Here is a 258,403-nt window from a genome sequence, read left to right on the forward strand (position 1 = left end):
TGCTACTCAAAAAGCCTCCAGTGCTCTCCAGGTAAGCACCCTGGAAACTCTCTCTGCTCAGAGAAGCAGGGCACAAATGATGCTTTATACTGAATTGTCAAAGCATGCATCAAGAATTTACACTTGGACCAAAAATGTGAAGAGTCTCTGCCAAAGAATCAATTCATAGTTGGTTTGGGGAACTAGAAATTGAAGATTAATATGTAGCATTCATGACCCATCATTCTGTATGATTATAAGAAATTATTTAACATCTTAATGCATGCCATGACAACAAAAGTACAAAAGCATTTACTGTATGCAGCCAAAGGCCATTACAATCAAGCAGAGTGAATTAAAAGAAAAAGCATAAATCACAGATAACACTAAAATAACAAAGTCTACAAATTCTCATTTTAAAACATGACACCCTTTGGATGCAGCTTTCAGTCTTATTTTCCTTTCACAATGATTATAAAAGCAAACCCATTAAGAAAAATGTAAGAACACTGTGGGATCAGCCCAAAGGTCCATCTAGTGTAGAATCCCGTTTCTCCATGTGAGTGACCATATGGCCCTAGGAAGCCCATAAACAGAGCAAGACTATAGATCTCCCTGCTGTTGCTCTCCAGAAACTGGAATTCAAAGGCAAGTTGCCTTGAAACATGAAGGTGGTACTAAGCCACAATGTCTAATACCTAATAATTGGTTGAGTGTCAGGAGTTTAATCCGGAGAACCTGGTTTGATTCTCCATTCCTCCACTTGAAGCCAGCTGGGTGACCTTGGGTCAGTCACAGGTCTCTTAGAGCTCTGTCAGTCTCACCCAACTCACAGGATAATTGTTGTGAGGATAACAACACTCTATGTAAACAGCTCTGAGTGGGTGTTAAGTTATTCTGAAGGGCAGTATATAAATCAAATATTATTGTTATGTATTTATTTACTTCATTTATACCCTGAATTTCTCCCCAATGGAGATCCAAGGTAGCTTACATAATTCTCCTCTCTTCCATTTTATCCATACAACAACCATGTGAGGTAAGTTAGGCTGTGTTTTGTGTGACTCGTTCAAGATCGCCTAGTGAGCTTCCATGGCAGAGTGGGATTCAAACCTGGGTTTCCCAAATCCTAGTCTGCTACTCTAACCACTACACTACATTGGCTTTTTCATGCACTTGCTTAATTCCTTTTTAAAGCTGTCTAAGTTGTGGCTATGACCACATTTTGTGGCAGCGAATTCCATAATTAAACTATGCATCGAATAAAGGAATACTTTCTTTTGTCTGTCCTGCATCTACTACTCATCCATTTACTTGACTGGTCTTAGTGTTATGGGAGAAAGGAAAATATTAGCCAGAGGTCTTGAAGGATATTATACTCCCCGCTTTCGATGGAGTTCATCTGACCCTTGCAGACTCAGTTAAGAGCCAAGAGGTTATACTGGATCCAGTGTTATTACTAGAAAAACAAGTTGGAAGATCTGCACTGGCTGCCCTTTCCAGATGCTGCTTCTTATCTTTAAAGCCCTAATAAGGTTGGGGCTAGGTTACTGAGCTATCTACTATCCTGCTGCAATCTTTGCCCTTTTCCAGTCCTTACTTTGGATGCTGGTCTGGTTTGGTACTAGTGTGCCATCAAAGAAAATTATCGGTGTGTACATAGTAACATAGGAAGTCCTTTCTAGTCCCACCAACTTGTATATGCAAGCAAGGGTTTATTTTGTTTCTTTTTCTCAGAAGCAACTCTGAGTCCAATGAGGCTCATTCCCAAATAGGACCACAGTTTTTGCAGATAATTACACACATATTGCCACTGCCTGTAATGAAGTTTTTAGCAAAGCACCTTTGAGAGGCGAAACAGGCAATATCCCCGTGAGGAAGACTCACCAAACTAGCAAATAGCTTTAGAAATGCATTTTCAAAGGCGGAACACGGAATCCAAAATAACCTTGGAAGTCAGTGTGACACCGAGAACGTTATTAAATTGGACCCGTACAGAGTAAACCAGGCCACAGACTGGAAACAGTCCACGGAGAGGATGCATAATTTCCCGCTCGAACCAGGAGCACGACCGTAAACTTGCTCAGCTCAGCGCACGCCAAAGGACCTTACTAAGGAGTTCGCTCACGTCAGCGCAAAAAGTGCACGTCGCACAAGCACGAACCGCACACTGCTCAGCGTCCCTGTCCACGTGAGACACGAGCGCCCTCTTTCCCTTTTCTGCGAGCGAAGACTTCCGCCAACAGAGCTTTAGGGGATTACTACGCATGCGTCGTCGCCCTCCTGCGCTCCCAGTTTGCTTAGCGTGGCTGTCATGGCGGCTCCCAGCGGCCGGTGGTTACACATGGGTTAGGCTGGCTATAGGGCGGAGGGTCTTGTCGCTCGTTGAAAGAAGGGACCGCAGAGGCGACAGCACCGTCGCCGTTGTGCTGAGGCACCTGGGGAAGTTTGAAGAGAGTGCCGGGAAAATGCGAGCTCTGGAGCGCGTGCTGCTGAGGGGCTTTCCTAGTGCAGCGGAGTCGCCACGGTGGAAACAGAACGAGGGTGTTTCGGCGGCCGGTAAGACGAATGGAACTAGACGGGGCTGAATGGAACACCCGCTTTCTTCTGTTGCGCTATCGGTTCTCGGATAATCTTCCTCGCAGGTGTAATTACACACACGAATAGGAGTTCTTGCTTTGCTTGGCGGAATTTGGTGGCTTCTTTCTTCAACCCCCCCCCCCCGTTTGTTTTTTAAATCCTAGATGTCCATTATGGATTTGAGTGAGGTGGGGAGAGTTGTGCTGCCCAGAGAGCAAAGTCTGTGGTTCAGCTGCTGGGTTGCTTTCCTACCTGAAACTTGTTGAGCTGGCATTAATGTCTTGGTCGGATCGCGTAGAACTGGTCAGCATCGGGCATTGAAACTGGAAGCTAGTGAATAGCGTTAGTAAGGCATAGGTTGAGTTGCTGCCCAGAAAGAATGACACGCATGGGGTAGCTCATGTCTGACCGTTAAAAGCATCACCATCTGTCTGCTCTGAATGGATATATCCACTGGGTGAGTGGTACAGATCAGAACTACTTTTTCTACCTTGTCCCGTACCCCCAGAAGTAACAGATTTTGTGTTCCTAGACCGTGGTTATTACTAGTCACACTGTAGAATGCTCCTGAGGCACTTGGCAACTTTGGGAGGGGGAGATTGATGTTTCACTGTTTCCCTTAGGATCAAATTTTTCTCTTGTCTTGTGGCTACAGCCTTTGAAGCAGTGATGAGCTCATCTGATTGTTCTTCATATTCTTTAAGCCCTATATTCAGTTCAAATTTTTCTTAAATTTTTTAATGCTATGATTCTGTTAATCATAGCTGCACTATATTGTACCAATATAAGCAACTTTGTACTGAAGTGTTTTGAGTTGTTTTCTGTCTGGGCTCTTCCTTAAAGTGGAGGATAATAGTATCAGGTTGTATGCCTAAGGTAGTGTATTTTTAACTTCCTTTGAGAATTCTGGGGAAGTATGGTAAGAAGCTGATTAGCCTATTACTCAGAGAAACAGTAGTTGTGCTTAATAAAATATATAATATGTAACTGCTTTTTCAAAACAATCCCGTATACTGAAGCAATGGTGCAAAGAATGTGTGAGGATTAAGTGCAAATGGAATGACATGTTTACTGCATTTGAAAACCAATACTTGGTGCTCATTAGTTGCTTTACATACCAATTATCTTTTAAAAAAAATGTGTGTAGAATCATGTGTGAATGCTGTTTTAATATACACTATAACAAATAGCTTTCTTGGAAAATAAATTACATTCCTTTATTCTAGTATAAGAGGTATTTGGTGTGAACTGCTATTTAAGATGCTATTAATGATATATCTGTTTAATGCTATTTAATGATCTATCTGATATATTTGATTTCAGAAAGTGGGTCCTTGTTGCAATTGCTGTTGGAAGGGAAGTATGAAGCTGTTTTATTAAGTAAAGCAGTTCAGAATATCTTTACAACACCTGCAACTGCCAAAGAAGAGAACTTTGACACCTATTTAGAAAAACAGATTCAAGTTTATCTGGACTGTTCTTCTGTAAATGTTGATAATCTGGAAAGGTAAAAGGAATTTTTATTTGTAAAGGAATTATTAAATGTAGGAATAGTTCAACTTATTTCATAATTTAGTCTGTGCTTTGTGATAAAGAGTTTTGCTTCTGAGAGTGAGCAGAGGTAACAACACAAATTGAAATAGCTGTTGTAATCAGTACACATTTGGAGGCTAGAGAATAAAGGAAGAACGACTGTTAGTTGTAACAGATTACAGAAATGTTGTAGAGAAGGATTCAAGATAAGAAATGGTATCTACTCATTGCTAACACTGGGAGATTTTAATTGTTACACTTTTTAGCAACATTTGTTAGAAGATGTTATCTATAATATGTTGCAAACTTTCAAGAAATCTTTGAATAAGATTTTTTTCCTCAATATTTTCCATAAAATAAATAGTTTAGTGTTTCTGTGGCAACTGTGAGGATGATTTAAACTTGATGATAGATATAGCTGATCACCAGATCAAATCCTGTAACGATTGCAGTGTTCATAGGAATTCTGGTCTTCAGTTTTAGGATAACTGCAGGAGTTTGCTGTGTGATTTGTGTATGAAGTAGTCAAAATTCTGCATTTATGCCTTTTATTTTCTTATGTGCCTCTTTGTACATTGCAGTAGTGTTATAACTTTTTTGTGTTGTGATGACTGTTCTGATTTGCTTGGTCTCTCCTTATTGCCACCAAACAGAAGAGCACATGAAGGTTTTCCAAATCAAGTGAACTGTTGCATTTGGCTCCTTGCAAAGCCATATGTACATGTAATTGGGGTTACTTTGAAATTTGTATTACAGCCAGTAGCACCGGTGAAGAGGAAAGTTACTATTCAGTTTACATTTTTAAAATTTAAGTTGTTTCTTGTATTCTTGTAGCTAATTTATTTGGAATGGCTGAGAATTATCAGATTCTCAGTATATGTGTATGTTTAAAAAATTTCAGGGGGAGAAAAAAAAGAAAAAGATGACGTCAAAGGAAAAACAGATCAGGAAAGAAACCATGATGCTTGACTTATTTGTTTATATATTTTTATTCTGCTTTTAATCCATACTAGGGACTAAAAGTGGTTTGCAAATTAATCTTTCAACAAAATGTAAACAAAAATCTACAGCCCTGCAGCCCCCAAAAGAAACCTAATGTCAAAACTAAAGTAATAATGGCCAGGTTAGGGATTAGCTTCTTCTTATTCACACTTGTTGATAATATATGGCAATACAAATAAAAATGAAAGTAATATTATGAGATTAAGGGTGGCACTTTTGTCAGAAAATATCATGTTCTTGTTCTTATTAGTCTTCAAGTCCAAAATTGTTACTCCTACAACTTAAGTAAAAAAATACAGTTATTATCAACCATTCAAAGTCAGCCCCTTGTCTTGGGGCTGCAGTTGTTGCATCTTATTCTGAACACTTATCTCCTGGTGCAATGGCTTGCTTGGTCAATGCCACTAGTTATAACCTCAGGCCTGAGGTACTGTTGGTTGATGAGAGAGCCATTAAACGACTGAGAAGTCAGTTTGTCCTAGAAGGGGTTACACACTCCTGAAGGAGCAGGCACATTGCTTTGAGATGCAGCTGCATCCAGGCCAGTTAGAGGCTTAGATTATTTGTCAGCCTCCACCGGTGTTGTCCAGCCCACCAGTTAACTCTTCTAAAGCCCTACTCTCTCTGCCCCTACCTGCAGAGCTGAAGCAGGTGGTGACCTGAGACAGTGTGTTTTCAGTGTTGGTGCCTCACCTTTGGAAGGTGCTCACTTAATGTCTACCTTTTATTTTATTTTTACTTTATTATTTTATATTTAGTTTATTACCTTTCTCTCCAATGAGACCCCAAAGTGGCTTATATTGTTCTCCTGTCCTTCATTTTATCCTTAGTTTAAGAATGTAACTAGCCTAAGGTCACCTAGGAAGCTTCTATGGCAGAGTAGGGATTTGAACCTGGGTTTCCCAAATCCTCATCCTTTCCTTTAAGCTCCAGGCTAAAACACTCCTTTTTATCTAGGCTTTTAACAGCTGTTAGCTGTTTTATGGTATTTGGCCTGATGATTGCTTCAGCTATATCATTTTAAGCTGCTTGATATGCCTTATGCTATTTTTATACCTTATCTTTTTATTGGCTTATTTAGTGGCTTTGTTTTGTTTTTAATGATGGTGTTTTAATTGTTTTGATTTTTTGTTTTAGCAGGTCTCTGGAGAGGTAGCTTATAAATTTTCTAAATAAATAAATTGTAACTTCCTTTGCTATTTTATGTGGTATGTCAGAAGGACAAAATCTGATAACCTTCCATAAAGGATAAAGAAGAAGAAAGTTTCCTTTCAGATCTTTATTTGATTATGCAGAGCCCTTTGATTGTATACATTCAATTGTTTGGGGTTTTTCCTCTGCCAAACTGAAGATACTTACAGAAGCAACAAATAGATTAAAAGGCTGTATATATTTCTGTATATTAATATTACTATATACTAATAATTTTATCTGTACAAGAGTGTTAATAAAATGAGATTGCTTTTTTTTTTTCAGGCAAAGTGTGGTGTTTCTACTTGGTGTGGGAAGTTTGCAATTGTTTGTTCAGAGCAACTGGACTGGCCCTCCTGTTGAACTGCAACTTCAGGACTTCCTGCCATCTGAATTACTACAACAGTATGCCAAGGTACCTTCCTTGCCACAACTCAAATCACACACAATCCAGTTACTATAGTAACTATCATTTGACTGGTTAGTGTTTGAGTTGTACTTTCTGTATCACTAGAGATTAGTGACTGATGCTCTGGCAAGTAGTCAGTGCATAATCCTCTGAATTTCTTAGATTATGATGCTTGCTAAATCATGCTGCATTTCTAAAAGTCAATCCAGTGAAAGTGAAGTACTTTTACATCAAGTTACCTTCAGTGCTTCATATTTCATGGTTACCACTGTTGTTAAAACATGCATTTCCCATGTAATCCCCTCTCTCTCAGTTCAGTTTCTATATTCCAGGAACATGTACTGCTTTTTTGTTAGACAGCAAGTTGGATCTTTTAACTACATGAGCAGAAGGCATCCACAGTGGTGGATCTTTCTCCGCTTTTCCCCTCTCACACCGGTCCTCTGTGATTCCTGAAAGGTCATTGTCTGAAATTGTAGGGCCACTGTAGACCAAAGCCAGTGGGCAGGTGGAGGCTGCAGTGAGGAGGAGCTGAATGAAATTGTTCCCACCACACTCTTGTGCCAGTGGAAAATGTGGCAGAAGAAACCCACCCAAGAGCAGCTTCAAATCTGGCTAAGAGCAATCAGATTGCCATTGAGTAATATGGAATAAAGAAAAAGAAAACATACATACATCCTTACAGCCCAGAGGCCTAGGTGAACAGGACTGAGCTTGTTTGGCATCCAATAGAAAACACAGAAGATGCTAGGTACACACTGCATAAGTGTGGTGCAACTAGAGAAAAGACCCCGATGGTCCTATATAGATAATAATAATGCTCTTCTTGTATGAGATTGGGATGGTGTGCATTTTTGACAACAGAATAAGGAAGATTGGAATAAAGTTAAGCTGGTGTGTTAGGCATGCATACCTTACGTCTTTGCCTAAGTAAGTTTCTAGTTTTCTCTTTCCAGCCTAGTGCACTGTCTACAGCTATTCTGAGCATGCTGGTTCTAGATGGTGAATCAATCTACAGCCTGACCTCCCACACTGTCTTGCTGATGCTAGCTAGAGCAGCACTTGTGAGCTTAAGACATAAGCTTGAAGCTATACAGGTAAGGGAACAACACTGAGAACTGATTGTGATTTCTATATTTAAGGCAATTCATATTCACTCTGTTTCTTATATTCTTCAGTTAATTTTTCCATTACCATTTCTGGAAAAAAAAATCTGTCTTTTAACATTTTTCTGTTTTCAGATGATAGTCACAGTACCACATAATAACGAGGACATGAGCAGTTCTAAGGCAGTAAATGGATTCCTGACCTTGTCATGCATAGATCAAAATTCATCCCGAGAAGGTGCAGGTTACATTATTGTAGTGAAAGAGTGGCAAGTCCAGGAACAAAGTAACCAGAAGATGCTGAGTTGTAGTCAAGAAGTTGGTCAGAAGAGAGCAGAAAGGCAAAACAAAGGCTTAGTTGCACAGGGCCCTATTCTTTTGAAGTCTGATTTGCTGCATATCTGCATTTGCTTAATGCTTAATATGCTTAATATGCTGCATATTAAGTATGTTGCTTGTCTTACTTCGCCTTTCTTACCTTTTAGTGTGCCTTTTTCAAGTATGATTTCCTTTTAAAAATATTTATTAATGAAAAACAAAAAAAATAAAAGCAAATGAGAAAAAACAAAGAATATATGAAAAACCAAATAGGAGCAGGAAAGGGAGCTGCTAGAGTGGTGAATCTTTTTCTGTTGCCTTCCTGAACTGCTGGGGGAATTTGCTGAGGTTACTGTGTGGGAGGACAGTGTTTGGGGCTGTGTGAGTGGGTAGAGCCTGCTGTAAAGGGGTGCCAGTTAGAGTAAGTTTTCTGTTTGTCTTATTTGCCTGAGCTGGCGCTGATCACAGAGGGGGATTGTTACTAATTGGAGAGTGTCTGTTTTGCCTGGGGCTAACTGCTGGCCCTAACCTCTACTGACTGAGCCTTGATTGAATTAGGCTCCTCCTCACCAGAAGCACATCACAGCCATCTGGGTTCTGAGAAGAAGGAAAGGGATCTGCAACTAGAAGAACACTCTTGGAATATACTTGGAAGGCGATGAAGTCGACAGAAGGCCCCTTTCCAGTCACCTGCATGGAGTGTGCCATGTTTGTTTTCCTTCCAGAAGAGAAGATGGACTTTACTTGTCAGAAGTGTAAGCTGGTCAGGCTTTTGGAGGAGAAGATTCAGAGCCTGGAGGAGAAGATTACCACCCTTCAGGAAATCAAGGAAGGGGAGGATTTTATTGAGAAGAGCCTGGGGGCTCTGCACAAGCATGAAGTCCAAAAGAAGAAGGAAGAGTCGATCTCCCTTCTGAGCCTCCTCTCAGTTCTGCTGTACAAACCAGAAGACGTGGACTAAGGCGATGCTCTGGTCCACTGGAGCTCAAGAATCGTTTGGAGGTGCTTGAGATGGTGATGGAGACAAGAGTGGGAGGAGAACCACAAAAACCTGGAGGAGGGAGTGAAGAGGGCATGGGGCCACATGGAAGTGGAAGAAAATGGAAGGTGGTGGTCATCGGGGACTCTCTGCTCAGGTGTATGGAACGTCATGTGTCCAGGCCAGATCTCCTACTCTGAGAGGTGTTGCTTTCCGGGAGCCAGAATTCAGGATATTACAGACCGACTGCCGAAACTGATCAGACTGATTGATCAGTACCCATTTGTGCTGGTTCAAGTGGAAATGAATGACACGGTCACGAATACCATCGCAAGAATTAAAGAGGACTATGAAGCTCTTGGAAGGTAGTTGAAGACAGTGGGGGCACAGGTGGTATTTTCTTCTTCCTGTCAAAGGAAGAGGAATGCAAAGGGAGCAGACCATACTCGAGGTGAATCGTTGGCTGAGGTGGTGGTGCCAGCAGGAGTGCTTTGGGTTCTGGGACCACGGGATAAGTTTTCTTAGAGAAGGCCTTCTAGCACATGATGGGCTTCACCTCTCAAAGTCAGGGAAGAAAATGTTTGGAAAGAACCTGGAAAGCTTCATCAGGAGAGCTTTAAACTGATACCACAAGGGGAAGTGGTTGATCAACATGGGTATTTCAATGAAGAAGTGATAACAGCATGGGCCCACCTGGGTAGGACAGATCAACAAAGGTACAAGGCAACAAATGCTTATATACCGAAGTATGAGTAATAAGAAAGAAAAGCTTGAGCTTCTTTTACAAACAGAGGGCTATAATATAGTAGGAATTACTGAGACTTGGTTGGGATGATTCCCATGACTGGAATGTGGTAGTGGATGGGTATGAGTTGTTCAAGAAAAAACAGAAGGGTAGAAGAGGAGGCAGAGTGGCATTGTATGTGAGGAGAGGGCTTGGTTGTCAGGAAGTTCTGGAGAATGTGGTTGACAGCTCAGTGGAAAGTATATGGGTGGAAATAAGGGGAGGAAGGACAAAGGGTATTGTTGTTGGTATTTGCTACAGTCTGCCTGACCAGGGAGAGGAAATGGATGCTGCCCTCCTTGAACAGATTGGTAGAGTATCCAGACATCAGACTCTTATAGTTATGGGTGACTTCAACTTTCCCGATGTGTGCTGGGAGACAGGATCTGCAAAATGACAAGACTCATGCAACTTCCTGACCTGCCTGGCTGATAACTTCCTTTTTCAAATGGTGGAGGAAGGTACAAGGGGCTCGGCCATACTAAACTTAATATTAACCAATAGGGAAGAATTGGTAGATGGAGTGAAGGTGGTGTGGACCTTAGGTGGAAGTGACCATGTCCTCCTTGAATTCCAGTTGCTGTGGGGGGCCAAGGAAGTTCGTAGCCTGACTTGTAGGTTAGATTTTCATAGGGCCAACTTCGACGAACTCAGAGGTTTGATGACAGTCATTCCGTGGGGAGTGTGCTGGAAGGGAAAGGAGTGAGTAAAGGGTGGGCTCTTCTCAAACATGAGCTTTTGCAAGCTCAAGCCCTCACTGTTCCAGGAAGACAGAAACATGGTAAGGGCTCCAAGAAACCAATGTGGATGAACAGAGAGCTCCAGAATAAGCTAAAGGAGAAAAAGGAAATGTTCAGGAAATGGAGAGAAGGGCAGACCTCTAAAGAGGAATATATGAGGGTTACTAGTACTCCAAATCAATCATCAGAGAAGCCAAAACTCAGTATGAGCTGGATCTGGCCAGGGGGGCTCACTACAGTAAGAAAAACTTCTACAGATATGTGAGAAGCAAACGGAAGGTAAAAGAGGCAATTGGACCGCTGTTGGAAGTGAAGGGAGAAAATCTGATAGAGGACAGAGAAAAAGCAGACAAGTTTAATGACTTTTTTGCCTCTGTTTTCTCCCTGAAGAACTTGAGCCCATCTAGAGATGGTAGTAGACATGACAGGACACCTGGGTGGCTACTTGACATTGACAGAGAGGTAGTGGAGAGGCACCTGGCTGCACTGAATGAATACAAATCCCCTGGGTCGGATGGTGTGCACCCAAGAGTGCTCAAAGAACTTTCTAGAGAACTTGCAGAGCCTCTGTTCATCATCTTCAAGGTCTCCTGGAGGACCGGGGATGTGCCACAAGATTGGAGAAGAGCGAATGTTATCCCAATTTTTAAGAAAGGGAAGGATGACCTGAGAAACTACAGGCCGGTCAGTCTGACTTCTGTGGCTGGGAAGATATTAGAGCAGATTTTAAAGGGATCGATCTGTAAGCATCTGAAGCACCGCTTAGTGTTCCGGGGAAGTCAACGTGGTTTTGTCCCCAACAGACCTTGTTGGACCAACCTGGTTTCCTTCTTTGATCGAGTGACAAGCTTACTGGATCGTGGGAACTCTGTCGATGTGATTTACCTGGATTTCAGTAAAGCTTTTGATAAGGTTCCCCATGACATTCTAATGGGTAAACTGGAAGACTGTGGACTGGACTATAGGACAGTTTGGTGAATAGGGAACTGGTTAGAGGACTGCAGCCAAAGAGCGGTGGTCAATGGCGTTTCATCAGATTGGAGGGAGGTGTCCAGTGGGATGCCACAGGGCTTGGTTTGGGTCCGGTACTTTTCAATATTTTTATCAATGATCTGGATGAAGGGGTAAAGGGGCTACTCATAAAATTTGTTGATGATACCAAATTGGGAGGAGTGGCAAACACCCAAGAAGATAGAGTTAAAATTCAACAAGACCTGAATACTCTGGAGAAGTGGGTGGTTGTGAACAGGATGTAATTCAACATAGATAAGTGCACAGTATTACATCGGGGCCACAAAAATGTGAAGCACAAATACAGGGTGAAGGATATACTTCTGGGTAGTAGTGTATGCGAAAGATCTTGGAGTAAGAGTGTAATGTAAACTGAATATGAGTAGTCAGTGTAGTGCAGTGGCAAAAAAGGCAAACCCAGTCTTGGTTTGTATTAAAAGGGCCATTGCATCAAAATCGCAGGAGGTCATTGTCCGTCTGTATACTGCCTTGGTCAGGCCGCACCTGGAGTACTGTGTGCAGTTCTGGAGGCCTCACTTCAAAAAGAGAGCAAGGAGAATGATCAGGGGTCTGGAAACTGAGCCCTACGAATAAAGGCTGAGGACCCTGGGAATGTTTAGTTTAGAGAAGAGGAGATTGAGGGGGAACATAATTGCTCTCTTTAAATATTTGAAAGGCCGTCATTTGGAGGAGGGCAAGGAGCTGTTCCAGTTGGCAGCAGAGGATAGGACTCAAAGCAACGGGCTTGAATTACAGGCGGAAAGGTACCAGCTGGGTATTAGGAAAATCTTTTTCATGGTCAGAGTAGTTCAAAGGTAGAATCAGCTGCCTAGGGAGGTAGAGAGCTGCCCTTCACTGGCAGTTTTCAAGAAGAGGCTGGATGAATATTTGTCAGGGATGCTTTAGGCTCATCCTGCATTGGGCAGGGGGTTGGACTAGAAGGTCTGTATGGTCCCTTCCAACTCTGTGATTCTAAAAAAAAGAGAGAGAGAAAGAATACAGTGATAGCTACAAAAGCACTATTGGTAAATTTATACATAGGTAATTATACAAGATTTCCAAATACCTAAATATAAGTCCATGCGCAGTTGCCTTCTATATGCAGTATGTTCAAATGTTGATAAGTTTATAAGGTCTACAATCTGGTGATTTACAGGAGGTGGGCTTTTGTCTTTCCAATGTTGAAGTATTAGTCTTCTAGCAACAGTAAGGACATGGATGGTCTATTTCCATTGACCATCAGTTAGATTCCAGGAAACAGGCAAGTAGTTTAATAGTGCATAAACATCCTCAAAAATAAATGAGTTAGAAAACACAATTAGGCACACAATTAATTGCTAATAACTTCCTCCCAAAAGGGCTAAATGGTTAAACATGACCAAAGGATATGCCTAAGAGATGCATTTTGTGAGTTACACTACCACCAGTTACACACTGTGCTTTACTTTTAGTAAAAAGTTGCTATGGTGTCCAATATTCCCTAAACATAATTTTTTGCTGAATAAGTCACAACTTAAGATCCATAGTAGCAACACATACATGGCTTAAAGCTTTATCCCATTACATTATTCCATTCATCTCTCTAAGATTTTGTGTATCATATTTATTAACCATCCTCAAATATTTATATACAAATATTGTAGATTTTACTTTCTGTATTGATTCAGTAAGAATCTCCAAAAGTGGTGGAGATTCTGAAGCACTCAAAGCTGCTGGACCATATTCGGACACCAACAAATGTTGCAAGTGTAAATATTGCCGTTGTGCAGAAGTTGGCAAATCTTATTTTAACCTCAGTTGGAAAAAGAACAAAAACTCATCATCATTACCTGTCAATTGATCTAAAGTAAAAATTCCCTTATCTATCTAAGCCTTCCATAAGGAGGCTTCCATAAGAAGTCTCAGATTTTAGTCAGGAGGAAGTGACAAACTATGGACCAAATGAACCTGTTCGCAAACCAGGGCAAGTTCGTGAAAGTTTGTGGTTCGTGAACTGCAACGAACCACGAACTGGAACGAACCACCATTTTCCCAGTTCATGCCTATTTCTAATCTGCACAAACCATTGGTTTGTGCTAACATTAGAGATCTTGGTCATAATCATTGGAGAGAGGCAGTAAAATTAACTCTGGAATACGAGTTAAGCAGAACTGAAGAAAAATCTCTAGTATCTAGACTGATTAATTTCCATGCATCCATGAACTATCTTATATAAACATTTCTGAAAGGGTTTTGATAATGATTTTGCTTTTGCATCATTGTTTGTTTTGTCTAACTTTGAATTCCTTTTAGTGAATATTAGCGAAAAGGTGATGTTATATATATATCAAAACTAATGTTTTATGGTTTAAAATAGATGGCAGAAAAATACACCGTCTTTTAATTTCTGTATAAAGTACTTAAGGGGATTGCTGTTTGTTTCCTCTGGTTGTTTGACCTTATTTATCATTTGAGTATTTAGACTGATACTAGCTCTCAGTTCTGTATTGGTATATAAAATTTTAACTAAGAGCAGCTGTTGGTATGTAGAAGCCAAAAGGTGGTTCTGAATTGATCAAAAAAAGCCACTAGGTGAACCAACAACACATAATCTGCTACACAGATGTCCCCCCCCCCCCAGTACTTTGGGTTGATGACATTTGGGTCAGTTTTCTAATTTACTGACAGTACCGGACTATGGATTGAACTCCATGATCTATTGGCACAAGGGCTGAGGTAGCAGTACCTTCGAACAGGAAAATTTATTTTCAGTGCCTCTGTGGATTAACACCTGTGCTGTGGAGAGGGGCTGCACTGAGTAGGGGAAGATAGTGAAATCACTCCTCCATCTCCATTTGCAAGCACCAGCTCTGCTGATACAAGAGGCAGGAAAGTTACTTCATCCCCTTCTTCAAGGCAGCTCCCTGGTCTGCATGGCTGCTTTTCCACATGGTTCTGGTATCAGTTTTCCTGGGATTGAAAGGGATTGCTGGAGGGGTAGAGAAGTGAGGGAAAGATCCATTACTGCCAGTGCCTTCTACTATGTCACAGAGGGCTAATTGGCCTGTAGTTCTTGGTGTCTTTTCATGGACCTTTTTATATATAGTATGTTTTCTAAGGATTGTATGTTGTTTCTTCAGTCAGTCAGTTTTCATCTGTTACCTCTATTCTTATTGGTGTGAGTCCTTTAGCTACTGTTTCTATTCTTGAAATAGATTCCTGCTGTAGAATTCCCAGTCTTTATAATAATAATAATATTCAATTTATATACCGCCCTTCAGGATGACTTGACACCCACTCAGAGCGGTTTATAAAGTATGTCATTATTATCCTCACAACAACAATCACCCTGTGAGGTGTAGGTGGGGCTGAGAGAGCTCCTAGAAGCTGTGACTCACCCAAGGTCACCCAGCTGGCTACAAGTAGAGGAGTGGGGAATCAAACCAGGTTCTCCAATTAGAGTCTTTCTGGCTTGATTAGTATTGATTTATTCTGACATTGCTTTTCCCCATACCTTATATTTTAAAGGAAAGAAGAAGGGGGGGAAAGCAAAAGACACGTAAGGATAGAAGGGTTTTCCTGAATGAGGTTTTAAAATTGATTCTGGCCTCATACTGCTACAATTTATTCCCTGATTTCCTCACTCATTTATTCGTCTTTAGCTTTCACTTTGTTTTTTCCTGTAACCTCCCTCTCGTTCTTTTAAGACCACTTTTACCCCGATCTTTTTTTTTACAAGCCTATTTTAGGTTGATTTTTCCCCTCGTATGTCATTTTTCTTTGGTTTTGTTTATCCTGACCACTCCCACCAACCTCCAACCCACTTTTTGATAATTGGACATTCGTCGTCAAACCCCTCTCACCCCTGCCTTCCTTCCTCCCCCCTCCTAGTTTTGTTTTTGATCTTTAAACAATAATAATCAATTTTAGATTGATATATCAACCTACCATTGTAATAGGTGGAGCGGGTTCTCTGAATTCCCAGCTTTTTTTTAAAAAAGTAAGCTTTTAGTCCTTTCTGTTGCAGAGATATGCCTTTTCTTTTATATCTCTGCAAAGAAAGGGGCTAGAGAAATTGATCATTTTTAAAAAAATTGCAAAAGCCCCAGTGGCCCAGAGGACACGATGGGGGGAAGCCACTTCTGGTGCTAGAAAATGTAGTGTGGTCTAAAAAGCACATAGCTGCTGATGCTCTGGGCTCCACTCCAACAGAGGTTGGTTTGCCCTGGCAGTGCTAGCGTCATATATGCCTCCTGTATTTCTGCCATGAATGTATATTGGCTCTGCCTCTGGTCTCTGAGAGTATGAGAAGTTCTTTATTGCTGTAATGCCAGCAGGTTATCTCGCAAATATTTACTTTCTCTTTCTCGCTCCGCTGAGTCTGTCCTTGACTGCCAGCTGAAACTGGCTCAAAATGTATCCTTCTTGAGAACCAAAGATAAGTTCATCTTTCTCGCTGTCTACTCTAAAACAATGTCTCACACACACACACACACACGGTTAACGGTCCTCTTTCCCAAAGGTGGGACTATTCTCTATAACTAACATTGCTAGCCCCACATATGTCACTTCTGCCAATTTCACTGTCTGAACACCTTGTACTGAATGGATCTCTAATAAAGTTACTTCAACTGAAACACCTGTGTGTTAACTGTGGAGAACTTGGGGATTTAACTGCCAAGGACTGAAAGCTAGCTTTTGCCTCCTGGCTATGGGTCAGCCCAGGCAGGGCTTTCTGGTTTGGGCCTGTTATGAGCCTTGGCCTAGTGGCTCTGGGGAAGCCTGCACTCAAGTTACTGCAAGGCCTACATTTCCCAGGTTCCCTTTGGCCCCTGTGATTGGGTAAGAGGGGATTCTGAGGGGAAAATTGCACCAATAGGAAAGGAAGGAGATGGTTCCTGAGAGAAGAGATAAAAGGCCTCATCACAGGGGGAGGGTATTCACTTCTAGGGAGCACAGCTGAGGAGAGGCTGCTGCAGACGGTGTGTTCCCTCATCCAGAAGGGTGAGATCGTTGGAAGCCAGTAACCAGAGGACAGTTAAGAGCAGTCTAGTTAGACGCGTTAGGGTATTTTATTTTTGTTTGTTCACCAACCTTTACTATTTTCTTTAATCTACCAAGTTTAAGAACCGTTATTAATAAACCTTTTAAATAAAGTTCTTTATTATTCTGCCTGGGTCCTCATGCCTTTTTTGGTCATGTACTAAATCAAACCTACTGGGAAAGAATCAACAAAAGGTGTTAGTGGGGTGCTCTGGGCCCTTCTTTCGGAAACCTGTCCCAGAGTGGTGGCGGCCTACAGACAGCTACCCTGGGCACCAGCAGCTGTGACAGGGCCGGGCGAGAGTGAATTTATGTATGCGTGGGGGAGCTGTTCCCCTTGTAGGCTTCTCCATGTAAAGATCGCCAGTGTTCATTTTCTACCTTCCCCCCCCCAAAGGGGGAGAAGTACTGACATCATTGATATCACCAATGATGACAGCACCCTCACTTGTAAATCCTGATTATTTAAGGCATGTGAAGAAGAAAATAAATCATTTCTGCAACTGTACAAATGCTGAGGGAGGGCAGATGTGTGAAAGAACCATGTCCAAACCGATTTCGGTGCTTGTGGATATAGAGTTGGTGTCATTTGCATACTGATGGTATCCAGTTTGAAAACTAGGAATTATTTCTCCTAATGGCTTTACATAGAGATTGAATAGCATAGGGGATAAGACTGCACTTCACAGGATACAACCCACACTGATAACAAATGGTCTCCAATGGCAACTCTTGGGTTTGGGCAGAAATGATTTAAAGGATTAAATGTACATCTCCTGATACCTGCTTCTGTCTCCAAACATTTCAACCAGATAGTGTGGGCTCCTGTTACAAAGACAATGGATAAATCCAGTAGGAGCAATAAAAGCTATGGCATTTGTCTACATTCAGAATAGAGATCATCAGCTAAAACAATAATACATTTCTATCCCATAGACTAGACTGAAAAGGATCCCTAGTGTATGAGTTATCCAAGACAGCCTGTCGCTCATCTGCTTCTGCTCTCTCAACCACCCTGCCCAGAAAGGGCCGATTAGAAACTAGAAAATAATTGGTCACAACATTTTTCTGTAGTGATTTTTTTTAAAGTAGTGGATAGATGACCACCTTTAATCGTCTAGATGTATAGGAGCTTTTTATCTTTTGTAGGGTTGCCAACTGGCCTGGAGAAAAATTCCCTATCCCTGGAACAGAGGCTGAATGGGTGGGGATTTATAGATGATGTTATTTACCTCCATGCTGTGAAAAGCTTCAGCTGGCCGTTTCCATCCAGTACGGCTCTATCACAGAGACAGGACAAATAATTGCAGGAACTTGAAGCAGCACTGTATGCTAGAATATTTTAGATGATAAATTTTAAACTAATTAAATTCAATTCCTTGACATTTAGAAGAAACTTGCTCTCCAGCAATTGACCATGTTTTTCCAAATGTTGAAATTACTTAAATTTATTTGGGTAATTAGATTAAAGAGTGTGTGCATTATGTGTCATCATGTCGCCACCGACTTATGATGACCCTATGAATGAAAGACCTCCAAAACATCCTATCATTAACAGACTTGCTTAGATCTTGAATACTGGAGGACTTGGCTTCTTTGACTGAATCAAACCATCTCATTTTAGGTCTTTCACTTTTCCTACCGTTATTGAATTTTCTAGATTCTTGTCTTCTCATGATGTGACTAAAGTACAATAACCAGTTGTCATTTTAGCTTCTAGGAAGAATTCAGGCTTGATTTGATCTAGTACCGGCTTATTTCTCTTTTTGGCCATCCATGGTATCCGCAAAACTCTCCTCCAGCACCACATTTCAAATGAATCAATTTTCTTCCTGTCAGCTTTCTTCACTGTCCAACTTTCACATACATACATAGTAATGTGGAACACCATAGTTTGGATTATCTTGATCATTATCCTCAGAGAGACATCTTTATCTTTAAGGATCTTTTCTAGTTCCCTCACAGGTGCACTTCCAAGTCTCAATTTTCTTCTGATTTAGTGCATGTCAATTTATTGACCCATTTTTTTCAATACTGTGATTGTAGCCCTTATGACTGAGTTAGGTATTTAAGAATTCCAGAAGGTATACAGGGGTACTTCTGTTTCTGTATGAGAAACTATGGCTGTTTTCACATGGCTAAAACTTCTGGGAAATTACGCAAAACTCACAGCATGATGGCATCTCCATAGCGTGATTTCCTGTTTAATGGCACGATTTCTGAAGTCATCACGCCATTAAATGGAAATCTCACTATGAAGACACCGTTCTGCTGTGGGTTTTGCGTGATTTCCTGGAGACATTAGCAGCCATGTGAAAACAGCCTATGATATGGTTCCTATTCTGTAGAGACCTATAACTGAGAATCTTTAGCTGTAATTTCATTTTGTGAATAAGCACTTGCCATGATGACAAATTCATGCAAAGGTAGTAGGAAGGATGACTTTCTGAGGACCAAATCAGAAGTGGTTACAGGATTGGATTTGAAGAAGGGATTGAGAATCTTAGCTATCATAAGGAGTCGTAATGCAAAGGAAACCAGTCTCCAGTCAGAATACTGATTACTATGATAGATACAGTAGTATTTGTTAGTGGTGATTTGTCCAATTAGAAAGCAGGTGAAGTCAGAGCCAGAGGGCAAATTAGCATCCCCATAATGTAGCTTTCTGTGCAGAGCAAATTTGTGTCAGTCTTGACCTCTTTATATTGTTGCAGAACATACCTTCTGCCCACTGACTGACATAAGTCAGAAAATGTGGCAAGCTTTTTGATAACCAAATTGTTCTTTGTGAATGTATTGAGGTATCATTCTGGGTTTTTTTCTTGATGTCCAAAAACTAGTATTTCTGTTGAACCAGATATATGGCTTAGAGGATCAATGCATAAATTTAATGCCAGCTCCATTATCCATGGGCAAAAGTTTTTTGAGGCTGCAGCCGGATTTTCATTCTGAGTGGCAGCCCTTGATTCCACTTTCCTGTGCCACATTACAAATTGATTTTTAAAGTATAGCTGTGTGTTAAAAAAATTTCAATATGACATACAAAAGATTGCATTTTAGATAAAAGGCCCACATTATACGTATGGTTACATTTCTGGATTTGGGGCTAGAGCTAAATTCTAAAGTGTAACACTTATTTTACCAAGACCATGGTAAGAAAAGATTTATTATCGAGTAATAAAAAATAAAGTTACCTGTCAGATATCAAACTTCACCCAATATAGATACTTGAGCTTTCATTTAACTGCAGAGGAGTTAGCCATGTTAGTCTGTAGCAGCAAAATCAAAAAGAGTCCAGTAGCACCTTTTAACTATTTAACTATTATTCAAAAGGTAGACTATGTAGAGAAATTCTCATTAGTTTCTCTTAATCTATTGTATTGAGCGGCTTGCAGTACTAAGATCTGTACTATCATTTTGTCACTCAGAAGATTCTCTCTTCCATAAAACCAGCTTTCCTATGGGTGTTGAATTTTGACATGATTATAATATGTCCGGTGGGGAGGCCCCTGTCAGCCACGCCATTGCACCCGGCCCACCGACAAGCTCTGATGCCCGGGGCCAGCTTACCAGAGGAAGAGACACATCCACGTCCACAGCTCAGGAGGGGATGCTGGCCGGAGGGGAACAGACGGGAAGGAGAACAGCAGCCTCAGGTCCAGAGGAGCAGCCAACACAGTATCAGAGCCCAGAGGAGGAAGAGGGCTTCAGCTACTCACCGGAGGAAGTTGAGGCAGGAGCTTTGATGCGGCGGTTGCCATGGCCAGCTGTGGCTGGGTTGGGGTGAGCCCGTCCAGACTGCCGCCAGGGACCCTGGGTACAGCCCAAGAGTGAAGCCCATAGCTCAGAGATGCCGAGGCAGGAGGTGGGTCCACCGCAAGGAGAAAGGCCATCTGAGGCCACCCAGCTGACTGACAGCTCCGCCAGACCAAGAAGGGAGCAGGAAGGGGTGATCTGGGAACAGGCAAGTTGGAGGGATTGGTGGAGGAGGGGAAAGGAAGGTGCAAGGGGTTATAAAGGAAATCCTCCCAGTGATGAGTGTGGTTGGCATGACCTGGGTGAGAGAGAGAACCACACACAACAGGGCAGGAGAAGGAACCTGGGTGAAACAACCTCCTCCCCTGCCTTGCTCTAATGCTGAGGGAAGGCACACCTAGTCAAGTGAGACAGCAGGTGGCCCCATGGCCGAGCAACAGGAAGGCAAGGTGGGTGCAGGGGATGCTGACAAAGTGGTGGAGAATGCAGCCACCGCACCTGCTCTAGGATGCTCCCTGCCACATCTACCCACCCCAATTGGGTGGATGACCTCCTGGTCTTGTACTTTGGGCACCAGTGTTACCAAACTTTGACCTACGAGCCTCAGGGATGGTCCCGAAGGAGCCATGAGCAGGGACATCTCCCAGCGACATGGACTTCACTCAGTTTGGCCAATGGTTTGCTGAGCACCAAGGCAGGCTTCTACGTGAAGTGGCCCAGCAGCAGCAAGAGGCCCAGGCTGCACAGGCTCAACAGCACTGGGATGCCCAAACCACCCTCATCCAGAACCTCCACCGGCTACTAGGGACAGGATCTGCTGGAAGTGCAGCAGCAAGTGGCCTCGCAGCTGGTGATGGCTCAGGTGCCCTATGAGCCCCTCCATTTCACCTAGCCAAGCTAAGCAGGGAAGATGATGTGGATGCCTGTCTCAAGGTGTTTGAATGCACAGCCAAGGTAGCAAGATGGCCCAACGAACATGGGCATTTATCCTGGATCCGTACTTGACAGGGGAAGCACAGGCTGCCCTGAAAGCATTGCCCAAAGCAGAAGGGGCTGATTATGACTGTTTCAAGGTGGTGGTGCTCAATTGCTATGAAATAACCCCTGAGACCTATAGACAGAAATTCTGGACGCTTACCTATAAACGATCAGACATAGGTCAGTCACCAGGACTCTACCTATCAAAGGCTGAAGCCTGCCACGGATGGCTGCTGGGTGGCTAACTAACTGGTCCATGAACAGCTACTGCAGAAGATACCCTCTCGGGCCCACAGCTGAGTAGCACGCAGAAAACCAGCTCTTCTGAAGCGCATGGCCACTTTATGGGGAAATTATATGGTGGCTGAGGCGCATGAATCACCCCACAAGAGCAGACGCCCAGGCAGCTGCCTCCCATTGGGATCCTCAGCGCTTTTATCTGAGATGTTTGGGGGGGGGGTACCTGCCAGGGGGCCCATGCAATGGGAGCTCTAACTAGCGGCCTAGGTCACCCATTGCCAGCAAGCTCCAATGGGTGATTGCTGCCCCCCATCCCCTTTAAGCCAGCTGGCAAGGAACCTGCACAGAACCACGAGGGAGAACGAGGGTCCTGCTTCACATGTGGCAAATGAGAGCACTGGAAGAAAGAGTGCCCACTGATGGAGTGTGACCTAGGGTGGGATACCACCATGCAGCTAGTCACCACCCAGCCATGGTCCCCTACTGGTAGTGGTGCTGGTGGCAGGAAGATGCCTCACAGTGCTGCTTGACAGCGGCAGCTCTGTCTCCACGATTCGTTCGCAGTTACTGCCACCCTCCCTCCCTGTACTGCAGAAGGAGACCACCGCCTGCTTCCACCACCTTGTTAAGGAGTGCCCTGTGGTCCAAGTCCCGATGGTTTACCAGGGGCAGACACAAGATGGAGAGTTAGCCCAAGTTCAGGCCTTACCATATACTGTGCTTTTGGGGCGTGATGCTCCCCACTTCCAACCAGCCCATCTGAGCCTTAACAGGACCCTCAAGGAGCTTGCCCATGATAGAATTGGCTGTGGAAGAGACTGACAATGGAGGACCTCCGGAAGTACCCGCTGGACAACGTCTCCAGGTGCAGTGGAAAACAGATCCCCACTTTGTAGCAGCCCAAAGGATGGATGAGATTTTGAAACACCTACGTAACTCAACAGCAGTGAGTGAAGGGGAGATCTTAGATGCCCGCTGGGCCAACTGGCTGCTGCGGGTGATCTTACAAGGGAGATTATAGTACCATCTAGCCCCAGGGCAGCCCAGAGAGGTCCAACAGCCACCAGGAAGTCCTGGCGGCTGCTTATAATCACACCTGGGCAGGATACCAGGGAGCTAGATACACCAAAGCATGGATTGCTTTCCATTTCTTTTGGCCCACTCTTGAGTACAGATGTCAGGCGGTTCTGCCAAACATGTCTTGTGTGCCAGTGAGCGCCACCCCGAGCCCCCTTAGCTCCCCTCCCAGTGATCCAGATGCCCTTCGAGCAGATAGCGATGGATTTTATTGACCCACCTCTTTGCATGCCCCAAAGGTTGCACTGCATCCTGGTCCTGATGGACTATGCCACTTGATACCCCAAGGTGGTCCCCCTCCACAATATGAGGGCTCTTGGGTTGGCCAGAGCCATTCTACATTATTTTTGCAGGTGGGCCTCCCAAAGGAAGTGTTAACGGATTGCAGCAAACTCTTCACCATGATGCTGACACGACTGCTCTGCTACATTCTCAAGATACGCCAGATTCTCACCAGCATCTACCACCCCTAAACTGATGGGTTGGTAGAATGCTTCAATCAAACATTGAAGGCTATGTTATGTAAACTCGCTCATGAGAGACCCGGGCAGTGGAATCTCTTTCTAGAACCCTTGTTGTTCACCGTAAGGGAGACCTCCCCCAAGGCTTCCACCAGCTTTGCGCCGTTTGAGTTGCTATACGAGAGGCAACCAAGAGGAATCCTGACTCTGATGAAAGAGAGCTGGGACCCCCAGGAAGGTGGGGAACCACAACCCATCCCAGAGTATGTAGAGGACCTGAGGGCCCGGCTCGAAAAGGCTCAGGAGGAGGCCCGGCATCTCCTAAACACCACCCAACATGTCCAGAAGGACTGGTACGACTAGGGTACCAGAGCTTGTACATTAAAGCCGGGGGACAGAATCCTAGTGAGTCAAAGAGTAATGAGCCCAGGGCAGGAAGATCCCTGGCGGGGCCCCTACCCTATCACAAGAGTGTTGGGGCCCCTTTCTTACAAAATGCAGTGCGGACCCCAACAGCAGCAACGGAAGCACTTGCACGTGAACGACATCAAGATCTGGTGAGACCATGCTGTCCTAGCCTGTAATCTGGCCGACGACCCCCTGGAACTCCAGGAGGGTGAACTGCCATGGATCCTTGAACCCGAGTGCCATGAGGATCATGTCCTAGACAAAGGACTCTCCCTCGAACAATGGGCTCAGGTACAGACCCTGCTACAGCAGAGTCCCAATGTTTTTTCCCGATGAGCTGGACACACCACCCTGATAGTTCACTCCCCAGAGTGGACTGATGACCTGCAGGACTAGAATGTTACCAGAACTGCTCTTTTAAATGGGGAAATTAGCTCAGCAGTCTGGAACTAAAATTAGCACGGATCTAACCAATGTTTACGGAGGTCCCGATTCCAGAAATTCTCGTGACAAAGAGGCAGACTACAAATAGGTTCAATAAACACGTGTATTTACTAATAGTGTGGCGTAAGCCTGAACTTGCACATACATACAAGAAAGCATACAAGAACTAGGAAATGCAGAGTAAGAAATACAGAGACGGTCGCATGAGCAGGTACCCACGATGATAAGGGCGATACTCACAATCCTGAAACGGAGCAGAGACACAACAGCAAGGTGGTCCAATGCCAGCACTGGATCCACAGAGAGACAGCAAGGGGGTCTGGATAGGAATGGCACGAGCACCATGCAGTCTGAGGGACCAGCTTAAATACCCCGAAACGTACCCTGGGGCTGATGCTGTACTTGGTGGTTCTCACAGGTTAAAACAAAGGCTTTAATGGGTTACTGAATGTCTTGGATGGGCCACTTTAGGAATCTGATTGTGTTATAGTGACACCTCAGGAAGAGGAGACAAAGGAGGGAGGGGGGATCCGAGAGTGCTGAATGGATGTTCCAGCGGACAGGGCTTGTCCTGATGTCATCAGCTGTGGAATGCGGAGGTTTCTTTGAGATGCATTCTCTAAGTGCTTGGGATGGTCGGCACTTAGCTTCTTCTCCGGGGCGGCTCCTAAGATATGCAGAGCGGGGCGAGGTTCTCTCGCTGCGGATGTGGCGTTTCCACTTCTCCGAAATGGCTTCCCAAAGCAGGCTTCTTCTCTAGGTCTTCTGGCTGCCTAAGAACATGGCTGCCGGCTGGACATGGTTGGGGCTGGCTAGCAGGCTGCCCGGTAGCGAGGGCAAGCTCGGCGACCGGCCCGCAGGAGGCTCCAGGTGGGAACTGGCCAGGGAGCGCCTGGCCAGGCTCGCTGGAGGTTTCCCCAGCAGGCGCCCGGCTGCTAACAGCGGCTTGGGCCCAGATGAGGCAGGCTTCCATGGAGGCAGGGAAACAGCACGTAAAACACAGTCCATAGCAGGGGACAGGCGCAGTCCGTGGCAGATGGCAAGGCATGCATGGGGCACATGTGTAATAAAGTCCAAACACACGCTGGGAGGTCCAGATATAGGTCTGGGCAGGGCTGCCCAGGAAGAAAGTCGTTTGTGGGGTCATCCAGACATGGAGTCAGGAAACTAACACAGTCTATTGCAGCAGCAAGGTAACTAACAAGCAGGCAGGAAACTGACATGAGTATTAGAGTGCACAAGTGCAGGGTAATCTTTGGGACAGCAGTAAAATAGCAACGCAGGAAACTAACACAGTCCATGGCAGGCCTTAAAGCAGGAGAGGGGGCCTATTTGGCAACAATTCCCTCGGAGACCATGTGACGTCAGGCGTGTGGATCTCCAAACTTGGCTTCAAAGGCAGGATGAGCGCCACGTCGTGTGCTCGAGTTCCGAGCGAAGTGGGGGAGGGAGGGGAAGGAGGGGGAGGTGTCACTTAAGAATTTGGTTTGGAGAACCACATAACTGAATGAGAGAGTTTGGATCGGCCAATGGGTTGCAGGTCTCTGGGTCCACCCCAGGAGGTGTGCTAAGCGCAACCGTTAGCATAAATAGCAATAATTCATATTTACATACATAGCAAAGAGCAATTCATATACATGGATTAATCCATAAGCAAAAGATTAAAAGCAAGGCAATTCATGGGTCAATTCATGAACACAGGCTTAAAAGTGAAGGCAGTTCATATAAGGCTAAGAGCGCAAGTAATTCATGGAGCAATTCATAGATGTGGAATAAAAGCAAGGAGTAATTCATATACGATGAAAGGTGAAAAGTGCAAGCAAGGCATAGATCAATTCATGGATACAAGACTGAAAGTGAAGTAATTCATAGGATATTCCATAAGTTATTAAAAGCAATACATATGAGATTAAAAACAATTCATAGCTAGCAATAAATAAAAGCAATGATAATAAAAAGCAAGTGCGAGGAAACAATTCATGAGGGTAGGCGGCGGAAGGGCTCATGGGGGGCATTAAAATAAAATTCACAATTAAAAAGACCGATTCATACAGCCAAATTAAAAACAAATTCATAAAGCTTAAAACTAATAATTCATGGGAGATAAACAATCTTTAGAAGAGACAGTTCATGAGGGGTCCCGGTAAAAATCCAATTAATAAAATGATAAATAGGCTAAAATCGATGCAGCGGAGGGAGTCCGGTTAAAGGGACAATTCATAGAGTTAAAAGAAATTCATAGGACGAAAGTTGATAGGAGGTGATTAAAAGATTCCAGTTCATGGGAGGATCATAGGCGCACTTGCAATAGACAGAGTGAGGGGTTAATTCGGGGCTAAATTCATAGGGGCGAAATTCATGAAAGGCAATGGAAAGAAATTTATGGGGAACTAAAAACAACCGAGCGGCAAAGATCACAGACGGCTCAGTCCGCAGTACAGCTGCTGGACTGGGTTGCATATTTACAGGAACAAGCAAGCTTAGTCCATGTGTCCCAAAACACACTTCCACCCCCCCTTGCTGTCCGCGTCAATCCGCAGAGCAGTGTCGGTGGGCGGCAAGAAGGGCTTCAGGCACACAGTTCCTAGTCCTCATGGAGGTAGCGCCGCTGGCGGTCGTCCGGGTGCGAGCCGTGGGTCGGGAGGCGGAGAAATACGTCCCCCCCCAGTTCACAAGAGGGCCTCGGAGCGGTGTCCGGCAGCAAAGCGTCCATGGGGCCGGTTCAGAGTCCATACACATAAGCATAATTACACAAGCACAGTTCATAATGACATAAGCAATAGAATAAGCGAAGGATAAAATAGGCCGCCAAGGGCGACAGTTAGGGCAGGAGGAGTTCAGGATTGTAACGATCCAAGTGGTGGGACATCCGGAGTTGCTGGAGCTGTTGGTGGCTCCAAGAGCCCAGGTAAAGCAGTGAGGCACACAACAGAACTTGGAAGGCCAAAATAACAACGATCGGGTGCAAAGCCAAATTATAAATTCCAGTAGCAGTGGGGCTCCAGCCAAAGAGGGTCTCCCACCACGAGTGTTCCCCGGTGGTCTTGATCCGTTGGACCAGGTCCAGGATCTCCCGTTGTGGGATACGACCAGCGCAGTGGTGTCCCCGTCCCTCTGGATGCTCTGGAGGGTACGGTGGAGCTGCGGATGTGTCAGGAGCTCACGGATTAGCTCCAGGCCGATGCCAAGGGAGAGGGGCTTCACATATCGGTAGATGGAGGGCGCCACCAGGATCTCTTCTTGGGTCCAGACCAGTACCGTGTAGGTGAAGTCGCAGGCTGCCACCGAAGACAGGTTGCAGACGCAGCGATTGACCCCCGGGATCACGGGCTTAAGCTGGAACGAGTTCAGGATCACAAAGTCGCAGGCCATTTGCACGCAGGCACATCCTTTTCCAAGATAGACCATAGCGGAGCTGTTCTCCCGGGCTACCTCGAAGGGGCACTCGTTGAAGGCGTCAACTTGCGGGGCTACACAGGGGTGATGCGGCTTGAAGGCTTGGTCTTGGCAAATGAAGCCGGTTTGGTCTCGAGGCTGGCACCCTTGGAGGCTGACAAGCTGCCATCCGGTTGGAGTGAAGCAGGCCCAATGGTCGGGGTGGTGGGCATAGAGGACTTCAGTGTCGTTGACTTGGAGTCCCAGAGGCACCACTGGATACACATGGAATGACTCGTGTGCACTGGCCGTTAATAGAAATAATTTAAGCTCCTGGGTGGTCGGTGAGAATGAGGAATTTACAAGGTACCGCCAGGATTCAAGCTCCAGTTCAATGGGTGACCATTTGGGCATAATCAATCTTTTAATTTCCAGGGGCAAGTGCCTGTCCGTGGCTTGCCGAATTAGCCCTATGGCCACAGCCTGGTTTAATTGTTGGGCTTGCATACATGCCATGGCTATTGACACGTTGCGTTTAAAGGACTGCGTTCCCTTGAGCAACAGAGAAAAATCTTTCAATTTGACTCTCCCAGTTAACTAGAATGGAGCTGATCTCGTGTTGCCCATTTGAAATGGAATCTAGGGACTGCACCACCAGTTTACCTAAGTCAGAGATGCTAGTCATGACGTGGGCAAACTTATTGGCGAGAGTCTCAATATTGACCGAATCCATAATTGCTAAGCCTCCGGCTGCAGGAGCAGTCCAGTCAGCGATGCTTCGTCTGGCACACGAGAGAGGGGGTGGGGGATCGATCCACAGCTGTAGCCACGCATTCCAACCCTTGCTACTGGCCTCCAGATAGGGAGCGCACTGCGGCAGCCTCTGGGTTATATTTAGCTCAGCTAAGTCTATGCGGATCGCCTTTAAAGACACTTGCGGGCGGACTAGGACTCTCTCTCGAATGTCAGTTTTCAACACATGGGAGCCCACTATATGCGTGCCGCCTTGGCTTAATTGTTCATTGCTAGCAATCAAAAGGTCAATTTGGATGGCGTGGGTCTCCTGGGTCCAGATCAGCAGGGAATAATTGCCTGGTTCATGAGTCAAATTTACAAAGAGCAGCCCAAGCCGGTGAAATTTCTCTACTAGGGGCTTGGTTTGGCATTCGAGCGTCTGTTGAACCAGTATCCAATTGGGCGGGCCGTGCTTGGCTAGGTCTTTCTCTTTTACAATCCAAGTCAGGTTCTCCCAGTGCTCTATAGCAAAGGAGAGAACCGCGCCGGAAGGGGGCGTGACGGTGACCAATGCAGGTTCGGTGGTAGTGGTGCCTAGTAGGATGGTCATTCTAAAGGGGTCTCCTGCCTTTCATACTGCGGCCGACACTAGAATAACTTCACAGTATGGTCCGAAGGCCTCCGTGATAAACGGTGAGTTTTCGGGATTGGCAGGGGTGGTATATTTGTCTACCACTGGGACTGCGGTGGGGGCTGGCCTGATGCGGGGAAGGCGTAGGCACGGGATCGGGGCGAGTGGTGAAACTGTATCGGTAGGCAAGTAGCACACTAGCTCTTGGGACATGGTTTTTACTCCCACACATAATATAACAAGCTCTGGGGGTCTGATCCACTGCTCTTCACAACTGCGGAAGTTGGTGCGATCCATAGGTGTGGTCATATTAATCTGCTGCACAACCTTGCAGACCATCATTTCATTCTCTGCTTAGGGTATTGATACATCTCCAGTGGGGGTAGGGCATTAATTTGGATGGGCGTCCCTCTATTCGGGTGCCTGCCAGCATGAGCCAACACAGAGTAGCCAGGTGCCTCATTTCCCGTCCTTTCCTTTTTTGTAGCGAGAATATCCTGGGGAGACCTGCAGGTATAAGTACAGGTTTCCGGAGTTTGTTGCAGCACATAAAATAACTGAAGCGAAGCGGGGAAAAGGGAGGGTGTTTTTCTGCCAGCACTGTCTATCAGGCGGGGCTCGAACAAGGAGTCCCAGGGCACCAAGCGAGCCTTCCAGCTTGTTGCTCTGGGGAGCCCCTGTGCGGGGACTCCTTCCTATAGCATGTATATTTCAGGGGGAGCGTTCTTATGTTGAGTGAGGGTCGGCTGTACGTTAGGTGGGATTATGCAAACTCACCCCAGGGGTCCCTGGTTGCTTAGACTATGTGGCCTTCAAGTGCCCCTTGCTCGGTGGCGGGCTGCTCTTATTTTGCGGGCTGAGAGTTGTCGGTCCGGTTCGGCCTGGCCTTGCCATTCGTTTCGCCTAAGATGGGCTAGAGAGCGGTTTCCGGTGACCGTAAGGGTTGCTACTGTTGGAGACCTTCGTTCTATTTTTCTGAAATTATTTTTAAGTAGGTGTGGTTAGGGTTGAAGGTATGTTTTATGATGGTTTGCTTTCCTTTGCCTTTTTTCCTCTGCTTTTTTTCAGGACCTCATCTATGTATTTCAACGGACCATCTTTTTTCCTAGGAACAATTTTTGGAGGGACTCCGTCGGGAGACCCCATTTTCTGGTTAAAAGAAAGGAAAAACACGCAAAGCACAGCACACGGGCGTGGGGTGATTTTAGGTTGCCCTCACTTGGAAGGCCTGGCATGGCTTCATTATAACTTCAATATGTCTCCCCCCCTTTTCCCTTATACGGTACAGGCAAGGGAAAAGATTATGTTAGACGGGGTGGGCGGCTGCTGGTGGACGGGGCCGAAGCGGAGCTGAGGGCGCTTGGCGGCGTTTGGCGAAAAGCGGCGGAGGCGGCCAAAATCTTCCGACGCCGCTGGGTCTGGGTTATTTGGGGGTCATCTTGGCGCGGGGGATCCTGGCTATGTAAATGAGGCACGTTGCCACTTGTGCATAGCGAACGCACCTCAATAACACATTCTAGAGGGCACATATTTACAAAATACTGGTGGGTCTTTTACCTTTGCACTACAGCGTACTAGATGGTGGCGCCGTATAGCAACTCACCATGACGGATAGGAACATTAGTAAAAGAGGGGTGTCGGGTCTCGCGGGGGGATCTTCCTCAAGGGGAGGCACGGCCCTCAAAGCCAAAGCCGACCATCATGCAAATGCGTGGGTTGGCAGGTGAGTCCCCGAATCTGCGCAGATGTGGGATCTACACCAGCACGGTGGGTGAAACATTTTCAAATACAGAGATCATCTTTGTTGGTGCGTTTGCAGTATTGGAAATGCTGCAATTACCTTTGGGCTAAAGCCTTCTCAATACTTGACACAAGGCAATTCTCTTTAGCCTGTGTAATTTTTTTCCGAACATGCGGCTTAGAATCCAATTAAGAATCACTTTTGCTGGTGGTCCTATTTGTTTTTGGTTGCCGTGTTCCCCCAATACCCAGGGTCCCAACTATAGGGCCCGCCTAAGAAAGTTAAAGAATAGAACTGACAAGAAATAGCAAAAACACTTGGCACTTACAAACTAACTTATTTCTCTACATCAGAGCTACAAAGGTTTGGTCTAAAGGAACACACGGTATCTCTGGCCCAGGGTGAAGGGATCTCTGATGGACTACTGGGCAGAGGGGAGCTGGACTAGCGGCTGTTCCCCCAGGGTCATACACGGGCGGAGGGGCTGGGAGCGGCTTCACTTTCCACTCTTTCAGTTGCGAAGCGTGGAAGTACTTGAGCCAGGTTCCTCCTGTCTTTCTCTGAATGGCCACTTGATAGACTGCGGGAGAAATCCTTTTAGTGATTGGGATTGGGCCCTGCCATTTGGCAGCTAGCGAGTGCGCTTTCTGAGAGAACTTTCTATACAAAACAAGCTGGCCTTCCTCCCACTGCCTTGGGTTCCTAACCCATCCTAGTTTGCAGTCCATGCCCTTCTGGGCTATGCCTAACTTTTGGGCCACTTGCATGTGGATGGCATGTATTGAAGCAATGAGATCCTGAACCCAAGCATCATTAATCACTACTGGCTGCATGTCTGAAGGGAGCCAGAAGGCTTCGGGGAGCTGCATCTTCCTTCCTGTCATGACCATATGGGATGTAAGTCCGTGAACTGCGGTGGTGCCTCGGATGGCCGTTAAAATGATGGGGAGTTTTTCATCCCAATCCCTCCCTGAGGAGCGAACCATCTTCCGGAGGGCCTCCTTGAGGGTCCGATTAGTTCTTTCTATGGTGCCGGAAACCTGAGGATGGCCGGCGATGTGGAAGCGTTGTTGGATGCCTAATGCCTTACAAAGCTCAGCCAAAATCTGAGTCCATGACCCTTACTGTGCCCCATCGCGAGAATACGTTGTTAAACAGAAGCTTGGCCGTGGTGGCTGCGGTGTTGTGCTTACATGGGAACGCCTCGACCCATTTGCTGAAAGGATCTATGACCGTTAGGCAGTAGCGATTGCCGTGGGGGGTCGGAGGAAGGGGACCTATAAAGTCAATCTGTATATGAGCCCAGGGCCCATCAATTCTCTGATGCTGGAGGGGAGCTCTGGGTCCGGTGGGGTCCGCATTGACCATGGCACAGGACAGACAGTTGTCCACCCATTGTGCTACTTCGGTACACGTGCCGGGCCACCAACCAACTTCTTTTACCCATTCCAGAGTCAGGTCCTTGCCTCGGTGCCCCTGCTCGTGGACAAACTGAATCAGGTCGGCCCTGACTTCCAACGGCACCACCCAGTCGCATTCACCAGCTGCATCTACTGCCCATACTACGCTCTCCTCTTCTCTAATTGCTAGTCTCCCGGTCTGGTCCTTCCCTGCTGCCAGGAGGTTGGCCACCTCGGGGTCGGATGCCTGCAATTGGGCTAGGTCTAGGGTACAGGCTGGCTGCTGAGCCTGATCGCGAGCCTGTGCTCGAGTAGTGACAGGATGGAGGGGGAATCCTGGGGCTGGCTCGGGCAGGGGAGCATTCTCAGTAGCAGCGGCTTTGGTGGCGAGGTCCACCTGGTCGTTCCAATAAGCGGTCTCCGAGTTTACTTTCTGATGTCTCTTAACATGCGTTACTTGTGTTGGGCCCGTGTGAGACTGAAAGAGCGCAGCTACGCGCTGCCAGAGCTGGAGGTGGGCTACGGGTTTCCCATCGCCATTTCTCCACCCCTGGTTCTGCCACACTGGGAGCCAGACCGTGGCGGCTTTGGCCGTCCAATCCGAGTCTGTGTAGATGGCAATCGGACTCTCCGGGGGCTCAAACTCAAGCACCGCCAGAAGCACTTGCACCTCGGCCGCTTGGCTGGAATGGGGGCGGGCCAGTCCCTTGAGGGTGAATGCATCGTTCACTCACACAGCGCCATAGCCTGTTTGAGGGGAGCCACCAACGTGGAAGGAGGAGCCGTCGCAGAACCAGCACGTGAAGCCGTTCAGCTGGGCTTCCCCCAGCGGGACTCCCCAAGCAACTGGCCAGACAACATGCGGTGGCAGGTCTAGGGGGCACTTGTGCTCGGTCCCGGTTACTAAAAGGCCGTATGGAGCGGGAGGTTCAGTTGCCTCCTTTTTAAACTGTACTCCACGATTGACCAGGGCTAGGGTCCACTGTGCTATGCGGGCGTTTGATACTTGCCCATCCTGTATCTTGCCCGAGAGTATATATTTGAGGGGTGTGTGGGTCATCTGGACAATGGTGCAGGAGCCTCCTATGATAAACTCCCAATGGGTCAGGCTCCAAACTAATGCCAGGCATGTTTTCTCACAGGGGCTGAACTTGGTTTCTACCGGGGTTAAATTGCGGGAGGCATAGGTTACTACTCTCATGACTCCTGCTTGCTGCTGAGTGAGCATGGCTCCTATACTCTTATCGGAGGCGGCTAGCTGAATGTAGAACGGCTGGGTGACATCCGGATGTGCCAATGCTGGGGCTGCAGCTAGGTTGTGTTTAAGCTCGACTAAGGCTTTCTGTTGGTCAGGTCCCCTTTCCCAAGGGGTGTTCTTCTTAAGGAGGGTGTAAAGAGGGTGAGCCTTATCAGCAAAGGACTCAATGAAATCCCGGGAAAAGTTGAAGGTCCCCAGGAGAGCTCTAAGTGAGGGGATGTCGGTGGGGGCAGGCAGCTTGGAGATGACCTCCATTCGCTGGGTGTCTGGGGTGCGACCCTCGGGTCCCAGGGTCAGACCCAGGTGCTTGACATTGGTCTGAACTAATTGGGTCTTCTCCCTGCTGGCCTTGAACCCTGTTTCGCGGATGAGCCCGAAGACCCTCTCATGATCTGGCGGGCTAGCTCCTTGGTGGGGGCGTGGACCAAAATGTCATCCACGTAGCTCAGAACATGGGGCCTCGAGGAAGATTGGAGGCGCTCCCACATCTGGACCACGTGGGCATGACAAATGCTGGGGCTGGAGTGGAATCCCTGGGGTGTCCGCTTGAATGTGTATTGCTGGCCGCGGAAAGTGAACGCGAACTTGTACCAGCAAGACTCAAGCAGCTGGATGGAATGGAAGGCGTTGGCCAGGTCTACGACCGAGTAGAACCAGGATCCCGTGGCAAAGGCCATCAGGATCTCATTGTACTTGGCCACAACTGGGGCAATGGGAGGGGTGGTGGCATTCAGGGCACGGAAGTCAACCGTCATCCTCCAGGTTACTCCATCTGCTTTCAGGACCGGCCACAACGGGGCGTTGCAGATGGATTGCATTGGGAGTATGACGTACCACTTGAGGAGTCCTTCTATTGTCTTAGCTATCCCTGCCTCGGCCTCGGCTGGGTACCTGTACTGCTTCTGAGGGGGGGATCCTTCCCTTCGATTAAGACACAAGCACCATTCACTATTCCACACACGGCCTTGTCTGACACCCAAACCTCGGGGAAAGCCTGGACCCAGGGGTCCTCAGTGAGAGGGGCGAGAGGCTGGGGGGCCTTTAGTGCGGCGCACCAGTGGACAGCATTAACAAAGTCGACCTCCCGGAATGCGCCAAAGGAGACCATTTGCTAGGTCAGTGGTCAGTCCCTCGGCTCGGAAGAAAGGCATGCCCAAGAGGCCGTCGTCTTCTCCCCGGTTCTCGCACGCTGAAATTTGGGTGGCCAGGCTCCCAACAGTAAGGGGGACGACCTGCCAGACCCACGATTTCTGGGCACCACCTCCAAAACCGGCGAGGTGCATGGTGGTGGGAGTCTGAGTCCCGTGTGAAACTAGGGTGGGCCGGAGTATGTTAAGCAACGCTCCGGTATCAATGAGGAGGGTGGCAGGCTTTTTTTTCTTCCCGGGAGTCCCGATCCCTGCCTTCACTGTCGGTCTCCCCCATGTGTCCGGCTTTAGTCTGGCAACTATGCCCACGGAGGGAGACTGGGACTCCGGGCAGCCCTAGCCTGATCCTATGCTCTGGCTAGTGGAGGCGATGCTCTCCCTGAAGGGGTTGTTGGGGCTCGAGGTCTCCCGAACGGCAGCTATCGGGGGATCCGAAACGGAGGGTTTGGGCGGCAGGGGCGGCGCTGTTGGGAGGGCTGGGGGCGCGGGAGGCTGCTGCTGCCTCTCCCAATCCATGATCGCCTGCATTAGAGTGGACGTGGGCTTTCCGTGGAATAGCTCCATGTCTGCTCCAAGGTTCTTGAGGTCCATCCAAAGTTCCCAACGAAGGGGGTCCCTAGACTGAGGCGCATTGCCGCAGTCTTGGGGGCCCTTGTGGTCCCTTTGGGGCGTTCCCCAAGTGCTGGCCTGACCTGGAGGGGGATAGACCTGGTGGTTGTACAGGTGAGGTGCCCGAGAGGGCGGGGGCGCCAAGGACATGTCCTGTCTCCGAGGCTCGGGGGGTCCCTGCTGGGAGGGCAGACAGTAACTTGGGGCAGGTGCGAAGGAGACACCCGGACGGTAGTCCCTTGGGCCACGTCCCCGGCTGAAACTGTTGCTTCTCCTGCGCAAGATCCCTCCCCGCGGCTCCGGGTATGGCTACGTCCCTGGGGCTGGTACTTGGAGTGGGGGCCGTGATTAGCGTAGGTAACTGTGCTTATAGGCTCGCTCTCCTTCCTATGGAGGGCTGGGGACTTTACGTGGCAGATGGCTTCAGTTTCTCGCAACAAGCCAGCAATGCTCCTAATGCGAGCCTCCAGCTCTGTCCAAGTAATGCTCCCGGGCTCTATCCCTGCTAGGGCCATGCGTGTGGTGCCATTAAGTCCGTCTATAACTGCCGCTCTAAAATCATGGTCATCAAAATCGGTGACATCATCGTTGTCCATGGCTACCTCCTCCGCTAGTTCGGCAAGAAGCTGTTTCCTGGCTAAATATGCCTCGGGGTCTTCCCCGGGTTTCTGGGACTCGGCAATATATAGGGCCCTCAAACTTTTAGTGGGTCATAGGAACAAGCAGAGCTCCTTAATGGATCCGTACTGACTGCAGGTGGCCAATTTTCGGTTGGAGATATAGGCGTTGAGGCCTGAAACTAAATCAGAGGTGGCACAATGGCTGGCCAGCTGAGCCACATCTGAGCTGTTAGCGGTGGGCTGCGAGGTGACTACATGGGTGAACCACTGGATGGCGATTTCTCGATTTAGGGGCCCCAAGCGATCGGCTATGGCCTGGAGCTCATCGGGTCTCCAATTGTGGGATTCCTTAATGACCGGATCGGTCTTTTTGCCTTTTTCATCCGTGGAGCTAACTTCCCGGGTTGCCACCGGGTGAAGGGGCTGTGTGGCTTCTTCGGGCTGGGGCGAGTAAGGTGCCCAGCTATCCGTACTGTCTTCAGGGAGGGCCAAGAGGGCGCCGGGATGCACGGCAGAAATTACGGCCTGCTGCATTCCTAGGTGCTGTTTTAGGGCCTCTAGCTCCCTCCTACAGGTGGAGTGGTCCGTGGCAGCGGTTTTGGAGTGGCTGTGCTCTGCCATGAACTGGGCGGCGTGGGTTAGCTTAGCGATCCTTTCCTGTCCCTCAGTTAAAGCGTGCTGAGCCATGTCGGCACGAGCGGTGGCCACTTCAGCCTTGTGCTGGGCATCCTGGAGGGCAGTGGTTAGTCCCTGCTTCTCTAAAATAAAGTTGATGCGTTCGGCACGCCACTCAACTGTCTTCTCCTCATGGTCCCTTTCCTGTTCAACTATTTTGGCCCTGAAGCTCTGGATTTCTAGACGCAGGGCATCCCGTTCTCGCTCTGATTTCTCCTCCAGCTCCTTCCTCTCCTTGTCCTGAGCTACTTTCAGTTTCTCCAGTTCCTGCTCACTATCTTTCTGTGTCTTTTGTATTTTATCAATGAGGGACACGCTGTCCTGTAAGGCGGTGAAAAGTGCCCAAGTCCCATACCTGTCCTTTTTACTCGAGCTCGGCTTTTCCTTCTCACAAAAATCTTTGAAAGCGTCTCTTATCAGGAGCGGGTTGGGTCCCTTGAAGGAACTGGCTTCGCAAGGGCAATCTCCCTTCTTGACTATCCATTTCTCCAGGCTGGGCACGGTGGGGTTTTCCTGGTACATTTTTCCTTTCTTTGGGGACTGATCCGGGGGAGGTTAAGGAGTGGATCAGCGGCACCAAGGGTGGGGCGATTAGGGCTTCTAAAAGCTTTCCTCTCAAAGGGCCTTTTAGGGGTTATTTTCCTTCGGGTCCTCAAGGATTTTAAACTGGGTTCTCAGCGATTTTAATGAGTCGTACACAGGGGTGTTAACGGGGTGTTCCTCAAGGATCCTACTCTTAGGTTTACAAGGGTATTTAAGGGTCCTATACTCGGTTCTTTTCCACCGGGGGAGAAAAAAAATTCCTATTCCCGTTTCAAGCTTGCCTACAAGCCATGGGACCAGGAAAATTCCGGACTAGCAGTGGTGCTGCCTGGTCTACTGGCTCAGGAGGTGCTCCCAAGCTCTCTAAGCCCAAGAACCAAAATATTCAGTGCTTCCAAGCCTCTGCTTAGAAGCTAAAAATGCTCTCAAGCTCTCTGCCCAATAACTAAATTCAAAGTGTCCCCAGGCCTCGTGCTCAAACGGTTAAGCTGTCTCCAAGCCTTGACCAAAAGACTAAAGCGCTCAAGAACTGCCTCTGCATGTCCCCAAGCAAAAGTGCCCAGGAGTAAAACTACGGTGCTCCCAAGTGAGGTGTGCTCAAGAGTCCTACTAACTCCCAAGCGAGGTGCGCCTAAGAGTCTAACTTAACACTCTCAAGCACGGTGTGGCCGGCTGCCATGGGGCTTCAGGAACCTGGCTTTAGATTCCCAAAGCTACACTGAACGAGTGGACTATCGATCCCTTCACGTTTCCTCCGGAGCGGGGATTGAAGCCTAAGTGCTGGCAGGAATGGGGTTTGGATGGACTTAGGAGAGACGGGGGAGGGCGGAAGAGAGTTTTATATATGCTGCTTGCAGAAGATATAGAGAACCTACTTCTGGGATCCTACCCACATAGACGCGTTTAGGCGGCCCGGAAGGTGGCCAGGAACTTCACCAGTTCAGAGGTCCTCGCCCACAGATACACCGGTTATAACGGCCGTAGAGCCTCGCAGTGCACAAAATAAGGTGAGTAGTCCGAAACTGGCTGAAGGAGGAAATGGGGAAAAGCCAGCCCACAAGATAGAAATGCTCGCTAGAGCCACACACACTCACACTTTTAATTCCCTGAGCTAAATTGCGCTCTTTACCCAGACGTCTGGAAAATTTTCCTCTACGTCAATTCGCTGAAAACAAGCATGTCGACTCATGTGGATTCACACGAACCGGGTTATGCCCGCATTCTCCACCACTAAATTGTTACCAGAACTGTTCTTTTAAATGGGGAAATTAGCTCAGCAGTCTGGAACTAAAATTAGCGCGGATCTAACCAACGTTTACAGAGGTCCCGATTCCAAAAACTCTCGGGACAAAGAGGCAGACTACAAATAGGTTCAATAAACACATGTATTTACTAATAGTGTGGCGTAAGCCTGAACTTGCACATACATACAAGAAAGCATACAAGAACTAGGAAATACAGAGTAAGAAATACAGAGACGGTCGCATGAGCAGGTACCCACGATGATAAGGGCGATACTCACAATCCTGAAACGGAGCAGAGACACAACAGCAAGGTGGTCCAATGCCAGCACTGGATCCACAGAGAGACAGCAAGGGGGTCTGGATAGGAATGGCACGAGCACCATGCAGTCTGAGGGACCAGTTTAAATACCCTGAAACGTACCCTGGGGCTGATGCTGTACTTGATGGTTCTCACGGGTTAAAACAAAGGCTTTAATGGGTTACTGAATGTCTTGGATGGGCCACTTTAGGAATCTGATTGTGTTATAGTGACACCTCAGAAAGAGGGGACAAAGGAGGGAGAGGGGATCCGAGCGTGCTGAATGGATGTTCCAGCAGACAGGGCTTGTCCTGATGTCATCAGCTGTGGAATGCGGAGGTTTCTTTGCGATGCATTCTCTAAGTGCTTGGGATGGTCAGCACTTAGCTTCTTCTCCGGGGCAGCTCCTAAGATATGCAGAGCGGGGCGAGGTTCTCTCGCTGCGGACGTGGCATGTCCGCTTCTCTGAAATGGCTTCCCAAAGCAGGCTTCTTCTCTAGGTCTTCTGGCTGCCTAAGAACATGGCTGCCGGCTGGACATGGTTGGGGCTGGCTAGCAGGCTGCCCGGTAGCGAGGGCAAGCTCGGCGACCAGCCCGCGGGAGGCTCCAGGCGGGAACTGGCCAGGGAGCGCCTGGCCAGGCTCGCTGGAGGTTTCCCCGGCAGGCGCCCGGCTGCTAACAGCGGCATGGGCCCAGATGAGGCAGGCTTCCATGGAGGCAGGGAAACAGCACGTAAAACACAGTCCATAGCAGGGGACAGGCGCAGTCCGTGGCAGATGGCAAGGCATGCATGGGGCACACGTGTAATAAAGTCCAAACACACACTGGGAGGTCCAGATATAGGTCTAGGCAGGGCTGCCCAGGAAGAAAGTCCTTTGTGGAGTCATCCAGACATGGAGTCACGAAACTAACACAGTCTATTGCAGCAGCAAGGTAACTAACAAGCAGGCAGAAAACTGACACGTGTATTAGAGTGCACAAGTGCAGGGCAATCTTTGGTGCAGCAGTAAAACAGCAACGCAGGAAATAACACAGTCCATGGCAGGCGTTAAAGCAGGAGAGGGGGCCTATTTGGCAACAAGAGAAACTACTCCAGGAGCTGTTGTCCCCACCCCACCCCCAGCACCAGATTTCCCAAGTCCATCCCTGTCTCCACAAACAGTGAAAAGGAGGGTGGTCCATCCTCCTGGAGGAGGAGCCCCAGAGATCCCAAGATGTCACTCCACATCCCCCACCTCTCGGCAGCAAAGCCTCTTTTCCCCCTGCATGCAGCAGTCATCTGCCTGGTTTATTTTTTAGTTTTTTAGTTTTTTACATTTTTATTGAAGTAAAACAAGTGCAATGTACAAACTTATATCCATACAACAATTAGGTACATCAGCAACGAAGGGGAAGGAGATGAAACAGATGAAACAGGAGACAGTTAAAACAGGTAAGGTCAACAATATACATTTTGTCAAAATTATGCAGTTATAATATGAAACCTCTAGTGAGGGTTCTTGCTTGAAGTACTCTTGATTTGGGTTGAATATTACTGTTATCAACATAGTCAAAAAACGGAAGCCATTTTTCCATAAACTTAGAATTTACTAGAAATTGTTCTGCTATCTGAAGGTTGTTGTGGATTTTTTCTAGGATGAAATGATTCCATACTTTTTCAAACCATGCATCCACAGAGGGTGCTTTTTCTTTTTTCCATTCTAGCGCTATTTCATTTTTTGCCACCACAAGAAACGTTGCAATCAATTCTCTTCTAATCTTAGGAATATTTAAGTCTCCCCACTGACTTAAAAAAATGATTTTTGGGTCCAAAGGAATTACATACCCTGTGATTGCCCTAACTGCCTCAATCATTTCTTCCCAGAATTTTTTTATGATTGCACATTCCCAGCAGTGGGCAAACGAGCCTATTTCCCCACATTTTTTCCAACACAGTGGTGATGCTGAGGGAAATAAGTGTGATAGTTTCTTCGGTGTAAGATACCACCTGTGGATGATCTTAAATGATTGTATCTTGGTTTGAATAACCTTTGAATTAAATATATCAGAAGACCAAACCTTTTTCCATGTCTCTGTAGAATGGTTTATATTGCAGTCATTGGCCCAACTAGACTGGCAGGGTAATTGCACCTTATTCACTGTTTTCAATAAGATGGAGTACAGTATAGAGATCTTCCCTTTTTTCTGTGATGTGTATGCTTGTAGGACTTGTTCAAACTCTGTCAGAGGCGTTTTCATTATTGTTTTTAGGCCGATTTGTTCTGTCATATTTTTTTATCTGTAAATATCTAAACCATAACAGTCTTTGCTTTAGTTTGCCTTCTAATTCTGTTTTCCCTAGGAGACCTGTGTGTGAGACTATATCAGCTATTCTCGTTATTTTGGCCTGTTGGAACAGAGTTGTAAATGGAGGTTCTTGGCCTGGAGGGAACCAAGTTTGGTTGATAAAGGAAGAAAATCTGGACTTCCCTGGGACTAGTTTATCTTTGTATTTATCCCATACCTGCAGTATTGCTAATAAAAACCTGTTGTTGCAAATATTCTTGGGTCTATTTATTTGCCTGTTCCATATTACATCGTTGAAGGAAAGTTTGGGAATTAGAGCCTGGGAGAGGGTGACCCGTTCTGATGTATTGGTTACAGAAATGAGTTGTAGTAAGTTGTCTTATCGCTACGTGGTATAAATTGAGGTCTGGAAAATTAAATCCCCCCTCTCCAGTTTTCCTTCTCAACGTGGAATATGAGATTCTTGGATGTTTATTTTGCCAAAGGAATCTATTGAGCATAGTTTGCCATTGGGTAATTAGTGTTAAGGGGATCATTACTGGGATTGCCCTAAATATGAAAAGAAATTTGGGTACAATAAAAGCTTTTATTAGGTGGAATCTATCGTACCAGCTGAGATTAAGCTTATCCCACTTGGTGATATCTGATTTTACTTGATTTACTATTCTTTGGTGATTTAATTTGATGAGGTCATTCAGATTGGATGAAATATTGATACCAAGGTATGTTAGGTGATTTGAAGCCCGTTGATATTTATATTGCTTTTCTATTTGTTTTCCGGTACTATATGCCAAATTGATAGGGAGGATTTGTGACTTTGATTGATTAACAACCAGGCCAGAGATACCACCGAATACAGAAAGTAGGGAATGAAGCGATGTCAAGGAGGATGTTGGGTTAGTTAGGTAGATTAGCATGTCATCAGCAAATAGTGATATTTTGAAACAGCAATTTTCAATGGGGATTCCTTTAATATTTGCATTGTCTCTTAGAGCTATTGCAAATGGTTCCAGTGCTATTGCAAATAGTATGGGGGACAATGGGCAGCCCTGTCTAGTGCCTCTATTAATTACTATTTTTTCTGAGCATAGTCCATTCAGTTTGATATTTGCTGTGGGTTGTGAATAGATAGCTTTAATGGTATTTAGGAAATTTTCTCCGAAACCTAAGAATTGAAGGGTATTGCACAGGTACCTTTTTTCAACCGAATCAAATGCTTTTTGTATATCCAAAGACAAAAACAAGGCTTCTATCTTGTTATTTTTGCAATGTTCAATCAAATTCAAAGTTTTAAAGATATTATCTGTGATCTCCCTTTTTGGCATAAAGCCGGCCTGATTTATATGAATATAATTATTTATGAATGAATTTAAGCATCTCACCAAAATTGAAGTAAATAGCTTATAATCATGATTAAGAAGTGAGATTGGACGATAGGAAGCCGCCTTCATTGGGTCTTTTCCTTGTTTATGTATCATGACTATATCTGCCATGGTCTAAGTGGGGGATAATTTACCCTCTTTTTAAAACCAAGTCAGTTAAGCGTTGGGCTAATAAAACCACGTATTTTTTTATAAAATTCTGATGGGTATCCATCAAGACCTGTGGCTTTGTTGTTTTTGGCCAGTTTAATCGCTTCTAAGGTCTCCTGTAATGAGATAGGTTGTTCTAAAATAGCTTTGTGATTCTCTTCCAATTTTTTGACATTTTTAAGCGAATTTAAGAAATCCATTATCTTATTTTGTTCTGGCTTTTTTGTTGAATATAAATTTGTATAGAAATCTTTAAATATTTGTAGAATCGATTTGGAGTTGTGGCAGTTTACCCCATTTTTGTCTTGAAGTAGATGAATACAATTTTTCATGTTTTTCTGTTTTATTTTGTTTGATAAGTTTCTTAGGGCTTTGGAGGTATTAAACCAATATTTTTGCCTTGTCTTAAGTAAGTTTCTATATACACCATTTGTTTCTAGCGTTTCTAGAATTTTGCGCTGGGCAGTTAATTCCTGATACGTTTTTTTGCTTCCTGTTAGTTTATGTTTATTTTCCAAAGTTTTAATAGTCTCTGTTAGTTCTCGCCTGTATTTTACTTTTTCTCTGTTTATTTTTGCTGAAAGCGCAATAATGTGCCCTCTGGACACTGTCTTAATCATGTCCCAAAAAATATTAGCCCCTATTCCCTCTGTGTTGTTATCAGCTATGACTGTTCCTATAATCCTTTCTATTTCCTTGGCTGACTGACTGTTATAGAGTAAGTGTTTTGGCATACACCATTGAGTGTAGTCCTGGTTTTGTATTTTGGACGTTACAATTACATTGACCCACGAATGGTCCGATATTAAACAGGAGCTAATTTGGGAATCACTTACGTGATCTATTAATGTTAGAAACTAAGATAAAGTCAATCCTTGTGTATGAGTTACGTCTCTGGGAGTAGTAATTAAAGTCCTTCTCCCCCACATGTAGATGCCTCCATATATCCGTAAGATTATATTTTTGTAGGACAGGTTTGAGTTTAGACTTTTTGTCTTTTTGGTTTCTTTCCCTTCCAAAGTTTGATTTGTCCCATTTGTAGTCAATTATGTAATTAAAGTCTCCCCCCACTATGAGATGGCCTTCCTGGAAATCCTTTAATTTTCCTAGTGCTTCTTCTGTGAAATTTAGTTGTTGGGTGTTGGGGGCATAAATGGACGCGAAAGTATAACTTTGGTCTCCTATTAAACCTTTAATAAAAATGAATCGCCCTTTGGTATCTTTAAGAGTTTTTTTGTGTTGAAATGGGAGATCCTTTGTTAATAAAATCGCTACACCTCTTGACTTAGAGTTACCTGCTGCATAATATTGTGAGTGAATCCAGCGTGCCTTTAAGATGTCTGTATCGTTGTTTTTAGCATGAGTTGCCTGCAGGAAAAAATTATTTGAGATTTAGTTTTAGCCAATGCTGCAATAACTCTCCTTCGTTTTATAGGATTCCCCAAACCTCTTACATTCATTTTAAACATAGAAGCCATACTATAATATGTATGTCACTGTTCCAAATACAAAACACAGATTTCAATCAGATACCTTTAGGAAGAAGATTAACAGTATTCAAGTAGATATCTTACTCTGTCTTCACCCTCTTATTTCAAGAACACTTCTATCCGTCTCTTGTGATTTATTACTATTGTCGATCTAATATAGCAAAATTTTTATTTTCTTTAGTTTTCTTAGCCTCTTTTTAAAAAAAAACTAACTCCCCCCCTCTTTTTCCCTCTCTCCCAGCTTTTCTTCTTTTTTTGTATTTTTTTTTATTTTGTTTTTTCTTCTTTTTTTTAAATTGATTTATTTATTTTGATTAACCTGTAACAAACACTTTAACTATCTATAGCACACTAAAAACAATTACCTTCTTATACACTTGTTTGCACCTGTTCTAAGTCTTACTATCCCTCCTTTTCTTTCCCCTAGTTGTGAACCTTTTTCCAGCACTAATTTGTAACCTCTTACCCTACTCCCCCCTTCCCCCTCCCCTTGTCCCTTAATATAACAATTAATTCAGTAAACACACTTATATAATTTTAGATGAATTATCCCTCAGTATCGGTGTTCTCAGCTGGTCCCAGAACTTTCAAACTGGTGCGTTGTTCCTACGCCCCAGTTTTGGAATACAAGGTTCCCAAATGAAAAGTTCTCTTACCACGGAGCTGAGCTGAGGTCCCCTTCCCTCCCCCCCCTCCCCCCAAGTTCCCATTCGACTTATAACAAAGATGTTTTAGGCACAACAAATACTTGTCCTCTTTGCAGAGTGTTTTATCTTCCAAAGTACATTAAGCATTTCTTATCGGGATCTTGCTGTCCTTCTGTGGTGAGAGCAAGTCCGTCGACTTTCTCTTTTGGTTCTGCTTGTTTGTTTCCATAGGCATCTCCACGCCAATTGTATTCAAGAGTTCTGTTCCGTTCTCCAAATTCGTTGCAATATGATGCTTTCCATTCAGAATTACCAAGATTTTAATGTGATTTAGCCATTTATATCTGATATTAGCTTTCCTCAGCGCATCTGTGATAGGCTTTAGGTCTTTTCGTATCAGCAGGGCTTCTTTTGGCAAATCAGTGTAAATCTGCACCAGGGTTCCATTAAACAGGATTGATCTGGATGTTTTGGCAATTTCAATTATTTTCATCCTTGCTTTTTTTATATACTTTTTTATTTTTAATTGCTTACAATAACTAACGATACAAAGGGAAGGAAGGGGGACAGAGGGAAGGAAAGAAAAAACAACAACACCATATAACAACACTACACTACAAATAATGCTTTCCCTTCATACTGCCATTATTTAGTATTAAAACTTTGTAAAATACTGATGGAATGGTTGACCTTGCAAAATACAAATTACAATCCAAATTAAATCTTCCTCCCCCCCCTGGGCCTCGGATGCAGTTCTCTCTGAACAGCTGCAACCGCCGTGCTCATTCCCTCCTCCCCTCCCCCTTCAGACTTCGAGTCCTTTTCTTCTTGCTTGGCCTCTTGCTGAAATACTTGGTTTTTGCCCTCAAAGTCCCTTAGCTGATCTTCTGATATTATCTTGTAAGCTTGATCTTCGTAACTAAACCAGATACCTTCCAGAAATAGCCATTTATACTTTATTCCACGTTCCCTCAGAAGAGCTGCAAACCTTTTATACTTAAATCTTCTTTTCCGAACTAAAAATGGAACATCCTTCAGTATCTTGACCTTGTTCCCCAAAAAGTCCAGATCCGCATTGTATGAGTTATATAGGATAGTGTCCCGGATCCTCTTAGATGAAAAATCAATGATGATCTCGCGAGGCAGCTGACGCTTCGTTGCATATTTTGAAGAAGCCCGACGGACCTCCAAAATGGCGCTTTTTACCTCTTCTTTAGTTGCCCTCGCGGGTGTCGCCATCAATTCCGAGGCAAGATCCTTTAAATCCTCATTTTCCTCCTCTTCCACGTTCTGGAGGCGCAAAATTGTCTGTGTTCGTTCCACTTGTAGCCCGATCAGCTGGTTCTCCACCAGCTTTAATTCTTTGTTCGTTGCCCTCACGAGTGACACATTTTCCCGAGCAGACTTCTCTGCCCCCCCGCTACTTCCTTAATGGTTTTCACTTCGCTCTCAATTAAGCCCATCCTTTGATCCATTTCGTTTAACTTGTCAACAAAGGGCTTTATGGCTTCGATAACCGACCTCTTCAATAAGTCCTCGAGAGACTCTCCTTTTCCCTGCAGGGCAGCCGAGATTGACTTGCCCAAAGTGGGACTCTGCTTTTTCGTCGCCATTTTAGGGGGGGGGAGACTGCCGACCAAGTTCTGAAACTCAGTGAGGGGGAAGAAACCCGAGCCTTCTTAGCTTCAGATCCCACCAATCTTTCACATACGCTTGTAATAACAGAAGGGATTCGCTTACTTACAGGCTTTCGCCTAGTTCTGCTCTTTGCCGTTTTCCATGGCCCAGCAGCACTCGAGGTGCCGCGCACGTCTGCCGGCCTCCATAGGAGCAAATGGGCAATTTACCCCCTGCATCAGTTTCAGGGGGCTCTTCCCGCAGCGCTCTGGACCCTGCCTCCCTCACTGGGAGTCCTGGGGGCTAATCTTTGCAGATCAGCCGCCCGGTCAGGCTGCTCAGGCGCTTCCTCCCGGACCTGCGGAGAGGAGCGTCTGACATGGCCGAGAAAACGAAAACGAATCCTATTTTCATCCTTGCTTTTTGATTGGGCATTTCGATAATTATATATCTAGGCATAGGTTTGTTCCTATATTGCCTGATTGCTCCAATTCGGTAGGCCTTTGTGATTAGTGGGCCTGAGCCCGAGCCCTCCTCTGCTTCAAGCTGATTAGCAAGCCATCTTGTGATTACTGGCATGAGTTCCTTATTTTTTATCAAAAGCTCATCAATCCCTTGTATTTTTAGGAAATTTTGCCTCATATTGACATCCAAATTAATTAGCCTCTCCTGGTGGTTTTCAATGTCCTTATGTAAGGTGCATACTTCTCTCCGTGCAGAAGAGCTCGCATCTAGGGCTCTATCTGCCTTCTGGTTAACTGCTTTCAGATCCAGTTTTATATCTTCTAGCTGTGCTGTTAAAGGGGCGATCATATTGGCAATTTGAGCTAATATCTCAGTCTTTAGTTTAGCCAGTTGTGGGTCTAGGATTATTTCTGTGACGTTTACCTCATTTGCTGCATTTATAATAGTTCCGTCCGCCATCTTGGATTGCTCCGTCGTTGTCTCTTCACACCGCCTGCTCTCTTTTGATGCTGCAAAGAACGTTTGTAAGTTTCTGGCTACCTTCGATTCATTTTTCTTTTTCTTGGAGATTGAGTTTCTCATTATATGTACTCCAAATGTTTTGTCATGCCGTGTAAGTGGGAGATTTGAGGGTCGGGAGGAGCGGAGCTCTCTCAACACGCGTCCATCCTGAAGTCAGCGACGCCACGCCCCATCTGCCTGGTTTATCAGATGCCAGCCACTCTGTCAGAGAATATGAGTCCTCAGTGGTACCTCCACGCCCCTGCCAGACATACATGGGTGATGCTACAATTCCCATCCTGCTGCCTGAAGTTATATTGAGGGGAGAAGGGGGCAGGGAAGCTGGACAGGGCCCCAAGGTGCCACAGGACACCTGCTCCTTCTGGCAGCAGAGCCCACCCCATCCATCCCAGCCCTGAGCCAGGAATCATTTGCCAGAATGTGTGAAAAGACCATCCCTACAGAGAGTTGGGGAGTGGGGGCTACAGTCATCTACAGGCAAGGAAACAGAATGCAAGTTTGTTGTTTTTCAATACATATTTTTATTAAACCGGAAAAGGTGAAGAGGTTGTCTGGATATGCCTTACCAATTTCCTCAGCTGGAAAGGGAGCAAAGGCAGTTTGCGCAGCAGTCAGAGCTGCAAAATCCGTTCCTTGTCCTGCCCTCACAGGGGCGAGGTTGAGATGTGGGCTGCCTTGGGAAACTGCTCCCTGGGCTGGACCTGAATGGCGAACGAGGAGGATAACCCAGGGCTGGAACATCTATTTTCCTTGATCTCTGACGAGTTGCGACCTGCCTGCAAGGGAAAAAGACACATGTGTGGCAAGGGACCCAGCCTGGTCCACAGTTAAGCCTAGTCTGCAACGTTCTGGGAGGGTGTCCATGGTTGGGAGCGGTGGCAGGTCCAGTGTCACAGGTGGAGTCTGCAACCAGATGCATGATCTTCTGGTGAAAAAGCGCTCTGCATTACAATGGTCTTATCCTGTGAGGGAGAAAATCAAAGGGCTGAGCATCCTCCATCAATAGGGAGTTACGAACACCCAGTCAACCTGACCTGCGGCTGCACTTCCTTCTCTGCTAGGAGGAACCCCAGCTGAGGGAGTCTAAACAGAGCCACCAGATGGGTAGCTGGCGCCCCCCTCAATGGCTGCATCAAGAACAGTTTTCTGGGCAACAGTTTACATGGCAGGCAGGCGCTGCTGCCACCCCCTCACATGTAGAGGCTGGCATTTGGGAGGGTTTAGGTGAGGGGGGCAGCTGGCACCAATCAGTGAGCCGGGGTAGCCACTGCCCCAGCTCCCTCTTACCTGTCAGTGCTCCCTCACTCCTTCCTGAGCTAGGATTCCAGAGTCAGATAATCTGCAAATGGACTTGGGTGGTTGTTGTTAGTCAGAATTCTAGACTTGCTCTTCTTCCCTTGAGCAAGTGCAAAGTACTCCCTGTTTTCTGCTAAGTCCCCCCAGTGCACTTGTGACCCACCACCCTGAGCAACCACTCTCCTGCCTTGCGTTCTAAGTCCCCACCGCGGGGGGCTGCTGGGCAGAGTCTTCGGCCGCCTCCCTACTTACCAGGGTTCATGGGCGACATAGCCAGAAGTTACGTAGGGTGCCTGGGGAGCTGACTGGGCACATGCAGGGAAACTCAGCCACCACGGGGGCGCATGCGGATTGGTCCCTGTGGTAGTTGCCATCCTATGCTCCATTGGGCTGCATGGGCGGGGCAGGGAGCTGGGAGGGGGGCCCAAGTTTTCCCGTTCAATGGGCACCTTTTTTCATAGTGTAAGCCTTAGACCTCTCTCTGAGTGCTTTCCACCCGCAACCCCCCCCCCCCAAGGATTGGGCTGTAATTCTAAACTTTGAGGAAGTTGAGCTGAAATGGTTCTGTTTTTTATTTCTGCACTAGAAAAATGCCCCAATTCTGCTGCGGACTTTGAGGACTCATCAGTTTCCTCAGTCCATTGGCTGAAAACTACTCAGTTGATTGTTGAGGAAACTTACAAAGGGATTTTTTTGTCTTTTCTAATGGCACCAACTTTGCAATGTTGCAACATTGCCATTTAATTTTTTTTAATTCAGCAAAAAGCTTGATTGGTTGCTGTTTAACCAATCTGGATGCAGGGGAATAAAGGTAGGGCCATGCCTCACATCAAAGAAAGCATTCTGCAGTTCAAGAAAAGCCTCAATTTGACTTCATGGGAAAAAATATCGGGGTATGTGTGCAGAGTAAAAAGCTGCAGAAAAGCTGGGGAAAGATTGGTTCTGCAGCAGTTGCAGACTTTCTCCATGCAGAATGCAAAAAAATCTGGGAAGCAGTTTGGAGACTGAATTGGGGTATTTTGACCATGCATGCAGAAGTCTGGAGAGAAATTGATGCAGTCTGGGAACCGATGAAAATGCCCTGTGCGGAAAAGTCCTTTGTTAGAAAAGTTTTTGCAACTAAAATAAACCTATTGCTGTGTAACTTAAATCCTTTTGTTGCTTGTCCTGAGCAAGAGTAATCGAAGGTTCTTTCCCTTTGTGATTAGAAGGTCTTGTTGCAATGTGAATGCATTATAATCAAGTAGAAATGATGATTTGAAAACAAGTAGATTTAATTCTCTCAAATGTACTTTTCATTTTCAGACTCTTCCTTGGTGGACTCTGCGATGTGTGAACATCCATCAGCAGTTGTTAGAAGAGAGATCTCCTGAACTTTTTGCTGTTGCCCATGCCTGTATACAGCAAGGTATATCTAAATGTAACATAAAGTAATAGTAAGTTATCAGAAATACTGGGTTTGATCTTGCAGATCTGTTCCCCAAGTGGAGGTACTTTCCTGTGGTAGAAGGAATTTGTGTCATGGAAGGCTTCTCTCACTGGAGGAAGAACCACCTCTTGCTTATGGAATGAATCTATCTGGATTTCTATCCAGATAATCATTCTTTGCTTAACTCAAGATGGTGTGCATTCGTATGTACGATTGTACCAGAACATTGCTACTTAACTGGTTTTTTTTTTACAGCTTCTCTCTGAAAACCAATAGTATTCATTCCTTTTTACAGCTTCTCTCTGAAAACCAATGGTTTTCAAATAATGCTATTAATTAATAAATCCTTTGTCCATTCATTGCTTGGCAATCCTTGTTTTATTCAGAATCATGACTGTGCAGTTTTGACAGAAATAAGCAACAAGCTTTGTTCTCTGAATAACTGGACACCTCTCCAGCTGAAGCATACAGAATTCTATTGCTTTACACTTAATGCAATATGTAAAAGAATGCCATCATTTTAATAAGATAATGAATGATGTCTCTGACGAGTATGGACTCTTGTGTTCAGTTTAAAATTAATTTTAAATGGCCTGCTTTTAAATAATGCAATTAATGTACTAGGCAAAAGCGCATTCCAACAATTGGTTTATATTGCTCTTTAACAGTAGCTTGCTTCTAATTCATCCTTTCAAGAGCCAGGTAAGGATGGGCCTTATTGACTTTTCAATTGGACTGAATGGTAGCTAATTCTTTAGCTGAAGTGGAGCTGCCAGTGCACCGTTCAGTAGCATTGTGATTAACTGCATTGTGGTCTACAGTACATGATGATGATTGCACAGTATTTGCTGACTTACAATCTGCTTAAGCTACATTCTTTGCTTTTGTACATTTGAGAACTGAATAGAAAATGAACCATATAACTTTTAGGAAAACAAAGTTGTAAGTCACTTCGGATCCCTGTTGGGGAGAAAAACAGTGCATAAACAAATAAATTTGCTTAATTAACATCTGTATCCCTCCCTGATCCTAGAACACTCTCAGGCAGTCCACAGAATAAAATGCATATTCAAATATTAAGTACTGTCCACTATCATGTACTAAATGGATTACGTTTTGACTTTTCTCTTGCCAGAAAAACTAGAAGGGAAAAATACTATAACTGGGAATACAGTGGCTAGGAGTTACTGGAGTATTTCTGCAGACTGAAGGATTTCTGCCCTTTCTTGCTACATTTCTCCCACTGCAGCCCAAAGTGTCCCCTCCCCCCTATCCTCCTCCGCAGGCAGGAATACTTCCAACCACAGAAACAGTCTAGTGGATCCAGGCTATTATCCTTCTCTTGTACCTGCAAAATGTTGGTGGGAAACTTTAAGACTTATATACTTTTTCTCCAACAGGCATTAACCCAATAAAGTTGCTGCCATACCTTTTAATTTTTAAGTGATATTCAAAGAGCTACCAACTCTAAGATCCCAATCTTCCAAGTATCAGTTGGCTTATATGAACAATTGGGAAGATATGAAAACTGTGTATTGCATAGTAATTTCACAGATTATGGTTATGTTGCCGGGGACCCCCCCTCCTCCTGTTGTGGGGCCTGCCATGGACTGTGTCAATTTCCTGAGTTGCTGTTTTAAGGATCCATCAAAGACTCTGTTTTGCAGCAGCATTACCCATGCCTATTTCCTGCTCTCACTGCTGCAATGGACTGTACAATCTATGTCTGTTTCCTGCCTCCTTGAGCACCTATTTCATTTGGGCCCAGAGCCATGCTGCCAGCAGCACAGTACTGGCCGGAGGGAGTCTCCATGAGCCTGGCCAGGCACCCCCTGGTCAGTTCCCGTGAGGAGCCCCTTGCAGGACGGTCACTGGGTCTGCCCTCATTACTGGGCAGCCTGCTAGCAAGCCCAAGCCGTGCCAAGGAAGAAGCCATGTTCCCAAGCAGTAAAGAGCCAGCCTGGACAGTTTCCTTCAAGGCTGCCATTTCGTGAAAGTGAGCTGACAGCGCCGGATTTAGGGTTGCCCGCGCCCAGGGCAACCCTAGGCTGACCACCTCGCGAGCGCTCCCCGCGCTGCGTTATGACGTTACTTCGGTGACATCATGCAGAGCGGAACGGCAGGGGCAGCGTGTGGGGCTGGGAAGCCGCCCGTGCCATTCGCCTCCCCACAGGCAAATGGCGTGGGCGGCCTCGCAGCCCCCCGCGCTGCTTTTGCCTGCCCTGCAGGACAGGGGGCGGCTGGCTTGCCGCGCACCCCCTGCCCTGCAGGGCAGGCAAAAGGCAGCGCGGCCACCCGCGCCATTTGCCTGCCCCTCAGGACGGGGCGGCCGGCGGCCCCCTGTCCTGCGGGGCAGGTGAATGGTGTGCGCGGCCCCACAGGCCCCCCCGCGTTGCCTTTTTGCCTGCCCTGCAGGACAGGGGGTGCGTGGCAAGCTGGTCGTCCCCTGTCCTGCGGGGAAGGCGAAAGCAGCACGGGGGGCTCCGAGGCTGCCCGCGCTGCTGCCTGCACCCTCTGGCAGCTGCTCCCAGCACCCCCTCCCTGGTGGCGCTGGGGGCAGACTACCCCCCCGCCCCCCTCGAGCCGGCCCTGCGAGCCGGTCACGTCTGCAGCAGCCAGCCTTGCCCTGCTATGCATAACTTGGAAGCCACCCTGGAATGGAAGCTACGTGCCGGCTGTCCAGGACACTTAATGGACGCATCTCAATGCAGCCACCGCATTCCAGAGTTGATGCCATCAAGACAACACCAGCTTCCTGGCAGATCCAATCAACCCACCCGGCACTCCCCTCCCCTCCTTTGTCCCCTCTTCCCGAGGTGTCACAGTCATACAAATTAGACACTAAAGTGGCCCATTAAGGATAGTTGTAGAGCCATCAAGCCTTTGTTCCCCTTTTGAGAACCACAGGGAAAAGGCACCAGCCCCAGTGTACCTTTTGGGGTATTTAAGCAGACTTCCCCCCGCCATGAGGTGCATGTGCCATTCCTCTACTGATCCCAGCCAGGCACGTGCCATTCCTATCCTGAACCTCCGCTGCCTCTCTCTACGGGTCTAGTGCAGGCATTAGATACTGCCATGCTTCGCTGCTACATCTTTCTTCCACGCCGTGACCAGGTGAGTATACCCAGTTCCGTCGGTCTCAAGTGGGTCTTCCTGCTAATGCAAACGGCTCTATTTTTCCTACTCTTTATTTCCTAGTTTCTTGTATGTATCTTGTTTGTGTGTGTTATTATAGGCATACACAACACTATTAGTAAAGACACGTTTTATCTTATTAGTCTCGCCTCTTTATTGCACGAGTAATCTAGAAGAGGGACTCTGGTATAGCTGGTTAAGATCCGCAATAATTTAAACCCAGACTGCATGCTAATTTCCCCATAAATAGCAGTTCTGGTAACAGTTACTGAAGAATTTGTACGTTTTTCCTAGCTTCACATATTTATTCATAGTTTCTTTAAAATGGGACAACTTTTATACTGATATTTCTGTCTCTGTGGATAAATGTAAGATGTAACATTAATGTTGTCTCATGATGACAGTGGAACAGAAAAGGGTATTGCATTGCAATTTTGGACTTCAACAATAGCCTTTTAAAAATGGAATGCAGCTGGTGATAACTCTGAAGACACATTAGCTTCATGTGGCAACACATTCTGGTTTGATAACAAAGTCATACTTGAAATACTTCGTTGAAATAAATTGTATTTGGCAGGTGTGGTAAGTACCTTTTCATAGATATTACATCATTCAACTATTAATAGTATCTTGTAATTTTAATTTCTTAAAATGTACCATGGAGCTCAGCCAGTTTCTTAAATAGAATATTTGAACTAGAGCTGTTATTAAATTTACTACTATGGTAAGATTATATTGCTTATTCACCCCTCTTTCTTGTCTGTGACCTTGGTGAAATTCTTCCAAGAACTAAACCCTTTATTTTAAAAGTGTGTTATCTTGGGAAAGGTAGATTCTTTTGAATGCATGAGTTCAAGTGATTGATCCATTTTTGTAAACTATTTTGCAGCTTTAGTGAACCATACCAAAAAGTGAGCCAAGATGATCAGAATTGGGAATTTTCCAAGAACATTTCTGCCTCTATGCTTAGTTCTGAAGAATCGTAGGATTCCTTAAAGCACCCAGTGTCTAAAGTCTTGAGCTTGGTAGCTTGTAGGATGATAAAGGAAAATGATGAATTAAAAGATATAATTCAAGACAAATTGTTGGTCCCAGTTGAAGTATTTCTCAGGCTCTTACCTCTTAGCTTGGACTGCTTCATGAACTTCAGTGTTCCTTTCTCCCCTTGTGTCGCTTCTTCATGGATTCCATTCTGCTTTCCATCTTTTTCATCACCTGGAATATAGTATATCTGCACAATGGATAACTCTTGCCATTGTTACTGTACTGTAATGTTTTCCCTAATTTTACCTACCATAGTGAGCATTAATTTCAGTGCCGTTGTACTTCATCAGAGTTAAATTTGAAATAGGTAGGGGCATGTCACACCATGCTGCCTACCCATACTTCAGTGTTCCTCCAAACTTCCCAGTTTTTCCATTGAGAAAAATGGAAAGAAATCCTTTTTTCCTGGGCTTTTACATGTCTGCCTAAGATATGTGCTGCTATGCTGAATTTAACAAAGCCTTTTAAAGATGACACCATGCAAATGGATAAAGCTGCCCATACGAGAGCATTCTCTGCTCCCCCTTTTATTGTTCCTCAGAGCATGTAAAACAAAATTGTCCAGAAAGCCATTTTTTTAAGGGAGTAGCACTGTAATTTAATGTCAGTGTTTGTGCTTGTTATGGAATGGGCTTTTTTTATTTATTTATTTATTTATTTACTTTACATTTCTATTCCACCCTCCCCAGGAAGGGCTCAGGGCAGATTACAAGAAGTTAAAAACACATTAACATTTTAATTTATGCAATATAAAAACAATCAAAATTTTAAAACATTCAATCATAAATATACATTGAAATACAATAAATATAGTAACCAGATGGTGGCAGTCAATAAAACAGCAATTCAGTTCAGCAGAGCAAGGTGGTGAACAACCTTTAGTAGGGAGGGTTCAGATCTTATATTCCTCTTTATTTTTCATTTTTTGGCTGACAGAGGCCAAGCCTGACCCTCAACCATATGCCTGGTGGAACATACAGGCCTGACGAAACTATAACAAATCCTGCCGGGCCTTGGTCTCAGTAGACAGAGAGTTTCACTAGACTGGAGCCAGGACTGAAAACGCCCTGGCTCTGGTTGAAGTCAGGTGGGCTTCCCTTGGTCCAGGGAGCACCAATAGATGTTTCTCTCCTGATCAGAGCATCCTCTGGGACACACATGGGGAGAGGCGGTCCTGCAGATACGCTGGTCCCAGTCCGCATAGAGCTTTATAGGTTAATACCCAAACCTTGTACCTGATCCGGTACTCAACTGGCAATGAATGCAGCTGGCGCAATATAAGTGTTGTATGCACTCTGCTCAGCGCTCCAACTATAACACGTGCTGCTGCATTTTGGACCAACTATAGTCTCTGGGTCAGACTCAAGGGAAGCTCCGGTAGAGCGAGTTACAGTAGTCCAGCCTAGAGATGACCATTGCCTGGATCACTGTAGTTAAGTCGCTGGTCGAAAGGTAAGGGACAAGCTGTTGTAAATGGAAAAAAGAGGACCTGGAAACCACTGTGACCTGCACCTCCATTTCAAGGACGCATCTAGAATCACCCCCAGGCTCCTAATCAACGACACTGGCACAAGTGGCACCCCATTGAAGGTCTGGAGTTGGAGTCTGGTACCTAAACCCCTGTGACTCAAATACAGGACCTCTGTCTTCGTAGTGTTTGATTTCAGTCAACTCTTTCAGCCAACCCGTCACGGTTTCAAAAGCATGCTCCAGGACACCCGGGGCCAAGCCAGGCCAGCTGTCCATCATCAGATATAACTGGGTGTCATCTGCATATTGATAACACTCAAGTCTGAAACTCCGCACCAACTGGGCAAGGGGGCGCATATAGATATTAAATAGAAGTGGGCAGAGTATTGCCTTTAGTAGGACACCGCACACCGTTGGTCAGTGAGATGACAGTCTCTCCCCAAGTGCCATCCTTTGTCGCTGACCATGGAGAAAGGAGACAAGCCTTTGCAAGGCAACCCTTCGTATCCCCACATCGGCAAGGCAGTGGGTCAAGAGTTCATAATCAGCCTTATTGATGTTGCTGACAGATCCAATAATAACAGCAGCACCAATCCACCTCAATCCAAGTGTCTGCGGAGGTCATCAATGAGGGCGACCAGCAGTGTCTCCGTCCCATGCCCTGGGTGGAAGATGGACTGGAAGGGATCTAGGGCTGAGATTTAAATGAAAAGTTTACTTAGTGCAGCCCCAGAGAGTGGAAGGGTTTAAAAAAATTTATTGAAGGGAGTATGATTGACAGGTTGCTTCCCCCTTTCTGTGATTGGCCAGTGAGAAGGTAACGGTGCTGACAGAATTATTGGAGGAGTTGAAATTTGGAGTCTGACAAAGAGGGTCAGACTAATAATCCTCTATGTGAGGAAAAAGAAAAAGTTTGCCCCAACTGGGGTAGCTCTAGGTTTAAAGAAGACTTTTAGTTAAAGTACTTAAGTGTGAAAGCCATCACTAATTTACAGAGACAAGATAGAATTGGGGTGTGGTGTTGGCAGAGAAAGTAGATAGATAAAGGAAACTCCCCTTCAGCCAAGCAATCAAGGTTATGTCTTTTGGAGAAGAATAATTCCTGCCCAGTGTCTATAAAAGTGGGGTTTGGCTCTGAGGAGGACTCCAGGTCTAGTGTAAAGGGAAAAGAGTGCTGTGTTGAAGTCAGAACACCTTAGCTGTAAAGTGAAATCTATGAAGAACCCTTGTTAAAGTAACCTAAGTCTGTAACTTCTGAAACTAAGCTTTTTTATATAAAAAAATTAAATTTTATTTAGGAAATAAGAAAGAACAATTAAGAGTGCGTAGAACCTTATACAGAAAACTATTAAGTAGATCTAACAGATTATGCATATTATAAAATACATTGAGTAATAATAATAAACTAAAGTACCTACAAAATATAAGTAAGATATAGGATTGCCTGGCCCCGTCAACCTCCCAGCAGGGGATTGGGGCCTGGAACTTACCTGTGGGGGTGGGGGGTTTGTGCACGCACTACCGCAAGCGCAATGACAAGCCTTTGCAAGGCAACCGGCCCTGGGAGTGCACCCATACTCCACAGGGGCCTGGATTGGGGCTGCTGCGGAGCGTGTAAGCGCTCCTGCCCTCCAAAGTGGCTCAAAATGTGCCTGTTTTGGCCCAGATTGGGCTCGTTTCGGGCCCGCTGCTCACCAAAACGGGCCTGAAACAAGACCAATCTGGGCCAAAACAGGCACATTTTGGGCTGCTGTGGAGGGCAGGAGTGCTCCTGTGGAGGGCAGAAGTACTCCCGCACTCCGCAGCGGCCTGATCCGGGCAAAAACGGGCCCAGGTGGCTGAAGCTCATGGCAGCGGGCATGGAAGGTTCACTCCCCCTGCTGGCCAGGTAAGGGGGAGCGGGGTGTGGGGGGCAGGGGTGAGGAATCCCCCATCCCTGGCGGGGTCTGACATTTCTAGTAAGATATATGAACTATTTTTTTTATTCCCCTTCCTCAATTCCAAGTAGATAGTCCAAAGCGATGCAAATTATACTTCCACCATTGTTGAAGATCCTGCAAGAATGAAACTATAAACATCTATACATTATATATCCATGTTAAATTCTATCACAGATTATTTAATATTAGTTCCATTACTCGACTTAGTAGCCTAAAATTTGGTGTAGTCTTAAATTAGTGGATTAATCTATTATATATTTTATATTTTGGTCTGTTAAAAATCATAATTAAAAAGATACAATAAAGACACTATATGCAGAAATTATATCCGCCAATTGAGAAATTTAATTGTATATGGAATAGTGTTTTAATGTTAGTTTATATTTTTATTGTTTTTAAACTGTATGTTACAAATTGTATGCTGTTACACCACCCTGAGCCTGTCCGACGGGGAGGGCGGTCTAGAAATGCAATCAATCAATCAATCAAATCTTCAGAAACTCCTTTCATAGCCTGATCAGTTTGCTGAGTTAGCAGTGCTGGTTCGTTGTCTTCTGGATTTAGTTTGGAAGAATCTTGGTCCCCTTGACACATCTTGGCTAAAATATTTCCATAGTCTTGCTTTACTTTGCTTAGCAAACTTTCAAGTTTGCTTGAAAGGGAAGAGGATATTTCTTGGGAGATTCATTCTATAATTTCTTCTTGAGTTTTCTTAATGACTGCGACCATTTTTTAATCCAGCAGGTGGTAGTAGATGGTGGAACTAAGCTTTAAAAGATTATTGTGCCTAACGTTTGTGAAGTATTCTGTTCTACAATCAAAATTTACCTCAGCTTTTCTTGCCCTGACTACCTATATACCAACCCTACTTGTTTTATAAACCTGTTTCCTTGCTATTTCATTTATAGAAGATGTGGGATCTGGTTTCTACTCTACCAAATATTTGTGCTGGGATATAAGCCACAAATATATGTTTTAAGTGTGGGACAAAAAGACATTTCAATTAGACTCAGAGACATGCTACCGGAGACTGCGCAGCAACAGCAAGCAAACCTTTGGAGGGAAAATCTGCCTCATAGTGGGGCTGTGAGTGTGGCTTATGTCACAGCATGGTTTTATTGCATTATTAATATATTATCTTGTTGCATTGTTATTTTGTAATCTGCCCTAAGTCACAGCTAGAAAGATGGAATAGAAATGAAATAAACAATAGACTCCCCCCATCACCCCACTGAATTTTTTTTAATCTTTTGCCCAATTAAAGTAACGTATTCTCTTTCATTAAGGTATATTTGATTCCCAAGAGGATATTTTTCAAAAATATTGAAGTTCTGAAACTTTACAATAAAGGACAGTGTCCCTTCTGGTGCTCTAAAACGTGTTTGTGAAAAATCAGAGGATGATGAGGCCATGTAAATTTTAAATTGGATGCTTTCTGCATGGCACATTTTAAAGCGGGCGCGGCTGTGCACTCACGTTGATTGCCGCTGAATTGGCTTGGCTCCTCCCTGCAAGGCGATTTGGTGTCTGTTTTCTTGAGACGAATGATGCTTTCCACATGGCACACTTTGGTGTCTACTTTCTTATGTTTGTTTGAAGCCGCCTTTTGTGGGGGCTGGAGATGTGCTTGCACAGCCAGGGAGTGACCAATTTGCAGTAGCTGTTTCTGAGCACACATAACCGTCCTTGGCTTTAGGGGAAAAAAATAAAAGGAAGTGTGTGTACAGTCGGAGAGGGACCAATTTGCAGCCGCCGTTTCTGAGCGTGCGTTACAAACCATCCCTGGCTTAAGGGGAAAAAATAAAAGGAAGTGTGTGCACAGCTGGGTAGGGAGGGAGTGGTTTTCACTGGGTGGCCAACCAATCAGCACCCATGGAAAGGAAAAGGTGGAGGGAGATCCAGTTTGGGACTTGGACTTGCATGCACACACACAGGACGCAGCAGTAGCAATTTCAACAGTGGCTTCAAAAAAAGGTCGCTGTATGTGTGCATGGAAACGGTCCGGAGAAAGCCAGGGAAAGGTCAGTTCTGCATCTCATGCCTCCTTTCCTTATGTGGAAAGCTGGAGATCGAGAGAAGCAGAACAGAATCAGAGTCGCCCTCTCATGTGGAAAGCTGGAGATTGAGTGAAGCAGAATGAAATCAGAATCACCAAAAATTGACCGTGCGGAAAGGGCCTTAGTCACTGGTGTCAGTTGATTTTTGACTGGCAAAGCTAATGTGGTTCTCATTCTTGTTCTATTTCCTTGAAGATCTTATATCTTTTACTGCCTTTTTGTTTTGCAGTATTGGAAATGGAGGCTTTGTTCACTGATGATGAATGCTGGCATCTTGCTGTTCAATTCCATCTAGAGTGTGCTTACACATTTTTGAATTTTTTTGAGTATAAAAAAGCCAAACAACACTTCCTTGCAGCAAAAGATATGACCAAGTTACAGATTGATTTGACAGGTATGTTACTTTTCCTGTTTAAACTAATAAGGACTATAGAAATTATCTTGGGTTACAAGGCACTGACTTCTGTTTTCCATCATTTTAATTGTACTTATGCTTCTTTCAGTTGTTTTCTTATAATGACTTTTCGTTAATCTATTTTTTTCCTTGAATAAAATTTAAAGTATTTTCAGGAGAAAATACCTCCAATGCTTTGGGTTTCAGATTTCAGCCAAGGGGTGACAAATAGAGATGGGCACAAACCGAAATACAAACCAAAGTTCATAATGAACCAGGCTGGTTCGTGGTTCGTGAACCGGCTGTTTGTCAGAGCCCATTTCTGATGAACCACCACGAACTTTAGGCTGGTTTGTTTGGTTCGTTTTGTGGTTTGTCACTGCAGACAGCCTAGCGCCAATCAATCAGTTTCCTAGGAAATGGGATGGACTTTCTGCAGGCCTTCTGCTGGCCCGGAAGTGACCTTCTGCTAACCCAGAAGTGACGATTTGCTGACCTGGATATGACATTTTCACAAACCAAACGAACCGGTTCACGAACTGGGGCAGGTTTGTGAAAGTTCGTGGTTCAAGAAATGCAACAAACCACAAACCACACAGTTTGTTTTTTTTCTGGTTCGTGCCCATCTCTAGTGACAAAATGCTTTACATGAACATGTATGAATACAGGGTTTGATCCTGCACACCTTTTCTTGTCAATATCTTCTCTTTGTTGTGTTCTCTTTTTAACTCGCATGTTCTGTAACAAATTAACTGCTTAAGTGGAGTTGCCAACAGTGTGGAATGGGTTTAAGACTTATAGTTTGTCAGCTTGTGCAAAGAACTGTAGTATTAGAGAGTATGAGCAAAAAAATATGGCTGTGGTTTGCACAAATAGGACTTAGCTGGGAGTTTGCTTCCTTTGAATCTTGGCTTAGTCTCTTTGATCACATTGGACCTTAGTAGACTGCAGTGTGTGATGTTGTCTCTGTTATTGTTATTGTTATTGTTATTCTTTAATTTACAGTTCGCTCTCCCTGCAGACAGGCTCAGAGCAGATAACATCATGTAATAAAACCACATTAAAAACACATTAAAACATAGAATTCAGTATTAGAGAACCGCAACTCTGCATGGCAGCCCATATTGCTGAACCCAACCCAATACATCCCATGGGGTGGGAGACGGTAAACAGTACTAAGCGAGTTGGTAAAGAATTGGGGGAAGGGGGGTTACGATCTCCCCTCGACAGGAGACTGGCAAAGGAGCTCGCCCACAACCCAACCTTAGCCATATGTCTGACGGAACATCTCTGTCTTACAGGCCTGGCGGAAGGATAACAAATCCCTCTGGGCCCTAGTTTCCATGGACAGAATGTTCCGCCAGGTTGATGCCAGGACCAAAAAAGGCTCTGGCCCCGGTCGAGGCCAGGTGAGCATCCTTGGAGCCAGGGACCACCAGCAGTTGTTTATCGGCCGACCAAAGCACTCTCTGGGGAACATATGGTGAGAGGCAGATATGCTGGACCCAGTCCGCTAAGGGCTTTATAGGTTAAAACCTTGAACCTAATCCAGAACTCCACTGAGAGTCAGTGCAGCTAATGCAAAACAGGTGTTATATGTGCCTTATGGGGCATCCCCTTAAGGACGTGCATAGCTGCATTTTGGACCCATTGCAATTTCCAGATGAGATTGCAAGGGAAGTCCTGCATAGAGTGAGTTACAGTAGTCTAATCTGGTGACCATTGCCTGGATCACTGTCATTAGGTCATAGGTTGAAAGATAAGGGACAAGCTGCCTGACCTGATGCAGGTGGAAAAAGACAGACCTGGCAATCGCAGTGATTTGGGCCTCCATCAATAAGGAGGCATCCAGAATCAGCTGCAGACTCCTGATCATCAGAACAGGTGCAAGCGGCACCCCATTGAGTGCCGGGACGTGGATTCCTGAACCTAACATCCCACGACCTAAGTGCAGGACCTACGTCTTCATGAGATACAGTTTCAGTTGACTCTGTTTCAACCATCCAGTCATGGCCTCCAAAACTCCAGCCCAAGGCATCTGGCGCAGAGTCCGGCTGACTGTCCATCAACAGATACAACTGAGTGTTATCCGCATTCTGATGGCACCCCAATCCAAAACTTTGTACTAGCTGGGCAAGGGAACACATGTAGATGTTGAATAACATCAGGGAGAGAATCGACCCCTGTGGGGCACCGCACATCAACAGGTGGCACAGTGACAATTTCTCCCCCAGCGCCACCCTCTATCCCCAACCATGGAGAAAAGAGACAAGCCACTGCAAGGCAGTCCCTCTAACCCCACTTTGTCAAGACAGCGGGTCAACAAATCATAGTCAACTGTGTGCCAGTTGACTATGATGCCTACGATCCAGGTGCCGACGAAGATTGTCTGTGAGGGCAACCAGTGCCATCTCCGTCCTGTAGCCCAGGCGGAAACTGGACTGAAATAGGTCAAAGACAGAGGAGGTTTGGGTCTACCAGATTTGAGATTATATTTTGCAGCTGTCTGGTCTGGATGAAGGAATGGATTATTGTTAAAAAACAGAAGACTATTAGACGTTGAAGGGCATGACTTAAAATTTGGGTGGCATGGGTATCTATGGTATGGCAAATTTAAGGCTAATGCAAAGTTTAATAATCATTATGCAAGGCGTGCCGTTTTGAGAGTATGGAATAAATACAAACCTAGGTTTTGCTCGAAAATATCTCTGGTTATCATCACAGAAAGCTCATTTTAGAAGGGAAATGGTGAGCCCAACTAAATGGTTAACTTATCATGGCTTGTTTGAATTTTCTCAAGGTCAAGTTAAAATTAAGTCAAGAACGATTTAGCAGCAGAAGGGCATGTTTGCCAATGGTTTCCCTATATGCAAATTTTGGAGAGATTTAAATTAGATAAAAGACATTATGACTTTGAGCAATCTAAAACTGAATTTGAAATTGTCCTCTGTACAAATGATGAACATGTTCTTTTTAAAATGTACAAACTCTTGTTGAGGTTTGAGGCAGAAAAAGATCAAGTAAAAGAATGTATAATTAAATGGGCAAGCAACTGTGACATGATATATTAATGGAGCAATGCGAAAATATTTGGACAAGGGGGTTGAAATTTACATTAAGCTCTAGTATCAAGGAAAATTTTTATAAGATGATGTATCGTTGGTATATGTCTCCTGAAAAATTGGCTAGAATGTATAAGGATGCTTCAAATGTATGCTGGAAATGTGCTAAACAAGAAGGGATGTTTTATCATTAGACATGGGCATGAATCATAATATGAATCAAATTTCATGACGAATCAGACTGATTCACGTATCGCAAAACGCGTTTTGTGGGGCCCCGTTTTTTAACGCAATCCACAACTTTTGGGGCTGATTCGTTCGATTTGTGAATGCTTCATGACATGAGACAGGCTGGCGCTGATCCATTGATCTCGTAGGCAACATAGGCCCGGAATGTCTGCAGACCTTTTGTTGCTGTGGAAACCCTAACATTAGCCCACATAACCTTGATAGGCAGCTCTCCCTGCCAACCAGAGAGCTGAGCAATGTGAGTCTGCACAAGTTTACCTGGGAACTGTAGTCGGAGACTCCTTCCCCTCTCTGTTTACCTTCTCCGTTTTTAAGAATAGGATGGTGGAGTAGCGGCAGTGGCAGCAGCCTCAGCAGCTCCTTCTGCCACTGCTCGCTGCTTGCCAGCTTCAGGAACCTTTCCCTGACTCTCTACCTCCCATCGTCCTGCTGCTCTGACATACCTTCCCAGCCACCCAGCCACCCTGCCCCCAAGCTCCCTGGAGTGGATCCTGAGCGGATCTGCTCTGCTCTGCTTTTCCTTTGAGAACAAGCTTGCAATAATTTGAACATCAAACAATAGACTTGATTTGTGACAAACCAAAAAATTCATAGCAGCTACAAGCTTGCAAGGTTTGAATTATCCCATATTCAAATAAGTAGTAACCGGTTACTACAAACAAGTCTATTGTTTGATGTTCAAATTATTGCAAGCTTGTAGCTGCTTTCAATACAGATTTTGATTTCTGCGTTTGTACTCTTTATATTGCTCTGTGGTATATGGGGGTTCAGTTGTTGATTGTGAGCATCATTCAGACTGTATACTTTTCAGCATTTTAGCACTTTGTATTTTGTTTGACATTGTAAGCTCGCCTCTGGATTGTGTTTCCTATGAACTGTGTGTAATCAGCCTTATAGCCACTTAGAGTTTTTGTTGTAATTAACTATAAAAAAATCTTTGAATATATTAGATATATTGTAGCTGTAATTGCTTTAGTTAGTTGGTCACAGTTAGAAATTTGCTTGTCACTTACGTTGTTCCATGACTCTCTCTACGTTGGCTGTTCTGCAACTGCCCGCTCGATCACCTTACCCAGAAATAGGAGGTTCGAAACTGAGTCTTCCCACAAAAGCTAACCCATCCTTGGAAAGGACCTTGCCTTCTCCCTCTACCTTTTATTGATAGAAACCAAGGCTTGAAGTCTGGCAATATTGGTTTCCAATAGGCAAAGATGTCAGACGAGGATGTATTTTATTTGTCTTTCTGTTCTTTATGATGATATGCAGAACATATCGTAAGGAAAGCTGGATTAGATTTAGATGAAGGTGGAGTGAGTTGATGAAAAAAAATACTAATTTGAGATATGCAGATGATGTCAAAATACTGACAGAAAATAGTGAAGATTTGAAACAAGTACTGATGGAAGATAAAAGAGAAAGTGCCAAGGCAGCATTACTGCTGAACATCAAGACGACACAAGTAATGACCACTGAGGAATTCCACAACTTTAAGGTTAACAATGAAGAAATTGCAATTGATAAAGAATTTCTATTCCTTGGCTCAATCACCAACCAAAAGGAGATTGCAACTAAGAAATCAGGAGACTGAGACCCGGAAGGGCAGGCATAAAGGAAATAGAGAAGATACTTAAGCATAAGTGTAATGTTTTATCATATAAATAGTTTGTGTGTTTTGTTTCTGCTGGTTAATGTGGGGTTTTAAATACTTGTTACTGTGGTCAAAAATGCAGGTCTCTAAAGCAAGGAGGAGGTGGGCTGGATGGGTGAAGCATGCTGTGACTGGACCCTAAGGGCCAGAGTCAACTACAGCTTTTAGGCTGAGTGCTGAGAGAAAGTTTAAGTCGGTCAGTAGAGAGGCAAGTGAGTCTGTCACAGAGTCTAGTTCAGAGAGGTTCAGTGAATCTGTATGGAAAAGCCTCTGTGTCTACGTGGGTGAGGGAAGTATTTATTCTGTTAGTGATGAACTGAGGGAAATAAGTCTTTGTGACTGGGTCTGTGAATAAACATTTAAGGATCTATATCTAATTTGAAACCACCAGACTTATGAACCTATTCAGAAGCCAATATCCTTATCAATATTCTGCAACCATTATGCATGTACATGCAAATAAGTTCTATTTCTGGCTACATGAAACATCTGTTTCATCTGGAATATAGGATCTCTTTTCTACTTCACAGCCACCCCCCACACATTGACCATTCTTTTATACTACCATCTATAACTAAACCTTCCTATGCTGGAGAGAAGATTTATTGCTATAACCTCAGATATAGTTACTGAAGATCTTGTGATCTTAAGTTTAGTTTAAAAAAGAGAGATGAGACTGAAACAGAGCGGTCATGCTGTCTTCCTGGATTCGCCTGATGTCTTCAGGGAAATGCATGAGTTGGTTAGAGCCATTCTAGTGCATGACTCTATGAAATCAGTGACATTTTGGACTCACATATGGCCTTAATGAAGAAAAATGGGACTTATACTCTTAGGCGTTCTGAATTAAGCAGTGAAGAATTGCATCAGCCTAAGAAATCTATTTTCTACCAAATGTTGAATGCTATGTATGTTCTCATCTAAAATACTCATATTCAGTAAAATGTTCTGAATTAAGCAGTGAAGAATTGCATCAGCCTAAGAAATCTATTTTCTACCAAATGTTGAATGCTATGTATGTTCTCATCTAAAATACTCATATTCAGTAAAATGTTTGCATTACATAAAAGATACCAAGATTACATTCACTAGAATGCTTTTTAGAAGAGGATGTCTAAAGTCTAGATTAGCATTGGAAAATTAGACCTTTGGCTGGCCAAACAAGGGTGACCAGCTCTATAAAAAAGTTATTTACTGTGGCGTATGTTAATTTTTGGAGTATCCTGGGCAAGAATAAGGAGTTTTCCACATGGCTTTTCCCCGACAGTTCTGGCCACATACCACTTTGATTTCTCCCCTGATCGCCGTACACATTTTTTTTGCCTTTCATTTTCACTTCAGATTCCCACCCCCCATTTTTTTTCAATTCTTTTGAGACCGCTTTTACCCCAATCTTTTTCTGGAAGCCAATTTTGAGTAAATTTTTTCCCTCGTGTGTAATGTTTCTTTTGGTTTTGTTTGTCCCATCCATTTCCACCAACCTCCAGCTCACTTTTTGATTATTGGACATTTGCCATCATCAAACCATTCCCCTCACCTTCCTCCCCCCTTCTGGTTTCTACATTTTTAAATCATCATTTTGATTTATCTGTCTCAACTCATTGTTGTACAGCAGATGCAGCAGATTCCCTGAATTCCCATTTTTTTAATTTTTCATTTTTTAAAAAGTGTCTAGTGCCTTCCTTTGTGGAGATACACCTTTTTCCTTGTATCTCCAAAAGGGAAGGGGTTAGAGACTTACTTTTTTAAAAAGTGAAAGCTGGGAATAGAGAGAATCTAATGCATCTGTTGTTACAAAGGTAGGTCAATATATTGATATGAAAATTATGATTTTAAAAAATTACTAAAGCTGTGGTGATCCAGGAGAGGGGAGATGGCCACTTCTGGTGCCAAAAAAAAGCAGCATGGTTTGAAAAGCACTTAGCAGCTGGTACTCTGGGCTCCATCCCACAGACATGCAGGAGAACCATTCCGAAACTGATTCCAGTGCTTGGAGATTGATTGCTAAGAAAATCAGAAGTAAATCAAGTGTGCAGAAAAGCCCTAAGTCTCTGCTGGTGGTAGTCATTAAGAGGTAGTCCTTGCTAACAGATTAAGTTTGCTGAACAGGCAAAGTTTTGCTCTTGTACAAATGTATTGTGGAATATAAAATGGGGTAAAAAGTAGTCAATTCTAATTTGGTTTGAAATGCCTTTCCTAAAATCTCTACCATCACTATTTCCATATCTCCTTGATCTCTTAGCTCCCTTCTGTCAATTTTTGCATTGATTTCTAGTTCCTAGTCTTAGATTCTTTGGCAACAGGAAATGTTAAACATGATTCCTAGGTGACTATATTTCCCTTGCAGCCCATTTCATGCACTGCTTTTGTTTTTTAAAAAGCAACGTTCTTTGGTCTTAGTAACATCACTCAAACTAATAAAAAGTGGCTTGGATTTTTTGGCTGTGCAAATGGAAGCAACTTAAGGTCGCAGATCTTTCCCCACCTGCCCTTCTGCAGCTTTCTGGTCCCTGAAAAGGCATTGCTGGGGCAGCAGGGGTATAATTACAAAGCATGGTAGATGAAGGGCGGCAGAGTTCTGCTTGATTTCCGCCTCCTGGCTGCTGGCCGCTTGGCCTAGTGGTTTTTTGGGCCATGGAAGTCCCATGACCCACTGCAATGCCATTCTGGAGACTGTGGAAAATGGGGAAAGGTAAGTCAGTGTGATCACTTTCTGTTCATGCAGCCGCAGAATCTAGCCCAGTTTATTTTTTATATCTTTTATATAGATTCAGTTTTCTCTTTCTCAGATGTAAGGGTTCCATTTATTAATAGGTTGCCATACACCACTATGTTCTGTTCACGTATGTTTAATCTCCAGCTTCTGCCCTTGTGTACTGGAATTCCTGTTTTATCCTAATGGCTTATTTTTTGCAGGTGTTCTGGGGAAAAGGACACGATTCCAGGAAAAATGTGTAGCACAGCTTATATTAGATGTTCAAAGGAAAGATAACGTCCTTCTTCGTCACCATGAGCTTAGTCCAGCACCTACGCCATTAGAAAATTTAGCACAGGTATAGAACTAAAAATGAATTGCCTTCTTTTGCAATGCCGTGTCCTGTTCAACCTACACATAGTTTGCAGTATTGCCTTCAAGTATGTCTTTGTGTTGAACTGTTTGTCTCCTTATCAAATTATGTCCATACTGTGGGTTTATTTTTTAGGTGCTATAAATTAAAACTGTATAATATATATATTAGAATTATACAGAAAATGTCAGTACAACTTTCTTTCTAAAAGATTTTTTTTTTTAGGTTGTGGTGAATAAATGTATTTTGAAAAAAATTGCAAAGTGCAACAAGAGTTTGCATAATTCCTAATGGTAACCTTTTATACTGCCAGCTAAGAAAGTAAGTGCAGCCATGGTGGATCAGACCAGTGGTTTCTCTAGTCCAGCCAGCCAGATATCCTGGAAGGCCTATAAGCAGGGCAAGGGAAACAAAACCTTCCCCTTGTTGTTGCCCCCCCCATTAGCATTCAGAAGATTACAGCCTCTGAACATGGAGGTTCCATTTAGTCACTGTGACTAATAGTCATTGATAAATCTGCTCTTCATAAATTTGTCCAATACCTTTTAAAGGCAATTAAACTAGTTGCCGTCACTATATCCTGTGGTGGTGAATTCCACAAGTTAATTACTCATTGAGTGAAGTAGTACTTCTCTTTTCTGTTTTCAGTCTTCAGTTCAATAACTTTAGCACCGGCCCCTGAGCTAGTGTTATGGAAGAGGAAGAAAAAGCTTCTCCACTCCTTGCACAATTTAATGCCCCCCCCTCATCTCTAACCGAACACCTTCAACTCAGCCAAAATAGCGTTTTTCTGCTGATTAGTGAACTTGAAAATTTATATTCCTGACAAAATTCCAACCGGACCCTGCCATTCAGCATTTTTTTAAAGTTACCACTTTCAGACAAAGGAAAGATTTAGGTGGAATTTATCACTTGCGAATTTCCCAACAGAATTGTGCTCTGGATGATGACACGGTGCTAAATGAAATAAAGTTTGCAGATACTCATCCGAAACAGATGCCTGACTTGTGTGCAGAAGAGCTTGCTGTTATCCTTGGAATTTGGTAAAGTGATGCATATGTTCCATCAAATTTTTTTTTCTGAAATCTTTGCAGAAAAATTGTTAGGAAAAAATGTTTTAGAGCTCAGGAGCAGCTCTAGGCATCCACTGTGTTTTCTTTTAAGGATGGTTGAGGATACAGAATCATTTTTGGACCCACTGGCAATTCTAGAGGCTTCTGCACTCCGCCACCTTCAGACAAGGCAAAGTTGCCGGATTATGACAGTTTAGATCTGACTGTTTCTGGTGGGTAGCGGTGTTGGTCAGTAGTAGAAGAGCAAGATTTTGGTCCAGTAGCACCTTAAAGACCAACTTGATTTCCAGTGTATGAGGTTTTGAGAGTCAAAGCTCCCTTCATCAGATGTGAGGAATGAAAAAAGGAAGGTATCCTTATAAACCAGGCAGAGAGTGGGAGGGGTACTGTAAATTATAGTGTAAAAAAGCTAGCTATAATATGTGTTGTAGTTAGCTTGATAGAGCCTGGGAGCAAAGCGCAGAAAATTACCGTCTGTAATGTGAGAAAAATCCTGTGTTCTGATTCAATCCTGGGGTATCCATTGTTCTAAATTTGCAAATAAACTCAATTTCATGTTGACTGTTTCAGGTTATATGTGAAAGATATTTAATGATCTGTTCATACCTACTTTTGTAGCTATCTCGTCTAAGTTTTGAAAGTGTATTTGAGGACAGTTCTTTTTAATTAACTTGAAACTTTTCAAAAGCAAAGTCTTATGTAACAGCAAGCTACATTTTAATTTTATTAATACTCAAAATATGATTTTATTTTACAGCATAGACTTTCAGAAAAACAATCCAGTCCATAAACTCACTGAAGAGGAGCTGCTTGCTTTTACATCAGTAAGGAACTTATCTATCTTTTCATTTTTATTTTTTTTATAAAATTTTTATTGGTGAGTACATAATTAATACACACATTCCCCATCTTACCTAATTTATATCAACCCCCACCCTTTCCCTCCCCCCTCCTTGTAGACTTCCAACAGCTTTCCAACCCTTAACCTATCTTATTACTTAACTTATTTTCAACTATATTCTTCTAAATCATATATATTATATCTCTTATTCTAAGCATATTCAAATTCTTTTATATATACTATATCAAATCCACTAATATATCTATCTCTACGTCGCTATTTGAACTGTATATTTTTAATAAAGTCTCCTTAATAATAATACTAGCTTAGATTAATTAATAGCTAAAATTTTCCCATTAATGGTAAAGTTACTTCTCTCTTCTATTTTTTAAAATCACAAATTAATAGATCTCAAACTGCCACAGTCCTCCCTTCACATCCCATTTTTTTCCTAAATACTGTTTCAATTTCCCCCAATCTGCAATATATTCTCCTGGATCGAGATCTTTCAGTTTTCTTGTCATTTAGTCCATTTCTGCCATGTACAGCAATTTGTAAATCCAATCTTCTATAGTTGGTATTCCTTGCACTTTCCATTTCTGCGCATATAAAAGTCTTGCTGCTGTAGTCATATAAAATAACAATGTTCTGTGCTGCATTGGAACATCTTCCATTCCCAAGTTCAGTAGCAACAATTATGGGTTCTTATTTATTTGGATTTGCAAAACCTCATTAATTACTTCAATTATATCTCCCCAGTATTGCTTAGCTACCTCACAAGTCCACCACATATGATATATTGATCCTTCATGCTTTTTACGTTTCCAGCATCTATCTGACATATTAGTATTTCCTAGCGCAATTTTCTTTGGTGTTAAATACCACCTATACATCATTTTATAAACATTCTCTTTGATATTGGTACAAGTTGAAATCTTCAATGTATTTTTCCACAAATGCTCCCAAGATTCCATTGTTATTTCTTTATGAAAGTTTATTGCCCATTTCACCATCTGGACTTTGACTGTCTCATCTTCCGTATGCCATTTTAGAAGTATTTTATAAATTTTCGAAATTTCTTTTTTACCTTCTTGTAAAATCACTTCTTCTGATTCCGAGTTTTTCAATCTTATTCCTCCCTTTAAACAGTCCGAGTTGTAAAGATCTCTAATTTGCCTGTATTGGAACCATCCATAATGAGAAGATAACTCTTCTTCCGTTTTTATTTTTAACATTTTATGTTCCGTCAACATTATCTCTTTGTAAGTTAAACATTGTTGTTCATTATAGACAGCTCTCGGATCTATTACTTCATATGGTACCACCCATGAGGGGATGCCATCTTCCATATAGTCCTTATATTTCTTCCAGATTGTGAAAAGGCTTCTTCTAATATAGTGATGCAAAAACATAGAGTCCGCTTTAACTTTATCGTACCACAAATACGCATGCCATCCAAACAGTTTTTTGTATCCCTCCAAAGCCAGCAGTTTACGGTCTTTTGACTTTATCCAATCTTTTAACCAGACCAAACAAATTGCTTCATAATATAGTCTTATATTTGGCAGTTGCAGTCCACCTCTTTCTTTCGAATCTTGTAATACTTTCATTTTCACACGGGGTTTCTTGCCTGCCCACACAAAGTCTGAAATTTTCCTTTGCCATTTATCAAATTGTTTGAAGTCTCAGATAATTGGAATTGTTTGCAACAAAAACATCACATGTGGTAACACATTCATCTTCACTGCTGCTATTCTTCCCAACCATGACAAGTTTAATTTATTCCATTTTATCAAATCTCTTTCTATTTGTAGCCACAGCTTCTCATAATTATTTTTGAATAAGTCTATATTTTTCGCAGTCAGCTCAATGCCTAGATATTTCACTTTGTTAGTTACCTCGCAATCCGTTATCTCCATTAGTTCTTGCTGGTTTTGCTTTGTCATATTCTTAACTGGACCCAAATCAGGCTATCAAAATGCTCACCAACCCAAAATTACCAAAAAACACAGATGAGCAATGCTGCAATGCACTAAGTTATTGACACAATGTTCACAAAAATATTTTATGTGTAAACTTGAGAATAATGTACAAAAGTGAAATACAAAATGTGAAATTCTAAAACATCATCACTGTAGTATCATCACAATAAATCAAACACAGCAAGATATTACAACGCTGTGTAGCGTGTGTATCCTCAAAAAGGGAATGATCCCATGAGTTCTCTTATAAATTATCTTCAGTTTGTACACTGAGGATTCCCGCTGAAACCGCGGGGGCAGATGAAAAGTCCCTCTGGAGATAGTGGAGAGGAGCTGGAAGACTGGGAGGAGAAGATGGAATATGCAGGTAGAGAAAAGCAACCGGGAACATCAAGTACCTAGTACCCCATTTCTTTTACAGTTAGCAGACTTAGTGCTGGAGAAGAACTATTTCCAGTTTAAGGATCAGTGCTATTTTCAAATCAAAGGGGTGGCCATGGGATGTTCGGCCGCCCCAAGCATTGCAAATCTCTATATGGGACATCTGGAATCAGAATATATTTTGTCTGCTGACGCGAATCCTTTTCATGATAAGATTGTTAAATATTTGAGATACATTGACGACGTGTATGTCCTTTATAAAGATCAAGGGGATGTTAATGCCTTTGAAATGTGGATGAATCAAATAGACTCCAACGTTAATTTCACTATGGCAACTGGTACTACCTGCGTTAGTTTTTTGGACGTTGTTACATTTAGGGACGCATCGGATAGGATTGGAGTTAGACCATTTAAGAAAAATACCGATAGAAATTCATATTTAGATTATGAGTCCCACCACCCCAGACACTTGGTCAAAAATATTCCATATGGCCAATTGTTACATTTAAAGAGAAATTCCACCCGGGACAGTGATTACCAAACAGGAAGTAGGGAAATGTGTCAAGCCTTCCAGAATAGAGGTTATCCCTTCAGGATAGTTCAACGGGCGAAGAACAGAGCGGATTTGGCTGTGAGAGAAAGCTTATTGGAATCTGGAGTCAGGTCTACACGAACCACTATTGCGTGCTCCTTGGAATACACGTCTTTGGCCATTGAAATTAAACAGACCATCTTGCAACATTGGCACATTATATCGGACATAGGGGGGTGTGAATCTCCACCCACTGTTGGATTTAAAAAAACCAGGAGCATAGGGGATCGCTTGGTACACACTGCATTCAACCGGAGAGTGGAAAACATCGACCTTCCGAAGGGGCATTTCGCCTGTGGACACTGTAAGGTGTGTGCGCTAGTGTGGCCACAGGCTGACATTAGAACTGACGGGAGATTGACAGACTTCAAGTGTAACCAATTCTCGACAGACAAGGTCGTGTATGCTATTAGATGTCCGTGCAATAAGCTTTATATTGGCAGCACTAACCGTCCAGTACGTGTCCGGATCAGTGAGCATGTCTCTAGGATACGTCATAGTGTCAATGAAGCACCATTAGTAGAACACTACATGTCCCAACACAGCGGCTCTATTTCCTTCATCTATACGGTTTTATATGTAGCACGACATGACGAGCACATTAATGTCCAACGAGATCTTCTGAGAAGAGAGGCGGAGTGGATCTTTCGCCTCCAGACACTACAGCTCAATGGACTCAATTCAGATCTTAATTTAAATTGTTTTCTGGGTTGATTTTGGATTCTACAGGGGCATTCCCCCCCCCTCTCTTTCTCTCATAGTAGGCTGTGATATAAATATTATGTGCATATTTCTTTAAGTGTACCAGTCAGTTGAGAATATATTCGGGGTTGGTGTAGCACGATTGAGGCGGTCCCTGGAAGTGCGCAGAGACTCAGCACATGAAAGAATTTGTGGGAGAGTCGGGTGAGTATTTGGGAATTGGAGAGATGTCCTGATAAGGGTTATGATGGCAGATATTGTATTTTGCCTTTGTTTATTGTTTAGAGAATTAACATCGTGGTAGGAGAAATAACGCCCCGCAAAGAAGTGCTCATGAAACAAGCTTGAAATACCCGGAAGCTTGTCGGGCGGGGAGGTCCCCTTTCGGGGACTCCCGGTTGCTTTTCTCTACCTGCATATTCCATCTTCTCCTCCCAGTCTTCCAGCTCCTCTCCACTATCTCCGGAGGGACTTTTCATCTGCCCCCACGGTTTCAGCGGGAATCCTCAGTGTACAAACTGAAGATAATTTATAAGAGAACTCATGGGATCATTCCCTTTTTGAGGATACACACGCTACTCAGCGTTGTAATATCTTGCTGTGTTTGATTTATTGTGATGATACTACAGTGATGATGTTTTAGAATTTCACATTTTGTATTTCACTTTTGTACATTATTCTCAAGTTTACACATAAAATATTTTTGTGAACATTGTGTCAATAACTTAGTGCATTGCAGCATTGCTCATCTGTGTTTTTTTGTCATATTCTTACACAATATCTTCGACTTCTTTTTGTTCACATAGAATCCAGCCAGGTCTCCAAATTCCTTTATTTTATCTATTATTTTTGGCATATTGTATATTGGATCTTCAACTATTAACATTACATCATCCGCAAATGCTCTGACTTTGTAAGAAAATTCCTTTATTTTTATGCCTCGAATTGTATCGTCCTCTCGTATTTGAATCAACAATATTTCCAAAATCAAAATAAACAACAATGGAGACAATAGGCAGCCCTGTCTTGTACCTTTGCTTATTTTCAGCTTTTTGGTCAAATCATCGTTCACTACAGTCGCTGCACACTGGTCTTTATAAATTTCTTTAACTGCTTGTATGAACTTTTCTCCCATTTGCAGCTTTTCCATGGTGGCAAACATAAAGCCCCAATTCAGGTTGTCAAATGCTTTTTCCGCGTCCACGAAAAAGAAACCAACTTCCCTATCACAATGCTTATCATAGTATTCAATAGCGTTTATTACTGTCCTTAGGTTATCCTTAATTTGTCTATTAGGTAGAAATCCAGCCTGTTCCTCTGCAATAAATTCCAACAGCCATCCTTTTAACTTTTCCGCCAAAATTTTTGCAAAAATCTTGTAGTCATTATTCAGCAACGAAATTGGCCGATAATTTTTAACATTGGTCAAATCTTGTCCGTCTTTTGGAATCAACGATATGTTGGCTTCGTTCCATGAGTCAGGAATCCTTTGGCCTTGCAAAGTTTCATTCATTACCTCTCTTAAAAAAGGTGCCAGTTCATTAGCTATCATTTTATAGAACTTTGCTGTTATTCCATCCGGACCTGGTGCTTTCCCTAATTTGGTTGATTGTATAGCTTCTTTTATTTCTTCCTCTGTCACTTCTCTGTTTAACTTTTCTTTCCATTCCTCTGAAATTATTGGAAGCTTCATTTTCTTCAAATATTCCGCTATTGAATCTCTATTCACCTCCTTTTTTTTGGTACAATTTTGCATAAAATTTAAAAAAGGCTTTACTGATAGCCGGTTGATCCAACAGTGTTTTATCCTCTTCTCGAATCTTAATTATGGTTTTCTTCTTTTTCTTTTTTAATTGCCAAGCTAGATATTTCCCAGGTTTATTTGCACCTTCAAACGACTTCTGATTCATTTTTTTCAAATTCCACTTCAATTCTTTATTATTCATTGCCATCAGTTGTTCCTGCAGAATTTTTATATCCTGATATATTTTCTTCTTCCCTGGTCTTCTCTTAAGTTGTATCTATTTGGGTTTAATTTTCTCCATAATTTCATGTCTCTTTTCTTCCTTTCTCCTTCTATCCCTTGCATTCAAGTCCATTAATATTCCTCTTGTCACAGCTTTATAGGTGTCCCATACCTTGTAGGTTGGTACATCCTTATTCATATTATATTGTATAAAAAATTTGGTCTCCCTCCGTAGCAACGCAATATTTTCTTCTGTCTGCAGCAAATCCTCATTTATCCTCCATCCTCTTCTTTTAGTATTTTTCCCAAATCTCCACATAATCGGATTATGATCTGAGCCTACCCTAGGTACTATCTCCACATCTTTAGTCCATACCGCCAATTCTTTGGAGGCCCAGATCATGTCAATTCTTGATAGTGTGAAATGTCTTGCTGAATAGAATGTATATTGTCTATTTTTGGGGTTTTGTCTCCTCCATACATCTTCCAGACTTTCTTGTTCCTTAATCGCAAAAAAAGATTTTGGCAAAAGTCCTCTTTTTTTATGTGCACTTTTAGATTTCTTGTCTTCTTCCAAGTTTGTAACTCCATTGAAGTCGCCTGCCAGAATTATTTGATCATAGGTCAGTTCATCTAACTGTTTCTGTAAGTCCTTGAAAAAGTTTTCTTTCGCACCATTAGGCGCATAAATTCCAATCACCAAAGTCTTCTTTGAGTTCCAAATTATTTCCACTGCTATATATCTGGCTTCTGTATCACATAAAACTAATTTAGGCTGCAGCTCTTCCTTTATATACAATACAACTCCTCTCTTCTTCTTTTTGGAAGCCGCTGCAAATTCATTTCCAAGTTTTGCAAGTTTTAAATATTTTACATCCTGTTTTTTGATATGCGTCTCTTGCAAACTTTTAAAAACCAGTGGAATATAATCTTACGTTTAGAAGGTGAATTTAGTCCATTTACATTCCAAGATATAATTTTACACTCCATGGTCAAATTTTAGCTCTCTTTGGTAAGTCTTTTTCATTGTCTTTAATAAACGTTTCCATCTCCTGACCAGATCTAATATTCCTCCTAACTCCACCAAATTCGAAAGCCAGCCCTTCAGGTATTTCCCATCTGTATCTAATTTTCAAATCTTTTAACATCTGGACCAGCTCTCTATACTTTTTCCTCTCCAACAACACCGATCTGGGCAGCTCTTTCATGATTCTCACCGCTTTCCCGTCGACTTCTAATGGATCCTGGAATTGTTTACTCACAATTGACTCTCTGATGCTTCTAGTTGTAAATTGCACGATCATATCTCTTGGTAGCTTCTTTTGAGCCGCAAATTTTGAATTAATCCTATATGCCACATCCAGAAGAGCTGCTATTTCCACTTCCTCTTTGTCCAGGTAACCTGCCAGAATTTCTGTAATATGCTCTTGGGTTGATTTTTCCAAAACTTCCGGGATCCCACGAAATCTAAGTTGTTTTTCCATTTGTTTACATTCAGCTACGGCCATTCTTCCCTTCACTCCTCTCATCTCCGTTCTATGCACATCCGCCAAGGTGTCAGCCGCGTTTTCTACTGCGTTAACTCTCTGCTGTGTGACTTGTAAGTCTTTTTGGACTTGATCCATATTCTTGGATAGTTCTGCCATCTCCAATTTAAATGCCTCTTTAAAGTCCTTCAAATTTTTTGCCATCTCTTGCATCATATCTTTAAGCTCTTTATTTCCTTCCATAACATTTTTCTCCATCTCTTTATTTCCCTCTAACTTTTTAATCTAAATTTTCCAGCGCCATCTGCCAGTCCTTTTTCGACATCATGGGCTAGCTTTACTTCGCTCCCACGAGTCCGCTCTTTTCCTTAACTCCGTGGCGCAAATTTATTCTTTTATTTTTAAAAGTCCGAATTTAAATTGTTTTCCCAAAAGTTAGTGTTTACGAAATCCAAAATGCCGGGCGTCTTTTCTCTATGATCTTATTTGAGGCAGCCGCCCTTACCCTTATCCAAGATGTCCTACTTCCGTTTTCCTTGAAGTCAAAACTCTGCCCTTCTTCAAAATGGCGATGTTCCACTTCTGTTGGTTACAAGCCGCTTCTCGTCCATCTCTTTATGGTTGTGACGCACTTCATGTTCCTCTCCGTTGCACAGCAGCTCTCACGATGCTGAAACTTTCTCACAGTCCACTATCTCCTCCAAGCCGCAGGTATGTAAACAATATTCATTTTTCCGCTCTAACTTCTTTTTAAAAAGTCACTTCTTAGCAATTTGTATGCCGGAACTTTCTCAGTTATATATTAAGTCTATCGCAGTCGCCTAATTCTCTTTATCACTTTATTTCTTATTGTAATCTGTCCCGTACTGAGAGATAGCAATCTTTATCTTCTTAAACGTTTCTCTTGGGTTGTAATCACTGCTTCAATTATCCAATCGATTCAAAGTACTTCTTTGTGTTGCTGAAGCTTGGGCATGAGTGTCTTATGTCAGAAATTGACTCCAGAGCCGCTGCAGAGATCTTGGCTGCCTGTCTACGAGTGGGACCTCAAGGGTGGATGGGGGATCGTTGCGTAGACCCCCCCTCACACCCGAGATCAACGCACTCTCGAGGTCTTGAGCGTACTTGCTTGTTCTCTGCCTGAGAACAGGGGGCTATGGGCAATTTGCGCCCCTCCAGCCCCTACAAACAGTGGCACGGACAGCTCAGCTCCCTGAACTGCGTTAGACCTTCATGGATCCCAAACCAGAAGTCTATCTATCTTTTCAGTTGCACTGCTCTTAAATTTATTGAGCCCATTGAGCACTTTAGCAGTGGTTAAATTGTTTGAATAATGGATTGGATCCAGTTTACTCAGAACAGCAGGGATCTTCTTTACTACCTTCCCCTCACTGAAATCCTCGTAATTCTGAGGTGCAGAGGATCCCTGGGATGTGGCATGGGGAGCTGCAGCGGGAAGGTAAATTAGCAGAAATCCCCACCCCCCACTCTTGTGTGAGCTCCTGCTCCATTCACTCAGGAGTTGTGAGGTGTGGGTAGCAATTTCCACCAGTGTTTTCCCCCCTTCCTGCTTCAGCTCCTGATGCTGCATCCTAGAGTTAATCTTTCTTTTCATAGGGTACAGGAGACAGAAGAATAAAGAGAAAACAGAACAGATTTACTTATTTATCATATTTATACACTGCTTTTCTCCCCAGTGAGGATACAAAGCAGCTTACATTGTTCTCCTCTCCTCTATTTTATCCTCACAACAGCCCTGTGAAGGAGGGGTTAGGCTGAATATATGTGACTTACCCAAGGTCACCTAGAAAGCTTCAATGATAGAGTGGTGATTTGAATCTGGGTCTTCCAGATTCTAGTCCAACACTCTAACCACTTTACCACACCTTCTCTAGACTCAACCATATGAGTTTGGAATTTCTCCTTCAGGTACAATAAAGAGCGCAAGAATATTAGCAAAATCCAAAATCCAAATCCAATTTATTACAGCAAAAGCCAGCAAAATTAGCAAAATCATTTAGAAGCTTCTTATAGCTTTAACTGTTGACATTTCAAATAAATATAAAACATTTCTTGAAACTATTTTTGTTTGTACTACTGTTGGCTGTATGCTCTTTGCAGAACATTATGATCAATTTGTGGCATATTATAGTATAGAGAAATGTATGAGAAAGGCTTATCCAGTGAATATGAGTTGTCATGGATGCATTTCTGTATCTCAGCCTCAGTTTCCCATTTAAAAATAGATTTAATGCATACTGCTCAAGAGGTGATGTTAAGGATAAAGATTCTTAGCTATAATATACTGTTGTGCAAGTGGACTTTAGTCCATGTCCGCATTATGCTGGTACACATTAGGCTGTTACCTAGTATAGTGTCCTACTGGGGTAACCTTTTGCAAGTCTGACATGGGTGGTGGGTGCAACCATAAAATTGTTGCTACAGGAGGTGGAGCCAACCATAACATATCAGGGAGTCAGGATATGCATAATTGTCATAGCAAATTTCCAACATTTTGGGAGAAACTGTTTAACAAGATGTTTTTTAAAATGAAAATGATAGAATAAAAATTTCTTGCATACACACAACTTAATTTCAGTCACGTAGTGTAGATCCTTGTGTTGTGGTGGCAACTGCTACCAAAGCAACTTTTTAAAAAATCTGCATAGCCAATTAGAAGCCTTGCTGGGCAATGCCCCCATCTGGTCCCCCATACTTTCAAAAACATTTGGTGAGTGCCAGGAAAGATGTTGGCAGGAGCTAGCTCTTTACTCTTGGTACCTGAATGTCCTATGGAAAGCAGTTCATACATTTTTATAGAAAGTCCCACATTTCTATGCCAATGAGTATGTTATCAAATGCACTAAAAATTTGATATTTTTCAGATTTGCATATCAGAAATCCAATAAATATTGGTGTTCATGATATTTGAGTCCAAAATGCCAGTCTAGTATTTGTTTTTGGCTTTTGGGGGAATCTGAATATATTTGGCTAAGGGGAAATATTCCTTAAGGTGGACTCTTTCTGGGGGGGCTAGAGAAAACATGTGATCCCCCCAGCATAGGCTACAACGATTGGCTGGGAGAACCTTGTTCAGGAGTCTGTAGAATCAGATCTGTTGATTGGAGTTACTTGAAACTTGGGAGGATCTTTGAAGTAGGCAGCCCTCACCACCGCCGGTGCCAGGGTTTCTGGCTCCCGTGGCCACCCCCCCCCATGTATGCCCCCAGAGTGCGCACATGCGCCCCCAGACTGCGAGATGACATCACAACGTGATGATGTCATCACACAGCAAACCCGGGCCCATTGGCTGGCAGGTGGCTGGGGTGGTGCACAGAGGCTGCCCGCGCTCCACACACCGTCCCAGCCGCCTGCTGTGCCTGGTCCATGGCAGCTGCGCCTGGCCTGGGGCGGGTGGCGGCGGCACGGGGCTGGCTGGCTGGCTGGCTCCAGCTGCTGCGGGCCTGCCACGCCAGCTCCGTGGCGCACACCTCCACCCCGGCACCCCCTCCAGCACCCCCTCCGGCCCCGTGGCGCCCACCTCACTGCTTCAATGGTGGCGCCGGCCCTGGCCCTCACTACACCACACATTTTAAAAACAGTCCCTAAAGCCCCATAGAAAGTTTACCCCATAGGGAATAATAAATCTAGTGAATTCCAATACTTGAATTTGATTATAATTCTGAATTTGATAGGGATTCCTGAATACACCCCAAAATACTGATAAGATACTTTTCTGTTACATATTTGGACCAGGTATACTGAATCTCATGCTCAAGAATTTCCATTTGTCTTCATATCTGAGCTGGACTTCCTGCTACTTTTTCATAACTAGATGAAATATAACAAATGCTTCCACTGTGAAATTAGTTAGTATACTTTGGTATGATTTCAAATCTTTTCATTTTTAAAACTTTGCAATGCTAGACAGTATTAAGGCTGATGTTCAAATTGTTTGATTCCTGGATATGCAACATTTTTAATCTTGGAAATGTTATAGATGTACTGCAAGAGAGTGCATACACTTTGTGGCAGAAGAGTGGCTTTGTATGATGGACTTACTCGCACAATTTTCTTGCAGATTAAGTCCTATCCTTTGGACAAATCTTTTATATAGAAAAATACTGCACTGCCATCTAGTGGCTGATGAATCAAAAAATAGTGAGCCCGTAATTCTGCAGTTGCTCATGGAAGATGCATATAATTTCCTTAGCTTCATTTCAAGAAGGCTATTTTTCACCATCCTTTAATGATATATTGCCTGTAAGCTATAGTATGTTTCTAATTTGAATATTTATTTTCATATCTGTGGCTTAATATACTTTATGGTAGAAATTAATCACAAGAAAACATTATTTCTAACCCTTACTACAATTCAGGATATCAAAGTATTGTCACAAACAGGAATATAAAACTGAACATTTTAAGTTTTCAGGAGCTTCCAAGATATCTGTCAGCACTATAAAACATTGCATGCATATACATGCACACACAAACATTAACACAGAAGGAGAGATTGGTCAGTAAAGTCAAGGTAGATGTTTGACCTTAGCTTCTACAACATCTTATACACTGTATTGTGTGAGAGTGAGAGAGAGAGGGAGAAGGAGAGCAGGCATCTTCTCAGCGTACATGTGGATTTCTAAATCTGCAGGCTGGTTTATCTGATATCCACTTAAATATATCCTGAAAAATGGAAGGCCTTTCAAGGTATCTTGAAGCATTAGAATCCATACAAGTGAAGTCTCTTAGAAGTGAATTATGGGAATTGTATGTCAGTGTCTTATAACCATGTTGATCTCTCAGTACCAAAATCCAGATCAAGAATAACAATTTTTGTTGCATTTATTATTTTTAAAAACTTTTATTTTTGCTTTGAACATGAACACTTGAGGCTCAGAGGCTCAAACTTTATTTAAAGCATTTTTTATCCCAGGCAGCTTATGGCGGTGGAAAGTGCCATCAAGTTTGCAGCCAAGTTATGGCAATCCCATAGGGCTTTCAAAGCAAGAAACATTCACGGGTGGATTGCCATTGCTCGCCTCTGTGTAGCAGCCCTGGCCTTCCTTGGTGGTCTCCCATCCAAGCACTAACCAGGGCCAATCCTGCTTAGCTTCTGAGATCTGACAAGTTCATGCTAGCTGGTGCCATCCTGGTCATGGCAGACAGCTCATAGCAACCAAAAATACCAAAGAAATGACAAACTTGATGGAGGCGCACACAATAAAATTTCATGTAGGAGAGGCAGAAGTGCTCTTGGTTGGAAATGAGATAGAACTATGGATGGAGGTTGTATCTTTATTGGCTGAGGATGATCTTCTCTAGCAAATTCAAATCTGAAGCTTGTATCTTTTGATAGCTGTATTGGTGTTCCTTTGGCCGGAGATGCCAGGGTTGGTTTAACATCTGTTCCCTTTCTGAGATAGTAAGAAGTTAATCATAGTTACATTAGTAACATCCACACTGGACTACTCTAAAGTGCTCTACTTGGAGCTGCCTTGGATCACTGTTTTATTTCATCTGCATTGCACTAGTTTCTGTGACCAAATTAGACTGCTAGTTGTAGAGGTGTAAAATATCTGGAAACTGAAACAACAGAAAAAAAGTTTTTTCTATTGCCTCTCTTTCGCCCATGTGTGGTTGGAATGGAAATTTGGGGAAACAATTAAATATATGAATTATTTACTTTCTTGTTAAGGCTAAACTTATTTTACAGTACTGTGGGTTTGGCCAAAGACTATACCTGGAACGAAGTCCCAAATATCCAGAAGGCCTTGCAACAGCAGGAACTCTGTTTATGAAGATGCTGTATGAATCCTTTAGCTTGTTTATTGCCCTAGGAGCAGTTCTTCTTTCCTTCTGGCAAGACGAAGTGGGGCAGCTCTGTACTAGGGTGTTGGTCTCAGGCAGTCAATGAAGAGTTCAGCTGTCAGTAATTGGTGCTCTTTGCTCTTCTCTGCTTCTTCAGCTCTTCCCAGCTACCGCTGCTCTTCCAGGGAGAAGTGTTCAATTCTCCCCAGCTTGTAGTTTCAGCTCTGTGTCTTTCTTAGATCCAAAGCTTGGAAACGAGCATTAGCTTTTCAAAGAACACTAGCTCCAGCACTCCTCTCTCTCTCCCACTCTTTTCAGCTGGCCCAGTCCTGCATTATACCACCTCTCCTAGTCATAGTGGCCTTTTCGAACACATACCCCATGAGCCTTTGTTAAATACGCAGATTAATACAAACCTATGTACACATCAGTTATCTGCCAGTCTGGTCTGGCGTAAGATCTGTCTAAGAATCTGCAGTCTACTAATCAGACCTAGGCCCTCGGAGAAGTGAAAATCACACCACCCAACATCAATGCACAGAAAAAGTATTGGTTCATTCTTTACTAGAGAAGTAGAAGGTCATCAGAGGGGGCGGGGTTTGTTAGGATAAAGAGATGAAAATCTAATTTTTGGTGTTAAAATGCACAAACAAGACTAGTGCTGCCTGAATTGAGAATCCAGATGTCTTTTTATGGGTCTGATTGGCTAAGGGCTGATCTGTAGAACTATTAAGCCATGCTCCAACAAAGCATTTGAGGATCCAGCTGACAAAATGTAGGCTATGAATAGATTCTGGCGAGTTCAGCAAGCCCATGCAGCTGGGAGTTCAGGTGCCACAAACCCCAGAGAAAATTTTGAAATTTGACCAATTACAGGGACATTTTGAGGCCATATGAAATGGGCATTAGAGCATATTCTAAGGTCAATATTAAGTACTTCAGCTAGGGTTGACAGCCTCCAGATGGTGGCTAGAGATCTGGAATTAAAACTGATCTCCAGATGACAGAAATCAGTTCCCCTGGAGAAAACAGCTGCTTTGGAGGATGTACTCGATGGCATTATACCATTCTGAGGTCCCTCCCCAAACCCTGCCCTCTCCAGGCCCCACCCCCCAAATCTCCAGGAATTTTCTGAACTGGACCTGGCAACCCTAACTTCAGCCCATTGGTTTATGATTCTGTCTCTAAAATAGCCTTATTTTAATAACACACGCTTAAACTCCATCAATTTTGTTGAAAAATTCATTAAAAAAAAGTTGTGTCAGGGCCCATCTGACAAGTCAGCTCTTTCTATAAGCCTGAGGAAAGCCCCGGAGTTGCTGAAAAATCTGAAATCATTTTTTTAAAAACACTAGGGGGTTACTCCACCAATAATAAAAGAAGTGCCTGTAACTTTAAGAAAAGAATGCCATCAGTGTCCATTACTAGACAGTCACAACGGTATTGCCAGTCTTCAAGATTTGATTTCTATCAGTAAAAGGCAGGGGGAGGGAACAGGGCCCCTTTTCAGGGCTGTTTTTGTCCTTGAGGGAGGACTCATCAATGCCAGGCCCACCACCAACCACAGGTGAGTTGCATCTATCAAATTTGTATGGCTCAAGGAGCCCAGCTCCTTGTAGCTGTTCAGCAACCACCCCAAGAAAGCCAGTGTGGTGTAGTGTTTAGAATTTCAGATTAGAATCTGGTAGACCAGGTTTGAATCCCCACTCTGCCATGCAAGTTCTCTGGTTGGCCTTTGGCCAGTCCTACAAACACAGCCTAACTTACCTCACAGGATTGTTGTGGGCCTAAAATGGAGGAGAGTTTCAGATTGGTGGGTGAGTGTGAAGGAGAGGAGTGAGAGGAGGAATCTGGGACAGAGGAGAAGCTATAGGAGCATTCATGAAATAGAAAGAGGAAATAGAGGGGGAGGAGCAATAAGATGCCCTGCACAAGTCCTTGTGGGTATGCTGTTTCTTATCTTAGAAAAGTGCTCCTGGACTGTTCTGTTATATAGTAATTCCGATCTCTTCATTGAAATGCCCTCCTGAACATTTGCTGTGTGCATTCTGTGCAATGATAGAAATATGAGAGTCTTCCTGATCACCCCAGGCAGGTTGTTCCACAAGGTGGGAGCCACAACAGAGAATGCACATGTGCAAGCAGTTACTAATCATACCTATTTGCAGCTTGGCACCCTCAGAAAGCTTTACTCACATGTATACTAACATGAGCTGACCAGCAGGGTCACTGCTCACCAGGGGGAAAATGTCCATAACCAACTACCTAAAACTCTGTCACCTGAGCAGCTAAAATCGATCTGTAAAAAAGGGTAATGGCTTTTCCCGTGAGCATCCAAGAGGCAAAAGAAGGGGGGAGGAAATCCCCCATGGGAAACTGCAGTTTCCCATGGGGGATTTCCCCCCCCCTTTTGTAAAATCGATCTGTAAGCAGTCAGCCCGGCCTCCCCCATTTTAATAGCAGTTTTATATATGGCTACTTGTAATATTAAAAATGTTCAGCCCTCTGGAATTAAAATGGCTGCTGTGTGGCCACCAGAGGACCTCCAGCAGTTGCTGAATCCTGCCTGGGAGAACATGGCATGCATGGAGTGATTGAGAAGCAATTGGATTTACTATCTCTCTGGCCCCGCCGGTGCCCAGTGCAACAAAAGTCTCATGGAGTCATCCCCACTTAGCACATTCCTTTCCCACCTTCCGTGATGAGAAGCTAATTGAGGAGGATTGAGGAGCTAATCAAATGACATTCATAAGTATAGACAGTCGTTTCTGGGAGAGAACAGTCCCTCCCTAAAAGTACTTAACCTAGCTCTGGTGGGCTTCATCAGCAAACTGTTCTTTTTGTGCAGCGCTATAAGTAGATTTACATTTGTATTCACACACCCCAGCAGCTGCCAAACAAAGTACTCAAGCCTTTTGTCTAACCCAGGAACTAACTGTTGGAGCCTTTGTTCTAATGGCTAGGTGGGCTCTTTGACCTCAGAGCACGTTTTACCTGTAAAGGTAGAGCTCTGGCCCCATTCAAATCGTTCATGCTTCTGAATCCGTAAGCATTGTTCCCTTGAGGTTTGCCCAAGCCTCTTGCTCCCTTGGCCAAGGATGCTGGCGTTCAAAGCTACCCTCTTCTGGACCAGCCCCCCTCTCCAGGATAGGTAGATATACTTATTCCCTCTCTCTCTATTCCCAATCTCTGGCTACATTTCCTAGGACTCTCTGTGTGTGCGTAATTATATTCCCCAGTAATTTGTGTGCATGAAGTTCTTGTGTTCAATAAAAGTTATTGTTTGATATTAAGCACTAGACTCGCTTGTTCTATTTCGGAAGGGACCTGGTATACACTGGTGATAGATCCGAGTTACCACCTCTCGTATAGCTGACTTCCTTGCTTGCTAATTCCCCCATAAATCATGTTTATTGCAAGGAGACCACTTCCGGTAACAGATTAGGGAAACATTTGTCAGGTCTGCATAAGCCAATGTCACATATGGACACAGCTTGCTCAGCAACTTTACATGATGGTGGATAAGTTCTGTGCTATTCATCTTTGGCAGCCCTTTGACTGTTGGGTCTGACACACGAAGGATCTGAATTCCTGCTATTGAGTCTCCTTGTATTTAATGTAGAGTTCTTTCCCACTCAAAATGAGTTACAATAGATCTTCATCCAGCAAATCAGAGGAATATACAAGATTCATTGGCTAGTTGAGGGTGGAAAGAAGTCAGCCTCTGAGCAGCTTAATATAATGGAATTTTGCACAGGCCAAAATTAATATGTTTAGTATTAGTGTGGTCAGCTTTTAAACCATGAGTTGGTTTATGGTTTGGCTTGTGAATTTAACATGGAAATCAGAAGCTCTTCACTCCATTCTCTCTACATTTTTCAATCTATCTGACTTTTCTGAGTATTGATTGAGCTCCCTGATGGGGCTTTCATGAAAAAGTATTCATTTCACAGTAGGGTTGGCTGATATGAGGCAGTTAAAATGGAAAATTGTAGCCTTAACAATGCATGCACATTTTTACTTGTAATCAGAAACATGCTGGCAGTATGCAGATTTTTGTGCTATAGCATAATGGTTAAGTGGCTTGGCAGGAAATCAGCACTCTGTTGGTTCGAATTCCACTACTGGTGGCCTTGGGTACACTCCTGTTGTGTACTGAGAGCTTCAAGCAAAAGGGCTTTTGTAGCAAGGTTCCGTACAGCTGCATTCCGATTGGCTGTTTTGTTGAGCCGGCCAATCAGGATTCTCTTACAGACTAATGAACTAACGAATAGGGTTTCTGGATACTGGGTGTTTGCTATTGGTTGAGTTTAATTGTGGGTGTATTTTGAAGGGGAGTTGAGTGTTCTATAACTGCTGTTTTGATGTTTGTGCTTTGAGTGATGATATTCCTGTTAATAAAAGTTATTGGAAATCACTTGAACTGTTGTGCCCACTACATAAGAACTCCTTTCAGCTCCAGGTGTATTGTAGGGATAACACTAACTTTGTTCACTGCTCTGAGTGAGGTGCTAACCTGTCTATATAAGCTCATTCATTATTATAAGCACAGTTGTTATTATCTGGTTATGCTGCATATTTAGTGGAGCCTAAATCAGAACAAATGCAAGTGATTTTTTCATCTGTAAAAAATCTTGAGACAAGTCACAGTATGCATCTAAGTGATCTCCATTGTTTCCTTGAGTATTCAGATGGCAAAGACCCTTCACAATTTGGGGAAAGTCTTCTGGATGACTCTTGCACAGGTATATTAGTGGTAGAATGCTTTGCTATCACTGTTGCAGACTAAGCATGAAGGTTGACTTACTTAAGAGTTTTATTGCACTTGCATTGCAAGAGTTTCCTTACATGTTGCACTCCCTACAGCTTTTAAGTTAAATCAAGGAGTTGGTTGAACTCTGCTAGGTGAGAGAGTGAATATGTTGGTAGGCGAAATAAACTCAGAGTTCCAGAAACTGACCAGTGTATCAATAGGAGTATCAGCTACATTACTAGGATGTTCCCTTACCCTTACAGAGGGCTGAAATGCCCTTTAGTCAGTCTCTGGATCAGTGCTATAGCACCTGTTTTTCAAGTAGAAGATCCTAGGTTTAATCCCCTGCATCTCCAGTTGTAGAAGTTAGTAACAATCTTTCTCTGCATAAGATCTTGGAGAACTGGTGGCAGTCAGAGAATACTTAGCTACGTGGAGCAGTGGTCTACTTGATATAAGGTACTTTCTTATGTGTAGTCATCTGACTCTGTCATCAGAGGTTGCAGTTTCCATCACTGTCTGATCATAGTGCTCAGAACAGGTAACTAAATTAAGCATATGACCTGCTGTATGTGAGAACCAAGGTTCTTTTTTTAAATACTTTATTTTGGTTTTAACTTTTTAATAACAGTATAACAATAAACAAACAATCCCCCCCCTCCCAGTAGAGAATCACTGTCAACAATTCAATGACCATGTAAAGAATAAAATTGGTTAGACAAGTAAACTAAGCTTAACAGGTACGAAAATTTTGAGAAAGAGCAGCTTTTAAAGAATAGCAAGAACGATGGTTGTTGTGGGTTTTCCGGGCTGTATTGCCGTGGTCTTGGCATTGTAGTTCCTGACGTTTCGCCAGCAGCTGTGGCTGGCATCTTCAGAGGTGTAGCACCAAAAGATAGAGATCTCTCAGTGTCACAGTGATGTGCTTTCTTGTTCCGAAGTGTTTCCAATCTCCGGGTCTGTTGGAATGTTTCCTCCCCGTAGAGGTGTTCGATGTATTGTCGAAGGCTTTCACGGCCGGAGAACGATGGTTGTTGTGGGTTTTCCGGGCTGTATTGCCGTGGTCTTGGCATTGTAGTTCCTGACGTTTCGCCAGCAGCTGTGGCTGGCATCTTCAGAGGTGTAGCACCAAAAGATAGAGATCTCTCAGTGTCACAGTGCCAGCCACAGCTGCTGGCGAAACGTCAGGAACTACAATGCCAAGACCACGGCAATACAGCCCGGAAAACCCACAACAACCATCGTTCTCCGGCTGTGAAAGCCTTCGACAATACAATAGCAAGAACACTGCAAACTTGTAAAGCAGGTAGCTGTGTTTGATCCTGAACGGTCATAAAATTCAGAAATGGGTGCCACATAGTTTTTAGTTTTTTTATTTTATTTTATTTTTATTTCTACTCTGCCCTCACGAAGGGCTCAGGGCAGATTACAACATTTTAAAAATACATTAAAATTAATTTATACAATTTAAAACCATAATTTTTTTAAAAAAAACATTCACACATTAAAATATACACTCAGGTGGTGGCGATCAATAGCAGCAGATGTATCTCAACAAAATAAGGTGGTGGACAACCCTAGTAGGGAGGGATTCAGATTTTATTCTTCTCCATTTTTTCAGCTAGTGGAGGCCAAGCCAGACCTCAGCCATATGCCTAGTGGAACATCTCTGTCTTACAGGCCCGGTGAAATGATAACACATCCTGCTGGGCCTTGGTCTCAGTGGACAGAGAGTTCCACCAGGCTGGAGCCAGGACTGAGAATGCCCTGGCTCTGGTTGAGGTCAGGCGGGCCTCCTTGGGGCCAGGGACCAGCAATAGATGTTTCTATCCCAGTCAGAGCATCCTCTGGGGCACATATGAGAAGTTAGATTGGAGTTGAGGATTGTCCAAAGTGTGGAGGTGATCAGCATTCTTCTTCATGATAAAGAAATCCCATATTCTTTTATGCCAGTCATTGAGTGAAGGGAGATTAGGTCTATTCCAAGAAGAAGCAATTAAGACTTTGGCTGCTGAGAGGAGAATAAAAATAAGGTCCTTTCTGATGTCAGGCTATGGGTGACAGGATATGGTAGACAGGTCCCATTGCAACAAGAAGTCCAACCACTTGGTTAAATGATTTTATTCTGAAATCCAATCATTTCCATATACATGTCCATAGAATTACTCAGAGGCAGGAAAGCATCTAAGCAGCACACGCTTCCTTGATAGGAATAGAAACTTGAAGAAAGTACAGCTCTAAATACTCATTTCCCCCCTCCCACTTAGACCACAGGTTTGCGCGGGAAAGGGTCTGGGAATTTTTTCTGGAGTTTATACATCAGCCTAGACAGGACAAAGAGGAATAAGAGAAATGGCAACATTTCAGATAGTACAAGGTCACTTCTGTGAGCTTCAAAGAAAAGAGGTAAGACAGCTGTGTTCTCAGGCTGCTTGAGAAATGAAAGTGATGGTTAGAACACTTGCAAAATAAAATCAAGGTACAGTATTATCAATGGTTCATTACACAGAACAATGACATGGATGTAGGAGTACAGACATGACATTTTTGCCTCCCTAAAAACTGCCTTCCCCGTCAGGGGCCAGGTTTGTCAGGATAACACTTGTGAAACTTTAAAATTAGTCTTGGAGCATTTACATGAGGTTGCTCTACCCATTCTCTGAAAGATTCATCAAAGTCTTTCCACCTGATTAAGTAAAAAAGTTTATTATGTTTGATTTTAGAGTCTACAATTTCTTCCACTTCATAGTGGATCTGGCCATCTACTAGTGTTGGATGAGGACCTCCCTTTTCTGGATGCCATTCATCTGGTGGGGGAGCTTTTTTCAAAAGGCTGAAATGAAACGTTGGGTGGATTTGTTTTAAGTTTTTTGGAAGCTCTATTTCCACAGTCACATCATTTATTACTCTTTTTACTGGAAAAGGTCCCAGGTATTTTAACCCGTTTCTTACTGGGTTGTTCCCCCTTAATGTTCTTTGTGGATATGTACACAAAATCACCTGGTTGCAGCTGCCATTGTTCAGAACGTTTTCTGTCAGCAAATTTCTTGTAGTCCTCCTTAGCTTTCTTTAAAGTTTCTTGTATCACTTCCCCCTGCGCTGGCTGTATGGGGCATTGATCTGCAAAATGTCCAGCACCCCCACATCATAGCCATCTGGGTTCTGAGAAGGAGCAGGAAAGGGAGCTGCTAGAGTGGTGAGTCTTTTTCTGTTGTCTTCCTTAACTGCTGGGGGAATTTGCTGAGGTTACTGGGTGGGAGGACAGTGTTTGGGGCTGTGTGAGTATGTAGAGCCTGCTGTAAAGTGGTGCCAGTTGGAGTAAGCGTTTGTTTGTCTTTTTTGCCTGAGTTGGAACTGATTGCAGAGGGGGATTGTTACTAACTGGAAAGTGTCTGTTTTGCCTGGGGCTAACTGCTGGCCCCACCCTCTACTGAGTGAGCCTTGATTGAATTAGACTCCTCCTCACCAGAGGCACACCACAGCCATCTGGGCTTTGAAAAGGAGAAGGAAAGGGACCTGCAGTAGAAGAGCACTCTTGGAATATACTTGGAAGGCGATGATGTCGACAGAAGGCCCCTTTCCAGTCACCTGCATTGAGTGTGCCATGTTTGTTTTCCTTCCAGAAGAGAAGATGGACTTCACTTGTCAGAAATGTAAGCTGGTCAGGCTTTTGGAGGAGAAGATTCAGAGCCTGGAGGAGAGGATTACCACCCTTCAGGAAATCAAGGAAGGGGAGGATTTTATTGAGAAGAGCCTGGGGGCTTTGCTCAAGCATGAAGAAATAAGTCCAAGAGAAGAAGGAAGAGTTGATCTCCCTTCTGAGCCTCCTCTCAGTTCTGCAGCACAAACCGGAAGATGTGAACTAAGGCGACACCCTGGTCCACTGGAGCTCAAGAATCGTTTTGAGGTGCTTGAGATGGTGACGGAGACAAGAGTGGAAGGAGAACCACAAAAACCTGGAGGAGGGAGTGAAGAGGGCATGGGGCCACATGGAAGTGGAAGAAAATGGAAGGTGGTGGTCATCGGGGACTTTCTGCTCAGGGGTATGGAATGTCATATGTCCAGGCCAGATCCCCTACTCTGAGAGATGTGTTGCTTTCCGGGAGCCAGAATTCAGGATATTACAGACTGACTGCCGAAATTGATCAGACCAACTGATCAGTACCCATTTGTGCTGGTTCAAGTAGGAATGAATGACACAGCAGTGAATACCATCACAAGAATTAAAGCGGACTATGAAGCTCTTGGAAGGCAGTTGAAGACAGTGGGGGTACAGGTGGTATTTTCTTCTATCCTTCCTGTCAAAGGAAGAGGAATGCAAAGGGAGCAGACCATACTCAAAGTGAATCGTTGGCTAAGGTGGTGCCGGCAGGAGCGCTTTGGGTTCTGGGACCACGGGATAAGTTTTCTTAGAGAAGGCCTTCTAGTACATGATGGGCTTCACCTCTCAAGGTCAAGGAAGAAAATATTTGGAAAGAACCTGGAGAACTTCATCAGGAGAGCTTTAAACTGATGATGCAAGGGGAAGGGGACAATCAACATGTGGATTTCAATGAAGAAATGATAACAGCGGGGGCCCTCCTGAGTAGGACAGATCAAACAAAGGTACAAGGCTACAAGTGCCTATATACCAATGCCCAAAGTACGGGTAATAAGGAAGAGCTTGAGATTCTTTTGCAAATAGAGGGCTACGATATAGTAGAATTACTGAGACTTGGTGGGATGATTCCCATGACTGGAATGTGGTAGTGGATGGGTATGAGTTGTTCAAGAAAAACCGGAAGGGTAGAAGAGGAAGTGGAGTGGCATTGTATGTGAGGAGAGGGCTTGATTGTCAGGAAGTTCTGGAGAATGTGGTTGACAGCCCAGTGGAAAGTATATGGGTGGAAATAAGAGGAGGAAGGACAAAGGGTATTGCTGTTAGAGTCTGCTACAGACTGCCTAATCAGGGAGAGGAAATGGATGCTGCCCTTCTTGAACAGATTGGTAGAGTATCCAGACATCAGACCCTTATAATTATGGGTGACTTCAACTTCCCCAATGTGTGCTGGGAGACAGGACTCATGCAACTTCCTGACCTGCCTGGCCAATAACTTCCTTTTTCAAATGGTAGAGGAAGGTACAAGGGGCTCAGCCATATTAATATTAACCAACAGGGAAGAATTAGTAGATGGGTTGAAGGTGTTGGGGACCTTAGGTGGAAGTGACCTCAGAGGCTTGATGAGAGTCATTCCGTGGGGGAGTGTGCTGGAAGGGAAAGGAACAAGTGAAGGATGGGCTCTTCTCAAATGTGAGCTTTTGCAAGCTCAAGCCCTCACTATTCCAGCAAGACAGAAACATAGTAAGGGCTCCAAGAAACCAATGTGGATGAACAGAGAGCTCCAGAATAAGCTAAGGGAGAAAAAGGAAATGGAGAGAAGGACAGACCTCTAACGATGAATATATGAGGGTTACTAGGTACCTCAGATCAGCCATCAGAGAAGCCAAAGCTCAGTACAAGCTGGGTCTGGCCAGGGGGACTCGCTACAATAAGAAAAACTTCTACAGATATGTGAGAAGCAAACGCAAGGTAAAAGAGGCAATTGGACCGCTGTTGGGAGTAGAAGGAGAAATTCTGATAGAGGACAGAGAAAAAGCAGACTGGTTTAATAACTTTTTGCCTCTGTTTTCTCTCTGAAGAATTTGAGCCCATCTACAGATTCAAATCCCCTGGGCTGGATGGTGTGCACCCAAGAGTGCTCAAAGAACTTTCTAAGAACTTGCAAAGCCTCTGTTCATCTTCAAGGCCTCCTGGAGGACTGGGGATGTGCCACAAGATTGGAGAAGAGCGAATGTTATCCTAATCCTTAAGAAAGGGAAGAAGGGCGACCCAAGAAACTACACGCCGGAAAGTCTGATTTCTGTTGCTGGGAAGATATTAGAGCAGATTTTAAAGGGATCGATCTGTAAGCATCTGAAGGACCACTTAGTGATCCAGGGAAGTCAACGTGGTTTTGTCCCCAACAGATCTTGTTGGACCAACCTGATTTCCTTCTTTGGTCGAGTGATGAGCTTACTGGATTGTGGGAAGTCTGTCAATGTGATTTACCTGATAATGTGATTTACCTGATAAGCTTCCTCATGATATTCTAATGGGTAAACTGGAAGACTGTGGACTGGACTATAGGACAATTCGATGGATAGGGAACGGGTTAGAGGACCGCACCAAAAGAGTGGTGGTCAATGGAGTTCCATCAGTTTGGAGGGAGGTGTCCAGTGGGGTGCCACAGCACTTGGTTTTGGGCCTAGTACTTTTCAATATTTTTATCAATGATCTGGATGAGAAGGTAAACAGGCTACTCATTAAATTTGCTGATGATACCAAATTAGGAGGAGGGTGGCAAACATCCAAGAAGATAGAGTTAAAATTCAACAAGACCTGAATACTCTGGAGAAGTGGGTGGTTGTGAACAGGATGTAATTCAACATAGATAAGTGCACAGTATTACATCTGGGCCACAAAAATGTGAAGCACAAATACAGGATGGGGGATACACTTCTGGGCAGTAGTGTATGCGAAAGAGATCTTGGAGTAAAAGTGGAGTGTAAACTAAATATGAGCAGTCAGTGTGATGCAGTGGCAAAAAGAGGCAAACTCAGTCTTGGGTTGTATCAAAAGGGCCATTGCATCGAAATTGCAGGAGGTCATAGTCCCTCTGTATACTGCCTTGGTCAGGCCGCACCTGAAATACTGTATGCAGTTCTGGAAGCCTTACTTCAAAAAGGATGTGGACAAAATTGAGAGGGCGCAGCAGAGAGCGAGGAGAATTATCAGGGGTCTGGAGACAGCCCTACGAGGAAAGGCTGAGGGCCTTGGGAATGTTTAGTTTGGAGAAGAGGCGATTGAGGGGGAACATAATTGCTCTCTTTAAATATTTGAAAGGCTGTCATTTGGAGGTGGGCAACGAGCTGTACCAGTTGGCAGTAGAGGATAGGACTCAAAGCAACGGGCTTGAATTACAGGCGGAAAGGTACCAGCTGGATATTAGGAAAAACTTTTTCACAGTCAGAGTAGTTCAAAGGTGGAGTCAGCTGCCTAGGGAAGTGGTGGGCTGCCCTTCACTGGCAGTTTTCAAGAAGAGGCTGGATGAATATTTGTCAGGGATGCTTTAGGCTCATCCTGCATTGGGCAGGGGGTTGGACTAGAAGGTCTGTATGGCTCCTTCCAACTCTGTAATTCTGTTCTGTGATCTGTAATATTGAGGCAAAACAAATGATTTGATTGTATTGATTCTATCAAACCAAGTCAAATTAAGTTTAAAATTGTCTTTGAGGAAGAACCCCATTCTTTTGTTGAGCTCTCTAAAATTATAGTCTTTCACATCTTTCAGATTCAAAGGAATTTTATCTTCGTGATGGTTCCAAGATTTCTTTATCCATCTATAAGGGTTCTTGCAACAATTTAGAAAGTGTAGGAGAAAAGACGATAGGATAGAGTTCAGATTTGGAATAGTTTACTTTGAATTCTGATACTTTGCTAAATGACAAAATATTTTGTTCTAAGGCTGGTATAGTTTGCTTAGGCTTGGTAATATAAAGTACCATGTCATCTGAGAAGAGACCTAGCTCGTATTCCTGATTGTCTATTGACACTCCCGGATTTCAGGTTGACTTCTAATTGTTTCGCCTAAGGGTTCAATGGAAATGGCAAATAAAAGGGGAGAAAGGGGGAAGCCCCGGAGGGTGCCACGGATCAGTCTAATGTCAGGCAAATTGAATCCGATGGTTGTTGTGGGTTTTCTGGGCTGTATTGCCGTGGTCTTGGCATTGTAGTTCCTGACGTTTCGCCAGCAGCTGTGGCTGGCATCTTCAGAGGTGTAGCACCAAAAGACAGAGATCTCTCAGTGTCACAGTGTGGAAAAGATGTAGGTCATTTGTATCTACTCAGGAGGGGTGGGGTTGAGCTGAGTCATCCTGTAAGAGTTTCCCAGGGTGTGGAATGCTAATGGCGGGAGGCTTCACTGTATCCTGAGGAGGTTCTTTTGCATATGGATTGGTACTTGATGTGCTAATCTTCTCTGCAGGGCTATTGTCGGGGATAGAATGTTTTGTTAGCCTGGTGTTTTTCAGAACTGGAAACCATGCTCTGTTCATTCTTAAGGTTTCTTCTTTCCTGTTGAAGTTTTGCTTATGCTTGTGAATTTCAATGGCTTCCCTGTGCAGTCTGACAAAGTAGTTGGAAGTGTTGTCCAGTATTTTGGTGTCCTGGAATAAGATACTGTGCCCTGTTTGAGTTAGGCTATGTTCAGCCACTGCTGATTTTTCAGGTTGTCCAAGTCTGCAGTGTCTTTCATGTTCTTTTATTCTGGTCTGGATGCTACGCTTTGTGGTCCCGATGTAAACTTGTCCACTGAGTGACACTGAGAGATCTCTGTCTTTTGGTGCTACACCTCTGAAGATGCCAGCCACAGCTGCTGGTGAAACGTCAGGAACTACAATGCCAAGACCACGGCAATACAGCCCGGAAAACCCACAACAACCATCGTTCTCCGGCCGTGAAAGCCTTCGACAATACATCAAATTGAATCCGTTGGCCCTAATTTGAGCTCTAGAGTTGGTGTATAACTCTTAAATTGTTCACAAAAAGAGTGGTCTGAATCTCATTGTTTCGAAGAGTTTTAATAGGTATTATATTGCCCGCCTATCAAAGGCTTTTTCCACATCCAAAGAAAAAATCAGAGATTCCATGTGCTTACTTTTACAGTGATAAGATTAAGCATTTTCCTGACATTATCAGCTATGTTTCTTTGCGGCATGAAACCAGTTTGATCGCAGTTTATATATGACGTGATAAATTTATTTAAGTAACTAGCTAATATACCTGTGAATATTTTGGCATCTTGGTTGAGAAGGGAGATTGGCCTGTAAGATTTTGAATTAATTTTTTGTAGAATTCAGCCGGTAGACCGTCTCTACCCAGGCCTTTATTCGATGCCAACTTTTTAATGGTGTCTTATTACTTTCTGTCTAGTAATTTGTTGTTCCATAATGCTCTTGTGTTCTTGTGACAGTTTTTTCATTGTTTGAATAGAACCAAGGTTCTTGATTGTAACACGTTGCTGTGTTTCCAGGCAGCGATGTTCAGAGCACCACTCTAATTTTGCTGTAAATGTGATGTATTCTTTCTTTGTGCCAAATGTTCTTTTGCAACAAATTTGGTAAAGCTTTGATCATAAATCTTGGCCATGTTCCTTCCCTCAGCTGGATTACTTTTTATTTCCTTCTGGCTCAGGCTCTACAAATACATTATGCTATATGTCACAGAAGTAAATAGATAGTTGTCTTGCACTCCAAAAAGTTTAGCTATGTAAAAATTTGGGGAAACAAGCAGTTCTTGTTTCCCCCTTCTTTTTTTCACTTGGTCAGTGTTTTATCTGACAGAATCATGGACAGCTGGCTAGTGTGAGCTCAAAGATCTTCTTCCTCTCATTTATCTTTGGCTGACTATATCTTTTGTGAGTCATTTGGTAAGGAAGACAGTTCTTTATATCGTGAAAGCAGGATTACAGCAGAGAGCTCTTTTATCTGGAATACTACTTTAGAGTGGAGAAACAGTGTATAAAGAACAAACATCTTAGTTCTCCTAATGTTTCACCCTTATTTCTCAAGTTTCTGTAATTCTGAGAAGTGCTCAAATATGGTGCTAAAAGTGGCATTTCTGTTTGATGGACACCTGAGATTAGGTGGTTCATGTATGCTGGAGAACGATGAACAAAGAGGTTTTGGAAGTGGAAACCAATGTTGATTGTTGCAGGGGGAGAAATTCCAATACCTGCCAGGCAGAGGAGTAACACAGTTAATGGCCTTGTGTAGATTAGAAGAACTGCCTAACCCATATCAATAGATACAATGTGTTGAGGGCCCAGGAGCAGAGAGTGTCTGAGAATGACAGGAATGTCCAACTGTACAGAAGTTGAGAATATAATTCAAGGATGATTGTATTGGTTGAAGGCCCAAAGATATTCATAAGTAATAAGAAACTTGTAATTACTAAGTTTACATAGGCTTTGTTAAGATAAAATGTCGCAAAAATGAATTAACTGTTTTTATATACTTTGAGAAGATGCTTCAAATATAGATATCCTTTCCCTCTAGTATTTGAAGTTATAAAATAACAAGTGGAGACCTGTATGGACTTGCAGGAGGCATCATTTCCAATCCCCCACCATGTCCTGTTTCCCTTCCCTGCTCCCCCATAGCCCCCTCCTTTTCCTGCTTCTTTCTCTGCTTAATACCCACATTTATTTATTCCCCACATCTTCACCTATATTTATTATTTGTTTACTTGATTTATTTACTGCCTTTCTCCACAATGGAAACCCAAAGCAGCTTACATCATGTTCCTTGCCTCCCTGTTATCTTTACAACAACCCTGTGAGGTAGGTTAGGCTGAGAGAGAGTGATTGCCTCAAAATCATCCATTGAACTTCCACAGTAAAATAGTGATTCAATTCCGGGTCTCCCAGATCCTACTCTGAAAATCTAACCACTATACTACACTGGCTTTGTGGGGGTGGGACTGCTGTTGAACAGTAACAAGCAGTCAGGCATGGGTGAGTCAGGCAAGTCACATGGTGTCAAGTTGCCCAGTGCTTGGAACTGGGCATAGCTGTAAAGCGTCCTCACTCAAAGGCCAAAACAGCTCTGGAAAGGGCCCTTCTCCCTCCCCGTGCATTTTACTGATAGAAACCAAGCCTGGAATACTGGCTAAACTGTTGTGGTTGCCTAGTAATAACCACTGAAGCAATTTGGTTAGAACTACAGGCATTCCTTTTATCATTTGGGATTATTTTAAACCCCTCAGTGTTGTGGGGTTTTTTTTTTTGTTTTTTAGATTTCAGATGTTTCTGCAAACCTGGGACATTTTTTCTGGTGTGTAGGGATAGCTGTCTCGTCTGTTCATGGCTCCAGTCTCCAGATTTAAGTATTTTGATCAGGGCCCCTTGGCTGTCAGTATATAAATTGGCCAAAAATGTAAGCCATTTAAAGCGGACAGTTAGTTATTGTTAGGAGTTAAATATTTATTATACCCTGCCATTCTCCCTAGTGGAGACCCAAAGCAATTTAAACTGTTTTCCTCTCCTTTAATTTTTTTTCACAACAAACCTGTGAGGTAGATTAGGCTGAGAGTTTATGATTGGCTCAAGATCACCCAACGAGCTTCCATAGCAGAATGGGGAATCAAACCTAGATCACTTAGAACCTAGTCCATCACTCTAGTGAGCTAGCTAACTATACACTTACTGCTTCTTAAATGCATGCTTGTATCTGAATCAGGCCTGAGTAGAGTTATCCAGAATGCTTTTCTGCTGGTGGCAGAGTTATTGTGGTAAGGGAAAATGCTACTTTTAGTGGAATGGTTCTGCAGGATCCAGGCCCCGCCCAGCAGTTTCAAACAGGACAAGATAGAACCTTGTTGAAACCCATGGATCACCTACCAAGGGGCTTCCCTGAGCTGTTCTGGACGAGATTTAAAATGTGTATTTTGAAAAACATAATGTATATTGAGTAGCTAATTTCCTAGAAGTTCCAGTGCATACCTTGTCCAATTGACTGCACAGCATGGCAGTGTCTTATTTTATATAAGGTTAAGATAATGAGCAGACTGATTATAACAGTTTAGTAAGATACACACAGTTTAATTTTATACATTTTCTCTATAGCTGACTTGTTCAGAGCCTCCTTATTTCAGCAGTATACTCAAGGGAGAAAGTACTGTATTAAAAAAGACAAAGCAAGAGTTCCTGGCAATGTGCTCTCAGTGATCACCTATGAAATTCCTCAACTCTGGCATTGAACATTTAAACCCCTTTTCATATAAATCCAAGCTCCTGATTTATTACTGTTGAGATTGGGCCTTAGGAAATACAGGCTTGATGTACTGTGATGTGGTATGGAAGCCTGTACTTGAATAGGTTCAGGAACTAGTCCAATCTAAACACCTGGGAAGGGGGAGGACAGTGCTGCAGTCAAGCTTAGCTAAAGTGGTTTTCAGCCATAGCACAGTGATATATTTAGAGTCGAGTACATATTGGTAATATGGCTCTGCTCCATTTAAGTGAAAATAGAAGTCATGCCTTGTATAGCTTTTTCCTGAAAACAGGGCAGGAATCCATTTTCATGGAAGACAAAAAGGCTAATTTCAAGTCTTTTGATGAAAAGCATATTCCAGAACTGAAATATGTGCATTGAAATGCTGTCAGAAATGAGCTACAGTTCCCAGTAAAATTTGTAGGAGTGTGAAGAAATGTCTGATCTTTAGGTTTGTACATAGCAGTATGTGCTAGTAAATCTACATCATCAATGGAAGTGGATCAAAGTGAATGAAACATTTGGGAGAGGATAATTGGCACTTCTATATAGTTTCTGAGCCTACAGAGTAAATGATCAGTTTTACAATACCTTATTCCTTTGTCTAAATAATTGATGTATACAGGTTATTCACCACGGTACCTTTGGCACTATCAGAGATAGTAGGCTATGCAGAAATCATGGTTTAAATATGTGATTTAGAAAATATTTAGTGCCTCTTAAGTACTTGGTAATTTAATAATCTACATGAATGCAAGTGGGTGGTGGCTCAGGAAATCTGCTTCATTGTGCCAAGATTGAAGAGTGGGCAGTGCTGTGAAATACATTGCTGTTTTGTTTAAAAGTACTTCAAATTATTTTATGTAGTGCAGATGCTACAGTGTTCGATGATCTCTTTGTATGAGTCTACATTAAGAAAGTTGTTGCACAAGGTGTTGAGCAAGATTGTTCCTCCATTTTCTGACCACAAAAAAGTTTTTTATTGTAGTGATGCGAGTATTTAGAATGCAGTGAAAATGTCTAGAATGGTTCCACACAGCATGAGTTTTAGGTGCTATTTGACACCTGAAAAAAATCTTCTGTTCTATGCGATGCCTTTACAAACATGTTTTGTGGCTGTCTCATGCATAGGCTTACTGGCCCAGTGTACTGCATGTTATGGCAGTGTGAGAGAACGGCACTGTGAGAGAATGGATGGATGTGTGTTTTATCTGAAAGGGTCTGTAATATAAAAACTACATTTTAAAGATTAAAGTACATCTTGTCCTTTTGGTACAACATATGGGATTAGCTGAACCTTTTGTCTTAATCCAGCATGGCTGTTTTTAATGAAGTAATGTTGAAATTTCGCACAGCGACTACAAGACTAGATGGAGCAAATATTTAAAATATTTTTTCTAATTAAGCTGCCTCTTTGTGCAGATCATGTTGGAGTCCTGCTATTTTAACATAGGCATAATTGGTAGCGTCATTTGTGGTTGAGAGCTTTAAGTCTCTTTCTGGTAGTGTTCTGTAAACAAACACAAAGGGGGGGGGGAAACTTCCTTACAAAGACATCTATAGAAAATATAACAGGTGTTCTGTAAACACCTGTTATATTGAAAAGCTCCTTTTAGTTGTGCAATTTTATGATTAATTTTATAAACAAATAAAATCTAGATGTATTCTTATGTGAAAAGCTTTCATCTCTTTGGGATAGGAAATGTTCCATACTGGATGTTTGGTCTGACCCAAGGGAAACAAAAATGGAAAGTGAATATTCTTGTTTGAAACAATGATTGATTCTTATTTCCAAATATATATAGATAGAAAATAGCTAAATCATAGAAGTGGCCATACATTCCTGGAGATCCCACCTGTAACTAGAGGTGTGAAACCAGGCTGCATTCTTGCCCCTTTTCTCTTTAACTTTTATATCAATGACATCATCAAAAGGCTTTCAGTCCCTGAAGTTCTCCCCCCTTGCCTCGGTACACGGAAGATTTCTGTTCTTTTTTATGCTGACGACATGGTCCTTCTGTCCATGACTCATACTGGCCTTAGAAGAGCCCTGTCGAGACAATGATTTTTGCAAAGAAGAGCGCCTAAAAATAAACTATTCCAAGACCAAGGTTATGGTCTTTGGAAATCGGAGACTTACTTCCCTTTAGATAGAAAATAGCTAAATCATAGAAGTGGCCCTACATTCCTGGAGATCCCACCTGAAGCCAAAAACAGAGGCTTCTTGGCTTGCAAAGTAGACATTTCTAGTTCATTCTGGGTGAGCTGGTATGGGGAAGAAAGGAACTGCAGAGTTAAGGCCAGAAGTTTACTAAGATTGGATTAGGTGGGATGATGCAAAGGGGTAGTAGGTGTGGAGAAATTAGTACTGGTAATGAGACAAGAAGCCTAGATCTCAATTAAATCCAGGTGGATGCATTGTCTTGAGCCAGTGGGGGAAAGGGCAGGGCTGGGGTGTGACAGGAGTTAGTTGGAGTTAGTTGTCAGACTGCACAGGGAAGCCATTGAAATTCATTAGCATAAGCACAATTTCAACAGGAAAGAAGAGACTTTAAGAATGAATAGAGCATGGTTTCCAGTCCTGAAAAACACCAGGCTAACAAAACACTCTATACCCGACAATAGCCCTGCAGAGAAGATTAGTACATCAAGCACCAATCCATATGCAAAAGAACCTCCTCAGGATACAGTGAAGCCTCCCGCCATTAGCATTCCACACCCTGGGAAACTCTTACAGGATGACTCAGCTCAACCCCACCCCTCCTGAGTAGATATAAATGACCTGCCAACATCTTTTCCACACTGTGACACTGAAAGATCTCTGTCTTTTGGTGCTACACCTCTGAAGATGCCAGCCACAGCTGCTGGCGAAACATCAGGAACTACAATGCCAAGACCACGGCTATACAGCCCGGAAAATCCACAACAACCATCGTTCTCTGGCCGTGAAAGCCTTCAACAATATATTGATTGAAATAGGTGATGATCACCTTACCCTGCGTAAGCATTTTCATTTTAAAACATGAGCTCATACTAGTTAGAAAATGATTCCTCTCTCTAGCTGAACTATATCCTGCATTATTCACAGACATCTCTCAGTCCTTGAGTTTAGAGGGCTCCCGTGGGAAAAAGGGGAACCCATTCATGAAATATGCTCAGTTCATAGGATCCAAGTAATAATTTTAAGTGTGGTGGTGGTATAGAGTGCCCTCAAGTCATATCTGACTTATGGCAACCTCTGGTGGGGTTTTCATGGCAAGAGACCAACAAAGGTGGTTAGCCATTGCCTGCCTCTGCAACTGGTTTTCATTGGAGGTCTCCCATCCAATTACTAACGAGGGCCAACCCTGCTTAGCTTCTGAGATCTGACAAAATCAGGCACATCTGGACTGTCCAGGTTAGGGCATATTCTTAAGTATACTGCTGTAAATTTTTTTGTATTGGCACAACTCTTTGAACTCACCTATTTTATCGGTGAACTAAAATACATGAGCACTGAAATGAACTGAGCTTCCTAGAAAAAATCTCCCCATATTCTTAAAATAAACAAGTTCAGCTTCTGTTTGTCTTTTTGCCCCTTCAGTGTCTTCTTTCACAACCAAAGTTCTGGGCAATTCAAACTTCTGCTCTGCTTCTCAGGACAAAACTTGAGAGAGGAAGTATTCGTCGAGTAGAACGAGCATTGAAGCAGACTCAGGTAAGACCTTTTGATATATAATCCAGTTTCCTCTCTTCTTAACTGCTAGCATTAAAACTTCTAGTTTTGAAATGCTTTTTTCTTTTTGCTATATTTATTCCCCTTGAAAATCTTTGATTAAGTTTCATTTTGCCACATTTAAACAATTATTGTACTTCTAAGTATTTTTGAATGAAGAACATTGTTTTTGGAGATATTTAAACATTTCCATAGGTGAAGACCAGATTCCCTGAAGATCAAGTTAGGGTTTCCTTACACTTCCATATGTTTAAAACATTAATTGAAAGCATTGAAATAGTATATTGAAAATAAATTCCCTGCAAGAGTCCAGATTATCCACAAACAGGTTGTTGGATTGTCAGAGAGGGTCCATTGAATTCCTTATTTTTCTGCTTTGTATGGATTCTCAGAGTAAAGGATGTGACTGTTATCTACATAATTCAGCTGTGTAAGATCTGTTTCTGTCTTTGAGATCTTAGGTTTTTAGATTTTATTTCAGTACCTAAGAAATAGCATTTCCCGTAAGGTACTCACACAGCTGACATACCCCATGTCTTCTCAGTATGTACACTTTTATCCATTTTGCAAGCTAATTTCATTAATTTCAATGGAATATAACTTACAAGTAAATGCCATCAGGATGGAAGACTTGTCAGCTAACCTTCCAGCTGGTACAAAAAGCTGCAGCTTGTTTACTTTCAGGAGCTACTCGGAGCATGCATATCACTCCCATTCTCCAGTTACTCCATTGGCTTCCCATCAGTTACCAGGCTCAGTTCAAGGTCATGAATGACTATTACATTCGAATCCCTTCATGGCCTAGGGCCTTCAGCAGATACCACCATGCAGTTGGACTAAATCAACAACTGTTCATACATACACTTTCTCTGTGATAGCCCCCACCTTGTAGAATGGCCTGCCTGAGGAAGTTAGGAAAGCTCCCACGTTCCCAGCTTTAGGCAAACTATGCCGCTCTACATTATTCAGGAGGGATTTTTAATCAGATTGTAAGGCTGTGTCATAACAGATTAGTAAGGGACAGGGACTATTGGCTAGGCTATTGGGTACTGTCTGCTGACTGTAGATACTCTCCTGTGGGGTAGTTCAATGTTCCTAAAGATGTCATGTTAATTACGTAAGCTTTAATTCAGTAAACTTTAATTAATTTAATTTAACCTTAGAAATCTAGTTGGTCTTTAAAGAGCTATTGGCCCAAATCTTGCTCTCAAACTTGATGGACTGAATTTTTGTGGGTGTGTGTGTGTGTTTATCCTTCTAATTGTGCTTGTCTTAAAGAATAATTGTACAGTTGTATTATGAATTGAATCTTTTGAGGCGGTTAATTGATTTTTATATTGAGATTTAATTAAATCCTTGTATTGAGTGAACAAATGAAAAAAGTCTAACACGCCATTGTGCTTTATGGACTATTCTTTATTGAAAATAAAGGTACAACTTCACTATTAGGACAGTGAGGAATAGTAGCAAATAATGATTTTGCAAGCTGTTGTCATTTCCTGAAATTTCCAAAGCATCTCTAAGTCTCTTACCTATCTCAGGGTTATTGGGAAGCTGTCACCCCTTCAGTCAGCTTTGAAATCTGGATCAACTTCCTCATATACTTGTTCTTTAAAGAACCTTTAGAATTGTCCAGTACCTTATTATGCAGATAACCATGCGCCCCAGTAACTTATTGCTAAAAGGTCTCTGTCTCTTGACACTCTCACTGAATCTACACTCCTGAAAAACTTGTGAATAAGTAGCTGTTAGTTTGTGTGAAGAATATCTGCAACCAGATGTTCACCTCAAAGTAGCTCCTTTTATCTGTTGAAGAAAATGCTGGCAGTTCTTTCTGACCACCCAAATAAAACCCTGGGATTCTGTGTTTGAACAACCACTTCTTGATTACAGTAGCTACTCCTAAAAGTAGAGCGACCCTCAGAGTAGCATCTGAAACTGTGAGGACTTGCAGTCAAAAAAGAGAATTGAGGAATCCTGAATGAGCACATAGAAGCACTTGGATATGCACATGGAAATCTTTGGATTTCAGCCAATGCATTTCTATACACAAACGTAATAATGCTACAAATGTAGAGTTTCCCTATTGATAAGTGATTCATTACCAAATGAAAAAGCTATTGTAGATAGCTTTAAGAGAATTCCAGTGGCTTAAAATTCGCAACGTGGGCTAGTGTTTTTTTAATCTTCTGCAGCTGTTTCTTTCTTGTGGCTTCTTCAAAAGAGTACTAGTGTTGGCAATTAAAATGAGTTATAGTATCCAATGTACAGTTCAAAAGATTAATCTGAAATATGTTTGACAGAATATTACTTTTTTGTTCTCCATTTTTATATCAGCTATGAAAAAATGGCTAGTTTAAATAGCTTTCATGATAGGCCTAAACATTTTTGCACTGTATATCTATTGCTTAATGTGGTAATTGCATGTTTTTAGAGATGGAACAAATTGCATTTTAAAATGAAATATTCTACTGTACTTAAAATTCTTTGAAAGAAATAGTTAAATCTGTGTTATCCTCCTGTAGAACCTCCCAAATCAGGCTTTTTTGTTTTTTTAGTCAGCATAGTGTAATGACTAGAGTGATGGACTAGGATTTGGGCAACCCAGGTTCAGTTCTATGGTATGCACTGGAAGCTTGTTGGGTGACCTTGGGCTAGTCACATATCCTCAGCAACTATGGGTCCTCTTTGGGAAGAAAGGCGAGGCACAAATGAAGTTAAATAAATAAATGTAAAGCCATAGTGCACTACAGAAAGCAAATGGTCACAACTATAGTAAGGATGCCAGTGGAACTTTAACACTCATTGATTTGTGATATTTTGAACTTGGCTGGTGAGTTTCACAAAATTTTAGAAACTTCTGAATAGTGTTCTGAGTAATGTTTCTCACATGTTTTTGGGCCTCTTCAGATGGTAAAAATTTTCACTTTCACTTTCATGATCATGCTTGAAGCAACAGTACCTGGAATCCAACTACAGTTGGAGATGGGGGGGGAGCTGGGAGCAGAGAATCCCCCAGTTCCACCAGGGGGTTGGTAACCCTAAATTCAACTATCACAGTTATATCCTGAAACATAGGGGAGCAGTTGCTGTTTATGACGAAAAAGAACGTGGAGACCGAAACATGGAGGCTTGACCAGGCTGAAATCAGGACTGGCTTGATCTCTCAGCTAAACGTATCAAATAGGGAGTCCAGAGACCCAGAACAGAATGGTCTTAGAGAAGGGTAAAGAACAAAGGAGTAATAGACTAATATGATCTCCAGGAACTTGGTTTCATATGAAATGTGAATTTAATCCTGTGTACTGAGAGATCTCTGTCTTTTGGTGCTACACCTCTGAATATGCCAGCCACAGCTGCTGGCGAAACGTCAGAAACTACAATGCCAAGACCACGGCAATTCAGCCCGGAAAACCCACAACAACCATCGTTCTCCGGCCGTGAAAGCCTTCGACAATACATTAATCCTGTGTAATTTCACATTGTAAAGCCTACCTCTAGGCTAAAATAGACTGTTAAAGGCTGTTTTTTCAGGGTAAATAGCCATGGGGAATAGTATTTCAGAGGTTAAGCAGTATATGTGACACAGTGTCATGAATGGTGGTCATTACTGTGTACTTCTTGTTGGACCCAAGATGTTGTTTCCTGCTGCTCTGCCCAGCTAACAGCTGAGCATTCCTCCAGGGCAAGGAGTCTTTCTACAATGCAAGACAGTTTTCTTCTAGCAGACATCCCCCTTTTATTGGAAGGTGCCAATGTAACTTGGATGCAGTGGTAACATAGAATCCAGGGACTCCTGATCAAGCAAAGTCTTCTTGAATATTGCCAGAATCATCCATGGAATACATATGGATTATCTAGCTTCTACTGCTATTTTTTCTATAGCTACCTGATGTCTACAATCAGTTCTCAAATTTTAAAAATCTTAAAGTTCTGGTACTCAGACAGGCTGGATGCTTATTTTTCAGTTCATTGAGAAGTTTGGTTTTTCTCAGTAACCACATTTTTTTGCTTCTGTAAAGTTCTGAATCTAATGCATGTTTACTCAAATAGCTAAATGAAACCTTTGTGTTCAGAGGCAGATATCACTGATCACCATTTACTGGGGAAGCTACAGCCTGAGCGGGCTGTTGCCTTCATGCCCCACTTCTATAAGCTCAGAACAGAAGAATGTTTGAATTCTTCTCAGAACAGAAGAATGTTTGAAACAGTTAGACCTCTGTAAAGTAAGGTGGGGAGTGGGGACAGATCTTTGCTTCTCATCCCAATGCTCTTTGATTTCAGTTAAGAGTAGACCCACTTGGTCATCCTACTTGACATGTGGATGGAAGAACATGTAGATCTTCCAATATTGTCTGTTTTGTTTATTAAATGAGCATGAGTTTGCAGCTTTAGTCAGGTTTTTAATCAAGATCTTGTTTTTATATCCTTGCATTTGTACCCACAGAAATCTGGCTTATCACTAAGCAGATATACTTGTAGCTTGTGGGCTACAGGACCAAAAGGTTTGGAAGCGTGCTTCTACATATATAAATGTGCTGTTTAGTTGTAAACTATGTGTTTTATGGTGACTAGATAGTATGCATGCTTGTTTAATAATACATGCATTTCAACATGAGAAAGCTGTTTTAAATTTTTTTCAGTGACTTTAAATAATAATTTATTAAATTGCCTTGGTTTTAAACCCTGATCTAATTTGCATTCAGCATATCACAGTTCCTGACAAGATATCAAGGTTGAGGCATAAAGCAGTAAAATGCTACCTTGCATAACATCGGTTACATTTATAGTACAGATTTTGTTGTCTTGTTTAAAGCACAATACAAAATGTCTACCTTTGCTTTTTAATTTTTTTTTAAGGCAAAGATTACAGATTGGTACTGATTTCCATTTTTTTCTACAACATTCTGTAATTGGAAGAGGATATGCATGTCTGTCCTGAGTCCAATGTGGGTGAGATTTAATTTAGCCCTAAACAAGTTCACCTAAATTCCAACAGTCTCCCTGTATTCAAACTATTTTTCTTTTCTTTTTTCTCTTACCTACTGCCATTTTCCAAGTAGGTGGTCTATGCCATTCACATTTGTAGTTTTAGTAAGTTTCAACAAGGCTCTTTTCAAAAAACATCACGTAGCAGGCGTAATTACCTCCTCTGATTTATGGAATACCACTGATGAACTTTTGAGTAATTTCCCAGCTAGTTCTCATATATCAAATGCCAAACTGTAAGTATGAGGCTTGTGTGGTAGCCCCTTCAGCGGTGGAAAGTAATTCATATTACTAGGGAGATCAGAGGTACTCCTAATTCTAATGCTTATCATTGTCATGTCTGCACCCACCCATGCCATCTATGTGTTCGCTGATGTTCTGATCTCCTGCCATGTTAATACTGTTCTAAGTTGCATTGCATTCATATAATAAGTTCATACCAAAGTTAGCCTGCCTAAAACCAAAAGTGCCTTGCTTGTTACCACTTTTCACAGAGATATGTGCTCAGCCTGTTATCTTTAAAAAGTATGCTGTCTGTTGACCTTGCAGCTGCAGAACAAAAATGTAACTGTTTCACAGAGGAGAGGAAGAGACCTCAATTTCTTTGTAATCTTGTCTAGACAAAGCTATTGTATTCTCACATAACTTTTTAGGTTTTCGCTCCTAAATGCAAACTGCTCAAGGGGAGGGGGGAAATGATGCTCCCTATATTAATAGTGCTTTTGCCTGTATAATCATTCCTGCCAACTTTCCCATCTATAGATGTATCCATTAACTTAATGGATCTCTAAATAAAAGTCTTTCAACCAATGCAATGGAGTGCTTGCTGTGAGGGGCTTGGGGATCTATCTGTCATGGACTGCCATCCCTAGAACTGACAATCATTTCTGCAAACAGTATACATAATGTGAACGTTTTTATGGAAATGCAAAGCTTCTGCTGTGTTCACCTTGGCCTTCTTGCAGAATGTATAAAGAACCTTTTGATATTTGATGACTTACTCATATTGTGTATGAGTCATTCTGTCTGTAATAGTTTCCCACAGCACACAATGTCATGTATTCTTCTTTGCTAACTAGACAAATGTGCTCTTTCCCCATGCGGTAGTACATTCCCAATTAACAGCTTTCCTTGGGCACTGGGTGTTTAATACATAGAGATTTTTTCTGCTTAAATCTTAAAATAGTTCATGGAAAAGGAAGGACTTGATTGGAAGGGGTAGGAACAGATAAGATTTTACTTTTCATAACTTTGTATAAATGGGATTATAAAAATAAAATGACCATAAAGAAGTGAAAAGGTAAATTCTTTAGAGATAATTGTATCTAATGTACACACATGTTTCCTGGCTAACAAGAGTGTCACCAAGAGATAAGATTTACCTTTCATTATGTTATTTGTGATCTATTTGAGGCAGTTTTCACCACAATTTTTATTGTATCCACGTTACCAGCCAGGAATTAAATCCCACCCATTAATGAAATTGTTTTGTGATTTCATGTCCTCTTATCATATTATTGTTTCATTTCAGTAGGAGAGACAGCCAGAAAAAAGTCAATATTTTGGCCTCCAGTGAATTTTTTGAAGATTGGTTTTGTCTTTGTCCTGACTGCCTTGATTAGAGGACCACTGGGGTTGACATTTTATGCCAAATACTTCCTGATGACCTTGGATTCTGCTGTTTTTAAAGTGAATGCCTTTTTAAAAAATGCTTTAGAATCACAGTAATATTACTTCTAATAATCTCCCATGTGCAACATGCTTTCTGAGATTGGGGCACAGGAAAGAAGATTTTTTTGAATTGGAAAACTAAGTTTATTTTTATCTTTTTTACTTCATTTATTTTGTATCATCTAGAGCAGGTCTCAAAACCCACTCCATTAAGATTCTCTTTATGTTTCCACGGTTTTCTGTACAAAGAAGTTCTAATGTAAATACTAGAATTGCCGTGCATTCTTGATTCTGTACATATAGGTAGCAGCTGATTATTTTTCTTGGGCCACAGTTCTGTACCCTGCTCAAATGGGAAGAGCATTTCCTCTAACTTTAGTATAATCTTCCCGTCCCTACCATGATACTTTTAGGTGTACAAATATTTAATTACTGTCATTTTTTTTACTAACAATAAAACATCATTTAAATATATGTTCAGGACATCTGTTTTATTTTAGAAAGTTTGTAGCTCTTTGAAATGTTCCAGTACATGACTTCTTTCACCATCCCCTTCCCTGGATACGTTTTTGTAAACTGGCTGAGATTTAGAAGGCAGAAGTAGGAGACCTGCAAGGACTTGCAGTGGGCATCTCATTTTCTCTCCCCCTACCATGTCCTCTTTCCCTTCCCTGCCCACATAGCCTCTCCCTATTTTCCTGCTTCCTTCTCTCCTTCCTACTCACCATTGACCCCCTGTCTTCACCTTTCCCCCTCCTCCCCAGCAGCCTCGCCCCTATGGCCCAGTGGTGTGGTGCTGGCTGAGCCAGGCCAAGTTGCATGGTGGGAAACCAGCAAGGGCTTGTGGGGGTACTTCACTTTCCCCTGTATTCCCTTCCCACGCTTTCCCTCTTTTTATCCTCCTGGCAGCCTCCTTAAGCTCACCTTTCCCTGCATCCTTCTTTCCTTGAAACCCACTAAATGACTCACTTTGTATTTGCCCCATCTGCATCTCTTTTTCTTAATTTACTTCATTTATATACTGTCTTTTTCCACAGTGGAGACCCGTAGCAGCTTACATCATTCTCCTTGCCTCCATATTACCTTCACAACAACCCTGAGAGGTAGGTTAGGCTAAGAGTGTGTGACTGGATCAAAGTCACCCAAGGAGCTTCCACAGCAGAGTGGTGATTGGAATCTGGGCCTCCAAGAGCCTACTCTGAAACTCTAACCACTAAACTACAAAATAGTAAAAAGTCCAGTAGCACCTTTAAGACTAACCAACTTTATTAAGGCATAAGCTTTCGAGAACCACAGCTCTCTTCATCAAATGCATCTGATGAAGAAAGCTGTGGTTCTTGAAAGCTTATGCTACAATAAAGTTGGTTAGTCTTAAAGGTGCTACTGGACTTTTTACTATTTTGCAACTACAGACCAACACAGTTAACTCCTCTGGATCACGACACTGACCTTTGTGGGAGGGGGGAGTTGTTGAACAGTAGCAAGGAGCCAAGTCTGAGTGAGTCATGCAAGTCATATGATATCAAGTCACCTAGTGGTTGCTGCTGGGCCTGGTCCCAATGAGTCCTCCCTCAAAGGCCCAAAAGGCCTTGCCCACTCCCCCTGCTTTTTCCTGAAAGAAACCAAGCCTGGAATACTAGCTGTTGATTGCCTAGCAACAGCCACTGAGGGCATCTGGTTAAAGCTCCTTTTATCATTTTTTTAAAACCCTCAATGTTTTTTTTTTAGATTGCAGAATTTTCTGCAAACCTGGGGCATCTTTCAGGTGTGTAGGAAGGTCTGCCTTGCCTGTTCATGGCTCCAGTCTCTGGGTTTAGGTATCCTTAGATCAGGGTCATTTGGCTATTCATGTATAAGATTGTGGCCCTCTGATTCCTCTGGGCTAACTAATTCACAACTGCGTTAGAGTAACAGGGTGCTGATCTGGATGCTTACCTTGCAAATAGCAAAAAAGTAACAGAGAGCATGGCCTTCTTAATAGTGGCACTTCTCCCATGGACATAGATTCTTTAGTAAGGTTTGACAATCCAGATGCTTTAGAAGGCTGGCCAAGACCCTTCTCAGCAGGGTCACCTTCAGGAAGTGATCCTGACTCTTTGTTGGTAATTTTTTTTAATCATAACTTTTTATTAGACTGTGTTTAATTTTAAGTCATGAGGACTTTCAGAACATAGGACAGGATATAAATTTAATAAATGAAATTGAACAATTCCCCAAATTAATCTGTTAATAATATCTGATAAAATATTGTATTCCTTGTTTTGTTACCTTTTTCCAAAGAGGCATATGGAACAGGCCACTGAGCTAGATGGATGGCTTGTCTTACCTAGTAAGTCCATCTTGTATTTTGAGATGAAATAATCTGTTAGTGGCCTCCATGAACAATGTGACCAATGTGGGGGGAGGGGCAGATAGGCCTCTAGCAAAATCTACAGTTCATTGTTATCTTTGGTTGAATCTATAAAGAACACATTTTGAGTGCAGAGATTAAACCACAGCAATTTATAGATGCAGCCTCTAGAAAATAATAGATATATTTTATTTTAGGGGGGAGGTGGGATGAAGACTGCTTTGTACTTGTGTTCTGACTGCCCAATCTATAATTGGACTTCAGTCTTTAGGTTAGTCAGTCAGTCTGGCTGTTTTCCTAATTGCCAAATCAGTAGTTAAAATTCTCTATGGTTAATCTGAATCCGTCATTGAAATGAAGCTACATTTACCCCAGGCATGAAATTCTAGTTTTAATTCTCTCTCTTTCTGTGTGTGTGTGTGTGAGAGAGAGAGAGAGAGAGAGAGAGAGAGAGAGGAGCTTGCAGCCCAACTTGTCTACAAAGGAGTGTTGTTCTCATATCTGTTTATCCCAGAACATCCTTGAAAGTACTTCATCTATAGTACATTACAGAGGCTGTTCTGGTCAATTACATTCATTTATAGCAAGAGCCTTTAATCTTCTTACTCTTATAAGTGGCATATAGTTGCTGTTTGGTTGTTTCTAAAACATTGTTTTGCTTTGTAATAACATGCACATTTTTACAAAGCTGTTTCTAGTTACCCAGACCAAATATTTTTTCTGGGGATCCAGATAATTATATTATTAATTTAATGCTAACAGCATCCAAGGAAATGCCTTATGCTTCCAAATACCACCCCATTATTTAAAAAGCATGAGCTACTGTTAAGTACTCAGTTGTCCAGTAGTATTATGGGAGACAGCATTTTAATCACAGGATCATTTCCTTGAATTACTGTTTCTGCATAAGGTTTGCAACTACAGGGAACCAGAGTAGCTAGTAGATATAGTCATTCACTGAAAATGAATCTGAGCAAGAAACAGGCTACATTTTATTTAAGTTTAGCATAGTAAAACTATAAAGATTTATTCAGCAGGATCCTTAGCCCCTTCACTCATTGTCCCATGGTGTTGCCTGTCTCTGTGTTATTCATCTGGCAAGTCCAGCTTGGTGATGAGCTCAAGTCAGATGTGGGACATTGAGAGAGGCAGAGAATCGAGTGGGTGATGTGGTTACCCAGTTTAGGAGTTGGATCCAAACAAGCAATTGATGGTAACTGATGTGGCTTCTGGATGCTATGTAAGGGCTATGAAGTCTACCCTATGTGAATTGGCCCATTTCCTATCCTGACTGATAAAATCTTGTAGGGCTAAGATGAGGGAACATTTAATAAGTGTTGTAAATGATTGTCATATTGAGTGGGATTTTCTGGAGATTTTGAGAAGGCTGTAATCAACTTCCTATTTTTCTAAAAAAAAATCCCGCTCTGGATAAAAAGATAGTAGCCAATTATAGGCCATTTTCAAACTTGCCTTTCCTAGGAAAGAAATTGCAAGGGTGGAGGCAGAGCAGCTGCAGAGTTTCCTGGATGATTCACCTGCCCTTGACTACCTTTGTTGCTCCGGATGAGCTGTGATTGCAGATTAATAGGGAGAATGCCTCAACATTAATTCTGCTGCCCCTCTTGGCTTCTGTGTTGGACTGTACTCTTTAAAAGCCTAGAAGTGCTGTACAGACAGCTGAAGAACTATGAAGGGTTAATTCTTAAAAGAAAAAGAGAGCCTTGAATGACAGGCTACTCCAAAGAATCTGATTGGGTAGCAGGAGCTGAACAGAGAAAGACTTCTGAACCAGATGCTGGGGAGGGGGGAGTCTGATTTCAGCCCTAACTGAGAGGAGTCAAGTACTGACAGTTTTTGGGATTCAGCCCTGACTGACAGCAATTTAACACAGACAGGAGAACTGGGAGAAAGTTGGCAAGGAAGTTTGGGAAGTTGGTGCAGATTCCCATTTGGGCCAAAGAAAGGGGATAGATCTTCCCTACCCAGTCAAATGCAGTTATCTCTGAAGAGATCCCTGGACTGATGTGGTTAGAAACTGTCACTGCAGTCTCTTTTTTTAACCCTTGAAATTGTGTCACTGGACACCCCAAAACATCATGGTGTCAGTCCCTGGCAGTTAGGTCCCTTCAAGTTCTCCACAGTTAACACACAGGCATTCCAGTTGAAGCAACTTCCATACAGTCCAAGGTGTTCACACAAAGGTAGCAATTGGCAGAAGTGACAATTCAAACAAAGGCATTACTAAATATAGGGAAACTTCCCGCCCTTCGAGTCCGTTGACATTCTGGCGCGAAAACCCAAAGGAGTTACATGGGAACTGTTTAGTTTAGGCTAGACAGAGTACAAAGTGAAATCATCCCCGTCTCTGAGAAAAGATACATCGCTCGCTGCCCGCAGCTTGCATCCAAGGACACTTGCTACAAAAATGAAAGAAAATATTTTCAAAAGATAACAGAGAGGCCCCACCGGCTCCTGTACATTTCATGTTAGCAGTTTACACACTCTCAGATGATATAACAGAATAGAACTTCAGCAAACACTTAAGATCAGCACAAACAGTTGAACACAATATTGGCAGGTATGCTGGCATACATGACACATGGAGGTTGAAGTAGAGTGCTGCAGTGAGAAGGGAGACTGTTCTGTTCTCCATGAACAGAAGTAAATAGTTGGAATGAAAAGGCAGGTTAGAACCCAAGCCTTAGTGTTTTGTTGGACCCAAGTTTTTTTAATGGAAAGCAGGGTATTGTGGCTAAAAGTTCTTTTTTTCAACTTCATTTCGTTTGGAGATTAGTGATTAGTGTATTAGTGTTATCAGCAGTGCTAATTCATAGTACAGTGACCTTGAGACCATATTATTGTAATATACTTCATATGAACCTATTCTTGACAACAAACTTGGAAACTTCAGTTGACGCAAAATGTATCTGCTTAATTACTAGCAAATTAACTTTAAAACGATTTTTTTACATTTGGGGTTTTTAAAAAGGGGGGTCTTCAACTCAGAAAGTTGCCCCCATTCTATTACTGGTAGGCTTGGGGGGCTGCTACTCCCACAGCTTGCAGAGAGAGGCAACAGGATGTGCCTTCCTTCAGCTGGGTCCCACATTCTGGAAGTATTGCTGGGTGGCTTTTCATCCTTTGCACAGTTTGTGACCAAGCTCAAAGTTGCAGAAGAGAAGACTTGGCAAAAAATTACTCCTTTGCCCCTCCATGAGCAAAAGTAAATAGCTTGAATGGAAAGGTAGGTTAGAATCCATCCACTGGGGAGGCAGATGGAAGCAGCCTGCACAACCTAGTTGCCCCATATACAGAGAGGCCCTTCCTGAGTGGGAAGGAAGACAGCTGACTTGTGCTGTGCTGAAGGAAGTGGAGTCAATAGAAAGGCTGGGGAAGGGGAGCTACAGGCATAGAGGGATGTGTAATGGGAACAGCAAAACGGCTCCACCTTATATTCATCCAGTCACCCTTGGGGTAGCACCATAAGTACCAATAAGCCGCAACCAATGTCAAGCCCTGCAAAGACTACCCCAGAGTTCTTGCATAGCACTGAGCTGAGGAGGCAGGCAGCGCACTTATTATCTTGTAGAGGAATTGTAGCAGCTGACAAGTGCTGCTTTTTAAGGAGTGGAAAGTAAAGGGTGAGACGAAGCAGCAACAGGCGGTTATCAAGGATGGAGAGAGGGCTAGTGGAAGATAAAGGCTTGTGGGAGCAGGACATCTTATGCTGGCTAGCTGACTGGCTCTCCTCTTTTGGGTGGTCATCTTAAATTCAGAGAAACCTACTCTGATGTATTGACATCTCTTTTTTTAGCAAGTTGTCTTTTTGTGAAAATACGGTATCTGTTTGATTTAGAGTTCAGTGCTAGTTTTTACTGTTAAAAATGTTAATGGCCTGGAATCCACATACTTGAATCCACGTACATCTCTCTCATTGTGAACCCACGCAGCAGCTCCTGTCTTCTCCCTCACCTGAGCATGTTAAAACTATTACAGTTTGAACTCCAACACATCTGCATTGTGGACTGGCCTTTCTAAATATAACAGGACATCCCCCCCCCCCCCGGCTCATCTTAAGTTTTAGGAAACAGTATAAGGAGAATACTGTTTTGAGAGATTATTTGGTTAGTAGATTGGTTATGTATTTTCTGGAAGTGGTTAGTATTTAGGTTATTCTTAAATTGATTTGAAATTTTTAACCTCTCATTATCTGCCTCATCCTTCATTGGAAAAAAGCACACTAAAAATGTCTTAAATAAAAATAAATGACCCAATGCTAGTTTTACTGTTCGGTTAATAATACCCATGGGCGAAAAATCCACAGTGACCCTGTGCTCTTTCATTTCCCATGGATGGCAATCCCCATTTCACAGCTGGGAACTAAGATTTAAGATTTACTCCAACCAACTTCTTGAGTCCCCAGGCCCCTTGAGATTTAATCTTAGAGAATTATGTTGATGTCTGTATTGATGTCTGATGATTTGAAATGTTCTGTCTGCTGCTTTAATAATCTGAAAGCCATCTTTATTGATCAGATTGCTAATGAATCTTTAGCGATAATAATTTGTGGGATTTGTGTATTCATGAGGAATAAATTTGATGTTTATTTTAAAGGCATTTAACATTTCACAGCACACAAACAAGATTTCAACTGGGATTATTAAGGCTACATATATTTTGACAAAAGTGGTTCATGGACTTTTAAAAAATATATACCTAAATGTTAATCTTGTATCATTTTAAGTTATACAATACAATAAAAAAAATAAGTAAAATTTTCAAATCTATGGTGGATGATCTTTCACTTTTGAAAGTCACCTTATGTTTAGGTGTGTGAATGGTGTTTTCATAATATATAATGATGGTTCAGTAGCTCTTACTCTAGGATACAAAGAACCATGAATACAGCTCATGAATCATGAGCCCAAGAGTACCTGAGACTTGTTTTTAAAAAAACCACCCCTCTATTCCATTATATGTAGTAAGCTGTAGTAAGCTACTTTTGAGACCTACATGAGCCCGTTAAGCTCTTGCTCATTGTGAACAAACTGCTGTTTGTTCGACAAGTTGTTAAGCTAGTGCCCTACCCTTCAGAAGCACTGAGGAAGTCAATGTGAGAACTGCATTCTCTTTAGAAATCTTTAGTAGCATATTAGTGAACTTTTCACTGCACAATGAGGTAGCAGGTAGGGAAGCTTGTGGGCCAGATGGCTACAAAGTTGAACTAAACTCTGTGAATGAACTCCAGAGAATCGCAGGTGGAATTGTGCTGTCTGAGGAGTAGGTTTGGGACCTCTGATTGTACCCCTTGAAAAGCTGCTTCTGAGAGTCAGGGGACTCTTGGGAAAGTGCTTGAGATGTGGCATCAGGCCTGCACTTGCAATATGTGGACATCCCCTTGGGTCAAACAGAAGTGCCTTCTAGTTGTGCAAGCAGGTGTTTGAATCCAAAACCACATTCTCTGTTGAAAATGGAAATAAATCGCATCTTTTTAAGCTGTTATTTTGTAAACTTTAAATGTTAAGTTCATCAAGTTTGTGTGACAAACTATAGAAACCTTTCGTTACCCCTCATGTTATAGTACCAAGTTAGGACTCGTCAGGTGCTCTTTGAGGCAAGGAATCCCTCAGTTCTGACTGTTTTAATGTATATGAAGTGGTTTATTTTATAAGCCTTATGAATTTTATTCAGCCAAATTTGCTTAATTTTGTTCCACTGGTAAGCAGTCTTTTTTTTCCAGAATAAAGAGGGGTACAGAAAGAAGGGGGGGGGGTAACAGGGTCAAAGGAACAGTAAGATTTTGCACTACAGGAGTTACTAAAATAGAGTACGCAAAACATATCTTAATCAGAGTTTCGCTACAGTAAGCAGTCTTAAATTTCTTTTTCTATTTAGTTATTTGGAATATGTTTATCTTGCTTCTCAATAAAATGTTCTTGAGGCAACTTATAACATGTTTGGTATTTTCAGGCTCTTGCAGATCAATTTGAAGACAAGAAGACATCAGTTTGTGAACGTATGAAACTTTTTTATAGTTGCCACGTTCCTCCACGCTGGACTATACAGGTACAAAATAGCACTAGTGTGTATAACTTTAAGTGGGGTACACATTGATTTTAGAATTTGATTTTGTAAAATTTCAAAATGTCTCAGAAGGGAAATTTCTACATTTCTTTCAGTATTAGATACCCCTCCCCAATTTTTCCTAAATAAATCAACTTCTGAAGCAGAACTTGGATATCTTACCGCATAAGAATACTTTAAAGTACACATTTCCTTCATACTTACTCATTAAGTCATGATGCAGTAATGATTTAAACTATGCCTTAACAGTATTCAGTGATGACATATGACCGCAAAATCTAGAATAATAGAAACCTGTGACCATGAGACTTTTCTGTCTCAAGCTTTGCAATGTATGCTTCGTTTTCTGACACAGAAGAAATCATTCTTACTAATGGTATTTTTGTTAGCTTGTTTATTCTTTGTTCAGTTTCTCAGTCCTTCCAGTATGGAAAGCCCAGTGTTGGATTTCTGCCTCTGTACCTTTTCTGGCCAAACCAATTTTCTCACCAATAGATACAGTGGTGATTTATTGATCTTGGCTGCAATATTATGCTCTAAGCAGTGCTGGTGGTATATCCATTTTTTCCCTGATATGTAATGTCATAATTATTACATTCATTTTTTTTCTGATACTTAACATCATAATTATTATATGCAAATAATTCTTGCAAAGAATTATTCCTTCATAGCAGGTAGATTTGTCTCCATGCATGGAGAATGGTGGAAAGCTTCCTGGTTTCCAAAATCTTCAGTCAAACTCCCTTTTCTGTGGCATTCAAATGCAGATGTCTCAACAAACTTGAGTTTGTCCATCTCTTGAGCTGGGATTCTAAACCATAGTTGAATTCTTGTTTGTGGGGAGGAAGCAAATTTCCATGTGTCCAGGTACCTGCGTTTAGATGCCCCAGCCAGCGGAGTTCAGCTCAAGGCATCCAGAAAGTTTTCAGTTGTGTTTTGCGCAGAAAGAAGTAAGGAACTCATGAGTACAGCAACCACTTTCTGTTCATTGCCGTCAAGACCCCCCCCCTCCCCCGCCCCGAAGTTTTCATGTTGTCTGACCGCAAACATGATGTCGTAATGTGCTGAATTCTAAACTGAGGTACATGTGTTTCTGACCTGGCCTCTTCATGTGTGAATGGTGTAGATAGCTGATAAATTAATATCAACAGTACAAATTATTTCATTATTCCTAGGCTGTAGTTAACTGGCAGTGTCTTTAAACTGCCACACAAAACTTTTCTGCCAGCATATCAGGGCAGGGTTACATTGATGCATTGGCGTGTCAGACAGTAGCCCTTCACGCAAACATAGTAGTTGCTGACCCTGCAATAATTAATTAAAGTTTATTCAGTTATTCACAATTCTCTTATGGAGAAAGATGCAAAACTTACTTGAAGCACTCATCTTTTTTTAAAAAATATTTTTATTGTAATAATGCTTAACAAATAAAAACAGTTACAAAGATATTTGCGATAACAATTCCAAATATTAGTAAATAAGTATTCATAGTGATATATTATCATATCACACAAGATTTCTTTCTATTGAATAATTAAAATAGTGTTTCATAAATTGTTAGTCAAACTTTAGCAGTATACTTAGAGATGGTAATAAGAAAAGACAATAATTTGTAACTATTATTAAAACACATCAATTATGCTAGAATAAACCCTCCTTCCCTCCCCCCTTACCTCTTCCTCCCCTAAAGCTAGTTTACAACCATTAATTCTAAAGTCCTTCCAATCCCCCTCCCCCATTTCTTTCAATTCCCCCCCACAACATACAGACAATTCTGAACTCAGTGACCTGTAGCTATTTACCTCACAGGTTATTCGTGTAATAACTAATTCCGAGAACAGAAATAGACAATGGGGACTAAATGCAATACCCTCCTATCCCTCCACCACCCCAACTCCCTATGAAGTCTTGATTAAATGCTTTTTTCTTTTCACAACATAGATATTATGTCCTAAGTGTTGGGATTAATCAGTTAATTCCACCGAACTGGTATTTTACTGTTTTTAAAGGGAGATAAAGCAGTTGACATTCTTCTTTTCTGTGTATTTCTCTCCACTTCTGTTGTGGTTTCAATTCCAACAGCTCTAAGAAGTGCTGCTCCAGATTCTTGGTCTGTTGCTCTAAACATTTTGCCTTGATGGGAGACTTTTAGGTTAACAAGGTTGATCCATTTATAGCTTATTTGGGCATTCCTTAATGCTTCATTGCTCCTTTCAGTTCTCTCCTTTTGTTCAGTACTTCTGATGGTAAGTCTGTGAGGATCAATATTGGGGTTCCGTTATAATCCAATGCTCCCCTCAATTTGGCTGCTGCAAGAATCTTTTTTCTAATGTTCCCATCCTGAAATGTAACTATGATATCTCTGGGGAACTTTTTCTTTCCGTCTTTCCACGGACCCACTCTATAAGCGTTTTCTATTCTTGGAGCCTCGTCCTCTTTCCACTGCAGCTACTTTGTTAGCCAAGAAGCCAGAAATTTTGACAACTCTTCATTTAAATCCATATTTTCTTTAAATCCTCTACATTTAACATTTCTCTGCCTTACAGCCATTTCCAATTTTAATAGTCTTTCCTGAAAATGAGTGTTTGTACTTTGAAGCTCTCTGACTTCCGTCTGAACTGCATTACTGATTTCCACAGCTTTACTAGCGTTTTGAGTTGCCTTATTTATTTCAGTTTTCATTTCAGCAAATTGTGCTGTAAATTGCTGCGATAGCTTTTTCATATTGTCAAGTAAGTTTCGTTCCATTTGCTTTATTAAATCAGTAAGATTGTCTTGTTGGGAGAGTGAACTTACTTCGGTGATTTTAACTGTGCCCACCATTTTGTTTTCCTCTCCCAGCGTCTTCCCTGATGCCTTTGCTATTTCCCAGTTCAAAAAGAACTCCTGCAAGTTTTTTGCCGCTTTTACCTGATGCTTCTTTTTCTCTGACATCTGCTTTCCCATATTTTACGGATTTCGTTTTGTTGTGACAATTTTAAATGGGATGTTGGGGTTGGGAGGGATGGAGCGCTTGCATTAAGCGTCCTTCCTCCTCCACGTTGATGCCACACACCCCTTGAAGCACTCATCTTGAAGACTTCATAGGATTGTACCCAATAACTTCATTCATTTTCCTCCAGTGGAAGGAACAAATAGCTTCACTAACAGTCTTTGGATGCAACCCATTGTCTTCAATTTACTTAAGCTGAAATTTTACCCATATTCATTTGCAGGTGTTTTGTTCCTTTTTCTGCCTTTTAGTATGCATAGAAATTGGGTTGATTTTGTGTTTATAGCCTTACAGCAGTTGCTTTACTGAAATGTCTCAGAGCTGAGATGTAAAAGCCGGTGCTATCATGTAAAATGTAACTGGGTAAATGTTTGGCTCTGGCTCACTTCTTAATCATCAGACTTTATAGTAAATTAATGTTCCATGCAAATAATTTAAGGATTACAACTTTAGCCATGCTGAACATCCAGTGTTATGGGAGTCTATTCTGCAGGATGCTGTACAGTGAACTTAAGTGTTATGTGGCTAGAAAGATTTAGAACTTCTCAAATTCAGTTATCTTTCACAAGCATCTTCTAATTAAAGCAATGTTCACAAGCATCTTAGATTCTACCAAATGGTTTCATAAAACACTAATGGCAACAAATCAAGTAAAGCCACATATAATGTATCAAAATGTAGCACAATCAGAATCCTAAAACTGCATATAAATAAGTAAGGATGAGGTAAAAGATGACTTTGAAATGAGTGTTTAGGTTTCTGATCATTTAGATTTACATCCTTTCTCTGCTTCTTACACTAAATGGCATAAATCTTTGTTCTTTGACTTGTCAAAATCAGGAGCAAAGGAATTATTTATTTGTATATGATCCAAGTTCCAGTATTGTGCTTTAGGTTTTCAAGCAGTTAAGTTGCAATTTTTGTACAGATCTCTGGCACTCAGCACAAGATCCGTCTGTGCTAAATTGCCTTCAGCACTGGAGAGTTTTGTATCAACTAGTGGCACAAGATTAACCCTGAGGTGTCATTTGATATGCCAGGCCAGGAGCAGTAATGTCAGTTCCCCAGATGGAATTGTCATTGTACAAGTTCATATCTGACCCACTGGGTTCCTGATTTGGTGTCTGACACCATACTGAATTTGATAACGTCCTATACCTTGTATTCTCAGAAAAGAGCACCAGAGAAAGGACAAACTTATACCCAAACCACCTTTCAGACCAGTTATTTTTTTAAATGTTTGCCTAATAGAGGGAGAGTGCCCCGTGTAAATAACTGCAATGTGGACAGCTGTGTGCCTCTTTCTTAGCTGTGCTGTTTGACGGTACTAGGATACAACAGTGTAATTTGGTGTTTTTTATCTTGTTTTTTTGTTAGTTCCGGCTTTAGATATTAAAGAATAATTCTCTATGAACGCATTTGGTCCTGTTCTTCCATTTTGCCTTAATTTACCTTCAGGCTTGCTTTTTTATAATTCATTGTTGGGTATTAGAACAAAGTTGGGGATCCATTCCCTGGAAGATGTTGTTCAAGATTTTATTTTAAAAAATTTTTTGACTGATGGTGGCTGTTTAAACAGGGCAAGCTGGCCACCTCCACCCCATACCTCTCTTTATAATCTTTGGGTAAAAGGAGGCAAAAAGAATAATATGAGCCACTTTGGGTCCCCATTGGAAAGAAAGGCAGGATATAAGTGAAATAAATACATCATCTCTGGATATAGAATTAAATAAAGAAGGGTTGGTGTGATAATACTGTATGTAGCTAGGTTAGTAATTGCTGCTGGCCACTTGTATGATCTGTCTGCTTCACATAGATGGGTAGCCCAAGGATCACTTGGAAGGGATCTTATGCATAGTTTGTATGTGGGTAAATCAGTTTCAAATGAATTCAGTTTATAAAAATCTGTATCTATTCTTTACGCATTGTCCTCAAAAAATTATTAGTGCTAACTTGAAGTTCAGTAGATTATTAAAGGTTGATTTATTTAGCTGCTGCATAAGGCTTTTTAAAATTCTCGTTCCTTTCAAAACTTGGCTTAAAATATTTAAGATTATAAGCATTGCTAAATGCTTTTCTAGGGAAGGAAAATGCATAACTTGATTTTTAAAAAATATATTTTACAGCACCAGCTTGCAAGCTTACTCTTTGACCTTGGATGTACCAGTTCAGCTCTTCAGATCTTTGAGAAGCTTGAAATGTGGGAGGATGTAGTTATCTGTTACGAAAGAGCAGGACAGCATGGAAAGGTAGAATATTTATCATTGTATCTATACATGGTGTATCTTGGTGTCCTGAGTGTTTTTTACACTGTGTATGTTTACAGGGGTAATATATCAAAGGCCATGTAACTTTTTGTTTCAATAGAACATGCATTAGGAGGATTATAATGTCAAAGTTTGGAGAACCTTCTTCCATCAATATTTCAGCACCATACAAAGCTTCTCAGAAGGATCTTTATTATTGCCACAAGGAATAATATTTCAGATTTTCTAGAATCCTAATCTGAAAAGGACCAGAAAGCATGATGGTGCAACCTCTGTCTAGTCAAGTTCCAGACAAGGCAGCTGAAGTGAATGAAGGACAGGTTGCTTCAGGTTGCTAAAGCAAGGGAATTGAGCCAGGTGGTATCTAAAAATTGTAAAAAATCCAAGGCCAAACTTCCCACAGGTCATGTCCATTGGGCCCCAAAATGGAGTGGCAGGGAGAGGGGGGAAGGATGAAATGGCAACTTCAGAACTCCATCTGCCCACCTCAATAGGACCGCACATCCACAGCTGGTAATGTCCAATATTTCAGGGATAGCACAGTTGTTGTGACGAGATCTTACAGCTTGTTGCAAAATCCAGCCATGTCCTTCTACTTCTGTTGCTTTTTGAAGCTGTCCCTCCCAATTGTTGTGATCCTTTTAAACTTCTGTGCAAAAAGATTGTTAATATACATCATAGTTGCCCACTTAACTGTGTGTATGTGTATTTGTGATTTGTAAAGGTTGATCAATTTAAACGTTGCAGTGTGGAATATTTATTTATTTGCTTCATTTATACCCCATCTTTCTTCCCACTGGACACTCAAAGCAACTTACATCGTTCTCCTCTCCTCCATTTTATCCTGACAACAAATCTATGAGATAGGTTAGACTGAGAAAGAGAGAGAGACTGGCTCAAGGTCACCCACTAAGCCTGTTTCTTTTCCTAATCCATGATTTATTTATTTCATACCTTTTTATCCTGTCCTCCTCAATGGAGCTCGAAACCTAGGTTTCTCAGATCATAGTCCAACCACTTTGTCATGCTGATTCTCCCTTACTCAATAACTCAAAATATTTTAAAAATAGAACAAAAATGGTAGAAGACAGTAGAGAGAAAAGGGGTTTGGGCAGATATAAAGGGGGAAAGAGAGGAGAAAGGGGGAGATTGCCTGGCATGTTTTGATGTAACATTTTGAAGAAGCCAGTTGATGGAATAATTCATTGGGGGGTTTCCAGGTTAAATTATTGGTTTTTTTAAATCTTGCATCAATTGCATGTTGCTTTTTCTCACATTCAATTCCAACATGTTCTCCACACTGAATTCAATTTTGGGGGTATGTCTTGATTTCCAGTGCTAGCAGACCATCATGTTTTAAGTTTAGTGCAGCTCTTTACACTCACTGCTTGCGTATCTGGATAATGCTCGAATCCTAGGACTTATTCCAAAACTAGAATGATAAACTAAATGGCTATGTGTAAATTCATGTGAACTTCAGCCTTTTACCAAAGTAAAGAATTATTCTGATGGCATACCCACACAGATGAACTAGACTGAAATTTGCATGTAATTGTCTCACATCTCCAGCATGCAATACCATTCGCTCTGTCACATTTTGGATAGGGTGTGGTTGATTTTTTTGAAGTATAGCTGTACCAGTTTGGATTCAGTAACCTTGATAGGAGCTTCACAGCTCAATCCTTAAAGCAGAATTCAGTTACTGGTTTCATGAAAAGCATATACAGTTGATTCAAGTTCTATTTTAGTACTGTTTGGGTCTCAGATAAATAACATCATAGTAGATTTGTGTTCTCTTTCTCCCATATAGCCTTGCAGTGAGATCAGTGTTATTTCCCCATGATGAGACTTGGCCCAGAAACATGTTCTTCAAACATCAAAGAACTGTTTCTTAGTGAGAATCCCTCCCATTCTTCCAGTGCATGAGCTGAAGCCTGCTTGGAAACCAGACAGGATGTTCTATGGAAACCATCCAATGTCTACAGTTTATTAATTGCCATCTGTGTCTACATATTTACTTCTCCAACAGCTGGATATGTTGATGTAAAATGTATTCCAGTTTTTTTCAGACAGTTGTAAGATCGCTTGTCGTTATAGTCTTATCCAGGTTCACCTAACATACTACATCTCTTGTTTCCAATTCCTAATGTTCAGAAATTGGGGGAGGGGGGAGGTCTTTTCTAAGTTAATGTTACATTTTCTTGAATTTATTTATATTTGTTAGCTGCTTCTTCAGAGAACTGCTTGAGCAGTTTCCACCCACTTTTAAACAACAAATATCAATAAGAAGTTAACAGTGTTAAAGTATCCAATCAATAGCTACAAAACAGTCATAAAAAGAAAATCAGTATAATAATAACAGTAAAAACAGCAATTAACAAAGGCAAAAATGACATTCCAGCATAAAATAGGGCCAGCCAAATCAAGCAGCTATGGATTAAAAAGCTTAATAAAATGTGAGTAACATGCTCAGGAAAAGAGACCAAAGGCTCAGGCAAATAAAATTGTCCTTATCTGGCACCTAACTTTCTAAAGAATAGAAAGTTAGGCACTACCAAGTGGAAACTTCCAAATGAAAAGCATTCCACAGAGAGGGTGCAGACGCTGGAAAGTTTGTTTACATATATTTATATCTAAATCTGATCATTATAAATGGATAAGCCTAAGAGATACTGTGTCAGTATGAGGGAAGTTGAAGCCAATATTGTCAATTTGCTAGAAATTCCTTATTTTTTGGACAAATTCTAATTGCCCAGACTAACCTAATCTCATTAGAGCTCAGAAGTTAAGGGGGGTTGGTACTGGGATGGGAGACCACCAAGGAAGACTGGTGTTGCTATAGCAGAAGAAGAAGGCTATGGCAAACCACCTCTTCTCATCTTTTGCCTTGAAAACCCCATGAGGTGGAACTTCACGGGGTTGCCATGAGTTGGCTGAGACTCGACAGCATACTTTACCTTTAGAAATGTTTTGGGCTTATTTGTGCCATGTTTTGAACATGCATCACCTAATTATGTGATAAGATGTTCGTGTACTGAATTCAGGGCATTAAGTTCAATGTGAAACACAAATTGGAGCACTTCATCTGTAAATTGAATGACAGTTTAATTTGTGCTTTGTCATAACAGCTTAATGGAGGGGTGACTAAAGAGCTCATTAAAGCATGAAATTATCTATCACTGTGTTAGAAATATGTGATTCCTCTGTAAAATATTTGTCAGTTGTCAAAGTACTATTGTAAAAGAAAAGTTTCAGCCATATGGCAGGTCATTCTCTTTGGAGGCTGAAGCAGTACAACAGTACAAATGGCAGATGAGAAGAGAATGTGAAATATTGGCTGTGAGTACTTGACCATGATATGATTTCAGTGTTACTCCTTGCTTGGAATGTTTGAGTGACCAGAAGATTACAGAAAGTCAATAAGGCAGACATTGGCAGAGACCATGCATTTATCCCTAGTACATTTCAAGGAAACAGTCACTTCTGGAAAAGAGTCGTATGGTATATTCCTTGCCAATATGTGCTTAAGCAAGTCAATAAGATAGCATTTCATTTAAAATGAATTTGATTGAAGTATCAAGGTTGATTTTATACCCAGCAGACTACAGTGGAGAATTTCTTAAGTGCCTTTAAAGGTAAGCTAGAGTATTAAAATAGGAAGTGTAACGTGTGGGTCATAATTCAGAAAGCTAGTGATTTGCATAGCATACACATGTGGAACATAATTTGTCTGAAGGATTGTGTTTTAGCAACTCTCTGTTATTAGAGATTTCTCAAAAGTGCTACTTCAAGGATGTCTTTTTACCCCCCCCCAAAAAAAAACCCTGGGCAGAGGGAGGAGACTATCACATATTCTTTGTGTTTGTACCAAATTTCCAGCCTACAGACTTGAGAGAACTCAAAACAGTGTTGAGGTTCTGTGAGGGAAAACAGAAACATAAGAACAAGTGATGATTATGTTTTGGGGGTTAACATCTAGATTGTGGTTGTAACATCTAAATGTTACAATCAGAAGTAGAAATATTAATTCTGAAATGTAAATAGTACTTTAACAGTGCAATCCTATGGAGAGTTACTCCAGTCTAATCCCATTAACTTCAATAGGCTTAGACTGGAGTAACTCTCCATAGGATTGCACTGCAAACATACTAACAAAATTCATTTGCTTTCCTCAGTTTTTTGTAGTTCATTCCCTCCCCTCCTCCACCTGGGGAAGAAGCTTTACATTTTAGGCTAAATTAAAAAATATGAATAGAGAGCTAAAAGAAAATAAGTGGATTGTATAGTGGCAAAAAAAAAATAGAACCATGGAGTTTGGCATAAACCAGTGACATGAATGTTGAAAACAATTAGAATTTGGATGCCTGTAGACTTATTCTAAAGAAGAATAAAAATAAAATTCTGTGTTTGGGATGATAAGTGTGTTCCATCTATTTAAGTCAAACTGTGTTGTCTCCAAACTGGAATATTTGTATAACTATGTATGAACACAAAAAGCTGCTCTATGGATTTAATTTAGACATAATGGCAAATTGTTTCTTGTTTTGTGAATGAGTCTGGGACCCTCACCCAAAAAACATAGTCCAAAAATTAAAAAAAAATAATAAACTGTGGTTTGTGATAAGAATGAAACAAAGTATGGTGTGTTCTAAAAGCAGAAGTGTTTTAATTTTTCAGCCAACTGGAGGGAGAATTTGGGGATTGTAATTTTATTTTGATTTTAACTGTAAATGTTTTTTTTTTAATATAATAAATTTTTTTGAAACATTTGTTGCAACAAATAGTTTACAAGCAGTATACTTCATCACAAATCTGATTAATAGATCAGTGTACACTACATAGTTATTCTTGTATTCTTATTAGTTGTCATAAATATATCCATGTATTTAACTGTAAATGTTTTTAATATATTATTGTAAACTCTCCTTGAACCACGAAGAAAGGTAGAGTAAACATGTTTTAATAAAATAAATAAACAATAGCTATTTTTCCACCAAGCTAGGATTCTAAATCATGGTTTAATAATGGTGTGGAGAAAATATAGCTAACTGTAGTTTATGATTCTAACAAAATGACAGCCTCTTTTTCATAGTTTGTTAACATTTAAACTCTTTAAACACCTTTAATCCACCTAGTCTGGTACCAGCAGCAACTCTCCAAGGTCTCAGGGAAGTTAAGACTTGTTGTCTGATAAGGTTTTTAACAGAGATGCCAAATACAGAAGCTGGATTCTTCTGGATGCCAAGCATGTGCCACTGTTGGTAAATAATTCACTGAAGGCCCGGTCTAGAGAATGCAGCTTTGTAAACTTGAATGTAAAATGTTAGTGAATAAAAGTAAAATATTAGCCTGCAGGTCTAGGATACAGGGCTAGGCACTGAGAGGCCTGGCTTTGGAAGAGGCTGATGCAAGGATCAATTAAAGGAGCAGCTTGTAGTGCACTTTTCACCTCAGAGCTGTTTCTTCACATTGCAGACTATTGTTCTTTGAGAAGAATAAAAGGAAAAGAGAGGATTGCTTAGATGAGTTTGTGACTGTTTTGTAATGGATATAATAGCTTACATCTTTTTAAAAAATTATATAGTTTATGAATTCTTCACAAAAGTTTTGTTACAGTTTTGAAATTTTTGCCTTTGAATCAATTATCCCATGAGTTCTCTAACTTTCTTTTGTATCCCTCTTGATGTAAAAACAAGTTGGAGGGCAAGTATGTTTCACCAACAGTTTCCATTAAATTAGTTGATGGTACATCAGCGGATAAATCCTGATGTTCATATAAAGAAGTATGAATGTTTGGTAGTTACAAATAGTGACTTGGATTCATTCATTTATTCATGTATACCCTAGCTTTCTCCCTTGTGGGGACTCTAGGCAGCTTACCTTGGTCTCCTCGACTCCATTTGAATCTCACAGCAACCCTGTGAGGTAGATTAGACTCAAGTGTGTGTGACTGGCCCAAAGTCCTTCAGGAAGCTTTCATGGTAGAGTGGAGATTTGATCCTGGGTTTCCCAGGGCTTTAAGTTTTCAGGCTGACTGCTGAAGAGATTCTGAAGGCATCTATCATGGAAAGATGTGGGCTTTGTGTGTCTTTTATTTTGTCATAATGGCTCAAAAAGCATATGTAAAAAGGCTCACAGTGTGAAACAAAAATAACATAGGCCGATGACCATACACTCTGCATACTTGGAAGAAGGGTGCCTGACATGCTTTTTCTTCCTGACATGCTATTTCTCAAATTGCAAGGAACATTAAATATGATTTCCCCCTCTATGCATTTCAAAGTTGTACATTCCAGGGGAAGCTTACCCACTTTGTTTCACTTGATCTGTAAACTGGTCCTCAAAATTGTTCACAGTGATGGTACACAGACATCTACAATGCTAAAAACATTAAAGTATAGTACACTAACAAGTATTCTGTTATATTCCACTTAAAATTGGGACCATATGGTACAGTTAGAACCGTTATAGCCTTATTCAACATTGACTCTCAGAAAAACTAAATGTATTTTACAAACCAAATCTGTATTACAATAGGGCATAGAAAGTCAGTTAAGTCTTGGTCCATAAATTAATGACAAGCATCATGGGAAGGGAATTCCAAAAGGTCAGGGCTATATTAGAAAAGAGCCCTTGGTCTTCCTTTTTGAACATTATTCCCCTTAAATCTGGCACTTAAGGTTCCTTCTGACATTTTCATTGTACTGATAAAACTACTGCAGTTCAAATACTGGAAGCCCCAGGTCATGTAAGAAGCCTGATGTGGTGTCTTGGCATGTTAAAGATGTCCTTTCTGAAAATGAGGGAACACTGATATGGGAAACCGCAGCATGGAGTTTTTACACATGGCCTATGGCTTCTGATATTATTTTCATAGCATGAGAGGGAACCATGCCAGAACACCACCTACAAAGATCATGTCAGGATGACAGAGCAGAGCCTTTGCATCAGATTATAAAGATCATGAAGACTCACATGTGGAGGGGCTCTCTTGAAGGTAATCTAGACCCAGGCTGTTTACAACTTCAAAAGTAGCCCTGTGAACTGCACCCGAAGCAATTTGACTCATGATTCAGTGTAATTCATGAGGTACAGTGACTTGCTTCTGTTAGACAAGCTAGGTGCAATCTTTCATCATTATTTTTCAGACTCTACAAATGCAGAATTTTGTGGTTGTTTCGTTTATTTTAGATAATGTTAATGGCAACCGGAAAATGGTACTTCGTGTACCTGTCAGAAGATGTTCCTGGACTTGACTTAAATAAGCTTCTGCATCTTATGGTTAGGATCTGCTGACGTAGTTGGTGATACAAGCCATACAGTGGACAGTGTTCATGTTGCAGTGGTGCCTAGAGCTAAATAAAAGTGGCTTTATCCTGTTTTTCAAGATCCATTCCATGATTTTCTTTTTTCATAGGCAGAAGAAATCTTGAGACAAGAAATAGAGAAAAAAGAAACACCTGGATTATATTGCTTGCTTGGAGATGTCCTTAAAGATCATTTTTATTATGACAAGGCTTGGGAATTGTCAAAGTATCGCAGTGCAAGAGCTCAGCGTTCCAAGGGTCTTCTCCACCTTCGCAACAAAAATTTCAAGGAGTGTATAGAGTGCTTTGAGCTCTCAGTACAGATTAACCCTATGCAGGTAAGTTTATATACTGATTTCTTTTATTTAGATATATTTCCTATACTGTCTTTGGTTCACATATTGCTCCATGTTCACAGGAATGGAAAGAATCAGGGTCAACACTGGCACCCACATTTAAGAAATATGCTCAAGACAGTCTCTCACAGTTCATCATAGTGTGGAATACAGAATATACCTCACTGACTTTGGAGCAAGCATTTAATTTGTAATGCACCACATACAGCCTTGGCATCTAATCTTTTTTGGTCACACTGTTTTGGGGCCGAAACTACGTTCTTTAGTTATTGCTGAAAATTAGAGCAATAAGATATTGCTGCTGAGTGTGGATGGTCAGTAGTTGCTGGGGCTTTGAAAAGCTCTCCAGTTGCTTTCCCCTGTACAGCCACCAGCAGAAGTTGATTATTTATACATGTTCCAGAAGCATGCCTAGAACATCACATGGTTCTTAACCAATGTAAGCTGAAGAAGAAAGCATCTTGAGAATATGATTGTAGCTTGTCTTGATGAGATCGTGGACATAAGAATGCGAATCACAGGCAAACAATAAAAATGCTGCAGTTGGTTGCAAGAATTTCTAAAAATTACTAATTATTGGCCCCATTTAATGAACAGTTCAGAAATTTAAAAAAACCACTTATTCATCAATTTGACTTTCCCCACATTTCATCTGTCTTCTCTCATGTTTATAATTCTGATTCGGGAAACAATTTGCCACAGGAAACATTCTCTGCATTTTGTATTATGACAGGCTTTAGGGTTTTTTTTAGTTGAGAATGATTTGCCAGATAACCTTCCAAATGTCATAACTGCCTTCAAAAGTTATGGTTTCTCTCCATCCTCTTTTTCCTTTACGATTATATTTCACTGTTGGGCCCACTAAAAATCACCTCCTGAAAAGGTAAAGATGACTTAAACATGCTTCTTGCCATTCTGTAGAGGTACCTTTTCTTATTTGACAAAACATATCTCTTTCCATAGAATTATTCCAATTCTGTCAAAACAAATTAAACACATTATTCCCTTTTCAACCAGAAACGTTCCGAGACCATTTATCTGGGCTTTCATATTTAACATCCTGACATGATTCAGTTCTGAATTTCATGATTGATTTCCATGAGTCATGGTACTTTTCTGCAATGCCAGGCTATGTTGCAACTTGCTTTGAAAAAATATGCAAAAAAACAAAAAAAATCTTTCTGCAGGATTGGTAGCTGCCTAAAGCAACACAGTTCAGGAAATAGTTCTGAGTGAATGCCTGAACAATCATGGATGCTCCCTGAGGCTGTTCACTGTATAAACTGCTGTACTTCCCCCAAAATGTCATTTTACATCTTCTTTTTTTAAAAAAAACTTTTCCAAAAAATGTTACTTCACCAACAGATGAGGCTTGGCTTAGACCACAACCCACTGGAAACTTGTCCCACCCCAAATTTTGAGTTAACATGATTAAGTTGTGTTCTTTAAGGGCCCTTGTGACAAATATCACGTTTTCCCTACGCAGATCGTTGATTATGTGCATCTGTACCATTTATATGTTGGACAATTCATGGTGGTGGTAGAGAGTGCTGTCAAGTCATAGCTGATTTATGGATACCCCTGATGTGGTTTTCATGGCAAGAGACTAACAGAGGTAGTTTGCTATTGCCTGCCTCTGTAACCGTGGTCTTCATTGGAGGCTCCCATCCAGTTACTAACCCTGCTTTGCTTCTGAGATGTGACGAGATCGGGCTTTCCTGGGCTATTTAGGTCAGAGCATATTTTGAATACACACACACAAAAGTCTTATGAAAAGTAATATAGTTTTTGAGAACATGGATTTATTTCAATTACACTTTCAGAATTGTTGTCTGCAGATACTGCATTGTAATTAGAATGAGAATTAGTCGTTGCTGGGTACAAAATATAACTCCAGGGCAGATTTTTGTTTGCACATCAGATTTAAATTTTATTTACATTATTTGGTGTTGCAATCAAAGTGATAAAAGTCAGTTTATTAGAATCAATCAACATTAAAATACCAGGGAATTTATAAAGCAGTTCAGAGAAGGCTTTGTCAGACCCCTAGACTGTAGAATCCCTATCTGAGAATCCTAGTTTCTAGTTCAGACATAGGACCTGAATCTACTGTAAATGTTTTCTAACAAGAAACAATATTTCCATTTATTCATGCAACAAACAGAACAAGATCTATGTTTTTTCAGAATTTTCTGGAATCAATAGACCTTTAAAATAAAATTCTAAAAAACCCTACTGTTTCTTTTACAAATGTCTGTGTGCTTTTTAATAAAACCTTATGGAAGATTGCACTTTAGGGTTTCCATTGATCTAGGGCAACAAAGGTGTCATCTTAAACCCACTTTTGCTATATAACTGTGTACTTGCACCCTCTTACTTCACTTTTATTCACTAGGAACAAAATCCTATGAAAATCCCAAAGCTACAATTTAACAACATTATGCTAGTTATGTAAACTTATTTATATGATTCACTTCTTCCGTTTGAAGAATATACGTTTATTTGTCTTTTTGTGATGGGGAAGCTGAGTTAGAATTTTCATGCAGTTTGCCCTCAGAGACACCCTCTCTTCAATTTAGAAATCATAAACTTTTAAAAATGTTTTTATTATTTCTGAATGACAGCCGGTATGAAGTCAGGGTAGAAAAATGAGACAATGCAGGAGATCTTTTTATATTGGGATATTTTTTATTGGGCCAGATTTTTTAAACCTTAAATACTCAGCCAATGAGTCTGTACATTCCTTTAAAGTAAGCGTACCATTAAATATTTATGGGATTTGTGAGGGCTTGGTCACAGGGTACTTTTTATCTCCACAGTTCCTAAGAGTCTCTAGGGGGCACATTTACATGGAGAATGACTTTCTGTGTCATAGGAACAGGATCTCCTTAGATATAGATGCTTCTTTTCAGCACTGATCTCCATGATCATAGCAACTCTCTTTCAGATTCCATGACCACATGCTCTCCACCCCCCACCCCCCACGCACACATTTAGAGAGCCAGACAGTGTTACAGAAACAAATTCCGGTGGAGGAGCTTGTTAGTCTGTTGCAACAAAAAAGAAAAATTGTGGCATCTTAACAGTTTTATTGAAGCCTAAACTTACATGGGCAAGAGCCACTTGCTCAGAAATGTATTCTTAGACAACGGAATAATATGCACAAGTGAGAAATAACAATGAGATGGTTCAGAAATTGAAGCTTAAGATTTATGTGTGCTTCATTTCTTTTTGTACTTCCTAGTTTCAGCAAATCACCATTTTGTACATATTTCCCCGGTTGTTCTTGACAACTAGGAAGCTGGTTGTCCAAGAGATAAGCAGATACACTTCTGTTAATGCGCTTTAACATCCTACAGGAGTTAAATTGCTTAACTAGATTAATTTATATATATTTATTTCATTCATGTACATGCTGCTTTTTGGCTCTATCCTACTATCACCCATTATGAACAGTCACTGTGCATGACTTACACTTAAACTCCTGCCATTCTGTGGCCTTTTAACCATACTATTCATAATTTTTCTTTTTCTTCATTTCAGTTGGGGGTGTGGTTTTCCTTGGGTTGTGCTTACTTAGCTTTGGAAGATTATGAAGGTGCAGCCAGAGCATTTCAACGCTGTGTGATGTTGGAACCTGATGTAAGTATAACAGAACCAACCAGTTTTCCTTTGGTCAAAACTTCATTTTTTATTATTTTCACACATTTTATAGTATAAGCATTGCATAATATTTGTTCAAGTATGTATTTTCTGTCACGACAGACAGACAGAAACACACACACATCAAAGGGCTTAGCTGCCTCAATCTGGAGCAATTGGATTCATTTAAGCATTATCCTGCCTTTTCTTGTAGTTCAAGGCATCTTACAATTATAGATTAAAAATATTTACAGTTAAAACCAAAATAAAATAACAACCCCGAAATACCTCTTCCTTTACAAAAAAGGTACCTGCCATTCAACACTCTTCAAAAGCCTTGGCAAATAGAAAAGCCTTGCAGCGCCTCCAGAAAATCTCCAAGGTGGGGAGGAGGGCTACCATTACCTTTTCAGCAAGCCCATTCCACATAGCTGGAAAAGCACAGAGCTCTGGTAGGTGCCAGTTGGGCCACCTTAAGAGGTGGGATCACCAACAAATTGCTGCTTGAAACCCGTAGTTTGTGGACAGAGACATACGGAAGGAGACGGTCTTTCAAATATGTGGGTCCCAGGCCATGATGGTCTTCAAAGGTCTTAACCAGCACCTTGAACTGAGCTCATAAATAAACTGGCAGCCAATTTAGCTGTTTCAAAGCAGACAACATGTTCCTAGCAGCTAGCCCTTGACAGTAATTGGGCTACCACATTTTGGACTAGTTGTAATTTCCAGGTTGTTTTCAAAGACAGCCCCATGTAAACCATGTTGCATTCATCCAACTGTGAGGTTAGATAAGCTTGAATCAATGTGGCCACATCAGCTTAGTCTATGGAACAAGAAAGTTAGGACATCAGCTGCAGCTGATAAAAGGCACTCCTGGCCACCATGCCAACCTGCTTTTCCAAGAGCAAGTAGGGTCTATGAGCACCCTCAAACTCTTTCACTTGTTCTGAAAAAGCCAACTTCAGTCTCTCTCAAATATTAGCCTTTCCAAGCAGCATTCCCTCTATCTTGTCTGGATATAGTTGCAGCTTGTCTGCCTTAGCCACGAAGTGCCGATTCAGAATCAAGATTGATGCACCTGGAGGCAAGGATAATGAAATACAGAGTTGGGTGCCATTTGCATGTTGTTGTTGTTGTTGTTAATTTATTTATAATCTGCCTTTCTCACTAAGATCCAAGGCAGATTACACAATGCAAATTATAAAATATAATCAATAGCTAGCACATTCATTCAGCAAAATACAATGTGATCAACAGTTAGGACATTCAGTGAAAATGGATACAATAGGGTATGGTACCAGAAGAACTGAAAACGAGCATAAAGCCAAACACACAGATTGAAACCTTTCTGAAATAAAGTGTAATTCATTAACATGTCATCTTTAGCAACGCAGAATTAACCAGTTAGGAGCGTATCTAAGTTCGCAGATAATACCCGGTGTCATGGGTCACTGCCACACATCCTTAATGAGATGGCTTGCTAACAGAACTTTGGCAGGTTATCTCACTCATTACATATGTCTTCGTTTCCCATGCGCGAGCAGGTCATCATGAGTCCCGAGTTTTGAGCGTTTTTTGTGAAACTTGTTCCGTTTTAATTTTTGATGCCGCTTTTTTTGTGCGGTTTTCTAACGTATCAATGCATCTGGAGGCTTTTTCGCATTTCTGAAGTGCCCTCTCACAAATCTCCAACCCCTCCTCTTGCCATTACGCCTCCCATACAAGCGTCTGGCTCTCATGCGCGAGTATATGTCCTCCCTTTTTTTTTTTTTACTTTTTAAAATGGTCCTTGCGCTATTACAATGCAGTGCTTACTACATTGGATCACTCAGCAATCAGTTTAGGAACAACACTGGGAACAGAATGCCATTTCTGATTTTATTTCAAACTAGCATTAAAGCCTGTTGTTTTGGAAAATATAACAGCTCCTAACAGCACTTCCTCCCACCCCCACGCCTCTCTCTGCGGCATCAGTCAAGAGGGGGATGGGGAAGGGAACAGGGGCTCCCTCCTCCTCTGATCCCTCAGCCACCGCTTGGCTTGTGCTCGGCCCTCCCAAGACCCCACAGAGGCAGCGGGGAGCACCACCCCCACTGCCATGGGACATTGGGAGGGTCTTGCCACCGCACTGAGCCTTCCTGCAGCCGGTGCTGAGCTCTCATTTTGCCCCCACTTGCTTCTTATCCCTGCATACTGCGCCTTCGCGGGGATAAGGAGTGAGTGCTAGGGAACATGGTTTGCCATTTATATAGTAGGATATGAAATTGTGCAATTGCGCTACTCTACTGTTCGCATACTTATTAAACACTTTTGCATTTAAAACTTTGGAAAATTAACGGTAGAGAACGGAGTACTACGCATGCCCAGTTTCTACAGAAACTGAAAGACAGGACAATGATATAGCGCAATCCCGCATGCGCTCAAAAAAAAAAAAGAAAGAAAGTTGGGCGGGACTGCACCAACATCATTTGTGACGAGGTGCAGAAAGAACACACTTTCTGTTTTGGACCCTTTTTTCCTTCCACTATGACCACACACAAGAAACGCACGAGGACGCTGCATATGGAAGATGAGTTATGAAAGCAGGTTGGGAAGACTCGGCTTTAGGACAGAGAAAGCCCCCCCCAAAAGGGAACATGTGGAAGCGACCATAGTCTATAGTTCCTGTCCCTACCTCTGAGCTATTTCCTATGACACAGCCCTATAATCTGAGTAGAAAGCCCTCCTGAATTATTCAGTCTTCCATAGTTTGTGGAAAGCCAGGAAAGACTGAGCTTTCCTCCTCAGGCAGGCCATTCCATAAAGTGGGGAAAACCAGAGAGAAAGCACATGAATGGGCAGTTGTTGATCTAGCCCAACTGCAAGGTGGTATCTGCAGAAGGCGCTGTTCAGATGATCAAAGCTGCCGTGGCAGAACATAGGTAAAAACGCCATTGAACAGATATGAAGGGCCAAGGTCATGAAGGGCTTTGAATATAATAGTCATGGCCTGGAATTGTGCTCAGTAATGGATGAGTAGTGACTGCAGAATGGGAGTGAAATTCATACTCTGTGTAGCTTCTGAAAGTAAATTAGCTGCAGAATTTTGCACCAACTAGAGTCTCCAAGTTGACTTTGAGGGGAGACCTATGTAGAATGGATTACAGGAGACTAGTCTCAATGTTACTGTGGCATGAATCCAGGTGGCCAGATCAGCTATGTTTAAATAGGTAGGGGGCCATCTTCTAGGCTAGTCTGAGTTGGGAGAAGGCCTTTTTTTGCAGCTGTATAACTTGCTTCTATAACAGCAGTGCTGGATCCAATATAACCGCAAGCTCTTCACTAAGTCAGCCAGGGTCAACCGGATTCCATCAAAGGCCAGAATGGCCTTCAAGATCTCTTTTTCTAACCAGCATCACTTCCATCTTGTCTAGGTTCAATTTCAATTTGTTTGCTTTTAGCAAGATGACAACAGTGGTCAAGCAGTGGATCAGTACCTTTACTGCATCACCAGAGGATTTGGATAGTGAGATATAGAGCTGGATATCAGCTGTATATTGAGAGCATCCAATTCCATAGCTATGAATGATTTCTCATAAAGGCTTTACATAGAGGATGAATAATATGGGGGATAAGACTGCACCTTGTGGAGGCCCACAAAATAATTCCCACACTGAGAATAATTGTTCTTGAATAGCAACCCTTTGAATCCATTCCATGAGGAACAATTTAAACCATTCCAAGGCATATCCCCTGATTCCTACTTCTGCCTCCAGATGCCTCAACTGGATGTCATGGTCTACTGTTTCGAAGGCTGCAGATAGATCCAGGAGGAGCAACTATGAAACAAGGCCTTATTCTACATTCAGGCGGAAGTAATCAACTAGAGCCAGTAGAGTCATCTCCATCCCATAGCTTGGCCTAAAATCAGACTGAAAAAGGTCCAGAGCATAAGAGGCATCCAACCCCAAAGCTCTAGATAATCTCATTCAGCAGCCTCATATATATATTAAAGAATGAGCCACTCAATCAGGGAGTAATTGATGATTTTCACTAATGGCTCCAATATCTTTTCCCAGCAAGATTTTAAAAGCCAGGATGGGCATGGGTCCAGGGCACAAGTGGTGGCCCTAATACTCCCAAGAACCCTATCAGCATCCATAGGCAGAAGCCCATAACAAAAGGACAGCCAGACTTTGTTCTGCCGTCTCAGGTATCGGATCTACTCTCAGCTGTTTCCAAGTCAGAATTGATGAGAGAAATTTTGTCAGCAAATAACCTGGCTTAATGCTCAGTTGAGCCCTGTTTTCTCCCCCACCTCCACTAAGTGCATATGTACCACACATGTGCCCGATATCCCTATCTATGCATAAATAGGTCATGCTGCAATTTTAATTTTTTATCTAATAATGCTTGTGTCATAAAATAGTGGTTCCCAGACTTCTTTCATGTGAACTCCCTGCAATGCTTAATATTTATGCCTAAGTCATAAGGTTGATTCACATGTAAAACCATGGAATGAATCCTGGGTTGCTCACTATTCCCATTCACACCCATCTACCTTTCTGCTTTTGGTTTGGAGAATGAATACAAGCTGTAATATTCTTTTAAAACAAGTAGTTAAATGAATTATAGCACTCAGGGAGAAGAGGATGCAGATGAACAGAAGGCTTGTTCACATAGTACCAAATCAAGGTTTGCTGTTGTGTATTAACCAACTAGTTCAGTTTTCTTATTGAGATCTTTATTGATGCTCTAAAAATTTAAGTGGATTTTCTTTTCTAAGTAAAGAATCCAGCACTGGTTCATTGATTCAAGTGAAGTAACATTCTGAGGGCCACTGTCAGGTCTTTGCTCACCTAATACTAAGTTTGAGATGTTTTTAAATATTAGGGGGCTCATTAATGTCATCTCACTTTAATGGCTGCATTCAAACTGACAGGAATGTTTTTTAAGATACTAGTGTCTTCAAGACAGTTATGGATTATACTAAAGCCAGCAGGTATAAAATCAGTACAGCAGGAAAGATTGAACACTTCTGATCTGAAGAAATTGCAATTTGCTGTGATATCAAAATTGGGTTTATTTATTTAATAGGTATGCTTACCTTTCTCTTGAACCTATCCAGTCCCAAGGATAGGTAAACAATCTGGTAAAATAATAGATATTAAAAATTAATCTAAAAACACATCCTCATCAGCAGGGTATTACCTTTTGCCCAGTCTCAGCCTGCCCTGGAAGCTCTCTGGAATAACTGTTTTGCACCTTGTCAGAAAGCCCAGGAGGATAGAAGCCCCCCCCCCCAGTCTTTTCCAGGATGCAGTTCCAGAGGAATGGGCCAGCCACTGAAAATGCTCGCACATAGGCTGTTGGCTGATCTTAGGTAAGGGGGTTACTGGTAAGAAACCTTCCTGGAAGGGACATACCTCTGCATGGGAACATATAAGGAGAGGTATTCAAGGAGAGGCGTCCTTCAAGTATTTCTTTTGACAAATCGTGATTTGTTTGGCTTGCCTCCAATCTGGGGTTCTAAACCCAAGGATGGGAGAAAGGAACCTATTGGCCAGGGGACAAATCAGTTTGTTCCTCTCCCCCCCCCCCGCCCCCCTCTCTCTCACTCAGTCACACACACACATTAGTTATGCTAATGTTTAACTTTGGCTTGTGTCTGCTCATTATTTGATGCTATAATTTAAATTGTCACTTTTTTTTGTAGACAAGATTATTGTTTGTAAATCAAAGTCCAAATATTTTCAGTTTTAAAATATTTCTCTTACTAATGTTAAGATAATCCTTTTATGTGTGTTTTGACTGCAGAATGCTGAGGCTTGGAACAATTTATCAACTGCATATATCAGATTAAAGCAGAAGTAAGTACATCAAAGTAATTAGCGATGCTTGCTTCCAAAATAAATAATGCTAGTTTCTTGTCTGCTTCCCCAATAGCTTTCCACTCCTATACATACGTACTACTCATTTAATCATCCTATAGTCCATGGTTCTTATTTGGCCTCCCACTGCATACCATTAGAAAGCCCAAAGAAAGCCTACTAAAAATATTAGAAAAGACAAAGTAACTATTTAGATGCTCACCTCCCCACCCACCCCGTACCCCCTAAAATTTGTTGTGCAGGATACTATAAAGAGAGCTGCCTTTGTACTCTGTACTTACCATCAGCTCCCTGTGCCCACAGAGTTGTAGGGGAGGCTGTGCTCCTTGAGGACTGCTAGAGTACAAAGGCAGCTCTCTATGGAATGCTCTCCCTGATGGGTGCATCAGGCCTCACTGATGCCTTTTCATTCTCAGGAAAACCTGGCTTTTCAAAAAAAAGCTTTTCTTGGGACCATTCCATATTGTGTTTAATGGCTACATTGTGTTTTAACTGTGGAATTTTTAGGTGGCTGATTTATTACTGTTTATTGTTGAGCTGACAGTGATTGTAGATTGGATCTGATCTTTCATATCACTGGCACATGTAGTGTTCTGCTGGTGAAACAGGCAGGTACCCATAGCCCAAGATTCGTTGTGCCACTGGAATGAGCACCATTTGAGTCGCAGAGAGGCTCTACCATTAGAAAAAAGGATACTCTGGATCCAGTCCCAATTTTTTAAAAAAAAATATGTTGCATAGTGCTTCAGGTAGGATGTAAGTATTCATATAAATGAATAGCATCATTCTTACTAAATATGAAAGTGGAATTGAATCTAAGGCATTCCATTTTAAACATGATATTCTTCAGATAGTATCTTTGTATTGTACTTAAGATATTCCAGGGAGAAACAGGCAGCTTATTATTAACTTCATGGAAGTAGATAGATATCAGTGTTCATAATAGGCTGTTCGTTCTCTTCTTTCTAGAGTGAGCCATTAATAAATCTTGCAGAGGCAACTGATTTTTTTTTTTAGTTCAGTATGCTTGTTCAGTGTATGTCTGGGATGGACACTTTGTTTGATAACGCAGTTCTTTCAGAAGTTTAGTATGGTAAGTTAAGTTGAGATCATTTTGGGATTCTTGGACTGTCCCATTAATCATCTGACATAAGAATGCAACTTTAGAAAACAAGGGGAGAAATCAAAGTTTTCTTTTTTTGGAAATTGCTTGATGGTTTTTGCTTTGTTTTTCCTTACATCACAGTGAGCCATTTATCTCCTATCTGGTAACCAGCTGAAAATGAGAAAACCAACAGGGAGTTCACAGAGTTGTGGACACAGGAAACAACTTGCCAAGAAAATGCATTGAACTAAAAGCCATAAATAAGTTCAAGAGACACTTGGACATATTTATGGAACATAGAAACTGAAAGATGCAGTTGCTACACAGGCTATAAGGAGCAGAAAATAGATGTAAAGAGATACCAGCTTGTTTCTTCAAATATACTTTTTGGAACAAATGTCCTTTTCAGCAACTTCCAAAGCTTACGTAAAAGGGTCTTTAGGAAACTTTACAGCCTGTTATCAAAGTGAACAGAATCAGATTGCACATTTAAAGTATACCAGATTTACTGTACCTTGGAAAGAAACTTCCTCTTAGGAGCTGTCTGATTGGGGGAACAAAATGAATTGGTGCCATAGTGCTGGTGATTTGTCTTTCCCCACTCAGTTCCCAGCTGCTTTTTATTCCAGAGGTATGGTATGGGGAACCTGGGGAGACATTTTTTAATCAGTAAAGAATCCAGTAGCACCTTTAAGACTAACTAACTTTATTGTAGCATAAGCTTTCAAGAACCACAGCTCTTTTCGTGAGATGCATCTGATGAAGAAATCTGTGGTTCTCAAAAGCTTATGCTATAATAAAGTTGGTTAGTCTTAAAGGTGCTACTGGACTCTTTACTCTTTTGTACCTACAGACTAACATGGCTAACTCCTCTGGTTTTTTTTTTTATCATGGAACTCCTTGTCCATTACCATGCCCCCAATGCTTCACTTTCCCCTACCCTGCAGCTTCTTTTTATGGTCAGAAGATACACTAAGAATTTCTGTTATCGAACATCAGCATTGTCTGTAGCTATGTAGAGGATATGTAGGTTCCCAGGATGCCCTGTTTTAGACCAACAGTGAGATATTTCTGTTTCATTTGGAGGCTGATAACTAACTTGATTTCTGTCTTATCTCATTCAGACATGGCCTGCTGCATGTGATAGGTTATATACTAGTCAATTTCAGGACAAATAGAAGTGCTTCTTAACTGGAATAATGTTTCCTTTCTTTTTCTCTGTGCTCACTATAAGTTCACAGTTTACAGGGCAAGAGCTATAGTGAAATTTCACTAAACCTCTTGGTTGTAGTCAAACATGGAATTGTATATTTATTGTTTAATTAATGCCTTCAGTTATAAAGCATTTATCAATTCTGGCTGGAAAAGTCACATGATCTGGCCACAGTTTCAGTCCAAGCTTCCATTGCATAATGTCCTATTGTATTTTTCTTTGATTGTGTATAAAGCAAGAGTGCAGTCATTTTCCATAAATACTGAATTAAAATAATTTCTCTTTGAAAAGTTCTAACAAAAAGCACATATTGTTCACTCATTCAAATAATAGAGGTATTTACATCAGATACTTCATCATTTAGCATGAAGATTTATTTATTTACATAATTTATAGTCTGCTTTTCTAATTGAGACGTAATGACATGATCTTGATCATGTGAAAGCGGTAAGACGTACATTTTGTGAATTTAGTAGAAGGACTTCTTATCACTTTAATGACATTTTTTCTAACTATGATGTCAAATTCTGAAGACACTGAGCACAGAAACAAAAAATGCATGCATGACAAAGTAAAATGTTTGTTTTTTATTAACTAGGATCAAAGCATTCCGGACCCTTCAGGAAGCTCTCAAGTGTAATTATGAACACTGGCAGATTTGGGAAAATTATATTCTTACCAGTACAGACATTGGAGAGTTTTCAGAAGCTATAAAAGCTTATCACAGGCTTATGGATTTACAAGAAAAGTACAAAGATATCCAGGTGGGATGTGTTTTCTTTTACATTCAGGTATACAAATTTCACACATGGCTTATGAAAATCCAATTTGAATCATATGCCATTAAATGGACTGTCTCCTATTCCTATCTCCAGGAATCTGTTTCCAGTGTAAAAAGAAAATTTTAAGCAAGCCTACTAAAACTTGCAAATTCAGTCCCTTCCCAGCTCTGATATTATTGGAAAATACATGCAATATAGGGAGGATGGACCTGAGGGTCAGTGTGCCTTGCCTTTGTGTACTAACCAGTTTCAGTCTAAGTGGAAATTCCTCCCTTTCATCTTCTTGATGCTAAACCTTACACTTCTTACACAAACTTGGAAGAGAAGAAAACTTGACAGCAGGAGAGGGAACTTGAGCCACTTCTATCTTGTCTTATAATGGTTGGATGAGGGAAATAAACCAAGAACTTTCAGCCTTAGAGACACAATATCTTGTATACTTAGTTGCGTCAGACACCAGAGAGAGACTGGGGGCTTTTCCGCATGGGTTTTTTTCATCAGTTCTGACCCCATACAAGTTCTGCACTCATTTTTTTGGCTTTAGTTTTCACTTCGGGGTTGTTGCTGTTTTTTTGTTTTCCCCAGTTTCCCCCAGTTTTCCCCAGTTTCCCCAGTTTCCCCCTGGTTCTTTTGAGGCCACTTTTACCTCAATCTTTTTTTGAAGCCATTCTTAGTCACTTTTGTTCCTTGTGCAGAATATTTCTTTCAGTTTATTTTGTCCTGCCCACTCCCACCCACCTCCTGGTTGATTGGTTGTTCATCATAGTTAAACCATTCCTCCCCCTTCCTTCTCCCTTCTGGTTTTGCTTTCAATCATTGTTTAAATTGTCATTTGCATAATATTATAATGAACGGACACTGTAATAATACATGCAGAATTCCCAGCTTTCATTAAAACAAAAAAGTAAGTCCTTGGCCTCTTTCGTTGTGAAGATATAACTCCATAAGTGTTAAAATGCAGAAGGAGGGCAGATGTGTGGAAGAAATGTACCCAGACTGATATCAGTGCTTGTGGATCAACTGCTAAGAAAACCAGAAAGAAATTGAGTGTGCAGGAAAGCCCTGGGTTGGAGGGAGTGAGGACACATGCATAGCTCTCCCTGATGGTTCCCAGGAACTGCCTTAGAATACGTTTCAAGGCTGGCAGTGTGAATACATGTTTTAGCATTCAACATACATTTTATAAAGATTATCTGATGGAATACAAGTTTAAATAGCAACCCTGGTTTTCCCTTTTTTATTTATTTAATGTATTTGATTTACAACAGTTCTGCCTTTCTGCTACCAGAGCATCCACAACAGCGAACAAAGTATAAAATCCATTCAAAACCCACTTCATTTTTTAAAGAAGAGCAAACAAAGGCATACTACAGTCAGGAAAAGGAGAGCAGTGTGAAAATTTGAGGGAGAGGTGTGTGTTCAGATAATCTTCAAAAGTCTTTCCCCATGACCTAAATTAGTTGTGAATTGTGTTCTTCCCTGCCCCCACAGTTTTCTTGCTCTGTTATAATCAACAGTCCCTCCTCAAGAACACAGTCAGGTGAAGCAACCAAAGCTTCAGATGCTCTGGGCAGCATATATGCTTCATTACAGTATATGAATGTGTTAGAAATACAACTGAATGGAATACAAACTACCCAAGAGAAAGCACCACAATGTAATATTTCCATATATTATGCTTGTTACATAGAGTCGCCAACTCTGGCTTGGGAAATTCCTGGAGATCTGGGAACAGAGCCTGAAGAAAATGGATTTTGGGGAGGGGTAGGACCTCAACAGGGATGTGATATCATCGAGTCCACGCTTCAAAGCTGCCATTTCCTCCAGAGAACTGATCTCTGTAGTCTGGAGATAAGTTGTAATCCTGAGAGAACTGTGTGCTCTACCTGGAGGTTGTCAACCCTGTTGTTATGTGACTCACTCTTGGAAGCTTTTGTAATGGAAGGGCAAAAACAATATATGTTTGGTTTTGAATTTCAGCATTGACATACTTTTCTGGAAGGTACTTCAAAGCTGAGAAGGAAGCAGAATTAATGGGTTCAGGAGACACCTGTGATTGCTAATACCTATTTCCTTGTTCTTAAGCTTTAATACGGGGAGGCATTTACAGCATGGTACCCATATAGATTCTTGGCTTATCATGTGAGAACTGATCTGTAAAACCCCTTTGCCTGCCTGAATTCTTTTAATTTTGCTGAGCATCAAGGCAGCTTGCGAACATGTTATGACAGGATAAATTTTACTCAAAAGAGCTTTGGTATTAGATTAATAACAGCTAATTTTTTTTTAAAGTGTAGGTTTTTGGTTTTGATAAACTGATGTGAAACACAAAATAGAGTGGGGAGGATCTAAACAAATACAATTGGATTTAATATTTACCTTGATCAGCATAAAAAGAGGTACATAAAGGAAATGCTTGGTGGACTAGGTGCAGTGTACATTTGCAAATTTTTGAAAATTGAGTGCATTTCATGATTAAATATATTAAAATCTATCATTATCTGATACAGCGATTAGGATATTGGCTGCCCTATTTGGAGTTGAATTTGAACGAATTGAAATAAAATTCTAATTCAAGTTGTGATTTGGGGCTGGGGGAGTAATATAAAGTACAGCAGTTGTTTACATTCTTGTTTGTAACTCTTATGTCCAATGAAAAACATTATAGGACCATTAAGAGGTAGTATAAAAAAACATTTGTGTTGACATCAAGACTCTTGGCTGTTTATCCGATAATAACATTAGTACTGGCATTTTTTTTCTGGTACAACACACAGATCCACATTTTCAGATTTGTATGTGAGTGTGTTTTGTTTAGAGCAGTATTAAATCTATTGACCTGCGCAAGATTAGGGGTTTTACAGAATGAGGGATATAGTTCTTTAGTAACCTTGTTTTGATGAAAACATGGTTTTAAGTGTTGTCATAATGATAAGCCTTGGAAGAGATGCTATGTTGAGGCATCTCTAAAAAAAACAAGCACTTGTTACAGGTGACCTCAATTATTAGCCAGCCTCATCTGGACAAAATGTTCAAGTGCTAGCCCAGCACAACTACAGAGATTTTTGGATAACATCTATTCCACTTGGCTTCAGGACTGGCTTTGGGATTCAGCCTGCTTTGGCTGCTCTTCTAGATCACCTACACTGAGCAATGGACCTGTCAAGGGCACTCTTGCTCATTCTCCTGGACTTCTCAGTGACATTTGATACCATTTACAATGGTATCCTTCTGGACTGCCTTGAGAGGATGGGTTTGGGGTGCCTCTTTGAGGTGCCTCTAATCCTTCCTGAAGAAAGATCATAGCTTCTGTACCTCATGGTGTTTGGATTATGGGGTGTCACAAGGCTGTCTTGTTGCCTATGTAACTTCTGCATGAAGCCTCTGAGTGACGTTGTCCAGAGTTTTGGAGTGAGAAGTCATCTTTTTGCTGTCATTAACTTGCAGATCCTTAGCTTTGTTGGTCTTTTCTGTCTGAATCTAGAGGAGCAGTTAAAGTTCTAAACCATTTTTTAAAAGCAGTGATGGAATAGAAAGCTTTGAATAAGATGAAGCTGATAAGATCCAGAAAAGACTGTTGATCAAGGATATGATTGATCAGGAATTAGATATTAAGTTTGTTCTGGACAAGGTTGATCTCTCCTTGAAGACTTCAGTTTTTAGTTTGAGAGTACTTCTGGATCCAGAGCTGCACCTGAATGTCCAGGTGGTAGAAATAGCCAGAAGTAGCTTTTTTCCAGTTGTGACTAATTTACCCATAACACCCTTTTCTTGGTAGGCAGGATCTAACTAAACATAACCTGGTGGCTTCCACATCAACCTACTGCAGTGTGTGCTCTGTGTGGGCTTGAATTTGAAATGTGTAAACTACTGAGGTTTAATGTAGTAGCCTGCATTTTTACTAATGGATCACTGTGCTCATACAATACTGCTCTTAAAACAGCCTTACTGGCTGGCGGATTGCTTCTTAGCCAAATTCTAGGTGCTGGTTCTTAGATTTAAAGACCTTCATGACTTAGGACCTTCATGCTTAAAGGGCCATTCCTCCTGGTATGAACCTCTGTGCCAGGGCCACTTCCAGGTTTTAGGGAGTTCTGGGCAGAGAGTACCCACCATTAGGCTCCTCTTCTTACCCTCCCATATACGTGCCCCACCTGCCTGTGCATCATTCATTTGCCCACTTACAAGCTCCCCCACCACCTGCAGTCACAGCTGCCCACACTGCCTGCATGCCCCTTCCCTGATGGCTCTGAGTGGTGGGTGCAGCTAGGAGTGCCACTGCCATGGCCACCAAAAATGTTGATGTTTTGTGCACCCATCCACATGCCCTTCTCCACCAGCAATAGGCAGCATATGCAGTTGGGAGTAGAAGTAACAAAGCACTCCAAAGCAGGCAGTGGGAGGATGTTAGTGCAGAGGAGCCAGAAGCCACAGACCCTGGCAACTGCCCCACCACTCCATATGCTGTTTACCATCTTAGGTCAGCCTAGTAGAAACTTTGCCCATGTCCACACCTAGACAAGTTTGTAAATTGACTGCAACAGCTGATCTCTTTTTAGCTGCTGTGCCTCTCCTCCAGAACAGTCTCTCTCTCTCCCTTCTCTCTCTCTCCCTCCCCCTCTCTCTGTGGCCTATTTTCAGACAGTATGCAAGATATTTTTGTTTCAGAAAGTATCTTTGGCATGATTTGGTTATTCTGCCAGACTGGAGGGTTCTGTTGTTCATTTATGTTAGGTTTATGGCTTGTTCATATCTGTGAGTGAGTTACATTTTTTAAATTGATGCATTCAAAATTCTGTTCATTTTCTAAGGTGCTTAAGATACTGGTGAAGGCAGTGATGGATGGAGTGGCTGATCGACATGGAGAGACAGCAGCAGGATTAAAGGCAAAATTGCAGGCACTCTTTGGCAGAGTGACTTCTAGAGTGACAAGTGATGGAGAAATCTGGAAGCTATATGCAAGACTCTATGAGAATGGGCAGAGTGATAATTCTGAAGACATTGAAAAGGTAACTCCTGATAGTGGGAAAGTAGTGTTTCAATAGTAGCTTATTCTGATATTATAAATAGTCCCCCCTCCCCCCCACAAGGCCTGAATAGTGGTGAAGCACTTGTAACAGCCCAGCTGGAAGTGACATTCCACTGCCAATGGAGGTGCAGGGCCTGGCCACCCATCCATCAACAGATAAAGTTGGGTGTTGTGGACCAGCTCAGCCCAGTAGAGCAGAGAGACACAGAGGACTCTTCTGAGAAAAAGACAGCTGGCGAACCTGACTCAGACCCACGGCCAGTGGCAGAGGCACTACAGGAGGAGGCAGTCTCTGAAGGATCAGACATGGATCCACAGCCAAGTCCCAGCACATCGGTCCCTCAGCTTCCCAGCCCTGGGCCAGCAACAGAGAACCAGGCATGGGTCAGCTCTTCCCCCTCATCACCAGAACCTCGGAAGAGCCATCAGAGGAAAGTAAGGAGAGCCCTCCAAGCCAGAAGGCGCAGTGCCAGGCTATCAGCACAGCACCAGCCCAGCATGAACAGTGATGATGAGTGCTTGCAGGAGCACAACTGAGACAGCTGGCAGGTGCATGATGCAGCACAAGTGGCTGAGCAGCGTGAGGCTTAAAAGCAGCAGAGAAGGGAGTGGCTGTGTGGAAGCAACGCATCCACTTACGACTGACCTTGCTGCTTGTGGTTGGAATGGATTCCTTCATCTCTGACCTCAGCCTGTTATTGTGGATTTGATTCTGGAATACCCCCTTTGGACTCAAAGCTATGAGTGTTGTCTAACCTGTGCCTGAACCTTGGAATCGTGATTTGTCCTGCTCTTGGGAACTTTCCCCTGCCTGCTTCCTGTGTGAGTCTGTAATCAGGACATTGGGTGTCATCAGCATATTGATAACAACCCAACTTGACCCGAACCTCCATACCAGCTGGGTGAGGTGAGGCATATAGATGTTAAATAACATCAGGGAGAGTATCGCCCCTTACGGAACGCCACACCCCAAGGGCTGGCGTGGTGACAACTGCTCCCCCAGTTCTGTCCCCATCCATGGAGAAAGGAGATCAGCCACTGTAAAGCTGTTCCAGGTATCCTCACATCAGCGAGGTGGTGGGCCAATAGTGCATAATCGACTGTGCTGAACACTGCTGTAAGATCCAGCAATACCAGCAGCACCGATCTGCCTTGATCCAGGTACCTGTGGAGGTCATTTGTGAGGACGACCAATGCTGTCTCCATCCTATAGCCAGGGTGGAAACTGGAATGGAATGGATTCAGGAAAGAGGAATCCTTCAGGAATACCTGCAGTTATCCTGCCACTGCCCACTTAATCATCTTAGCTAGAAATGGGAGTTTCGAAACTGGGCGGTAATTGACTGAGTCATTGAAGTCTAAGGATGGTTTCTTCACAAGAGGTCGCATCACCGCTTCCTTTAATGCTCCCAGAAAAACCCAGCGCTTAAGAAGAGATTAACAATGGCCTCCAACTAAACCCAAAGCCCATCAGTACTGGCCTTCACCAGCCATGACAGGCAGGGGTCCAAGGGGCAGGTGGTGGGCCTCACTACCTGCAAGATCCAGTCAAACATCCTGGGAGAGTGGGCTGAATTGATCTAATATGGGACCAGAAGACAGCCAAGGGGCCTCCAGTTCCATCAGTGTATCAACAGAGGTCAGCAGGTAATGGCAGAGAGACAAGACCTTACCTGCAAAATAGCTCCCAAAGCCTCACAGCTGAAATTTGAATTTATAATTGGATGATCTTCCTGAGAAAGGGAGGTCAAGGACTGAACTTTATGGAATAATTGTGCTGGGCATGAGCTTGCGAATGCAATGGAAGTGGAATAGAACTCCTTCTTAGTTGCTTTCACTGCCATCTCATAGGCTTTCATAAAAGTCCTATAAGAGGTTCTGGCTTCTTCGTCTCAGTCCCGCCTGCACACTCACTCAAGCCATCTCAGCTCCCATTTCATCCATCGTAGCTCCTTAGTATACCAGCAAGCTAACGGGGCATGGGAGCAAAGAGAGCAACAGGGAGCAATTTTGTTGATGGCTTCAAAAAGACAGGCATGCCTATCCTCCACCAGCACATCCAGTGAACCGCCAGGGAGCTTCATATCCCACAGAGCATTCTGGAAACCGATAGGATCCATCAGTCTCCCTAGGCAAGCAAAAATGCGCTCGCTGCCCATGTGGGGTGGGGGCTGGTGTGCCCAGACGAGCCTTCAGAACAAAATGTTCCAACCACGGCACCACATCAACCTTGTCCAGGTCCACCTGAATCCCCATCCCAAAGATCAAATCTGACATGTGGCGCTCTTGATGAGTGGGTGCTGATACAAATTGAGAGAGTTCCAGTGCTGGCATGTATGACACCAGGTCCACAGCCCATGAGAAGGCAGCATCCTCGGCATGGACATTGAAATCCCGCAGTACCAAAAGCGTGGGGTACTCCAAGACTCAGCCAGCCACCACTCCAGCAGGCTCGACAGGGTATCTGCTGGTGCACGAGGCGGTCAGTACACCAGACAGATAGCCAAACTCTCTTCAGCGTCCCACACCAGGCCCATACCATCAATACCAGTGATCTTTGGGGTGGGGAGCAGCCTGAAGAAGAAAGACTCTCAAATGAGCAACACCACCTCTCCCCCCGGCCACTTCTCCGGGACTGATGAAAGACCCAAAAAAACCCGGGGGGGGGGTCAGTTCTTTTAGGGAAACCATCTCGCCCTCCCACACCCAGGTCTGTCATGCATTCCAGATCCATGTTGTTCACAGCAAAAAACTCATGCAGAGTCTTGGTCTTATTATTAATGGACGTGGCATTACACAACATCAGTGATGGACAAGGCATAATTTTCCTCGCCCTACAACCAACATATCTCGGGATGGGATGCAGGTTGGAAGGGCACCAAGCCATACCATATCTCCATGCCCTTCCATTTCTAGACCTTGTCCCGCTGCCATACCTCCCCCGTCCCCAGAGTACTGGGATCCCCAATGCTATACTAGCCTCCTCACCAGTAATTGCCATTCCTTGCCCATGATACATCCATAATAATTCCCGTACATATAACCACGCACATCAATATCTATAATCTACTGTCCCTTTTGGATACACACCTTAATGCAGTGAGGGGGTTTGAGTGTGTCAGTGAAGCTGAGAGCAACACCATCTGGAGCACAGGCTTGGTTAAGAGTCTAAAATCCTGGAAGAGTCACTCAAGGCGGAATGGTCAAAGCTGAGACACCAGACTAAGATGCATCCACCCCCTTCAGGAATCAACAGTCACATCAGCAGAAGTGAACTGAATGTTCCAATGACGATGGGAGCAGAGGAATTCTTGAAGATTAGCTACTGGGCAGCAGCAGTAGTGGAAGGTGACACTGACAGAAAATCTTTCACAGACAACCGCAGTGTTACTTCAACTAGCCCTGGTTAGTACTGTGCAATAGGAGAAGGCAAACCACTTCTGCTGATCTCTTACCTTGAAAACCCTATGAGACAATCCAAAATGAAAAAAGATATAGTGCTGGAAGACAGGACCCCCAGGTCAGATGGCACTCAGTTGGCTACTGGGGAAGAGCCAAGGACAAGTACAAATAGTACTATTCTTAATTATGGGACTGGATTAAAGCTGAAAGGACGTTCAGTTGCGGACGTGAATAGATGCAAAAGGAACGTCCAGAGCTGTGCGCCAAACATAATAGGAACATGCAACATGAGAGGTCTGAGGCTAGGTAAGCTAGAAATCGTAAAACAAGAAATGGAACGTTTAAACATTGCAGTCCTGGGTGTGAGTGAACTAGTGAACTAATGTGGACCGACTCAGGACATTATCAGGCAGAATAGTGTTTTACTGCGGAAATGAACTCAAAAGAAACGGTGTTGCTCTAATAGTGAGGCAAGATATACAACAAGCAGTCAAGAGCTACAATGCAAAGTCTGACTGAGTAATATTAATCAGACTTCAGGGAAAGCTTGTTAATATAACCATCATTCAAGTTTATGCTCCAACTATGGATTATGAGGAGGATCTTAAGTTGTGACTTATTCAGCAAAAAATTATGTTTAGGGTATATTGGAAACCACAGCATCTTTTTACTAAAGGTTTAAGCACACTGTCTAACTGGTGGCGGTGTAATTCACAAAATGCATCTCTTAAACCTATGCTTTGGTCATGTTTAGTCATTCTGCCCTTTTGGGAGGAAGTTATTAGTCATATTAATTGTGTGTTAGAAAATGTATTTGTTTTTGAGGATGTTAATGCGCTGTTAAACTACTTACCTGTGTCTTGGAATCTAAATAGTGGTCAATGGAAATGGACCCTCTGTGCCCTTACAGTTACTAAAAGACTTATACTTCAGCATTGGAAAGACAAAAACCCATCTTCTGTAAATCACTGGACTGAAGACTTACAAATTTACCAGCATTTGAACATATTGCATATAGAAGGCAACTGCACATTTGGAAGTCTTTTATAGATATCTTTGTATAAATTTGCTAATAGTGTTTTTGTAGCCAGCATTGTATACTTTCTTTTTTTGCTTTTTTATTTTTTTAATATTTTGCACTAATAAATAAAAAAAATATTTTTTTTAAAAAAATGCTGCCTACAAAATTGTAGTTAATGACATAATCCAGAGAAAGCTAGAATTACTTAATTCGTCTCAGTAGATTTTAGGATGCCACCCAGGGGAAAACTCCACCTATGTTTACTTTCTAAGCCTGCATAAAATAGAAATTGTGGAGCTAAATGTTTCTTCTAAGTAATTTGACTTTTATAAATTTGGAAATGTTGTGGAAAATGTGCAAGATTTATTCAGTGTAAACTTACTCTAGTCCTTTAGGAACATGAACTATTTTGGGTTGGATCAAAAAAACTGGCTTGAATCCAGCTGAGGGATTTCCACAGTAAAAGTAGTGGAGATGATTTTTGCTGATTCTCTGTCCCAAAGCTGTTCCGGAGAGTTTCTTTCCCCCTAGGAATAGCATCTGAGTGCGTTGGGGGCTGCAGTGGGAAGGGGGAGTCAGGGAGGTTCTGTTCCCACAGGTGGAAATTCCTTCCTTCTGCAGAAATTTTCGGCAGATCTAAACCCGTGAGTGGAGTTCTGCTGGCAGAATAGAGCCTTCCTGCTGCCTATACTCTCTTGTGCCAGCAAAGAAGCTGGCAAGTCAAGGGACTGTTGAGACAGCGAACTTTGCTCCACAGAAGGCTGCAACTTTAAGTGGAACATTTGCAAAAATTGCTGATCCATCCATGCACAAGGAGAGAGCAACTTCCGCTTGATCCAACGCACAATTCTGCTATTTGAAGTTTAATAAATGCCTTTAATAAAGAATAAAGTTTAATAAAGAATAAATGCCTTCACTCATTAGCTAAAACAGCAATTAAAAATATACTTAGTATTAAAAAAGGAATTGCAAGCTATCACCCTTAAGATATCCATGGTCTTAGATCCAGAGGAGTTAGCCATGTTAGTCTGTAGTTGCAAAATAGTAAGAAGTCCAGTAGCACCTTTAAGACTAACCAACTTTATAGAGGCATAAGCTTTTGAGAACCACAGCTGCATCTGATGAAGAGAGCTATGGTTCTCTAAAGCTTTGCCTCAAGTACCCCAAGGGTACTTTAGTTTTTGCCAGTTGGGGACATAAGGGGGAAGAAAGCTGAATAAAAATAGAAGCCATCAGCATTGTGAAAGAAAATTACGTTTTGTTATCTAGGCTGAGACACTGTTATATAAATCAGTGTTCCTATGAAGAAACAGCAGAAACACCTGTATTAGAGCAAGAAAACACTCAAAAAATAATTGCCCCTGTTAAGGAGTAGTGTTAATTTTAGATTTTCAGTTACATTGTATAGCTGTATTGAAATTTCCAATCTTATTTCATCATGACAGTCTGTAGTTGTTTGCAGATTTACCTGAAATAAGACATGATGAATTTAGTAGAACTTGCTTCTATAAAAACGTGAATAAAGTTATATTGCAATTCTCATAATAACCATAGTAAACAAAAATAGGCATACTTTTATTTACTAGATTTATATCTAGCTTCCTCCTAGTAAGTAACATTACTAATACTGCCATAATTCAACTTTCTCTAATAAGAATGTCTGACCATTAACCAAACTGAATCCCTGCACCCCCACTTCACCTGAATGTTGTTTCTCACTGAAACGCAAGGTGGATTACATAATATAAATCAATAAAATCAATAGAATAAGACTACTAATAAGCAATATAATAGGACTAGGATTTCAGATATCTGACATGAAACAAAAATATTAGACATGATGTGTTAAACAATGCAGAAAATTGTATTACTTAAGTAGAAAGTGCAATGAGAGCAAGTTTATATATACAGCAGACAGATAATACACACTATATGTAGCCTTCCTGAACCATTCTGTTACAATATAGCCCTATTACCTTTATAAAAGTGCCCTCCTAATTATGTTCTGTATAGTCTGTGGAATGACAGAAGTGCAGGAGCCTCCCTCACTTCCTCAGGTAGGCCATTCCTTGAGGTGGGGGTGACCACAGAGAATGCATGTGTACAGGCCATTGTTAATCTAGCCCATTTGCAGACCTGCAGAAAGCCCTGAACAGACATGTAAAGCTGTTGTCGTGGAACATAGGAGGAAAGGTGGTTCTGCAGATATGAGGGTCCAAGGCCACAAAGGCCATGTGATGGTTAGTACCAGGGCCAACTAGGGTTTCCCGCCTCCAGGTGGTGGCTGGAGATCTCCTGGAATTGCAACTGATCTCCAGGCCACAGAGATCAGTTCCCCTGGAGAAAATGGCTGTTTGAAGGGTGGATTCTATGGCAATACATCCTCCTGAGGCCTCTCCCTAAACCCTGCACTTTCCAGGCTCCACCCCTCCTCGGATCTTCAGAAATTTCCATCCTGGAGCTGGCACTCCTAGGGCCAGCCCTGCTTAGCTTCCGAGATCTGATGGGAGCAGGCTATCCTGGGCCATCCAGGTTAGGGCCAGAACCTTATAGAAAAACTAAATTCTGAAAGCTAGAGATCTAGCAAAAGTATCTATAGAGAGTAACATAATAAAACATTCACTATTGTTTAACAAAAGAAGTGCCTTGCTGCATCTGACCAAAGCGCACATAGACCAGTGTTCTTTGTAAGCACCCTGCAGGCTCTAGGAAACCTCCAGAAACTAGTTTGTAGTCCTTTTTTGTCTATCCACTTATAAAGAAGCATGAGTGCCTTAATACACAACAGTGTAGAAAGCATTATTTCATAAGCAGTATTTGAACATGGCTGGAGCTCAAAGTTCTTTCCTAGATTCTGCTTCTGTAAGGAAAATACACAGTAGGTATTTTGAAATGTTCATTTTGCTGAAGACAGCTAGAAAGGCAACAAGGAAGTTCATCTTTGTGCTGCAGCCCAAGGTTATCTGATGCCCACTTCAATTATTAAAGCAAAGCAAGCTATCTGTGGCAATTTTTCATAGAAGTTGCAGCATGTGAAAGAGGTATCAACTCTGAATATGAAAAGTAATGTTTGTAGCTTTCAGAGCATTGTAGTATGTTGTAATGAAAAGAGCTTGTTCAGTTATCAAAAGCCATCTTTCTGTAACATCCTGGTGCCTTCAGAGTGCTTCTAGAAATGCCTGGGTATTTTTTAAAATGCTGTTCATGTACAGTCTACAGTTCATCTTTTTTCAGAGAAGTACCATACCATGCAGCCTTTATCCTTCATCTTGTCATGAAGTTCTTTGTGGTATTCACCTTGATGCTGAGCTAGAACTGTTGATAGCCATATGAATTTATTCACAGATCTGCTCCATTCACATATGACTTTTGTGGGGAGGATTCTGTATTTTCCATGAAGAAGGAGCGTTTATGCAAGAAAGGGTTAAAGCTTCCTCCCCATATTGCCACCTTTGTTCCAGACACATTTTGTTCTTCCCAGCAGAGATTAAGTTCAGTATCAGAGGAGGGTTGTGAGAAAAATTTTTGGAAGGGCTTTCTACTCAGATTATAGGGCTGCGTCATATGAAATAGCTCAAAGAGATACCTTGATAGTGGGCAGGGAGTGTAGACTAGGCTATTGGGTACTGTCTGCTGATGTAGATATGCTCCTCCTGGGTAGTTGGGCATTGATAAAGATTTCATTTTAATTACTTCCATGATGGAATGAGCATTAAATGCAAGGATTACCAACTGCTTCATCCAGAGAGAGAGACAGGTAGAGGGTTAAAACAATGGCCTGAAGGGAGGATGATTGGCATACTTCTCCCTCCTCTCTGTGACTGGCCAGCAAGAAGGTAAAAAATTGGAGCTGACAGGAATGTTGCAGAGTCTAAGCTTGGAATCTGACCAGGGAGGGTCAGACTGAGATTCCTCTGCGTGAGGAAAAGAAGAAAAAAGTTTGCCCTAACTGGGACTGCTTAAGTTTTATGAAAAGCTTTTAGTTGTTGAACTAAAGTGGGAAAGCTAGCACTAATGTTACTCAGATAAGCTAGAACTGGGAGTGTGTGGTTGGCAGAGGAAGTGGGTAGTAAAAGGAGACCCCCTTCAGCCAAAAGAACAGGCGTATGTCTTTAGTGGAAGAATAATTCCTGCCCAGTGTCTGGAAAAAGGTTTTTGACTCTGTGGAGTACACTGGATCTGCAGTAAAAGGAAAAGAGTGCTGTGTATAAAAGTCTGTACACCTAAGCTGGAAGTAAAAGCACTGAAGGAACTTTGCTTTAAATAACTTAAGTCTGAAAATACCAACTTGTCACATCTAAGTATTGTAAATATTTGAATCTAAGTTTTAAGAAGACTATTGTGCCTCATACTAGTGAAGTATTCTGATCAACAAACTAAATTTACCTTAGCTTTTCTTTCCCTTCATACCAACCCTATCTTTTTAATAAATCTGCTGTTCATCGTCGTTCTTCTGTGCAGTCCCACACTGAAACTGCACAGCCCAGGCCTGCCGACAGACAAATTTCTTAGCTTCTTTAGAGCTTCATTAGGGGTTGCAATAGAAGCCCATTTCCCCACCTAAACAAGCACATGACCTATGGGAGGAGTGACCCCCCCCTTCCCTCAGTTCTCTCTTTTCCGCCATGAAGAGAGGAACTGGGCTTCTGAGCTTGTTCATCTTGTGTGCTTTTTCTTCTGACTGGATTCTTCTGATCTTTGATCTCAGACCGTTCCTTGACCTCATCTTTGTCTACTGATCTAATGCTTATAAATTGGACTTTCTCAAGCTGTTCCAGTCAAGTTTGTGGTTCATGTTGTGGACTTCACTAGGGCACAGAAGACTGTTTAAAAAGTGCTCCCAATGCGGGACAAAAATGACACACTCTGACCAGCGTGATCTGTGTCTGTTGTGTCTGGGTGAAGGGTATAAGGTTGGAGCCTGCCCTATTTGTCAACAATTCACCCCAAAGTCTCAGAATGAGAGGGCTTAGGTGCAGACTTTGTGGCAGACAAAAATGTGACCACTAAGTGCCATGCCGTGTCAGATCCAAAGACCAACAAGCTCTCAGCCGCTCCAGATAGGCATTCCAGGGTGGATCCATGATTTCTTCTTGGTTGGTTACAAGGTCGGATCTGATAACTGACAAAAACCACACCCCTTGCGCCGCTGTGGAACCAAGACCTTCATCAGAGTCACCAGCAAAAAAGCCAAAGAAAAACAAACACTTTTCCCATTACTGATCCAAGTCTGATTGGAACCGAGCCGTGCGGGAACCCCCACAAGAGAAAGTGATTCTAGTGAATCCCCATACCCCATCACATCATCTCCACTCCCCAGACAGGTCGCTGTTGGAGGGAGAGCTACATGAGTTGGAACCACCAAACTCAGGTGAATCCCCAGGACCATGGGTAGCTGAGTCTGAGTTCGAGCCGGCCATGAACTGGCTCTGGTGTCAGAACCATCTACATGGATCCAATCTTCTGTGCATAGGATGAGTTCTCCATCTCTGAGCTGTAGGAATGAGCACAGATCCATGACTCACTTCCCATCAGAACCAAAACAGCTCTGCTATCGTCAGCATCACCTGACATGCTGTATTCCTCCTCCATACCGTTGCCATTGTTTTGGAGGTCCACAAGGATTCAGTGCTCCGGATCCGAGGCCATTGACTTCTTCTGGGAAAGTGTGGCTTCCACTCCATCACCTGCTCAGCTACAACAGCAATATGATTCTGAAGAAGAGGAAGAGGATCCTCATTGAGTAGCTTCAGAGTTCGGCTCTGAGATGTCGGATCTGTCACCTGGTGAAAATGTGGCACTAGCATCAGATTTCTCATATGAGGATTTGTGAATATATTCTAAACAAATATCCAGAATGGCTCAGGCATTAGACCTGGATGTTTCTTCTGCTGCACTTTGTACAACTGGCATATTCTAGAGTAGGCTTTATAGTGATGCATCTTCTGTTGGATTTCCAATTGTAGAAGGCCTTGATGAAGTCATCCGGAAGGCCTGGAGGAAACCAGCAGAGCTATCCACAACCTCAAAAAGAGTCGAGGCCATGTACAAAATCGAACAAGACACTTAGCCTTTCTTTAAACACCCTTGGACTTTGTCTCTGGTAACAGAGGAGATACAGCAACACCGCTCAGGTTTACATTTGTCACCACCTTACAAGGAGGGCAGGAAGCTCGATGCCTATGGATGTCAGGCTCTGGATGACAGGATATGGCAGACAGATCCCTGGATCATTATAGCAAGACACAGGTCCTTGGTTAAATGACTTTATTTCAGAGATCAGATCTTTTCCATATTCAGGTCCAAAGGTCTACTTAGGAGTAAAGTAAGCATCTGAGTAGCTCGAGTAGAAGTTTGACAAGAATGGCAACATGGGAAAATTACATCTCTTTTCTACCCTGCTTTTCTTCCCCCTCCCAATTCCCAAACAATCTCTCACCACTTTTTAGGTGTGAGAACATCTTGCATATTTGTGCTATCATGCTGCACCACTAAGAAGAGAGACATATCATAGTCTGAGGGAAAGTCCAAGGTCGTAAATAGTTGAGCTCAACAGATAGCCACCTGTGAAAGCCTGCGAAACCGTTAGAATACTGGCAACAGGAAATTAGGTTATACTACATTACGTTTACAATAACTGGCATTAGAACTTAAGCATCAGAGTTAACATTGGCATGGATGAATGGGTACAGTCATACATGACAATGGGAGATACCAATACTCTGTGTTGGCATTGAACTGGAGGATAGGAAACCACCATAATGGGAGCTTACCAGTTATATCTATGAGAAAATCTCTCAGATTATATGGCAAACCTTTGAGAGGACAAGAAAACAATGGTGTCCCTGCTCCAGACTGAGGTGATCTGTGTGTCAAAGCAACAAATGAACATAGGCCGACATGCCGTGGAGACTTCTGCAAAGGGGTTGGCAGACTCTATCCTGATCAGATGCTACTCCTGGCAGAGGTCAACAGCTTTGCCACTAGAAACAAAACGCAAAGTGGAAGAAATGCCCTTTGAGGGTCCTACTCTTTGAGTAGGCTACAGATGAGACCCTGTCCCAGAAAAAGCAGAATCACCAGATGGCCAAATCTCTGGGCATTATCTCTGCTGGGCAACAAACCTTCAAGCCCAGGCATTTTCCTAAGCACCAACAAGGTTATCAATGTTATGAAAGGCCCTATAAGACATTATCAGCTGCTGCAGAACCAGTTCCAATGTTTCTATCAGCCTCATCAGCAATCTAGGAGATGTGGGCCTTGCAGGCCGAAACTGACCCAGGTTCCACCTCAGCATAAAGACACTCAGGGCCCACCTAAACAATTCTGATGTGTTGCAACCATACCTAACCTGAATCTTTGTTTCTCAGAGATACACTGTATACCACTCTCAGTGGGAGTCAATAACATCTGACTCTTGGGTCTTAGCCATTGTACAAAATGGTTATGGATTAGAGTTTGTGGTGACACCTGATTGCATTGTACCTTCTTCAGCAGCAAATAATGTACTGCCAGAACTTGAAGAGGAGGTTCAAGCTCTATTGGAGAAAGAAGATAGGAAGAGAGAGTCACAGTAAGTAAAGACAGGAGGAAAAGCAAAGCAAGAGCTCCATGACAGACTAACTAAGAAAATATATATTGCACAATAAACTATGAATGAAAGTGAACTTGTTTAGAGTATTCATTGGAATTAAATTACAAGTCTATAATTATGCAAATGATGCCACAGAGGCAGTCACCAAGACATTCAGACAATAAAGAACAGCAAAGGTAGATCACAAATTATACAGCATATTCAAGGTAGTCCATATGACTACAGTAAAGTGTTAAGTGCCAAAATACAGGATCGAATTATATTTATACTTAACAGTATTGAAATAATGAAAATGACCAGTGCTTGTTCATTTAAAGTGACAGTGCCTCATTGAAAACCACAGCAATGTAAATTACAAAGTCGTAATTGTCAAACAAGTTCATAAATGTATCAACATTGAATCAATTCATAAAGATCAAAGTCAAAGAGGTTCGGGAGGGGGGTATTAATTCAAGATGTTCTACTTTGTAACTACTACCGGTGTTCTAGCATTTCATGTCCCATTTCTGTTAACCTTCCTGGAAGTTACAAACTAAAATACTTCATAAATTACTTATTTATCAAAAAATACCGTAATTACATAGAAATGCATTAAAAACATCATAAATATACTTAAAATCATAGGGTACAAAATAAGACAAGTAATATCCCCAGCATTATTGAAATCACTCCTTCCAGGTGGATATGTGGCCAATTTTACATCATGCAATTATACAGCTGCAGAAGATTAACCCTGAATCAGTCCACAAAAATTAAAGAGCAAGAATACCTTATAATGCCCATGCGTATAGAAATTAGAAAGGATCATAGGAAATACCTCTGTTTTAAATATCTTAATAGTATTTTTCCATACACAGTCTTACCATTTGGCCTGTCCACTGCACCTAAGATATTCACCAAGTGTATGGCACCTGTGGTTACCCATCTTAGGGCACAAGGGTGTTCCATCTTCCTGTACCTAGATGATTGGCTAGTCTCTGCACCATTGCGAGAAAAGTTGGTCCACAGTGTTACACTTCTACTTCAGACGTGTGCACACTTGGGTCTAGAGGTTAACTTTGCTAAATCTAAACTTTAACCATCTAGGGTAACGTCCTATATTGGGGGCATTCTAGATGCTTCTACAGGCAAAGCTACTCTGCCGCTAGATAGAGCACAGACTATTCAATCTCTTGTGGCCATGTTTTCCAGAAACCGGTTTCAGTCCATATGGAGAATACAAAGACTGCTAGGCCACATGGTGGACACCACTACAGTAGTGCCTTTTGTTCACCTGCATATGAGAGTGTTGCAGAATTTGTTTGTAAGAAAGTTCAGGGTAACACTACATTCGCCTAACTATAGGCTCTCTATACCCCGACAGGTAATAAAATCCTTAGACTAGTGGTCAGTAGACACCAACCTATTCAGGGGTGTTCCTTTTGGTACTAAAAACTATGAAGTAATTGTAACAACTGATGCCTTCACTCAGGGTTAGAGTGCCCATTGTGGTTCAGAGTCTATTCAAGATACATGGTCAGCTAACAAGCATTCCACTTCGCTCTTGTCTCTTTTGTAGCTCTTCTGCAGAGCAAAAGTCCAGATCCAGATGGACAATACTACAGCGACGTACTATTTAAACAACAGGGAAGTACTGCCTCATTATCCCTTTGTGCAGTGGCTACTGCCTTTTGGGACTGGGCAATTGTCAACAAATTCTCCCAGCAAGCCATTCACATTGCAGGATCAGACAATTCCAAGGCGAATGTGCTCAGCAGGATGTTGGGTGCCAATCACAAGTGGTCTCTGAACAATATGTATTTCGACGACATATTTGTCCAGTGGGGTACCCAGAGGTGGATCTTTTTGCACTGTAGCAAACGGAAAAGCCCCAGTATTTCGTTCAATGGCAGGGAACAACCCCCAATCTATAGGGGATGCATTTCAACATATTTGGACAGACCAGCTGTTTTATATGTTCCTATGTTCTCTCTTATATCAAAAGGTAGTATGCAAGATTCAACAGGACAACACTAACTGCATAGTGATAACCCCATTTGGCCAAGACAAATCTGGTTGCCAAGGTTACTAGAGCTGTCCAAACGGACATACATCACCTTGCCTCTAGTCCCAGACATCCTGAACTGGGGGAACTTGCTTCACCACAACACCAGCAGTTTGCATTTGACAGCTTGGTGCATCCTCCCCAGCCTTTGAATTACTCAAGGGGGTTCAGTTGTTGTTGTTAAATACCAGATGGCCATCAACTAGGCGGGCTTATGCAGCCAAATGGAAGAGGTTCCTTTATTGGGCTCACAGTAGGGGCGTTTCTGCTAACAATTGCTCCTTATATAACATCCTACCTGTGTCATTTGAGGTCAGAAGATCTAGGCGCTACATCTTTGAAGGTGCATTTAGCCACTATTTCGGCTTTTCACAAACAAGTTGAAGGGAGGATGGTGTTTTCTCACCAAACTGCTCAAAATTTTTTAAAGGGGATGCTCACTCATTACCCTCCGGACATCCAACCAGTTCTTCAGTGGTCATTATCATTCATATTATCTCAGTTTACATTGCCCTCATTTGAACCTTTGCCAGCTTGCTCACTGCTGTCCTGGAAAGTTGGGTTTCTGGTAGCAATAACATCTGCAAGGAGAGTTAGTGGGTTGTCAGTTCTTAGAGTTGATCCACCCTTTTTGAGGATTCACCCTAATAAGGTGATTCTCAGACCTAGCCTCCAATTTTTGCCCAAGCTAGTTTTAGTTTCTCATATGTCTCAGGATATTACTCTCCCTGTGTTTTACCTAAACCCTCAGTCAAAAGCGGAGAGAGCATTTTATTCACTAGATCCAAAGAGGGCACTATCCTTCTATCTAGATAGAACAAAAGGGTTCCGGGATGATATGCATTTGTTTATATGCTTTGGTGTACAGAATAAAGGAAAAAGAGCTCACTGCCAGCAGCACTATCGCAACTCTGCAGTTTATTGATGGCAGTTGGTAATCATCTTATGGTTTTCCTCTATAGGCTTAGCAACAGCCCATAGAAATAGAGGTCAGAGGTGACACATTGCCAAGCCTCACTTAGCCATGGTTCTCTGTGGAGATTACTGTCCCTCCTCTCCATGGCATCTCTGGAGTGAAAATCTGCATATCATGCATTGGCAGTGAGAGTGAAAACTCTTCCGCTTTAGACCAGAAATACCAATAAGGTGACGATAGTTGGACTGTATCTGACAGACGCTTGTTTTTCCCTTCACCCTACCCCCAATAATTTGTGTGGCAATACTTAGTGCTCCTAAGTAACAAGCAGTCACTGGTGAGAGAAGTATGGGCTTTATTTCTGTTATATTTATGAACTGTTTTTATATCAGACCGCACTCAGAACAGTGTACAACATAAAAAATTAACAACTAGCTCATACTCAGAACTGTGCAGAGATTTTTAAAAAAATTAAAACTAACACACAAAACAGCTGACAGATTAGCCAAGGAAGATCTGTTGTAGGAACCCACTGTGTCATAAATATCTATGGTGGGGACTCACACAAAGGATTTCTTGGCAGTTGCTCCTCTTTTCTGGAACTCCTTACTTTTTTGCTAATGGTCCCCGTACTGTAAGCCTTACAGCACCCATTAAAGATTTTTTTTTAAAAAAATTAAATTCTAGAAAGTCTTTTGAGTTGAACTCCTGCCTTGGCCAAAGTTGTCTTTTTATACATTTTGTTTCTATAAGATGTTGTTTTAACTATAAGATGTCTTGAACATATCCAAATGGAAATAAAGCATGAAAAGTATACCAAATAAGTAAAATCAACTTGTTCTGCCTCACTTGCCTGGGGGAAAGCAACAACATGAACTTCTGCAAGCATTACTAGGTTTTCACCCCCAAGACCAGAGCCAAGCGAGCTACTAGGCTCAAGCCTGTATTGTGGGAGCAAGCATTGTCAACAACAACCAGCCTAACAGCAAAGACCTCTGAGCTTGCAGAGCTTGCTGAATGTGCATATCCAACCTCAAAACTGAGCTTGATGCCAACCGCTACAATGACGTTGGATCCAACAGACTCCTATTGAATCCAACAGAGGTACTCCTCGAAGGATCCACTGGAACAGTCCCAGAGAGATGATTCCTCAGTTCCACTACCTTCAGATCTGACGGACGATCATTCACGATCTTCAGAGTCAATTGAGGCTGTGTGTGACACCTCAGAGCCTCCTAAGAAGAAAATAAGATCAAAGTCAAGACACACTTCAAAAGGACGAAACCCCTAAACAGAGATCATTTATCAACCTCAAAATGGGCGTGGTAGAGGAAGTTGAATCCCCCCAAGCGCCCTCACCTTACTCATAGTTGGTTTACTGGTCTGAAGAGGAAGGTGAGATTATGCAATCCTATCTGGATCTAATGTATTCAGAGATTCAGAGAACCATTTATCAGGACTACTGCCCATGTGGATGTCCTTTCTAGCACCAACAAAAGAGACTGCTGGCATCAGATGCTGATTGGGGAGATCTCTATCACACAGAATTAGTCAGATCCATATCTGAGTATTAGGCTCCAGGACCTTGACGATTTCACTCGCTACCCAAATCAGCAATGGCATTCCATCTGTCAGAGTCCGAGCCAAAGCAATTTATGGAAAGGAGCCTTAGCATCCCTTCTGAGTTTTTACATGATGAAGCTGTTGGAGACAGGGAATCTGTTTCTCCTACAGGTGACTTCCACCTCCATGTGGAGCAAATGCTGAGGATGACAAAATCCTTAGATATCAATATATCTTCCACTGAACCTAAACCCAAGGATAAGGTCTTGCAGCACTTACACTCTGGCAACCCAGCCAACATCACCTTCCCAATGATAGAAAGGTTTTTTGATATGATGACCACTGTATTCAAGAAACCAATTTCAATTCCAAGGCTGAGAAACTATATAAGACAAAGGAAGACAATTGCTCTTTCCTTTTTACCCACCCACCGTTTTCCTCACTTGTTATGAGGAAATGCAAACAAAACAAAGGCAGGAACCCTGATAAAGAGGGCAAAAAGATTAATGCACTGGGTAGGAAGGTGTATGCTTTGTCAGCCTTGAACATAAAAATAGAAAATTACACTGCTATTATGGAAGCCTATCAAATATTTTTGGGGAATGAAATGGGTAGTTACAATGAGCGCTTACCTGAAGATCAGAGAGCACTTGCCAAAGTTATCCAAGAGAAGCCAATCAAATTTTCAAAGCAGCAGATTAATGCTGTCCGGAATGTGGCTGATTCCTCAACAAGAGCACTAGCATCAGCAATAGAGATTGGCACGAACAGCAATACGAACTTTAAAAAGCCACAAACAGCCCAATCAGCTGTTCACGAACAAGCTGTTCATGAGGCTGTTCAATTTAGCTTGATAGGCAGGTCTTCCTTTCAAGTGTGGAGCTCCAAATTTGTTACAAGGAAGCAAAGAGCAGGGGGGAGGGGGGCTCCCAGCTTTAGTTTTGCAGACAGTGAGGGAGAGCCAGTTGCTGTTGGCATTTTGAGAGAGAGACAGGGAGAGTGAATTGGAGCTTGAATTTTCTTTGTGTGTGGTGGGATAGGGATCTACCTCTTCAAGTTCCAGGGCTGCTGCCAGGCTCTAGGCCAAGCTATTATTTATTACTGGTACTTTTCCTGCTGCCTGCTCAAGTAAGGTTTCTGGGAGTGGTACGGTAGGGATCTACCCCTTCAGGTTCCAGGGCTGCTGCCAGGCTCTGGGACCAAACTATTATTTATTATTGGTACATTTCCTGTTGCCTGCTCAGGTAGGGTTTCTGTGAGTGGTGTGATAGGCATCTTGATGGCTGGAGGAGAGCCTGCTGGCCCCCACAAACAATGAACATGTTTATGTACAGCTCATGTTCGTCAGTGTTTGTTGTTCGTTGTTCGTGGATGGCAATGAACAACGAACACCATGTTCAGTGTTTGCAAATGAGAGTATATCACTACTGATGTTTGGGTGTTGGAAATAGTTTTGAGTGGTTATAAAATTAATATGCCCTGCACTTCTCACCTTGGAGAGTTTGGTGGCAAAGGAGAAACTGAGGGTCAGGAGGCATGCTCCCCCAGAGCACAGGCATTTTTCAGCAGGAAATCACCATCCCTCTTAAAGGGGGAAAAAACTGTAAAATCCTCCATTTGGTAGGCCTCTGCATGCAGTCTCTTGTGCCTGCACAAAAGACCTCAATGAACAACAGTTACAGGTAAGTGCAACTCTGTTTTCTATGCTGGATGTGTGTTGTGGAGAAATATAAAGTAAAAAATAATGCATGGAAGTAGGTCCTTAATCAAGAAATTGAGCGCAGTTGAAGCCATGTAGGTTATACAGCCTTTTTTAGTTCTTTATCAGAAACAGGCATTCCGTCTTTTGGAGTAGCTGTTGCACATGAACCAACCAAAGTTGGTGTAGTTCCATTGGTTTTCTTTGGAAAAATTGGTTTTAAAAATCTGTTTGATATAAAGCGCTTTTGTGACTAGTGTGCTTAAATCCACATTTTTGACAAAATATGAGGGATTTTTCTCTTCCGCCTCGTTGGTTCATTTGCTTCTTCCTCTTTGGTTCATTTGCTTTTGGGTTGTTGTCTTTTTATTTTCTCTATTTCTGTTTTTCTTTCCATGTTGAGGAACCAAGAGAGAATAAAACTGGCATTTAGTCCTTATATACATTTGAACAATTTATTGAGGTTTACATTCCATAGATGTGGAATGGCTCAAAATATTAAAATACTAGTGTACTCCTGCTTTCATATGCATTTAATCATTGTGACCTAAAAAAATGTGGGTCACATCCATCCGTCTAGACAGATTTTATAAAAGGTAAAAAATTATCTTTTAAACACGTGTTACTTACAGGTTTGTCATACTTGAGAAGCAATAACAGCAAAAAACATCTGTGCTGCAGCTGTAGAATATAGTTGCAGGAGAGGAAACCCTTCTGACTCTGAGGAACTAACCTATTGCAGATTCTGTATCTTTTTTTAGAGAGTGACTTTGCCTCTGTGTATAGCATAAAGCTAAACTGAGATTATTTTCTGTATTTCTGTTTTGCAGGCATTGCAGTATCTCACCAAAGCACATAAATGTGAAATCCAATCAAGGGACTGGGACAAAAATATTTTATCTTTTAAGGAGGTGACAAAAGATGCTATAGAGCTTGCACATGGTATGATCTGGATGAAAGTGCTGTATAAACTTCTTGGTTAATCACCATGCCTACTAACCACTAATATACTCTACAAATGTCAGATGATAGTGCTGTGGTGGTGTACTTTTACTTAAAGTACAGTCAAATTATTCTTTTTTTATTCCCTTTACATGGTTTGCTAAGCAAGGAGGGAGGAATTGTGTTTGTAGAGATCATATGAAATCATGGACATTGTATGGCTTAGCTGCAGTTTCCTATCTGATCTTGAAAGTATAGAACATCATGTTACTAAATGTTGTCATTTCAGGTGGGTAACCGTGTTGGTCTGTAGTAGAAGAGCAAGATTTGGGTGCAGTAGCACCTTAAAGACCAACTAGTTTTCCCGGCTATGAGCCTTCCAGAATCAGAGCCCCCTTCTAATTGATCTTTAAAGTGCTACTGGACCCAAATCTGGATGTTGTAGTTAATTGATGTCCTGAAGCAGTTGTAACACATCTAGTTCCTCCTCTTCCATGAGATTACTAGACTGTAACCTCATATTTTGATGTTTCTATTTTCCACATTTCCATAACACCCACCATCACAAGCCAGTGATATGAAGTGAGGGTAATGAAACTGAGGACACAAGCTATAAGCCCCACTGAATATAGGCTGTTTTTATCTATGTTGCGCAATGTCAGTAATGTTTCATTCAGTTAAAAATGTATAGCTTGTAATTGCCATGTTTTAAACATTTGTATGGACACACTGAAGAGATTTTGAAGGTATTGCAATATCTCACCAAAGTACACAAATGTGAAATCCAATCAAGGGACTAGGACAAAAATATTTTATCTTTTAAGGAGGTTTCAAAAGGTGCTATAGAGCGTGCACATGGTATGATCTGTATGAAATCGCTGTATAAGCTGTTTGTTGGTTAATTATTATCTGAAAAAACTTACTGAAAGCTATGTGTGGTGGATGGGCTATCACTGTCATGACCATGGAACTTTTGTCTGCTTTTTCAAATTTCAACTTGCAGTGGCAATAAAATGCAGCAGAACCAAGTCTAATCACCAAGAAGCACTGCAAATACTTTCCTCAGCTCGACTCAACTTGCGTAGTCTGGCAGCCAAAGCCAAGGTAAATTAATGAGCTTCTGAAACATAGGAAATGTCACTCATGGATATAACAGGTCTGTCTGCCTTTGCTAATGTTTTCAAGGAGTCACTTTTTCATTATCATTGAAAATGGCATCCTGTGACAAGGATTGTGTCCTGTCCACTATTACTGTTGCTTCTCATCAAAGGAAGAGGGAGTGACAAGAAATCTGATTTTTGAACTTAAATGCCCTGGAGCATGTCAGGATGTGGTCCTGCCATGACTAACTCCATTTCAGAACCCTTCAGAGCTAACATCTATGTCCAATTCTCAGTGAATCTGGACAATCCCATAAGCCATAACATACAGCTAGTAACTGCAAATTACAGCAGCATCTCCACTGTGAACTGCAATAGGAACCTGATGTTGAAATTCGGAGTAATAGTCTGGCAGATGAGGTTCAGAGAGAGAGTAATTTCAAAATGACACAAGTCGCAGGTAAAAGAAAGAGAAAGTATGGGTGATTTTGCCAAGTTCAGTTATAGCAACACACATACATGTTTGATCAGTAGGAAAGCAGGATGTAAATGTTACACAATAAGATGGCTTCTCAGATTAATCCTTGAAGGAAAGACATACTGCAGGGAGCTGAAGCTGCAGCTGTTCACCATTTCTTATTTCAGTCAGTGTTGTTTGAAGTTGTTTTCAGAATACAGTGGGTTTCTTGGGCTTTCTTTAGTTTACAAATTGGAAGGTGTCAAGACACAAGGGCTTGGATCCACCAATTGACAGATTTCCACCTACAGAGCAGGAATTTCTCTGTTTCTCACTCCCACTGCAACCCATAATGGCTTTATTACTGGTCCTGCAGGATGGGGGCCCGAGAAGCAGCATTTTGAGAGGCATTTAGGGCTACACTGGGAGGGGGAGAAAGTCACACTCTGTTGGTAGAAATCATTCTAGTTGCAGAAACTCACCATTGAATCCAAGCCATGATATGAAATTCTGAGGTTCTAAGCAGACTGATAATATTCATTTATAGAAGTGTTATTCATTTGTTGCCCCCAGAGCAACATTAGCGTGTTATGTTTGAATGGTATCGCATCCAGTGGAGGAGAGAAAAAGCTAGCAGTTCAATACTGATACAGAAATTCTTGCAATGGAAAATTTTTCAAGTATTAAATTCTTGCCTCTTGTTTAAAATAAAGCACCTGCTCCAGATTATTTTTTGTTTTGTTATGCAGCAGCTTTTTGCAGACGCAGTTAATGCTGAAGTTTCCGACGTTCTAGCTGAAGAAGTGACAGCGATGGAGAACCTGATAGTTGAATTGCAAGAACTTAGCAATCAGCTAAGGAATCAGACCTGAAAAAAATAAGATCCAGTTTCCTAGAAGGAGAGGAGGGGTGACTGCTCTTCATTTACTATAGTTTGTTCTAATTAGCTTGCACTACCAATACGACCAAGCTGTTTTCTAATAAATATTTCAATGTATAACATAAAACTTTAATTGAGGCATTGCTAAGATAGTTCTGTCTTTTTAAGGCCATGTTTATTCATTCTCGAGTTGGGTATTTGTGTGATTTTTCTGCTGCCCTAGGTTTTATTAGAACAAAATGGATGGGTTTTTATTTAGAAAGTCTTTATATAGGATTAGTTCTGCTTGAGTGCAACCCATAATTGGCTCCTGTCCATAGCAGTGCATGTCGCAGATAGGAAAGATTAAAGAATGCTTGTGATGTTAGAGACGAAAGCAAGAGAGACTTTTATTTTAATTGTGGAAGAAGGTTGAAAACACAGAAAATTCCAGAAAAATTCTAATCTTTCTAAATGTCTGTCTTCTGCCAGTTTAAAAGAAAAGTAATGCTACAGTCAGCCCCAGTGGCTGTATTTCCTTAGAGATGTTGTGTTCACAGGAAATGGGCAACACTATCCTGTAGACACAGTGGCAGCACAAAGTAGCTTGCATATTAGTTCCCTATTTCTGTTGCTTTGCTTGCTGGGAAATTATATGCATCCTTCAGCACCCTCACAATGCCATCCATCCATGGTCCCTCTTCCCTAAGACTATTTTGCAAACATTGGCATGGCAACCTTAATAACATCTGCTACATCTACCTGGAGATTCAGCTCAGCTTTGCCCTACAAATTGGGTCCTTACGCTGTAAGTCAAATTTCTTCCTGCACGTCCTGTCAGGTTTATGTGAAAGCAGGAGTTTGAGGTGAGAATCTCCACCAATGAAGCTGTGTTTTTAATGTATTAGAACAAGATTCGATCTTTCTAGGTCAGAACAAGGGGCTATTAGTCAAGCATTCTGTCTGTAATAGTGGCCTGTCAGCCACCCCTAGGAAGCTTCCCTTTGAAATGAAAGTGTCTTTTTTGGCTATTTCCTCTTTCCTGCTTCTGTTTTAAAGCTGCTAGGGATTGTGGTCATCACCACATTATAGCCAATTCTACAAGTTAATAATGCATTATGTGAAGCAGAGCTGCCTTTTTGGTCCTGAACATAATGACCATTCCCACAAGTTGATCTGTGTAAAGGATCTTTCTGCTTTTTCTTGGATCTTAACCTTCCTTTCCATACATGGTAGGCATTTCTGTGAGTGAAAAGGGGAAGGCAATTTTTGCCTAATTCTCTCCCTTCTAGCCTTCACTTTAATCCCCAGGATGACCATAGAGCCCCACTGAGTCATGGAGGCACAATTTTGGAAGGCATGAAAGACTCCATGGGGAGGAGTGGAAGTTGCTATTTATGCACTGTAGTTCAGTTCATACTGCATAGAATCCAAGCCACTGTTCATAAATAAATTAGCTTTTTTACATAACTCTTGTTATAGAAAACAACAAAATATTAACAAATATCATAAATAGTAAAATAAAACAATCCATAACATTTACAGAGTTAAATGACCAGCCTTATAAAACATCCATGCAACTCCAAATAAATCAACAATTAATGAATTACTTGCATATTGCATTGAATTTCTTTTTTCCATCCTGAACTGCCTTATTGAGTCCCTTTCTATTTTGATACTACTATCTTAGACAAAACGTCTCTGGTGCATTTAAAATGATTATGCAATGTGTGTGTACTGATTACTACTTTGGGAGCAGTAGGGTGTGGAGAATCAAGAAAGATACTGCTAAGGTTCCATCTTTCAGGTCTGCCATGCTGAAATCCAGACTTGAAAACAAATTCATCCCAAATGAGCCTTTTCTGGTTATGCTGAAAAATAACACCAAAAATTGATATAGTGCCAGTAGTCTTATCAAAAATGACTCCTTCAGGCTTGTGCTTTTATGTGCCATGCAAAGCAGTCTCGCTTCAGTTGAGCAGTGCCTATCTGATGCTAGGAGTGGCTTGTGTGTTTCACCATAGCAAAACTGAACATATTACTGAACGTATTTGGAGGGTATGTAAGTGTTCATCACATTCAACACTTTTAGGTGTGATACATGACTTTTGTATCCTCTTTTTTTTTTTTTTTGAAAAGGTATGAAATCACAGCCATGTTTGGAAGCTGGGTTTTTAGAAGTCTTACTTAACTAAGGCTTCTGGTTTATGCTACTGTTTCGAACCACACGTAGGCATGCTCTTGTTTTCCGTTCCTACAGAATGGGAGCAGATATTCTTTCTGCAGCCAGTTGGCTATACAAGGTCCAGCTTGGGTGGTTTCAGCGTTATGATTCTAAAAGGAGGATCCTGTTATAAACAACCTGGAATGATACTTTTTCTTAAAAAATTATTAACATTTGTGGATGGTGAAGTCACCCCAAAGAGAGCTTAGTAAATCCTTCCTCTCACTTTGTGTATTTCTTTCCTTTCCTTTTCCTTTCTTGCTGCAAAAAATTGTAGACTTCTCGTACGAAAAAGGCACTTCTCATAATGGTGTTACTGTTGAAAAGGGATGTAAAGGATAGCACTTTTTTTTTTAACTGTCAAAAGACCACATTCTAAACTAGGTTTACAAGGTAGTTAAGATATAAGGCAGTCTTAGAAGGTTGTATTATGAAGGCTAGAGAAGGGCAGGAGGGCCCAGCTAGAGTATTATTTGCTGGCTTTCAGTAACCAATGTGCAGATGCTGGCCTCAGGAGCCCATTCGCTACTCATCTACCCAGCCCTTCGATCAATGCTTGTCTCTGAAATGCAGTATTGTAAGTGCAACAATTTTTGTAAGGGCTCAGTGTGCTAGTACCTCCTGTCTTTCCTATTGTACCCTCCACTCAATATGAGCAGGAAAAAATTGCACAGGTTACTGGGGACAGGGGGTACAGCAAGGTAAGATTTGTCTGTGTGTAGTTCTGGGAGTGAATGGGAATACTTGTGTGACTGACTGCACTTTTTAGAAGCCTAGAAGTAGTGTGCAAACAGCTGAAGGACTGTTAAGGATTAATCCCTGACACACACACAGCTACCGCAAGGAATTTGATTGGGGAGCATGAGCTGGAAAGAGGAGGGTCTATTTTCAGCCCTAGCTGAGAGGAAACGTGGAGTTGGGAGAGGGAGCCCTAACTGAAAGCAGTTTAACACCAATAAGAGAACTGGGGGAAAGTTGGCAAGGGAGTTTGGGAAGTAGGTGCAGACTCCCGTTTAGGCCAAAGAAAGGAGATAGATCTTCTAAGGAGAGGAGATTTTCCCTACCCAATTAACAAAGACGTAGCTCTGGAGTGTGGAGAGATCCCTGGTCGGGTGTGGTTGGAAACTGCCCTTTGGAGACTTTTAAGATTCAGTTAAAAACTGAAGGAAAGCACTGGTGTTCGAAGAGAAGGGGTTTGGGGTACTAGAAAGTGAGTATCAGCATCCTTAAACCCAAAAAGACTGAGAATACTAAAAGTATGCCAGAGTGTTTGGGGAAAACACAGGAACAAAAGCCTCTAAACATAAGAATTTAAGTATCTGTGAAGAGCATATGAACTAAAGTCTGTGCATGTACCAATTTTACCTCAGAGATATCTATATTGAATTACCTCAGAAATTTTCAGCTCCTAATTTGACCTCACTTTTCCCCTGTTAAAATAAATTATTATTTTTTTAATTTTAAAAATGCCTCTGGTCCCATTTCTACTGTTTAAAGACAAGAGGGAAAGTGAAGGAGGGAACGTCATAGCTTCCAACATGTAACTCAAGCCTGTTACTGAGAAGAAATCTGAAATCACTGAAATGAAAAACAGTTTGTTGTTTAGGAAGGAGGCTGTTTTTTTCAGTCAGCTTGTGAGAACCATACATACTTAGGCCATTTGTATGCAGAATTGATATATTAAACTATAATCAATTTGCTCATGTTTCTTCCAGTACTTAGATAAAATCATTTTTTCAGAATTCTAGTATGCTGTGTGAGATTGGTTCAACAATAGTATGCAACAGAATTAAACAAATACACTACTGAACAATTGTCAGTATAAATTATATTTTATTATTTAAAAAAAAATCTGAATAGAGCCCTGTCCAGTTCTATAAAGAACAAATTAGAACAAAAATAAGCAAATTAGTGTCATGTACTTTATGTTCTTCATACTTAAAAATAAACTGCACTGTTTTTAGGAAAAAATGAAGCTAAACAGGAAAAAGGGCTAGCAAATCTATGGAATTCTTGTCAGAAAGATTACTCAGACCAGCTGCTGTGTGTTCCAGAACCCATTTCAAAATGCCCGTGGTGATGGAAAAATATTATTTTAAAATATTGTAGTCATATGTTTGTCACAAAGTCAGGGTTAGGATTCTTCCAACGAGGATACTTGATATTTAAAAATAAATAAACAATAAGCCTGGTCTGCTGTTAATGACATAGGACTGTGGGGACACAAAAATATATTCTTTTCCTTAGTGCCTTGCTCTCCACAATTCTTAACATAATCTGTTGTATCCTGATGCTCTCTCCATGTGAGAGCATTTTCACTATCTGTTGAAGAATTTTGCCAGTGATACTCACCATAAAATTTGCACTGCATAACTTCAGATTTACAGGAAAAACAGTAGGAAACACTTCTGTGATAACCAGATTCATTTAGTATAACTCCTTGAGCAAAAAAAAAAAAATCAAAATACAGAATGCTGTCCAATCCCTAGAGTAGTCTTTCTGATAGGGCACAGGAACAGTCTGTACTCCTCCCATCCTGTTCTGGACATGCCAAAAGATCTAGTCTGCTCTAGAGGAAGCCCATGCAGCAGCTGCTGCTCGCACATGAACATTGTTCTAGTTTTTAGGATGAGTAGCAGTGACATGAGGAGTACCTGCTGCGTTGCTGCCTCCCATGTGGCCCAGATCTTCTGGTTGGAATAACACAGGAGAAGCACAAGCTGTAGTGACCTCCACACCCAAAATATGATAGTTATTTTGTTATTTTTAGTTGATACATCACCCACTTTTCTCACTAAGGCTTAAGACATATTACAAAATATATTAACAGTGACATTAGAGTCCTGTAGCACCTTAAACACCAACAAGATTTTCAGGGTATGTTTTCCAGAGTCAATACTCCCTTCATCAGATTCAAGGGAGCTTTGAGCCTCAAAAGCTCATACCCTGAAAATCTTGTTAGTCTTTAAGGTGTTACTGGACTCTAGTCTTGCTGTGTTACTGCAGATCAAAATGGCTGCCCACCTGAAAATATATTTTAAAAACCAATTTTATCAGACAGTATAAGATATCCAATAATGCAATAGGACTGGGATTACAGAATTAGAAACAACGCAAACAGAGAACCATCTAAAGCCTGATAAACCATGAGCATTGCAAAGTGCATTACAAAAGCAGAAGACACTGCAGTAAAAGCAATATGATATGTATAATGAATATTGCAATAGAGTCTAAGCCTATCAATACATTTAATTCTCAACATGGCCAAATCTGTAGATACTTAAATCCAAAGTTTTGAGTCATAAGCAGACAAGACAGATCTTTCTATAAACCAGAAAAAGGCTCCAGGTTTGCAGAAAAATCTGAAAGTGTATAAATAGGGGGTTAACCACCCTCAAATAATAGAAACAGTGCCTGTAGCTTTAAGAAATAACAAAAGCAGTGCCTGTAGTTGCTAGGCAACCACATAACCCTACCATAGTTTTTCTGGATACAGGCTGCTGGAAGAAGGAGAGGGAAAGTTGAAGGTGTTAATATTTGTGATTTTCAAAGTCTGTTTATCCCACCCTGGCATGCAGATATAATTCTGACTTTGCCCAGCCTAGGAACTTGATGGGGAAAAGCAGGAGCCCTCTTCCTTTTTGATGGAAATGGCACTCTAGACTGTATAACCTTTAAAAAAACTTCTATTTAACATGCAGGGATTGAGTAAGTGTAGTCAGGGAATGGAAACGTGGAGGTAACATTTTGTTGGTATTACAGAATACACTGAAACAAGCAAAATAGTATCCTTGAAGCTTATTTGCATATATTCTTGATTCTTAACAGTGAGAGGTATTTTACTTGGTTATTTAGGTACAGCAACAATGTTTCTTCTGGAGGTTTCCTATGACAGTTCAGGTTTTCTGGAGTAAAGTCATTTTCTTTATGCACCTAACTCCTTTCTTGAGAGGGCATTTCTATCTCCTGAGTAGTGTAAAACCATTTCCCCTTCATAACAGACCCGGGGTCCTCCTCAGAGCCAACTCCCCTTTGAAGCTGAATCAGGATTAATCTCAGAAGATATAATCCCTCTTCTTTTTGGCTTGAAAGGGAGTCTCAACCCATTACCCAATCACTGTTGCCAGAACACACTCCCAGTTCTCTGGTGTCTGTGTAAAGCATACTTCAGCTTGTGCTGACACTTAGACTTTTAATTCTTAGTTAGAATTCTTCCTCAGGACAGTAATACTGCAATTACAGCAATGGAGTCTTCTCTGTTCACTCTTAAGGTGAACCTGTTTGACTTTTCTTGTCAGATTCCCTGACTCCAAATCCTGTCAAAAAACCAACTGAATGCCTTCAGACTGTTCTAACTGACCAATCAGAAAAGAGGGAGCAGCCTGTCACTCAAGCTCTCCAGTCTATGGAATAGTTAACCCTTTTCCTCCCAGCTCTCTGATCTTGCTGCACTTTGGAAACCTGCTTTTAAGAAGACCGATAGACTAGCCTCAAAGTTACTGTAGTGTGGCCGGGTCAAGGTAAGGAGCTATCTTATGGACTAAAAGAACGTGGAAGAGATGTGAGTAGCAATTTTCAGTAAGAATGACATGTGCAGTGCATTCATTCTGAGTACTTCAAATACATTTCCTTTAGTATTTCATACTCTTTTCCCCTATATGAGTGCTGTGCTAGGGCTACTTTGTTTTCGCTACATGGAGAGAGGACTATGCAGACAAATCCCCTCTGGCTATTTTGATGAAAGATAAGCTCTAAAGAGATTGACATCACCACAAGATGCTCCAAAGACATCAATGTGACAGCAACTAAATAAAAACTGTGGAGCTACTTGCTTAGAAAGGTACTTTGGGTCAATACCAAATGACCTTCTGAAATATATTTTTCTATTGTCAGAACCACTGACACCTTTTGTCTTACTTTTTAAACAATGAAATGAGTTAGATGTGCATTTAAATATATAGTTTTAAGATTGAAGTGATATTCTGGACATACATTATACAGCGATATCAATGTATCTGGTACTTTGCAGCTGAAGCATAAAAAGGTAAATGCTTGCTTGCTCCAAGAATCTTTCACTCTAAAGATTTTTATAGGAGAGAGTGAGACAGAGAGTGTGGGCTGTGTGTGAATTGATGCAATAGTATATTTTGTTGTGCTTGGGAGTTAAAACCAGGAGAGGTTAAACAATGGATTTATGGAAGATGTTGATGTCGGATGTAAAGGAAAGTAGACACAAGTCTTCTACTAGGGAATTCTAGGCACAGGAGGGCAGCATGAGAGTGCCTCCAGCTTTGAAGGTTAGGTACATGACAACTAGGGGATATGGCCTTCTCAGTAGTAGAGGCGCCATAGCTCAGTTTAGTTCATCTGCTTGGCACTCAGAAGGTCCCAATGTCAATCTCCAGTTAAAAGGATCAGGTGATTTGAAAGACTTCAACTTGAGACTTGGAGAGCCACTGCCAATCTGAGCAGATAATACTGACAGATAGACCAATGGTCTGATTCAGTATAAGGCAGCCTCGTGTGTTCATGTGTAGTGACACCCTATTTATGGACTATTTTCTTTTTTAAAGATTTTATTGAATGGGTTAACACAATATACAATACATACTTATTTACCCTTATAATTAAAGTATATGCCCCCCATCCCTTCCCCCTCCCCCTTTTCCCTTTTTGACTTCCAACAGCACTAAAACCCCTTAATTTCTTGTCCTTATCTCTAGTTACTCTATATTCCATATTTATCATAGGTAAAGTCGATGTTCTTTCTCATAGCTCATCTCACTTAGTAGTTATTTAAAGTCCACAGTTGTCCTCTCACATCCCATTTATTTTCCACATAGTCCTTAAGCTTCTTCCAGTCAGTTAAAAATTTGTTTGGATTCTGCTCTCTCAATTTCCTTGTCAATTTGTCCATTTCTGCCATGTACAACAGCTTTTGGATCCACTCCTCAACTTCTGGTATATCTTCTTGTTTCCAGTATTGTGCATACAAAATTCTTGCTGCAGTGGTCATATAGTATAACAGAGTTCTATCCCTTATGCTAACTTATTGCATATTCAGTCCTAACAGCAACATCTCCAGGCTCTTCGGTAAATTACATTTCATAATTAGCAGTATTTATTTATTTTATTTATTTATTTTTTCAATTTATATACCGCCCATCCCCAGGGGCTCTGGGCGGTGAACAGTTAACATTGATAAAAACAAAAACTAAAATCAATATACAAATAATAAAACAAATTAACAAGGTGCAGTGGTGGGGAGAACCTTCCCCACCCCAAAGGTGGGAGGCCGACATGGCACCGCCCCCTTCAATCACCAAACGCCTGGCGGAACAGCTCTGTCTTACAGGCCCGGCGGAATGATAATATGTCCCGCTGGGCCCGGGTTTCCATTGACAGAGCGTTCCACCAGGCTGGGGCCAGGACTGAAAAGGCCCTGGCCCTGGTTGAAGCAAGGCGGACTTCCTTAGGGCCGGGGACCACAAGTAAATATTTATTCGCTGATCGAAGCCATCTCCGGGGAACATACAGGGAGAGGCGGTCCCGAAGATATGCCGGTCCCAACCCACTCAGGGCTTCAAAGGTAAGAACCAACACTTTGAACCTGATTCGGAATTCAACCGGAAGCCAGTGCAGCTGGCGCAGGACAGGTGTGATGTGTGACTGGTAAGGTATACCAGTCAGGACCCGTGCTGCCGCATTCTGGACCAGTTGTAGTTTCCGGATCAGGCCCAGGGGTAGCCCAGCGTAGAGTGAGTTACAGTAATCTAGCCTGGAGGTGACCGTTGCATGGATCACTGAAGCCAGGTCCTGGGGCGTCAGGTAGGGGGCAAGTTGCCTGATCTGACGAAGATGGAAAAATGCAGACTTGGCAACTGCCGTGACCCTCCATCGATAGGCATCCAGGAGCACACCCAGACTCTTTACCACTGGCAAAGTTGCCAGTGGTGTCCCATCCAGGGCAGGGAGCTGGATCCCAACATCTGGCAGCCCCCGTCCCAGCTGCAGGACGTCCGTCTTCACTGGGTTCAATTTCAGCCTGCTCTGTTTCAACCATGCCCTCACAGCCTCCAAAGCTCTGGCCAGATTGTCTGGGGCCGTGTCTGGCCGGCCGTCCATCAACAGAAAAAGTTGGGTGTTGGGTCTCCATAAGTTGGGTCTCCATAAATCTTAGACCAAAACATTTTGGCCTTTTCACAGGTCTCCCACATATGATAAAAAGAGCCCTCATGTTTTCTACATTTCCAACATTTATTTGACATTTCACTATTTGCATTTGCTAATTTTTCGGTGTTAAATACCATCTATAAATCATCTTATATCCATTCTCTTTCAAATTGTTACATGTGGATATCTTCGAAGTATTTCTCCACAAAAATTCCCAGCTTTCCATTGTAACATCTTTATTAAAATGTATTGCCCATTTCGCCATTTGTGTTTTAACCGCCTCATCCTGTGTATACCATGTCAGCAGAATTTTATACAGTTTAGAAATCAGTTTCGCTTCTTCCCCCAACAGAATCTCTTCTAGTTCTGTTATTTTTTATTCTAAAACCTACGTTTCTTTTGTCAGTTTCAAATATATCCTTAATTTGCCTATATTGTAACCAACCATACTCAAATGGTAACTCATCTTTACCTTTTATCTTGAGGGTGTCTTTCTCTCCACTCAATAATTCCTTATAAGTTAACCAATCTTCCCCTCTATAATACATATTTGGGTTCGCCACTTCCGCTGGTACAATCCACATAGGTCTTTTTTCACCCAAAAACTTCTTATATTTTTGCCAAATCTTATCTTTATGATTTGGCAAAGAGAGATATTTATGGACTATTTTCCACAGACTTATATGATGTTGACTTTTCTCTTGGGTGGCAGTTTAAGGTAGTGTTCTCTTGAGCTTTTGGAGGATGGTTTATTTATTGGTTTGTTTACATATAGTCTACCTTTCTCACTGGGACTCAAGGCAGATTACACAGAGTAAATATAATCAACAGAATGGAACATCCAATAAACAGTGTAATAGGATAGTGTAGAAATCTGGAATCAACCAGAAATCTGAAAGCAAGACTGAAGCTAAACTTAAATATTAACATGACATGTTAAAGGATGCAGAAAATTACATAGTGGGGTCCTACTTATAGCAGCAGAAAGCATGAGTTATACATAGTGGTATATGCCAAAGCCCCTAAACATTTACCCAAGTAGCTTTCTAAAGCATATTGTTCAGTAGACTGGTATACTCTGCATTGCTCCTGACACAGATCCAAAGCAAGTGATAACAATAACTAAAATGCAGAAATAAATTACTTAAAACGTAAAGGGTAATTTTTGAAAGAACTAAAGCATATAATTAAATACTTAAAACAGTTGAGCTAGATTTGTCTTGCTGCTGCTTTTTTCACAGGTTCATGTTGTTGTCTTTGATATTGAAGAGGGTGGATCCTTTGTTTAATTATTGTAAGCCAAGCTGGAATTTTTTTTTAAGAGGAAGGTGGGATATAAATATTTTAAATTATCTAAAAATTATTTACAATTTATTTTAAAATTATTTTAGGGTTCAGAATATGATGGACTATAGTGTATATATTAGCCACTTGTTTGGCCAGTTGTCTCTAGTATCCTGCCAAACTGAGAAGATAATTTTATCACATTCTCCCTGCTCTGTTTACCCAAATTTCTTAGAGAATGTGAACACATCGACTTGATAAATGGTAATCTGTTCTTGACTAGAGCATGGTTAAGAATGTATAATTGGAGAAAGCCTCCTAAGAGGCTTTCTATCACAAATGGCAAAAGCATCGGGCTTCCCAAGCAAGACCACTAGGTAACACAGGAAGGTTTTTCCTAAATATTTAGAGCACTTATAAATAGATAGGTTTCAATCGACAAGCAGCTTATTCAGGCATGCAGTCACATATAGTAGCAGCATTCATTAGACAAACATTTCTGCTAATCTCGGGACTATTCTAATAAAAGAGTAATCCTTGCAGACTGGAGGTAGTGCTAATTTTCTTTCAACTGCTCATGTCCTTAAAAACTAATAATAATTGTAGTTAAATTTGGATTTGAACAAGTGTGCCTACAACTTAAGCCAACCCTGATCTCGTTGATTAATTGGATGTGAAATAGACATTTCCATATTTAAGAATACTTGAATATTAGATTGGCTCCTACAGATACATTCTGCTAATAATGGTACTTTCCCATGACACAAAGAACCTTCTCCAGTTATATGTTAGATTTTCTAACTTTTGTGGGGACGGTCCTTTATGCAGGGTAGTATCATGGGGGGCATCTCATAATCCATTATTTGCCCCATTTTTTACATAGAAATAATTAGTTTTGGAAACAATCAGTGCCATAGATGTAGGCCAAGGGCAAAACTGTGTATTACATTCAACATGGGGACACTACAGAATACGGTACACTTCTGTTAAGGTTCTCCTCCACCACAACTACCCATAAGTAGTAGGATTACTTACCCAATATCCTGGCTTCATCAGCTCATACATTTCCCTCCTGCTGCCAACAGCAACCAATAGTGCAGAGCAGGAAAATATATACAACATGAGTATCAGCATATGGGGTAAATGATCTGGTGTGTTATGAAGGGGAAGAGGTTGAATGAGGATGTTGATTTTGGTGGCAAGTATTTCCACTCTGATTAAATTGGTTGAAGATTCACGTAGAGAGAAAGGAAATGTATTAAGTGTTCACAGGCACACATGTTCTGTTCTTTGGCCCAGTATAAATGTGGATGTTTCAGATTTTCATTCATCATGTTCTTTTAATAACCCACCCCTCTATTAACAGTGAAACCCATTTTTCATGTGAGAATTGCTAGAGACAACTCTGTGTGTGAGTGTCAAGTTTGCCTTGTGTGTAAAGGTTCTTGGTGGTTTTTAGCTTCTTCTCACCTGAATACAATTTCCTTGCCTGCACAACTATGAAGGGTTTTTTTATGGCTGAAGTCTCTCTCCTCCCCCTTTCTTTCTGTTATTCCTGCTTTAGTGTAAACTCCAGTGACCTATGAGTCTGAGTCATCTACACCATCCCTTGGCCAAACACCAATATAATGATCTCTGCAAATGAATAGCAGCCAAGATATGTGACAGCCAGCACAGTATTAACAGCACTAAAGGGGCTGCTTATATAAAAGGGAGCTGAAATAGTGGCATCACCGGAAAAACAAACAGCTCAATATCATTAGCAGAGCAACAAGGCAATTAACTCCTGGATGGCTGCCATTTTCCAGACCTACATGAATACTGTGTTGCTTACTTCAGCTTTAGTCACAGAAATGCATACAAACCTATTTGTTTCCTCTGCTTCTTTAGGATTGCCTGTGTCCAGCACTCCCCATCTTTATGCCTTCTTGCTTATTTTCACCGTAGTTCTTTTACTGATGTTTTGTTAAGACAGTCCCATTGGAAACAGCTTTCATACTGTGCAGAAGGCACCCTGTAGAAGGAAGACTTGTGTCTATCAAGCTCAAACCCCATGGTTGAAACTTGCCTTACTACCAATCTCATGAACTAATGTTCATATCATTGGTGGTTATTAGAAGTCTGTGTATGACAAATGCTCACTACTGTGACTGTGACAGGCCTTTTTACCCACCCGAGAGAACCCACATAGGCTTCTATCATTTTGTTTTGAAATGTAAACCTTCCCCTCAGTCGCTAGATGTTCTGATGGTAGCGAGTATAAAGGTTTTGGGTTCGCTGTTGTGAGGTAATTTTGGTATTATGCCTGAAGTGTACAGAGATCACTGAAGCAGGACATTTGGCAAAGTAACAAAGAAGATTTATGCACAGGTGGGTTTAAAGAACAAAACAGCAACGCCAGAGAAGCCTGGCTGAGGCACTTAAACTTAAGCTAGTTATGGCTTCAGGCTATAATTTAAAAATTCCGTTTAATACCTACAGTTACAAACTGGCTTTCACAGCCTAGCCACCAGGTTGGATGCTCTCACATACAGGAATCCACCTACATCAGTCTGCCCTTTTCCAAGAGTCAGACTAAATGGTACCAGGTCTGCTCATCATCAGGGACAGGCCTCATGACTGGGTAATCTGTCCTCTCCCAGAGACAGAGCTAAACCCCTCTGTCACAGTACCAGGCAGAGCTACCCTTAATATTGTCGACTCTCTCTGAGGCAGACCTGAACTGAACTACTGCTGTTTCCCTCCAGTGTTCCACCCCGCCTCTTAAGATTCTTGGATACAGGTGCAGCACTCCTGTAGTAATTTTTCCAATTTACAAAAACCCAAATTCACAAGAATTAAACCACCATTATTTCCATTTCCTGTCAATCCATAAAACCATTAGTTGAGCTGCTGCCATGTCACAGAAGCTTAGAAAGGGGCAGTGAAGTATGTTGTCAAATTCACTTTCAAAAATACAATTAAAAATTTGATCTGAATGGATACAAATATTAACATATTGAACTCAGTTTTGTTGGTTCATAGTTCCATATTAATTTATTGGTTTTAGGAATATTGAATAATAGGGCAGCAAAGATTATTGCTTTGTGAATGGTCTCTTTGAGTGCCAACTGCTTTAATTTATCCTGAAACCAGTCCATAAGAAATTTGTGTTGAAATGATTTAGAAACATCTGAACATGTCCAAATACAGATACTGTGAAACCTCTTTTGCTGAACCCTGATTCAGCAGTTCATTCAGGTTTCCTCTGAGATCTCAGCCTTCCAGGGGGATTAGAATCTATTACCACACCCTGCCCACTCAGATCTCTATTCTTCTCTATTCTGTTACTCTATTCTTATCTGTTCTGTTATAGTCTCTCTGTATTTTCTGATAAGTTGTGGTTTAGCAGGGGGGAGAAACTTCATTTGGAGTTTCCCCCAGGTTATGCCCACTTTATGTGTACCTCATCAAGGGTTTCCTGCATCCCAAGCAGGTACTTTCTTCTTTGCAATTTTGTTATATTTGGGGCAAAAATCCAAAGATTAAATACTTGAGGACCAGAGAATGCTCTGAAGATTCTTGATGTATATCCAGTTCTGAAGCTAAGCAGGCCTGGGCCTGGCTAATACCTAAATTGGGAAAGTATTCATGTAAGTTTACATAAACCACTTTTTTCTGGGTGGAGGGTCCTCTTGTATCTCTCTCAAGGATTTTATTCAAAATCCACACATCAGAGATGAATAATTTACTTTGTATGACTATTGATTAAAAGCTTCTTATTACTTTCCAGAGATCATATGCACTAGTATAAAAATGAGAGTAAAAACCACCCCAACCTTATTAGATGGCCAATGAGATGTCTCCACCAATTTTACCCTCTTAATTTTGGCAAGCCATACTGCTTGATAGCAATATGGTCTTCTGATTCTCTGCTTTGCTTCTGGACCCTCCCCAATGATCTCAGTGCAGCTCTGGGAGTTGTGATTTGCTGCTGCAGAGTGAGAATCAGAACTGTGCATATACGTTTCTCCTGAATATTGTTTGACCTTCATCCCAGCAATGAAGTAGTAGCTTGCATACACAGCTTGGAAACCATGGCTGCATCTTCCACAGTTTATCCCAGAAGAGGTGCTGCCAGATCAGTTCTGGCTCAAACATTTCTTTCTTTTGCAGAACAAAAAGTGGGTGTTTTTCTTCTTTTTGTTTTAAGTTATTCTGCCTCAATGCAAATTTAGGAGCATTAGATTGGAATGTGGGTGGAGGGGGATGGGGGGGACATGCCATGTGAAAACAGCATGCTCTTTTTTCTTTATTACATATCAAAACAAAATCAAACCTTTGCCATAAACTTAAAACAAATTTAAATGAGTCTTACTTTAGGAGGAGAGACTTATACATGAACATATGGGGCACTACTACACAGGAGCACATGAGGCTGCTTTATACTGAATCAGACCTTGATCCATCAAGGTCAATATTGCCTACTCTGACTGGTAGCAGCTCTCCAGGGTGTTAGGCAGAGGTCTTTTATATCACTTGATCCTTTAACACCGTACATTTATAAGATATATTCATAGATTACTGTAGGCAGGGTCATATGGACCTACTGCTTCACAGTGTAGCATCTATCTAAACTGGCAGAATTTCAGTCCAGATTTTGTGCACTTTGTGACATGGATGTTTTCTACATGACACTGCCTTGTGTGGTTTTTCATTGCTGCTGCAACTTCCAAAACAGCACAGTGGCAAAAGGGGTTTCCTCATGGCAGTTTTCCACCTCTCTCTCTCTCTCTCTCTCTCTCTCTCTCTCTCTCTCTCTCTCTCTCTCCCTTTCTTTGAAGGGGGGCTCTCTCATTGTGATGGCAGTGTCAGAGGCTGAGAGCCAATTGACAGCTGGGTCAGGGACAGAAAAGACAGCATCACCAATTCTCCTTCCTCCTCCCACAGTAGGGCTGCATCTGAGCAAACTCAGGGTAGAATTGAAACACCAAGAGTGATAGCTACAAGAGTGTCCTCCTTGAGGAGAACAGTGGGCAGAATGGCGAGGAGGGAAGGTGGCCAGGCAGAGCAGAAAGGAGAGGCCTGAGTGGGTGAGAAGTATAGCAAGGAGGGGGTAGGTGGGTGAGCAGAAAAGAGGGGGGTAGTTGGCAGGGAGGTTAGACTGAGGAAAAGGAGCAGCAGGAGGACAAGGGAAATTGGGGACTAGTGTGGAGGGTAAGGGGGGAGAGGTAATATGGTGTGGAAGGAAAAGGATGGGAGGAGGTGGTGGCAGTAGAGAAGGTGGCTGGGGGGTACAAGAACTTGAAGCTGAGGAGAAAGCAGGGACCTGTGAGGGAATTTTCCTGTGAGTTTTTCACAGGTTCCCCATCTGTAATCTTATAATGCTGGTAATTATATTCATAATGCTGGTAATTACTATCCTTTCACCGGGCCTGCAAGCAGAGTTGTTCCACCAGGCATATGGCTGAGACTCAGAGCCTCTGCCGGCCTGAAAAAAAAAGGGTGTATAAAATCTTAACCCGCCCTGTGAAGGCTGTCCACCATCCTGTTTTAAATGTGTATTAATACACTGTTGTTTTAATGTTTTAATGTAGATGAATTATTATTGTATTTTAATATGTTGTTATCCGCCCTGAGCCCGCTCGCGGGGAGGGTGGAATAGAAATTTTAAATAAATAAATAAAATTCAATTGTGGTTTTAAAACAAGAGTTGTCCTTGGTGACTAGGGGAGAATGGCAGTGATACACAACTATGACAAGGAAAACAGTGCCAATGTGGATTCAAAAAGATTCAGACTTTCCTATCCACGTGTGCTACTCCTGCTCTGCTGTACCTTTCTCAAAACATCACAGCAAAGCAGAATTGAGAAAGATCACAATAAAAATGGGAAAAACTTGGGAGTTCCAAGGAAGAACCACAATGTTATGGGGACAAACCCACTCCCTAACAGCATCCAAGCCAGGACCAAGCCCATGTTGTAAGTATGGCCGTTTCCCCACGGTCTAAAAATAGCGAGACTCTCGGAAGACTGCCGGCTTCCTCACGCAATTTTTTTTTATTATTAAATTTTTCAAAAAATAACATAACACTCAACAGTCAACAAAATGGTAACATCTAGTAAGATACAGTATTGCCAATAAATGTCCACAGCTGAGTAAGTAATATAGACATGCATTGTCGTAAGTTCTCAATTACACAGTAAGTACATCTATTAGAAGTTTCTTAACAGCTAAACATATATAGAGGTTCAAATTTCTGGATTAATGATCGTAATAATACGGTAGCTCTGTAATTAGAAAATCATTTTTTGTAAGAAAATCCAAAGAAGGGTGCCATTTTTCATAAAAGTTGGTTGCTTTACTAGGATCTAATGACAGTTGTATCCTTTCTGTAATTTTTTCCATGATAAGTTGTTCCCACACCTTAGAATACCACATATCTAGATTTGGGGGGGAGTGCGATTTCCACTTTGAGGCTATGGCATTTTTCGCAGCTGTTAAGAGTGACACTATCAAATCCTTACTATGACAAGGTATATTTTGTTCTTTCCACATATCAAGAAAAATTGTTTCAGGTCTCAGAGGTACAGTATATGATGTAATTGCGAAAATTTGACTCAGAATTGTTTGCCAAAACTTTTCTACATATTTGCATTTCCACCAACAATGTGAGTAAGAGGCTTGCTTCCCACAGTTTTTTCAGCAAAGGGGTGTTCTAGTTGGGTAAATCTGTGCTAATCTTTGGGGTGTAAAATACCTTCTGTGGATTATTTTATAGGATTGCAGTCTTATATTAAGCTACTAAAGGCGGGCGTAGATCCTTTGGGGACCAAAATACTTCTTTAGTTGTTTTAGAATAATGAAATGGGTTAAATAATTCAATCCAGTCTGTTTGGTGTGCGCAAGATGGTTGCTCAGGAGCTGTCACGTGCCAAAGGTCGTGCCATGCACTTCACAGCAGATATGTGGAATTGCTGCCATCAGGCTACCTTGCCCTCACTGCCCATTGGTGGCAACTGGAGGACCTCCACTGCCCCAGGGAAACACCAGGGCCCCGGGGTGAGATGCTGCCCTTGCAGCCGGGACACAGAGTGGTTATGCTTCAGGCACAGGGATGGATTATGATCACATGGGGAAGAACTTTGCCGCCACAATCAAGGCTGAGCTGAGGGAGTGGGTGCCCAGGGGTGATTTTGTCCGTGGCATCATGGTTACCAATGTGGGAAGCAACATGCTGGCAGCCCTGAGAGAGGCATCCCCTGATGGCCCTGTTTGCCTGGTGCATAAGTTGCACCTGATCATGATGGATCCTTTTGGGCTAGGTAGCAAGGTCAAGGCCACCTGGGACCAGGCAATGTTGTCCAAGTGTGAACTTTTGTACAACTGCCAGTGTCTGGCTTCGCACTTCTCTCGCAGTGTGAAGTCTTTGTGTGAGCTGCTCCAGAGGCAGGGTGAGGGGGTGATCCTGAGCACTACCTGTATCAGGACATGCCCACCCACTGGAGCTCCACCTATGACATGGTCAGTCGTCTGGTGGAGCAAAAAAAAAAAACCAGTCCAGGACATCATGTTGTCCATGGCAATTTTGTGGGAGAGGAGGTCAGCATCAGCTATGCGGACTGGTTGGCCCTCTCCCAAATTGTCTGTGTCCTTAAGCCCTTTAAGGATGCCACTAATCTGCTATGCTCATACCAGTCCAGCCTGGGACAGGTCATCCCCCTGATCTATGGGCTGGACTGGGTGCTGGTTGACAAGCTGATGAATGAGGAAGATCTTGCCCCCAGGGTCAGGGACGTGTTCAGGAGCGGGCATAGCCGCTCGCTTGCATCCTCTCTGCCAGGAACAGCTGTACAGACTGATCTGTATATGTGACCCCCGGATAAAGGGCAGCATCACCATGCGGGACAGCCAGCTGCAGGACTGGAAGAAGGTCTTGTACAGAGTGGTGCGCAGGTATCAGGCACACAAAGTAGGATGGAGGGTTGAGGGTGCAGCAGGGGGGTGGAGGAGGAGGAAGAGTGGGAGGCTGTAAACAAGCCAGGCATCCCCAGCCATGAGAGCCCTCCCAACAGGGACCTCTGGTCATATACAGTGGGCTGCACGGTTGATGCCAGCAGGGTTGGTGCATCTGTCAGGGTGGAGGACTCGGTGGGGGTCATGGTGCAACAGTACCTTGCTGAGCCCCCCAAGCCCCCCCCACACCAACCCCCTGGAGTATTGGGCACAAAAATCTGCCATCTGGCTGGACCTCTCCATTGTGGCCACTAACATCCTCTCCTGTCCTCCCACCAGTGTCCAGAGCGAGCGGGTATTCTCCCACCTCGGAGTCCTTCTCCATCCCCACCACGCATGTCTGCACCCAGACCTGGTAGATACGTTGTCTTTTATTAAGGTCAACCTCCCCCTGCTTGGGTACCCCTCCCTGGAACTGGACTTTTCTGGGCCCTGAGCCACCCCGGATCGATGTGTGTCCACCCACCTACCACCAGGCTCCAGGGAAAAGCTTCCTTCTGTGCTGCTGTTGCAAGGGCTCAGTCGCTCACTCTTCTTTTTGTTTTATTTACTCCTTCACTCTTGTTTTCTGCCATTTTCCCACATGGGAAGGTGTCTGAGTTCTACTGCTGATTTATTGGGGGGCTCTGGGTCAAAGCTGAGTGGGCACCTCCGCCGGGGGGGAATCACAGGACAACCATTTTGTTTGTGTTCCTCCTTACTCTTGCTTTGAGCACCTGTCTCTACATGCTGTTTGGGTGCCAGTCTTGGAGCCACTGCCTGGCTCTGGGGCCAAGCTGAGTGTGGGCATCTCCCCTGGAGGCTCACATGGAACAACCTTTTGTTTGTGTTCCTCCTTACTCTTTCTTTGAGTACTTGTCTCAAATGGCAGTGTGTCTGTGTGCTCTTGGGCGCCAGGCTCAGGGCCACCACCTGGCTCCAGGGCCAAGCTTATAGGGATCCTCGCCCGAGGGCTCACAGGACTGATATTCTTTCTTGGAGCACCTGTCCGTAATTGTAAGGGGTCTGCGGGTTATGTCCCTCCTGCGTCAAAAGTAAAGTGGTCCACTGTCAGGCTCTGTCTGGGCCACTCACACATCCTTGAGGGGGAAGGTCATGTCAGTCGGTCTGAAGCACTGTCAAATATCTCCTTATGGAGGGGATGTTTCAATTGTGTGCTGTGGCAGGTACTGCCACAAACCAAAGAGCGAGAGGCATCCGTCAATGCTGCCAACTCCAACTGGTGGGTTTTACTGGTGGGAGGCGGAATCTTATTTTGAACACTAGTCTCTCTTGAGAGGGTGTGGAGGGAATCCGTTGGTACCGCCATGTCTCACACTCCCATGAATGTCCTGGGGTGAGGGAGACTCCCTCCCTAGGCATTTAGAATATCCTCCCCTCAAGGGGGAGGCGTCCATCTGTCTATCCATCTGTTCTATGGCAAGGTGTCTGTGAGGTGGTTTTGGCCTCTCCCAGTCTCGGGTCCACCTCCTGGCTCTGAGGCAAAGCTAAGTGGGTTCCTCAGCTAAGGGCTGGCGTGTACAGGTCTGTGATGGAGGCCATGTCCTCTCTGTGGGAGGAGAGTCACGATGTCTTGATGGTGTGCTGTGATAGGTACTGCTGTAGCCCAAAGAGGGGTAGGCATCCATCCAGCCCATGGATCGAGGGCATGACTTGTCCCAGGGTGGACTGGTAGGAGCAGAGGAGATCAATGGTGTCCTTATCCTCCCTCGAAGGGGGAGTATGTACATACATCCTTCCCTCCCTCCCATGCACATCCTGGAGTGAGGAAGACAGACCCCCAGGCATTTAGAATTTCCTCCCCCCAAGGGGAGTGCCACCACATAAGGTGAGTGAGTTGTCTCGGAATCCGCCGCTCCTTTGCAGGGGCATGTGTGCTGGGGCATGTACTACATGCGCTGCTTTGTCCTGGGGTCTGTCCGTCCATCCATCTCACTCTCCCATGCATGTCCCAAGGTCAGGGAGACACCCCGCCAGGCATTTAGAATATCCTCCCCCCAAGGGGAGTGCTGCCATGTATAGTGAGTGGATTCTGCAAGTCACTGTTGGTCTCTGGCTGGGGGGAAGGGAAACTGTGCTGCCATGCGGTCTCCATGCAAAGGCCTTATTTTTAGAACCTGTGCCACCTGGAAATGTGTGACCAGCGGGCATGATTCTGTTGCATTCGTCTGCTGCCCCGGGGTGAGGGAGATGGCACCCCTGGGAATTTAGAATTTCCTCCCCACAAGGGGGAGGCATCCGTCTATCTGTCCCACCCTCCCATGCACCTCCTGGGGTGAGGGAGACAGCCCCCTGGGCATGTAGAGTTTTCGGGAGAGGTGTTCATCCATCTGTCTGTGCTGTCCTGCCATGTCCAGCAGATGAGTTCTCGTCAGCCACCACCAGTCCTCCTCAGAACGAGGAACCGGGCATTTTTTTATCTTCTATGCTTTCCCCCCAATAAATGTGGGACGGTATCCATAGGTGCCACCATGTCCGTAAGGTGGGGTCTGTGGCCAGGCAGTGGGCAAGAGTCCATCCATCTGTCCCATCAGAGTCCCATCCCCCCAACCTTTGTCCATTCAGTGCTGCCATGTCTGGCTGGTGGGTTTCGTTGGCAGCCATCCCCAAGAGTGGGACTTAAAAAACCCACATGCTAGATATGGTGTGTGCCCCTTAGGGCCCAAGGGGGTGCGGGTTACCCCCACCCCTGAGCCCATTGCCCATGGGAGGCAGAAGGGAGGCTGACCACCTCCCAAGTCCATGGGGAGGGGCAGCCACCAAAAGAACCCACATGCCATCTCTGGTGGGCACTCCTTAGGGCACATCTTGGGATGAATGGTGGGGTTTTGGAGAAACATCCAGCTTGTCCTCCACATCCCAAACTCTTGGGACAGTCCCTGCCTGCTGTCCACCCCTCACTCCATCTTCTCAGCCCAGTTCCACACCACAGCAGGTTCTTCATCCTCCTCTGGTCCAGCAACTCCCGGTCCCTATTTCAGTAATGCACTCTGGCGGCATTTCCCTTCTCACCCTTCCTGTTGACTTTCCTGATCAACATATTGCAAACTGGGAGGGTGGGTGGAGGAGAGCCGTCTGAAGTCTCCCTGCAAGTTTGGCATCTCCTGGTATGAAAGGGGCCGTTGAAATGCCCCAGGTTCTGACAAATCATGAAACTAATGATTCCTTTTAGCAAACGTCAATTTTGTGAGGTTTCATGATTTGCGATTTGTGGATTGTGTCAAAACACGAATCTCTCTGTCTGAGGTCTGAAGCTCTGCCCCTGGACTTAACAGGAGGAGGGGAGGGGAGACAGCCAGACGACCACCATGCAGCTGCCCAGACAGACATCAAGACCCTGCTACGCCCAGCAACAGAGGACAGGGAAGAAACACCCAAGCCCCAGAGAGTCAGGCAAGGTAGGTGGAAGCCAGCTAGTCCCACCCTCCAGTGGGGGGCCAGGCAGGGACAGTAAGGACCCCCAGGAGGGGAGTAGACCTGAGGGAGGAGGCATAGGAAGCAAGGGCAGTCAGACAGCAGCCTTACCAGCCAGAGAGGAGAGGCAACCAAAGCAGCACAGAGCTTTGGACTAGTAGCCTGGTCCAGGCGAAGCTGGGAGCAAAACAACCTCAGGTGGAGCTGCCTGAGGCACTCTGCAGGAAAAGCTTGGCAGCCAACCAAGGGAGCACAGGTGTGCCTGGTCCAAGCAGCCAGCTCAGCAGGGAAGGCTTGGCAGCCAACCAAGGAGGCACAGGTGTGCCTGCCCAATGCAGCCAACAGAGCAAACCCAGGTGTGACTGCCTGAGTCAGCCAGGGGCATGGCTAGAGTGCAGGAGGGGGGCATGGCTGGCAGGTGGAGAAAGGAATGGTGAAGGAATAAAAGGGAAGTCCACCCACAGGGCGTGGTGGGTTGTGGAGGAGGAGGAGGAGGAGGAGGAGGAGGAGGAGGAGGAGGAGGAGTCAGAGTCAGAGTCAGAGTCAGAGTCAGACCAACAACTGGATGGAGAGAGCTGTTGTGGAAGGCAGCCAGGACTCTTGTCAGGTTGAAGGGACCTGTGGGTGGACTGAGAGGGTGTGAGGGTGAGGTATACCCCCCTCCTTCCACTGAGTGGGATCCCACATATTCCCTGAAGGTCCTGTAAGGCCGAAATCAGGCAGGCCGGCGTCTCACAGGGTGATGCCTATGACAGGACCTGACACACTCATTTCGGGCTTTTTCCATTTTGTGCCCGTATCTATTTGCTACTCCTCCCTGTTTGGTGATTAAATTCAAACTGAACATTCCCAGGGCCCTCAGTCTTTCCTCATAGGGCTTGGTCTCCAGGCCACTGAACATCCTGGTTGCTCTCCTCTACATTAGAAGAGGTATAGGACAGGATATCTGGTCACTTCTTAAAGCTTTCACAAGTAAACGTCATGTGAATAAAACAGGAACATTTATTCTCAAATTTGTCCCTATAAACTTCAGGAGACCAGTGAGATGTATTGGTTAGAGTGTTGGACTAGGATTTGGGAAACCAAGGTTCAAATTCCCACTCTTCCATGGAAGCCTTATGGGTGCCCTTGGGCCAGTCACACACTCTCAGTCTAATATACATCATGGGGGTGTTGTGAGAATAAAATGGTGATGAGATTAATATAAGCCACTCTGGGTCCCTGTAGGGGAGAAATGAAGTAAATTAAAAACCATTTCAATTGATTTTCATTCCAGGTGAGTATGCTTAGGTTTGCATCTTTGAAATAATGATAGTTGATATCTTGTCTTGACATTTTAACTCTCAAGTTATTCACAACAGTTCATCAATTGCAGTATCTCTTCATAGATCCCTTAAAACGGATCTATCACATTCCACAAGTTTTGTCTTGATGCCTCAGAGAGGTATTGTTCTTCATGAACACATCCATACCATTTTTGAAAACAGCTTGCTTTTATTTAAAGCGGGGGGGGGGGGAGATTTATAGTAGCTGGTCCCAAGAGCAAACAGAAGATCCTCCCTTAGCTTCTGTTTGGTGTCTGCTGTAAACACTGAGAGTGCAATGTGAAGCAAGTTGTGTAATGTATATCCTAGTCTTGCCTTCAGCTGCTAACCAAGCTTGGCACTTTCAATAGCATTTTCAACCATTTTAGTTTAACCTTCGTGCTCTGAGTATTTTAAAGATGAAACCCAGGGCTCTCCCAACTTTTCAGTGGGGAAACACAGTGGAGCTAAGAAAGCTGTGTTGTTTCTGGAAGATCTGATAATACTGAGATATTCTAGATGCTAACCATTGGAATAGAGTACCATAAATGTGCCTTGTGTTATTAATATATTTGCTGTAGAAAGGCAGAAATTTGAGGCCATGCTTCTGTAGAAGATCCACCACACTCAACAAGTGTAGATGAGCGCTTGCTAGGGTTGCCAACTGTGGGCTGGAAAATTCCTGGGTAGGTTAGGGTTTGGTGAGGGGTAGAACCTCAGTGGGGAATTCATCCTCCAAAGCAGCCTTTTTCTTCAGGAGAACTGGACTTGGTAATCTGGAGATCAGTTGCAATTCTGGGAGAGCTCCAGCTCCCCCCTCCCCCCTGGCAGTTGAAAATGGGTTTAGATCACCATGGGCATTGATCTAGACAATACATTCTGAAAATAAGAGGTCGTACCCTGTGGAAAGTGAGGTCACGTCAGTGATGCTGTGTCTTCAAAACCTGCTAAATGGATTGCTCTCTGCTGACTAAAATCCAAGCTTATATATGGTTGGTCTGAGAATTAATGTATATATACTCCACATTTACTAGGCTATGGGACAGGATATTGCCTGGCCCCAGCACCTGGTTAAATACTGGTCTCAGTTTGGTTCCTCCTTTGCCTCTCAGACATGCCTTTTAACATTTTTGGTAGCATGCGCATATCTGTATTACAGTTATACTAGGTTCAGTCTGTTTCCTGGATCATTAGAAGTAAAATCTGTAAATCAGTTGGGGACGGAACAATACATCTGGAGCATAAGAGTGTAAGTGTGCACACATGGACATTAAATATTTCCTTTCTCCACATACTCGATAAACACCCATCCAGGCAGTAAATGTGGCTCAATTAGTTTGGGTTGCAACTATTGTTTAAATGCATACCAACCAAATTCATTGTGAGACTAAATGTTCTATTATATATTTTACTAATACTTTCTGATTCAAAAGCCAGCGTAATACAAGTTATTGCAGGTAAATGAACACAGCAGACAGAAGAAATTTCAGCAATATAAAGGAGAGGGAAGGATGCCCAGGCAGTGATCCTTGATTTGAGAAAAAGAGTGTTGCACATGCACAAGAACACTCCTGTTTTCACTTGTGAAATATTGGAGGCTTTACTCATGAAACTATATTTATTTAAACAATATGTCCAGAATGACAACAAAAAGGTACTGGACTTCCTTTTAGCCCTACAATGGGAATTTATGCACTTGATAGGAACTGCATTTCCTTTTGGGGAAAACTGAACTAAGATTTACATCTGTAGATGAGAATTCAATGCATAAAAATAATTGTCCCAAATAGGAAAAAGGCCAAAACTGCAGGCTTGTTTATCTAGTTTGTGTACCATTTCCATGTACAACCCAAATACAGAATATAAACACAACTGAAATTATTTCTCATTAGATAGGGAGGATTGGTACTTCTTATAGAGATATTCTTTAAGAAGGTCAAGGCAGCACCTATGGACTTACTTTATTGTGAGATGGTTTAAAGGGAGATGAAGTGACTGACCATAGGGTATGTGACAAGGTTTGTGACTATTAGTATAATGCATGGCTCTTAAGAACTGATTACAACTAGCTTTTTGGGTTTTTGACTCATTGCAGTGTTAGTAGACAGGACAATATCAAAACTGCGTACATTTTAATGATTTGCATCTATAAAATAGACCTAGCTGTGCAGAAGTATTTTCTAGGCATACTAGGTTTTCTACCAGATGCTTTTGCGTACCAAGCAACTAGCTTTGGCTTAGTTGGGTCGGCTGCAATACTTAGAAAACATGACCTTTTAAAAATACTTGCCCCCCCACCCCTGTTTGGAGGACACAGTCAGCCTGACATAAATGGTTCCTAGCCAGATGTAGCATGTTCAAATTTTATTTACAAAATGGGGGGGGGGGGGAGAGACCAGGGCACAAAATCGAGATTTGTTAGAGGGCTCAGTATCAAATAATCACTTATGAAAACTAAACTTTCACTTTGCTTGAGTCTGTGCTACTGGGAATATTTGACCTTCCTTGGACTTGACTTCTTTTTACACAGGCATGCCAACAGGTGATGAGAGCTGTTATTTGAATGTCCATTTGTTTGCCGCTGTCCCCTTTTATACAGTTAGTTACTGCATGATACTCCAGGTTTTAGTCATACAACCAATATATATTTCAGGCAAACTTTTTTGCTTCTGCTCACAGGCCTGCCTCATGGAGCATAAATGGATGCTGAATAAGCAGAGTGTCTTGTGTTGGTTTGCTTGAAAGGAACATTTTTCAACATAGATTAGGAAGACATGGGGAATTATGTATTAATGAAATCAACTGAGAAAAGTAGTGGCATTGCATGCTCTGGGCCGTGATTGTGGTGATTGCTTATTCTGAAAAATCACTTTATATAGCCATATTGAGAGGTTTTTCTCTTCCTTATGTATACAAACAGTATGCATGCAGAATATTTAGTATGATTTGTCCATGTAATTTAACCATCAGAACCCAACATGCTGACATGCAACTGCCACACATATTTTGCATACAATTGCCTATAATGATCTAGCCCAGGGGTGGGCAATTGTTTTGGCTCAGGGGCCACTTTGTGGGAGCGGAGGTTAGCGGAGGGCCGCACCTTTTAAAATGATTGCATTCATTAGTTAACTTTGCATTTCAGAAAAGGTATAAATTGTATCATAAAAATCAATAAATATAAATTAAATAAAATAGTGGTAGTTTTATTCAATTTATTTATTGTGCTAATTTCATATCATCTATAGCTGCAAGCACATTTAATTTTAGAATCAGTTTAATGAGACAAATGTACCCTATCACACTTTTCTACTGTCTTGGCGGGCCACAAAAAACTCTGTAGTGGGCCGCATGTGGCCCGCGGGCCGCAATTTGCCCACCCCTGATCTAGCCATACCACGTGAACTGGTATAACACCTACATACATATTAAATGTGTGTACAAGAAGAAAATTCAAGCATCCCCCCAAGTGATCTTGGGAATCAGTCCCAATTGAATCCACTGACAGAACTGTATCTTTTCTGACAGTTCAAATACCCTATGGAAATTAGTATGCTAAATTGTAGCCCATGCTAAGGTATAACATTTAGGCACACTTACCCATATTGTGGCATCACATTGTGTGTTAAACCTTTTATTTAAGCATATGCCTTTATTTTATTACTCATTCTCTTTGATAGTTTAACTGCATTGGTTTTGTTTTTTGATAGGTTGAGTGGAACACTTTAGTTTGTTCATTGAAAACTCCATAGTGACTAAACACAGAAAAATTAGCTCATACTTGGATAAGCTGTGGTTCAGTAAAAATCCAACAGGCTGTTAAAATACGGAAGATCAATAGTCTGCTGTTGTGAAGGTATTATAAGACATTCAGGACTCATTCACTGAAAGGGTATCCAAATGGTTATGATCCTTTCACAACAGACAGAAAGCTGAAATATGGTACATAGATAGTCAAATACATCCCAATTACTATAACACTGTGAAAACAAAATGTTTACATCTAACATCCTAATAGCAACAGACAGTTCAACAGACAGTTCAAATCATGTATACAATAGATTTCAGGAATGTGGGCACTTCCTTTCAGTGCTGTAGAAAGCGGGGGGGGGGCAGGTGGCACAAAATTCAGGACGGCCAAGTCAGCTTGAGAGCCCACGAAGCTAGAATCATGCTGCACTCAGGAAATGAATTTGAATTTATTTTACAGTTTATACAGTTAGTTACTGCACTGTATAAACTTCTGCACGGCAGCCACTAGGGGTGCAGGGAAGGCAGAGCAGAGTAAGCAGCAGCAGTTCTGAATCCCTCCTTGCCATTTTGCCAACTTTACTAGCTAAGGCTGTGGGAAACTTACTTACCACAAGATTCGCATACAGGATTCTGTTAAGCCCACCAACCGGCATCTGGGAACATATCAGGATTTGAACTGCCATCTAAGAACATATATGCTCTTTTAGAATGCAAACTGTATTTAATAGCCGGACAACAACAAATATTATGGCAGGGATATCATTATGATCATCTTCAGGGGACCTGCTTCAGGTGCCCCATCATCTGAGGCTAGATGTGTGGCAACCCAAGAAAGGACTTCTCAGTTATGAAACCAAAATCATGGAATTCCCTCCCCAGAAAGAGAGTTTCAGGTGGGTGGCCACATTCGTCAGCAGTAGAAGAGAAAGATTCGAGTCCAGTATCTGACAAAGGGAACTTGACTCTCAAAAGCTTATACCCTGGAAATCTCCTCTGTCTTTAAGGTGCTGCTGGACTCAAATATTTTTCCCCAGGGAGATTCATCCATCCCCTTTGATCACTGTCTTCTGCTAGTGAGTACTTTTCTGTTTCATCTGGCATTCCTTTACTGACACTCCCCCCCCCCCCGCAATCCGTGTTTGTTTTTAAGTGCTGGTTTTATGTGTGTGTGTGTACTGTTTTAAAAGTTGCTTTTAATGTCTTTTAAAATGTTGCTTGCCACCCTGAAGGCCCTAATTGGGCAGAAAAGTGGGATACAAATCCTTAAGATGTAGTTATGCCTCCTCCTTGCTTCATGAGCAAGGCTTATGCAAATAATTTTTGTAAGGCTTCCTCTGCTGGTTGGAGGCAGACCCCAGTCCATGCCCTGCCTGCTCTGTGGTTGGACAGGCTTCTTCAGATCACTTGGAAAAGAGGAAGAATAGAAAGTGAAATAGAGCCAAGATGCCAAAGTGGGGGGGGGGGAGGGGACCAACAATAGCCATCTCCCTACTGCTACCTGCTCACAGCAGCAGTGGGAATGAAAAAGAAAAAGTCCTCTTGCTAGGCTTCCCAGTTTTCCCGCTTTGGTGGGAGGCCTCCTGCTGGGAAGCCGTTTGTTCACTGCTGCTCAGAGTGGTGGCAGGAGAAAAATAAAATAAAAAACAGTGACAACATAAAACCACAGAGTTTTCAGTGATTTCTAGAGCTACCCTATGTCACTTTTTGGTTGTGGCACATATGCCTCCTTGTTCCTACCCCCAGCTCTCCTGCTGGTTGTGAGGCTCAGCCTAGAAATCCTACCTCTTGCTCCCACCAAGAGAGCCCAGCTTCCCCTAGAGTTGAGCCATGGCTGGAGCCCAAGTCAGCTGTACCTCCCTCACACCAGACCACATTCAAGCCTCCAAAGCACCAGCTAGCTCCTCAGCAGTCACTTCCCTCTACCCCACCAAATCTTCATAAGGACAAAGAGCACACAGCTGGTCCTCTCCTGTGCTAAGGATTTGGTGGCAGATGGGCCCAGCAATGGAGCCACCCTCAGAACCACCAAGCAGGTGAACTCCCAAGTGTTAAAGCCTTTGGCATGTAGCAGAGACACCAGGGGGCTCTCCCCCAACATTGTGCCTGCAAGCATGGATCAGTGAGTAATGTTGGGCACATCTGCACTCAGTTTTTCCCATGAGGGTCTCCATTCTCTTCCTGCCACACCCGACAAGGCATCCCATCACCTAAAAGTACACTTCTGGATCACCCAGCAAGTAGTGAAGGATCTTTAACACAACCTGAGTGAAAAAAGGCTTTAAAGAAAGAGCTGCCATAGAAAAGGAATGAGATCTCCTCCTCCTCTCATTCCCCCTCCCCTCTGCCTAAAAAGAAGAGTAAGAAACATGCCCGTCCCCATAGGGGCCATTCAGAGGAGTTTTGTTCCTGCTCCCCTGATCCTAGCACCAGGAACCCTTGAAGCTCTTCTAGGCCTCCAAGTTCACAAGGCTCCAGATCAGTCCTCTCCCCTAGCTCTCACTCTTGGGCATTTGCACCCCCTCTGGCCATACAGAGTCATTGCGTTCTCACTCAGCCTCAGACTGCTTGGCTTCTGAAAGGGGGAAGGGGGCCATGGTCAGGAGAAGATACTATGGCTTCAGGCCTAGCTTTCACCAGTTTCAAAAAGAGGATTTTCCAGGCGGGGTGGAGCACCACACTGCAGATGGCAGACACTCAAAGCTGAGGCTCAGATCCTAGCCCTTTTTAACCCGACTGCCTTTTTAAGCACTGAAAATCAATGAATACCATGGGAAAGACAGGGGCAAGCAAGACAAATCCCCCTTCTTCACAAAGCTTGTTAGTAAAAACATTTTTTACATTGGAAGAGATGAAAACAAAATCAGACTCACCACCTGGTAAGAACCTCAAAATTGCATCCCTGGGTATATGCAATGCACAACTGATGAAACCAGATCACCTAGCATGTCTCCAAATAATGGAAAGCAATTTAATAGAGAGCATAATTTTGATTTATAAAAATATTCATTTTACGATGGCAGCCTTCAAAATTTACAAGAAAGGCAGATATGTATTTCTGAAAGGACTTTTATAAAATGAAACAATAACAAGGAAGAAAAGGAAACAATAACTTTAGCGTCAGTATATGCACCAAACCAAAATCAAGTATTGTTTTTGGAGGAAACATTATCACAACAACTTCGCCTTTTTGCTGAAAGAGAGATAATAATTAGAGGTGACTTCAACCTTATTATGAACCTAGAATTAGATAGAACTTTTTAAAGAGATCAGCACCTTGGACTGTGCCTTGGACTGGTTTAAATCGTTTCTCATGGAACAGACTCATAGGGTTGCCATTGGAGATCAGCTATCTCCTTTGATGCCTACTTCTGTTTTTAAACACCTCATCAGGATGACATGGTCTACTATGTCAAAGGCTGCAGACAGATCCAGGAGGAGCAATAAGGAGGCATAGCCTTTGTCAATACTCAGACATAGATCATCCAGTAACGCTACTAGTTTATTTATTTATATATTATATTAGATTTTTAGTCTGCCCTCCCTGCCAGGAGGGCTCAGGGTGGAGTATAGCATTTCAATTTACATAAATAACAGTTAAAAACAGATAAAATATTATACAAATAACATTAAAACAACTTTATACAATAAATACAATACAGCTTCTCTTCAGATGGCAACAATAAAATACTACATTTCAGGGCCTAGCTCATATATAGGCTCATATATAGGGTGGTGGACAGATCTTTAATGTAGCCAGTGGGGGCCTAACCTAGCCTCTACCATATGCCTGGCGGAACCTCTCTGTCTTACAGGCCCAGCAGAAAGATAACAAATCCCACCAGGTACTGGTTTCCTCAGACAGAGAGTTCCACCAGGTCGGTGCCAGGACCGAAAAGGCCCTGGTTCTGGTTGAGGCCAGGCAGGCCTCCCTTGGGCCAGGGACCACCAACATTTGTTTATTTGCTGAACGAAGCATCTTCTGGGGTACATATAGGGAGAGGCAGTCTTGCAGATATGCTGGGGCCAGTCCGCATAGGATTTTATAGGTCAACACCAAAACCTTGAACCGGACCTGGTACTCAACCAGCAACCAGTGCAGCTGGCATAGTATAGGTGTTATATGTTCCCTAATCGGGACCCTTGCAATTACTTGCATAGCTGCATTTTGGACCAGCTGTAGCCTCCAGATCAGGCCCAGGGGAAGCCCTGTGTACAGCTAGTTGCAGTAGTCTAGTCTAGAGGTAACTGTTGCTTGGCTCACTGCAGTGAAGTCGTGGGTCGATAGGTAGGGGACAAGCTGCTGGGCCTGTCTTAGATAGAAAAATGAAGACTGGGCAACCACTGCAACCTGTGCCTCCATAGTCAGGGAGGCATCCAGGATCACCCCCAGACTCCTAACCCTTGAAACTGGCACAAGTGGTGCTCCATCAAGAGTGGGGAGCCAGAGTCCCATGCCCATGGCCCCCAGACCCACATGCAGAACCTCCGTCTTTGTGAGATTTACTTTCAACAACTCTGCTTCAACCACCCAGTCACAGCTTCGAAGGCATGCTCCAAGACATCTTGGGGAGAGTCAGGCCAGCTGTCCATCATCAGGTATAGTTGGGTGTCATCAGCATATTGATGACACCCAAGTCTTAAACTCTGTACCAGCTGGACAAGGAGGCATATATAAACAGGATGCAGGAAATCTTAGCTGTAGTGAAATTGCTGAAAAATAACAAATTAAAATTGAACCCAGACAAGACTGAAGTGATGCTTGTTGGGAAGTCAGAGATCTTGAAAAACATTGTACTCTCCACTTTCGATGGAGTTTGTTTGACCCTTGCAGTCTTGGTTAAGAGCCTAGGGATTATACTGGATCCAGCACTACTACTAGAAAAATAAGTTAAGGCAGCTGCAAAAAATGCTTACTATAATCTCACTCTAGCCTGGAAAATGGCTTCTTATCTTGACATGGCTGACCTGGCCACCTGGATCCATGCTATGGTAACATCAAAACTTGACTATTTAATGCATTATACATTGGTCTCCCATCTAAGTTAACTAGGAAGCTCCACTTGGTGCAAAATGCTGTGGCTCAACTAGTATAAGGAGTGAGCAGGAGCTTGAACATCACTCCCATCCTACAGTCACTCCATTGGATACCTATCAGTTACCGTGCTCAGTTCAAGGTATTGGTTATTACATACAAAGCTCTTCATGGCCTTGGTCCAGCATACCTATGGACCATCTCCCTCCTTATGTCTCTCTACAGCAGCTTCGCTCATCTGAACAGGGTCTTTGCAGGCGCCAGCCTGTACATGGGCAAAATCGACAGCAGCCCATACATAGGCTTTCTCTGAGGTGGCCCCTATCCTATGGAACGGCCTGCCCCCACACTCCTGGCTTTCCACAAACAATGCAAAACTGAATTATTCAAAAAGGCCTTTTTCTCAGCTAAGAGGGTGGTGTTGTAGGAGAGGGGTCCCACAGGTTTCGCTAATTAGTTAGAAACCATAGATTTCACCATTATGTTGCTTTAAATATGTACTTCTATATACTGTCTGTGCTTTATTTTTTTATTTTTTAAATTTTTTATTGGATTAGAAATCACTATAATATCCATTACAATCAATTTCCTTTAAATATTCCAATTCTAACCCCCTCCCTTTCCCTCCCCTTTTGTTGACTTCCAACAGTTTTCCAACCCCTTATCCATTTTTCCCCCTACTCATTTCAAACTTATTTTATTCTATTAAACATATACTTTCACTCTCTTCTAAGCTTCTCTATTATAACACAGTGCTATCTCTATTCCCTTTCCCACTTAACTTATCAACTAAATATTACATTCCTGGCATATATTCTTTAGTAATAACAATCATTTGTCGAATTTTTGTACCCTATATTCTATCTTATTCATTCTTGTCTCGTCAGTATGGGACAAACAATTTGTCCGTTATTCTACATAACTTTAAGTACTTCTATAAGCATTGTATACATTCACTATAAGTCAATCAATTTAACTTGTACTCTATATGTTACTCTTTACTTCCTTCTGTCTTATATTCATTCTATTTTAGTTATATAATTTCTCCATTATACAATTATCTGCCAGAAATAAAATTAATTAGTTTCTATCCTTATAATTCTTATAATAACACCTCTATTACTTAATACTATATATAGTAGTCAAATAAAATATTTGCTTAGAATTTCTCATTTAACTCTCCTCCCCTCGGTAAAGTCACTTCCCTCTTCTTTTGTTGTATTTCAGTAATTTTCAAACTGCCACAGTTCTCCTCCCACCTCCCATTTTTTCACCAAATATTGCTTCAACTTCTCCCAATCCATGTTGAACTGTCCTGGATCAAGGTCTCTCAGTTTCCTTGTCATTTTGTCCATTTCCGCCATGTACAGCAATTTGTAAATCCAGTCCTCGATAGTTGGCACTTCTTGTACTTTCCACTTTTGCGCATACAAAAGTCTAGCCGCTGCTGTCATGTAAAATAACAATGTCCTGTGTTGAGCTGGAATATCCTCCATTCCCAAGTTCAGTAGCAGGAGTTCTGGGTTCTTATTAACTTGAAATTGTAAAATCTCACTTATCATTCTTATTATTTCCCCCCAGTACTGCCTAGCTACCTCACAGGTCCACCACATGTGATACAAAGATCCTTCATGCTTTTTACATTTCCAGCATTTATTAGACATGTTCAAATTCCCTAACGCAATTTTCTTTGGTGTCAAATACCAACGATAAATCATTTTGTAGACGTTCTCTTTAATATTAGTGCATGTCGTGATCTTCAACGTATTTTTCCACAAGTATTCCCACGCCTCCATTGTTATTTCTTTATTAAAGTTTATAGCCCACTTCACCATTTGCACTTTAACTGTCTCATCTTCTGTGTACCATTTTAACAACACTTTAGAAGTCTTAGAGATTTCCTTTTTATCCTCTTGTAGAATTACCTCCTCTAATTCCGAATTCTCCATTCTTACCCCTCCTTTCACACAGTCCGAGTTATAAAGATCTCTAATCTGTCTATATTGAAACCAGTCGTAACTTGGAGACAACTCATCTTGCGTCTTTATTCTTAGTTTAGAAAATTCTATTCGTGTTATCTCCTTGTACGTTAAACACTGTTGTTCATTATCGACAGTTCTCGGATCTATTACTTCATAAGGAACCACCCAGGAGGGAATTCCTTCCTGTAGGTAATCTCTATACTTCTTCCAAATTGTGAAGAGGCTTCTCCGAATGTAATGGTGTAAAAACATAGAGTCTGCTTTTACTTTGTCGTACCACAGATATGCATGCCATCCAAATATTTTTTGTATCCCTCTAAGGCCAGTAATTTGCGGTTTTTCAGCGTCATCCAGTCTTTCAACCACACCAAACAGATTGCATCGTAGTAAAGTCTTAGATTGGGCAGTTGCATTCCACCTCTCTCTTTTGCGTCCTGTAATACTTTCATTTTCACTCGAGGCTTCTTGCCTGCCCAAACAAAGTCCGATATTTTCCTCTGCCATTTTTCAAACTGCTTAGAGTCCCGAATAATTGGTATTGTTTGTAGCAAAAACATCACTCTTGGCAGCACATTCATCTTAACTACTGCAATTCTTCCCAACCATGAAAAATTCAATCTATTCCATTTAATCAAATCTTGCTCTATCTGAGTCCACAATTTCTCATAATTATTCTTGAATAGATCTATATTCTTTGCAGTCAGTTCAATTCCCAAATATTTCACCTTACTTGTTACTTCACAGTCTGTTATTTCCGTTAGTAACTGTTGTTTTTGTTTGGTCATATTTTTACATAATATCTTTGACTTCTTTTTGTTTACATAGAATCCTGCCAGATCTCCAAATTCCTTAATTTTCTCTATTACCTTTGGCATGTTTTCAATTGGATCTTCCACAATTAACATTATATCATCCGCAAATGCTCTGACCTTGTAGGAAAAGTCTTTTATTTTTATTCCACGGATTGCATTATCTTCTCGAATCTGTATCATCAGTATTTCCAAGACCAAAATAAACAACAGTGGAGACAACGGGCAACCTTGTCTTGTACCTTTACCTATAGTCAGTTTCTTAGTCACCTCGTCATTCACCACAATTGCTGCACTCTGATCTCTGTAGATTTCTTTCACTGCTCTTATTAATCTTTCCCCCATTTGTAGCTGTTCCATAGTGGCAAACATAAAATCCCAGTTCAAATTATCAAATGCTTTTTCAGCGTCCACAAAGAAGAAACCAACCTCCTTGTCACAACACTTATGTATTCAATAGCATTTATAACTGTCCTTAAATTGTCTTTGATTTGTCTATTTGGTAAAAAACCAGCTTGTTCCTCCTCAATAACTTCGGATAGCCATCCCTTTACTCTTTCCGCCAATATCTTCGCAAAAATTTTATAGTCATTGTTGAGTAACGAAATAGGTCTGTAATTTTTAACATTAGTCAAATCTTGTCCTTCTTTGGGAATCAATGATATGTTAGCTTCACTCCAAGTATCTGGAATCCTTTGATCCCTCAAAACAACATTGATCACTTCTTTTAGGAATGGCACCAGTTCATTGACCATTACCTTGTAAAATTTGGCTGTAAGTCCATCAGGTCCTGGCGCCTTTCCCAGATTTGTTGACTGTATTGCCTTCCTTATCTCTTCCTCCGTTACTTCACTATTCAGTTTATCTCTCCATCCTTCCGAAATTACTGGGAGCTTCATTTTCCCCAAATACGTCGCTATTGAGTCCTTATTCACTTCTTTTTTGTTGTACAGTTTAGCATAAAATTTGTAAAAGGCTCTACTAATAGCCGTCTGTTCCAGATATACTTTATTATCCTCACATATTTTATTTATTGTCTTCTTCTCCTTTCTCTTCTTCAATTGCCACGCCAAATATTTCCCAGGTTTATTTGCACCTTCAAACGACTTTTGGTTCATTCTCTTAAGATTCCATTCCAGTTCTTTATTATTCATTGCCGTCAACTGCTCTTGAAGGATTTTAATATCCTGGTATATTTTCTTTTTCCCTGGTCTTTTCTTTAGTTGTATTTCTTTGGCTTTTATTTTCTCCATAATCTCCTGTCTCTTCTCCTCTCTTTTTTTCCTGGCTCTTCCATTTAAGTCCATTAGTATACCTCTAATTACTGCCTTATAGGTATCCCATACCTTATTGGTTGGTACTTCTCTATTCATGTTGTGTTGTATGAAGAACTTAGTTTCCCTTCTCAACATCTCCATATTTTCTCCCTCTTGTAACAAGTCCTCATTTATTCTCCATCCTTTCCTTTTAGTTCTTTTTCCAAACTTCCACATAATTGGATTATGATCTGAGCCTACCATGGGCATTATTTCTACATCCTTAGTCCAAAGCGCTAAGTCTTTTGAGGCCCAGATCATATCAATTTGTGATAACGTAGAGTGTCTCGCAGAGTAAAACGTATATTGTCTGCCTTTGGGATTCTGTCTTCTCCATACATCTTCCAAAGTTTCCTGTTGCATTAATACAAAAAAAGTCTTTGGTAGTAGTCCTCTTTTCTTTTGTACAGTTGCTGATTTTTTGTCCTGTTCCAAATTTGTAACTCCATTGAAGTCTCCTGCCAGAATTATCTGGTCGTAAGAAAGTTCATCAAATCCTCAAAGAAGCTTTCTTTTGCTCCGTTAGGTGCATAAATTCCAATCACCAACACTCTCTTTAAATTCCATGTACATTCCACTGCTAAAAATCTGGCTTCCACATCTCTCATCACTAATTTTGGCTGTAGCTCCTCTTTTATATACAATACCACTCCCCTTTTTTTCTTTTTTGAGGCCGCTACAAAGTCATTGCCCAATTTGTTCAGTTTAAGATATTTTACATCCTGCTTTCTAATATGAGTCTCTTGCAAACACACAATATCACATTTTTGTTTTAATAGCCAGTGGAAAATACTTTTTCTCTTATTCGGTGAATTAAGTCCATTTACATTCCAAGATAAAACTTTACACTCCATATTCATAACCTTGTTGTTGGTAAGTCTTTTTCATTGTCCCTCAAAAACTTTTCCATTTCTAGTTCAGATCTGATGCGCTTTTTCACTCCTCCAAATTCAAAGGACATTCCTTCCAGTAATTCCCATCTGTACCTTATTTTCATGTCCTTCAGAATCTGGACTAAGGCTTTGTATTTTTTCCGATCTAGCAACACCGATCTGGGTAACTCCTTCATAAAAATAACCGTCTTGCCATCAACCTCCAATGGTTCTTGAAATTGTTTACTCACAATCATTTCTCTTATATTTCTAGTCGTAAATTGCACAATCACGTCTCTTGGTAATTTCCTCTGGGTCGCAAATCTTGACTTTATTCGATACACCACATCTGGGATAGCCACAGTTTCCTCCTCCTCCTTTCCCAGGTATTCAGCTAACACCTCGGTAATCTGTTCTTGGGCCGTCTTTCCTTCTACCTCCGGCAAGCCGCGAAACCTCAGCTGCTTCTCCATATGCTTGCTCTCCGCAACTGCCATTCTTCCCCTCATCACCCTCATCTCTGTTCGTTGCGTGTCTGCAAGGTTCTCCACCGCATTTTCCACTACGTTGACTCTTTGCTGTGTCGCCTGCAGGTCATTTTGTATTGTTTCCATTCCCTTCTTCACTTCTGCCAGTTCATTCTTTACTGTCTCTTTAACCTCTTTCACCAGCTCAGGTTTCATGTCCTTGAGTTCTTTAATCGCTTCTGAAAGTTTTTTATCCAAGTTCTCTATAACCGTTTGCCACTCTTTTTTCGACATCGTGGGGCTTGCTTTACCTCGCTCCCACGAGTCCGCTCGCTTCCTTAACTCCGTGGCGCTTGGCTTAGTGTCCTTTTATTTTGAATGTCCCGGTCTTTTTGCAAAAAAGTCGTTAAAGGAGTCCAAAATGTCGGGCGTCTTTTCTCTATGGTTCCTCTATGGTTTTCGTAATCCAATATGGCTTACTTCCTCTTCCGCTGAAGCCGCAGCTCTTCCCCTTTCAAAGATGGCGATTCCCTTCTTCCTGTCATCCGGCAAGGGCCACTTTTCTCCAGCAACTCTATCACTGTTATGTACTTCCTGTTTCCTGACTTCCCACAGCAATTCTCGCGATGGTAAAGCTTTCTCACAGCCTGATATCTCCTTGTGACCACAGGTATGTAAAACAATAGTCCAATTTCTTTAATAACTCCGTTTAACTTAGTCCTTTTTCTAATATAGTTCTTGCCGGATCCTCCCCTCCTTTTAATCAATCTGTTGCAGTTTAAAAGTCTACTTTAGTGCTTCATTACTTTAAGTAATCTGTCCCGTTTCAAGAGATAGTGATTTTTACCTTCTCCAGCACTTTTCGCGGGTTGTAATCGCTGTTTCAATCTCAAATTCCCATCAGCTCTTCTTGCCCCTGTTGAAGCTTGGGCATGTAGGTCTTATGCCAACCGCATTGGCTCCAGGACTGCCGCAGAGATTTTAGCCGACCTGTCTTCGGGTGGGACCTCAAGGGACGGGAGAGAGTCCGTTGCGCAGGACCCCCCCTCGCCCGAGATCGACGCGCCCTGATACTGTCTGTGCTTTATGTTGTTTAATGTAAGTCCTAGAACTGATTATGTTCTGTTTCAGCAATTCCTCAACCCCATACTGGATCCTTGCTAATAGTATATCTTTGTAAACTTATATTCATTTACCTCATAACATTGTTTATGGAAATGTTCTTGACACTGTATTCATTTACCCTATGACATTGTTTATAGAAATGTTCTTGACACTATATGAAAATGCCTGGCCTTGTAATCCGCCTTGAGTCTCAGCAAGAAGGGCAGAATATAAATGACATAAACATAAATAAATAAATAAAATCAATAAAGTTCCTGGCAAAGAGGGGTTCTCTGCCAAATTTTACCAAAAATATATAGACATACGTCTGGTTCTGCTGACTAACATACAATTCTATATTGTCAGGTGGCATATTACCATCATCCTGAACAGAAGCTGAAATAATTGTTATACCAAAAAACAACAACAACTAGCCCCAGTTCCTATTGGTCTATCTTACTCCTGAATCAGAATAAAAAATTCTGCTATCTTAGCCAAAGGTTAGCAAGTTTTATTCCTGATTATACACATTCAGATCAAGCAAAGAAATTTCAGATCAATTAAAGAAATTTAATAGACAACACCTGCAAAATATTGAATGCAATTATTGTAATACAACTAAACTTTCAGCTGTACTATTATCTTTAGATATCAAAAAGGCATTTGATAAATTAGAGACTAATTATTTAAAGCATTTGCTACATCATATGGACTTTGGAGAATGTTTTCTAGGTGCAATTGAGACCTTGTATATGGCCCCAAAAGCACCAGTTAAAATTAATGGCGCCTGTTCAGCAGACTTTTATTTATCTAGGGGCATGAGGCAAGGGTGTCCTCTTTTCCCTATTCTTTTTGCTATTGCAATAGAACCCTTAGCCTCTACAATCAGACTCTATCCTCAAATTAAGGGTATTTTAGTAAAAGAGAGAGAATTTAAAATAAGTTTATTTGCAGATGATATCATCCTTTATCTGATCCTGTGAACTTTTTATAAACACTAGAGCCAATACTTTCTCAACTCAGCCAAATTACTGGATTATCTGTCAATCAGTCTAAAACAGATTTATACCCTATTAACCTAACACCACCAATCAGCAAAAATATCAAAAATATATTTCCCTAGAAATGGATTACAAAATACTGCAAATATTTAGGCAAAAAATCCCTTTAAATTTAAGTGATCTTTTAAAATACAACCAGCTGGCATTACAACAATCTACAATTTTAACTTTAAAAGATTGGCATACTCTAAATTTGACCTGGAAAGGATAAATTTAATTAGAGCTATGATCTTTCCAACATTTTTATTTTACTTTAGAGCTATACTTATACCAACTCCTACTAAACTATTGAAGAATTGGCAAAAATTATTCAATGATTTCATATGGAATAAAAAGAAACCTCAGATCAACTTTCAAATTATGCATTAGCACTCAAAGTTAGGTGGCCTCAGCATCCCTGATCTGAAATTATATTACGAATGTTTCCAATTAACCTATTTGTTAGCAATCTTAAATAATATACAATAAGCAGATTGCTGATAATAGAAAGTTTTTATACATGTCCAAAAACACTACAGAAAGTAATTTGGAATAAAAAAGCTGATCATCCTTCAAACATAACAAGAAACTTTTTTGAACCAATATTTTGCAAATCTGGGACAGAAAAAGATGCAAATTAGCCCTGACAATATTTCTTCTTACTCATTTCTTGGGCCAAAAGTGGTTTATAACTGGTGAACACCAAGACTCCTTCAAATCATGGAGAACCAACAGGCTAACATGTATAATAGATATCACAAAAAAGGGAAACTAATTACCAAAAGTGGAGTTGGAATCTCAGATTGATAAAAAAAAAGTACACTGGTATCAATATCTTCAAGTCAGCCATATGTTGAATCACCTGGATATTAAGAAAGCATTCTCTTGCAAAACAATTGATTTTTAAAATATATTAAAAATAGAATTTTCTCATTATAAAGGTTCCATCTCAAAGCTTTATAAAATTTTAATCTTTGAGGAATATTCAAAACCTCCACCTTATGTGAAGTCTTAGAATACCAACCGTAGCCTTGTAATTTCAGAACCACAGCGGTCAAAAATTTGGAGTTCATGTGTTTTTACTACAAGCTCAATCAATATTAGAACCCAATCTATAAAACTGCTAACTTGATGGTGTCTAGTCCCCCCACAATTACACCATATGAATCCATCAATTTCTCCCTATTGTTGGAAGTCATATGGTAAAATAGGTTCATTTTCACATTGCTGGTGGTATTCTGCAAATATAATTTTTTTTTGGCAAGACATAATATCTCATATTACTCTAATAACAAGCCATTCTCTCCCAATGAAACCAGAACAAATATTACTTAATTTATGGACAAACACAGATTTTCCAAAGAAAACAAAAAAATTAATAGCTATCCTTCTGGCCATGAGCAAAGAAAAACAATGGCTGCTCCCGTAAAGGAACTGTCAATGCAACAGAGATAAACTCACGGGAGACAATAAACAAGCATTTCCTCAAAGTATCAAAATTATTTCCAAAGTGAACAGTGCTACATATACATAATATAACTTAGACCTTACTTAAACATATAGACTGTAACCATTCACTAAGGCATGTTACAGATTGACCAAACCAGGCACGGTGAAAAGTCCAAAAGTCAATTCTTGAAACGGTGGTATCTCCTTGAATCTTCTTTAACAATTCTTGTAAGCGGTAGAAGGCAGAACCGATGGAAAGAAAGTTGCACGCCGACGCCCTATCTGGGGCTGGCTCAAAAGCACAGATTTCGTCCCTTTACTTCCTCAGGGGCGTATCTCCCGCTACAACAGAAGGTCAAAATTCACTATACATACGCTTTAACATAGTTAACCTTACCACAACCCATACAGTTTTACAAAGACACACTTGCCCATATATATACTTAATACACACCTTCAATTCTGATGGACATTCCTAATATATAAACCCGGAACACGGCGACTCAGCATTCTCTCTCGCGCCAGTTCAAACAGTTACCAATTCCTTTTAACCCATTCTACCTCATTACTGAGACCGCTCTTAAAGTGACAGAGCTTCCCGGTGGGAAGTTGCTCAAAGCCAACTGGATCAGTAAACATCATGACCTCGCCGGTAATAAGTACTGGAGATGAATCTCCTGCAGGGGATCCCTCACACTTAAAGATAGCAGCTCAGGGAGTGCTCACTGTTCAAACCTGTTGGTTTAGTTGTTTGTAACCTATGAATCCATTGCGCTTCCTGACGTAGGAGCGCAGCTTGAGTCGCATTCTGATTGCCCTTATTAATCACATCAAGAATCACTACACGGAAGGCATTCTCCTTGTGTTGTCTCTCTAGGAAGTGTGTGGTGAGGGGTGCCTCCATGATCTTATTTCTAATTCTTGAAATGTGTTCAAGGACCCGAGTTCTAATCGGTCTACATGTGCACCCTACATATACCAATGGACACGGGCATTCAATAATATATATCACTCCCAATGTTTGGCATGTTGCGAAATGATGAAAAACTAATCACTTATCTTTCACCACAATCTCCCTTCCTTCCCAAAGTAGATTACAAATATTGCATTGACCACATTTAAAATTGCCTTGTGGTAATGCCTGCCTTTCCTTTATAGCTTGCATGTCTGTAGGGACTAGGTCGTCCCGAAGACTCCTAGTCCTCCTAAACCTGACTAATGGCTTTTGTTCACAGCCTTCTGTATCCTCAATTAACTTCCAATGGAGGCTTATAACTCTCTTAATCTGATTGGATAAGGGGGTGTATTCTATGGCCCATCTGATCCTATTCTCTGGTTTATGCGTTTTCTTATCAAATAATGATGTTCTACATGTTAATCTGGCTCTAGACAAGGCTGTGGGTACCGTCTCTTAACAAATTCTCTACACATAATCTTGCTGTCCCTCTCGAAATCCATTGGTGATGATGAATTCCGCTTAATTCTTAAAAGCTGACCAAAGGGAATGTTTTCCCTTAGATGGCAGGGGTGAAAGGACCCGTATTCTAAATATGAATTGCGGTCCGTCTCTTTAGTGTAAGTTCTTACTTTTACCCTATTACAGCTGTCCCTGTATGTCACAACATCCAAAAAATGTATCTCTCGGTTGTCATGGTGCCATGTGTACTTCACATTGGCGTCCCTGTTATTGAGCCAATTACAAAACTCTTCCACCTGATTGGCTCCTTTAAATAAAAAATAGAGATCATCTATATAGCGCTTAAAGAGGCACACACCTGCCCTGTAAGGGTTTGATTGATGTAGAATATATTGTTCTTCCCATCTGGCCATGAATAAATTGGCGATGCTGCAAGTATAAATTTTTTTTGGCAAGACAATATCTCATATTACTCTAATAACAAGCCATTCTCTCCCAATGAAACCAGAACAAATATTACTTAATTTATGGCCAAACACAGATTTTCCAAAGAAAACAAAAAAATTAATAGCTATCCTTCTGGCCATGACCAAATAAACTATAGCTGCAGTTTGGAAAAACTCTAATCCTCCATCCATTACTTTATGGCATAAGAAAATTTAGAATCATTACTTCATGGAGATCACTGATCAAATTTCCCATACAGATTCAGACCAGTACCAATCAAGCTTTCTAGAAATTTGGTTTCCAGTTTTAGAGTATATGGCTAACCTAGGATTAAATCCAGGTAAATCGTATCCAATTGATCCTTTTTATATTATAATTTTATAACTATGTTATCATAATATTAACATTACTGGCTTGTACTGTTCTGCTCTTTATAATACTGTACATTTATATACATTTAGCTTTTTCATCTAAGATTTATAACTTACTCATATGTTTCATGTTGACTATTAAAGTTCCCAGCTGGGCGAAGGGGGGAGGGCATTGCCACCTGCTCTGCTCCTGATCTCAGCTGGCTGAAGGGGGGGGGGTATTGCCACCTGCTCCACTCCTAATACTGGCTGTGTTAAGGCGGGAGGTGGGCATTGCCATCTGTTCCACTCCTAATACCAGGTGGGTTAAGGCAGAGAGTGGGCATTGCCACTAGCTCTGCTCCTGATCCCAGCTGCCTGAAGGGGGCAGCCATTGCCACCTGCTCTGGTACTAATACCAGCTGGCTTACAGTGGTGGTGGGCATTGTCACCTGTTCCACTTCTAATACCAGCTGGCTAAAGGGGGGTGGGCATTGCCACCTCCTCCTCTCCTAATGGGCATTGCCACTTGTCCCGTACCTAATACCAGCTGGATTAAAGCATGGGGAGCGCATTGCCTCCTGCTCCGCTCCTATTCCCTGCCTGATACGGTGAGTTACCTGGGCTTTCCTCTGTAGCAGCACCCTCTGGTGGTGCACCAGGATATAAAGTGAGTTGTCTGAAACACGCTTACTCAGTTATATAGTCAGATGAGGCCTTAACTACTTCTACTATTCAAGAAAGACAAGAAGAAGGAGGCAGTGGCAGCAGCTGAGGGGGTTGGGTAACATGATTACCATAAAAGAGCCCTGCTGGGTCAGATCAGTCTCCGCAGTTGGGAGGAGCTCAGCTTTTAGCTGAACATTGGCACCTCAAAAAGTTTTGGTTGATTTTGAGAAGGCTTGTATGAATGCAGTGAGGATTGCCTTTCCACACCTGTGTCAGAGTCTCATTAGGAAAATCAACAGTATTGGCTTGAAGACTGAATATGAAACTAATATGAACATAAAAATTACACTGAAATCTCTTGCTGCATTAGCCTTTGTCCCAATCAATGATGCGAGAACTGTTTGTAAGTGTTATTTTTATAATTAAATAAAAATTTAAAACTATTTTTTTTTTTAAAAAAAGACGATTTTCCTTGCCTCTTAGACAAGCTTATTTTGGGCTTGAGATTTGCTGGCCAGGCCCCTCCAGCCACTCAAGATACTTGAACAGGGGACTTGCCAGGTTCTTATGCCAACTATGCACATTCCTTTCCCTCCACAGTGAATGGGGCTCCCCAGGGGAGAGATTAGGCCTTTCCTTCATTGTCAAACAAATGTACTCACTATCCTTCATCATTATGAAGGTGTTCGAGGTTCACCTAGTGGATGCGCTAGTAGCTGGTCTCATCTCTGTTACTATCCTTACCAAGAATGGAGACAACACCCTTAGAGACCTTAGCAAAAGGAAGAATTAGGCCCACTATCAGGGCTAACTCTGCCACTTCGGTTTTCATCCATCCTCTGGGCAGAGGACCTATCACAGAACCTAGCCCCTAACCCGCTCAGGCCTTACCATAGACCCTTCCTCCATGCTGTAGGTAAACTTTGTGTTTCACAGGGACCAGTTGATTCATCTCCCCTCCTTCTGTCCTCATCTCAGTCACCCTAAGGAACATGACTGGCATGAACTCTGTCAGAAGAGCACTGCATATCTGTCTGGTAGATCTGGCATCAAAGTCAACCATACTGTCAGTCCCTGGCAAGTAAACTGCTCAAACCCCTCCACAGTGAACACACATTGGTTCCAGCAGAATCAGATTTATTAGGATCTATACAGTTCAGGTCTGTTCTCCAGCACGGAGCTTGGCAGAAGTGACAATTCAAATCAAGCAATCTATGTTATAGTTGATTTTCCCGCACTCCAAATGACAGTTAAGGTTTTGGCGTGCAAGCCTACAAGAGTTCTGTGAGAATCTATTCAGTTATGACTATGCATTAGGTATACATCTGGGAAAAGGAGTGAAAACTGGCATCTAAACACACTAAGGTCATGGCTAGCCGAGACACGCATATTTCTCTAAGATAACAGGAGAGGCCCTTTCTGGGTCCTAAGGAAGAAACATTTGCAATATGGTTACAGATGATCAGAGAGAGTTACACATCAATTTAGTAATAATGCAGTATAGCTTCAGCATATTGTGTCACAAGCAATATAACAAACAGGCAACCATGGCATGGCTGTATACAGACATGACACATAGCCAGATGGCTCAAAGCCTACATCTTCTTGGCATGTGAGATCTAGCAACTACTAGCACCTTCAGAAGTCACTAGAGGAGAAAGCTCCAAAGCAGGATTACAGTTGAACATCAAGAAAACAAAAGTAATGACTACTGAGGAGTAGAGATGGGCACAAACCAGAAAAAAAACAAACCATGCGGTTCGTGGTTTGTCACATTTCACGAACCACGAACTTTCACGAACCTGTCCCAGTTCATGAACCAGTTCGTTTTTGGTTTGTAAAAATGTCACTTCCGGGCCAGCAAATCACCACTTCCGGGTCAGCAGAAGGTCACTTCCAGGTCAGCAGAAGGTCTGCGGAAAGCCCAACCCCTCTTGCCTAGGAAACTGATTAATTGGCACCAGGCTGTCTGCAGTGATGAACGAAAAAATGAACTAAATGAACCACCCTAAAGTTTGTGGCCATTTGTCAGAAATGGGCTCTGACGAACCGCTGGTTCACGAACCATGAACTGACCTGGTTTGTGACAAAATTTGGTTCGTATTTTGGTTCGTGCCCCTCTCTACTGAGGAGTTATACAGTTTTAAAGTTGACAATGAGGAAATTGAAATTGTTCAAGATTTTTTATTCCTTGGTTAAATCGTCAACCAAAAGGGAGACTGCAATGAAGAAATCAGAAGACTGAGAATTGGAAGAGCAGCTGTGAGGAAACTAGAACAAAAGTTTCTCTGGGGACTAAGATCAAGATAATCCAAACTATGGTATTCCCCATTACTATATATGGCTGTGAAAATTGTACAATGATGAAAGCTGACAGGAAGAAAATTGTGTCATTTGAAATGTGGTGATGGAGGAGAGTTTTGCAGATACTATGGTTGTCTAAAAAGACAGGTAAGTGGGTTCTAGATTAAATCAAGCCTGAATTCTTCCTCAGGCCTTGAAAGTCTGTTAATGATAGGACGTTTTGGAGGTCTTTCAAAACTGAGACCCACTTTGGTGTAGTGGTAAAGAGCAGCAGGACTCTAATCTGGAGAACCGGGTTTGATTCCCCACTAGGAGTGTGCACTTCGGGAATCCAATTCAGGTAAAATACCCAAGTTGGACCCGATCTGGAAAGCTTTGGGATTTCATGCTGGCCCCATTCCAGAACTCCCGAAGCAAACCTTCCCGAAACATTCTTAATGCTTTGGGAAGCTTCAGGTTTAAATGTGCGTTTCCCTGCCGTTGCGAGCAGCAGGGAAAGGAGCATTTAAAGCCCTGAATCAGCTGCTCATCAGGGGCTTCCCCAACAAGTGGCTGAGTGTGGGCACCACTGTTGGGGCCAGGAAACTCCTCAGCCCTGTCAGCGGTGAATGAGGTGGCAGAGATGCTGGAGGCTTAAGCCTGCACCTCCCCACCGGCGCTCCGTTCGCCTGCTGATGTTGGGGCTGAGGAAATCCTTGGCCCCGACACTGGCGGAAGAATGAGGTGGCGGGGAGGCTGCAGGCTTAAGCCTGCAACCTCCCTGCTGGGTGCTCCGTTCGCCCACCAATGTCAGGGTCAAGGAACTCTTCGACCCCAACACCGGTGGGTGAGCGAAGTGGCAGGGAGGCTGCAGGCTTAAGCCTGCACCTCCCCCAGCTGGGCACTCCGTTCTCCCGCCAATGTTGGGGTCGAGGAGCTCCTCAACCCCGACACTGGCAGGCGAGCAAGGCAGTGAGGAGGCTGCAGGCTTAAGCGTGCAACCTCCCCGCCAGGCACTCCGTTCACCTTGCCAATGTCGGGGTCAAGGAGCTCCTCAACCCTGACACCGGCCAGCAAGCGAGGTGGTGGGGAGGCTGCAGGCTTAAGCTTGCACCTCCCCCGGCCGGGCGCTCCGCCTGCCGATGTCGGGGTTGAGGAGTTCCTCAACCCTGACACCGGTGGGCAAAGGAGGTGGGGCGATGCAGGCATAAGCCTGCAACTCCCTGCTGGGCACTCCACAGGCGAGCAAAGGTAAATGAGGGGGCTGGGGGGCTGGGTGTTGTGGGGTTTTTAAAGGGCCCTGCTGCTTGTTGGCAGGATAGGGCCCTTTAAACTATCAGCTGGCAGGCGGCAGGGGGGAATCCCTGCTGGGGCTAAGTGGGAGGGTTGGGAGTGGGGGTGGGTGGGGGTGCTGGAAAACCCAGCTCCCTGAATCACTTTGGAATGTTCCAAATCTTTACAGAGCATTCCAAAGTGATTCAAATACCCAAATCCGAAGCGGCTTGCTGCTTCGGGTTTTGGGTATTTCTGAATGTTTTTCCTGCTTCGGGTAAACCCAAAGCAGGAAATCCTAATATTTCTGGTGTGCACACCCCTATTCCCCGCTCCTCCACTTGAAGCCAGCTGGGTGACCTTGGGTCAGTCACAGGTTCTCGGAGCTCTCTCAGCCCCACCCACCTCACAGGGTGATTGTGATGAGGATAATAATGACACACTTTGTAAGCCATTCTGAGTTAGCATTAAGTTGTTCTGAAGGGTGGTATAGAAATCAAATGTTATATAAACTGAATGTTTTTTAAAGGGTCACCATAAGTAGGAAGTGACTTGGCATCATGTAACAAACACACTGCTGAGCAGCTTCATATTTGTGCATGTCCTTGTGCATCCACTCCCTATTCAGAAAACTGGCTTCTGGAGACCTTGGGGGAGGGGCTGAACTCTGAAGAATGATGTCTATGGCAACTTACATCTTTTTGAATAAAGGTTCTCAAAGGCAGAAATAGGGGCAGTAACTTACCGGAAAATACAGTTACTGATGAAAGAGGGCAGAGTATATGTAAATCTAATGCTGAAGTAGATGCAACACAGAAGACTTGTGAACAGTCTCCTGGTTGGTTGTTGTGGGTTTTCCGGGCTGTATTGCCGTGGTCTTGGCATTGTAGTTCCTGACGTTTCGCCAGCAGCTGTGGCTGGCATCTTCAGAGGTGTAGCACCAAAAGACAGAGAATCTGTCTCCTGGTTTCTTTTTAAATGAAAAGGGCTGTGAGAAGCTGCCAATTTGAGCAGAAGCACAGCAGGGGGTGAGACTGCTTAAATCCCCTGCCCTGCCTCCCAGGGGACAATCTGTGAGAAGCCTGCCTCATCCCACTGATTGCCAATAATCGATTGGTGGACATGGGTTACAATTACTGGGAGATTGCCTGTCATTAGTAGGAACCTGGAAAATACAAAGAAACACACTTGGGGAAATGATCCTAATAATATCTAATGATGCCTAATAAACAATAATTTCACAATCAGTTTTATAAGAAGTGCTCAGTGAATTACAAAATTCAAATATATACATATATACAATTTAAGAATCCATCATACTGAATCAATACAGGAAACAACATATACCTCTTACAACAGACCGTAGCTTCCAAACACACTCTCAACATTGAATATAGTCTCTTGTTAATAAGGTGAAATGTCCACAATCTCCAAATGAGTTGTGCACAGAATGAACCGCACATGAGATTCTGTTGTTGTAATTGAATATTGAGTGGTGCTGAATTGGAAGATATACCTTGCGATGGTTAAATCCTCAGCATCAAGGATTGTAGGGTCAATCATACATTTTTTTCATACAAAGGGGAGGTCGACTGATAGATCCAGCACTGAAATTATTTAAGAGCAAGGTAGTCCCTCACCTCCTATGAGGCTGAAGTGTGCTGTTGGAAGGAAGATATTCTAACCAGTCTTGAGGTAATCCAAAACCAATTCTTGAGATGTATTTTGGCGTTACCCAAAGGCGCTCCTGCTGCCCTGACGAGGGCCGAAACAGGACTCCCCTCCCTTAGGGCGCGGGTACACCTTGCAGTTTTAAAATACTGGAAAAGGATCAAATTTTCCAGTTCTGACTCCTTAAGCTGCCAATCAGTAAATAATTTACTATCCAAAGGCCCCACATACCCTGGCTTTCTATCCACCATTTGCCAAAGGTATACCATCCTGGATGACCTGTTAGGGGGTCTCAGCGAACAACCTCTCACTTAAGGAGTGGATCTACAAGTCAGATGCAGTGATGGATCGGCTATCAATATTAAAGTCTAAGGCAGCTCCTTGGTATAAACTTATCAAATTTGACCTTTTAAGATCTCCCTGTCTAGCCAGTATTTCTCATTATAACCTCAAAGTGTCTTTCACTGCTCTGCGCTTTCAGATGATGCAAACAGCTCTTTTGGCAGGGCGTTATTCTCACAGCCCTATGGAACATCACACCTGCATTTGTGGATTACCTACAGTGGAGAACCTTTCCCACTACCTACTTTATTGTCCATTATATAGTATACTCAGAGCTAAATTCTTGGCCAGAATCCTATCGGTCACAAATACATATTCTGAAATCGAGAAGATTGTGTTTTTGTTATCTGACACTGATAAGCATGTGACCTACAGCGTCTCTCAGTTTGCACTCGCAGCCAAAAAGATAAGATCTAAGGTGGTACTGAATGAGGCTGTTTCGTGATTCCTGGGATAGTTTGGCATACTGTACTATTTTAATTAACTTTTACAAACTGTGATGATGGATTTAACTGTTTATTAGTCGATGTTTGGGAAATTGTGACGGCCTATGGCTACAGACAATAAACTCTTTGGACTTTGGACTATTGAGTGGTGGATTCTCTGTTGGCTCCTGAGGAAGTTCTTGTGAGATGAAACAAGTAGAATAACTTTGCCGGATGCTTGTAGGGCCATTTGGGGACTCCTTGGAGTTCCCCCTTTCCCCCTTTCCCCCTTTTCCACCTGCAGAGATAGAGAGAGAGAGAGCATATCAGAAGTTGTTGCTACCTTTTATGGACTTCTCTCACCTTTCAAGATACCCGCTTTCCTTCGAATAGACGGCGATGCGGGGCTCCTCAACATTTGACTCATTTGGAGATTGTGGACATTTCACCTTATTAACAAGAGACTATATTCAATGTTGAGAGAGTATTTGGAGGCTACGGTCTGTTGTACGAGGTATATATTGTTTCCTGTATTGATTCAGTATTGATTCAGTATGAGGGATTCTTGAATTGTATATATGTATATATTTGAATTTTGTAATTCATTGAGCACTTCTTATAAAATTGGTTGTGAAATTATTGATTGTTTATTGGGCATCATTAGATATTATTGGGATCATTTCCCCAAGTGTGTTTTTTTGTATTTTCCTTATCTCTTCCTGGGGAAGCCTCTTGGTTGTTTTGGAGCTATTAGCAGGAACCTGGCAAGGCTAACTGAGATCAACAAAGATACTTTGTGACCAAGTTTATTGAATCAGAATTTTTGCAGTTTCCCTCAGTATCTAGTAACATTTCAACTAATCATATAAAGGTTTCTCTTCAAAGTTACCTGCTTCTTTTTTCTAAATCCAATGAAAATGTTTGTTAATTTATCTGACTGATAAAACATGCTACATATAGTAGTTTGTATCCAGCAATGGTGTTTTCCTGGGTAAGGCTTCTGTGGTTTCCCTGCTGCTGCTGCAGTTGCCCCCTTTAGCTCACCCAGGTCTGTGGTGAGCCATGAAGCTTGTTGCTGCTGCAAGGGTGAGAGAGGTTGGCAAGGAACAATCTTGTCAATATCTTCAAGGAGCTTCACATCCCAAATTCCCACCTCAACAGAGCATGGCCGTTTTCACACTGCTTACCCAATCATGCGAAACTCCCAGAACAACATGCCTTCCTGGCGCGATTTCCCATCATAACTCCGGTTATTGCGGGAAATCGTGCCAGGAAGGCGCGTTATTCTGGGAGTTTTGCGCTATCAGGTAAGCAGTATGAAAATGGCCCATGTGTTTGGAATTCTAAAATCCCCAAGAGCATTTTGGAATCCAGAAGGATCCATGAGCTTTTGTTGGTGGAACATTTTAGTGGGTCCTCCCCTTTTGGTAGGTGTTATAACCATATTCACCCTTGGTGCTAAAGCAGTAACCAACTGGAACTAGAAATAGGCCTGTTCTGGGAAAATTGCTACCTTTCAAACTTAGTGAATGATCATCAAAAAGGAAGATGCACTTCATATGAGGGGTTTTGCAAAATATGCCTCCCTAAGAATTTGTAAAATAAACTCTAAAGTGTAATCCCTGGTGAACGGAGACCTGTAACATTTCTGTTATGTAGGTGGCTAGGTGAAACTATAGAACTGATAGAGATAGGAGCAAGATTCTATTTTACCCAGACGTGCTGCCAGGGATTTGATTGCTCTGAGAATAAAATATTTATTCTGCATTTGCATCTAAACAACCTTTTATAAATGGTTGTTGGGGGTTTTCCGGGCTGTATTGCCGTGGTCTTGGCATTGTAGTTCCTGACGTTTCGCCAGCAGCTGTGGCTGGCATCTTCAGAGGTGTAGCACCAAAAGACAGAGATCTCTCAGTGTCACAGTGTGGAAAAGATGTAGGTCATTTGTATCTACTCAGGAGGGGTGGGGTTGAGCTGAGTCATTCTGTAAGAGTTTCCCAGGGTGTGGAATGCTAATGGCGGGAGGCTTCACTGTATCCTGAGGAGGTTCTTTTGCATATGGATTGGTGTTTGATGTGCTAATCTTCTCTGCAGGGCTATTGTCGGGTGTGGAGTGTTTTGTTGGCCTGGTGTTTTTCAGAACTGGAGCCCATGCTCTGTTCATTCTTAAGGTTTCTTCTTTCCTGTTGAAGTTTTGCTTATGCTTGTGAATTTCAATGGCTTCCCTGTGCAGTCTGACAAAGTCAACAGGAAAGAAGAAACCTTAAGAATGAACAGAGCATGGGCTCCAGTTCTGAAAAACACCAGGCCAACAAAACACTCCACACCCGACAATAGCCCTGCAGAGAAGATTAGCACATCAAACACCAATCCATATGCAAAAGAACCTCCTCAGGATACAGTGAAGCCTCCCGCCATTAGCATTCCACACCCTGGGAAACTCTTACAGAATGACTCAGCTCAACCCCACCCCTCCTGAGTAGATACAAATGACCTACATCTTTTCCACACTGTGACACTGAGAGATCTCTGTCTTTTGGTGCTACACCTCTGAAGATGCCAGCCACAGCTGCTGGCGAAACGTCAGGAACTACAATGCCAAGACCACGGCAATACAGCCCGGAAAACCCCCAACAACCATCGTTCTCCGGCCGTGAAAGCCTTCGACAATACAACCTTTTATAAAGTTAATATATGTAGCTGGCAAACATCTTTTTAAATTTCCATAGCAATTTACCCTGTTACCTAAATCAACAGCAAACAGACACAACATGAAGCTTCCCACATAATCTCCCTGCCCTCAGAGATGCCGCTCACCACTAGGTATGAGTCATTTCTGCCACTGCTAATTCAAACCATCACACAGAAATACCACCTGTAGCCTTGTAGTATATAGCCTCCAGAACATTCATATTTTCTCTGATTCATATAGGCAGTAAGGATACCACAAAAACAGCTCTGACTCCATTTCAAGGGGATAATTTAAGGCAAATATCAGTTTATGTGGCACTTCCACTGTTTCCCAAGTATACATTCATATGTCATTTCTCTCATAGAGGCATGCTACAGTATTTCCTAACTATAATTAGATCACCCGTATGAAAATGCAGCATTTGTATAGATTTCAGCTGGGACTACTTTTAGTTTTCCCTGTAAAATTCATAGGTACACATTGTCCCCCAAAAGGCATGCAAACCATTTCTACTCCCAAGGGAAAACGTGTGTATCACAAGATTTGCTTCTCAATACAAGTTGTACAAATCCAAGTAGAAGCCAAAATACTTGCAATATGCTACTGAGAGGCCACTAAGATGGTGCAAAAAAGACCCATTTAGTTAACTACAGTACCTAGCAGCCCAATGATATAGCTTTAAATATGGTATACGCCATCCCCCCTCTACCTTGTTTACTTTTGTATGAACATTGGCAATTATTGATGAAAACAGAGATTTATGTATGAATTCTGGTATGAATGCTGAGAATTTCTCCCCTGGAGAAAATGGCTGCTTCGGCCAGTGGACTCAACGGCATTAGAACACACTGAGGTTTCTCCCCTTCCTAATCCCTGCTCTCCCCAGGCTCCATCCCCCAAATCTTCAGGAATTTCCCAACCTGGAGCTGGCAACCCCAATCTGGGATAGGGGCACAAGAGATCTGTAGTCTCTGTGTTACAGCCACAGCATGAAGGCACATGGGAAAGGATGTTTAGGAACAATTTAATAATAAACATATTGTGGTGTTAGGTACCTCAATGGGACAAATTTTTATGTGAAACACTATGGGGTCCCAAGGTGGAACTTTGACATTTATGGAGTACTGTTGATTATTCATACACTAAGCTCAATGAATAGTTCAAAATTGACTTTAAGTAGACTGTATAATCCCAGGGAAGATCTTGGATTGTTTTCACATGTTCATTTCCATGACATCTCAGAGTGTTTTAATTGTGAAGTCTAGCCATTTGTGACAGACGAGTAATACTAAATGAACCTGTATTGGACAGAGTTAAACCAAAAGGTATGCCAAGAGGTCTCAGTGAAGTTACATTTTAATATTTTATCTCCATAAATCATAAATTTGAAAATTTGAAGGGTTATAAAGTTGTGAATGAGAATAACTGTTTATCCGCATCAATTGTAATTTGTTTTGGTTGATTGCTAATTAGATAATTATTTGAATTGTTAGCAGTTATACATATAGAGCTATGCCATTTTTTTCAGTGGAATAGCACTCATGATGGGTGCTATGAAAACAGCAAAATTGTACCCCAGTGCTAGTGTAAGAAGATAGTAGGCCCCTAAAAGCCAGAGATCATGAACTACTGAATCAGTGCAAGAGCTAAAACGATTATTGTCCTTCAGTTTTCTGACTTACAGGAAACAGACATTACATTTGAACAGGCAAAAGGCAGGCCTGTTGTATACATTATGGGCAAATGCAAAAAAAGCATAGGATGCCTCATAAAAGCTTTCTTTTTGTAAAAAGCATGTTTATATTACTATGACTGCAATGATCTGCTTCACAAATCTCAGGAGTGAAGCTAAACTAGATTACCAGTGGTTGCATGTGGGATTTCAGTGCTTTGCCCAATTTCTTTTCCCGTCCTATTCCTCCTAGCAGAAGGAGAATAAATTATGCAAAATAAGGAAATATATGCAAATATACTTAATTTGCATAATTCAGAATTTGGATCATTGGCGCAGAACTTAACTAAAAGAGCATTCTCGTTACATAGGATTATATAGAGACTGATATATGCAGAGTGAGCAATACAATGACACTGAGAAGTTTGGGGCAGCGAAGATTCAGCTACTCAAGTTTCTGTTGAACTAAGTAAAATCCCATTCCAGGACTACAACAGACTGTAAACTAGAATGCCTGGAGTGAATTTCAAAAGAGTTTCTAGATTTAATTTTTTTAAGAAACCCTGCTGTGTAGTGAATAAAATAAGCATATGTTTTAAGTTCACTTTTCAATGTATGTCTGGCTCTTAAAACCCATGGGCAATTACATCTAAATATGATGGGGTATAACCTGAAGATAGGAAACTCTGTTTAAATATATGCATGACTACAGTCACAGTTGAGTGTTGGCACTATTGTCAGGAATATAATCAAGACTAAAGAAATTTGTCTGAGCCAAATTTATACTAAACAATTGCTGTAATGTCTGGACCACAATTACTGCAGTCTTTTTCCTCTGCAAAACTTTTAAATAAAAAGTGCTCTAGATTCAGTTAAATGATTCTATGTGTATTAAACTTTAAGAAAAGTTGCTCAGGGTACTGTGCCATAAGGTAATTGATCTCAGAGGTGACAGAAAAGTTTTTTTTCCTTACGTCCCAAACACACATGTGCACACACCCATGGTAATGGATAACTAGTCTTACCAGTACCACATGGATCAACAATGAGGTATTATTAGTAATTACTAGCTAAAAAGCACAGCACACTAACTGAGACCTTTGAAATGAAGTTTGACAACCTCATATTCTTGCAACTAATAGCAATAGAATGAGTGCTCTGTCATAAACAATTTATGCAACCAGTGGATTCAGGCAACCAGGAGCAGTGAGGCAACTACTTAAATGATATAACATATGACAACACAACCACCTGTCCAATAATTTTTGAACAATTCAAGGTGCTATTTTAAACTTTTCAAGTCCTTCCTTGGGACCTCTAGATTTTGGAGCAGCCATTAGAACACCTGTGCAACATATATCTGTGGCCATTGTAGTTGTTGTCACGGCTATCCAGGGCCCTGAGTGTTGAAATGTGCACAAGACTGGGGGGAGGGGTCAAGGCTCCATGTCACCCTCTGTCCCTCACAAGGAAACTCAATCCAGCCAGGAACACTCATGAGTCCTTTTATTTGTTTGCATTAGGGTTGCTAGGTCCAGTTTGGGAAATTCCTGGAGATTTGGGAGGTGGAGCCTAGAGAGGGTGGGGTTTGGGGAGGGGAGGGGATTCAGTGGAATATAGAGTTCACCCTTCAAAGCAGCCATTTTCTTCAGGGGAACTGATCTCTTTGGCCTGGAGATCCAAATGATATGGGAAGTTGGCGTCACTCTTACCTATGTATCAGACCCTCCCCAACCTCCTCTTCTAACATCCACCCCAGGCTCCTTTTCATTGTAGCCTTTAAAGTCATGCCATAAAAGCTAGACCTGTCCGTCAGCCATGGTCCTCCCCATGCCATCAGCCACAGCATAGTTCACCTCCCTTCACCTCCCATGCTACAGCTAATCATCCTTGGCCCACAGCATGAGTCCCTGATTAGACCTGTCCCACTAGCTTTTTCAGCAGCCTGGTCCACCTGCCTGGTTTCAACAAACACTTGTAATCCTTTTGGTGCAAATTCTGCTGCCCTCTTCTAGCTCTGCTCCTGGGTGGGAGGGGGATCCAAGTGCCTCTACCTTGCTAGTAATTCTGTTCTCAGCTTTTCCATTCCATTCAGTGACAAAAGACACTGATCCAGATCAAGTAGCTCTTTGTAAATACATGATCTTCCATGTATTCAAGGATTTTCACTTTTGCTTCAATGGGGGAAATGCTTCTCACATAGGAATTCTACATGTGCATGGGAGCAACTGTGAATCTTTGTTTCCGCCATCGTTTCTGCTATCCAGGTAGAGCTCATGCAAGACACAAATATTCCTCCCCCCTTCCCAATTTCCTTTCCTTTTTCATTTCAGAAGCTTCTCTCGCTAAGCCACAAACCACTATTTAAATTTCCCTGAGTTTAGAAAGTGCTTTGGCAGTTCAGAAAAGAGAACGATTGAGGCAAAAATTGCAAACCCCACCACCATGTACACATATTCATTTACTCTTGGGAACAGCAGCCAATTTAAATTGGCTGTCTAGTATCCTGAGGTAGCCCCACATACTTACAGCTTGGAAAAAGAGATGGCTTATGTTGGGACCTCCAGCAGAAGTCCCAGTATAAGCCTGCTATTTAAAATCGTTCTTCTTTCCCTGTGGCATCTCTCCAGATGATCCTCTATAAACAACTTTTGTGAAAGACCCATCCAGGTGAAATTTTCAATGAATCAGTCTAGGAGACCTCAAAAGGGTGAAAAAGTTGCATTGAGCTAACCCGAAGAAGTCCCACTGCACAGAAATTTGGAAAGTCAACCAAGTGTTCTTACTCAGTCATAACATTATCAGAAGAGCTAATGGCAGAGTCTTGTTGAAGATCCATTTTACATTAAAAGCTCATGGGGGCTGCCCAAATTATTTATTTGCTTCATATATTTACAAGCTACTTTTCTTAAATAAGCTCAAAGGGATTTCCATAGAAAAATGCAAATGAACAATAAAAAAATTACCTAAACCCACTGCAAGTGCCAAAATAAAACCATAATTCAGCCAATGGCCCTCCTTTGCAAGGCCCTGAATTTCCTTCCAGGTGGTACAAGAGAAGGTACTGACCCCACATCAGTTGGGTAGCCCATTCCATAGAAATGAACTGCTTCTGAAACCACTCTTAGCTGTCCTTTCCTCCTTGATGGAAGTTCATAGCCCCTGGTGGAAGGACAGTAAGGTGTGCCTGGGCTGCTATGCGGAAAGGCGAGCCTTCAAGTATGTTAGTTAGACTGCTTTTTTCTCCAATGGGACACAAAGCAGCTTACAACAATAAAAACACAATACAATAAATTTACAAATAAACAAAATTAGTAATTTATCATGGGCTGCTCCTCAGTTTGGTATGCAAGCTTGTCCAAGGCCGTAGGACATGACCCAAAGGGCAACAGCCAAACAGCTCATGCCTTTTGCCATGACCAATCTCTATGACTGTGGACATGTAGGCAGGAAACAAGAAGAGCAAACAAAAGCACAAATTTAGATGGACCAGCTGGTAGTAACCAGAGATCCTAGGCCATAAAGTGCTTTGAATGTCAAAACCAGCACCTTGCTATGTAAAATTGATATAATACGGCTGATCTGGTTTTTCTCTCTCTGAACACTAGAGCCCAAGGTGTGAAGGCAGCGAATGCTGGACAGTTGTATTGCTTTTAAATCTATGGAGTCCTGGCTGGAAAAATAATAGTTCCATAAAAGTAAAACTAATTTTATATTTTCATTAATTTACATTAAATTAAATGCAGCAAGTCTAATTCTTCAAGATTAACAAATTCTTTAAGGTTGAAAAGATGCTCTCCCTTGGGATTGTTTGTATGGTCACAGTGAGGGGTCCCACCTTTTCCATGATGGGACCAGTACTTTGCAGTGGCCTCCCAAAGTGGTTGATGAAGGTGCCTTCAATTCCAGCATTTTGGAGGGCTTGTAGTCCTAGTCAAGAGAGCATTTGGTAGTGAGTAAATTTTTCCAGCAGATTTGGCTGCGAGCTTGCTGAGAGCATTTTAATTTTCGTATGTTTTGTCTGAATGCTTTCAGATTGGTAAATTGTATATTTTAATGTTTTAATTTTGTTAACTGGATTATTATTTATGCCTTTGCAAGGTGGTTGTTACATTGTTTGCTGTCCTAAGGAACTGTATCTCCTTCGATGTTATCTTCATTTTAACTGTATCTCCTTCTATGTTATCCAGTCTTCACCTTGATATTCTGTATGTGGTTTTATCACCTCTGCCGGGATAATCCATAGTGGTCTTTTCTCCTCTACATATTTTTTATATTTTTGCCAGACCGAGAAAATGTTTTTCCTTACGTAATGATGCTGAAACATACCGTCCATTTTATATTTATCATACCATAAATATGCATGCCACCCAAAAAGATTATTATGGCCCTCTGAAGTTAACAACTTACGGTTAGATAAGTTTACCCAATCTCTTAACCATGTCAAACATATCGCTTCATTGTATAGTTTCAAATTTGGTAATTGTAAGCCACCTCTTTCTTTCGCATCACACAACACTTTCATCTTAACTCTTGGCTTTTTCCCTGCCCGCACAAAATTTAATAGTTTCCTTTGCCACTTATCAAATTGCTTTTTCTCTTTTACAATTGAAATTGTTTGTAATAAAAACATCACTCTTGGCAATACATTCATTTTCACCGCTGATATACGACCCAACAATGACAGATTCAATTTGTTCCATTTTATCAAATCTTTTTCCAACTGTATCCACAATTTTTCATAATTATTCTTAAATAGATCTATATTTTTCATTGTCAATTCTATTCCCAGATATTTTGTTTTTTGGATCACTTCACACTCTGTGAGATTCATTAGCTCAACCTGTTTCGCTTTCGTCATATTTTTACAGAGCAATTTAGATTTTAATTTGTTAATATGAAAACCTGCCAAATCTCCAAATTCCTTAATCTTGTTCAACAATAGCGGTAATGTCTGAACCAGATCTTCAGTAATAAACATCACATCGTCCGCAAATGCTCTAAATTTATAAGAGAAACCTTTAAGTCTTATACCTTTAATACTTTGATCTTCTCTTATCTGTCTTAACAGTACCTCCAAAACCATAACAAACAACAAAGGTGAAAGTGGACATCCTTGGCGTGTACCTTTTCTTACCTCAAATTTTTCTGTCAAATCGTTATTTATACACAATCTTGCTTGCTGGTCCTGGTAAATTGCCTTTATGGCTTCTGTAAATTCTTGCCCCAAACTCAACTTTTCCATTATTAAGAACATAAAATCCCAGTTTAAGTTGTCAAAGGCTTTCTCTGCATCCGCAAATAAAAGCCTACCTCTTTTTCAGGATGTTTATCATAATATTCTATAGCATCAATAACAACTCTCAAATTATCCCTTATTTGTCTATTAGGTAAAAACCCGGCTTGTTCTTCTCCGATAAAATCCATTAAAAGTATCTTCAATCTTTCCACTAGAACTCTTGCAAAAATCTTATAGTCATTGTTCAACAAAGATATCGGCCTGTAATTTTTAACATCTGTTAAATCTTGCACCTCTTTTGGAATCAATGAAATATTAGCTTCATACCATGTTTTTGATAATCCCTTTTTCTTCATTGTCTCATTCATCAAGATTTGTAAAATCTGCACCAAGTCTTTTTTCAAAATTTTATAAAATTTAGCTGAAATTCCATCTGGACCTGGCGCTTTGCCCATTTTTACTGAATCCATAGATTTTAAAATTTCCTCTTTGGTAATTGGAGAGTTCAAAATTGTCCTCATGGAGTTTGAAATCTTAGGTAACTTCATCCTATCCAAATATTGAACTATTTCTTCCTTATCAACTAGCTTCTTTTGAAATAATTTGGCATAATACTTGTAAAAAACCATGATGCTTCACCACTTCTTTCCCATCTTCCAAAATTTTGCCAATTATTTTTTTCTCCCTCTTTTTCGTCAATTGCCAGGCTAAGAATTTCCCTGGTTTATTCACCCCTTCAAAGGATTTTTGCTGCAATCTTTTAAAATTCCATTCTAATTCCTTATTCGCAAAGGCCCTCAATTGTTCTTGTAAGATCCTAATTTCTTGCAATATTTTCTTCTTCCCTGGTCTTTTCTTTAATTCTTGCTCTTTCTTGGTTATTTTCTCCTGGATCTCTTGAAATTTCTTTTCTTTATTTTTCCTTTCTTTGGTATTCAATGTGATCAGGTTACCGCTGATCACTGCTTTATATGCATCCCAAACCGTTTGTATTGGCACCTGTTTACCAATATTTTGTTGGAAAAAATACTGTTTCCTTCTGGATATAGTCCACATTCTCTTGTCTCTGAAATAAGTCTTCATTTAATCTCCATCTGAATTTTCTAGAACCTATCAAAGCTTTCCACATCATCGGATTATGGTCAGAACTCACTTTTGGCATCACTTCAATTTTCTTAGTCAATAAACTAATGTCCTTTGTGGTCCAAATCATATCTATTCTCGAAAAAGACTGATGTCTTGCAGAATAATAAGTAAACTCCTTTCCATTTGGGTTCTATTTCCTTCCAAATTTTCCTGCTTTCCTAATTCAAAGAAGGATTTAAGTAGTTTCCCTTCTTTACTTTGGATCCTTTTTGATTGTTTATCTAATTGTAAATTAACAACTCCATTAAAGTCTCCCATCAACATTATCTGATCATAGGTAGTTTGGTCTAAATTCTGATTTATCTCTTTATAAAAACCATCTTTAGCACTGTTAGGTGCATAAATCCCTAAGACCAAAGTTTTCCTGGAGTTCAACATTATTTCCACCGCCAAATATCTTCCTTCTTTATCCTTAAAGACCATTTTAGGATCTAATTCTTGCTTTACATAGATCACAATACCTTGTTTTTTTTTTCTGTTCGTAACCATTTCTCGTTTCAAGTACTTTCTGCTATGGATTTTCTTGCTCTGTGCTTTGGCTACCTTTCTTGAGCGGCCTTCTGTTTCTCATGTGTTCTGAGTACTGTTGAGCATTCAGTACTTATTTTTACAACATGGTTGCTTTTGAGAAATGAAATGTGTACTGCATGAATCTCCTGTTGATTCACTGATATTGCTCTGTGCTTGTCACAGTATAGGAATCTGGACTGTGAGGTTGTATTGACCTGCTATCAGACTTGAGTGTGCTGCTTGGTGTGCTTTTAAGCACAAAGTAGCTGTGCACCAGATTGGCCTCTGCCAATAACAGCAGTATACCACCAGTTTCCCATGCCAGTCATATATGGAACCAGCTGACCAATGTATGGCAATGCCAGCACACCTCCCTGATGTCATTCACTCTGCCCCCGCCTACAGAACACAACAAAAATAGGAACAAGGGAAACTGCAGTATGGAGGACTTGCATGCCCAGTAGGAGCCCTCTAAGTACCACCTTCTTAGAAATGCTGCAGTTGGGGATTAAAATCTCCCTGCAAACACATACCCTTTGACAGGCCAACACACAGAGAAGGAACCATGGCCACACCAAACAACTCACCCAAACTCCTTCACAGGGCCTCTCCCACACAAGGGGTCAGGAAACAAGAACCACAATGCCCTGAAAAACAGCTTTTTGCTGAGCAAGGGAGATGCAGGCACCAGGGCAGTAAAATGAGAAACTTATCCTGAGCAGAACTCTGTCCTAAAGTTTGTGCTGTAACTTTTCCTGAAGTTTAAGAACTCATCACAGAAAGAGTGGGTATATGAAGTGCTTGTTTTAAAAGGAGCTGCAAAATAGTCATCACATATATCCGGTTGAGTACCGGGTCCGGTTCAAGGTTTTGGTGTTGACCTATAAAGCCCTATGTGGACTGGGCCCAGCATACCCTCGGGACTGCCTCTCCCCATATGTTCCCCAGAGGTCGCTTCGATCAGCTACTAAGAACTTGCTGATGGTCCCTGGCCCCAGGGAGGTCCGCCTGGCCTCTACCAGAGCCAGGGCCTTCTCAGTTCTGGCTCCAACCTGGTGGAACTCTCTGTCTGAGGAAACTAGGGCCCAGCAGGATTTGTTATCTTTCTGCCGGGACTGCAAGACGGAGATGTTCCACCAGGCATTTGGTGAGGGCTAGGCTGTCCTCTCGCCAGCCATACCACTGAAGACCCTCCACCACCCATGCAGGACAATGCTGTATTTTAATATTTTATACCCGCCAGTTTTAATTGTTTGATATGATGTTTTAATGTTTTTATAATGTTTTTATTGTTTTAAGCTGTTCTTAAACCGCCCTGAGCCCATCTGACGGGGAGGGCGGTCTAGAAATGTGATTAAATAAATAAATAAATAAATCCTATCTAGAACAAGGGAGAATAGGAAAGGTAAATGGGATGGCTCTCTCTGAGGTACATTTTATGAGTTTTTTTCTCATTGAAATACATTTATATTTTCTCTTCACACAACATTGATAAAAGCTGCTGGTAACTAGATTCTGTTTCATTCTTGCCTAGCAGCAAAGGGAAACCTGCTCTTTATAGTCATTTTAAATTTCTGTGCATCATAATTAACATCCCACACAAGAGTATGCCAGACTCAATACATGGAAGCTCCAGACAGGAAAAGGGGGGAAAGCATGTTTCTGTCATTCACGCACACAATCCTAAATATAAAAAGCTATAAATGTGCTGCATAGTAAATTAGTGAGTGAAACATCTCAGGACAATTCTAAAGGGAAGAACGGAAGAAAAGCAGACCAGCCCACTGGGGAATTTCTGTTTTCCTCAGCCCTCTAAAAAGAAAAAGAAAACCTTCTCTTTTCCCTGCCTGGAAAACTTTTCCGCAATGTCTGGAACAATATGTTTTTATTTTTAACTTCCCCCCCCCTGCCAATATTAACTAGCTATGCACACAGTTTAGAAAGAAAATATAAGTACAAGACGGGAAAAATGTTATCAAGAAAAAATGCGTTTAATATCTTAAGCACATGCCAATTAGTTGAATTATTCATTGCATTACCAATGTCAGTTTTACCTGCATTATTATCTTTATTGTAACATTCCTATAGTATTCATTCTCAACAAATAATTGGATTAATAAAAATCCAGTATTGTCAGTGACTGGAAAATGAAAAATCCACTACATTTTACTGAATGAGATTGCTTGAAAATCCCTTCTAAATGGTTATATAATAAATGTAGACATTGTTGATGGAAATGGAGGAGGGGATTTAACTGATTTTTTTTCTGAAGGGATATTTTAAAGACAAAATTCAAGGGGTTAAACCAGGAAGCTGTTTAACACTGGGCAAGCATGTACAGAATCTAAGCATTATTAATCTGTCAGCAATCTGCATTAATGTTAATTCGAGGGGGAGGGTGTGCGTGCGTGCGTGTGTAAAGCAGCAGTTTGCATGGTGGGGGAAAGGGGATGGAAGGAAAGGCTATTCGAAAGGGAAAAACGCCAAAGGTCCTTCTGTACACATAGCACTCTATTCAAAGTGGACTTGCATGTATACACCAGAGGTCTGTTGTTCTATTCCATCTTCCATGCATGCTAAAAAGAAAATTTAAGTTTTCAATCCATTTTCAGCCTTCACTGGTTTATTTCACTTCTTGGTTATTTATACTAATCTTTATTTTATATTTTTCCTTTGGTATGTTTCAAAATCCTATGGTTATTCTCCTGCCTTTAACCTATTCCAATCTGGTTTCAGGCTTGGATTTCGGACAGAGTTGGCTTTAGTTGCACTGGTAGATCATCATCTTCTGAAGTTAGACAGGGGACAGTCTTCCATTTGATAGTTAGATCTTTCAGCGGCCTTTAACACAATTGACTACTCTGTTCTTATCTACAAACTTGAATACAGCCCTTCAGTAGTTCATCTCTTTCCTGTCTGACCAGACTCAAAGAGTCTCCACTGAAGGGATGGGATCAACTGAATTAGATTGTTCAGAGCTTTGGGGTTGAGTGCTATCAATATGCAAATGACACCCAGCTATATATTTCATTATTCAGGCGTCTAGATGCATCTGTCTTTGTCCTAAACTGGTATTTTGAAACTGTGTCTAAGGCAGAACAAGCTCAATCTAAATCCAGACAAGACAGAGGCAATGCTGGTCAGAAAGGCTGATACTTTAGGGGGATTAAATCCACTTGTCCTGGATGGAGTGAAATTGGCATTTTCAGAGCAGATCAAGAGCTTAGTAGTGCTCATGGACCCTGCCTTGCTATTCGAAAAGCAGGTTAGTATGGAGGCCTGGAGTGCCTTATACCAGCTGCATCTGATGCAGCAACTTTCTTATTACCTCGTATGATACAGCCAGGCTGATCCATGCTTCTGTAATGTCATAGTGGTTTATAGCAATGCTCTCTACATAGGACTGCCCCGAAGACAATGCGGAAATTACAACTAGAGATGGGCACAAACAGCAATACGAACTATAAAAAGCCACGAATAGCCCAATCAGCTGTTCATGAACAAGCTGTTTGTGAGGCTCCATTCTAAATGAACAGGTGGTCATTGCAAGCCTCATTCGTTGCTGTTTGTTGCTCTTCGTCAAGCCAGACAATCTGGCACCTGCAATCAATTCCCTTGGCAATCGGAGGCAGGGACTGCCTGAACTCTGTCTGAACTCCTGCTGTTGCCCTGGAAACCCCAATCTAAACCCATTTTAGCTTGATAGGCAGGGCTTCCTTTCAAGTGTGGAGCTCCAAATTTGTTACAAGGAAGCAAAGAGCAGGGGGGAGGGGGGCTCCCAGCTCTGGTTTTGCAGACAGTGAGGGAGAGACAGTTGCTGTTGGCATTTTGAGAGAGAGACAGGGAGAGTGCATTGGCGCTTGAATTTTCGTTGTGTGTGGTGGGATAGGGATCTACCTCTTTAAGTTCCAGGGCTGCTGCCAGGCTCTAGGCCAAGCTATTATTTATTATTGGTACCTTCCTGCTGCCTGCTCAGGTAGGGTTTCTGGGAGTGGTGTGGTAGGGATCTTGATGGCTGGAGGAGAGCCTGCTGGCCCCCACGAACAACAAGCAATAAACATGTTCATGTACAGGTCATGTTCGTCAGTGTTAGTTGTTCGTTGTTCGTGGATAGCAACGAACAATGAACACCATGTTCATTTTTTTTCTGTTTGTGCCCATGTCTACTTACAACTAGTCCAGAACTACTGTCAGGGGCTAGCTGCCAGGGGAACATGTTACCCATTTTGAAACTGCTACACTGGCTACCAGTTTGTTTCTGAGTTCAATTCAAGGAGCTAAAGCCCTTCTGTTAGTAGTCAGAGCTGCCGCCAAGTGTTAGCAGGAGTGCTCAATAACACAGCGGTAGTTACGCAGTACTGATGAAATTTTGAAAGAGTTTATTTAGGAACTACATATCTGATAGTAAAGAGGAGAGACAGAGATAGATGCTGTCTATGTAACTACATAGTAGAGAGAGTGGGTTCAGGAGAGAGAAGTAGGAGGAGGATATTGCCCTGTTTAGCCCAATAGGAGACAAGACAAGGAAATGAGACAGAGTTTCTGCCCTCACTATCCTAACTAGCTGACAATTAGAAGGTGTATGGTTATGGATTTGCCATGTACCTCTTCTCTAAATATGCATCCAGCATTAAAATTACTGCCCAAGCAGGCAGAAAACATGGAAGCCGCTGCCTAAGCAGACAGACAAAATGGAAGCTGCTGACCAAGCAGGCAAGCCCAATCCTGCCCGGGAAAGGGAACATGCAAACATGGGGAGAAACAGGCAAGGCCAGCTTGATTCCCTCTCTTGTCCCAGAAGCACGCTAAGGATCCTGATACAATAGAGCCTTCCCAGAGTTCTTGAATTAATCAATGCATCCCACCCTATTGATCTCACCTCTACCACTTTCCTGTTCTTAAGCGATTTAGAGGATGATCCATCTTGCGAGTTGTCAATCATTATTTGATAATTTTAATTCCACGCAGGAAGACTTAATCAAACCTTCCTAATTCTTTGTAACACCCCAGAGACAGTTTACTGGCTTATCGTCCCACTTTGGGGACAGTTCGCCAGCAATTTGTCTCGCCCTAAGACAACTTTGCAATCCTTTGTCTCGCCCTGGGACCAACCATTCAAGCCTTTGTTTTTGGGGTAGAAGATGCAATCTTGCCCCAAAGTAGAATCCATGGCATAAAGTAGGCTGCCCCTCAGTCCCCAACTGTATGCATGCTTGGATCCAGCATTCCACCCTCGAACTCCGTTTGGGCCCTTCAGCTTTGAAGCACCAGCCACTCCTTCTCTCTCAGATGTCTGGGTGGTAACTATCCTCCCTACTTTTACTCTCTTTCCTAGTTAGTCTTGGATGCATGTTGCATGTTGTGTGAATGTGGTGTGGGCTACTGATTTTGTTATTTTCAATAAAGATTCCCTGTTTGAAATATCTGTTTATTGAAGGAGTTCTCTAGCTGGGACAGTCCTCGTATACATAGACTAAAAGATCCCTAAGTTACTCCTCCTTTCACAAGCCTCTCCTTTTTGCTAATCCCCTCCCCGCAACTCACAAGATTTCATTTGGGTAACACTCAGGGCTTTTTTTCTGGGAAAAGAGGTGGTGGAACTCTCTATTATTATCTCTGTGCGCGCAAAGCACGCGTGCGCTCCCGGAAACACGCGATGCCATCACTTCCAGAAGTGACGTCACTTCCCAGAACTGCCCCCCTTCCTGGAAGTGACATCATTGCGCGGGGTGCGGCCACCCCCAGAGCACTCTCTAATGCTCGTGTTCGTTACTCTACAAGTCTTGCAGAGGCAAAAGCCACTCCAGAATGCAGCAGGTACAGCCTTCAGCTCTGACACCCATCTATCCAAAGTAAAAATAAGAAGCTTTCCCGATTACATTAAATGACCGCCGGGCGGGGGGTATCTCCCTCCAGAGTGCCCTCAGAAATGTATTTCCAGGGCTCTCCTGGAAGATGTGGTTGCATTATACAAATCAACTGATGTGTATTTGCAGTCTCCCATTTTCTGAAGACCATGCCATTTAGGGTTGCCAGCCTCCAGGTGGTGGCTGGAGATCTCCTGGAAGTACAACTGATCTCCAGGCCACAGAGATCAGTTCTGGAGAAAATGGCTGTTTTGGAGGGTGGACTCTATGGCATTATACCCCAGTGAAGTACTTCCCCTTCCCAAATCTTGCCCTCTTCACTCTCTATCCCCCAAATCTCAAGGAACTTCCCAAGCAGGAGCTGGTAACCCTAAAATTTCTATTTCTCCTCATCACATGGTATAACCAAGCACCAGTACTGATGTTCCTTGAACCTTTAATACTATGAGAACCAAGACCACCAATGCCAGTCAAGATGCATGAACCAGCCCGAGGGCAGTTCCACGTTCCCTTTCTCATGCCTGAGAGGATATGTCTTGTTGCATCGCAGGGTATGGCCATGGGACACATCAAAGCAGCCTCCTCCTTGCTTCATACATGCTGGGAATTGGAAGCATTCAAGTGCAGGCAATACTTTGGACAGTCCAATTGTCATCATGCATGGGGTCTGGAATTTAACAGGTTCATGTGCCCATTGATAAAGATACTGGAAGGCTATTGGTTTTAAAAAGTAGCTGAACTTGGTTGCATTGTACAGTGCTTGTGGGGTAGTGGGTATTCCCCAAAGGCAGGATGAAAACATCTCATCCCCTGATAGTCCACTGTGCAGACAAAATGAAGAAATGTTCATACGGTTTGCAAGGCTCACCCACAGGTTGGTCTTGGAACTCCAACTCAACAGAAGTGTAGCGCTGTCACACTGCATCGTTGGAATCTGGATCAGAAACAGGATTGCCATGCGGTACCAGACTTGTCTACGGTATGGCTGGTGTTTGTGCTGCCCACGCCCTCCGCTGTTGTGATCTGTGGTTCCGGGCATATCCTCGGACTCCTGGATACCAGTTGGCTCTGTGGGGAGGCAATATCTGTTGCTGGAGTTTTGGTTTCTCCTGTCTTGTGCTCCATAATGAGGATACTGGTCCCTCCAGCAATGCCAGCATTCATATCCTTTGCTGCCCCACCAGGACTTTCCTTCTGGCGATGTGACATCTGCATATGGAAGCGGGCCAACCCAATATCCTGGGTCCCAATCAAATACTGAGACAAGTCCTGGCACACAGGTGGGCAGCTGGGTGGTTCCGTAGTGGAACTGGACCTTCCAGGGGCCTTGTAGTGCATCCAATCTCCAATGCCATCGAGCAGGATGATGTAGGTCACTCTCTTGCGCCACTTGTAGGCGGTGTCTGTGCAGTATTCCCACTCGCAGAGCTCGACTGTGCCATAGAAGTTAGATATCTGGGACCAGGTCCACCTTCTGTGCGGGCAAAGGCTGTCAGTTCTTAGGAAAACCTGTTCAACGGTCCGCCTGACCCATCATGTTCCTTCAACCACTGGGCTGTTTCTAAGAAGCCCTGCTTCCGGCCAGAATCAAGACTGAAAGTAACAGTAGGTTGTCTCTGGTGAGGGGGGTGGGATAATCTGTAGTGTTGCGGCTGTCCAAACTGCTGATCTGTGCTGGAGCTGATAGCTGCCACCGCCGGAATTGGGGCGGTCTCCAGATTCCCGTTTATGTGTCCTCCTCACTGGGGTGGAGTCAAGTCCCTGCTGTGGAAGGTCAAGGTTGCAGAATCGCTCTCCAATCCCTCTCTGGTGGTGGCATTGATGCTGCTGGAGGTTCTTGTGACAATTGGATGTCCTCTTGGGGGCCGCTGCTGTCTGCTGCTGGTGTCATGGTGTCTCGGCAAAGGTTGAACAGCAGTTGCGGCCCTATGGAGAGAAGATAAACAAGACTGTAAAGCACTCATATAGTCTGCAAGCATCTTGTCTCCTACTTCACTATCTAGCTTCTTGCTAAAGTTTCTTGTGAGGGGGTAAGTTCTGCTATATAGTGACTCAAAAGGTGACAGCCCTAGCTTCCCCCTTGCTGATGCTCTAAGTCTTGTTAGTGCAATGGGTGGCAACTCAGTCCACTTCATGGAAGTCTCCATTGAAAGTTTAGTTAGCATAGTCTTTAGGGTCCTATTTAAACGCTCGACCCTTCCTGCTGCCTGAGGCCGCCACGCTACATGAAGCTGCCATTCTATGCCAAGGGCCCTTGCTACCTGTTGAACTACCTCCCCAATGAAGTGTTTCCCGCGGTCAGAATCCAAGGTCATCAGTAAACCAAAACGTGGCGCAATGTCATTTAAAAGAGCCTTGGCTACATTCCTTGCTGTTGGTGCTCTGCATGGGAAGGCTTCTGGCCAACCCGTCAGTTGGTCTGTAAATACAAGCAAATACTTATAACGATCTGCCCTTGGTAGTTCAGTAAAGTCTACTTGAAGCGCCTCAAAGGGTCTTTTGACCCATGGCCTTGCCCCAAGTCTCTCTGGTTGCCCCTTCTTGGTATTCACTTGCTGGCAGGTTGAGCATGCTTGAGCCTCTTGCTCCGCTTCCTGGAAGAGTCCTGTTGCCACAATCAGTCGGTTGAGGGTCTTTCCCATGCAGGTTCCGCCGAGATGAGTGGACTGGTGGTAATCTCTCACGATTTTCCTCAGGAGGTTGCGTGGTATCCAAATCCTGCTGTCCTGTACGACGAACCAGCCATCTTTGTTCCTGGTGGCTCCCTCTTTCTCTGCTCACTGTTGCTCTTCCTCTGTGTAGACTGGTTTAACTGGTAGCGTGAGGGTTGGGATGAGTGCTAGCTGGGTTGGGGGCCGCATTGCCCCTTCTTTGGCTGCCTGGTGTGCCCTGTGGTGAGTCTAGCTTCTGATGTCCTCGAATGTGGACGACAGCAATCTCTGTGGGCAACATTAAATTCTCCAACACAGTACAAGATTTTCATGGGCAATGGGCTTCCTGGTTGTTGTCAGGAACCCTCTTTCCTTCCACATTTGGCTGAAGGCATGTACTACTCCAAAAGCATATCTAGAGTTTGTATAAACATTTGCTTTTTTGTCTTTTGCTTGCTGCAATGGCCTTGCTAGCACGAACAATTCTGCTGCTTGAGCGGAGTATGATGTTGGTAAGGGTGCAGCCTCAATGACTGCATGTTCTGTAGTGACTGCATATCTCGTTTAGTGCTTTCCGTATCTAATAAAGCTGCTCCCATCAACAAAAAGTTCAAGTTCAGCATTCTGGAGGGGCTCATCATGCAGATCAATTCTGCTCATAGTAGCAATGTCTGTAACTTTTGGCAATTATGATCAAGATCTCCTTCTAGAATTGGCAACAGGGTAGCTGGATTCAGTCTCGTGCAAGCTTCAAACATAAGGTCTTCCAGACCTAAGAGCAGTGCCTCATATCTAGCTAGACAGGAGTTACTTAACCACTTCGGTCCTCACTGCTGTAGCAATGATGCAACTGAATGCGGGCAAAAAACATGCATTCCATGCTCTAATGTCAATTCCTTGCCTCCTCCACTGCCATAGCTGTTGCTGCAACTGCTCTAATGCAAGCCAGCCATCCCCTTGCTGCCGGATCTAATTGCTTAGACTGGTCTTAATTTGGATGCAATTATCTGTGTCAGCACCCCACTGATATGCCCTCCCCTCTCATGGACAAACAACTGAAAGGGTTTCCTAAGGTCTGGCAGTCCTAACACCAGTGCTGATATCAGAGTTTTCTTTACTTCATTAAAAACCTGGATCTCTTCTCTACTAACACCTCGGGCTCCCCTTGGTGGCATTTTGCTACTAGGGGCTGGGTCAATGCACTAAAATCTGGAATCCATGAACAGCAGAAGCCTGCCATTCCTAAAAATGTTCTGAGTTCCTTTTTCTTGCTAGGGAGGGGCAGTTGGCAAATCGCCTCTCTCCTATCTTTCAACAAGGCTTTCTGTCCCTGTGATATGGTGAATCCCAAGTATTTTACAGACTCACGAACCAACTGGGCTTTCTCTTGTGAGACTCGAAAACCCCGCTCTCCTAGAAAATTTAAAAGGGACACCATGGCTGTTTCCACGGTTCTAGCATCTACCCCAGATAAAAGAAGGTCATCTACATATTGAAGCAGGGTTACATCTTCTACCCCTTTCCAATCTCTAAGTGATTTTTACCGTTTTACCACAAAGCCCTGTGGTAAAACGGTCCACCTTAAGTGCGACTTTATTCCTGTCATTGGGTCTACCCATTCAAAACTGAACAAATTTCTTGAACCCTGGTCCAGAGGCACGCAAAAGAATGCATCTTTACGGTCTATTTGTGGTTCCCCGGAATATTTGAGAGGATATTATAGAGGTTGGGGACCACGGCCTGTGTGCTTGCTACAATTGCATTAATAGCCCTTAAATCTTGAACCAAGCACCACTTGGTTTGTGTGTCATCTTTTGGGATAGCTAAAATTGACGTATTGTATGGTGATGAACACTCCTCTAATCTCCCTTCTGCTATCAGTTTCTCAATTACTGGCTTTAGTCCCAGGTGGCCTTTTGCTGATAGTGGATATTGTATTACTCTAATTGGCTGTACTCCCGGTTTTAGTGCAGTGTTTACTGGCGCAATGCCCTTAGCTAAGCCTGTGTTTCCCTCTTCTGCCCACACTAATGGATTCACTCCCTGCAGAGGAGTTCCTTCTTTTATTGACTCATTTGAGGCTGCCCGCAAGGCAGCTAGATAATGTGGGGCTTCCCTTATCAGCAGGTGGAGAATCACTCCCTGCTCTGTGAATTCTAAATTGGCTCTTAATTTACAGAGGAGGTCCCTTCCCAAAAGTGCACTCGGGCAATCTGGGGTAAGCAAAAAGGAGTGGGTCAACTGATGACTGTCTATGGAAACATCATATTCCTGCAAAAATCTCTGTGTTGCCGGAACCCCAGTAACTCCTATCACAGATGTAGTTTGATCTGATTCTCTAATGCCCGGTGGCGCTGTTGGGAGGAAAGAAAAAGTGGCACCTGAATCAATCAAGGCTGAATAATCTCTGTCCGCCACCTTTAAGATTATCCGAGGCTCAGCGAGTGGGGTATTTTTCAGTCCTTGCCCCTGACACCCCTATGTGGTGTTCTGAGTCCTAAGTGGCATTTGCACTTGTGGCCCAGCCGGCACTGGGTTGGCTTGGAAATTTTGGAATGCCAGGGCTTCTGGGGACAAAATGTAGGGAGGGGGAGGAGGGAAGACCTGTTGTGGTGGTCGGTTCAGGCCATTTCTTCTCCAGTGCCCTTCCTGATGGCAAATTAAACATTGATTGCGGTCTATTCCAGGTTGGGCAGGGAACCCTGGTCGCATCCTGCACCCTACCTGCCCCCGTGGACCTCCCCCTCTTCCTCTTGGTACCATGTTCTGTGATTGCAGTGCCAACAACATAGATTTCTCTTTCTGTTTCTCCACATCTTGATTAGCATAGACCCGAAAGGCAATTTCAACCAGCTCTGACGGGCTTTTGGTTTACCAGTTGTCTAATTTTTGCAACTTTTTGCGAATGTCCTCATATGAGTTGGCAACATACACTGCAGTAAGTGTTACTCTAGTCCCTTCAGCTTCTAGATCCATGGTTCCCCATTTACGGAATCCCTCCATCAGTCTACCCATGTATTCTGACAGATTTTCATCCTTTCTCTGCTTAATTTCCCATATTCTATTCAAGTTCACTATCTTGGGGATAGCTTCTCTCATTCCCCTCGCCATCCATGCGCAGTATGTTGCATACATATGCCGCCCTCCGGGTGTGCATACCCCCAATCTGGATTAGTTAGGGGTACAATATCATTCATGTCCACGGGGGCTGTTGCTTATCTTCTGCTTGGCAGAGGGCCATTGTTTTATCTATTGCAAGCTTTTTATCTTCTGGTGGCATTATTTGGTTTAATATCTGCTGGCAATCCAGCCAAGTGGGCTAGTATATATTGCACAAGTCTTGAAACTCTTGGGCCAATTTTTCTGGGTTCTCCCTATATTTTGGAAGGGTTCTTTTCCATGCCGATAAATTTGCATTGGGGAATGGACAATAAACGAATACGGATTGCCCCTGCTGGATGGATGCTTCTCTCAGTGGCATCATTCTGGTTATTTTAGAACTGCTCGCCTTCCGGTTTTCTGCTTCCCTGTCTTAATTGGGGACTCACTCAGCCTTATTAATGCCAGTGTAGTTGCCGTGTCCTGGCCTATCGGTTCTAGTGCCTCGTCACCTGTCCTCTGTTGGAAACTTCCCTCATCTATTACTTCCCCAAACAGAATAGTGCTACAGTCTATGTTTGTGGACGGCCTTAGATGACCTTCCCATGGGGAGTCTGATTCTAGCAGCATTTTTCATATCCACTCAGGTGGCTCCTCTCCTTTACTGAGCTCCCGGGGCTATCCCCTACTGCAGCTATACCCCGGCGGGACCTTGGGGTATTATATCCTGTTGATTTAAGCAGCCTTTCTGCTTCCTGCATGCGTGCATCAAATAGCATTCCAAATCTGCCCCTATGTTCTAGTGTCTGCACATCCCAATCTTTAGCTGCCCCTCTATACGGGACAAGAAAATTACTTGGTGTGCTTTGCAGTTGGAGCTCGCATGGTTGGACTGTCACATTTCATGCATTTGATGGAGGTATGGGCGTTATTAAAACAAATGATGGTGGTGCTGGGCTCCCATCTGATTTTGCTGGCCCTGAGGTTTGCACCAAATTTCCATCTACTACTGGCACCTGAATTAACTGGCCCCCTTGCTGGTCTCGACTTAATTTTCCCTGCATTGGTCCTGGGGGAGCTGGTGGTGCTACTAAAATTTGGTCCATGGGGTCCCCTGCCAGAGGCAATTCCAAATATATGGACGCTGATCGTTTTATCAGCCTCTCCCCTTCTGGGTTATTTGTAAGTCTTACGTAGGATCTCCTGTCTCCCCTTCTTAAGGGCATTTGCAGACAGTTGGACCGCTCATCTGTGTCCTCTACTACTTCCTATTCTTTTGCTGCATTATACCACATTTTAGCAAATTCATATTTCTCACGATTTCCAATCTCTTTACAGTAATCTAATAATTTTATAATTTTATCTCATTTAAAGGATCCCGCCATTGGCCCCCTTGTACCATCTGCTAATACGTATTTCGGCCATTTCCCCATACAATATTTCATTAATTTTTCAACTGGATATTGCTCCCGCACAGTGCGTGGGGCATGGGCAGGGGCCAGGCAAGGTGGCTCACCTAGGCTAGTGCCAGCCAAAGAATGTCTGTTCAGGCAAAGTCCAAAGTCAACAGTCCAGGTTAAATCCAGCACAGACAATCCAAGTTAGGGGTAGGCAGGTTCGTGGTCTAATGCAATCTGAGCTCAAAGTCCAGCAAAGGCAGTCCAAGGGGGGGAAACAAGGTTCCAAGGGGGCGAGAAGGTTTCCAGGCTCGAGGCTCCGGAGGCAGAGTGGAAGACGACTGAAGTTGTTTCCACGCTGCTCTGAGTTCAGCGTATGCTCTTATACTCCGCCTTGTTTAAGGGGCGGACGGGCCAGGTGTTTCTTTGTCCATTAATTGCCCTGCCTCGTCATCCTGAATCAGCTCCAGCCGCCGCTGCACCTGGAGTCGGGCGCTGCAGCGCCGTTGCCAGACCGCCTCTCATGCCTGCCCCTTTTTCCAGGAAAAAAGGAAGTATGCCAAAATGCTTCAACGCAGGTATATTACCTATACAGTGTGCAATACAAGTAACTGCAAAATTATTACACCAGTAAAAGTAAGTCCAGTGCACACACAGGGAGAGAGAGAAAGTCCCAATATATAATGTCCAAAATAATTTCTTCAAAAACTTGCTCACGTCGCCGGGAGATACCGATGCCAACGGGATCCAGAGGTAACTGGTTGATGGCATCCAAGGTTGAAAGTAGAGGGGTGGCAACAAGCTACACCGGTCTTATTTCATTCCGCTCGTTTCAGGGGGGGTCCTTCATCAGGCCACCAACATCATGCACATAATAGTCCTAGTCACACTCTCCAGATAGAAACTTTCCAATTCCAATCAATTGATCCCGTTGGCATCGGTATCTCCCGGCGACGTGAGCAAGTTTTTGAAGAAATTATTTTGGACATTATATATTGGGACTTTCTCTCTCTCCCTGTGTGTGCACTGGACTTACTTTTACTGGTGTAATAATTTTGCAGTTACTTGTATTGCACACGGTATAGGTAATATACCTGCGTTGAAGCATTTTGGCATACTTCCTTTTTTCCTTGTGTTGAGCAGTGTGTTGAGGAAGTAGATTCTCTCCCCCCCCTTTTCCTTCTTGCCCCTTTTTCCAGGCAGCTGGCTCTGACAGCTCCCCCTGCATGGCGGCCAGGGTTGTTTGAGCGTTGCTTGTTTCCTCGGTCCCAGTGTTTTCCCCAGGAGGTGTGGGCGGCACCACTGGCTGCTGCATGGCTGGCTCCTTGGTTACCTCGCTGCCTGGGGTGGAATTTGCCTGCTCAATGCAGTCCTCCTCCTCCGACGAGGACTTGCTGAAGGCCAGCAAGAACTCGGTCCGAGGCTGGGTCATGACTAGGGGTCTGCAATTCGGTATTCTGATTATGTTAAAGATACCAAATCAGGGCGGCTTCGTTTTTTTTCAGTATTACTGAAATGTTTTCTGAATACTGAAAAATTCTGGTAATACTGAAACAGAGATTGCCGAAGCGATTTGGCCATTGTTTTCAAAGAGAAAACCTTCTCCTGGCTTTCCAGGAGTCTGGGGGAGCCATTTTCTGTCCGAATCACACCAAACTTGGTGGAGACCTCCTGCTAACTCTCCTCTAACTACCCCCCAAGTGTCAGAAAGATTGGACTTGGGGGGGGCATGTTATGCCCCCCAAACAAGGTGCCCCATCCTCTTACTCTCTCCATGGTTCTCTATGGGGAAAAACAAGTCATCTTTCTAGGTGGTTTTGCAAACCAAATGCACCCAACTTTCAGGGGACCTGCTCCTGCCTGTCCTCCCACCCTCCACCAAGTTTCAGGCATATTCTACTTTGGGGGGCCATTTTGTGGCCTCCCAAAGAAGGTCCCCCTATCCACCTCCACTCCACTATTCCCTATGGGGGAAATAACACATTACACCAGCAGTCCCCCACATTACACCAGCAGTCCCCCACATTACAACAGCAGTCCTCCACACAGAAAAATAATGCAACTCACTTAACATCAGAGAATCACAAAAACATTATTCTTGTCAAAAACACTTTATTTCTTTAACAGCTGTAGGTTACACAGCAGAAGGGCACACCAAAGGGCATTCAAGCATTCCCCTACACAAAAATAACAACTCACTTCACATTAAAGAATCACCCAAAACACAATTGCTGTCAAAAACACTTTATTTCTTGAACAGCTTTAGGTTACACAGCAGGGGGGCACACCAAAGGGTGTGCCAACAGTATCTTAAACAAAAATAACACAACTCACTTCACATCAGAGAATCACCCAAAACACAATTGCTGTCAAAAACAGTGGAGTTGTTTTATTTTGTGTAGCATGCAAAATGCCACCCCTAGCCAGACAAGCCTCTCTTATTTCCCCCATAGGAAATAATTGAGAAAGGGGGGGCTAAGAGCAGCATCTTTGGGAGGCAATAAAATGGCACCCCAAAGTGGGATCTGCTTGAGCCTTGGTGGAGGGAGGGAGGACAGATAGGAGGAGGTCCCCTGAAGTTTGGGGGCATTTTGCATGCAAAATGCCACCCCTAGCCAGACAAGCCTCTTTTATTTCCCCCATAGGGAATAGCGGAGTGGAGGTGGAATGGGGGGACCTTTTTTGGGAGGCCATACAATGGCCCCCCAAAGTGGAATCTGCCTGAAACTTGGTGGAGGGTGGGGGGACAGGTGGGAGCAGGTCCCCTGAAAGTTGGGTGCATTTTGCTTGCAAAATGCCACCCCAAGCCACCTAGAAAGATGACTTGTTTTCCCCATAGAGAACCATGGAGAGTGTAGGAGGATGGGGGCACCTTGTTTGGGGGGCATAACATGGTCCCCCAAAGTACAATCTTTCTGAAACTTGGCAGGTAGTTAGAGGAGAGTTAGCAGAAGGTCTCCACCAAGTTTGGTGTGATTCGGACAGAAAATGCCCCCCCAGACTCCCGGAAAGCCGGGAGAAGGTTTTCTCATTGAAAACAATGGCCAAATCAAGCCGAAACGCAAATACCGAATCAGCTTGCCGTTTCGGTATTCCCTGAATACCGAAACAGTTTCCTGATTCAGTTAAAACCGAAACAGGTTTACCAAAACAGGCAGGCCTTACACATCCCTAGTTATGACAATTGCTTTGCCTCTTTTCCTACTCCAACCACCGTATTCCAATTTTGAATCATCTGTTCCAATGGGGAACATGGGACAACCACTTCTGACCGTTTACTTTTCTGGTTACCCATTCTTTCTCTCTTTCCCTTTTTGAATCATAAGACAATTCTCTTTCCTTCCAATTCACTTTCTCTTCTCTCCCTCCTTATTCCTGTTTCCCAGCTCAAAACAATACTCCCCTCACATATACATTAACAACAATTGTGCCAAAGATGAGAGGAGGGGTGGAGGGTGCCTCCACAACGCACTAGGCTGAACCAGATGATGTTCCACCAAGCGCTCTGCCCCGAATTTGTTTTCTTGGAGTCTCCTGCTCCCTGTGAAAATGGGCTACCGCGGTGTGTCCAAAAGACGTGGGCCTCACGGCAGTCGGGTCCCCAAATGACTGGCAGGCTATAGCATGTTGCTTTCCCTTTTCAGAGAAGCTCCATACCAGTTGCTTTGGCAAGGGAGAGGGTAGCGAGTATGGATTTAGGGTCCTACCGGGAGAAGCACAAGACAGTCCTTTGGGTTGGGGGGGGGCAATTATATTTTCCCCTCCCTGAAGGATACACCCAGCTTTGGTCCCCTGTTTATGGATCTAAGACATTGGCAGACAACAATAAGGCACAGAAGTTCTTCAGGTGCACAGTTAGTACAGGCACTGGCGAGAGGCTCCTCCACTCCCGAAGCGCTGCCTCCCCCTTTTTCTATTGTCCAATGCATGCACTCTTACATACACAAATGCACTTGCTCTCCACTCCTGCAAGGTTGGCAGACTGGACAAACACATATGAATTCATAACAACCATAACAATAGGCAACTTTTAATTATTCTGCAAAACACATACGGAACATCTCTCCTCACTCCCCCAAACTTGCTCTGCCAAGTTCGGCACACCATCACCCTGCCGACGTGCTTGCTCCTCAGACCCACCTTGCCAGGTCTGGTGCACCCTCGCGCAGTTGATGTGCTCAATTCCCTGACCCCCACTTTTGGGTCTCACGGCCCCCTCTCACCACCAAGGCGCTGCCTTCCTTGTTCCTGCAATGCCAAGCCTGGTAATGCACTTGCCCTGCGAGTCACCTCTCCCTCAGGCTTCATCCACTCAGGAACGGCAGCCCCTTCCTCACCTGGTCGAGGTGCCTATGCAAACTCCTCCAGGCTCACACCCTCGAGCCTGTCCGCGCTCTTGCCTTATCGAGACGTGTGCCCCTTCACTAGACTCACTCTCTGGAGTCTTTTCCTGCGGTCTCACTGCACTGAGCCCTGCAAATACACACTTGGCTCGCCCTGCCAAGCACCTGTTGTGCCCCCGTCGAGCCGCATGCATACACTTCCGCTCGGCTCCTCTGAGACTCAGCCATGTTCTCCACAGCCCCTATTGGCTGGCTTTAGCAACACCAGCCATCAACACTTTTATTGGCACCAAATATTTTCACACACCTAGGTTCTCTATTCTTGTCTCATTTCCCTTATTCTACTCTTTTTAGTGGGACCCACCTCCTCCTTCACGTGAACGATGCCTCTGCTCTATCCTGAGTCTAACCAAGGACTTACCTGCCCCTGCCTGAGGAAGGGCCCTTTTTACTTTAGTCTCTCCCATGGCTTCAATCACACTCTCTCTCCGGCTTCCGTCCCAGGACTCCGATGACTTTCAACAGGTCCACTGCGGTTCCACGGGATGCCGTCGTGCAGGCAGCACTGAGGTTCACCGGCTAGCCAAACTGGGTCAAGGTGCACCTGCCCAGGGAGACGTTGATGTTGTGTTGACAACGCCCATCAAGGGGGTAGCAGCTACAGACGAGCCCCCAGGTTTGTTCCACACAACTTGTGGTTTGAATGTCCCTCAGCCAATCATGATAAGAGACAGACGCAGAGTCCTGTGGTTGAAGCAGTCTATAAACGTTTATTAAACGATGGAGGAACAATGGTTGCACAGAGAGTAAAGGTCTCCTCATGCCCAACGCTCATCAAAGCTACAATAGCAGTGCAAAGCAATTAATACCTTTTGATTGATTATAATATTTGTTATTCTATTGGCTCAGAAAATACAGTGGCCCCCATTGGCTCAAGTGGGCGACCACCTCTCATGATATAAGTGTCCAGGGGTATTCTTATTGGAAGAAACAACTTAGGTCAACAGTACAATTACAATATTACCCGATTGCCATTGCTTATCTTAGCTGTCCTTGTTCTATCTCTAGAAGGAACATCTCCCTTCCTTTCCCTCACATCTCTTTCATAGGCTTTTCATTCTTGGCCATTCCTCTGGTCCATGTAACATTTAGCAAAGGCGTCCCAATGTCGCTTTTGGCAACCATGTGGGTTTCAAGCAGAGAATATTTCTCTGGGTTCTGTGGGAGGGGAACACTCTCCCTTCCCTAGGAATGTGCTTAAAGTTACATTCAGCACCCATTCCTCTGCTTTGTGGTTTCCTCCCAGCCTTGAAAGGTTCTTTTAATCTAATTAACTTGCAGCTAGCTTTCTCCTCTCAGTAACACATTCTTCTTTCCCATTCTTTCTGCTGCTACATTTTGCATAAACAGTTTTACAAAGAAGTTTCTGTATCAAGTCATAAACAGGCGTTTGGCAAGCGCAATCTACCTGGTAGCAAGCTTCACAGTGTCTGATCTCACTTCTCACAGTGGTTCACATGTATAACATACATTCTACTTTGGTCTTTTGTTTCAAGTCTCGTTTTCTTGTAAGTTGCATTACAAATACTACATTAGCTCCTGAGAATAATATGAGTGCATGACAATAGTAAAAGGCACATAGAGGTACGTAAAATCTCATTCATTAAATCTACTTCCCACAATGCAGCCAAATGCTATCTAGAACATGGCTATTGTCAGGACAGATTTGACCCTGAATCCATGGGACATGTTCTCTGACAGATCTGATCTCAAATTGGATGGTTCTGAAACAGTCTGAGTTGGACTAGGTAGGAGATCTGCTGGGGCAGATAACTTTACTGCCAAACCTGGGACACTTGGGTTCAGTCTCTCTACCATAACATGGCCTTAAGGCAGTTGGCTGTGTCCCCTCTGGCCTTTAGAGTAAACAATTGACAGTGTTTACAGCCCCAATGTTGTGACCTAACTCTTCATGACCTGGGACCCACACATTTAAAGAGCTGCCTCCTTTCATATATCCTGGTGCGCCAGCTACAATCCTCAGGGAGCCATTTGTTGGCTGTCCTACATTTAGGGTGGCCTGTCTGGCATCAACCAAAGCCTGGGACTTCTCCATCATGGCCCCTACTCTGTGGAATAGGGTCCCTGAGCAGATATGGGGAGCCCCCTCCTTGGAAATATTCAGGATGTGCTGTAAGGCATGTTTATTTGCCAAGGTTTTTGAGGCGGTGTGAAGGGCAGGTTTCTTTTAAGGCATAGTGGGAGAGATTTTACCTTGGTTTTTAATTTGGAAATTTTAAAAATCATTTTGTAAACTGTCCTGAACTATGTGGAAAGGCAGAGTTTATTTGAATTGATTACATTTGATGGTTGTTGTGGGTTTTCCGGGCTGTATTGCCGTGGTCTTGGCATTGTAGTTCCTGACGTTTCGCCAGCAGCTGTGGCTGGCACCTTCAGAGGTGTAGCACCAAAAGACAGAGATCTCTCAGTGTCACAGTGTGGAAAAGATGTAGGTCTTTTGTATCTACTCAGGAGGGGTGGGGTTGAGCTGAGTCATCCTGTAAGAGTTTCCCCGGGTGTGGAGTGCTAATGGCGGGAGGCTTCACTGTATCCTGAGGAGGTTCTTTTGCATATGGATTGGTACTTGATGTGCTAATCTTCTCTGCAGGGCTATTGTCGGGGATAGAATGTTTTGTTAGCCTGGTGTTTTTCAGAACTGGAAACCATGCTCTGTTCATTCTTAAGGTTTCTTCTTTCCTGTTGAAGTTTTGCTTATGCTTGTGAATTTCAATGGCTTCCCTGTGCAGTCTGACAAAGTAGTTGGAAGTGTTGTCCAGTATTTTGGTGTCCTGGAATAAGATACTGTGCCCTGTTTGCGTTAGGCTAGGAGAGGAGAAATGCCATCAAGACCCTCAATGCAGATCCTGACATCATCATTCTACCAACTGATAAAGGCAATGCTACAGTGATCATGAAAACAGAGGAATACAAAAAGAAGATTAAGGAACTCCTGGACCCCCTCCACCTACAAAAAACTAAAACGAGATCCCACTTGCAAAATCACCAGGCTAACAAATGCGCTGATCAAGAATTCCTCACTACATCCCGACACGCACAGAAAACTATGCAAGACTGAAGCACAGCCACCTAGACTATATGGACTTGTCCGGGGTCTGAGGCACAGCCCCCGGCCTCAACAAGAGGAAGCAGGGGGAGGCAGCCAGGAGACAGCAGTCCTGCCACCTCAGCCAGCAGCCAGGGCCAGAACCTGCCTACACCAAAGGGAGAGGGCAGAGGCAGGAAGAATTGGGACCCAGCAGCAGCCCAAACAGGGCCCTTACCTGCAAAGGGGGAGAAGCAGCCACAGCAACTCAGAGCCACGCCCCAGCATCCACCCCAGCTTGAAGATGGCAACCTGACTCAGGAGGTGCTCAGAAGCCAGCCCCTCCGGGTGGAGCTGCTGAGGGCACTCTGTGGGAAGAGCTGGGCAGCCAGCCAAGGGGCCGCAGCTGGGCCCACCTTCCCTAATCAGCTCAGCCAGAGAAGCCCAGTGGCCAGCCAACATGGTGCAGCTGTGACTGATCCCGGCAGCCCAGCCAGCTACCCCTGCTGCAGCAGCTTGAGACAGCCCATGGCCACGCCAGGGCTAGAAGACAGCAGCCTGGCTCAGGAGTTGCTAGAAGCCAAGCCTCTACAGGGGGGGCTGCCACAGGCATTCTGGGGGAGGAGATGGGTAGCCCCGCCCAGCATTGCCAAGCAGGCAGCACGGAAGCTGGCTAAGGCAGCTCCTCGTGAGCAAGGCCAGGCAAGCTCAGTAGCTCAGAGGCTGGCTGGGGCAGCCCCTCGTGAGCAAGGCCAAGGAGCCCTCAGCTGGGGATGGCTCACACTCAACCCCACCCTGCCAGCTAGGCAAAGGAGCCCAGAAGGGATTAGTGGTTGGAGGGAAACACCTGGGGGAACGCACAGCTGGGCCCAGTCAGGAGAGGGAACAAGCCTGGAAGGAGGGCGGGGTGGAGATAGGGAGCCCTATAAAGGGTGGCTGGGAAGAGCTCTGAGGTGGTGGGTGTGAGTGAGGAGTGATGATGTGGAATGAGAGCAGTAGGATGCAAGGGTGGAGGCCTGGAGGAGAGTTCTGGAAGGAGGAGATGGAGGACACAGAGGGTAAGCAGGCCAGGTTGAGCAGGCCAGCGAGTGGACTGAGAGGGAGTCTGGGTGAGGTATACCGCCCCTCCTTCCACAGAGCAGGGTCCTGCAGAGTCCCTGGCCCCCCTGTGACGTCAGGAGCAGACCGCCCAGTGCCACGCCCAGCGGCAGCCGCGGCAAGCCCTGACAAGTTGGTGGCCTGTACGGGGAAGGTCGTTCCAACGCAGGCGCCAGGCGAGGGGATGCACTCCAACGCCACGGTACAGCTCAGACCATGGCTAGAGGCACACCTGGACGAGATGTGGAGGAAGCTGGAGGCAACCTTCCAAGCAGCTCAAGTGGAGCTAGCGCAGGCGGTGGAGAACCAGATACAATCCTGCACCCCCGCAGCCACCCCACCAGTGGTATGCGCATTTGCGTGGGAAATTAACCCACCAGCCGGCAAGGCGGTGCAGGGTCTGTGCGCCACCGTGAGAATAGGACGGCAGACCCTACAAGCCCTATTGGACTCAGGGAGCGCAGTATCATCAATTCGTTCCCAACTCATCCCAGCTGACACCCCAGTGCACCGCTGGGTCCCAGTGACAGACGTGATGGGCCGCACCCAGCCGTACCCTATGGTCTGGATCACAGTGGAATACCTGGGAGCGCTCCGCCGCCTGGAAGTTGCCAAGGTAGCCCACTTACCGCTCCCTATGCTGCTGGGGAGAGATACCCCGGGGTTCTCCAGGCTACTTAGGGAGGCAGCCGAGGGACTGGCAAACCCACAGGTCGCCCCAGCGCTGCAAGTGGAGGAGGCTCCCGACCCAGACGAGGGTCCCTCTACCAGACCAGGGGCAGGCCCGCGGGCCAAGGACCCAGCGGGACCTCCGGCCGACCGCCCCTTCTGTGAGGCCCAAGGGGCAGATGAGTCCTTACAGCGCTTGCGGGAGACAGCAGCTCGTGAGGAGGACCGAGTGCAGGATGAGCGGAGGTCCCAATGGCTTCCCCACATTGAGAAGCAAGGAGGGGTGTGGGTCCGCCTAGCCCGTGCCCCAAACGGCCAGGGAGAGATCCGCCAGCTACTGGTGCCAGCAGCTTACCGGGCAGAAGTCCTCCGCACGGCCCATGAGCACGCTTGGGCCGGGCATCTGGGGCACCACAAGACCCTGAAGAAGATCCTCGAGCGGTTCTTCTGGCCCTCCGTGAACGCGGACGTGAAGGCCCACTGCTGCTCGTGCCCCACCTGTCAGCAGGTGGCAGCCCGGCGCCCACCGAAGGCCCCCCTCTCCCCGCTGCCCGTCATGGAGACGCCCTTCCAACGCATCGCGATGGACTTTATCGGCCCACTGCCATGCACGCCCCGGGGCCACCGCTTTGCCCTGGTGATCGTGGACTATGCTACACGATTCCCTGAGGTCATCCCGCTTAAGACGATGCAGACCCCGGGGATGATACGAGCCCTGTCCAAGCTTTTTGCCATGGTGGGACTGCCTGATGAAATCTTGACAGACCGGGGGGGGGCCGTTCCGGGCCAAAGCCATGCGTCAACTCTGCCAGAATTTGGGGATCCGGCAGGTATTCACCTCGGCATATCACCCTCAGACCGACGGTTTGGCAGAGCGTCTGAACCAGACCGTCAAGGAAGCCTTGAGGAAGATGACACGGGACAAGCCTCGAAAGTGGGACCTATACATCGACCCCCTCATGTTCGCCCTTAGGGAGACCCCGCAGGCGTCCACCGGCTTTAGCCCCTTCGAACTGCTGTACGGGCGCAAGCCGCGGGGGATGCTCTCTCGGCTGGCGGAACGGTGGGGTCCCCGCACCAGCAGCCCTGCTCCCCCCATACCGGAGTACATGAGCCAGCTCCATGAGCGGGTGCAGCAGTCCCAGGCCGAGGCCAACCGCCAGCTGACCCACGCCCAGACAAAGCAGAAGGCGGCCTACGACCGGGGCGCAAGGAGGAGGACCTTCCAGGTCGGAGAGAAGGTCCTGGTACACCACTCGGTGTTCCCACGGGAGGAGGGGGACCCGTGGAGGGGCCCTTACCAAATTCGGAGGGTGCTGGGCCCCACCACCTATGAGCTGCAGTGTGGGCCAGGCCAACGCCGACGGAGAACCCTGCACGTGAACCTGCTCAAGCGGTGGCATGAGTGGCCAGAGGACGGGTGCGCCTTGGCTGAAGACCCCTTAGACCTCCCAGACAGCGAGCTGCCATGGACCGCTGACGCCCCGGAGTTCGAGGAGCCGAAGGTGGATCCACAACTCAACTCTGCACAGAAGGCCCAGCTACAGGCCCTGTGGAAGCAAGTGCCCGGGGTCTTTTCAAGACGGCCTGGGGTCACGAACCTGGTGCACCATGCCATCCCCACCCAGCCGGGGCAATCTGCACGGGCAACCTGGCGACCCATCCCCCGGAAGCAGTGGGAGGCGGTGGATCGGGAGACGGAGGAAATGCTGCACCTGGGGGTGATTGAACAGTCCCGAAGTGAATGGCGCAGCCCCATCATGTTGGTGCCGAAGCCAGACGGATCGACTCGATTCTGCGTCGACTACCACGAGCTGAACAAGGTGGCCAAGTTCGACGCGTACCCCATGCCCCGGGCAGGTGGGGCAGTTGGGGCCCGCACGGTACCTATCCGCCCTCGACCTAACGAAAGGGTACTGGCAGGTGCCAGTTCACCCCGAGGACAAGGAAAAGACAGCCTTTGCCACCCCCGGGGCCTCTTCCAGTTCCGCCGCATGCCCTTCGGCCTCCACGGGGCAGCGGCTACCTTTCAGCGACTGGTGGACCAAGTCCTGGGGGACTGTCGGGACATCGCAATGGCTTACATTGATGACATCGTCATCTTCAGTCCCGACTGGCCCACCCACCTGCAACATCTGGAGAGAGTCCTCACCGCGCTCCAGAAGGCGGGGCTGAAGGCCAACCCCAAGAAGAGCCACTTGGGGTTCCAAGAACTCAAGTACCTGGGGTTTGTCATAGGGGGTGGGCAGGTCCGCCCTCCCCCTGAGAAGGTGGCCTCCATCGGGGATGTCCCCCAGCCTCAGACCAAGCGTCAGCTCAGGCGGTTCCTGGGGCTCCTCGGCTACTACGGGCGCTTCATTCCCCATTTTGCATCCCGCGCAGCCCCCCTGACAGACTGCCTGAGGAAGGGCAGCTCTAGTCGCCTCAGCTGGACGCCAGAGCGGACGGCCGCCTTCCAAGATTTACGCACCGCCCTGTCAGACACCACAAAGCTCTGGAACCCCGACTTTGAGAGGCCCTTCATCCTGGCAACTGACGCGTCGGCCTCGGGCCTCGGGGCTGTCTTGGTGCAGGAACGAGACGGGGAGAGGGTCCCCATCTTGTTCTTAAGCCGCAAGCTCCAGCCAGCAGAGCAGAAGTATGCCACCCTCGAGAGAGAAGCCCTCGCCATCAAGTGGGCTGTGGGGGCTTTGAGATATTATCTGGCCAATAACCCCTTTACGCTGGTGACGGATCATGCACCGCTCCAGTGGATGCACCGCATGAAGGAGCACAACCCCCGCGTCCTGAGGTGGTACCTGTCCCTGCTGCCATACCGATTTGCCATCACCTACCGTCGGGGGGCCAACCACATGGACGCAGACTTTATGTCGAGACTCTTCGAGCCAGACCCCCCGGAGGTGGCATCCAGGCTAAGGGGGGAGGTGTGTCCAGGGTCTGAGGCACAGCCCCCGGCCTCAACAAGAGGAAGCAGGGGGAGGCAGCCAGGAGACAGCAGTCCTGCCACCTCAGCCAGCAGCCAGGGCCAGAACCTGCCTACACCAAAGGGAGAGGGCAGAGGCAGGAAGAATTGGGACCCAGCAGCAGCCCAAACAGGGCCCTTACCTGCAAAGGGGGAGAAGCAGCCACAGCAACTCAGAGCCACGCCCCAGCATCCACCCCAGCTTGAAGATGGCAACCTGACTCAGGAGGTGCTCAGAAGCCAGCCCCTCCGGGTGGAGCTGCTGAGGGCACTCTGTGGGAAGAACTCGGCAGCCAGCCAAGGGGTCGCAGCTGGGCCCACCTTCCCTAATCAGCTCAGCCAGAGAAGCCCAGTGGCCAGCCAACATGGTGCAGCTGTGACTGATCCCGGCAGCCCAGCCAGCTACCCCTGCTGCAGCAGCTTGAGACAGCCCATGGCCACGCCAGGGCTAGAAGACAGCAGCCTGGCTCAGGAGTTGCTAGAAGCCAAGCCTCTACAGGGGGGGCTGCCACAGGCATTCTGGGGGAGGAGATGGGTAGCCCCGCCCAGCATTGCCAAGCAGGCAGCACGGAAGCTGGCTAAGGCAGCTCCTCGTGAGCAAGGCCAGGCAAGCTCAGTAGCTCAGAGGCTGGCTGGGGCAGCCCCTCGTGAGCAAGGCCAAGGAGCCCTCAGCTGGGGATGGCTCACACTCAACCCCACCCTGCCAGCTAGGCAAAGGAGCCCAGAAGGGATTAGTGGTTGGAGGGAAACACCTGGGGGAACGCACAGCTGGGCCCGGTCAGGAGAGGGAACAAGCCTGGAAGGAGGGCGGGGTGGAGATAGGGAGCCCTATAAAGGGTGGCTGGGAAGAGCTCTGAGGTGGTGGGTGTGAGTGAGGAGTGATGATGTGGAATGAGAGCAGTAGGATGCAAGGGTGGAGGCTTGGAGGAGAGTTCTGGAAGGAGGAGATGGAGGACACAGAGGGTAAGCAGGCCAGGTTGAGCAGGCCAGCGAGTGGACTGAGAGGGAGTCTGGGTGAGGTATACCGCCCCTCCTTCCACAGAGCAGGGTCCTGCAGAGTCCCTGGCCCCCCTGTGACGTCAGGAGCAGACCGCCCAGTGCCACGCCCAGCGGCAGCCGCGGCAAGCCCTGATAGGACTCCCCAAAATACATAAGGATTCAGTCCCACTCCGACCCATTGTGAGTGCCATTGGTTCACCGACACATGAATTAGCTAGACATCTGGCAGATCTCCTGCAGGACCACATCGGGAAAACCTCGTCTTACATCAAAGATTCAGCAGATTTCATCAACAAAATCAGTTCTCTGAAACTCAATCCACAAGACATACTTGTCAGTTTTGATGTTGTATCCCTGTTTACCAAGGTTCCAGTAAAAGACACTATTGCACTTATTAATCAGATTTTTCCAGAGGATGTAACAGCCTTATTCCACCATTGTCTGACAACCAGTTACTTCCAATGGGACAACGAATTCTATGAACAGATGGATGGGGTGGCCATGGGGAGCCCACTCAGCCCAGTTATAGCAAACTTCTACATGGAACATTTTGAAAAAACAGCTCTAGAATCAGCACCCCACAAACCTAGTGTATGGTTCCGGTTTGTGGATGATACATTTATCATTTGGAGCCATGGGGAGGAAGAATTGATGGGGTTTTTGAATCATCTCAACAACATCCACCTGAACATACAATTCACAATGGAGAAGGAAATCGAGGGAAAACTCCCATTCCTGGATACCTTGGTCATCCGCAAAGCAAACTTTCAGTTAGGTCACAAGGTCTACAGGAAACCAACTCACAC

At 42.9% G+C, this 258,403-nt stretch overlaps 1 protein-coding gene across 2 annotated transcripts; it reads left to right on the top strand.

Annotated features, from left to right (window-relative positions):
* The first annotated feature begins 2,301 nt into the window (after positions 1 to 2,301).
* Positions 2,302 to 171,639, top strand: TTC27 (tetratricopeptide repeat domain 27). 2 transcript variants are annotated; one of them, XM_054980541.1, is made up of 20 exons: positions 2,302 to 2,538; positions 3,883 to 4,066; positions 6,571 to 6,700; positions 7,651 to 7,791; positions 49,456 to 49,558; positions 59,455 to 59,619; positions 67,495 to 67,631; positions 68,577 to 68,689; positions 69,477 to 69,543; positions 102,668 to 102,781; positions 117,783 to 117,878; positions 123,015 to 123,137; positions 130,573 to 130,800; positions 134,362 to 134,460; positions 140,257 to 140,309; positions 143,247 to 143,412; positions 148,242 to 148,439; positions 167,529 to 167,640; positions 168,644 to 168,744; positions 169,947 to 171,639. In XM_054980541.1, exons 1-20 carry the CDS (start codon positions 2,448 to 2,450, stop codon positions 170,067 to 170,069), a joined length of 2,544 nt encoding a protein of 847 aa, XP_054836516.1. In that variant the 5' UTR covers positions 2,302 to 2,447; the 3' UTR covers positions 170,070 to 171,639. The 2 variants fall into 2 exon arrangements, with proteins under 2 accessions (XP_054836516.1, XP_054836524.1); XM_054980549.1 differs by having other exon boundaries at positions 169,950 to 171,639.
* The last annotated feature ends 86,764 nt before the right edge of the window (positions 171,640 to 258,403 follow it).

The sequence above is a fragment of the Eublepharis macularius genome, chromosome 1 (assembly GCF_028583425.1).
Source record: "Eublepharis macularius isolate TG4126 chromosome 1, MPM_Emac_v1.0, whole genome shotgun sequence".
NCBI lineage: Eukaryota > Metazoa > Chordata > Lepidosauria > Squamata > Eublepharidae > Eublepharis > Eublepharis macularius.

What these genes read in the sequence shown, in the direction of transcription:
- TTC27 (XM_054980541.1), top strand. Translation starts at nt 2,448, where the DNA reads ATGCGAGCTCTGGAGCGCGTGCTGCTGAGGGGCTTTCCTAGTGCAGCG. An exon ending in GAGCATTGAAGCAGACTCAG is followed by an intron (nt 102,782 to 117,782) that starts GTAAGACCTTTT and finishes TGGTATTTTCAG; the next exon opens with GCTCTTGCAGATCAATTTGA. An exon ending in GTCTGGCAGCCAAAGCCAAG is followed by an intron (nt 168,745 to 169,946) that starts GTAAATTAATGA and finishes TTTGTTATGCAG; the next exon opens with CAGCTTTTTGCAGACGCAGT.